We start from the raw sequence: 288,358 nt of genomic DNA, 5'->3' as shown, positions 1-288,358 counted from the left end.
TAAAGCACAGTCATTTTCCGTCATTTTTTTGTTTGTTTTCCAGTCATAGTCCAGCAACGCATTGAAAAAAGGCCACGACCCACTTTTTGGTTGCGACCCACTTGTTGAGAATCACTGCTCTGGGGATACTGGTTGAAAAATTCTCTTTGCTCTTGCCTGCAGCATTTTTCTTGTTTGTCTATTTCCCTATCCCTATATTGTCCTATTTCCCTTTGGGCAACATAAGTTGGAAAATAAGTATTTCTTGCTAGTTTACCATTCTCATTCAACAGCGTTTTTTTTGCCTTCTTTTCTTTGGTTGTTTTCATGTCCTCTCCTTTCTGTAAACCCCCTGCCTCTTACGTCTTTGGTTTGCTTTCTCACGGCCTCAATGTTGTGTCATATTTAAATTCTGTTGCCACTTCAAAGTGCCCTGCTAGCTGATTGAAGCTCATTAATTGAAGAAAACAAGCAGAGGGAATTCATAAATGGCTGCCACATTCATTAGGAAAGAGTCATGAAGGCACTGCATGTGTGTATGTGTGTGTGTGTGAGAGAGAGAGAGAGAGAGAGAGAGAGAGAGAGAAAGAGAGAGTGAGAGAGAGAGAGAGAGCGAGAGGTCAGATGTAGAAGGTTTTTTGAGGGTATCTGTGTGACCAAATATGCATGAATTGTGTATCCATGCTGATTTGGTTGCTGTGCATCATCTCTCCATTGTTCTAGTTTCATGAATGTGCGTCTGTTTCCATCCTTTAGATGTTGAACAGCTTTGACTAAAAGGTCAATACTCCCCACTGAGCTCTTGAAATTCTTACAGAAGTACCAAGGGCTATCGTGTTTCAATGCAAAGACTCCATGTCAAATATTTTTAGAGCAAGAAGGCATAAAGGGTAGGATGTTTTTGTACTTTTATATTCCTAGGTTGGCAAATCTCATCATTACACTTTGGGTTGTAAATGAGTTTACTTAACAGTGCACAAAATGGCTGCTACAGTATTGTTTATTTGTTCTTACTATCCACAACATACATCCTCATTACACTGGGTTACAATTATCATTATTATTTTTTTGTAAACTCTCTGTTTCTTCAACTGATTTCGGACAGTTTTTCATCATTGAATCTGAAAATGACGTTCATTTCTCTTGTTCAGGTCAGGTTTATATGCCAAGTTCTTAACAGGTTAATGATCAAATATTACAAGCTTTCCTTACTGTAAACTTAATAGTATCCATTGCTAAAGGTAAGTACCTGTAAATTGAATGTTACATCATAATTGTTCAAAATTCAGGGCATGAATCTCAGTTTATTTAAACCTCTAAAGTGACAATACCTGCACATGTAAATAAAAACTTGTAGCCATGGTTCTAAAAGTTGACCTGATTGAGCAATGTCATATTTCCATTATTCCATCCATCCATTTTCAACACAGGTTCGCGGGGGCGCTGGAGCCTATCCCAGCTGACTTTGGGCAAAAGGCGGACTACACCCTGAACTGGTCGCCAGTCAGTCGCAGGGCACATATAGACGCGGACAACCATTCACACTCACATTCACACCGTCACTTAGTGGGAACTGAACCCACGCTGCCCGCACCAAAGTCAGGCGAGTGTACCACTACACCATCAGTGACCATATTTCCATTCAGTGCATCAAAATTGTTCTAAATCAGCTAAAAATATCTTAGACTACATTTATTGTTGATCAGTGTTATTAATTGTTGCTTTTAATAGAATTGTTTTCTTAGCGGTAGCTAACCCGACAAGTAATCTTCTTCTTCTTTTCCTTTTGGCTTGTCCCGTTAGGGGTCGCCACAGCGCGTCATCCTTTTCCATGTAAGCCTATCTCCTGCATCCTCTCGAACACCAACTGGGCTCATGTCTTCCCTCACGACATCCATCAACCTTCTCTTTGGTCTTCCTCTAGCTCTCTTGCGTGGCAGCTCCATCCTCATCATCCTTCTACCAATATACTCACTATTTCTCCTCTGGACGTGTCCAAACCATTGAAGTCTGCTCTCTCTAACTTTGTCTCCAAAACATCGAACCTTGGCTGTCCCTCTGATGAGCTCATTTCTAATTTTATCCAACCTGGTCACTCTAAGAGGGAACCTCAACATCTTCATTTTCGCCACCTCCAGCTCTGCTTCCTGTCGTCTCTTCAGTGCCACTGTCTCTAATCCGTACATCATGGCTGGCCTCACCACTGTTTTATAAACTTTGCCCTTCATCCTAGCAGAGACTCTTCTGTCACATAACACACCTGACACCTTCCTCCACCCATTCCAACCTGCTTGGACCCGTTTCTTCACTTCCTGACCACACTCACCATTGCTCTGGACGGTTGACCCCAAGTATTTAAAGTCCTCCACCCGTGCTATCTCTTCTCCCTGTAGCCTCATTCTTCCCCCACCACCCCTCTCATTCATGCACATATATTCTGTTTTACTTCGGCTAATCTTCATTCCTCTTCTTTCCAGTGCATGCCTCCATCTTTCTAACTGTTCCTCCAGCTGTTCCCTGCTTTCACTGCAGATCACAATGTCATCTGCAAACATCATGGTCTATGGGGATTCCAGTCTAACCTCATCTGTTAGCCTATCCATCACCACTGCAAAAAGGAAGGGGCTCAGGGCTGATCCCTGATGCAGTCCACGTCCACCTTAAATTTGTCTGTCACACTTACAGCACACCTCACCGCTGTTCTGCTGCCCTCGTACATGTCCTGTATTATTCTAACATACTTGTCTGCCACTCCAGACTTCCGCATGCAGTGGGTACTCTGTCATATGCTTTCTCTAGATCTACATAGACACAATGTAGCTCCTTCTGACCTTCTCTGTACTTTTCCATCAACATCCTGAAGGCAAATAATGCATCTGTGGTACTCCTTCTAGGCATGAAACCATACTGTTGCTCGCAAATACTCACTTCTGTCATGAGTCTAGCCTCCACTACTCTTTCCCATAACTTCATTGTGTGGCTCATCAACTTTATTCCTCTATAGTTGCCACAGCTCTGCACATCACCTTTGTTCTTAAAAATGGGCACCAATACACTTTTCCTCCATTCCTCAGGCATCTTCTCACGCAGTAGAATTCTATTGAACAAGCTGGTCAAAAACTCCACAGCCACCTCTCCTAGAGGCTTCCATACCTCCACAGGAATGTCATCAGGACCAACTGAAGAAGGAGAAAATCACCTGTATCGATGCTTTTCTCCTTCTTTAGTGTCCAACCTGCCTTACATGTCATCATATGCCTCTTGTTTGGCCTTTTCCACCTCTCCCTTTGCCCTGTGTCGCATCTCAATGTATTCCTTTTGCCTCTCCTCGGTCCTTTCAGTGTCCCACTTCTTCTTAGCTAACATTTTTCCTTGTATGATTTCCTGTACTGTGAGGTTCCACCACCAAGTCTCCTTCTCTCCTTTCCTGCCAGAAGATACACCAAGTACTCTCCTGCCTGCCTCTCTGATCACCTTGGTCCAGTCTTCTGGAAGCTCCTCCCGTCCACCGAGAGCCTGTCTCACCTCTTCCCGAAAAGCTGCACAACACTCGTCCTGTCTCAGCTTCCACCACATGGTTCTCTTCTCTGCCTTTGTCTTCCTAATCTTCCTCCCCACCACCAGAGTCATCTTACACACCACCATCCTATGCTGTATAGCCACACTCTCCCCTACCACTACCTTACAGTTGGTTACCTCGTTCAGATAACATCTTCTGCACAAGATGTAATCCACCTGCGTGCTTCTACCTCCTCTCTTGTAGGTCACCCTATGTTCGTGCCTCTTCTGTAAAAAAGTGTTCACTACAGCCATTTGCATCCTTGTTGCAAAGTCTACCACCATCTGTCCCTCCAAGTTCCTTTCCTGGATGCTGTACTTACCCATCACTTCTTCATCACCCCTATTACCTTCACCAACATGTCCATTACAATCTGCACCAATTACGACTCTCTCTCTGTCTGGGATGCTCAGTGCTACTTCATCTAGCGCCTTCCAGAATTTCTCTTTCACCTCTAGGTCACATCCTCCCTGTGGGGCATCCACACTAATCACATTATACATAACACCCTCAATTTCAAATTTCAGCCTCATCACTCGATCTGATACTCTTTTCACCTCCAAGACATTCTTAGCCAACTCTTCTTTTAAAATAACCCCGACTCCATTTCTCTTCCCATCTACACCATGGTAAAATAATTCAAACCCTGCCCCTAAACTTCTAGCCTTACTGCCTTTCCACCTGGTCTCCTGGACACACAATATATCAACCTTTCTCCTAATCATCATGTCAACCAACTCCCGAGATTTTCCTGTCATAGTCCCAACATTCAAAGTCCCCACATTGAGTTCTAGACTCTGTGTTTTCCTCTTCTCTTTCTTTCCACCTCTTCTTCTTCTTTGACTTCGACCCACAGTAGCTGAATTTCCAACGGCGCCCCGCAGGTTGACGGCGCCGGTGGCGGACGTTGTTAACCCGGGCCACGACCGATCCGGTATGGAATTCTTTGGATGAACGCTCATATTTGTTTGGCAAGGTTTTAAGCCGGATGCCCTTCCTGACGCAACCCTCTGCATTTATCTGGGCTTGGGACCGGCCTACAGTTTGCACTGACTTTTGCCACCCATAGGGCTGCATTAACGCGACAAGTAATGATTGTGAATATTTATTAGGGAAGTCGATTATGCTTAAGTCGGCAAGTACGCACAATCTTGGGGAAAGTGGAATCCTGAAATTCAAAATGTAAGAGAGATTTTTCTGTAACCGAAGACGAAAAGCATTGAATTGGTGTACAGTCCCATATGGCATGAAAATAAGTATTTTTGGTGAATTGCGCGCATGTATTAGATGGAGAAAAGCCCATTTTATGCATAGTGTATAAAGTGTGTTCTCTGGAGCACTTTATATTTTATAAACTGTAGATTTGTGGTTTTTGTCATTCTAAATGTTACAAATCTGTAACCAGTAGCTACTGTCAGCAGAAATGGAGAGGTCTTCTTCCCATTTGGTGATTGGTAAGTGCATTGATTTAGTAATTGAGATCCTGTAGATTCTAAATTGTTGGATTCTTGAAGCATTTACGGCGTTTAAGAATAGTAGAAATAAACGAGAGTTTTGGGAGTTTGATGTTGTTGCAGTCTATTTGTTCCAGTTCTAGCCAAGAATCATACTAGCTATATAATAGTGTTTAAAGTTGGGAGCATTTAGGCCTCCCTCCTGTTTACTTTTCTGAAGAGTGCATAGACTTATTCTATTTTTCTTATTTTTTGAATAAAAAATTATTACAGCAGAATCTAAGGTTTGTGTGTCGAACATTGATTGATTGCGAGTTTGCATTTTGGACTTTGGATGGAGTGTATTACCTACAGTTTCATATTTCATACTATTGGGTATATTATAATTTATCATTTCATAATTATTTATCACTGTAAATAATCTGTTCTACCTAACAGATACTGGGAGTCGTGACTAGGAACACCTTATATGTATTGGAGGTTGTGCTCAAAATGTTAATATACTTTAAAAATGTAGGCACAATTATGTACATGGTAGGGAATTTTTATGACTGTTGACAGTTGGTCCTGATGACATACCTATGGAGGTTTGGAAGGTATGGAAGCATCTAGGAGAGGTGGCTGTGGAGTCTTGGGCCAGCTTGTTAACAGAATTCTAGGGCGTGAGAAGATGCCTGAGGAATGGAGTAAAAGAGTGCTGGTGCCCATTTTTAAGAACAAGGGTGACGTGCAGAGCTGTAAAGTTGATGAGCCACACAATGAAGTTATGGGAAAATGTAATGGAGGCTTGACTCAGGACAGAAGTGAGTATTTGCGAGCAACAGTAAGGGTTCATGCCTAGAAAGAGTACCAAAGATACATTATTTGCCTTAAGGGTGTTGATGGAAAGGTACAGAGAAGGTCAGAAGGCAATACATTGCGTCTTTGTAGATTTAGAGAAAGCCTATGACAGAGTACCCAGAGAGGAACTGTGGTACTGCATGAAAAAGTCTGGAGTGGCACAGAATACAGGACATATACAGTATGAGGGCAGCAGAACAGTGGTGAGGTGTGGTGTAGGTGCGACAGAGGAATTTAAGGTGGAGGTGGGACTGCATCAGGGATCCGCCCTGAGCCCCTTCCTGTTTGTAGTGGTGATGGATAGGCTGACAAATGACGTTAGACTGGAATCCCTATGGGCCATGATGTTCACAGATGACATTGTGATCTACAGTGAAAGCAGGGAGAAGGTGGGGTAACAGTTAGAAAGGTGGAGGCATGCACTGGAAAAGAGAGGGTTGAAGATTATCTTAATACAGAATATATGTGCATAAATGAGAGGGGTGGAGGGGGAAGAATGAGGCTAGTGGGAGAAGAGATAGTGAGGGTGGAGGACTTTAAATATTTGGGGTCAACAATCTAGAGCAACGGTGAGTGTGGTCAGGAAGTGAAGAAACGGGTCCAAGCAGGTTGGAACGGGTGGAGGAAGGTGTCAGGTGTGTTATGTGACAGAAGAGTCTCTGCTAGGATGAAGGGCAAAGTTTATAAAACAGTGGTGAGGCCAGCCATGATGTACGGATTAGAGACAGTGGCACTGAAGGGACAACAGGAAGCAGAGCTGGAGGTGGCGGAAATTAAGATGTTGAGGGTCTCTCTTGGAGTGATCAGGCGGATAGGGTTAAAAATGAACTCATCAGAGTGATGGCCAAGGTTAGGTGTTTTGGAGACAAAGTTAGAGAGAGCAGACTTCGATTGGTTTGGACACATCCAGAGGAGAGATAGTGAGTATATTTGTAGGAGGATGAGGATGGAACTGCCAGGCAAGAGAGATGCAGGAAGACCAAAGAGAAGGTTGATGGATATAGTGAGGGAAGACATGAGGGCAGTTGGCTCTCATGGAAAGGATGACACTGTGGCGACACTTACCGGGACAAGCTGAAAGGAAAGGATGTTAAATATGTGTATACAGTAAACTGTATGTAATTTTAATAACTGCTTTTTATCAAGTTTGAATTTCCTAAATATAGAAATATCTAACATATCTACACAAGTAGCATTATTTAAAAAAGACAGTGTAATGCTTTATATACATGCATTAAAGTTAATACAAAACACAGTTAATGTGTTGGCCTGGCTCTCAACAACCGTTCCAGTTTCTCATGTGGCCCATTTGGAAAATTAGTTGCCCACCCTTGACCTACACCCACATTGGAAAAATTTAAATTGGTTCATTCCACAATCCACCTGCATGAGGTTTGCTTTAAGGGTTGCTGACCTTACTAAGTGATTAAGCAACACCGTGTCATGTTCCTTGCAAAGACAAAAGAGAGGAGAGGAGGAGAGAGAAAGAAGGGTAAAAGTAGGCAGTCAAATGCTTATTAAGTTTTCTTCTAAAAAAGGTTAGCATGTGGGTGTGGGTGTGGCGGGAGCAGATAACAATAGCCTCTACGGCTGTTTGCTGTCACTTCTCTTGTTTCGCTTGTCTTTTCTTTCAGACAGTGAGAGTTTGCTCATGTAGGAATACTACTGAATTGAAAATATATTTAATTGAAATTAATATAAATACAAACTCAGTACAAGGAATAAGTGGATGGATGGATGGATGGATGGATGGACAAACGTCTTTCTTTTTTCCTACTGTCAAAAATTGAAACTCACGAGAAACACGATGTATAATATAATAGGAACAAGAAATAAGGATAATGTGTAATATGTGACTAAAACGTGTCTCACAGCCAATGCTTGAGCCTGCTTGAGGTCTGGTTTTAATACACTACTTTGAAACCATTAACATATCCAAGCTCCCCTGATCAATCGCGCTCTTAGGTAAAGGCTAAATAACTGTTATTAACTGATATGTATAACGATACCCTAATTTTGGAAAATGCGTATTAGTAATTATTGATGCTGATAATAATTTATTAATCTAGGTAATGCCATTAATGTCATAACTGCTAAGGTACTTATGCAATTATTATTATCATTCATCCATCCATTTTCTGAGCCGCTTCTCCTCACTAGGGTCGCGGGCGTGCTGGAGCCTATCCCAGCTGTCATCGGGCAGGAGGCGGGGTACACCCTGAATTGGTTGCCAGCCAATCGCAGGGCACATACAAACAAACAACCATTCGCACTCATGCCTACGGGCAATTTAGAATCTCCAATTAATGCATGTTTTTGGGATGTGGGAGGAAACCGGAGTGCCCGGAGAAAACCCACGCAGGCACGGGGAGAACATGCAAACTCCACACAGGCGGGGCCGGGGATTGAACCCGGGTCCTCAGAACTGTGAGGCTGACGCTCTAACCAGTCGTCCACCGTTATTATTATTATTATTATTATTATTATTATTATTATTATTATTATTATTATTATTATTATTATTATTATTATTATTATCCATCCATCCATTTTCAACACCGCTTATCCTGGTTAGGGTCGCGGGGTGCTGGAGCCTATCCCACCTGACTTCGGGCGAAAGGCGGACTACACCCTGAACTGGTCGCCAGTCAGTCGCAGGGCACATATAGACACGGACAACCATTCGCACTCACATTCACACCGTCACTGAGTGGGAACTGAACCCACGCTGCCTGCACCAAAGTCAGGCGAGTGTACCACTACATTCATTCATTGTTTGTTGTTATTGTTTTTTTAACCTTTCAGATATTGTTGTAGTCACTGATGGTGAAGTGGTACACTCGCCTGACTTTCGTGCGATCAGCATGGGTTCAGTTCCCACTCAGTGACGGTGTGAATGTGAGTGAGAATGGTTGTCCGTGTCTATATGTTCCCTGTGACTGACTGGTGACCAGTTCAGGGTGTAGTCTGCCTTTCGCACAAAGTCAGCTGGGATAGGTTCCAGTACCCCGTGACCCAAACCAGGATAAGCGGTGTTGAAAATGGATGGATGGATATTGTTGTAGAGGCCTATGGTGTACAAATAAATTTTCACTTTTACATAGACTTTTAGGCGGCACGGTGGCCGACTGGTTGGAGCGAGTTCAATCCCCGGCCCCCGCCTGTGTGGTGTTTGCATGTGCCTGCGTGGATTTTCTCCGGGCACTCCGGTTTCCTCCCACATCCCAAAAACATGCATTAATTGGAGACTCTAAATTGCCCGTAGGCATGACTGTGAGTGCGAATGGTTGTTTGTTTCTATGTGCCCTGCGATTGGCTGGCAACCAGTTCAGGGTGTACCCCGCCTCCTGCCCGATGACAGCTGGGATAGGCTCCAGCACGCCTGCGACCCTAGTGAGGAGAAGTGGCTCAGAAAATGGATGGATGGATGGACATAGACGTTTATGGAAATGTAATGTAGTGCGACTTGGTAGCGGAATTTCTGTATTTCTACTTACATTGTTAAAATAAACATATTGGATAAACAAGGCTTCATTTGCAGGATTGATTACTTATCCATATAGAGGGGTGGGCAAACTACGGCCCGCGGGCCACATCAGCCCGTTGTTCATTTCAATCCGGCCCGCCAAAGATTAGTACAGAAGCAGCAGGCACAGTGATACATTGACTTAACTTTGGCTGTTCTGTTTTTACTCTGCTACTGCTCTGAACAAATCTTCAACCATGAGTGGGTCAAAGAAAAGAAAAGTTGACATTGAGTGCCGAGTGTTTAATAGAGAATGGACTACTAAATACTTTTTCACTGAAGTCCGGTCAAAGGCTGTATGTCTTATTTGCCAAGAAACCATTGCGCTTTTAAAGGAATACAACACGAATGTTTGACCAGTCCGGTCCGTACAGGGAACAGGTGGATTTGACGGAAAAAGAGTTCCAAGTGCAGGACAGCCGAAGCCCGTGGGTAGCGCTGGTCGCAAGATGCTCGGAGCAGACTTGCGCAGCTCATTTCCCTCCTCCCTCGGAGCTTTGTCAGTAAGCTGTCCAGGCACATGAAAGGGTAGCTCGGGGCGCTGGCAGGGTGCCCTGCCCTGCAGGGAAAGGTCTGATATGTCCTCGCCACCTTAGTGGCGAGAGGTGGGGCTTCGTGGCTGAACCAGTTTTCAGCAAGGTGGTCAAGCGAGCGAGAGCCAGTGCCACCCGGGGGCCAAAAGAGAGATAGACTGCCTCTTAATTTTATCATTCCATCCTAGGATTATTTTGTGGTTTAAAACCCAGTGGGATGAAAGATTAATAATCTGATCTAACATAACGAAACCGGTTTCCAGCTTTGCATTGTCACGCACACCCTGTTTAATCCATGCAAGGAGCGTTTCAACCTTATGTAGTGGCTAATATCACTTACTCTTTGTTTGTAAAACATTTCTGTGTTTGGTTGGGGTAAACATAAGCGTATTCGGTTGACACTCAAATTCTGAGAAATACAATCGGTGTGGTGGTAGGCACTGGGAGCATTCATGCAACGTTCTTACAAATGTCACACAACATTCAAATTCGGTGACGCTGGTCCCAAATGCTTTCCGTTGGCAGTGTCCATCCACCGCCAGTGGGCGTCGCTGGGCTCCATCAATTGTCCCAGAGGTTTTGAGTTGCATTTCAAAGGGCAAATGGTCCTTTGAACTTTTATCTTGGCATGCGGCACCAGCGGATTTTCAAGCTTTTTGGGTCGGTATCTTGAGCCCTGCACACACAAGGGGTCTTCTGATGACTGGGAGCCAAGGGTTCTGCGGTAACTGTTTAATAGAAGTCAGGATTCCTGGTCTCTGCTTTTGATGAGCTCTTTCAGACTGGCTGGTAATTCATTTAGCGTCCGTGTGAGACAAACCAGGCATCCCCGTGAGCCCTATGTCTCGGTGGGGGAGCGGAGACAGGGATTCCGCCCCGTCCGAGATTGTGGGTCATGGTGCCCATGACAGCATGTCCGTTACACCAGCAAGCCTCTTTCCCAAGGGAAGTTTCTGAAAGAATGCATGGTAGAGACAGCAAGTATCTTATGTCCTGAGAGCAAGAACAAATTTGAAAATATTATCTTATCACCCCGGACAGTGACTTACCGTGTTGAGCTAGTTGATGAAGACAAAAAAGCAGCATAATTTATAGAGTTGGGAATCTCTGGCTCGAAGCCAGTTCGATACATATCTAGATACACAGGTAGTGATTTGATTTAAAAAATTATACCTTTTTACGGGCAGAACGATTCGATACGATGCATGTGTACATTTTTATTTTTTGGTGCTTGCTGAGTGCTGACTGACTTTTTGAACTTTTAAGCCATGATGACTATATTAGTTCAACTGGCGATTGTTGTCTCAGTTTCAGGACATACAGTGCCTGGCTTTGTGTCCTCTTGGTAGTTTCTTTTTAGGTTCATACAGTAACAACTCGAACGTATAAGTCCATTTTGTTGGGTAGGGAGCGTACATTCGCGAGGTGGATCAACGGGAACGCCAATCTGTATCCTCTCCTGCGGAGTTTCACCTGGATGCCGGCTCACTTCCCTCTGTGGCGTCGCCTCCGCTTCCATCCGCCGAAAACCGCGGACGCCGCTCCGGTGAATAACTCGGGGAAAAAACTGAGCGGATTTGCAAGATTTGGTGAAAGAATGTCCGGAGTAGCCTCCTTGATGGTTAGCAAGTCTCCCCTTGTGTAGGTGAGTCGTGTAATGTCTCCAAAGACGAACGAAAAACACAAAAACAACACTAGAGAGAGCGTAACCGAGGCGACCACACTGGTAGGCGCCATCTTGGTTCAAAAACTGTTTGTGCCTGCAATGGATACAAACATCAGAGCCTTCAAAACCAAGCTATCTTTATTCTCATAGCAAATGTCAAACAAGTCATTTGTTCATTTCGCCACACTGGCTATGCTGAAAGAGGTCACTTAACGTGAAAAAATACAGGAAATCACTGGATGACTTGCATGGACAATTTTGCCGTTGGTTCTCTGATTTTGCAAAAATTGTCAAATCACTTCAGCTGTTGTCATATCACTTACACAAGAGCCTGAAACAGTGCCACAGGAGCTGCAGTTGGAACTGATTGATCTCCAATGTGATACTGTCTTAAAATAAGTTCAACTCTCTCAAACTGAATGAGTTCTGAAGAATTTGACCAAAGGGTAGCATATACAGGCTGAACAGGAGGGTTCCAAGAACTGACCCTTGAGGTACCCCATAGGTCATTGCCATTCGATGAGATTGAGCACTTGCAATGCATCCAAAATAACTCCTTTCCTCCAGGTCGGACCTGAACCATTTAAGGACTGTTCCATTTAGTTCTACCCACGTTTCCAACCTGTTAGGCAGTATATTATGATCTACCGTATCAAAAGTCGCACTGAGGTCCCACAGGACCAGACTTGACACCTTTCCCGAGTCAGTATTCAACCTTATATCATTTAGCACTTTGATAAGAGCAGATTCTCTACTGTGATGAGTTCGGAACCCTGATTAAAATTTGTCAAAAAGTCCATTTAAGTTCAAGAAATTGCTGAGTTGATTAAAAATAACGTTCTCAACAATCTTGACTATGACAGGGATATTTGAGATGGGTCTATAACTTGCTAACATGGAAGCGTCCAGCGCTGTATTTTTTAGCAGAGGCTTAATGGCAGCTACTTTAAGAGCTTTAAGAAACTCACCTGACTGAAGTGAGCAATTGATTATTTGCTGCAAATAAGCAAGCACAGACTTCACAATAGCTTTGGAAAAGTCAGATGGTATCGAGTCAAGACAGCTCATTGATGGTTTCATCTGCTGAACTGTTTTCTCTACAGTTTTTTGGTCAATTGTATAAAATTTTTGTAATTGTATCAAAGTTTTTCCTGGGTGGCTTCAGATCCCGGATACAAGCGGCCGAAATGAGTTTCCTCCGCAGGGTGTCCGGGCTCTCCCTTAGAGATAGGGTGAGAAACTCGGTCATCTCAGAGTAGAGCCGCTGCTCCTCCGCATTGAAAGGAGCCAGATGAGGTGGCTGGCGGACGCCTCCCTGGTGAGGTGTTCCGGGCACGTCCCACCGGGAGGAGACCCGGGGACGACCCAGGACACGCTGGGGAGACTGCGTCCTTCGGCTGGCCTGGGAACGCCTCGGGATCCCCCTGGAAGAGCTGGATGAAGTGGCTGGGGAGATGGAAGTCTGGGCGTCCCTGCTAAAGCTACTGCCCCCACGACCCGACCCGGATAAATGGATGGATGGATGGATGGATGGCTTCAGATTTAGTATCATTTTATCATTTTGCTGATTTCTGCTAATATTTAACCTGATGGATTGTATTTTTTCACTAAAATAACAAGCAAATTCATTGCATTTATCTGCTGGCAGGAGTTCTGGAACTATCTGATTCAGAGGGGTTGTGAGCTTGTCAACCACAGCAAACAGAGTGTGAGTATTGTTGAAGTTCTTACTGATGATTTCAGAAAAGTGTTTCTGTCTATCCCTGACTAACGCTTGGTTAAGATTACAAAGACTTTGTCTGTAGAGGTCATAGTCAATTTGGAGTTGAGTTTGTCTCCACTTACGTTCTGCTTTCCTACACTATGATTTGGAGGTCTTTACCATCATTGTGCTCCTCCATGGTGTTCTAGATCACCTCAAGATTATCTTAGTTTTAATAGGAGCGAAAGCATTCATGACATTTGAGATTTTACAGATGAAATTATCCAAAAGTTCACCAACTGTCTCAGCATTCACAGTTTGTGGCACAGCAAAGGTCTCCATAAACTTAGTGGCGGTGCTCTCATTTATGTACCTTTTGTTAATAGACATAGAGGCTGTCTCAACTTTTGGAAGAATCTGTCATTCAAAGAATACAAAAAAATGGTCAGAAATAGCCATATCCTTATTGTCAATTGCCACACTCAAGGTCTAAGATGTGACCTTGAGTGTGGGTTGGACTCTTAATATGTTGAGAGAGGTCAAATGTATAGCAGAGATTTCTTTAGATTTTTTTCTCCATGTTATGGTCAACATGAATGTTAAAGTCTCGCGTTATGACAAAATAATTGAAAAGAGCTCGACTCGCAGAGATAACTGGAGACAATGGTTTGATAGATTGAAATTTTATCCTCACTAAGTTTGTAGTTTTACTTTTTTTGTGCCATATTTCTTTGACCAACTTTCTGTCCCTTGTAATTACAGGGATCAAAAATGCTTGATCTCCATGGGGGTCTGACTTATTCTGGAAAAGACCACATAGATATCAGTCAGATTCACAGAGAAGGTTCTTCATGGGTCGAGGAAGGGCCCTTCGCATCTTAGTGGACGGTGGTTTCAGGTGAGGGGGGATGGGAGGAAGATCTTGGCGTGGTGTGCATTGGATTCCAATATTGACAATCCTCTTCATCCTGTCCGTCACACCTAGCAGAGAATTTAGGCTAGTAGAGAGTGAGTTTTGCGTTGGGCTTTGCCCCATTGGGGCAGGGAGGGGTGTGGGAGATTCAACGTCCTGGCTCATCTCATTTGTCATTCGCTCCTCAGAGTGTTTGGATGCCCCTGATGATTGTCTATTTAGAAACCGTCTGCCTTGTAAATATGTCTGCGCTCCCAAAAAATGCAGAAATTGTCAATGAAACTCACGGATAGTGCCATATTTAATTGACTGAGCCTAGAGAATCGTTCATCTCCAAATCGTAGAAGTGATAGAGGTTCACTAATAAAAACCTCAGCATCCAAACATTGCACTTTTGTTAGGAGATCAATGGAATCTTACTTCATTACCTCTGATTGCTGCTTGAGACATCAAGGGCCCCTGTGTGTATAATTACAGATTTCACAGTTGGGTGCTGATTAGTGATCTCCAGGATTTTTTTAGAGATATCAGAGACCATGTCATTGGTAAAACACAGTACTTTGGTGTTCTTCTCACGACAAAAACGTTTCACATCCTTGACAGCTCCATCACCAACTATTAATGTTTGGGGTGCCATGTTTTTCTTGTATGATTTAGTTTCATACCTTTCAGGGGTGGTGGGGGATGAGCATTTTTGGCCAGGGTCTTGTAAAAGTGGCTCAAATCTATTTTTAAGTCTGATGTCAATGTTTTCCATTGACTCGCGCCTTTTTTTCTTGCCCTTCACTGTAGCGACCGTCCACGACCGCTCACTCGCCGTTGAAGAAGCCCGCATAGCAGCACAGCCTGAAGAGCTCAGAGATAGAATTGTGGGCAGGCACAGATCTGGCCAAGGTTACATAAAAATTCTCCTGCACTTAAGGTTCATAAGAACACAGTGGCCTCCATAATCCTTAAATGGAAGACAGTTGGGACGACCAGAACCCTTCCTAGAGCTGGCCGTCCAGCCAAACTGAGCAATCGGGGAGAAGAGCCTTGGTGAAAGAGGTAAAGAAGAACCCAAAGATCACTGTGGCTGAGCTCCAGAGATGCCGTTGGGAGATGGGAGAAAATTCGAGAAAGTCAACCATAACTGTAGCCCTCCACCAGTCGGGGCTTTATGGCAGAGTAGCCCGACGGAAGCCTCAGTGCAAGACCCATGAAAGCCTACATGGAGTTGGCTAAAAGAAAACACCTGAATTACTCCAAGATGGTGAGAAATAAGATTCCCTGGTCTGATGAGACCAAGATACAACATTTTGGCCTAACCCTATATGTGGAGAAAAGCAGGCACTGCTCATCACCTGTCCAATACAGTCCCAACAGTGAAGCATGGTGGTGGTTGCATCATGCTGTGGGGGTGTTTTTCAGCTGCAGGGACAGGACGACTGCTTGCAATCGAAGGAAAGATGAATGTGGCCAAGTACAGGGATATCCTGGAAGAAAACCTTCTCCAGAGTGCTGGATGCCAGCCCATCGCAGAACGTATATAGACAACCATTCAAATTCACATTCACTCCTGCTTTTACAAAGTGTGAGATGCTTGAGTGGGTTTTCTCCCACATTCCAAAAACTTAAATTAGGTTCAGTGAAGACTCTAAATTGGCCCAGGGTGTGAATGTGAATGGTTGTTTATATGTCCTGCGATTGGTTGGCAACCAGACCAGGGTGTACACTGCCTCTCACATAAAGTCAGCAGGGCAAAGCGACGCTAGTGAGGCAAAGTCTTACACAAATTGGATGGAAAATACAAGAAGTAAGATGTCCCCATGTAATGTGTAAGGTACATGTTATTTTGACTATCACCCTGACCTCCATCCATCCATCCATCCATTTTCTGAGCCGCTTCTCCTCACTAGGGACGCGGGCGTGCTGGAGCCCATCCCAGCTATCATCGTGCAGGAGGCGGGGCACACCCTAAACCACCAGCCAATCGCAGGGCACATTCAAACAACCTTTCGCAGTCACATTAACACCTATGGGCAATTTAGAGTTGTCAATTAACCTACCATGCATGTTTTTGGGATGTGGGAGGAAACCGGAATGCCCGGTGAAAACCCACGCAGGCACGGGGAGAACATGCAAACTCCACACAGGCGGGGCCGGGGATTGAACCCCGGTCCTCAGAACTGTGAGGCAGACGCTCTAACCAATCGTCCAGCTTCACCCTGACCTAGCATTGCATAATTGAAACAAAAACATAAGCAGCTTAAAATTGAACTACAACTTCTTCAACAGTTATTAATTTTGGCTAGCCTTAAGTGATGTTGCAAAATTACAACATGGGGCCCTATGGGGTTTTAATATGCATTCCTTTTAATAACCTATACTGTGAACTCAAACTTAAAACAACACAATTCAAAAACCAATAAAATAAATTAAGGATAGACCACAGTATGTGTATGGGCACAACGGTGGTGGGGGCTACATTAAGAGGTTTATGTATGGGGGCCCAGAATTTGGTGCTACATCTCTGAGTAGGCAAATAACAAAAGATTTAGTAGGTTGATTAATTTTACATTGGACGGGTTGGCAGGAACTAGAGACTTCAAACTACTGTATTTGAAAACATCCATCCATTTTATGAGCTGCTTCTCTTCACTAGGATCGCGGGCGTGCTGGAGCCTATCCCAGCTATCATCGGGCAGGAGGCGGGGTACACCCTGAACTGGTTGCCAGCCAATCGCAGAGCACATATAAACAAACAACCATTCACACTCACATTCTGGGCAATTTAGTGTCATCAATTAACCTACAAAGCATGTTTTTGGGATGTGGGAGGAAACCAGAGTGCCCGGAGAAAACCCACGCAGGCACGGGGAGAACATGCAAACTCCACACAGATGGGGCCGGGGATTGAACCCCCACCGTGCCGCCTATTACGATACAAGCAATTAAAAAGTCAATTTTACAATCATGAAATCATATTAATACTGGCTGGACACAAAATAAAAACATTTTAGGATTGAAGCAGTTTGACTTTTCAGTTTTGACATTAATTTGTTTAATTTATTTCCTTCAGAATTGAAGTGAGTGATTCTAAATCTGAGCAAACAGGTGTTCTAATGTAGTTTACTGAGGTATACTCTGTACCTTGATGACATGACTATAAAAAAAAGAACTTCACATTCACTTGTCATTTTTATTCTATTCACAGACTTATCACCCCACCATGCTGATACCTTTTTCTTTCTTTGCTGAGTCTCCATATCTTCTAAGTCCACAGCTGTCAGCTCAAAAGATATTGGCAGAAACGTGGCAGGGCACAATGCAATGCAGACTCCCCACAGAATATCTAATGTATCAGCTAAAATTTGCAGGAACGGAAAAGGTGTGGAGTTGACAAAGGGGGAAGATAAAAAAAAAGAGGCAGGAGTTACAACACAAAATTGTGATAGTAAGCAGAATGAACTGAGGAGCGAAAAAGAGACATGAGAGGGCAGACCTTCCAATTAGTGTAAAACAAGGAACAAGGTCAGGAAGAGGGATGCTCTCATGTTTTCCAGACTCTTTTTTTTTTAGACATTTGACAATAGTGCGTGTCAGAGAAAACACACCACAAAAAGATGATGCATTAAAGTTTCACCGAAAAATATTCCCTCTGACCATGGCTCCATCCAAAAAAACAATTGAACAACTGTAAACTTCTTCCAACTTTTACCCCTGCAGCACATTATTTATAGATTTTTCCCAATCCAAGTAACGTCACATACCTTTTTACTGTTAATGAATAAAATTTTTTAATGAATTTCAATGTGCCCAGTTCAGGGTGTAGTCCGCCTTTCGCCCAAAGTCGGCTGGGATAGGCTCCAGCGCCCCGTGACCCTGAAACAGAACAAGCAGCGTTGGGAATGGATGGATGGATGAATTTCAATTCTGTTCTCTGCAAAGGTTCACACCCTCATCGTGATGAAAATGTGGTTATTTTTTATGCATACTATTTTTTAACATTTATTGCAAACATGGTATTTTAAAATTATTGCTAATTAATAAAAGCTTGGTGAAAAGAGACTTTTTTTAAAATTCAATTTGTCAAAATTACTAAACCCCTCCCCTCCCTGAGCTGGTATCATGGTGAAGGGTTTTGTGTGTTCCAATGATACTAGGAGCTAATTTATCTGGGCTTTACGCCCCTGGTAGGGTCACCCATGTAAAACAGGTCCTATGTGAGAGACCAGACAAAGTACACCTCAGCGACCCCCAATGATGAATAAAATAAATGGCGCTACGTTTCCTGCGATTGGCTGGTGACCAGTTCAGCGGGTACCCTGCCTCTCGCCCGAAGATAGCTGGGATAGGCTCCAGCACGCCAGCGAACGCAGTGAGCATAACTGGTACAGGAAATGAATGAATCAGAATCAGAATCATCTGAATGAATGAATGAATGAATCTAGGTTTCCCTTTCCTGGACGCGGGTCACCATGGCCTCCCTCTGGAGCCAGGCTTAGAGGTGGGGCTCAAAGGTGAACGCCTGGTGGCCAGGCCTGCACCCATGGGGCCCGACCGGGCACAGCCCAAAGAGGCAACGTGCTCACCTTCACACACAGATTGGGTTCTGGTACCAGTTCTCTTGAGAGGGGTTGGACTCTCTTCTCCTCTGGAGCTGCCCACAGTGAGAGGCGTTCACCAGGTGTGGGTATACTTATTGCCCCCCGACTTGTGTCTGTAGGTTGGGGTTTATCCCAGTGGACGAGAAGGTAGCTTTCATCCGCCTTTGGGTGGGGGGACGAGTCCTGAATGTTGTTAATGCCTATACACCAAACAGGCCCCAGGGACGACCCAAGGCACGCTGGAATGACTTTGTCTCTCGGCTGGCCTGGGAAGTGGGAAGAGGGCGGCCGGGAAGAGGGAAGTCTCGGGAAGTCTGAAGAGGGAAGTCTGGACTTTAAAAAAAGAAAAACAATTGTGTTTGTATAGCTTTATCTTATGTGGAATACGAGCATGGTTTCCCATTCTCAGAACATGTTTTCTGCGTTCACCTTTTGGCTTTTAACTCGCAAAGGTATTTTAATTCATCCTCAATAGATTCTTCTTTAAGTCTTATGTCTCATTGTGATGTTGGCCTTATGTGCCTCCCTGTTTACTTCAATCATATTTCTTTTTTCCCCAAAGCCTGCATCCTCCCCCTCTTTTCTCTCTTCATGCTCTCTATGCCCTTTTACAAATTGACCAATATGACACCAGTCAAACAGCGCTTACAAATGTGTATGTGTGAGTGGGTGTTTTGACCCAACATCAGTACCGTATTTTCATGACCGTAAGGCGCACCATATTAAAAGGCGCAGTCTCAGTTACGGGGTCTATTTCTGTATTTAACACATACATAGGGCACACCGTATTATTGGGCGCAGGCATGGTAAAACATACGCTAGCTTAAAACATACGGTAGCATGCATGCACGCTAAAACATACGCTAGCATGCATGCAATAGATGGATAGATGGCGCCGTTTCATAAAACGAAAGCACCATTTTCATTTCTTCTGCAAGTGTTATTGCCCTCAGTCGAATGGTGACTGTAGAGACGCTTCTCCCAGCTGTTCTTTGATCATTAATCCATTGCTCTAATTGGTCTTCCAACTCGGGCCACCTCGCCTTGTTTCTGTGGAAACTCAGCTTCGTCTCTTGACTTGGTGAAGCTCGTTTTCCTGATTCATTCATCTTGAATTCTCTCGTGGCTGCTCGATTCCCATGTTTCTCCGTGTAACTGATAGCTTGCAGTTTAAACTGTGCTTCGTAAGCGTGTCTCTTCGTAGGTGGCATTTTCGGGGGTCCTTAGCCAAATACCTAGCTACATACCTACTGGGGGCGTGCCTTTAGCTTTCACGCTCACCCTTGTTGAAGCTCTTTCTGACTGGGAACTCTGCCAGACATTACCAGCATACCCTCACAATACGTAATTTTCTTTCAGGTCGAACTGGCATCTGCCACCAACATCAAAGCAAACACACCACCCGGTGGGAATCAGATTGCAGCTCCGGCCCTCTTTTGACCCCATTGTCCAAGAAATACGGCAGCAAGTCCGATGACAGGACCACAAAGTTCATCATCGAACTGCGGCCTTAGGTTGTATGCAGTCAAAGTTCAAGAGCCACTACACCAGGCATTGGTAGCTCAGTGGTAGAATTCTTGCCTGCCACGAGGGAGGCCCGGCTACAATTCCCGGCCAATGCAGCTTGACTGTTTTGTGTATATTAAGCTCTATTTGAGGTAAAGGAGTACAAACTCCTTCTGCTTGCAAAACACAAATTTTCTCCTGTCGGTACTGGACTACCGAGGACAGGAAGCAAGTGTTTGTTAGTCAGAGCTTGTCAGAAGTGATTCATATGCCTAGACTTTGCAAACGTAATTCACCAACTTGGCACGCTTGGCCATCCTCACAAATATCCCTTGTGTTGTTTCATGGCAGTGTAGGGTAGAAACAATGATAACACCCGAGTTTTACCAATTTCTGTTGGACTGGAAAGCCAAGGAGAGGAAACAAACAGTTTTTGTCAGTCTAATCACACTAGAAGCAGAATTTCAACCCGCATACCCGTAGAGACTGCAACCTTAATGGAGTTGCTTGGACGGGTCTGCCACGCCAACAGACATCGATTGTGTTGTTTTTCATGGCATCGTATTTTACTGATGTTTATATGCATGCCAGTGCCTCTAACTTACTGACTCAATACTCATCTGAAATGTAGGAATCCAAGTCAAGAGCATGAGAATGAAGACGTCTGTTGACGGAACATGGGCCACTCGGACTTCATGTGCCCTGCTTGCCACGGGACATGGACAAAGTTTTGCCGGAGGTGGGAGTTGAAGCCCTTTCTGACTGGGGACTCCTGCCAGACATTACCAGCGCACCCTCACAATATGTAATTTTCTTTCAGGTCGAACTGGCATTTGACCCCAACATCGAAGCAAGCACACCACTCGGTATGGAAATAAAGGACAGAATGGACACATTGTCTTTATACATAAGACATTGTCAGGAGTGGGATTTGAACCCACGCCTCCATAGAGACTGCAAACTGAATGCAGCGCCTTGGACCGCTCGGCCATCCTGACAGTGTGCTACTTTGTTGCTTAGAACGAGCACATGGTCAGGATCTTTATTCATCCCAGAGGGTAAACTCATCCGGTGGGCGACCCGTTCGAGAGCATGGAATGTAGTCAAAGTACAAGAGCGCCTGTACCAAGCATTGGTGGTTCAGTGTCAGAATTCACACCTGCCATGCGTGAAACCCCGGTCCGCTACCTGGCCAATGCAACTTGTCTGTTTTGTGTATATTAAGCTTGATTTGAGGTAAAAGAGTGCAAATTCCTTCTGCTTGCAAAACACAAATTGTCTCCTTCCGGTACTAGACGACCGAAGACAGGAACCAAGTGTTTGTTGGTCAGATCTTGTGAGAAGTGGGTCATATGCGGAGACTTAGCGAACGTAATTCACCAAATTGGCGCGCTCGGCCATCCTCATAAATATCCCTTGTGTTGTTTCGTGGCAGTGTAGGGCAGAAACAATGATAACACCCTAGTTGTACCAATTTCTGTTGGACTGGAAACCCAAGGAGAAGAAACAGACAGTTTTTGTCAGTCTAATCACACTAGAAGCAAAATTTCAACCCGCATACCTGTAGAGACTGCAACCTGAATGGAGTTGCTTGGACGGCTCGGCAACTCCGACAGAGATTGATTGTGTTGTTTTTCATGGCATCATATTTTTCTGATGTTTATATGCATGCCAGTGCCTCTGACTTACTGACAGTCCTCCTAGTTCGCCTGTAGTTTCTCTCGACACCAGCAGGTGTCGCATTATCCCAGCAATTGTTAATATTCACAAACAGGTGGTTCGGTGGAAACATCTGGGGTCCTTTGATGCTTGGGAATTCAGACTTCGAGGGTAGATGTTAATTAGTCTAGAGCCCATGAGGCGTCTTCCTTGGATGCAGTCTCATAGCACGGCGACTTCGAAGGCTGCAGTTTATCAAACCATGGGGAGCAACTGTGTCACCTCCTTTTGAGGAGAACATGTCCATGACACGTTATTATTTTAATATATTTTTTTAAAACTTAAAAAAAAAAAAAACATTCAACCAGGTAAGGCAATTGATAATAGTCCCTCCAGGATGCTGTACTGTACTTTACTTGCACGTGTTATTAATTTTAATATTATGCATATTTTCACCAGTTTGCATAATTTCACAACATTGTTTATAAGTTTAAGTCTTGCATGTCATATAATGAATACCCGTATCAACTGTTTCACCCAATTAGGGCGTCGCTATTTTTTCCACTGCCCCTGATTGGCTGTACTGTGCACTGTACAGTAGAAGCATCTCGCTTCTGTACAAGTACTTAATATATATATATATATATATATATATATATATATATATATATATATATATAATTACATCATACTTTATATATAACGTAATATTGGCTGGTTGGTGGATGTGTGGTGTAGGTTCTACAGTTACCGTTTATGGTCATTATATCTACGTATTGTAAGGAGCCTGTCGAAAATGAAATGATGCTTCTCAAGGGTCGAGCAATATAACTTGACATTATGAAAGAAGAATTTAAAATTGACTCACTTTACGATGACTAAAGCTAACCTTACAAAACCTTCATCTCCTAAAACCTGTTTTTTCAATTAAATGTTACAATGGTGTAGGTTGCTTTTCTCACTAAAATCATACAGTTGGTGTCCAACACCAAATACCTGTACATCCAGATGAAATTGCTCAAATAGAGACAAGCATAGCAATAACAATATGCCAGAAAGAGAGCAAACACATCCACATGCAGACAATCAAAGATCGCCTCAGCATTCCCTTGTGAATTAAAAAAAAAACAGCAGAGTGAGTGTCCACTGGGCCAGATGGGAAAAAAGCAGCATCATTATTCAGACAATTACCTTAGCTAATTGAGACACTAAACCCACACACATACACAACTTTCATATTTCATATTACAAACTAATAGACAACACATCTGTGAATGAACACATTTCATAGTTTATGAATATGTATTTGTATGATAAATTTGATAATATACGTTTAAAGAGTTGGGCCAACAAACTGTTGGTGGGTCATTTCTCAAAAGCACCTCGGCATGGCTTTTAAGGAGATCAAGCGACCAGTGCAACTTCTGTAATCCTTCTTTTGAAAGTGCTGAGTGCAGCAATTCCCTCTCCAGGAGTCAATCCAGGAGTGATCCCAACTACAATGTCATGGATGTGTGTTCTGGTTGTTGTCTTCCCCCTGTCTCGTACACACCTGCTCCTGAGAGCATCTTCCCCACCTATGCCTTGTTTACCCTAATTACCCCTTGCATTTAACCTCGTGTCACATTCTTTCTGGTCGCCAGGTCGTTGTACCTTGTTGCCACGTCACCGACTCATAGTAAGATGAGACCCTGTTCTGATTATTGACCTTGCCTCTTTGCCTCATGGTTTTTGGATACTGTTGCCTTTTCGGATTGCCTGCCTGTGTACCGACCTCTGCTCGTTTATTAAACCTCTCAGAACCGTTTCAAGCCTCCATGTAATGTTCAGGGATATGTTTCAAATTAAATTCCAAAGACCCAATCGGGGGATCCTGACTTATCTCAAGTGCCCACCTGAAATCTCTTCCACCCCATAGACCTTATGACTGTCCAGTTGACTTGCTGCCTGGAACCACACCTCCACGGGGGAGGTTGTTCTCTCTTTCAGGGCCGGAACACAAGGCTATGAAGGAGTATGTGGAAGTATCACTGGTAGCCGGGATTATGGATCTTGTATCCCTAGTATTTTTTTTATTTACATTTATTGCTCCTCTTGCTGTGTTTTTATTTTCTTTGTTCATGGTATGCTGTGTTAAAACTGGATTGGATTGAATTGTGCTGTTTTTTGGGGGTGTTTTTGCATTCTTTAGTTCCCATTGGTTATAACAACAACAAAAAAGACTCAAAAAAATAAACAACAATCATACTATTTGATCAAGCTTTGCACTCGGTGGAGCAACATCACTGTAACTGTGTTTTTCATACATTTGCAAAAGTATGCATTGCGACCATCTTCCACTGTGTAGTTTTAGTTGTTTGTCTGAATAAACTTTAACAGGTTTTAAACAACCCCCCCCCCCCCCCCCCCCCCCCCCCCAAATAAATTACGTTTGCTATCACCGTTTCCCGGATAGCAAAGTCTATCTGGCCAAGATATGGGCCAGGTGTGCTACAAAATTTGGCCTGAATCCAGTCCAGTATCTTTTTGAACAATGGGCTGGATGGGATAGGGATGGGTGCAGGTTAGCTCGATTCTGCTCTCAATGCAAAAACTTAAAATCTTGCCAAGAATATTTGTCTCCCTGTGGAGCAAGTCTTTCTTTTCCTGTTACAAGCAAAAAAAAACTGTATTAATGTTGCAATGTTATACTTTTGTTGTATTTTATTTAGGGCCCCCTGGCTGGCAGTTACAGTTGTAATGGTAAATAACACTTACAGTAGCTAAAGTTGCTGCAATGGATGGTGTGTTAGTCCAAAAATTATAAAAAAAATTGGATAGCTATATCTAGGATCCCAAAGCAGACTTGACACCGAAAGGACAATAAAATATAAATGAATTGAATGAGGAAGCATGTATAACCTGCATGACATAAACCAATTAGAAACAGAAATAACAAGCAATATAATAAATAGCTAAGGAGGTGGACTGAACCACAGCAGAAAGAAGATCCATCCATCCGTTTTCTGAGCCGCTTCTCTTCACTAGGGTCGCGGGCGTGCTGGAACCTATCCCAGCTATCATCGGGCAGGAGGCGGGGTACACCCTGAACTCCTTGCCAACCAATCGCAGGGCACATATAAACAAAGAACCATTCGCACGCACATTCACACCTACAGCAATTTAGAGTTGTCAATTAGCCTACCATGCATGTTTTTAAAATGTGGGCGGAAACCGTAGTTCCCGGACAAAACCCACGCAGGCACGGGGAGAACATGCAAACTTCACAAAGGCGGGGCCCGGGGATTGAACCCCAGTCCTCAGAACTGTGAGACAGACGCTCTAACCAGTCACTCACCGTGCCACTCTAAATGCCCCAAGGATCAAGAATTATAATTGATTTCACACATCCCATTTTTTTGCTGAAGTGACCACACCCTCACTTCCCTTCAGCAAGTGTGTGCATTCGGGCCAGTTCACATTTTGCTGAACATAGCTACACTCAAGCACAAAACGCACAGATATATATACACACATTCACACACACACACAAGCACACCACAATAAAAACAGCTATACTATCCCGGAAACAAACTGGGGTCAAAAGGTGAAACAGCGATCTTATTGTTTTCGACATTTTAAAATTACCTTTGATTCATACTGTAAAGAGCATCTATGGATCCCATCAAAGTAAACCATTTTCTGGCTGTGTTGCAGGGTTTTCCCTGTGCGCACGAAGAGCAGGCAAATAAGAAATGTGTTGGGACCAGTGGGAGTTGTGAGCTCAGGTCAAACTAATTGGCTTTTGAAAATACAAACTTGTCAATGTGGTGCAGGAGTAAACACTAATGCTGTCTGCAGAACCAGGGGCTACGTTCCCCCTTAGCTGATGTGTTCCATCAAATGCAATGCAATGGTCGTACGGGGCCTGGCCTTTTCTAAAGGCTCATTGAAAATGTGGTCAGGAGATAATTCAAAAATGAAATGTATTTTTGGTAACTCCCACTGACCAGTGCAGGAGGAAATTGTTTGACAAAACGGCAATACAACACACCACCACATTGTGCAGTTGTGGATTGAAATGAGAGGTGACCTCATAACACTTTTAAGTCAACATAATCATAACCAAATAAAAGCAAAGTTCAAGGGAAGGGGAGTTGGGCTTCAGGGCAGGGCTTTGCTTGGGTGGGATTTCTCCGGGCATTCCGGCTTCTTCACACATTCCAAAAACGTGTTGAAGACTCTAAATTGTCCAAATGAGTGAATGTGAGCGCAGATGTTTTTTTTTTTTAGATGAGCCCTGTGATTGGCTGTCAACCGGTCCATGATGTACCTTGCCTCTCGCCCAAAGTCACTGGGATTGGGTCCAGCTCACCTGCAACCCGACTGGTGACAAGCACTATAGAAAATGTATGTATGGCTAGTCCAATAATTATTCAAATGTATTTTATCATTTTCAAAAAATGTCTATAATTTACATTGACTGTTAGCATACCTGGGTCTGTGTAAACTGGTTAGCACATCTGCCTCACAGCACACGGGCTGCAGCTTCAAATCCTGGCTCTGGCATTCCTGAGTGGAGTTTCCATGGTCTCCATGTGCTTGCAAGTAAAAGTAAAATGTAGTCCTCCAGAATAAGAAATTACTCAGTGAAAAAGCTACTCGAGTACGGAGTAAGTAGTAACTTCTGATTTATTTCTAAAGGTCGAGCAACAACGTCAGATAAAATAAAAACAAATAACTAAAGAAAATATGAATGTGCAAATTCAGATATTGATGAATAATATCACTTCATCTAAAACATAATCTAAAATATAATAAATAAAATATTTATAAAATAAAATAAAAAAACAAATTAAGGCAAATTCAGCTCCAAGAAATGGTTTTATACTATATTGTTTGTACTTGTTAAACAGCACAATATGACAGGTTTACCAGTCAGGTTCCGAAAACAGGAACAAGGCTGCAGTGGATATAAAAAGTATACACACCTCTGTTCAAATGCCAAGTTTTTGTTTTGTAAATGAATTTTGACCAAGATTAATTATTTTAAAACTGTTTCCACCATTCATGTGAACTAGAATTTGTATACCTCAATTGGGTTTTTTTTGTTTCTTTTTTAGATAATTGAAATAAACTTGAATGTGATTGACTTGACAATTGCTGTCTCCTTGGCCAGGTCACCATTCCAAAAAAAGATGTTATGTTTTAACTGGTCTTTTACCTGGTTAATTAAAGTTAAAATAAAATAAAATTAATCTGGTTGCACAAGGATGCACTCCATCTTATAGCTGGCATGTGGCTGTGTTCAGAAGTAACAGATCACGTTCAAACTCATCTTCAATGGAAGTCCACACACTCCTGCCACCATTTTAATTTTTCACTGGAAAAAAAACAACCCATGCATGGGTCCTTACGGAAACATTTATCCACAAGAATGACTGAATGAAGAAGCTGTTTGCTGACTAGACTTATTGATCAAGTGTGTGTGTTTGTGTGTGTCCGAGAGAGAGAGAGAGAGAGAGAGGGAGAACAGAACGTACCCCAAAAGTAGACTACACCGATTTTTATCGGCTGATCGGTATGGGCCGATATTTAGCATTTTATGCTGATCGGCTTTAATGTCACAGTCCGTCATTGATCGGCTCTGCAAAAAATTAACTCTGCGTCGCCGCGTGCACAGTATATTTTAATCCAAAGGCTAGTTTATTTTTAGCCTTGTCGCATGTCTTTTGACGTAGTACTGTAAATATCTGACGGCCAATGAAGTTATTTAAAAAAAAAACCGTCAGCGGTGTGGAACAGACAACACGTAATGCCCAGATCAGACCAAAAGACAAATTTGCTCTTTCACGCTTGCACTATGTGAGACTACTGCAATAACATCTTGTATTCCGATACCACTGCATCCCGTTTTTTTACTATCATTGGGCTTTATCTTGTCAACTCAAATGCGCCTCAACGAGCAGCTGCTGGGATCCCTGATGGATCCCGCATGCCTCTGAGGGCCAGAGCTCGGCTCGCCACCAGGTCAACCGGCAGGGAAGTTATGAGCGCATCCCAAATGGGACAACAACTTTCCTTTCCTATTTCTTTTTTCTTTTTGTGCATCTAGGTTTTCTTCAGGTGGCACGGTGAAAGACTGGTTAGAGCGTCCGCCTCACAGTTCTGAGGAGCGGGGTTCAATCCCTGGCCCCGCCTGTGTGGAGTTTGTATGTTCTCCCTGTGCCTGCGTGGGTTTTCTCCGGACACTCCGGTTTCCTCCAACATCCCAAAAACATGCATGGTAGGTTAATTGACAACTCTAAATTGCCCGTAGGTGTGAATGTTAGTGCGAATGGTTGTTTGTTTGTATGTGGCCTGCGATTGGCTGGCAACGAGTTCAAGGTGTACCCCGCCTCCTGTCCAATGATAGCTGGGATAGGCTCCAGCACGCCCGCAACCCTAGTGAGGAGAAGCGGCTCGGAAAATGGATGGATCGATGGGTTTTCTTCAACCGAACCTTCTTCATTTCCGCCTGAGAGCCGGAGGAAGACCAGCTGATCAGCGTTCATGAGTCAACACAGCAATCCTTACTATGATGTACAACATCATAATAATTGTGGGGAAATTACTAGCTTAATACGAAATCCCAATTTGGCCTTCTCTCGCTCTGAGTCAACGCATTAAACACTCACACGCTCATTTAGTTTAGCCCAGCGACCACACACGATGTCCTAATTTCCATTTTTGTACGCCTTATTTTCTTTCTTTTGTTTACCTTTAGTGTTATTTACTTGTTGTAGTTTGTAGTGTTTCATTAAATGTACCATAAAATTCCACTCGTGATCGTATTTTGTGTGTGTTCTGAATTTAAGTAAACCTCTGTAACCTAGGACTCAAAATGGCATAGAGTGTAGCAACCTCCAGATTCTGAGACTGATTAAAAAGGTTTGTCATCATTTCGCCTAAAGTTAAGCTTGAAAAATTTTACGTGGTTCCCTCTTCGAGACCTTAGTTTAATTTTTAACAATTAAATCAAAAAGTAACGCAAACCTCGCTCCCGGCTTATTACTTTATCCTAAATTAATTACAAGTCTTATTTCATACATAATCGCTACATTTTTATTTATATTTTAAATGTTCATATATTCCTTATCATCTGCTTTTTACTTAAATCCACACAGTATTTTTTTAAAAAAGGTTTTAAACATTGCATTGACTCGCTTATAGGGGCTGCCATGTTTGAGGTCTTTTCACTCACACACTTGCAAATTTGCAAGCATTTGACATATGTTCACTAATTCCTGTTTTTGTAACACTCTACTTTAGTGGTGGAGCTTGTGTTATACAAAGTCGAACGTGGGTGAAAGAACAGCACATGGAGAGCGAAAAGCTCCGGAGGAATCCTTCTTCAACCGCGCAGCTCCAGTGCATGACCTTAACAGTTTTCACTCGCCCTTATCACCACTTATCTCTTCGCCAATGCCACTCCTTTAGTATAGCCCTCAAACATCAAATAATAAGACAGGTCCATCCAAATACAGGCATCAATGTAAAGATAAATCATTGTGCATTTCGAAGAAAAACAGAATTAGTAAATAGATTGATATGTATTTGATTGAATTACATTACTGGTAGCTGCATGTTTTCCATCTCAGGCATGGTGTGCACATCATTGAAAGACTGACTCCATCGCTCTCAGCAATCTCTCAGCTGACATGATAAAAAAAATATTTGTTTAATAGTTCTTTTTAAACCTGTTCTGTTAAGCTGCTTGGCCTTGCAGAATGGTGGCTCTGGATGCCTTTGTGCTGGAACAGTTTTGCTGTGCAACAAGGGAGTTTGAAATACTCCCTCTGCTTATTTTTCAATTTTTTTTATTATTCTGATGTTTATTGAAAATGCAGCCAAAGAGAAGGGGGTTTTAAGGGACAGTCAGAGTGGACAAGAGTACTAGGTGTGAAAACCACAGGAGAACAATAGTGAGACAGTCTAGATATTTTAACACAAGTAACATTACAAGTCATTTGTAGATTGGGGGGGGGGGGGGACACCTGGTGAGGTCATGCAATGACTAACCCAGAGAACAGATAAGAGAGAACAGAAAAGGGCAGGACAGGATGTGGGAAAATTAGCAAGGCAGTGCTACTGTCGAATGGTGCGGTATGATTCTTTTTTAGTGTCTAAATACCTGTAAGAACCTGTGAGTTGATATGTTAGTATAACCTGTGTTGTTATTAGTGATCCCAGCACAAGTAATTCAAGGCTATATTGTTTCTATCGAACTTATTAGTGAATGAACACATATCACATGCATGTTAGTCAACTGGTATACAGAGTTGCTAAGCCGGCACATCGTGGAAGGGTGAGCCCGGCCACCCCCACCCACAAGGGGCCGGGGCCGAATCAGCAATCCCGTCCAGCAGGGGACCGAACCAGGGGGAGGCCACCGACCACCCAGGACCCAGGGAGGTCCCGAGCCCGAATTAAGCGCCCCGACTAGTCCCAAGGGGAGGTGCACGACCACAGGAAGGCGGGGTCAAAAAGGGAGGGGGGGGGGGGTCCGTACCCCCACCCCTCCGCGGCCCGACAACCAGAGTGGGAGGGGGGGCAGGTGGGAGGGGCAGGGGTGAGGGGCAGGCCACCAAGAGAAATGTGAAAACCCACCACTCACCCTATTACAATGATTACTAAGTCCCCGACTGGCAACCATTATCCCTGTACCGTGATTGTGTGTGGTGGGGTTTAGTGCATTAAAATTGGAGAAACTGGTGGAAAAGATGGGCATAGGGCAATAATGACCTGCCACCGTCACCCCCACCCCACAGCTCATTTTAACCCCCCCAAAATGAACAGTAGGCCATTGGCCAGAGCAAGGCCAGACCACGGTCCAGCTGACACTATACCTTCTACTGCAGATTTTAAAAGGACACTTTCACACCCCACACCCACCCAGCTACATCACCGACCACAATCACACCTCTGACTTCTGCGTTAACCATCCACGAACAGGATGTGAGACGCATCTTCAAACAACAAAAGATTAACAAAGCGGCTGGCCCAGACCATGTTTCCCCATCCTGCCTCAAAGTCTGCGTGGACCAGCTCGCTCCAGTCTTCACGCAGATCTTCATTAGATCTCTGGAACTGTGTGAAGTACCATCCTGTTTCAAACACTCCAGCTTCATTCCAGTCCCCAAGAAACCAGCAATCTCGGGTATAAATGACTACAGGCCTGTTGCCTTGACATCTGTGGTCATGAAGTCCTTTGAATGTCTCGTGCTGGACCACCTCAAGAGCGTCACAGGTCACCTGCTGGACCCCCTGCAGTTTGCCTACCAAGCAAATAGGTCTGCGGATGATGCAGTCAACATGGGACTACACTTCATCCTAGAACACCTCTTTGTGGACTTCAGCTCAGCGTTCAATACCATCATCCCTGAACTCCTTTCCTCCAAGCTTCTCCAACTCAGCGTCTGGCCTGCCATCTGCCAGTGGATTTACAGCTTTATGAAGGGCAGGACACAGCAGGTGATGCTCTTCTCTCTCTACACGAACGACTGCACCTCAACGGACCCGGCCGTCAAGAAATTTGCAGATGACACCACTGTCATCGGCCTCATCAAAGACTGTGACGAGTCTGCATATCGAAAGGAACTGGAGCGGCTGGAACTGTTGGGCGGCCGACACAACCTGGAGCTGAACACACTCAAGGGGGGTGTTGTTTAAACTGACAAAGGTTAAACAATACAACAATTAATTCAGAGAGTCGTAAAACTGGCCAGGCCACAATATTGCCTATAGTAAAACTATTAAAATAGTACAATGAATGAGGAAGGCATCAGCACGGGGGCTTGGCAGAGGTCGCGCACCCACATCTGTCTCTGTGTTGTTCAAAACAGTATTAAAACCACTAAAAACAACATTTTCTATACATCTATCATTAAAATTAAATGTATTTGATAGTACTAATAAAGGCGACACACTGGGCTGACTGGTTAGCACATCTGCCTCACAGTTCTGAGGACCGGGGTTTAAATCCCGGCCCCGCCTGTGTGGAGTTTGCATGTTCTTTCCGTGCCTGCGTGGGTTTTCTTCAGGTACTCCGGTTTCCTCCCACATCCCAAAAACATGCATGGTAGGTTGATTGAAGACTCTGAATTGCCCGTAGGTATGAATGTGGGTGCGAATGGTTGTTAGTTTATATGTGCCCTGTGATTGGATGCCGACCAGTTCAGGGTGTACCCCGCCTCCCGCCCAAAGATAGCTGGGATAGGCTCCAGTACTCCCATGACCCTAGTGAGGATAAGCGGTACAAAAAAATGGATGTATGGATGGAGTACTGATAAAAGTAGTGGTCTGTACAACGCGAAGAGGAGGACAGGAGAAAGAGAGAGGGAGGGTATTTTAAAGCATAGCAAAACTTCTTTCCAACATTAAAAGTATTAAATAGTAGTATTCCACCCAGTCTTATGGGCACGGCAGTTTTTTTGGGTGTACTGAATCACTAGAATCAGTTTGTTCACCGAATCGTTCAGTTCTTTTTCATTGAATCATTAAAGTGTTTCCTCATTCAGTTGATTCAGCCATGAGGTTCAAATTCACTCAACACGTTCACCGAAAGACTATGCATTGTTGTTGTCACGTATTGTAAACAAGGAAAGGTGGGGAGGGAAAAAAAATAAGCTATCACCTACCTATCTCTCTCTCAGCAAGCTCTCGAACACCCGGCTTCGGTTGTGACTTGTGAACGTCCGCATATATCCATCCATGTTCCCCCACGCCAGCACCTGGGCTTCCTGCTCACCCACCTTAATGTTATTGTTATTCTCTGATTAATATAAAACATCTTTGAATATCTTGAGCGTTATCCAGTATGTTTAATGTATTATTATTATGAAGCAAATAACTTTAATAATTGGATCGGAGACACAGAGGGGATGATATTTATGTGTACATATATACATTTGTTATTAATTTGCATTTATTTTAAATTTGTGCTGTTTTTTATGTGCTTGCCTGACTCAACATTGGCCGTTCATTAGCGAGGAGAAACGGATGCTAGTGAAAGCTATCCCCGTGAGGACGAACGGTTAAAATCACTCATGAGTTTGTTCACTGCATAATATGCCGATCCTTGCGCGAACAAATCACTCATTGTACTAGTTCGCAGTGAACCTCTGCCTCAGTCACTCCTGGCAAGACAGTTGACTGCATACATACTAGTACGTCTCTCCTTGGCGGATAGCGAACGAATGCATTCAACAAAAAAATCACTCTTGGCTGACAGTACATTCAGTTCACTTTCAGTTCATCAGTTCATTCAGTACACTTCACTCCCTCCCCCGCTTGCACGGTGCTGGCTGACCTGGCTGCTCATTGGTCATTCACCGGAAATTCAGAATGAGTGACAGTATGCTGCAGTTCTCCTTTGGTGCACCTGAGCTCAACTGCAAAAAAAAATCCCACTGTTGTGAATCACTTCCCTGTTTATGTAAAATATTTATATGCACAATTACCGTATATTCAATTAATATTATGTATTCCATTGTAGGCCTGATCAACCTCAAACACGCATGTCTGTTATAATATCAAAAAGTGTATGTGTAAATGTGTGGTTCTTAAATGAGTTTTGTTGCTCTGAAATGCAAATAATACAACATAAGAAAATAACGCTCAAGAAACAAGTTTTAATATAACAAATCAGTATTACAGTGATAATACTAAACAATACCAATTGTAGTAGACAGAGAGAATAATATGTACTGTATGTGTAAATATAAACTACTCTTTTCAAATAAATCTCCCTGCTTCTGCCGCTTGAGCTTACCTTGCACTGGTGAATCTATCTCGCATGTCGGTCTCCTGTCCTCTCATAACTTTATGTGTACTCTCTTAAGATTATGAAGTATGTGTGCTTGCTTTCATGTGCTTGACTGACTCAACATTAGTGAAAGCTATGCTCGCGAGGACATCAGGACGAATGGTTAAAATCACTGAATGCGATCAATGCGTCGTATGTCTGTCAGGATTCAGGTTGTAAATTGGACCCAGATGTAGAGAGGACAGGGAGGTGCGTTTGTGAATAACGGTTTATTGCAGCTTGGAAGCGAACAAAGGAACACCGAGAACTAAATCCGGGATTGGCAGGGTTCCAACGAGGGCAGGGTAGGAGTCCGTGTTGTCGGTGGGCCGCAAGGGGTGAGCACAGAACACAAAATCAATCTAAATACTGATGATATTCTTCTTTAGTTACAGGAACCCAAGTATTCTCTTCAGGCAGTCTAAACCTCATTAAATCATTTTCACAAATATCAAACTACTCTATCAACTGACAAAATCAACAATACTCCCAATAACAGCAAATTCATGGAATCCTGCAGATCAAATCCCAGATTACCCTATTCCTTTTGGAAACATTAAGTATTTCATATTAATTAATTAATATTTTGTCAAAACTCACAGAGCTAACCAATCTAAATTACACGCCACTTTTGGAAAAAATCTTATCTGATTTAAAACTGGAGGCTGGAATAACTTGCCTATATCACTACTGGGAAGAATAGCTACAATAAAAACGAAAACCTTACCTCAAATAAATTATTTATTTTCAATGATTCCATTTAAGACCACATTTAAATGGTTTCCATCCTTAGATTCTGCTGTAAAAAAATTTTATTAAAAAAAATAAGAAAAATAGAATTAGTCCCAGGGCCGGTGCTGCGGGTCTGGGTGGGGCAGCTCTCTTCGTCGGTGCTTGTCCGACCCTTTTACTGCACCACACCACTCGGGGGGGCTTTAATACATGGGATAGGGCCAATGACTGCCAGTCGGGGCCCTGGCAGTCCCTCAGTGTGGGACGTGTACCGTCCGCCGGGCTGCACTTGGGTGGACCCCTGGGCCCAATCCCACCCCTCGATTGATTGGGTGGGCTCCTCAGCCTCCGCGGTGAGGGCACAGCAATTACAGGAAACTTCTGTCAGTCTATGTGCATGTAAAACGGTGTCAATTCACTTGCATGTGTCCGCAGGCACACACCCCTGGGACTCTTTCACTGAGTGTGGGGCCACTCACTTATTACGACAAATAACTCATGAATATGCGAATTGCTTGTGTATCCCCTCACTCATAGTCTCGTCCGATCGACTTTTATAATTTACATAGTCAATCCCACCACACTTAAATTGTACACCACGACCCTTGTCCTGCATGCTTCTTCTCCTGTCCTTGTCTTGGTCTATCTTGTCCAGTCACTCATCTTTAATTTTTCATTGTTGTAGATAATGTACGACTTACTTTTCTCTTCTTGTTTAGTACTTTGTCTTTGGTCTTCGTATCTCTCTCCCCTCTAGAAACTTTGTTCTGTTCGACTGATTCTCAATAAACTTCAATTATAATACTAAGAAACCACAGCGGAAGCTTAAAAACTCCACTGTGACACAGTAAAACTGTTCCGGCATAAAAGGGATACAGATCTTCCATTCCGCTTGACCAAACAGCAGAACAGGACAATAAAAAAGAAAGAAATAATGGTGATATTGTTTAAAAGAGGCACCTTTGTTGGTTTAAAATAACACCGACTTACCCTCTCCTAGAGATACAGGAGCGTGGAATCTGTTTTGTGAACGTTCACTGACGCCTGCTTGCTGTCAACCCCACCTACTTGAATGATCCACTACCCTGTAATACCCAGGTACCATTGTGCCATAGTGAAGTCACATGATCAAAACAACCCCCCTAAAGGTCAAAGGTCAAAGCCATAAACCTGTGAGCATCATAAATAGGGTTGGGCATCAAACCGATTGGAACCGGGACTAACATTCTGGTCTCCCATTTGCCCTGTGATTGGCTGGTGACCAGTTTCAGGGTGTACCCCGTCTCTCACCCGAAGACAGCTGGGATATAGGCTCCAGCACGTCCGCGACCCTAGTGAGGAAAAGCAGTGAAGAAATGGATGGATGGATGCATGTTTCCCAGTTTCGATGCCTCCAGTCCGCCAACCCCAAAGAAGAAAGTGTCGAAAACAAATGAAGAAGAAAGCGCACAAAGACATGCTTGTGCCCAATGGTTATGTTATGTCGACCCACACACAGCTCCAAGCGTATTGGAGAACACCGTTGCCAGTCTTGAAGCCTGGTCGCCCTCAAGCAACAGCGGCAAGCACAGAGTTCTCGCGGGGCTTTTCCATGTCATGGGATGTAATCCATGCACTGAAGGCTTTAATTAAGCAGAGATATTTTAATTGCAGAAACATATAGAGATGTGTAGGCATATGTTAGAAATGTAAACGTATTTGAGTGACAGTAAGAGTGGCTTGGGGTGTATTTTCAGCGCATTGAGCTGACATTCCCACAGTATCTGAAAGCTGAGAGAATGTCTCACTTTGTCACCATTTTGAAGCCGGATTTCATATACTTGGCAATTATTTTTTTTATTGATTGAAATTTGGCATGTTTGTTCAAAACGCGTCTTTGCAGTTTGTCAAATTTACGCTATTTTTATGTTCACGTTACAGCGATTTTAAGGCATCCTGATATAAAACAACTGTCTTTGAGAATTTTCTCTGACGTAATCCTTTGAATAAGCAATTTGAAGCAACCATAATTATTTCTAAACATACAGAACTCCGCGTAAAGGACTGTTGTATTCAGATAACTCAAATGATCATGCTGTCAATTGCACTCTTCAAGGGCTGGCAGTAAGCCAGTTTGTGACACGCTATGGTAGTTGTGGATTGTTACCTACTGAGGAAAAAGAAAAACTGCATAAACCAAGACTTGACTACTGCTGCCACTGATGAGTGTCTATTTTGGGTTCCCTGGCATGAAGATGTTCATTTATCTTGGCTATGATATCCCTATGGGTGAACATACATTTTGATTAATATGATGATAAAAGTAGTACATTGTTCCCGAAAAGGTCGTTTCTTGAATTAAGGGTATTTTTTTTATATTTACATAAAAAACGAATCATATTATTCACTGTTATAATTATAGTACAAACCACCCAAGCTTATTCTCAGTGTTATCTTTCACGTATAATTATAACTCTCAGCATTGTTGCTATTTAAGTAAAAAGTAAAATCCAAAATTTCTAAAACTCCTCTCTCAATGGGAACCTGGTTTTCTTCATTCCAAAAATATGCATGTTAGCTGACTTAAAGACAAAATTGTCCATAGCTGTGAATGTGACTGTGAATGTTGTTTGGTTATCAGAATCAGAATCAGAATCATCTTTATTTGCCAAGTATGTCCAAAACACACAAGGAATTTGTCTCCGGTAGTTGGAGCCGTTCTAGTACAACAGACAGTCAATTTACAGAACACTTTGGGGATATAAAGACATTGACAAAAAAACAATTGTGCAAAAAGATGCAGATACACTGCAGATACACAGATACACTGCTCACAAAAAGTTACGGATATTCTGCCTTCAGGTGACATTTCCGGATGAACCTTAATGCACTGTAGACCATGAAGGTGAACTTAATTTGACCTTCTCGTGATGTTTGCATGCAGGATACATGGATAGGACAATATTAACAAATGCTCAAGGCACTGTGGCCTCTAGCGGGTAAAAATTTGGGTAAAAATTCACATTAAATATGCAGTAATTATAACCCAAATTCCAATGAAGTTGGGACGTTGTGTTAAACAAATAAAAACAGAATACAATGATTTACAAATCATGTTCAACCTATATTTAATTGAATACACTACAAAGACAAGATATTTAATGTTCAAACTGATAAACTTGATTGTTTTTCGCAAATAATCAATTTAGAATTTTATGGCTGCAACATGTTTCAAAACAGATTGGTTAAAGTTGAGGAATGCTCATCAAACACCTGTTTGGAACATCCCACAGGTGAACAGGCTCATTGGGAACAGGTGGGGGCCATGATTGGGTAGAAAAGGAGCTTCCCTGAATTGCTCAGTCATTCATTCACAAGCAAAGATGGGGCGAGGTTCACCTCTTTGTGAACAAGTGCGTGAGGAAATAGTCGAACAGTTGAAGGACAATGTTCCTCAACGTACAATTGCAAGGAATTTAGGGATTTCATCATCTACGGTCCAGAATATCATCAAAAGGTTCAGACAATCTGGAGAAATCACTGCATGGAAGCAGCAAAGCTGAGTTGAGCACACAAACAAAAAACAGTACAATATCAATCAACAATAAATGTGACAGCTATATAAGGTATACATTCTAAGAACCACTGTTAACATACACAGAAATGTAAACGAAATTTAACGTAACAATAAGGATGTTAATTATTGCAAAAAAATAATAATAAAATAAAAGCCACATTGCAGTCAGTGTATTGTTCGCAGAAATCAGTCTTCTACTGTATTTCTTTTTTTTATTCACTCTATTTACCAATCAATCATTACACAGCTAGCATCTATTCGACATGAAACTACATTCTTCTGCTTGTCCTTTTGTTCTCCTCTTTTTGATGTATTATTTTAACATAGTGCCGCCTAATGTTCCAACTCAGATACCCCACTTGGATAAAATTGTACCTTTATAGCGAGATGACAAACTTGTGTTCCTATTTTTTTTAATTAAAGCCTTATGTTTTTATACTCACAAGAAATGCCAAGTTTAAACTGAAATCTCTTTATATGTGTGGTTGAAATTGCCACACTAGAAATTTTTGTAGACAAGATAATGCAGTTTCCTGCTATATGCATAATGTGAATTTAAGAAAAATACTGTTGATTATCTAAGAGAGGAAACCAATTGGTTGTTCATTATTAAGTGAAATGTCTCATTTTCTCTTTTGTATTCACAATTGCTCTTTAATTAAGCGAAAATATATTTTATCCTTATACTTGAGGCGAGAAGCGGGGTACACCCGTACTGGTCGCCAGCCAATCGCAGAGTACATTCGTACTCACATTTACGCCTACGGGAAATTTAGAGTCAATCAACCTAGCGTGCATGTTTTTGGGATGTGGGAGGAAACCGGAGAGCCCGGAGAAAACCCACGCTGGCACGGGGAGAACATGCAAACTCCACACAGGCAGGGCTGGGATTTGAACCCCGGTTCTTAGAACTGTGAGGGAGATGTCCTAACCAGTCGTCCACCGTGTCACCAGTGTATAATATCCATCCATTGTCAACACCGCTTATCCTGGTTAGGGTCGTGGGGTGCTGGAGCCAATAGAGTTCCTCATGCCTTTCTGTGACAGTCCAGAAGTGGGTTGTAAACGCACTACATGTACTCCGTTAGATTTACTTGGGTAACCTTTGGGACAAATTGTACTTTCATACATACATTTTACTCATACTTGATATACCTGTATATGGCATCTTATTCAAATGAGAGAATCATTATGGATATAGTGTACATTTTCATAGAAATCTGCTCTGGGTGAATCCAAGTCCCACACCCATTGAAATTTCTGTGTTTTTCTATTGAGCATGATCAAGCTTATTACTCGTGACATGCTCAGAGTTACAGCACTAATGTATGTGCAACAGGTGGCTAGATAATGATGTGTGACTGTGACAGCTTGGAATCCATATTTACACTTGAGGTTCAAATAACATCTGTAAAATTGCTTCTGTAATATATGTTACGAGAGCAGGCTCAAGGCTGAAACTGTTTTGACCTCCTAAATTAATGTAAATGTTTACAAGGTGTCACTGGTGGTGTAGTGGTACACTCGCCTGAATTTTCTGTACCACTTTATCCTCACTAGGATCGCGGGCGCGCTGGAGCCTATCCCAGCTATCTTCGGGCGAGAGCCGGGGTACACACTGAACTGGTCACCAGCCAGTCGCAGGGCACATAGAAACAAACAAGCATTTGCACACACATTCACACCTAAGGGCCATTTAGAGTCTTCAAAGGTCAAGGTCTTCTTCTACCGTGCATGTCTTTGGCATGTGGGAGGAAACCAGAGTGCCCGGAGAAAACCCACGCAGGCATGGGGAGAACATGCAAACTCCACACAAGCGGGCCTGGGATTTGAACCCCGGTCCTCAGAACTGTGAGGCAGATGTGCTAACCAGTCACTCACCGTGCCGCCTACACAAGAACTAATTGTAAACTAATGTCAGACCCACACCATTGCACCATACAAGTGGATAAAGACAGCAATAAAAACTGCCTGCTAATTGACAAAGTGCAGTAGCAACTACAGTTGCTACTGCAACTATCTCGGTGTTACGAGATGAACTGGATACCTCAGTAGCCTAGTCATAGTGTCGCTGTTTTCAACATCAAATATCTATTTACCTGCATAACTACTTTTCCCAATAGATCTAAAACCTTACAGTAGATCTAAACCTTACAGTAAATCATGTTTCTCCATCAAGTTGCTTGCATGCCTCCGGTAGCTTGCAAGGTAATTTCCACTGGCGCTCGCGAAGGAGTCAAAAATACAACAGCACATATTTGATTCGTCACTTGGTAAAATCAATCTCAATTTGCATCCAGTCACAATCACAGGTGTCCCACCCAATACTGATATTAAATAATTATTTCTCAACTTGCTGCACATCGACATTTACGCTGTGGTGCTACCAGTCATTGGCGCGCGGTGGGAGCATGTCCAAGGTCCCACCACTTGAGGAATCAGCTCACCAGGCACCAGGATGTTTGGCGGCAAGGCTAACAGCAATGTTCACAAAGAGTGCACAAAAATACGAACTATTATCCCCACAAAGTGTGGGTAACATATTTTTGTTTGACAAATGTGAGTAAGTGTTGTGTGTGTAGCGTGAGTAGCAGTCGGTAAAAGATCCAAAGTGGAATGGAATATCGCCAAATCCACATCTTCAACTTCTTTGGAGTACAGGTGTGTACCAGGTAGCTGATTAGGTGAAAGATCCTGCCTTGGTTCAAAGAAGAGCCAGCTGTTAAAATCCCGCAGGAAACAGCAGAGCTTCCATAAAGCACAAATGGCCTTTACCGACGGCGGGATCATGAAAGCGCTACGACCAAGGTGGCAGGATTGTTATTCAGTAAATAAGAGTGATTGACACATCTGTGTGAATCACCCTTTTCTGGCCTGAATGTCATCAAATCTAAATGTAGAACCTGACTGACTGGAAGTTTTAGTGTTTGAAAATGGTCAAAATGCAGCATGCATACATAGTATACTTAGTTAATATTATTGAAGATTTAGTTTATACAGTAATGTTTTTTTCTGAAGGATTAAATGCACATATACTCAGAAAATAACTCAGAAAAGAGAGTTGTTGTTGTTTTTTTTAACAATGAATGGATGGACAAGTACCTTTCTATCCTTCCGAAGGCCTGCTCAAAACCATTGCATCTCATATGTTGCAAGACTGTTTCTCCAATAGAAAGCGTGACCGTCAACGTTAAGCAGCACATCCGAATGAAACACAAATCCTTCAACCATCCACTGAACCTACGCCTACCAGGGTGGACGCCTCAGTAACGTGCTTTCTAGTATTGACCATGATTTGATCTTTTTCATTCTTCTTTTGGACAAAATCAGACTGCAATGGACAGTCAAGGCTACCTACCCACTCTTGAGGACTTGTACGCTGCCAGGCCTAAAACAAGGGCGTGCAAAATCCTCTTGGAGTCTCCGCATCCTTGTCACCACCCATTCCAGCTCCTTCCTTCAGTTAGGCGCGATTGAACAAGGCAAAATAAAAGCAGCAAACATTCCAACAGCTTCTTCCCTCTTGCCATTAATGCTGAGAAGGACATCCGGAGATGTACCTCATCCATGTGCAATTGGTGGTGCAGTTCAATGGCTGGTCCGATGAGGAGGCAGTGGTTCCAATAGACAATGCTACCAAATTTTTCTGTTGTAATGCGGGCTGTCCACAAGTTTCGATTGGCAGGAATCCAAGAACCCTGAATTGTTGGTCTTGACCTGCTGACGAAGTGGAACGCAGTGGTGGATGAAGCTGGAGCTGTGTTCCAGCTGTGTGCTCGGGTGGCAACAATTCACACGCCTCGGCCACTGTTATGAATGGAATGTCGGCACAGTTGTGTTGCAGAGCGGTAAGAGGTAGTACCAATTGCGGCGGCTCACTGAAACTTACCCGTGCAATGGTGGGGACTCCCATGGAGGGGCGGATGCCGGACAAACACTACAGAAGAGGAGACCCCGCCACCATGATTGTTCCATCTGTTGGTGATCCAGATGGGTGGGACCATATTACCGTCACCAAAGCTGGCAGAGCGGGCTCGACAGCACCGGTGACTTCCCCGTTGCATAAAATATTTTGCCATGGATGCTTAAGTAGCTGGGGAAAGCTGCCTGCTAGGTCAGGGCATTGTCACAACCGTAAAAGCCGTGCTATTTAGCAGCAAGTTTTGCAGTGTCCTTTTGTAAGTAGTTGTAGTTATACAAGCTAAACATTGTTCCTCACACTCAGATTTGAGTGGACAATAATGTTGTACATACTGTACTGTATATATGAATACAGTATGTATGTTTCTGCGCTTATGTGTATGCATTTTTGTCTGTGTTTGTGCATATTCACATACTTCAAAAAATTAACTGTATTTCTCACTATTTTCTCACCCTTTTCTACAATATAAAATATCTGGGGAAACTGCAGCCTACCTAATTATAGGGAGCACATGGTGTGTGACACAAAATGTTTCTCTGGGCTTCATTTTTTTCATCTCATAAATATATGTTGTTTTTTCAGTTTATTCAAGTTTTCACCAATCATTAGGGTAAGGTTATGTCCACATGAAGGCATTCTATCTCTGTGTACATTTTTTAGAACTCTTAAAAACGTTTTGTGTTTTTTGACCACTACCCAAAATATTGCCTGCGGTTAAGATGCCACTCCTTTCATAGTACTTCCATCTGGTGACATTGTTTTCTTTCTTCCTGTCAGTGTAAGGCCTGTGTCCCACTGAATAGAACCGGAGCTCAGTATGGAGTAACTCTGATCTGGGAAGTCCCCCTGCAGCCATGTTTCTGTTATACACACAGCACTGGTCTCCAACGGATTTGAGTCAGTAAGCACTCCCTTAATTCCCAAACCTTTCCCCCATTGTACTGCACAGGATATCCTCCCGTGCTCCGCTGGGATGATGTGTTGAGCTCCAGGCAAGTATGTTGTGCAGAGCACTAGAACCTGGTTGCATTTGATTGGAAACACACCACTGCTGAACACCGGTAATGTGTAAATATGTTTTACAAAATATTTGTTTAACTGACATTGATTTGTATCCTGTTACCAGTATTGCACAAGACAATTTAATTAAATTTAGTGCTGTTTTAGTTTTATTTTCATCATTGCACATTTGGTACAATCTGAATGAAATGTCTTGTTTGTGGTACACACATACTTGGCGATGAAGCCAATTCTAAGAAACAATGAACATCAATTGCATGACAGATTTATTTTGGTTTGGTTTATTAAAAGCCTCACTGAAATTAAAATATATTTTTCAACAAACACACTGCACAGTTAAAAAAAAAGATAATACTGACAATACAATGCAAAGCACAATCAACATAATACCAATAACCAAGCAGAAAATTACACTGATCAAGAATTATTTTTTTCTGGCCCGTAAAGTCCACTTAAATTCAGTGATCTATTCAGATATTTATTCTGAAAGAATTCCAAAATCAAAGCCGCCCAACTAACTTGCCAATCACTGGCGAGGTCAGAAGTGCGTCAATGGGGTTGTGCTTGTAGTCTTACTGTATTTATTGTATATTGTCCTGTTCAATCCATGCATGTTTAATATCACAATTGTACTGTATTTGTATGCAACATCAGGTGTACTCAAAATAGTTTGGAGCGTCTTGTTCCACAGCTTATTGAGTCTTAAGTAAGGCCAGTCTGCTTCTTCCCTTCCTCAGCAGTTTTAGTGATTGAACCGACTAGTCAGGTCGCGGTTGCATAGACTTTAGCTCGCTGCAATCTCAGTTTTAGGTTGAGGTCAATGAATCGTCAATCGTGTTTTGGCAAAAACACGGACACCTAAATGAAATCAACAGGTGGTGGGTCTGCAGCAAACTAGCAGTGGGTCTGCAGCAAACTAACCTCACATATAGCATTATTTTACTACACATGAGACCGTTTACTTGCAAAATATACAGGTCTAAGCTCAAATATAACAACGCAAGCCCATCTGAAAAGACATGTGCTAACGCTAGTTGATGAGCAGCCTTAAGTCCTTACGTCAGCATTAGCAAATTCACCAAACTCCCTTCTGGAACAGTAAAAAAGTAGCAGAAGCCTGTCGTGGTCGACCAATAACCTCTATATTGCAAAAATTAATGACTAGTCACCATAGAAAATATTCAACCAGCATTACTCTCAACTGTCAGCCTTCATCCCCCAGACAGTAGAGACGCTCGCAATCCTTTACCTCCTTCCACTGGCACCACCCTCCCACTCTCGACTCCCTCATCCAAATCACAGACACCTTCCTGGTCTCAAAGGCAGTCATATTTTTAAAACTCTTGTAACAATCCACACGACTGAAACATGCTACAATACATTATTGCAAAGCATTCCCTTCAGTGTTTTTTAAATCGTATACTATTGTTGTGTAGCGTAGTGAATAGCGGCCCAAAAGTTGTGTTATGTTAGCGTTTCACAATTTCTGACTGTCTGTGAGGCCATGAAGTTATCTGAAAAGTGATTGAATAAGTGAGTGTCTGAATGTGACTAGATGAAAGAGTCGGCGTGTGGGGAGAGTGAGTGAGCTCAATGACAAAAAATATATATAAGTAATGTCAATGATGAGTTGAAGACTCGACTATCATCAACAAATGTGAAGTTCTTCAACCCTTGTTTGTGAGCTCGTGTGTGTGCGTGCGTGTGTGCCTGCCTCCTACAAGTATTTTGCAGAGAAAAAAAATGAATTAACTATATTATCTCAGCATATGTGATATGGTCCACTTCTGTCTTTTTTTTCCGTTTTAAGTGCTGTCCAATAGAGATGGTGGAGGCTCAACCACCACTGAGTCCCACTACTGAGGATGAGCCTCTTTCAACCGACCCCGCTAAGTTGCCATCACCACCTGACAAAAAAAGCATCTGCACAGAGCTGCTTTATAGAGAAACAAGTAAGGTTCCAGCGGACTTGGTTTTCCCCAGGAATAACAGGGATGGGAGAAGTTGTCACTGCCACTATTTCAGAGAACACTGACAAATGGGGAAAATAGGGTCAGGAGTTTGATGCTGATTCCAAGTACAACAGCCCCTTTTGCTTCTACTGTAAGTTGTTTTCTAAAAGGAAGATATAATTGACAACTTCACGACTGGCAGATTTGGAAACATGCAAGGACTTTACTCATCTGACATAAAATAAACCATGAGCACATAAACTGAATGAAAACATGGAAAGAGGTTAACGAGAGGGGAAACAATTGATAAATTAAGAAATGGCACTTTTGGAAGTTGAGCGGGAGAGATGGAGAGCAGTGCTGACACATCTCACTGTTATTGAACAGTCACTGGTAGTTTGTAACTTGGCACTCAGGGGACACCAGAAACAGTTTTCACACCACTGAATGTTTTTTTAAGAGGTTGAACATACAGCCATGTTTGACACAAACATGAACACATTAACTATATTGAAAGAGGAACTGCCCGTCACACCACCTACCTTGATCAGCATTTCCAAATTAGCCCGTTCATTTGTAGAGAAGCAAGATCATTTCAACAATAGCGAGTGAAATAAAGCAGGCAAGTTTAAAAAAAAAAAAATTGTAATTCTGATTACACTGCTGATGCCGACCACACAGAACAATTGCCAGGTGTTATTTGCATATGGGAAGTGGAAGAGACAACTTTTTTTAGTGGACACCACGAGCAAACATTTGGCATCCCTGATTTTAAAGAAATTGGATGAATTAGAAATTCAATTTGAAGACTGCAGAGGACAGTCGAATGACAATGGGGCAGAATCTGGTTCAACCCACACTCTTATAAAATAATCTCAGAGCTCTTTTTTTGCCATGTGAAGCACACACTTTGAATTTGGTCATTTCAGATGCTCCCGAGGAATCAATTGAAGTCATAGGCTACTTTGGTGTCATTCAAAATTTTTATAACCTGTTTTCTTCCACACAAAGATTAGTTGCTCTGATAAGGCATGTGAACCTCACCTTCAAGATGTGGACAGAAACAAGGTGGGGCAAAGTTAAGGGCACTGAGCTCACGAGGTACCATGCAGCAGCAGTGCCAGAAGCACTGATCAAGGGGACAGAACCCACCAAAGACCCCGCAATAACGTTTGAAGCCCATTCTTTGTCAGAGGAGGATGTTTAGTACCGCTTCAATACCAGCACAGTTGTCTGGTACGACATCCTCTCTCAGATTCATCCATCCATTTTCTGAACGAATTATCCTCACTCGGATTGCGGGCTCCCAGATCCAGCATGTCAACAAACACATGCAGTCTACACCATGGCAGTGGATGTTGCAGTCAGACTTTTGGAAACGGCAGACAAACGCCTCAAGCAGTCGGCCTAAAGGGCAACTGGCTTTACATTTGCTTAGGTAGTAACCAAGGACATATGCATATCCACATGAAGGTGGAGGCTGTGTGCAAAATGCAACTAATTCTATGAAGCCAGTGATGCCCTGAAGAAGCTGAAGCTTTCATTTTTCAGTGTCATTGTGGATACAGCCACCTCAGCCATACAGGAAAAATGAACCGCAATTGAAAATGTTGGACAGAAATTTTATGTTTTAACAAATTTCCCAAGCCTTTCTGATGAGGAGTTTACAGAAAAATGTGAGGTAATTGGATCCATCTTGCACTTCGAGGTGCATTCTAATCTAGAGAGCAAAGTGCTTGAGCAAGCGGTGAAGAACCACCTTTGTCTCCTAACATGCATACATGGGAAGGATCAGACATATAAGCCAACCTCTGCGATAGTCTTAGAATTTCTCTCACTCTTCCTGTCACTTTCTCAAGAAGAGAGGACCTTTTTAAAGGTCTAATGAATAAAATCCTAATCGAGGTCAACATGTCCCAGGAACGTTTGACTGGCCTCAGCATCATAAGTATCAACTACACATCTGAGGAGCAGATATCATATGAGGACATCATAAACGAGTTTGTATCAAAGAGGGAAAGATTTTTGAAATATTTTTAAAAATTAAGGCCCGGGGTCTGCCTATTGAGTACCACTTCTGTAGTCCATCGACTGAGCTGCACACCTGGTTCTCCTCAACACGCATCAGGACTGGGAGACATGCGGGTGGGTGTCTCACATTGGCACATATTTTAGGGAGAGAAATGTTACAAGATCACCCTATTTTTCAAATTTTGAAATACATTTAAAAAAAGAAAAAAAAAGACATCCATCCATCCATCCATTTTCTGTACTGCTTTATCCTCACAAGGGTTGCAGGCGCGCCGAAGCCTACCCCAGCTATTTTGATTAAATACTCATCGTTATTTTCAAAAACCAGAGGAAGCTGCAGAAGAGCAACCATGCGGCGTGATGGGGATCCTGGGTCTAGGTGTACAATACAAATGTACTTTGTTCCAAGTATAATATTATGAGAATTCAGATACCTAAATACCGAATTAAAATGCCTAAATTATGTTTTCTACAAAGAAAGAATGAGAAGGATTTATACACCCCCTGCCCTGCCAAATCCCGATTTGGAATAACAAAAAGTCCATTTCAAGACTATTATAGACAGCAAAAAAAAATATTGACTTTGCTTGACTGGGCTGCCTGCCGACATGGTTAGTCCTCAACAGGGACTCTTGCAGATCTTAAAGCACAAAACAACGAACCTCATACACGTTTTCGACAATAATTAATGTAAACAAACAACTTCAGTTTTCAACAGCCAATAACTCGTTCATTGGTGAGTAAAACACACACACACACAAGGAATGGTTCAATTCTCCTGCCCCAATTAGTTCCCTTGGTCACTTCACGTTGTTGTATCACCGTCTGTCATCGTTTTCCATATCTCCTCCGGGATGAATTCTTCACCGAGTGGATGTCGATCGGAGGGCTCTATGCTGGGGTAATCTCCTCATGCTTTCAGCATTGTAGACAAATGGCCGGAGTACACTGGCGCTGATCTTCTCCGCTCACTAAAATACCACAGCCTTTTAAAACACTGCAATAGTGCAAACGGCCCAGCATGGCGCAAAAAGGGTGGAGAGTGTAAGGGGAAAAGTGGTGAAGTGGTGAAGGCGTACACAACAGCAAGCGCCGATATGCTCCGCTAAAGAATGTCACGGTCCAAAATGGGTGAACATGATGCAGAAAGGGTTTACAGGACGGAAAACATACACTACATGATAAAGGGTGGGAAAGTACAAAAACCTCCCACCACATACACAGAAATTCTTGATAATCTAGTTTACATCTAGGAATTTCTCCCATACTGTACAGAGTGAAGATCACATACTCAATTTGACATCATACTTCGTATTAATAATATGTTGGCATGAGATTCCAAACACAGCCATAGAGGGGAAGTACATTTCCTCTGGGTGGCTGCAAAACGGATTTACAACCCATCATGGCTGGCATTGAAAGACTACAAAACCCATCGTCGACAGAGCAGTCAGGGTCAAGGTTGCTGTCCAGCTAAAGCTGTTAACAGAAGCAGTGCAGGCAGCAGCAGAGAAAGAGACAGAGAGGGGAGTGTTTTGTGTTTTGTTCTTTCCTCTGTTGATATGGGGGTCTAAGGTCAGAGGATGCTTTGATGCTGTGTAAACCTCTTTGAGACAAACCATTTGTTAAAGAAAGGCTATACAAATACGAGCGTCGCCTTAATTTGCAGATACTTAGCCGACTCGAATCTTTTGATGTGGAAACCAGATTTTTTTGTTTTTCACCTTCTGTCTGGAGAACTGACTCAGTCACAATTTTTGGAGATGAGCTATTCTAAGCACCTCTAAATTTCCTCTAAAAATGTTTAATTACATTTTCATTGTTTTATGAATTTATAGTTTTATGATTAAATAAATGGTATTTGTAAAATGTAATTTCTTTATGTATTCCACTCAGTCATTTTAGAAAATAAGTGATTTAGTTGACCTGACAAATAATGTGATTTGGAGGGATTGATCAAACTCAAGATTGTTAGTGAGGTCAACTTCGACTGAAAAAGTAACGCGGCTGCCTTCAAATTTTACGTTGATTCAACTAATGGGCTTAGTTGGAACAACTTAAGTTTCCTTGTTTGAAAAACAAATGCAGAAATACACGTTTGTTGTTTGGACTTTTAATACAATGTCACCTCAGGTAGTCTTTTCGTTCATATAATTAAAATGTCCTTGTTAGTAGAACTTAAAATATTAAGTTTATCTAACAGTTTATCACTTGCATATTTGTCAGTTTAACTTATTATTGCAAGTGGCATCAACTTACATGGAAGTGTAAAGGACTAGAAATGCTTAGCTCTCTTTACTCAAAATTTTAAGGCAGCCATGTTAGTTGTTTTTTTTAAGTTGAGCCAACAATTTCATTTTTACAGTGCAGGAGAGGAGTAAATACAGTATAAACATAGAACAATCCCTTCAATCATTATGGTTCAATTGTGTTCACTGAGTCATGGTTAAATAAGAGGGATAATGATGAGCAGTTCACATTGATTGTTTTGGCTCACCCTTAAGACTGGACCAATACTCAGAGCTCGCCAATTAACAACACGGCGCTGGTATTTGTCGCACACAGTGGCACTTAAGTGGCAGAGAGAAGTGCAATCCTGTCATTGGAATCTTGGCTGTCTCCCTTTTATCTCCCCAGTTTAAAACCCACAGCTTTGTTTCCCATCCCAGCGATGAGGAGGAATGCAATTACCAAAAACATGACGCAGCGGACCAACGACCACACATGCAACTCTGCTCGCTCCCACATTTTCCTGCTGCTTTTTATCCACTACCTAAATGACTACAGGTTCACTCATCCAGACTGTCATTTGGACAAACATGCCAATGATGTGCTTCTCCTGTCAGGCCCCTCACTCCGTCTTTCATTGTAGAGTGGTGGGATAGTACTATCTGGAGTTAAATGTGGGGAAAACAAAAGAGAGGGGGGGTAACCAGCAAGGAGAGGGAGCTGGCTAAAACACCTTGCAACACAAGTCACGGGAAACCTGAGGAGGTAGGGAGTGAGTACCCCTACTTTGACAGCAACTTGAAACTTGGCTTCAACCGCAAGGATATGTCAAGCACAAGCTTAATGCTGGCTTGTGTTTCTAAGATGGAACTAGACCCCAGAAACAACCATCATGTATAGGTCCATCCATCCATCCATCCATTTTCTGAGCCGCTTCTCCTCTCAAGGGTCGCGGGCGTGCTGGAGCCTATCCCAGCTATCATCGGGTAGGACACCCTGGACTGGTTGCCAGCCAATCGCAGGGCACAAACAAACAAACAACCATTCGCACTCACACCTACAGGCAATTTAGAGTCTTCAATTGATGCATATTTTTGGGATGTGGGAGGAAACCGGAGTGCCCGGAGAAAACCCACGCAGGCACGGGGAGAACATGCAAACTCCACAGAGGTGGGGCCGGGGATTGAACCCGGATCCTCAGAACTGTGAGGCTGACGCTCTAACCAGTCGCCCAGCGTGCCACTCATGTGTAAGTGTAAAATAAATAAATAAATAAATACATTTTTAAAAAATCATATTTTTTTACTAACAGTTGTGGGCAAAGCACAGTCTGGAGTTTAATAGCCACCAGTCATTTAAAATTGTTGACATAGTGATCTTTCTATCTAGCGAGAAGAATGTCTCTGACCCTTCTCTGTGTGTTCCTGAATTGTTGTAGGTATATTTCGCTTTGTGAGACAGATAATTGGAACTGTAAGATGGATTGTTTTTAGTTGTATAATATTTAAGGATGTTTGTATGGGTTTGTAAATGTGAGTGTGTGAAAAAGATGGATTTAGTGATGTTTCAGGGATTATATCAGTGAGGAATACAGAGATACAGTATATACTGTATTATTGCAGAGTGGAGGTATAGAATAAATGCATTATATTCAAAGTCTTTGTAAACTATTGATTTTTCTTCACAAGGGTATCTTGACAACAGGGACTAATACAACAAACCGCTACATAATAACATTCAAAAACTTTCATAATTCAACAATCGTATAAGAGAAAGAAGATTGATGGATGGTGAAATGTTTTCCTCTTAGTCAAATCGTTGATTGGTTCGTAATGAAGAGCATTTACAAAGTAAAAAATTACATGTAGAGTTTTCATACCCAGCTGCAACACTGAGGTTTAAAGATTATAAGAGCGCTGGAGTTTAGTTCAGATAGGAGATTAAATATCATCAACTGAGGCCAGCAATGAGGGATTCAAATGTGCAAATCTGAATTGATTCACTGCAGCTGGTTGTTTGTGCGAGCAGTCTGCCTAACACACACGCATGCTTTTTCAGTCTGCGTGGTGTTCTGTTTTACCTGAGCTGTTTTATTAGATAACGGTTTAGATTGACCTGTGGTATCTTCAGTCAGTTATTTGGGGCGATCTGTGTGATTTGTACAGACATACTGAAAATCGAGCCAAATTCGACGAATGTTTGTAAAATATATTTACGACTGATTATGCCAGGGGCGCAGATGGGATTTGGAAAGAAGCCCCAGTGACAGTGCAGCACATCACAGCAGAGTGTAAAATGCTGGCAGGGAAGGCATACATGGAGCGACAACCAGCTAGCAGGAATAGTGTACAGGAACATCTGTACCATTTATGGACTGGAGGTCCCAGAATAAACATGGCAGACACCACCCAGAGTGGTTCAGAACAACCAGGCCAAGATCCTGTGGGACTTCCAGATCCACCTCGCGAATGTACGCTCACTACCCAACAAAATGGACGAGCTTCATCTTCTGTTAAAGACCAGTAAAGACTTCGGACGTTCCGCGGCCATGTGCTTCACGGAGACCTGGCTTTGCGACGCTGTACCCGATGGCGCCGTCATGCTTCCCGGCTTCAACATTCATCGAGCGGACTGCGACATGGAATCATCGGGGAAAACAAAGGGCGGCGGGATATGCCTCCATATCAACGGAAAATTGTGTACGGACATCACGGTGCTCAGCACACACTGCAGCCCGCATTTGGAGTCGCTGTTTTTGAACTGTAAACCATTCTACTCGCCACGTGAGTTTGCATCGTTCATATTGGTTGGAGTCTATATTACGCCTCAAGCGAACGCCGCATTGCTAACGCTCGCCGAACAAGTCAACGAAATTGAAAAAAAAACACCCGGACTCACCCCTCATTATTCTCGAGGACTTTAACAAAGCTAAACTCAACCACGAACTCCCTAAATACAAGCAGCACATCGACTGTCCTACCAGGGAAAATAATACTTTAGACCACTGCTACACTACGGTAAAAAACGCATACCGTGCTATACCTCGTGCAGCCCTGGGCTCGTCTGATCACTGCTTAATTCACTTAATACCGACGTACAGGCAAGAACTTAAATGTGCAAAGCCTACAGTGAAAACAGTCAAAAAGTGGACTAATGAAGCCAAGATGGAACTTCGAAGCTGTTTAGACTGCACAGACTGGAGTGTCTTTGAAAATTCAGCTGGCAGCCTGGATGAATATACGGACACTGTCACATCCTATATCAGTTTCTGTGAAGTGGTTTGTGTACCAACAAAATCATTTCGGACATTCAACAACAACAAGCCGTGGTTCACTGCTAAACTTAAGCAGCTTCGCCAAGCTAAGGAAGATGCATGTCAGAGCGGGGACAGGGCCCTGTATAATCGAGCTAAAAAACAGCTTACTAAAGAAATTAACATTGCAAAGAGGATCTATGCAGCAAAGTTGGAAAAACAGTTTAGCATGAACGACTCTAAATCAGTCTGGCATGCATTCCAATCGCTGACTAATTACAAGCGACGATCCCCCCAAGCTGAGAACAATAGCACACTAGCCAACGACTTGAATACCTTCTACTGCAGATTTGAAAAGGACAGTTTCACACCACACACCCACCCGGCCTCACCCGCGACCACAACCACACCTCTGACTTCTGCGTTAACCATCCATGAACAGGATGTGAGACACATCTTCAAACAACAGAAGATTAACAAAGCGGCAGGCCCGGGCCATGTGTCCCCATCCTGCCTCAAAGTCTGCGCGGACCAGCTCGCTCCAGTCTTCACTCAGATCTTCAACAGATCTTTGGAAATGTGCGAAGTTCCATCCTGTTTCAAACGCTCCACCATCATTCCAGTCCCCAAGAAACCTGCAATCTCTGGTCTGAATGACTACAGGCCTGTCGCTTTGACATCTGTGGTCATGAAGTCCTTCGAACGTCTCATGCTGGACCACCTCAAGAGTGTCACAGGTCCCCTGCTGGACCCCCTGCAGTTTGCCTACCAAGCGAACAGGTCTGCGGATGATGCAGTCAACATGGGACTGCACTTCATCCTAGAACACCTCGACAATGCAGGGACCTACGCGAGGATCCTGTTCGTGGACCTCAGCTCAGCGTTCAACACCATCATCCCTGAACTCCTTTCAACCAAGCTTCTCCAGCTCAGCGTCTCACCTGCCATCTGCCAGTGGATTTACAGCATTCTGACGGGCAGGACACAGCAGGTCAGGCTGGGGGAGGCCACCTCATCCACACGCAGCATCAGCGCCCCAAGGTTGTGTCCTCTCTCCGCTGCTCTTCTCTCTCTACACGAACGACTGCACCTCAGCGAACCCGACTGTCAAGCTCCTGAAGTTTGCAGATGATACCACTGTCATCGGCCTCATCAAGGACGGTGATGAGTCTGCATATCGACAGGAAGCGGAGCGGCTGGAGCTGTGGTGCGGCCGACACAACCTGGAGCTGAACACGCTCAAGACTGTAGAGATGATCGTGGACTTCAGGAGGCATCCTTCGCCACAGCTGCCCCTCACGTTGTCCAGCTGCCTTGTGTCAACCGTCGAGACCTTCAAGTTCCTGGGAATTACAATCTCTCAGGACCTGAAGTGGGCGACCAACATCAACTCCGTCCTCAAAAAGGCCCAGCAGAGGATGTACTTCCTGCGGCTTCTGAGAAAGCACGGCCTGCCACCGGAGCTGCTGAGACAGTTCTACACAAAGGTTATCGAATCAGTCCTGTGTTCTTCCATCACAGTCTGGTTTGGTGCTGCTACAAAAAAGGACAAACTCTGACTGCAACGGACAATCAAAACTGCTGAAAGGATTGTCGGTACCCCCCTACCCACCATTGAGGACTTGCACGCTGCCAGAACTAAGACAAGGGCGTGCAAAATCCTCTCGGACCGTCTGCCCCCCGGTCACCAGCTCTTCCAGCTCCTTCCCTCAGGTAGGCGCTACCGATCAATGCAAACTAGAACTAGTAGACATTCCAACAGCTTCTTCCCTCTTGCGATCAACTTCTTAAACACCTAACCTATAATTCCATTACAACAAGCTGGAAATTTTTTGACTTGAGTTCGTTGTCACATTTCTGTGGGGCCAATTATGTATTACTCGTGCACTCACTGTAGTTGTCTCGCCATGCTGCACTATTTGCATATACTGCCCACTCATGCCAGAGTAGCATCTGCCCCATTTGCACACTGATTGAGGAGTATCTTTAACATTTGCACAACCATCATTGTCCCAGATGATCGCACTACACATCACTTTAAACCGCATACACTCCTTGAAGTCTCAGCGCCCTTTGCACAATGCTCATTGCACCGGACTATTGCAATATGAGTCATTCGAACTGCTCTAAGTGCTAGAGGAATCTGCATCTTTTTGCACAATTGTTTTTTGTCAAAGTCTTTATGTCTCCAAAGTGTTCTGTAAATTGACTGTCTGTTGTACTAGAGCGGCTCCAACTACCGGAGACAAATTCCTTGTGTGTTTTGGACATACTTGGCAAATAAAGATGATTCTGATTCTGAATTATAGTTATTTTTATTTTTTTTAAACGCAGTATATATATATATATATATATATATATATATATATATATATATACTGTGGTTTTTATATATATATTTTTTTATATGTGTGTGTATATATATATGCGGCATGACAATGTGTTGTGTATACTGTATGTAATTACAGTATATTAGGTAATCTTTCATTTATATGGGTTCACAGTTGTAGCAGCCCTCCGAGGGAAGTCATAACTACGATGTGGCTCGTGACAAAAATGAGTTTGACACCCCTGTATTAAGGGATTTCCCTTACCCAGTACATTTAACTATCAGTGGAATCCTGATAACATTTGTTTGTGCTTTTGGCATTGGTGGTTTTTCAAACTTTTTCATCTTACATGCAAGAAATGAATATATATTTTTTAACGCTAAGGGTGTAGAGTATGAGTGGCACAACGTGCTGTTCCTTGCCATATTTTAAGCTTTTCATAGGCTTTCTCCCCAAGTAGGATTTTCATTAATGATTATATTTAGATGTGTCACTGTGCTCATTCAATAGCTAGTTTGATCTTCTTTCATTTGCATTTTCCATTATATCCCCTGTCTGCTGCTTTCAAAGTGTTACTTAATAGTCCACCATACAAATTGCTTAAGCACCCGAGATGAAAGCCTGCTGAAGATCAGTGCCACTGTTGCAACACTGATCGTCATGTATTTTTTTTTTGCATTAAGATGTCGTCTGGCACTTTTCTCTCTGTGAAGATTTCAAGGTATTTTTTTTCTGTGACCAGTTGGATTTATACGGGCTTCATCATTTCCTTTTACATGATTTAAACCACAGCCAACTGAAGTGCAGCGTCTGTTTTTACAAGGAACTGCATTTTTTTTTTTATTCCTTTGCTCTTGCTTAGGCAGCTACTTTGTAGTTTATATATTTTGAAAGCAACACATTAACATTAATTAATCTGCAACTACAGTCCTGAAATGACGTAAATTGACCTAAATGAGAAAACCGGTTTTAGCCTCATTAGTTTAATTCAGGACACATGTCGTAGGTGGCAGGGTGCTCATATTAAACTGGAATGGAATTGAAACCTTGCCAACTGTTATTGACTATTGGGACAAACAATGGCAAAGGCAAAAAGAATCAGTTCATCAGAATGAAAAATTCAACATTTACTGATATATTGCAACTAATGAGCTAAATAAAAACTAATTGGGGCTGATATTTGTAAAAAATAATTCCAACGCAAGTAATAATGTAACCAGAAGTTCAACATCGTGTGCATTACTCTTGCAGTTGTTCGTATTTCATATCTTGCTGTCTCACTGACATCTATTCTAACTTAATAGACCCTGCAGAAAAACATTATTTAACATTTAAAAAGAGAAGACATGAAAAGAAAGCAATTCTACAGGATGAATTAAAACATTTTGAAGAGACCCGATGCAAACACATACACACACACACAAAACAATTTTGTAACAATTGTAAATGCCAGCAAATACTGCTTGTAAAAACAAAATAACATTTTATATTCATGTGTGTGGTTAATCAACACAATATAATTTTTTTGTATACGCCTTTAATTTTGGATACCATAAACATTGTCGGGTTGACTGATTATATCTATTTCAATGGATCTTCTAGAATAGAATAGAATGCCTTAATTTTCAATGTTTGGTGCAGATACCATGAAATTGGGGTGCAAGTGTGTTTCAAGAATAAGAATATAAAATAAGAACAGAATCGAAGAACACATTTTTAAAAAGGCTATTCTAAGCAATACTAAATGATGCAGTGCAAATGGCAGTGAGACACGTTATGTGTACAGTAGCGACGCATTAATGAATGTTTTAATGTTTTAATGACTGCAGGTGCTATTGTCACTTCAGTGCAGTCATGGCTTGTTTGAGGAGGCTGTTTCTGAGTCTGTTTGCACTGGTCCTGGTGGACCGGTAGCGCCTGTCAGCGGGCGACAGGTCAAAGAGGTGGTGAGCGGGGTGCGTGTTGTCACCTGTGATTGCCTCAGCTCTCATGAAGCAGCGGGCGTGTAGATGTCCTTCAGGGAGGGGGCAGACGATAATCCTCTGTGCTGTCTTGACCAATCTTTGGAGTCTTTTCCAGTCTGCTTTAGTGCAGTGGGAGAACTACACTGTGATGCAGCATGTCAGAATGCTCTTGATGGTCGAGCGGTAGAAGGTCACGAGAGGCTTCTGGCAGATGTTGTTTTCCTTGAGCACCCTCAGGAAGTGCAGCTGCTGCTGTGCCTTCTTCTTCTACAAATGTGTTTCCAGACCAGGAGAGGTCAGCAGAGATAATGGTGTCCAGGAAGGCGACGGCATGGGCCATCTCCAATGCAGTCGCAATTCATCTAAAGGAAAGGCAGATCTGTCAAAAGAGAAAATAGCTTATAAATTTGACACACAACAGAAAGCATTGTTGTTTACAAGGCTGTCGAATTTGAATGAATAAAGTATTGCTCAAATGTCTGTTGTGTGAGTTATAGGCTGAATTACGTGTGCCGCTGTGTTTAATAAACAGTTAACTTTCCCTGAAGTGTTTTGTGGCTACGAGCCACTGGCCGCCAGTGGGCTCGCAGACCGGTGGCTGACCCATCTAATTTCCCATAGCCTCACTCCATGCATCGAGAGTGCATCCACACAAATACATTGTAACGGTCCAAGTTATGATAACTAACTAACTCACAATGGGCACTTTGAAGAAAAAAAAAAAAAACTATGACGTCATATCCGTTTTTAGTATTGAGGCTCATGCTTTTCAGGTGTCGTCGCCATATTGACTAGAGCCTATAGTAAATAGCCGAATGAGAAAGACTGATTTGTTTTCCAAAAGGGACATAAACAGTACCATGCACATTGTTTTGTTTCAACGTGCTCATCTTCGGCAAAGTACAATGGTGTTTTAAGTTACCACGGATGTCGAACGAAAGTGGAGTGAATATTCGTTGTGACAAGTTTATTGTCACATCCTACACCAAGGTCTGCTGCAGTCTGGACTTCACCCCAGAGAAGATTATTCCGCCAAAAAGTAATAAACTACAGAAAGGTATTGTTCCAGTGGAATGATTGCTAAATTCAAGTAAGCAGAACTGAGCAGGATGAAAACTGTGAGTAGCCTATGGAATGCTCTCCTGCTGCCGATCACGATTACTGCTCTGTCTCAGTACTCGCAAAAACATTGAGTCAAAAGAAAAAATAGACTGTTTAAAGAAAGATCCAAGATAAAAAAATAAACTCAACCTCTGGAGAACAAACATTTGCCGGATCTGACAAAGACATTTGATTCTTTACAAGGTAAGTTGGGAAAAAGGCATTGGCAGTGTGTCTCATAGTCCTGTACATGGTTATTGGTATTGCATTCATTTTTGTGGAAATAAATGAACATGAATGTCAGTAAATGCTGATGTTTTGAATAATACAAACTCCAGCAATGATGACAAATTTCACATCCTTTTATCTATCAGATCTATTACTATCACATCACTGTACAGCTTCCTATTAGTTGAACAAATATCCTGAATGTCTTACTGTATAGTGTGTGTTTTCTCACCAGAGTCGAGCATTGCAAATCATCGATGAGCTCTTCCGATTTCTTAGGTATCTGACTGCTGGTCTTAAGGACAGGGCCTTGGCAAACCATTTCAACAGTAAAATTTCCACTGGAAGCCGCATTATCGCTTCTTATCTGTTAGGGTTGGGAATGATAAACTGATGTGACCGGATATCCGTTCGTAAAGGTGAGCGATACGACTGTGTCGGTAGCAGACTCCGTTATCGATACAAAATCCGCCAGGAATCCTTAGATATATTGGCTGTAAAGCTGTGGACCGGATGTCCGTGAGGCTAGAAATCGGTTGCCTGAGGATTTATGGTTTTTATCTTGTAAAACAAGCGCGAGAGGTCTCGTGCTGTGCTCCGCAGATAACGCTATGTTTACAACTAAACACAGCAGTCGTGGTGGGCATGGCAGTTCTTTTGAGTGTCGTGAATCACGAGAATCAGTTCGTTAAAAAGGTTTGTTCAAAAGATTTGTTCACCAAATCGTTCAGTTCTTTTTCACAGAATCATTCAAGTGCTTCCTCATTCAGTTAATGGTTCATCCCTGAGGTTCACGTTCAGGTTCACTGAAGAACGGTATGTTGTTGTTGTCACGTATTACAAACTAGGAAAGGTGGGGAGGAAAAAAAAGCTATCACCTACCTATCGCTCTCTCTCTCTCGCAGCAAGCTCTTGAACACCCAGTATCAGTTGTGAGCTCAGCTACCGCACGTATCCTTCCAGGTCCCCTCTACTTCCACATTGGCTCCCGCCAGCCAGCGAGACTTTGTCACCGCAGTGGACAGCGTCGCTGAGACTAGCATGCGAGCTTCCTGCTCAGCCACCTTACTGTTATTGTAATCTGATTAAAGTAAAGCGTCTTTGAGTGCCTTGAGAAGTGCTATATATGTTTATTATTATTATTAACAAAAAGCTTTAATGATCCTATAAGAGACACAGAGGGGATGATATGGTTACATATACACATTTATTACAATTTAAATTATTTATTTATTTATTTATTATTATTTATTTTTTTACTGACTCAATATTAGCTGTTAACTTGGAGAAACGGATGCAAGTGAAAGTTATACCCGTGAGGAGGAACGGTTAAAATCAGTCAGGTCTTTCACTATATAATATGTCGTTCCTTGCACGAACGAATCATTCATCGTACTAGTTCGCAGTGAACTTCCGCCTGAGTCACTCAACAGCACGACAGTTGACTGCATACGTACTAGTACGTTTGTCCTTGGCGGATCGCGAACGAAGAAGTTTAATCGAACGAATCAGTCGGGTCTGACAGTACATTCAGTTCACTTTCAGTTCTTCAGTACATTCAGTTAAATTCAGTCCCTCCCCCGCCTGAGCGGCGCTGCCTGACGCTGGCTGCTCATTGGTCATTGGCCGGAAGTTCAGAATGAGTAACAGTACGCTGCAGTTCTCCTTTGGCACAGCTGAGCTCAAATGGGGAAAAAAATGAAAATCCTAATGTTGTTAATCACTCTCCTGTTTATGTATTGTATTTATATATACAATTACAGGAAGTCCTCGATTTACAAACGAGTTCCGTTCCTACGCTGGCGACGTAACACAAATTTCCGCGTAAGTCGGATTTCACCGTTAAAGTCGAAATTTACGGCGAAATACTTCTGTTACGGGTATTGTCGCACGTGATTGTGACAGCAAGCTCAGTGTGTGTGGGCATGTGCGTCGATGTGTGAGTGAGATGGGACTGCGAAGGAGGACAGTAGCAAGTGTAGTGACGGCGACCGGGGAAGAGTCGCGATTAGCGGAGGACCCGAATGTGCAGAGGAGCTAATAAAGCCATTAAAGCAGCAAATCGGAGCTTTGTGCCTTTATTGGTCTCCCAACCACGGTCAGGTGACCATAGCAGGAAAGGTTAACACTTCTTATAAAGAAACTAAAATACATTCAAATAAAAAAATAAGATGCTGTACTTACCATGACTGCTGAGAGTGTGAAAAAAGGAGGGCGAAAAAGGCAAAGATACTCCCGACGCACGGACACAGACAAGCACTATGCACTAGCTAAGAAGAAAGTCTATGCTGCTGGGACAAAATGGCGCACGAGGCACGGGCGTCTTAAAGTTGAAATGTCGTAGGTCGAGTGCGTCGTAACTCGAGGACTTCCTGTATATACAATTAATATAATATGATGTATTACCCTGCAGGGCTGATTGACCTCGAACACGCATGTCTGTCAAATCAACAAATAAAGTATATGTGTAAATGTCTGGTTGTTAAATTAGTTTTGTTACACTGAAATGCAAGCAATAAGAAAACAACACTCAACAAACAAGTTTTGATATAAAAGTGTAATATATATATATATATATATATATATATATATATATATATATATATATATATATATATATATATCTGCGATTGGCTGGCAACCAGTTCAGGGTGTACCCCGCCTCCTGCCCGATGATAGGTGGGATAGGCTCCAGCACGCCCACGACCCTAGTGAGGAGAAGCGGAGAAGTGGGTGTAACCCCATATTGATAACCCCATTCCTCCACACTGCCCTGCTGTGAGACAAGGAGAATGGCTGGTGTACGTCAAGTGGACCATAACCTAATTAGCAGCTTCCCGTCAAATCTTGATTCCTGGCTACAAAAGACTCCTTCCCCGACCAAAAGGTTGAGGGACCCTCCGGCCAAAAAGACTATTTGGTTAAAATTCAAACATGCACGTAAGGCTGGCTTTGAGAGTAACTGCAAGATCCAACCCATGGACTCGCCTTTGATGTTTGTTAACGGAAGATAAAATGTCCGTTTTGATATCTTACGAACTCTGTAGAAATATTCCAAATGTATGCCTTGGTGTCTGTGTCACTATTGTCTGTTTTACAGGTCCTCTTGGTTTGAAATATTATTATTGAACAATAAGCAACCGATCTGCCACGACCAAAGTTTAAACAATGATTCCATGCGTGAGAGTACAATGTTGGGAGTGTTTTAGATTAATATGATTTTAAACCCATTTGATCCAATTTGTAGACAAGATTCAGGGTGATGGGTGTAGTCTTCCCAAAGTCGGCAATCCCTCTTGTCCACGCCGCGCCTCTGGAGTATTTAACTCTTAACTCACACCTTCTCCCTCTCGTCTTGTGTTTTTCCTCTCCTCTTGTTTTGCTGGCAGCTCGGCCAACCCCCTACCCCTTCTTTTGTTTTTATTGTCCTCAGGCGCCTCCGGTGCCACCACGTGCGCTAACGCCTGCCGCAACCAAGGCGTTTTCGGTCGAAGAAGCCGGCCATGTGGCTTCGATCGCTTTTCCTAGCCATTAGTAGCCATTTTCTTTCTTTAGTCAGATCCCTTTTGTGTGTTTCCCTCTAGTTCCTTGTAGATGTCATTAAATATACTATAAAATTCCACTCTTGGTTGTATTGTGTGTGTGTTCTGAGTTTAAGTAAACCTCTGTCATCTAGAACTCAAAATTTCATAAAGTATAGCAACCTTCAGATTACGACACTGATAAAAAGGTTTCTCGTCATTGTTCCTAAATTTTATACATAAAAAGTGACTTGGTGCCCCTTTTAATAGGTCAAATTAGTTTGATTTTAACAGTTAAATTAAAAATTACGGTAACCGGCAGTAACGCAAGCGTTGCTTCCGGTTTATTCGTTTTTCCTAAATTAATAATGTTTTTATTTGACTAATACACACTACATATTGGTGAAATCCGCGTGAGGAGATTTCAAGTTGTTGAATTCAGAACACACAAAAATGCAAGATATTTTCAGTAGGATCGACACGTCTAAACGTAATCAGTGTTGAGCCGCATTCCGTTACCGGAGACAGAGCGTTGTAGTGCTTGTAAACGTGAGAAAACAAAGATTAGCCTCTCAGTAAAACTAGAGTGTTAATTCATTTGTGTGGGGGAAAACATGTGGCATCTGCGGCGGCCACCATTTTCTCTGTCAGCTTTGTGTAGTGGAGCCACGAGATCACTATGTGGTCCTTCGCTTAAGACTTAGAGGCTTCCGTAGTTCGCCACCTTTGCTGCGAAAATTCCACATGATGTCACTGTGTGGTTGCAGCTTCTTCGGTTGGTCTGCGCACTCGACTGCCACCTCATGGACGTTTGCGTCATTACATAACCTCCGACCCCTCTCGAAGTTAGCCGTTAGCCACCTATCCGCTAGCAAGCTACTGACGAGCGCTTACTAAGATGTCGCGAACAATCGATTCTTTTTACTTTGGAAACAATCAACGTGTTTGTGTCTGTCGCACCACCCGAGTGTTTTCGCTGATTTGTGAGTGTCTTTCTGCTAAGGGTTAGCGTATATGGTGTACGTACAGTATGCTCACATTCTATACGGTATAGCGTTACTCACTATTGTAAGAGATGTAGCCATTGAACATGTTGACAAAGCAATGTTTCAAGAAAGGCTGCAGACCTTTGAAAAAAAAGTACAAATCTTAACAGAATAAAACAGGTTCGTTTGATCGACCATTAGTGATGTTGCTATACACTTGCACTTTTTCTTAACCAACTGGAACATGATTATCAGTATTTTGCCTGTTGATGCATTGATGTGTGTAGGGACCCTCGTGGACCCTAAACTAATTAACATCTGCCCTGTGAATAGGAACAATTGTTGGGACAAGGCGACAACCACTGGCGTCGAGAGAAGCTGCAAAGTCGAATCAGGGGGTCACACTCTCCCAACAAGGTGTGACGAACAACACTTTTTCTTCTTCAGCCTCTTTTTGTTTTGTTTCAATTTTGTGCATCTTTTTCTTCCGCAACCAACCCTGTCTCTGTGCTTCTGAGACGTGCCCAGAGCAAGATCACTCCCAGAGGCCAGTTCATTTACGTTCGTGAGTAGACACGGCAAGTGATTGCCAGACTGGACAATATTAGTGCCTGATAATTTTCGGGGGAATTACTAGCTTCAGACAAAATCTCAACTTTCTCCTCCCTCTCTCTCGCTCTTCTGGAATGGACGCATAAAACGCTCTCGTTTCCCACTTTAGTCCAACACACGATGTTCTATTTCCCTTTTCGTATGCCTATTTTCCTTCTTTTTGCCATTGTTAGTGTTATTTTCTTTCTTTAGTTAGACCCCTTTGTGTGTTTCCTTCTAGATCCATTGTAGATGTCATTAAATATTTTATAAAATTCCACTCTTGGTTGTATTTTGTGTGTTTTCTGAGTTTAAGTAAGCCTCTGTCATCTTGAACTCAAAATTTCACAAAGTGTCGTAATCTTCAGATTCCGAGACTGATAAAAAGGTTTCTTGTCACTTTCCCTAAATTTTATACATATAAAAAGTGACGTTGGTCCCCTTTAATAAAATAAAAAATAGTTTGATTTTAACAATTAAAACTTAAAATTACGCTAAACCGGAAGTAATGCAGGCGTCGCTTCCAGTTTATTATTTTCTCCTAAAGTAATTACGTTTTGATTCAACCATATACGCTACATATGGGTGTCCCCCGTGTGAGGAGATTACAAGTTTGTTAAATTCAAAACAAACAAAAATACAAGCCATCGCCCACCATCTTGTGTCGGGTATGTCCGACATGTTTAGGCACGTCCAAACGTCATCTATGTGTGAGCCGGATTCAGTTACTGGAGACACAGGGTTGTAGTGCTTGTAATTGTGAGAAAACTAAGATTAGCCTCGCAGTAAATGTAGAGTGGTAACTCTTTTGTGTGGGAGAAACATGTGGCGTGTGTGGCGGTCACCATTTTCTCTTTCTGTCTCTTTATTTATCAAAGCTAAATAAATAAATTAAATTAGTTTCAAATTTAGTTGACAAGCTGATTCTTCTAACTCCACCTGGATGCCTTCCCAATTGTTTCAAATCAAAGATTAAATTAAACTAAACCTCACGCAGTAATTTTAATTTGATCGAATTAATTTGTACACAATATTTGATAACAATTTTGTTCTATTCGATTACTGCTTCTACGCACTTTCTCAAGTACTTTTAAAGTTACGTGATGAACATTGACACCCTAGTTCGCAAGAGCCATTTAATTGTTTAACAATTAATTACACCGCCAAGTTTTTGAATAAGTCTTATATGACATTGACAGAAAAGTTTCATAATTCATATCCAACAGGGGTAGGGGTATATTATCTATATGATGGAAATCATTCAGGAATGAATGCAGCTCATGCATAAAATTCACCCCATAAACTTTTGTCTCTTCATTCATGGGACATGGATGGACACTATTCTCATCTTTTCGGCTCATAATGAATTTTACATATCCTCGGGTTGGTGCAGTAGGTGACACTTATACCCAGAATTCAACACTTGCTCAGGCACGTTGTAGGGTGCGTTTGGAAATATCCTACACTTGCGCTCAGCTACAATCTACTAGAAACTCAGAGCGCTGTTGGAATGTGCACTCTCAGAGTAGCGTTGGGGCGTCAGATAGAATTTCCGAACCCACCATTTATGCAGCGCCGCAACCCTACGTGCTGTCGTCTTGGCTTGCTTTAGCGTTGGTAGCGCTACTGCTCACTGCTTCGCCACATTAGTAAATGAGAAAAAAAAAGAGTGCCCATGCCTCCAAACCAGATGGGGCACATTTCGACCGAACTGAAACAGTTTAACTGAACCGTTTTTACGGTTTGAAGGGTGAAACGATTCGTTTTAGCAATGATTCGATTCGTTTCACGATTCGTGGTTTCCGATTCGATTCAAGGACGATACTAGTTCATTTAGAATGGTCCGATCCAAAACCCTTTAGTTGCTGGAAATCAATTCAGTAACTTTTTAGCCAAAAATTCATCCAGTGTGACTGTGAACCTGCACCGAAGTCAGGCTAATGTACCACGACACCATCAGGGACTTCCTCAATCATATTTTTGGGAAAAAATAACGTGTCATAAAGAATTTCTGTTATTAATATGCATTAACTCACCAGCCATTACTTCAAGACAGAACATTTTACACAAACCCTTATGTGTGAAAATCATGAAACATTTTCAGAAAACACAAAGTTTGGAGGAAAGTTCCCGGTTCCAATTTAACTTACAAACAGGGAAACAGTGCTGCAGGTAGATTTGTAGTCTGTACTGGTGTTTTTGGCCCCTCTGACATAACTCAAGAGTAGCAATTTGTAATTCTGCAGATGCGATTTTATCACTTCAAACAAACACACACACACACACACACACACCTGACTGCCGTTGGGTAACTCCTGTGATTATATTTTCTTGCTCTCCTAGCACTTGCACATTCTCATCAACACAACACACATCCAAGTGCTACCAAGTAATCACCTCTTGTGATTACATTTTGCGTTCCCTCAGGACTCCACCCAAACACACAAGCACAAATAGCCATATAAACACACACACACTGCAGATTTGCCAGAAGGAATAATCTCTTTGCCTTTTATTTAGATTGAGAATGTTTCCTCTAACTGGATGACTGCAGGCCCCTGTTGCTACTGCAAGAGAGATAAACCATACACCAACAGTACACAAAGAGCTGTGATATGTATCTGTAGAGAAGTAGTCAAACATAAAACAATGTTTATGTTAGAACAATATCCAATTTTGCCAAAAACATTTGAAATAAGGGTGACAGGCAACCTTGTGAAGGGCATCCACGTTTTACCATACTTGATCCGTTAACTGAAAGTCCTACTTCACTGGAGAAGGTTGACCGGTATGCGCTATTTTTTTACAATTCCCTTTGTTCCTTGGGACATTTTGGAATGCCTTCTGACAGTTAGCTCTGCCTGTAGCTTGATAGCATTTTTCCAATGTGCTTTTCCAGGAACAGCAAGGAAAATGCCCTTAGTCATTGATTTTAATTCCATATTAGTTCAGGGGTAGTGCAGGAAAAAGGGTGTACACAATTTAAGGAAATAGGTCTCATAGAAAACCTAAACCAATGTGGGACCTCAATTATCACGCTAAAAGTTGTGTTCTGTGTTTCTATCACACTAATTAGTTCAGGGTAGCTTAAGCAAATGAGGCTGATGTTGCTCATTACTGACACCGACTGGATGAAAAAATGCTGGTATTTCAAGCTTTGAATGTCTTATGTTATATCTTAATTTAAATTTCACCCCTCATTGAGCCATTACCTAATTGTGGTGGAGGGGTTGGTGTGTCCCAATGATCCTAGGAGCTAAGTGGTCTGGGGCTTTATGCCCCTGGCAGGGTCACCCATGACAAACGGGTCCTAGGTGAGGGACCAGACAAAGCACGGCTCCAAAGACCCATATGATGAGAAAGATTATTTTATCGCGTTTTCCCTTGCCCGAACGAGGGTCACTGGGGCCCCCCTCTGGAGCCAAGGCTGGAAGTGGTGGTCGAAGGCGAGCGCCTGGTGGCCGGGCCTGCACTCATGGGGCCCAGCCAGGCACAGCCCGAAAGGGTAATGTCGGTCCCCCTTCCCATGGGCCCACCACCTGCAGGAGGGGCCATAGGGGTCTGGTGCATTGTGAGCTGGGAGGTGACATAAGTCAGGGACCTTGGCGATCCGATCCCCGGCTACAGAAGCTGACTCTAGGGATGTGGAACGTCACCTCTCTCGACCTCTTTCTCGATATCGACCTCCACACACAGCTTGGGCTCTGGTACCAGTCCTCTCGAGAGGGGTTGGACTCTCGCCCACTCTGGAGTTGCCCTTGGTGAGAGGCACCGAGCAGGTGTGGGTATACTTATGGTCCCCTGGCTCGGCGCCTGTACATTGGGTTTCACCCCGGTGGATGAGAGGGTAGCCTCGTTCCGCCTTCGGGTGGGGGGACGAGTCCTGACTGTTTTTTGTGCCTATGCACCAAACAGCAATACAGAGTACCCAGCCTTTTTGGAGTCCTTGGATGGGGTGCTGGAGAGCGCTCCCGCTGGGGACTCCATCGTTCTGCTGGGGGACTGCTCACGTGGGCAATGTCAGTAAGACCTGGAGGGGCGTGATTGGGAAGAATGCCCCCCGATCAGAACGCGAGTGATGTTCTGTTATTGGAATTTTGTGCTCACTACGGATCACCATAACAAACACCATGTTCAAGCATAAGGGTCTCCACACGTGCACTTGGCACCAGGACACCCTAGGTCAGCGTTCGATGATCGACTTTGTGGTTATGTCTTCGGACTTGCGGCTGCATGTTTGAACACTCTGGTGAAGAGAGGGGCGGAGCTATCAACTGGGCACCATCTGGTGGTGAGTTGCCTCCGATGGTGGGGGAAGATGCTGGTCCGATATGGCAGGCCCAAATGTATTGTGATGGTCTGCTGGGAACGTCTTGCAGAATCCCTTGTCAGAAGGAATTTCAACTCCCACCTCTGGCAGAATTTCATCTATGTCTCAGGGGAGGCGGGGGACATGAGTCCAAGTGGACCATGTTTCGCGCCTCCATTGCCATCCAGGCGGCCGTCCGGAGCTAATACCGTAAGGTAGTCGGTGCCTGTCGTGGCGACAATCCCCGAACCCGTTGGTGGACACCAGCGGTGAGGGATGCCGTCAAGCACAAGAAGGACACCTATCAGGCCCTTTTGGCCTGTGGGACTCCTCAGCCAGCTGATGGGTACCGGCTGGCCAAGCGGAATGCAGCTTCAGTGGTTGCTGAGGCAAAAACTCTGATGTGGGAGGAGTTCATTGCGGCCATGAAGAACAATTTCCGAACGGCTTAGAGGAAATACTGGTCCACCATCCGGCGTCTCAGGAGGGGGAAGCAGTACACCATCAACACTGTGTTTAGTGGAGATGGGGCACTGCTGACCTCGACTTGGGACATTGTGAGTCGGTGGGGAAAATACTTCGAAGACCTCCTCAATTCTACTGACGCCTTCCCATGAGGAAGCAGAGCCTGGGGTCTCTGAGGTGGGCTCTCCTATCCTTGAGGTCACCGAGGTGGTTAAAAAGCTCCTCGGTGACAAGGCCCCGGGGGTGGATGAGATTTGCTCTGAGTTCCTAAAGGCTCTGGATGTTGTGGGGCTGTCCTGGTTGACACGCCCCTGGAACATCGCATGGACATCCGAGACATACTGGGGTGGTGGTCCCCCTTTTTAAAAAGGGGGATCGGAGGGTGTGTTCAAACTACAGGGGGATCACACTCCTCAGCCTTCCTGGTCCTTCCCAAGGTCTATTCAGGGGTGCTGGAGAGGAGGGTCCGTCTGGAAGTCGAATCTCAGATTTAGGAGGCGCAGTGTGGTTTTCATCCTGGCCGTGGAACAGTGGACCAGCTCTCCACCCTCGGCAGGGTATTCGAGGGTGCGTTGGAGTTTGCCCAACCAGTCTACATGTGTTTTGTAGACTTGGAGAAGGCGTTCGACCATGTCCCTCGGGGTGTCCTGTTGGGGGTGCTTCAGGAGTATGGAGTGGCGAACCCCCTGATAAGGGCTGTTTGGTCCCTGTACGACCAGTGTCAGTTTGGTCCGCATTGTCGGTAGTAAGTCGGACTTATTTCCGGTGTGGGTTGGACTCCGCCAGAGCTGCCCTTTGTCACTGATTCTGTTCATAACTTTTATGGACAGAATTTCTAGGCGCAGCCGAGGCGTAGAGGGGATCTGGTTTGGTGGCCTCAGTATTACAACTCTGCTTTTTGCAGATGATGTGGTTCTGTTGGCTTCGTCAAGCCATGATCTCCAACTCTCACTATAGCGGTTCACAGCCGAGTGTGAAGCGGATGGGATGAGAATCAGCACCTCCAAATCTGAGACCTTGGTCCACAGCCGGAAAAGGGTGGAGTGTCCTCTCCGGGTTGGGAATGAGATCCTGCCCCAAGTGGAGGAGTTCAAATATCTTGGGATCTTGTTCACGAGTGTGGGAAGAATGGAACGGGAGATCGACAGGCGGATCGGTGCAGCGTCTGCAGTGATGCGGACTTTGTATCGGTCTGTTGTGGTGAAGAAGGAGCGAAGCCGTGACCTGACCTCGGATAAGCGGAGGAAAATGGGTGGATGGATGGATCTAAATTTCAACTATTTTTGATACCTTTAAAACCTAACTCTTTGTCCAGGTGAGGAAATTTAGAACTGATTCACATTTCCAATGCCAACCTGGCTGCAGACAGCGTTTGAGGTAGTGAGTTTTATTAAACACAGGTATGTTTAAATAAATCAGAATATATTTATTCTGTTTTGTTGATTTGACATACCTACGTAAATAGATTGTGCAACAAAACCTTGGAGATGACTATACATGTGATTTATCAGCTGGAAAATGCAATAGGGACATGAGCCTGTATCCTTACACAGTTCCACTACACATTTTTCAGATCTATAGTCATCTGGAGGTTTCTGCATTTTTTTATTTATTCATTCAAAAAGATTTTTTTTTCTAATCCCGGATTCAAATCTGCCCTCACCTGTGTGGAGTTTGCATGTTATCCCTGTGCATGGTAGGTTAATTGAAGACTCTAAATTGCCCATAGGTGTGAATGTGAATGCGAACGGTTGTTTGTTTATATATGTGCTCTGCGATTGGCTGGCGGCCAGTTCAGGGTGTACCCCACCTCTCGCCTGAAGATAGCTGGGATAGGCTCCAGCACACCCGCAACCCTAGTGAGGATAAGCGGTACAGAAAAGGGAAGGATGGAAGTTTTTCTTATGTCTTGTCATTCAGGCGATTACATTTCTCCAGCTTTACAGAACGTCCACTCACATGCCTTTTAGGGGCCTTTATTCACCATGTGTTACGATGTAATGTAAAATTTAACTTGTTACTATATCACATTGAACAGTTTGTATATGTATTTTGCTTCTATTTTGCTTTGTTTTCCTCTGTTGTCTGCAACCAGATTGGCATTGCAAATACCTTACCTGGATAAGGTTCAATACATAAATAAAATTTAAAAAACACATGGCTGACTTAATGGACAGCTCTCAGTTTTTTTATCACAGCAGTGTGAAGTATTTGGTATCTGTAAATGTGTTTTGCATAAAAAAAACAGACTGTACATTGGAAATATTTATTTGTTGAACGGAAAGGGTTGTGGTGGAAAAGCCCCTCACGCCGGGCATGTAACTTCCAAAACTTAACACATCATTTGTTAGATAATCATCCAGTTGACAATGTCTGATGTGGATCCCCCAATGATTACATTAACGGTACTAAAAGGCCACAGACAGTTTTGTCTAACTATGCAGGAAGATAGTAAAACAAGTACCAGAATAGTGGAAGAACAAATACTGACTAATACTTTTAATGAAATCACATCTGATATTCAAATTCAGAACAGGCACTTTTTGTACATCCCTAAAAATGTCTATGAATTAAAAAAAGCGTAAAAGAGTTTGATTACTTTGGGCAGAGGGGTCAGAAATCTCTGTGTTTAAGTTCAAGGCTCGAGGAGCAGTTTTGCTAATCATTTCCTCATTTGAGGAGTAACTTTCTAATTTTGAGGAGCATTTTTTTGCAGGTTAATCGCACAGGGACCCAAGGCAATGTTTTTATCAAACAATAAAAATAGGACAATATATATATTTGTTTGCATTCAGGTTGACTGCACGCTCCAGTACATGCGATAAAATGATGATGACACAGAAGCAAACGGCATTTTTGGTTTTCTGTAAGTGGATATTTTGTTTGGCTTTTTATTACCTGACTATAAAGGGGACTCAAAGACTCAACATTAACATTCAACGATATTATAGCGTTAATATTTTGATAATATTATGATAATATTTGTTGTTGCAAGTACAAATAAACTTTTGTTTTCCCTATAGCATTTCATTGATGTCGACACGGTAGGCCGACTGGTTCGCACATCTGCCTCACAGTTCTGAGAACCCAAATCCTCAAATCCTCAGCTGTGTGGTGTTTGCATGTTCTCCCCGTGCCTGCGTGGGTTTTCTCCGGTTTTCTCCCACATCCCCAAATTATGCATGGTAGGTTAATTGAAGACTCTAAATTGCACATAAGTGTGAATGTGAGTGCGAATGGTAGTTTGTTTATATGGGTTCTGTGAATGGATAGCGACCAGTTCTGGTTGTACCCTGCCATCCACCATGCCACCATAATAATAATAATAATAATAATAATAATAAAACCAATAGCACATTAAAAAATATGTTTAAAAAAGCACTTTGTCAGACAGAAAAAAATACATTCCTGTAAAACAAAATAAGATACTAACTGTCATATGCTCTAACATATAAAATCAATAAAACTGACAGATAAACCGATTCAACCAGATATCCAGTCGTGAAGGCGAGAGATACGACAGTATCGGTACCAGACATCTCTATCGATACAAAATCTGCTGGGGATCCTTAGATAAATCGATTGTTGAGCTGTGGATCGGTTATCGCGAGACAAGGAACCGTTTGCCTGAGGTTAGTGTTTTCCTCTTAAAAACAACGCGAGAGCTAACGTAACGACCCTTGTGCATGCTCCTTGACAACATAGAGTAGCAACGCAGCAACATGTTTTAAAAGGACGATGAATGGATATGGTCATCGCTCGCTAAACAATATCTCTGTATACCAGCCGCCAGTGTGTCATCTGAAATGGATTTTAGCACTGCAGGAGACAAACGTAGTCCACTCAAACATGAGCATGTGGATCAGTTGATCTTCCGCAAAAAAGAATCTGCCCTGCATAAAAAGATGTGGACAGTGATGACGAATAAAATATACAAAGCATAAGTACAAAGCACAATCATAAGTGCTGTAAAGGGTGATAGCATTTTTTTTTTAAAGGGCTGCTGCTTTTTGTAAGTCTGTAATTTTTTTACATTGAAACGTTGCACTTACCTGTTGTCTTCAAAGCACTAGGCTATACTCAGGCTGAAATGCTGCACTTTTATGACCTACCTAATTTATCGATTGTTCAAAACAGTAGAGTATACACAAGCAAATTTCTGTTTACTCTAAATCTACTGTATTCTCGCTCTGGACTTCGAAGATTAATTTGAAATAGTATATTGTCGATGGGTATGTTCTATTTTACTGTACATCCACCCGTGTGTCCATTTCTGATCCCATCTAACAAAAAGTATGTTGCCTTATGATGTTTTTATTCCATGTCAAAGAATAAATACTTTGACATGAGATTTTGTTGTTTATTTTTACAGTGCCATAAAGCAACAATGCTCAGCGATAAGTCCTCTTTTACATGTTTGAAAATATTGTTACGTCATTTTATAGAATTGGGTTTTTTATGATTAACGTCTACATCAACAGTAATAAAGCTAGCTTTTTTTCCCATATCGAATCGTAATATCGTATCGTTCCCAAACTGAATCAAATCGTTTCACCTTTAAATAAATTGTTTTTTGTATTGAATCGTAACGCTTGTATCTAGATATGTATTGAATCGGCCTCATGCCAGAGATTCCCAACCCTATGAGGAACACGGGCAATGCGAGAACCTCACAGACACAACTGAAACCAGGTGGGCTGATGTGGAATGGTAAGAAAAAAAGGATGAATGCATAGATTTTGAAATACAAATAAATCTTAATAATACGTCTTTAACGGAAAAAATATAATAAATGGTGGGAGACACATCACCTCAAAGCCTGCCTGTAAAAATTAGTTTTAAGAAGTTATTTAAAAGAAGTCACTGATTGTGTGTATTTCAGGTTCTCGGGCAGGTCATTCCAAAGTCAAAGCGATCTGATGGAGAATGCCTCCACTTTGGAAAAACCAGAAGGCCCTCACCAGAGGATCTGAGGCTGCGGGCTGGCTCATAAAGGGTTAAAAATATTATTGTGTACAGTAGCTCAGAACCAGGCCCACACGTACTTTAAAAGTAATCAGAAAAATCTTGAAATCAATTCTTAAACAAACTGGAAGCCAAAATAGTGATGTTAAGGATCCCGTATTTTGGCTATTTAGGCCTCCATAGAGTGACTCTGAAAACTGGACTTAGTATAAAACAGTAAATTTCCTTTAAAAAAACACCTTGGTTTTGTCATACAAGTGTCCAGTAAAGGCCCGTTTGACAGCTAATTTGACCCAGTTTTGTATCTGCTTTGTCCATGTTTGGCAAAGACCGCCCCCTTTCCTCTGATTGATTGCCTCCATGTAGAAGACCCACTTGTGAGAGAACGTGTTTGTTATGTTGACAGCACTGGCTGGGGAGCAGAGAGGTACGCAGAAATCTTCACTAGTGATGTAGATAAGCTTGAAAAAATTGAATGATCTGATTTCAGGCCTCTTGGTAGAACTGTACCTGTAACTCAAGAATGCGTAGAACATTTCATTTCATGTTTCATGTTTACTGAGGCACCATAGTGTCAATATCATCATCTTCAAAATTTTGTAGCCCAAGTAATATTTCTTCAAGAAACTCACTTTAAAACATCTGTTTATTAGAGAACTAAGGGTGGTTGGATTGGTCAAGATCACTATTCATCTTTTCATAGTATGTCGAGAGGTGTTGTGATTTTAATACACAAAGCCGTCCGCTTTGTATACTCGAAGGTGGTCTCTGATCCAGGGGGCACATATCTAATTATCACCGTAGGATGTACGACACTCCAGTTTTACTTGTGAACATACTGTATATGTTCCTAATTGGGATAACCCAGATTTTTTTCAGGCATCTTTTTTCTGACTTCCTTGACACTTCCTCACACCTTATTTTAGGAGGTGACTTGAATTGTTAGCTTTGCCCTGATCTAGACCTGTCTTCAATGGCGGCCACCATACTCTCGAGATCGGCTATCTTAATTAAAACCTTCATGGACGAATTTGCACTTTCAGATCCTTGGTGTTTTTTAAATCCTTCCGGTATTGTCCTTTTTTTCGCCATGTACATCATACGTTCACTCGAATAGATTACTTTCTTGTGGATAACAGGTTTCTCCCTTCAGTGGGGTCATGTTCAAATGAACCTAAAGTAATTTCTGCTCATTCCCCGGAAATTATGAGTGTCCACTTTCGGGGGACTGCTCTTGTTCAAACCCTGAACAAATCAATACTCATTTGCTTTCAGATGAAAATTTAGTAGAATGGATTTCTAATCAGATTGACATATTGTTGAGTATGAACAAGACCCCCGATGTCTCGGCGTCTGTATTGTGGGAAACTGAAGGCTTATCTTAGAGTACAAAAAAAAATATTTTGTAAGTTTTGAGAGAAAACAGAAAAGAAAAAGATTAGCTGAATTAACAAAACGTATTGGCCAGCTGGACAGCATGTACGCCGAATCACCAACTCCAGTTTTGTATAAAGAACGCCTCATTCTCCAATAATAATTTAATACGCTTACTACAGAGCATGCTGTTGAACTACTTCCTAAATCCAGAAGTAGTTATTAGCAGGTTGCTAGCCCACCAATTCTGACAATGCACGTCTTCTCACCAACTCCACCAAATTAAAACGGCTGTGGATATTACATTGGACCCCATAAAGATTAATGATGTATTTAAAAGCTACTATGCCTCATGATACGCTTCTGAAACAATCTTGGATACAAAGGATTTAGAATTATTTTTTCAGTACACTCAAAGTCCCTCAGGTTAGTTCTGATATGACTGAAATATTAGAAATGCCGATACAGTAACTACTGCTGAACCTTCAGTTGCCATCACGTCAATGCATAGTGGCCGAAGCCCACGATGGCTATCCGATTTGAGTTTTATAGAATTTTTCAACAAAAACTAGCCCCGTCTTTGACAGATATGATTGACTCATTTGTTTCTCTTACTTTATCCACAACACTTAATCAAGCTTCTATCTCTCTTATCCTTAAAAAAATAATGATCCCCTTGCCTGCTCTTCCTACCGACCAATCAGTCTGTTAAATGTCGATTTCAAGTTGTTTTCTAAGCACCTTGCCTTACGTTTGGAGTCTGTTTTTTTCAATTTATAATTGCCCAACGACCTCTGGGCCAGAAGCTGTCATTATATTAGATGCAGAAAAAGCCTTTGACCGCATGGAGTGGAGATATTTATTTTACACTTTACAAAAATTTTGCTTTGGCAAGAATTTCATCACATGGATAGAACTATTGTATTCATTCCCATTTGCCTCAGTGAGAACAAATAACATCCAGTCAGCTTACTTTCCCCTTCATTGTTCAACTCTCCAAGGTTGTCCCATGAGTCCCCTTTTGTTTACCATAGCTATTGGGCCCCTCGCTATTGAGCCCCTCGCCATTGCACGTCGTTGTGACCCACAGATCACAGGTATTTTCAGAAATGGGATTGAACAGAGAATCTCTTTATGCAGACGATTTGCTCCTCTACATCTCAAACTTCTCTGTCTCTATACTTGAAAATGTCAATAAACAGATTGTGCAAAAAAAAAAAAAAGTATTTCACTGAAAGTGGTAAATAACTGTAGAGTTTACAGGACTGTCTAACAGTGTGGTTTGTCTCACAAAGTTCAAAATCAGATCTCATCGACCAATGCCACTCTGTCAAAACTGGCTTAAACTTGATTTTTGGCAGACCTGTGTAGAGGCCGGGGCGGGACCAATGTACTGACATTGTTTGATAAGCAATGAAAAACTACAATTTACTGTTATTAATATTGGTAAATTAGTCATTCAAAATCAGTTGGTTTGAGTAAAAACTATTGATTGCACCTCAAAACACAATTCCTATAAGAAAACACATGAAAAAGTTCAGTTTCATCAGAATTAATGAGTAATGTCAAGAAATTTGATAAATTTCAATTATAAATAATTGTCTCTGAGTTCAATATGAATTTGTTTTTACAGTGTTTGGGTTCCTTTTTCACAGATGTCCTCAATTGTTCAAATTTCTGCATTTTAAACTGTTTTCTTGCTGTCAGTGCTCCATGGCCATCACACAGCTCTCTCAAAAGTTCCATGGTGAAAACCAGCGCAAAACATTTTTTTTGTTTACTTCTTTTACACCAGTTTCCAACGGTGTACGCAACCGGATAGAGTGAGTGCACACGCAATTTATGGCCCACTATTTTGGATCTTGGTAAAAGATTGCAGTCTTAGTAGACCACGAGCAACGTGCTTACCAACAGCTAATCAGAAACAGATAATCTTTTAGAGTGACACGCAATTTAGCGCCTGCTATTTTGCATCTTCGCAAATTAAGCCCTAGTTGTATGTATCCACTTATCGGCTTTATTATTATTATTTTATTTTATTTTTTTGCTAGCCTTAAAAGCATGGGTTTTGAGAACAAACATGACACCTTTGCCAAGTATCTTTGTCATTTTCCCTTATGTAACCTAGCGTGTTGGCGATGTGTGAGATACTGCAGTGTTTCAATAGCTGCCAACAAACCTATATCACCTAAGGCAGACATGTCGCAGAGAAACACATCAGTAAGCTGAGGCAGATGGAAAAAGAGATGACGAGCTTTGTCAAAGCACTGAAATAAAAACAAACAGGAATAAAAATCTAATTTAGTAAAATAAACACGCGGTCCATTTTGTCCTTAGTCAGTCCTAAATTGCACACATTTCTGTCAGACCAGCACTCCCTCAATAACATGCACGAACACTCATCAGTTATTCATTGCCATCCTTTGTACATACTACTTTTTAAATATTGTCTCATGGTTTTATCATGGTTATCAACTGAAAACTCTAAATTGCCCATGGGTGTAAATGTGGTAGGGAATAGTTGTGTGTCTATATGAAGCGTTGGAATGAAAACTGGCCAAACAACTTCAAATACCTTGATATTTTTATAAATATATTTTTTTTAAATCTATAAACTTATGTTTATGTATGTATATGGGTGCATATGGCCTCTAAAAAAAAATTGTAAAAAGTGCTTCAATGTAATGGACAATCAGCTACATCGGATGACCCCCCCTATTAATCCATTTGATTTACTTTTATTTTAATGCATAAATATATCCGTTCTATTTTTTACATCAAAATACTTCGCTCCAGTACTGGTACCAGTACTTGCTCCAACACTAGTGTGTCGAGTTTGCATGTTTTCCCCGTGACTGTGTGGGTTTTCTTTAGGTGCTCTGGTTTCCTCCCACATTCCAAAAACATGCATGCTAAGTTGATTGAGGACTCTAAATTGCCCTTAGGTGTGAATGCGTGCGCAAATGGTTGCTTGTTTCTATGGGCACTGCAATTGGCTGGCGACCGGTTCGGGGCGTACCCCGCCTCTCGCCCGAAGATAGCTGGGATAGGCTCCAGCACGCCCGCGACCCTAGTGGGGATAAGCGGAATGGAAGATGAATGAATGAATGAAGTCTAGCATTTTTAATTGATAAAAGGTGCGATGTAAATACATTTCCTATGATCATTTGACAGCATTTGAAACAAACATTGTTTCAAACAAAACTGTTAACTCTGTGTGGAAACAAATTGTGGTTCTGAACTCAATGTTGTGAATTGCGCATTTTCACAAAACCGATATTCTCACCCCTCACAGTAAGTAGTTAACATTTTGCTTTTCACATTTGTGTTAATTTATTTATATCAGTGGAATTAACCATGAGTTTAACCAGAATATTGATTTATCTAGTACCAAAAAAAAAAAAACACCTTTATTTAAAATGAACAATCATCAATTAAAAATATGCATTTCTAATTCTTTTTCTCAGACCAAATATCCACCAGTGAATAGTTTCTCAAAACCTTGAAAAATTACAAATCGTCTTGCATTTCGGGTGATTCATCGATCACCTTAGGTCCCAGACCAAACATCCACATCTATCACGCAGACTAGATCCTCAGAGAATTATAAGTAATGAGTCTACATTTCAGGTACTTCAATTTTCAATTTATCTTTGCAATCGCTCGTCTTTTGTTGTCACGACAACAAAACAAACAAAAGAAAAACAAAAGAACACAAACAACAGCACTTAGTGATTCAAATATAATGCTAATTCTGTCAATTTGGACTGGTTTTGAAGAGGGGGAGGACATCTTTCTAATTCAAAGGCATCTATCAGTTATACTTCATAGTTGCATACATTAACTCCATAAGTGTGTAAATGAATGTCTGGTGGTGACTTTAAATTAAATAACTAGCCTAAGCGAAGCAGCGTTATCAGTGCATTCTGCTTCATTGCAGAAAAATAACAAAAAGAAACAATAATGTTGGATGCGTATGTGTGTCTGCATATTGCCAGTAAGGCGCTGTTCTGTCAGTGGGGCCGCCGGGAGTCAGCCAGAGGTCAGACAAACTGGGCCACCCACCATAGATCACCACCGTGAGTTTTGTTTCCCTCTCCTTCGGACAGTCTCTGATCCAATGTCTATCCAGTGACCCTTCTTTCCACAATCAAAGCATCTTCTTGCACCTTCCGCGTCCCATTCCATGTTCAGCGCCCAGCCTCAACCTCCTCAAATCTGTGCATCCCACAAGGGCTGGCGGTGTAGGAGGAAGGAGGCTGCTCTTGTTGTGACACTGCAGCAAGCTGTGTGAGAAGAGGGAGGGGGAGGGGGGGCGCAGAAGTGCTGCGTGTGGAGGGCCGTGCTGTGGGTCGCAGGAAGCGGTTGTGTTGTTGGTCTTCTTCCAGATTGGATTCTTCTTGATCTTTGTCATAGGGTGATTGACTTTTGGAGGCCACTGTGGAACCCAGCTCGCGACCACAACCTGACCCCCCCCCCCCCCCCCCCCCTCACATCTAAATCTTAGTCAACCACGTTTCCAGACATTTGACAGTTTTACCTAAAAGTTCCAAATCCTTGACTAATTCTTTGTTCTTTGTTCACCAACTTTTTTTTTTTTTTTGGTTGTACACAGGCTCCCTGTTGCTGTGAAACCAAATTCATTTCATTACATTCACGAGACATAATAGTGATGTGTACACTGGTAATTCAGCCGTACTTTTTTTTTTTTTGCTCTTTCCACTTTCCATTTTCCAATACCCGTTAGAAGCGCTTTTATTTTTTCCACAATATTCGAACGTCTTCGAAATTGTTGGGGACCTAAATCCTAATCCCAGAACTTCAACTGGGAGAGCTTCAACCTTAACTAGACCCTTTAACCTGGACTGTAACAAGATTCTCTAACCTAGACCTTAACAAGACGATACCAATGGAATGTGGGTAGCGCAACAATACCAATATCACTTAATACAAAGACAAGATTGTTCCAAACAAAGTACACTACTATTATAAAATCAAAAATGATTAAATTCTTTGCAGTAGTTCTCTGTTCTGGTCCGTTTGGAATCCCGAGGTGATGGCCGATCCAAGAGCCCGGCCGGGCAGTCCCCCGTCCTAATGCTAGGGAAGGGCTAATGTGCTTGTCCCGGATGATCAGTCACTGGTACGGAGAGCCTCTGCATCGGCGATCAATCCTGGAATCCCACTTCTGACACCAACTGTTTTGGCAAATCTTTTTCTGACCGAATAAGTAAGGAAACAATCTCGTCTTTGTGGGTTTTGTTTCAAAAAAGAAAGAAAAGTTTTTGCAAAGAAAGGAATAGGTACAAGTCTTACGAGTTGTCACCCCTTACTGAAGTCTAAGCAAAACAATCACCTCCGTAATACAGAAGTGAGAGAGACAGGGAGGCAAAGGGAAGTAAAACAATTATCTTTGTCCAGCTGCACTCAAGTTATCTTTATCGAAAAACAGCTTGTCGTCACAACATGGCTGGGAACAATTAGTACGCACAGAATAGCCGGGAAAAAGCTAGTAGCCACAATGTAACAATAAAGCATGTGAAGGTTGTGTAAAACTAATAGAAGTAATATTTGGTATATATAAAACCAATTTTCAAACTCAACGTCATTCTTTCACATAGTACCTAAAGCAATAGTTTCATTTAAAACAAAAACAAACCAAAAAACAGTACAACGTACATACTAAAAAACAAAAATACTGTTGATTTTCTAAAAGCGGAAGCCCATTGGTGGCCCACATTCTCACTGACAAAAAAAAAAACAGTAATTTACAGCTAATCCAGTTCAAAGTACTCCGTAGATCACACTTTACCCAATATAGTATGCACAAAATGGGCTCTTCAAAATCAAACATATGCACTCATTGCACTGAAAACGCTCCAGACAGGCTCTTTGGCACCATCGACCCTTCTGGTCACTAGTTACACAGAAACTTTCCTCAGTTTTGAACTGTAGGATTCCGATTTGTCCTAATCTTTTGTCTGCTGGGTGATTTAAAAGGTATAGATCTTCCAAATAAACATGGAGTCACGTGACACGAATACATTATTTTTGAATAAGTGATGTAGGCGGGCAGAGCCGTGAGCTGTCGTAAAAGGGGAATTTTGTGAATCTCAAAATTGATATTGTGCCAGATTGGGGAGGAATAATATGGTGCTGATTGAGAATGCGTGGTTTATAGACTTTTCCACCAAGCTGATAAAGTAGCAGCAATAACTGGATTTTTAAAACAATTTGGGCATTTGAGACTTGTGCTGATAAATGGGAGGTCTGAAAGTTTGGTGCTATTGCAGTCTATCTGTTGTGAATGAATGTGTAGGAAATGTATTTACATCGCACCTTTTATAAATTAAAAATGCTAGGCTTGGTGGTAAATTAAAATGACGACAAAAGGTATTTGAGACTGAAGAGACAAGACTATCTGACTGACAAGATGTGTGTTGAACTTATGCACAAAAAGGACTTGGTGTGAGTGACTGTGCGGTTTGCTGATTATTGCTGTGTTGGTGCGTGTATGTTTAGGTCTGTGTGTGGTGTTTGAGAGACGAATGCTGGAATCTTGGCCAAGTGTTTGATGAAAGTACATTGTTTGTTTACAGAAAGATCTGTTGTTCGCTGTGGCTACTGTATGTATCTGTGTGCGTGTTACTACTGAAGCAATGCGTTGTGAGCTGTTGCTGCAGAGGAAAATAAGTTGGGGAAAAATATTTTTGGATTGTTGTTGTATGCTGCAGCCTGCAGACATGACTTTGCGCAGCTGTGTGTTTTGTTTTTTGTTTTTATGTTGTGTTGTCTGTGTATTTATGCGCAGCTGTATGTTTTATGTGGACATTTCTCTGGCGAAGCGCGATTACAAGAATATAAGGCTTTTGTTTATCTGTCAGCGCACGACTAATTGGGCACGTTTTTTTGTTTAACTGTCAAAGAATACAGATTGTTCACAACATGCATACGTGCTGTAGCTGTCACAAAAAGTGTTTCTTTTTGTACAGAGTTTTATGTTACTACAGAGAAAATGTCTTGTTTTAAATGTAATCTCTACAAGTGGCATGTTACTACCACCTACTGGTCACATTGTATGTTGCGCTGAATAGTCAGCATGCAGCGTCACATGATGTCCCAAAAAAAAAAAAAAAGGAAACGTGCTGTCAGGGGACAGAGGTTGGTTGGTGAAAACAAGAAAATGGACACTAAAGGACTGGAACAACTCCTAAATTTCTCGTCAGAAGGCGCACACGTTTTTCACTGTGTTTGCTGGTGTAAAGAAGAAAATAAATGCTGGTCAAACTTCAGTTGGAGCGTGGCTTATCTGTACCAGGAGAACACTTTGGGAGCAGTTTTGTGAAAAATGTTGCCATTCCAAGAGTGGGAAGCGAGATTCCTGCACGGCCATGCTTCAAGGATTTGAATGACTATCTTCCTGCATATTCCTGCATCAGCTGGACATTCGAGCTGCAGTGGCCCAGTCCAGTTGTGTTCATGAGGGACCAAGGCAACATTAAGGGACAGTGCAGTTTTGCATTAATGTCCAAAAAAACACACAAGGAATTTGTCTCTGGTAGTTGGAGCCGCTCCAGTACGACAACAGAAAGTCAATTGACAGAGAACACTTTTGAGACAAAGACATTGACAAAAAACAGTCACTGAGCAATAAAGGGTTGCTTGTTATCTGGTAATGCCGGTAGAACAAGATCGGGCTGCCTCAGCCACTGTCTCAAGTTGAAACAGAGGTGTGACGCTCAGAAAGGGAACGACACCTAACAGGAAAAATACTTGCGTTTAAAAGGAATGAAAGAACAAGCAAGGAAAGAAAGTTGATGTCAACATATGTAAACTTTAAAGCAGAGATTCAACTGATAAGGTCTAAACTTAAGGAAGAATGCTCTAAAGCTGAGTTAGGTGAAATGATCAAATCAGTAGAAAAACGCGAGTCAGAACTAAAGCAAGAGTATGAGAGATGACGTGCACTGACCACACCATCTCAAGGCATAAGAAGGAAGATGGATAGCTGCACTTCAGTTACTACTGAAATAACTGCTCCTGAAAAGGCTTTATGCAGATGTTGATACCAAGGGGTTTGATGCAGTAGCTGTGAAAGAATCACTCCTTCAGTTACTCCAAAGAGAAGATGCAAAGTCAATTTATGGATCAAGTGTGTCGAGAGCAAAGCGTAGTAGTCAGTGAAGTCATAGTCAGCAAGGAAGTCATGTATCTGCAAAGAAGACAGACGCAGCTGCACGTTTGGCATCAAAACGGGCTGAAATAAACAGAGAAATGGAAATCTCTGCCTAGAGAAAGGAGATTCTAGCTCAGCAAGAGAGGTTAAAAATGTTGGAAGATCAAAGGGATCTTGAGGCCATAGAGGCTGAATACAATGTGTATGCTGAAGAGGAAATCAAAACTGAATGCTGAAATAAGAGATAATGAAGTAAAGGGCATTTTGCCTCTGAGTCAGCTTCCAGTGCAGCATAATAGCGCTCCATGCACCCAAGTTACCCTAAACATGTCAACCACCCCCCCCCCTTCCTCTGAAGGTAAATGCAACAAGACCCCCCCCCCCCCCCCCCCCCCACAGTGATCCAGTCTCTCACTGGGACAGGAAAGTAGAGCCAAATGAAGGTAAAGTCTCACTTGTCCAAGCATTGAAAGAATCCCTGGCAATGACCAGACTTCCAGTACCAGAGCTGTTCATACTTATAATATGATACATTATATATTTAATGAGCTAAAATAAAAACAGATAACCACAAAGATAAGTGCAGAAGGCAATAACCTCATTTTACTTATGAATTTAGGTAACATAGTTTTGCCTGTGAGTTATATGTACTACTCACTGTAGTAAACATCAGTTTACCTCCACGTGAAGACTGCGGTTTTTCTATAGACTTTAGCATTGAACTCATATAAAAGAGCACGATAAAAATGTGAATCAATGCAGAAGGAAGAAACATGTCAGCGATGGACAAAGAAAAAGACAAATGTAAGTCTATGTTAACAATTTTTATTTCCTTGTCCACTTTGGCAGCTCCAAGTACAACACAACAAATAAACACGTTTGTAGTCACAGTCTTGTCAGGGGCATTCAATTACAAAATAAAAAGTAATAATTATAAAGAAAAGAAAATAAATTATTATTGATATCAGGGTTACCACACATGGTGTCAAGCAGTAATAACTTCTTCTCTTCCTTTGGGCTTGTCCCGTTAGGGGCCGCCACAGCGTGTCATCCTTTTCCATGTAAGCATATCTCCTGTATCCTCCTCTCGAACACCAACTGCCCTCATGTCTTCCCTCACGACATCCATCATCCTTCTCTTTGGTCTTCCTCTAGCTCTCTTGCCTGGCAGCTCCATCCTTATCATCCTTCTACCAATATACTCACTATTTCTCCTCTGGATGTGTCCAAACCATCGGAAGTCTGCTCTCTCAAACTTTGGCTCCAAAACATCGAACCTCGGCTGTCCCTCTGATGAGCTAATTTCTAATTTTATCCAACCTGGTCACTCCGAGAGCAAACCTCAACATCTTATTTTCCGCCACCTCCAGCTCTGCTTCCTGTTGTCTCTTCAGTGTCACTGTCTCTAATCCGTACATCATGGCTGACCTCACCACTGTCTTATAAACGTTGCCCTTCATCATAGCAAAGATTATTCTGTCACATAACACACCTGACACCTTCCTCCACCTGTTCCAACCTGCTTGGACCCGTTTCTTCACTTCCTGACCAAACTCACCATTGCTCTGGACAGTTGACCCCAAGTATTTCAAGTCCTCCACCCTTGCTATCTCTTCTCCCTGTAGCCTCACTTTCCCCCACCACCCCTCTCATTCATGCACATATATTTTGTTTTACTTCGGGTAGTTTTCATTCCTCTGCTTTCCAGTGCATGCCTCCATCTTTCTAACTGTTCCTCCACGTGCTCCCTGCTTTCACTGCAGATAACAATGTCATCTGCAAACATCATGGTCCACAGGGATTCCAGTCTAAACTCATCTGTAAACCTATCCATCACCACTGCAAACAGGAAGGGGCTCATGGCTGATCCCTGATGCAGTCCCACCTCCACCTTAAATTCTTCTGTCACACCTACAGCACACCTCTCCACTGTTCTGCTGCCCCCGTACATGTCCTATATTATTCTAACATACTTCTCTGCCACTCTAGACTTCCGCATGCAGTACCACAGTTCCTCTCTGGGTACTCTGTCATAGGGTTTCTCTAGATCTACAAAGACACAAAGTAGCTACTTCTGACCTTCTCTGTACTTTTCCATCAACATCCTCAAGGCAAATAATGCATCTGTGGTCCTCTTTCTAGGCATGAAACCATACTGTTGCTCGCAAATACTCACTTCTGTCCTGAGTCTAGCCTCCACTACTCTTTCCCATAACTTCATTGTGTGGCTCATCAACTTTATTCCTCTATAGTTCCCACAGCTCTGTACATCACCCTTGTTCTTAAAAATAGGCAGCAGCACACTTTTCCTCCATTCCTCAGGCATCTTGTCACGCACTAGAATTCTATTGAACAAGCTGGTCAAAAACTCCACAGCCACCTCTCCTAGATGCTTCCATACCTCCACAGGAATGTCATCAGGAACAACTGCCTTTCCATTTTACATCCTCTTTAATGCCTTTCTGACTTCTCCCTTACTAATCATTGCCATTTCCTTGTCCACCACACTTGCCTCTTCTACTCTCCCTTCTCTCTCATTTTCTTCATTCATCAACTCCTCGAAGTATTCTTTCAATCTATCTAGCACACTACTGGCACCAGTCAACATATTTCCAGCTCTATCCTTAATCACCCTAACCTCTATCCCTCTATCTGGGATACCTGTATCGATCATTTTCTCCTTCTTTAATGTCCACCCTGACATATATGTCATCATATGCCTCTTGTTTGGCCTTTTCCACCTCTATCTTTGCCATATGCCGCATCTCAATGTATTCCTTTCACCTGTCCTCGGTCCTCTCAGTGTCCCATTTCTTCTTAGCTAACCTTTTTTTTTTCCTGTACTGTGAGGTTCCACCACCAAGTCTCCTTCTCCCCTTTCCTCCCAGAAGATACACCAAGTACATTCCTGCCTGCCTCTTTGATCACCTTGGCTGCAGTGGTCCAGTCTTCTGGAAGCTCCTCCTGTCCGCCGAGAGCCCATCTCACCTCTTCCCGAAAAGCTGCACAACACTCGTCCTGTCTCAGCTTACACCACATGGTTCTCTGCTCTGCCTTTGTCTTCCTAATCTTCATCCCCACCACCAGAGTCATCTTACACACCACCATCCTATGCTGTCTAGCCACACTCTCCCCTACCATTACCTTACAGTCGGTAACCTCCTTCAGATTAAATCGTCTGCACAAGATGTAATCCACCTGCGTGCTTCTTCCTCCGCTCTTGTAGGTCACCCTATGTTCCCGCCTGTTCTGGAAAAAAGTGTTCACTACAGCCATTGGCATCCTTTTTGCATCTGTCCCTCCAAGTTCCTTTCCTGGATGCCGTACTTACCCATCACTTCTTCATCACCCCTCTTTCCTTCACCAACATCCATCCATCCATCCATTTTCTGAGCCACTTCTCCTCACTAGGGTCGCGGGCGTGCTGGAGCCTATCCCAGCTATCATTGGGCAGGAGGCAGGGTACACCCTGAACTGGTTGCCAGCCAATCGCAGGGCACATACAAACAAACAACCATTCACACTCACAGTCACACCTAAGGCAATTTCAAATCTTCAATTAACCTAGCATGCATGTTCTTGAGATGTGGGAGGAAACCGGAGTGCTATTGTTCAAGTTCGTTTGCTTGTTCAGCGAGCGTTAGCAATGCGGCGTTCCTGTCAGCAGGTGGAATGTAGACCCCACGAGGATGAAAGAAGTGAACTCGCGTGGTGAGTAGAATGACCTACATTTCAAAAACAGTGACTCCAACTCCAGGCTGCTGTGTGTATTGAGCTCCATGACGTCGGTACACCACTTTTCGTTTATATAGAAGCTTATCCCACTGCCTTTTATTTTCCCCAGTAACTCCATGACGCTGTCTGCCCGGTGTAGTTGGAATCCCGGAAGCAATATGACACCATTGGGGATGCGTTCACAAAGCCACGTCTCCGTGAAGCACAGGGCAGCGGAACGTCCGAAGTCTTTACTTGTCTGTCTTTGTGAGAAGATGAAGCTCGTCCATTTTGTTGGGTAAGGGAGCGTAGATTGTCAATTTGAATCGACTGGAACGGTATGGAATTCTTTCTTACGGAGCTTGACCTGCATTCCGACTCTCTTCCATCTGTGGCATCGCCTTCACCTTCATGCGCCGCAGACCACGGCTGCCCCTTTGGTGAGTAACTCTGAGGGAAAAAATGAGTGTATTTGTGAAAATCCGGGGTAGTACCTTCATAGGGTTTTTGTATTGTTGTTTCCTCTAGGTTACCGTTGCGCAGCCCTCTCGCTGTGGTAGTCCAATAATCAGTGGGCTCTTTTTCTTTATGGGTGTAGATAAAGTCTCTCTGGATAAGTCTTTGTTTGTCCTCATTTAATACAATTTGGTTGTCGGTAATAAGTCCAGTCCTACCATCGTAGTCCTTCTATAGTCATACTTTTGCAGTGTAGTTTTGGGGAAGAGGTTTGTTGTCTTTTACCTTCAGGTCAGTTCCACAGAGAGGATAGTACCCACATAACATTCATGCACCTCTTTTTGTCATTTTTTGTCACAAATTTTAAGCATTAATCAAGAGGATATAATTCGTCCATTTTAACCAATTAATGCTGCCAGATAGCAGGCTTATGTTGATACTGCACATACGGAGACATCTTGCTCATTTATACATTAATTACTGCAGTTTAATTCATGGCCTCATTAGATATATCCATCCATATCCTACACCATCAATCCAGTGCAGAGGCTGGAGCCTATCCATGTTGCCTTAGGGCAGTGCTTCTCAATTGTTTTCTGTTACGACCCCCCAGGAAGAAGAAAAAAAATTGTGACCCCCCCACCACCCACCCACCCACCAACCCGCAGCCCACACGAGTACACCTCTATAGAACATTGTATATAAAGGATAATCTAATCTAATCCCTATAAACATTGAAGAACGTACAAAAGCCAGCGGAAGGTCGCGCCCCACTATTTGAGAAGCACTGCTTTAGGGGGAGAGGTTGGTTACACCCTGAATGGATCACCAGTCAGTCACAGGACTAACAAACATTCACACTATATCTTTACAATTTAGAGGCTGAGATACTGAAAGTATGCAGTTTTGTGTCTGCTGAAAAAATAGTCAAATGACTTCTTAGTGTGTTGCAATCAAAGCATACAAAAATGAATTTGTTTATTTGAGTTAAATGAAGGTGGCACGGTGTATGACTGGTTAGAGCGTCTGCCTCACAGTTCTGAGGACCGGGGTACAATCCCCGGCCCGGCCTGTGTGGAGTTTGTATGTTCTCCCCGTGCCTGCGTGGGTTTTCTCCAGGCACTCCGGTTTCCTCTCACATCCCAAAAACATGCATACTAGGTTAATTAAAGACTTGAAATTGCCCGTAGGTGTGAATGTGAGTGCGGATGGTTGTTTGTTTGTATGTGCCCTGCGATTGGCTGGCATCCAGTTCAGGGTGTACCCCGCCTCCTGCCCGATGATAGCTGGGATAGGCTCCAGCACTCCCTCAACCCTTGTGAGGATAGGCGGCTCAGAAAATGGATGGATGGATGGAGTTAAATGAAGATGAATGGCCGCACAAATTATCTCTGGTAGAATTTTCTTTTTCATCAAAGAGGACTTTTAAATTCAAAGATATATTTGTGATAGCTGTTTAAACCATGTAGGCTCTGTGGACTGATAAAAAAAAGGTTGCTCCTAAATGTTGGAGTATGTATGTTAGATTCAAATATGACAAAGGCATCAAGACTTTTTTGCATATGTAAGATTACACATGTTGAAATCAGTCAGTCAATAAACTGTCAAAGTGGATTACATTATGACATTGTTAGATCAGGGCGACTGGTTAGCATAATTGCCTCACAGTTTAAATCCGGCCTCGCATGTGTGGCGTTTGCATGTTTTCTTCGTGCCTGTGTGAATTTTCTGTGGATACTCCGGTTTCCTCCCACATCCCAAAAAACATACATGGTAGGTTGATTGAGGAATCTAAACTTTCCATAGGTGTGAATGGTTGTTTGTCTGTATGTGCCCTGCGATTGCCTGGCGACCAGTTCAGGTTGTCAGGGAGTCAGGTGGGATATGCTCCGCACACCTGCGACCCTAGTGAGGATAAGCGCTACGGGAAATGGATAGAAGGCATCAATTTCAACTTGAGTGATTTCCAATGCAAATGTGATTTCTGGTGTGTTTAATTGTTTACACAGGACCAATTGGGATGTAAAGCAAGATGTTTCTCTCCTTGTCGATGCCGGAGATTTGCTAAATACTCAACAGGACAGCTGCTTCACCATTGAAGATAATTAAACTTTAATTAATTAACTCCCATGTGAGTTTCCAGAGACTGACTGGCAGCACACCTGTGAGAGATGATTGGTTGTCGTTTTCACAGCTGTGCTGGCTTTTTCGAAAGTCTACTCAGCTTGGGAGTTGGCAGAAGACGCCGCAGCATTTTCGGACAATAGATTGTTTACGTTTCTGTGTTATGCGAGCAAGGTTTAACATTTGGAGTTTAAGAATTTGTATAATATACTGACCTAAACATCAAATTTTTATTGGGCCTTATTAAATCATTATTAAATAGAATTTTTCTTTCTTTCACATTTGACACTCCTTCCTACTTCAATTTAACAACTCAGTTTGAGTCAGTTTTTTTGGTTCGCGACACCCAGTTTTACAGTATATAAAACACTGTACCTGAAATCAATACTTGGCTAAAATTACAGGTAAGTTAAGACACAATAATGTTGGTAGAAGTAAAAGGCACTTTGCAAAGTACGTATCATCAATTGGGTAAAAGTGTTATGTCTGACATTTGCTGTAAGGTCCCCTTCCATTAAAATCCAAAATTTGCCACTATTTTATGCACAAATCAGGTAGACTTTACACCAATCTGATCGCCCTGATCGGTATCGGACAATAATTAGCATTTTATGCTGATCGGCTGATCGGCTTCAATGTCATAATTCGCCGATCCGATCAATGACGTCATTGAAAAACACTACGCAAAAGACATTTACTCCGCGTCGACATCGTGTAAAATATATTTGAATTCAAAAGCTAGTGTATTTTTAGCCTTGTCGTGTGTCTTTTGACATAGTACTGTAAATATCTGATAACCAATAAAGTTATTTAAAAAAAACATGTCGGCGGTGTGGGACAAACAACACGTCTGAGACAGACATGTAATGCGTGGATCAGACTACCAGACAAAGACAGACTACTGCAACAACATCTTGTATTCAGATACCACCACATCCCGTCTTTTTCGATCACTGGGATTAGCTTGTCAACTCATAAATGCGACCGGATACACTTACCATGGCGACGACATCGCGACGCGTGTAGTATAAGAATAAAATGGGGAAATACGTATGCTGGTGATTACCAGTGCTCGGGAGATTACGTTCATTTAAGACTTGCTTAAGGTATGTTCACGTACTTTTAATACAATACCGCTTGCAAGCAGGCAACAAAATGTTATGTAGCCTAGCAAGCTAGTGCTAGCACTAACAGTTGTGCGTAAACATCCCAGCATGATGTCGAATCATGCTCTAAGGTTTTGGTGTGTGTGTGAAGTAATTTAATTACAATAAAGTAATTAAACTACAGTAAGTTAGCTCCCATTATTTATGTAATGTTGTAATGTTGATTTGACCTGACTGATTAGAATACATGACCTGACGAGAACAATGATTTCCAACCTTTAGGGAGCGAAGGCACATATTTTACAATTGGAAAATATCTCTGCACACCAACAAACAAAAATGTCACAAAACGTAGATACACAGTAATTACTGTATGTACTTCCTGCCATCTAATAGAAGCGCATTTATTTGTTCTGTCTGTCACTATGCCTCACTGGCATAAATAGAGGAACAAAGATACATTATTTCTTGTAAATTAGTAATTTCTTAAGCAGATAAGTAAAATTTGATAATTTACCACGGCACCCCTGAAGATTGCTCATCAGAATCAGAATCATCTTTATTTGCCAAGTATGTCCAAAACACACAAGGAATTTGTCTCCGGTAGTTGGAGCCGCTCTAGTACAACAGACAGTCAATTTACAGAACACTTTGGGGACATCAAGACATTGACAAAAAACAATTGTGCAAAAAGATGCAGAGTCCTCTAGCACTTAGAGCAGTTCGAACGACTAATATTGCAATAGTCCGGTGCAATGACCATTGTGCAAAGGGCGCTGAGACTTCAAGGTGTGTATGCGGTTTAAAGTGACGAGTAGTGCGATCATCTGGGACAATGTTGGTTGTGCAAATGTTACAGATACTCCTCAATCAGTGTGCAAATGGAGCAGATGCTACTCTGGCATGAGTGGCCAGTATATGCAAATAGTGCAGCATGGCGAGACAACTACAGTGAGTGCACGAGTAATACATAATTGGCCCCACAGAAATGTGACAACGAACTCAAGTCAAAAAATTGCCAGCTTGTTGTAATGGAATTATAGGTTAGGTGTTTAAGAAGTTGATCGCAAGAGGGAAGAAGCTCTTGGAATGTCTACTAGTTCTAGTTTGTGTTGATCGGTAGCGCCTACCTGAGGGAAGGAGCTGGAAGAGCCGGTGACCGGGGTGCAGACGGTCCGAGAGGATTTTGCACGCCCTTGTCTTAGATCTGGCAGCGTGCATGTCCTCAATGGTGGGTAGGGGAGTACCGACAATCCTTTCAGCAGTTTTGATTGTCCGTTGCAGTCGGAGTTTGTCCTTTTTTGTAGCAGCACCAAACCAGACTGTGATGGAAGAACACAGGACTGATTCGATGACCGCTGTGTAGAACTGTCTCAGCAGCTCCGATGGCAGGCCGTGCTTTCTCAGAAGCCGCAGGAAGTACATCCTCTGCTGGGCCTTTTTGAGGACGGAGTTGATGTTGTTCGCCCACTTCAGGTCCTGAGAGATTGTAATTCCCAGGAACTTGAAGGTCTCGACGGTTGACACAAGGCAGTTGGACAACGTGAGGGGCAGCTGTGGCGAAGGATGCCTCATGACGTCCACGATCATCTCTACCGTCTTGAGCGTGTTCAGCTCCAGGTTGTGTCGGCCGCACCACAGCTCCAGCCGCTCCGCTTCCTGTCGATATGCAGACTCGTCACCGTCCTTGATGAGGCCGATGACAATGGTGTCATCTGCAAACTTCAGGAGCTTGACAGTCGGGTTCGCTTAGGTGCAGTCGTTCGTGTAGAGAGAGAAGAGCAGCGGAGAGAGGACACAACCTTGGGGCGCCCCAGTGCTGATGCCGCGTGTGGATGAGGTGGCCTCCCCCAGCCTGACCTGCTGTGTCCTGCCCGTCAGAAAGCTGTAAATCCACTGGCAGATAGCAGATGTGACGCTGAGCTGGAGAAGCTTGGTTGAAAGGAGTTCAGGGGTGATGGTGTTGAACGCTGAGCTGAAGTCCACGAACAGGATCCTCGCGTAGGTCCCTGCACTGTCGAGGTGTTCTAGGATGAAGTGCAGTCCCATGTTGACTGCATCATCCGCAGACCTGTTCGCTTGGTAGGCAGACTAATGTGCCATGGCACACTGGTTGGGAATCACTGAGAGAAGGAATACTTTTAAGATACTCAGTATACAGTACACACATATATACAGTAAATTCATTCATTTAAATAGACATATTGCTCCATCTTGTGATCAGATCGGTGATCAGTTATCATTTTTTAAAACTCGCTGATCGGTGATCAGCCCCAAAAATCCTGATCGCGTAAACCCTTAACGAAGGTCAAAATGAGTCTGTGACCTAGTTTAAGTTTTCAGTTTGTCGACTGAATGTAAAAGACAATTCATGGCATAAGGCTTTCAAAATCCATCCATTCCATCCATTTTCAACACCGCTTATCCTGGTCAGGGACGCAGGACGCTGGATCCTATCCCAGTTGACTTCAGGCGAAAAGCGGATTACACCCCGAACTGGTTGCCAGTCAGTCGCGGGGCACAGACTTTAGAAATGACCAGATCGAATTTACGTGTGTTTGTGACAATTTTTTTTTTTTTACTAATCATTCAAGTATCTTCCCACTTCTTGATTGCTACACGCCCACTCATCTCAGGAAAAATAGCTGAGCGACAACACAGCTGCTTCTTACGCAAAGTTTTGCATCACCTGTAAAACTCAGATGAGTTGAGTTATTATTTTTTTTGCCAGTCTCAGGCAGTAAACCAACACGTCCATACACCTTATTCACATAAAGGTTCAGCTCGCCGGCCATACCAATGACCCCTATGCCTTACCAATACTTTTTAAGGGGAAAAGCTAACTAAATTCGTATGTGCCCATTATTTTAACAGATTACACATAAATTATTGTGAGGAGAGGAGACTGACACTATACACCAATCATAGTAATAATGTTGTAAAAGAGTAATAATACTGTAAAAGTGACTCCAGAAAGCTTTATGTCAAAAGTATTTAAACTGCCACTCGGGCTCACGCTAATTACAACAACTATAGTCATTGTAATGGTGAATTGTAATGTAACTGGTTATCGTGATTCAATGAAGTCAAAAGAACTACCGTTCCCATTACTACTTTGCCCTTCTTCCTGCTTTCATAAATAAGTCAGGCTCACCTGCATGACAATACAGTATAATTTCTTTGCAAAAGATGAGGAATCTGGCCTTATTTGGTGCGGATTCATCACTTGCAGGGACATAGTTTAACTATATATTTTCTAAACCAGCAATTACTTAAGTATTATTGTGTTCAAATCATAGGAATTGTAGAACAACATATTTGAATATGAGGACTCTCCTCCTTTTGGAGCGGACATAGCATGCATAAAAGCTTTGCATGATGGGTGGCTGAGTTACTAATTTAATAGTAATTAGAAAGCTAAACCTCAGGAATTACTTTTGACTTACGGGATTGCACAGGTGCTTCTTTGTTTGTGACAGAATTGGTTACAGGTGGCTAATTATCCATCTCTGTGCCTTTTTCTTCGTTCATTATTTTTTGCTTCCTCATTAGGCATGTCTAAATGTTTTGACTGAGCAAAAATTAAGCTGAAGACTGTAATTGTCCTGGCCATTACAGCTTTTAGCTCATCAACTGCGTATGTTGTTTCGAGACACTTGTTTACATTGACAATGAAAACATCAATATCAGTTGGGGCTTCTTTTTTTCACACCCTGAAATGAAATATTTAAGCCGACAGCAACAACTACTACTGTTTTTAACTCTAAAACAATGTGTGTCGCATTTTTGTACACACTATTAAACTTCTAAAATGCTAACTTTTGGGAAATATAAATGTGCTGGAAGTCAGAAAGCAGACGAGTTTGTATAATGTGTGGAGAATAGCTTAATGAGTCTCATAGGCTGACGGGGGGAAAAAACACTACTCTTGCGGTAGAGCAGCTGAATCTTTGTTCTCTTTGCAATTTGGCAGATGGCAGCAGGGTGAACAGACTTCTACTGGTGGGCGTTTTTTTTTTTTCTTCCCCCATTTTGGCTCTGTGCATGAATGTCATTCACACTTAGAAGAAGGATGCTGATATTCGAGACTCCCTGTACGAAGCAGGTCACCTGGACTGGTCACCAGTCAATCACAGGACACAACCTTCAACCCTCAACCCCTGACCCACATTTTGTCATTAAGTCACCACCCACAGGTCAAAAGTATTTTCCAAAACCCACATTTGAAAACACATGGTCATGTAATAAATGCGGTGTCCTACTATCCCGAACCTTAGGCCAATAGAAAAATTATATACCGAGACGCCTCTGCGGGAGGCTTTCAAACTCCCTTCAATAGCTTCTGCTCAACCTAAAATACACATCGAAGCGGTCTTCCCAGAACTAGAAAACTCACAAACTAATTTTAACTCTGAAATGCTGCTGTAAAATTATCCATCCATCCATTTTCTGTACCGCTTACGCTCAGTAAGGTCGCAAGCATGCTGGAGCTTATCTCAGCTATCTTCAGGCGAGAGGCGGTGTACACCCTGAACTGGTCGCCATCCTATCGCAGGGCACATAGAAACAAACAACCAGTCACACTCACATCGACACCAGCGTGCAATTTAGAGCCTTCCGACTTCCTTCGAGATGGTTGCGTCACCTCTTCTAAATATGGGATGGCTGCACCCCCGTTGCCGTCGTCGTTGTCGTCGTCATTTCACACTGAGCAAGTGCAGTGTGAAAAGCCCTTAAGTAAAATAGAAAAACACTTTTCAAGATGACACCACTGTCATCTGCCTCATCAAGGACGGTGACGAGTCTGCATATTGACAGGAAGCGGAGGGGCTGGAGCTGTGGTGCGGCCGACACAACCTGGAGCTGAACACGCTCAAGACTGTAGAGATGATCGTGGACTTCAGGAGGCATCCTTCGCCACAGCTGCCCCTCACGTTGTCCAGCTGCCTTGTGTCAACCGTCGAGACCTTCAAGTTCCTGGGAATTACAATCTCTCAGGACCTGAAGTGGGCGAACAACATCAACTCCGTCCTCAAAAAGGCCCAGCAGAGGATGTACTTCCTGCGGCTTCTGAGAAAGCACGGCCTGCCACCGGAGCTGCTGAGACAGTTCTACACAGCGGTCATCGAATCAGTCCTGTGTTCTTCCATCACAGTCTGGTTTGGTGCTGCTACAAAAAAGGACAAACTCCGACTGCAGCAGACAATCAAAACTGCTGAAAGGATTGTCGGTACCCCCCTAACCACCATTGAGGACTTGCACGCTGCCAGAACTAAGACAAGGGCGTGCAAAATCCTCTCGGACACTCCGCACCCCGGTCACCAGCTCTTCCAGCTCCTTCCCTCAGGTAGGCGCTACCGATCAACGCAAACTAGAACTAGTAGACATTCCAACAGCTTCTTCCCTCTTGCAATCAACTTCTTAAACACCTAACCTATAATTCCATTACAACAAGCTGGAAAGTTTTTGACTTGAGTTCGTTGTCACATTTCTGTGGGGCCAATTATGTATTACTCGTGCACTCACTGTAGTTGTCTCGCCATGCTGCACTATTTGCATATACTGTCCACTCATGCCAGAGTAGCATCTGCTCCATTTGCACACTAATTGAGGAGTATCTGTAACATTTCCACAACCATCATTGTCCCAGATGATCGCACTACTCGTCACTTTAAACCGCATACACACCTTGAAGTCTCAGCGCCCTTTGCACAATGGTCATTGCACCAGACTATTGCAATATTAGTCACTCGAACTGCTCTAAGTGCTAGAGGACTCTGCATCTTTTTGCACAATTGTTTTTTGTCAATGTCTTTATGTCTCCAAAGTGTTCTGTAAATTGACTGTCTGTTGTACTAGAGCGGCTCCAACTACCGGAGACAAATTCCTTGTGTGTTTTGGACATACTTGGCAAATAAAGATGATTCTGATTCTGATTCTGATTATAGCCAATCAAAATGCACATAAACCTTCACTCATACTAAAAATATATACACATACAAAACAGCCGGCGCAAATCCTTACAGTACATTATGTTAAGCATCAGATATGGTGTGTCATGTCTGTGTTTTAGTTTAGATTAATGTACATTTTGTTTTGTTTCACTTTTTCCTGTGTCCCATGTGTCTTGGACTGCCCAGCAGTAGTGTTTTGGAGCCCGGATGGCGCGTTGCGCCCTCTCGTCCTCTCTCTTTCCCCCTCCCCTCTCTGTTTCAGCTTTTCATCAAGCCACGCCAATCAACCCTCAGCACCACTTAGATTTAAGCCTGCCTGTTCCCGGAAATCCTCGCCAAAGTATTGCAGCCTCTCCTAGCGGTACCACGGGCCACGGTACTCACTGTTAAATAAATTGTAGAAGTTATCATTTATTTGCTTAGCTTGCATTAGTATTCGTCAGAGAAGGGCGCTTTGACCAAGGACACGTGGCCGGTGTTGGTCTCATGTCTTCACCTTGAAACCATCCCCTTAGTGTGTTATGTCTTGTAACTTAGATACTTCCCTATTTCAAATAAATACAGGAGCAACGGGGGAGATTGTTTAGAGCGTGATAGGAGACTGTAATTGGACAATCTCCCATACGTCCACCTCATGAGCAAAAAGAAACCAGCGTCTTCATTCCTTTGTGTCTATTTTATAGGTGTTGGGTGAGATAGATCCAACATTAAATTGGTCCTTCGAGCCGGATTTCAACACACCCGAGGATTCCAGTTGTGGAGTCGACTTCCAGTTAAGAGACCGTGGCCACGGCAAGTAAGACCCTTTACGGGACTGGTCTTCATTCTCCTCAACTGGGATCTGAAGGTTGACGACAATCCACAGGATTGAAGACGACTTTGGTGAGTTAAATTTTTTTTTTTTAAAAGATTAAAGAGTGAGTGAATTGCGCGACAAAGAAGTCTGCGGCAGAATAAACCTTGTGTAATACTAGTCACTGGCAAGTACAAGAGGGACGGCGGAGTCCGAGAAATTCCACGAGGACGGTGGAGTCCTGTACATACATAAATTCCGTGTTTCCATGTGTTTGTAAAAACGTTACTAGTATCGTGTGAATGTGTAAAAGTATGAATGTATAAGACAGGATTGTAAGTGACAACTGGGTTTGGAAGCAGATGCAAGAATCCTCCGCCCCGTGTTGGGTAGAAGTTTGAGGATTACCAAAACCCAGAAGTTCATTGTCACCCTGTAATTTTTAATAAAGTCAGTATTTAGATCACTCTAGATGCAAATAAACTGACTTCCAAATCCACAAAATGGGAAAAAATAACAGTAAAACAGATCCAAAAGAACGCTTAACGTGAAAAGACTGGAAATATGTTCAACTCCAAAACCCTTCCAAAATAAAACATTTAAACACATGGATAACCAAATACGGTTTCGCTGGTCAGCTAAATTCACAAAAATTGGTTCAACTTCGAGACGAAATAAAATGTCGACACAAAAATAATATATCAAAAATCGAAAAAGGGGGATATGACGACTTATTCTTCCGGCTAAACATGGCGTCCAAAAGAGAAAAAGGAAGTAAGAAAAAGAAGGACTTAGAAAGTGAACAGAAAAGGCAGACAGGTAGGGACAAAGAAATTTTGTTTCAAAGACAGGAAGATGACGAGACAGGACCAGTAGTAAGAGTAAGTGAGAAAAATATGGTTGAGAAAAAATGTGAAAAGAATGAGGAAACAAAGGCATCAGCACCCTTGTACCCGTTTTTGCCACCTCAGGAACTTCCTCCAACTCATGAGTCAGAACCTCAACGAGTTTTACGATCAGGAGGGTCAAAACTGAATTGGTCTAAAACTATGGGAGGAACATTGTCTCCCATTCCCAAAATAACAAATATAACCACAGACAAGGGAGACATGGATTTATATCCAATGATTGAGGTGGCAAATCCAAACGTCCAAGAGAACCAAAAATAAACTATTTTGGTCTATAGGACCTGGACTAATGAGGATGTGAAAAAGGCCGTAGCCGGCATCACACCCTACAAAGTAGACATTGATATGAGAAAACGTTACGACATGCGACACCTGCTAAAATTACTGTAGATTATCTATACTCAGACAATGAAGCAAAAGTCGCGGCAGGAATCATTTTACCAGACAATTTAAAGGAACTGTATAAAAATACAAGTGTCCCACACATTTCATTGTGCAAATATTATGAGTCACAGTGGAAACATGGGAACATTAGTAAAACAAGGTTACTGTGAAAGTCCAACCATTTATTCACAAGTCATGACAACAAGCATGTCTAAATTCACTCCCCCAGGAGGGAGCCAAATTTTACTGTATGTAGATGATGTTCTCCTGGCATCTCCAGATGGAGAGACATGCATCAAAGATTCATTGGCCTTACTGCATCATCTAGCAGAAGAGGGACATAAAGTTAGCAAAAATAAATTACAATTGTGTAAAAGGCAAGTCAAATATCTAGGCCATAATTTAAGTGTAGGAGGAAGGACTATATTAGAAGACAGAAAAGCTATAGTCTTAAAAGCCCCTACACCACAGACGAAGAAACAGATGATGTCATTTTCAGGTCTGACAAATTATTGTAGAGCAGGGATTCCAAACTATGCAGAAATTGTTGCACCGTTGTCAAAATTAATGTATGAAGACCACCTTAAAATGACATCACCTGTTCAATGGAATACAGAGGCAGAAAAGGCCTTCTGTGACATTAAACAGCATTTGGTGTCCAGTACAGCGCTGGCCCTTCCAAATTATGATAAAGCATTTATTCAAATGGTAGATTGTAAAAGCTATTACATGACCTCCGTTACTTACACAACAATACGGTGATAAGCTAAGACCAATAGCTTATTTTTCGACTAAATTGGACGGCGTAATGTGTGCATTACCGCATTGTGTCAGAGCAGTTGTGGCAGCCCCGATGGCAGTGGAGAGCAGTTCCACAATTGTGTTATTTCATCCATTAACTCTTAAGTTTCCACATACAGTGTCTGTTCTCCTATTGCAAACGAATATGGCGTTTTTATCACCTGCAAGACATTTATCTTGCATGGCCATCTTGCTGTCACAACCACATTTGACTGTTGAGCGATGCACAACCTTAAATCCAGCCACACTAACACCCTTACCTGATGAAGGCACGCAGCATGATTGTCAGGAATTGGCTGAACAAGCTGCTGAATTAGTAGCATTAACCGAGGCATGCAAACTAATGATAAATAAAGATGTTACAATCTATACTGATAGCCAATATGCATATTCCACAACAAGAACGCAATTATTGGGAAAAACAAAGTGCAAAACTACAAAAAGAAATTTACATTAGCACAGAAGGGAAACAAATACTTCCAAAAAAAAAAACTATTCAAATGGGCTGCTTATATTGAGCCATCGTGTGTCACATGTCTCAACCGGAGGGATGGTGGCACAGATACACCGACACTTTACAGCCCTAAAAAATAGCAGAAAAAACACGTGGGTTCATTTAACACACTGTAAAAGAGTTATTTCAGCTGAGTACTCAAATAGGGAAGGTGAGCAAAAGTCTGATAACGGAGCGGGAGCAGATGTGTAGATTCTGAAAACGCTTGCTGGTCAGTGAAGAAAAAAGACACCAACCCGTTTAGTGAGAACTCAGCAAAATGGCACACCCGTGTTGGTTACGAGATTCGATAGGTTGTTACATAGCAACTTTGGCTACTATGGTGTTGGTTTTGTTTATGTGGTATATGGGACGTCCCACCCTGAATGATACCAACTGAGAGGTGTAAATCATGGGATCCTATATATCCCGTAACAAAAAAACAAAAAAAGCACCAATGTTGTTGTCAAATCTAGAACATAGACAAAAAAGAGATTTATCCTGGCAGGGGCAAAATGATCCAACATAAAACATACATCGACGCCATAGGTGTTCCTCGTGGGGTTCCTAGTCAATACAAATTAGCTGACCAAGTTGCAGGAGGATTTGAGTCCTTCATATGCTGGTGGTGTACGATTAATAAAAATGTTGATAGGATAAACTATATCCACTTCAATGTACAGAGATTAGGAAATTGGACTCAGAGTGGGTTGGAAGTTGTGCATGAGCAGCTCAAGACTACCTCTTTAATGACGTTCCAAAACCGCATAGCTGTCGACATGCTCCTCGCAAGAGAGGGAGGTGTTTGCGGTATGTTTGGAGAACAATGTTGTACATACATTCCAAACAATACTGCTTCAGAATGCAGCTTGACCAGAGCCATCGATCGTCTACGGACCCTCAATCACAAGATGAAGAACCACTCTGGTGTAGACACCTCCTTGTCGGACAGCTTGATGGACGTTTTTGGTAAATACAAAACCCTAATTTCACCAATATTGATATCAATTGCTGTTTTTGCAGCCATTCTGACATTGTGTGGATGTTGTTGTGTCCCATGCATTCGGGCTTTAATCAGTAGATTAATCACCACAGCAATTACCCCCATGGAGAACCGTATGGAACAGATGTATCCTTTACTGGTTGTTGATAATGACAATGATGATGATGATGATGATGTTGCTTTACCTGATTTGTTTCCTGATCCAGGTGATTACAATGTTTAAACTACAACATTCATGTATGACAAGTTTACTCTGAGTGTAAATGGATTTGTTCCATAAAAATTATTCTACAGTTAAAAATCGAAATGAAGTGACTGTAAGATGATATGAGAATTTGTGCAAATACATGAGAAACAGGAGGGAAATGTTAAATAAATTGTAGAAGTTATCATTTAATCCCCGGCCCCGCCTGTGTGGAGTTTGCATGTTCTCCCCGTGCCTGCGTGGGTTTTCTCCGGGCACTCCCTCCGGTTTCCTCCCACATCCCAAAAACATGCATTAATTGGAGACCCTAAATTGCCTGTAGGCATGACTGTGAGTGTGAATGGTTGTTTGTCTCTATGTGCCCTGCGATTGGTTGGCAACCAGTTCAGGGTGTACCCCGCCTCCTGCCCGATGACAGCTGGGATAGGCTCCAGCACGCCCGCGACCCTAGTGAGGAGAAGGGGCTCAGAAAATGGATGGATGGAAGTTATCATTTATTTGCTTAGCTTGCATTAGTATTATGGACGATTTTGATGGTTGCTTGCTGACCGTGGTGGAAAGGAAGATGTCTCGCCTTCTGGACGATAACTCAGCGGGAATCGTCAGAGAAGGGCGCCTTGACCAAGGACACGTGGCCGGTGCTGGTCTCATGTCTTCACCTTGAAACCCGCCCCTTAGTGTGTTATGTCTTGTAACTTAGTATGTTATGTATTGTAACTTAGATACCTCCCTATTTCAAATAAATACAGCAGCAACGGGGGAGATTGTTTAGAGCGTGATAGGAGACTTTAATTGAACAAACTCCCATACGTCCACCTCATGAGCAAAAAGAAACCAGCATCTTCATTCCTTTGTGTCTATTTTTTGTAGGTGTTGGGTGAGATAGATCCAACACTCACATAAGCTACTCAACTGCTCGTTCTCTTGTTAACTCTTGTGTCTCCTCATTCCCAGTGTTCCTGACCCACGTCATTCCTGCCAGCCCCCTGTTCTGTCCACTGCCTGCCACCTGTCCACGCCGCCGCCTGTCAACACATCCAGGACCAGTTCCATAACCTTTGCTCAGTAAACTGTTCATCATTTTACATCAGCCTCCGCCTGCTCTTGTTGTAAATTTTGGAAATGTTTACACAGGTTTAAACTTTTATATATTCACCACAGCACATTTAAGTACAGTTCAGTTGCATTTAACTCAAATACAATCTTCTTTTCCTTTGGGCTTGTACCTTTAGGGGTCGCCACAGCGTGTCATCCTTGTCCATGTAACCCTATCTCCTGCATCCTCCTCTCGAACACCAACTTCCCTCATGTCTTCCCTCACGACATCCATCAACCTTCTCTTTGGTCTTCCTCGAGCTCTCTTTCCTGGTCCACATCACCCTTGTTCTTAAAAATAGGCACCAACACACTTTTCCTCCATTCCTCAGGCATCTTCTCACGCACTAGAATTCTATTGAATAAGCTGGTCAAAACCTCCACAGCCACCTCTCCTAGATGCTTCCATACCTCCACAGGAATGTCATCAGGACCAAATGCCTTTCCATTTTTCATCCTCTTTAATGCCTTTTGAACTCTTCTACTCTCCCTTCTCTCTCATTTTCCTCATTCATCAACTACTTGAAGTATTTTTTCCATCTATCTAGCCCACTAATGGCACCAGTCAACATATTTCCATCTCTATCCTTAATCACCCTAACCTGCTGCACATCCTTCCCATCTCTATCCCTGTCTGGCCAACCTGTATCGATCCTTTTCTCCTTCTTTAGTGTCCAACCTGGCATACATGTCATCATATGCCTCTTGTTTGGCCTATGCCACCTCAAGCTTTGCCCTATGCCGCATCTCAATGTATTCCGGTCCTCTCAGTGTCCCATTTCTTCTTAGCTAACCTTTTTCTTGTATGATTTCCTGTACTGTGAGGTTCCACCACCAAGTCTCCTTCTCCCCTTTCTTGCCAGAAGATACACCAAGTACTCTCCTACCTGCCTCTCTGATCACCTTGTCTGCAGTGGTCCAGTCTTCTGGAAGCTCCTCCTGTCCGCCGAGAGCCCGTCTCACCTCTTCCCAAAAAGCTGCACAACACTCGTCCTGTCTCAGCTTTCATCACACGGTTCTCTGCTCTGCCTTTGTCTTCCTAATCTTCCTCCCCACCACCAGAGTCATCTTACACACCACCATCCTATGCTGTCTAGTCACACTCTCCCCTACCACTACCTTACAGTCTGCAACCTGCTTCAGATTACAACGTCTGCACAAGATGCAATCCACTTGCATGCTTCTACCTCCGCTCTTGTAGGTCACCCTATGTTCCTGCCTCTTCTGGAAAAACGTGTTCACTACAGCCATTTGCATCCTTGTTGCAAAGTCTACCACCATCTGTCCCTCCAAGTTCCTTTCCTGGATGCCGTACTTACCCATCACTTCTTCATCACCCCTATTTCCTTCACCAACATGTCCATTACAATCTGCACCAATCACGACTCTCTCTCTGTCTGGGATGCTCAGAACTACTTGGTCTAGCTCCTTCCAGAATTTCTCTTTCACCTCTAGGTCACATCCTACCTGTGGGGCATAGCCACTAATCACATTATACATAACACCCTCAATTTCAAATTTCAGCCTCATCACTCGATCTGATACTCATTTCACCTCCAAGACATTCTGAGCCAACTCTTCTTTTAAAATAACCCCGACTCCATTTATCTTCCCATCTACACCATCGTAAAATAATTTAAACCCTGCCCCGAAACTTCAAGCCTTACTGCTTTATGGCGAGCCACCCCACAGAATGCCACCCGAGGCGGCTGCCCATATTGCCCATATCAGAAACTGCTACTGATTATGGCGGTACTTGGTGAGCCAAGTATTTTTGAGCTGGTACTTGATGTAAAAAAAAAATTGAGAACCACTGGTCTATCCATCCATCCATTTTCTGAACCACTTATCCTCACTAGGATTGCAGGGCATGCTGGAGCCTATCCCAGCTGTTTTCGGGCGAGAGGCGTTGTACACCCTGAACTGGTCGCCAGCCAATTGCAGGGCACATGCAAACAAACAACCATTCGCACTTACATTCACACCTACGGGCAATTTGGAGTCTTCAATCGACCGATCACGGATGTTTTTGGGATGTGGGAGGGAACCGGAATACCCGGAGAAAACCCACCCGGGCATGGGGAGAACAAGCAAACTCCACACAGATGGGAACCTCACAGACCGGGGTTCAAATCAAATCCCCCAAATGGGACCGGGGTTCAAATCAAATCCCCCAAATCAGAAATGGGAGGCAGATGTGCTAACCAGTCATTCAGCGTGCCACACCACTGGTCTAATCTATTAATATAGGCAATTATAACTTCATCCCTTATCACAAATTACAGTATCTCTTGGGGTGATGTCAATTATTTGCAGAAATTCGGTAATCGCTCAGCCCCTTTCCCTCACAAAACGTTCGGGTCCACTGTATAGCCATGGTACCTGCAAGAGGTAGAGGAGAAAAAGATTTGGATTTAACTCCACTTGTTAAATTATTTGCAAGCTGGTTGTGTAAGGCTGAGGAATCTTATGACCTCTGTGCATTTAATGTAAATTTGCCCAATAAAAATGGACACTCGGTTTTCTTTATTTATTTCATTGTAAGTTTTTGCTAATTCAGGATTCCACTTTTGCACACACTGTGCCAGATGACTTGCCATGTTTCTGCGGCGCCACTTATCAGCAGGGGATATACTTGTGGCATGCATGCTCTGCATGTGCGTGTGTGTGGTGTGAAATATTATATGAATATCAAAATGACTCCCATGAAAAAGCTTTACTTTAAATTCTGTGAAATTTTAATTTCACCCCCCTGTGGCATTTGAATCTCATCTCCAGACCTCCTGAGATTATTCTCTCTGTGCCGCCTGCTCACTGTCGTTTCTCTATTTTGGATTCACTTTCGCTCTGGCTGTGATCAGCCCAGCTGCCGAGCCACCTTTTCGCTCAGCTTTTCAAAGTCACTCTCTCTCATGTCCCTGAACTTTCTTCACATGTTAACAACATGCACAAACCTCACAGAAATAATAGCGCATCTGGTCAAAAAAAGAATCACCAGCTGAAAATCCACCTTCTTTTTTATGTTTAAAATGTTAGATTCTAAATTGTTTTTGTGAGTAATTTATGAAATAGTTAAGTTATTTAGGGTGAGTTTTGATGTAAAATATGGTTACTGTAAATGTGTAAGAAAAAAACAATTGTGTGCCGGTCCAATTTTCTCGTCCTACTGTATATCATTACATTAAACATATTTCTAATTAAGTAGTATGGTCAAATTTCAGGTGGCAGAACGTTCTTTCTTGAATTCTTCATTTAACTATTTATTGTATATGATCTCATTCATTCATTACACATTTGAGGTAGTTTTAAAATTTAGACAAGGATGTAATACTGCGATAATAAAATAACATGTTCTGAAGTAATTAAAAGGTCATACACCTCATACCCATTGCTACCAGAGACCCCAAACGTTGGCTAATGTGCAGCTTCTTAGCCCGAACATTCTCGGACTGCATTGTTGTCTATGGAAACAACTCAGTTGAACACAAAAATCCACCTCAGACTTTATTTGCCCATATACCCTCATTTGAATCACGAATTACTTAGCCTGGAGCTGATGAGTTTTCAAGGAGATTTCAGTAACTTATTCCTCTGGGTGTCTGAGAAATATTCTAACTAAAGAACATAAAAAGTAAAATCCGTGAATATATCTCTTCTTTTCTTCATCTCCTACTTTAGCTACAATAACACAAAATGAGAAATATAGTTCAGTGACTGTTGTCAATTTTATTATAATGACATAAGAGTATGAGTTACTCATATTTTGAGTGGGCAGATATGCATTAAGTCAGTAAATAATTTTAGCATCTATTTTAAACTGCCTTTCAGACATTAAAATTTCAGGATATTTCATTTGCAATTATTCCTAATGTGTTGCTCCAATTTTGGTGGGTTTACCTGTAATCAATGTCCCTGAATGTACAGTTGAAACACTGACTGCCTTGAAGAAAAAGCATGATACACAATACTGTACAAACAAAAAAGGAACAAACCCCAGCTCAAATGACCGAAGATGCTTGGAACTAAATAACCCTCACCCATACGTGTATCACCGTGACGCCCCTCTGGAGCCAGACCTGGAGGTAGGGCTCAATGGCGAGTGCCTGGTGGGTGGGGCTGCACCTGAGGGGTACAGGCAAAAAAGGCAGCTGTGCGAGGGGCCGAGACGGACGGGTGCAGGTCCAATTCCCAGCTAGAGACACTGGCTTTTGGGACGTAGGACATCACCTCTGGCAGGGAAGGAGCCTGAGCTGGTGTGCGAGGTCAAGAGGTTCCGGCTAGATCTGTCGGGCTCCAGAACCAGTCCTCTTGAGAGGGGTTGGACTCTCTTCCACGCTAAAGATGATCCTGATGAGAGGCGCTAAGCAGGTGTGAGCATATTTATTGCCCAGGCTTGGTACCAGTACATTATCTTTTATGTTAAATTCTGTTTACTCTATGGTGCTCCTTGTTGTCCTTGTTGCTCTGGACATTTTGGGGCTGTCTTGGTTGACACGCGTCTGCAAAATTGCATGGACATCAAGGACAGTGCCTCTGGAGTGGGAGACCGCGGGGGAGGTCCCCCCTTTTAAGAAATTGTGTGTTCCAGCTTTTGGGAGATCACACTCCCCTGTCTCCCTGTTAAGGTGTAAACCCTGTTCTTTAGTCGCTATCTTCAACTCTCGCTGAAGTGGTTCGCAGTGGTTTGTTGTTAGTGGTGAACACGCCTCAGAATTCTGAAGTTTGGGGTTCAGGCTTTGAATCTCGGTTCCTACCTTAACTGTGTAGTTTGCATGTTTTGCCCGTTCTTGCGTGGGTTTTCTCCGGGTATACCCAAATTCCAAAAATATGCAAGACTGAAGGTTAGAATTGTCCATAGGTTTGAATAGTTGTTTGTTTATACTGTATGTGCCCTGTGTCCAGGTGAGAGTGTACCCAGCCTCTCAACCAAAGTCAGCTGGGATTGCTCCCCGTCACCCAAGACCTGAAGGAGGAGAAACACTGTATAAAATGGATGCATGGAAATGTTACTTTAAAGGGTCTACCCCACCTCTCGCCCACAATCAGCTGGTATAGGCTCCAGCTTTCCTGTAACAGTGAAAAGGATAAGTGGTAGAAAATGGATGGATGGATTGATGGGTGGAAATTCTATTCATTGCTATTTAAGTGAAAAAACGAATTCCATTCAAAGGCATTTTTTCTTTTTTATTTTCTTAGCAATTATAACATATTGTTTATATTTACTTTGAAACTTGCCTTTTTTTTCTACTCTAGACTCTGCAAGACTGATATGATTGAAAATGTATGATGTTTTCACATTGTCCTTTTTAAAGAATCTGAACTTGTCTTCTTAGGTTGCTTTCACGTGACCAGTGTGTTTTGTCGTCCTTACCGACAGCAACATACTGCCCCATTCCATTTTCTGCACCATGAGACTAATTACAATTACATTATCGAAATATTCACTGAAATCAGAAGAACGAAAGCAAATGTGTGAAATTGTGTGATTACTCATCATCCACCTACATGTCTGTGGAGTGAATGTTGATAAATGGCTACATTATGTGACTAACACATGGTTCAGCCAACATTTTCCTCACATGCGTAGGTGGTATGACGTAAGTGTGATCGGGATTGTATGTGTGTGTAAATAATCACCAAAGTGCAGATGGTGTATTGATGAAATGTTTCTTCATGATTGTATTAGCAATAGTTCTTTGCTTCCAATTTTTCCTCAGTAGATTTGTGCAGGACCCTGTGTTGCTCCACTGAATGCTGAAACCATTTTCCCAGTGGTATTTCACACTGAGAATCACACCTATATACTTTACTAGGATCAGGATGAATATCCTGTTTCAATTTTGAGATTTGATCCTGTCCAGAGTTTGCATGTTCTTTTCTCCGGGTACTCCGGTTTCCTCCCACATCCCTAAAACATGCATATGTTTTCTTTTTTGTGGTTAATGCTGTAAACATACTTCCTGTGTTTGTGTTTCATATCAGAAGGTGGGATAGCCACCTTCTGTACAAAGTCTTGAATGGCAACATTTACTGCTCAGTTCTCTGGACTAAAACTGAATTTGGTAAAACCTCTTTCAGTTTTTCTGCTGCATCGTCCTGTAATACCCTACAAGAGATTTGTGAAACTCAACACAAATGTACCATCTTAATAATATGATCAAGAACTACCAGAGGTGGGACGAAGTCATTGCTTTGCAAGGCACAAGTAAGTCTCAAGTCTTTGCCCTCAAGTCCTGAGTCAAGTCCCAAGTCCTACACTTTGAGTTTAGAGTCATTTCAAGTCATTTTAACAACAAAGTAATAAGCTATTTTAGATGTAATATTTATATATGTAATTAATATATTATATACTGATATCTTTAATATATCATATTTAAATATTTATATATTTATTGTATTTTAAAATCCATACTCATTTATCAAAAAAAAATATAATTGATAAAACAAATGCATTGAACCTGAATAAGAAAACTGGAGGGCTGATCAAAATTTTTGCATCTTCAAAGGCGATCCTCAAGGGGGGGCTTAGTTTTCGCCCCTTCAATGTCTAACCAGAACTTCTTGACCTCACACACCAGCTCGGGCTCCTTCCCTGCCAAAGAGGTGAAATTCCACATCCCTAGAACCAGCTTCTGTAGCCGGGGATCGGATCGCCAAGGTCCCTTCGGTCACCGCCCAGCTCACACTGCACCCGACCACTCTGGCCCCGCCCGCGGGTGGTGAACCCATGGGAAGGGGAATCCACGTTACCCTTTCGGCCTGTGCCCAGCTGGGCCCCATGAGTGCAGGCCCGGCCACCAGGTGCTCCCCTTCGAGCCTCGCCTCCCGGCCTGAGTCCAGAGGGGGGCCCCGATGACCCGCATCCAGGCAAGGGAAAACACGATACAATCATTTTACTCATCATAGGGGTGTTTGGAGCCGTGCTTTGTCTGGTACCTCACCTTGGAACTGTTTTCTATGGATGGCCCTGCCAGGGGCATAAAGCCCTAGACAACTTAGCTCCTTGGATCATTGGGACACACAAACCAATCCACCATGAGAAGGTGATGGCTCAAGGAGGGGAGTCTTCTTGATATAAACTTATTTTTTCTTTGAACATTGTTGTCTTTAATTACTGCTACAACATTCTTGCATATTAAACATTTACACCTCCTCTTGACCTCATGGTGTTTTCCAGCATGTCTAAATATTCATCGCTTGTTGTTCGAATAGTTTTAACACCACTGACATGACACCACACCTACTCTTCTTCTTCTTCTCAACTTCCGCCTTGTGAGAGCAGTTCCACCCAGTGTCGAAAATATAATGCAGGCTAAAAAACAGCAGGCCACATAGCAATGTGCACTGGAGGCTGGATAATCTACAATGCCGCTTTGCATGTAGTCGGAACATTTTAATTTTGTTGCAGTTGGTGGCCACAACTGATCAAATAGCTAATGAAATGCATTTGAGACTGATTTAATTTGCTCTGGCAGTGCACAAGCCTAACAGCACTGGGCAGCAGTCTGTAGGCTGTCAAAAAAATAAGGTAAAAATGGAATCAATCGTGGCTCTGGATCATTGTCCTTCTCCTCCATACATTCACCAGGAAAGCATGGCGACACATGGATAATGAGTGCATTTTCTTTCTTTTTCACCCTTTTTAGGGCCCATCTTCAGTCCATTTGGCCTGTTTGGATGACTTTTTCATTTTCTTTTGCAAATGTTACTGGGTTAGGTGGATGCTCAAACTGTGAATTGGATGGAATTAAGTATATTAAGTAAGTCGCTGCTGTATCCCAGATTCGAGTTCTCACTACAGCAAACATGCCATATTAAAAAAATACTGACGATATCTCTAATGGCCAGAAGAAATGTGAAACAACATGCTGAAGGTATTCTTGGTATTCGTGCTTACGCTCACATTCCAAAAACATGTTAATAATTTCAGGCTAAATTGTCCTTAGGTGTGAGGAGAAGCGCTACAGAGAAGGGATAGATGAATGGATGAATTTATACTGGTGTGTTGAAAAATTTATGTTTAATATATATATCGAATATTACTTCTATTAGTTTTAGACAACCTTCACATGCTTTATCGTTATGTTGTTTTGTTATGCTTAATAGCTCTGTGTGCGTAATAATAAAGTTGCAGCTGGCCATAGATAAAAAAATGTTTTTTACATTTATATATATATATATATATATATATATATATATATATATATATATATATATATATATATTCTCTCTTTCACTTCGATATATCAAGGGGGATTTTAGTCTGGGCTTCAGTAAGGGGTGACAGCTCGTAAGACTTGTACCTTGTCCTTTCTTTGCAAAGTATTTTCTTTCTTTTTTGTAATAAAAACCCGCAAAGACAAGATTGCTTCCTTGCTTATTCTGTCAGGAAAATATTTGCCAAAACAGTTGGTGTCAGAAGTGGGATTCTAGGATTGATCGACGATCTAGGGGACCCCGGGAGTTACTGATGAGTGTGTATCGCCTGTGGTCTGATTTGTACGAGTGGGTTGTGGTCGCGAGCTGGGTTCCACAGTGGCCTCCACAAGTCAATCACCCGACGACGAAGATAAAAAAGAATGCAATCTGGAAGAAGACCAACAACACAACCGCTACCTGCGAACCATAGCACGCACTTCTGCGGTCGTCGTCCCCGCTCTTCTCACACAGCTTGCTGCAGTGTCACAACAACACCAGCCTCCTCCCTCCTGTCCAGCACCGAACAGCTGAACCAGATTTGAGGAGGTTGAGATTGGGCGCTGAACATGGGAGGGGGAAGCGGACGGTGCGAGAAGATGCTTTCATTGTGGAAAGAAGGGTCATTGGACAGACATTGGATCAGAGACTGTCCGAAGGAGGAAAAAAACTCACGGTGGTGTTCGATGGTGGGGGGACCCAGTTCGTCGGACCTCTGCCTGACTCCCGGCGGCCCCATTGACAGAACAGCGCCTTACTGGCGATATGCAGACACACATACGCATCTGACATTGCTGTTTCTTTTTGTTATTTTTCTGCAATGAAGACATGCTTGGCACTGATAACACTGCTTCACTTAGGCTAGTTAATTTACAGTCACCACCAGACATTCATACACACACTTATGGAGTTAACGTATGCAACTATGATGTATAATTGACAGATCCCTTTGAATTAGAAATATGTCCTCCCCCTCTCCAAAACCAGTCCAAATTGACAGAATTAGCATTGTATTTGGATCTCTCAGCGCTGCTGTTTATGTTCTTTTTTTGTTTGTTTTTGTTTTTTGTTGTCATGACAACAAAAGACGAGCGATAACAAAGATACATTGAAAATCGAAGTACCTTAAATGTAGAATTATTACTTGTAATTGTCTGAGGATCTATTCCCCGTGTAGATGTTTGGTCTGGGACCTAAGGTGATCGAGGAATCACTCGGAATGTAAGATGATATGTAATTTTTCAAGGTTTCGAAAAACTATTCACTCGTTGCTATTTGGGCAGGGAAAAATAATTCAATATTTTTAATTGATGATTGAAAATTTTAAATAAACAAAGGTTTATTATTTTTTGGGTTCTAATTGCCCGTAGGTGTGAAAGTGAGTGCGAATGGTTGTTGTGCAATTCACGCCACTGAGTTCAGAACCACGATTTGTTTCCACTTTTGCTTGAAACAATGTTTGTTTTAAATACTGTCGCATGATCAACTATCCGCCGATTCATTTGAACTTGAACTACCCATCCACCAACACTCCCAGCATCCATTTTGCACGGATGTTGACGATATTTGTCCAGTTTTGGAGTCGATACTCATTGGGCCAAATTCTGTCCAGTATTAACTGCTTTTTGGTTGTCGAGAATGTTTTTTTTTTTTTTTTTTTTTTGTATTTTGTATTTTGCTAACGTGAGCATGGGTGGGATGATGTGTCACTTTATCAAAAGGGGTGTGGGGGGTGATGTCTGGAGTCATTTATTTTTGTTTTTTGGGGGAAGGGAAAAGTACCTAGCTGGAGATTTTATTCCACCCATATTTTTGTAATGTGGTCAAGAGCATTTTTTATGTACAGTATTTACATTTTGTAATGTTTTGATTATCAGTCTAATGATAATAATGATGATAATATACAAATAATTATGTTAGTATAAAGTTGATAATGGATATTGGGTTGGACCATATTGACGCTGTACTGATAACGTATATAATGAAATAAAAAATGCTGTCTAGATATGGTAGACATGTTACAGTAAGAATCAAAGTAAGTGGTGGGAGCACAACTGACCAAAATTAATTCAAGAAATGTATTACAATTCTTCGAAAGCTTTTCTCTGACAGATTTCAATTTGACCTAAACACACATGGTAGCTACCACCCACAAATAAATACTGCGAAGTCAATTAAATTAGGTATATATGAGGATGCGTGTGCCCGCTATCCTTTTTTGAGATTGTTTTTGCAGGCACTCCATTGGACCGGATCCATCCGGGTCGACCAAAACCAGATCTGCCGATGGGCAAACAAATCGTCACTTCGATATAACAAGGGGGATTTTCGTCTGGGCTTCAGGAAGGGGTGACGACTCGTAAGACTTGTACCTTTTCCTCTCTTTACAAAGACTTTTCTTTCTTTTTTTGTAATAAAAACCCACAAAGACAAGATTGCTTCCTTACTTATTCTGTCAGGAAAAAGATTTGCCAAAACACTGGGCATTTTTCAGACCGTCAATAAATCCCCTGTCCAAAATGAATCATTTTAGTAACTGTCTTATATCTGTCATATAGAGTTTCATCGTGACAAGCTCCCAAAAGGCAAAAAGCATGCAAATGAGTAATTTTGATCAATGTACCAGAGATACAGGATCTATTAGTCCACACAAATGTTTTGTGGGACACGTTTTCTGTAGGATATGTCTCAAATATGCTTGAACAGTATCAACTGTGACTATTATTGATAGATTGAAATGTGAGCCATTGTATGTGTGTTGAATTGTGGATATACACTCTAAAACGCTAAATTATCCGTAGGTGTGAATGTGGGTGTGAATAGTTGTTTGTCTATATGTGCCCTGCGATTGGCAGGCGACCAGTTCAGGGTGTACCCCGCCTCTCGCCCAAAGTCAGTTTGGATAGTCGCCAGCACACCCTAGTGATGATAAGCGGTACACACACACACATACACGCACGCACACACACGCACGCACCTACACACACAGACACACACAAGCACACTCATTATACAAAGAGGTTTGATAGAATGTTTTGTTGACAGCCAAAGGTGCTGTTTATTCTGATGGAAAGGACAGTCAGGTGAATCTGATAGACAGACAATTTAATGGGGAAGTTGGGATAAAGTCAACTGAAGTGCATTCAAACAGAGTTACTTGCATGAGCAAATAACTTTAATTCGACAGAAGAAGACACAAAAATAAACAGAAAGCTTTTCAACCAATACAACAAAGTCTGCCTCAGCCGTCATTATTTCATAGAACAAGAGCAATGATAACCGCAAAGCATTTGTTACTGACAACTACTTTTGAAAGAGACATTTTCTCATTGGCTGTAGCCAATGTCATACAGCATTAGAAGGACAGAAGCCTGAATAAGAACAAGTTGTCAGAAAACACCACCCCGGGGCACCTCCCCGAAGTCGAGTTCAATCTTAGTCAATCTAAAAAATTATTATTATTATTATCATTATCATCGTTATTTCGAGGCTAACACACTCACTTGTGGGTTCTTGAAACCCGGGGTGTGAAACGTACAGCCAGAACCAGCCCATCAGACGGTGCAATCTGGCCCGTGGACATTGTTCTGAACTTTTAATTTATTTATACATATGTAGTTTTATTTTGAAACTCTGGCTTTTATTTTGACACAAGCACCAGAGAAGCCGAAGTGCTGACTCACATGCTGACTCTTCTTCTACTTCTTTTCAATTTACGCCCACCTCGTCTGTGGGTGCTGGGTCACCTTTAATCCATATGCCTTAAGAGACTTTTGTAACTCCCGCAGAAGCAATACCAATATCTATATTATGTATTGCTTGTTAACTAATTTCATGTGCACGTGCAGTTAAAAACGAGTTTGTGAAGTAATTGGGACCTGGATTTATTAAAGCCAGGATAAAAAGTGTTGGGTCACGTCAGACAAACAAATCATGCGAGTGCCTCGCTGTGGCGGGAAAAGCTGAAAGTCACTTATTTGGCCAGATGTAGGCTACAGGCTAACTTGATGCATGATAACAGTTGGATAGGGGTTGCTAAATCATAGATTCGTTGTTTGTGTTTTCAGCATTTTATGGCAAGCTACTGGGTGACTATTATATTAGCAGCGAATTATTTTTTGTATTTTGCCCTATGTCCTTAATAGGCATAGCTAATGCATTAATTTTGCCTTCCTTATTTCGTTTTAACTTTGTTCATTGTGTTGATGTCAAGGCTGTAAATTTAACCATGCAAACTACAATGAAGACGTCTTGCATCATCTGTTCCCAGAAAGCTAAACGAAGACATTACAGGAGCAAAGTAAGCCTACTTCCTATCAAACGCTGTGCCACCTGTTGTTCTGTGAAAATGAATACCTCCCATACAAATATTTCAAGAGACTGAATATTGCAAATTATCAGTCAACAGATTCAGTTCAACAGAGGTTGATTTGGTGGAACATACAGTTTATCGATCAACGGTGAGCTATAAGTTGAAACTGGAAATGAAAACACTGATTCATAATTGGAGTTATTTTTTTATATGACATTTCAGGTTGCTCATATAATTTGAAACAAGATTTGCCGCAACATTATAACAATGAAAGGGGATATTTATATATTTTTAGGCCACGGATATACTGGTCTTGCCCACTTGAGATCAAATTGCGGTGAATGTGGCCTGCGAACTGAAATGAGTTTGACTCCCCTGCTTTAAAGCCATTCTTGAACCATGTCAGCACAAAGAAAAGCTTTCTCTCTTGCTGAAAGAGGCAGCTTAACTTTCACTTGATGGTACACTTTCTACGAGTCAGTAGGTGGTAAGTGTCAAAAAGGATACCTGCACAAAAGACCAGAATTCGTGAGCATAACTTTTCCAGATTTTTTTCTGGTGCCTGCACCTCTCTCTGTTTTTCCACCGCCTGTGTGGAGTTTGCATGTTCTCCCCGTGCCTGCGTGGGTTTCCTCTCACATCCCCAAAACATGCATGGTACGTTAATTGAAGAATCAAAAATTGCCCGTAGGTGTGAATGTGAGTGCGAATGGTTGTTTGTTTCTATGTGCCCTGCGATTGGCTGGCAACCAGTTCGGGGTGTACCCCTTTGTGATTTAGGGCTATACAAATAAACTTAACTTGGCTGTCCAAGGCGAGGATGAATAGTTTACTTATTTCAAACACTTTACAGGATTCAGCAGGTCGTTCAAGTTGAATCTGTCCACATTTACTGAACTGTTGCTCTTTCCCCATATTGAGGAAGGCAGTTAAAGCCTTCAGAATGAAACTCCAACTCCGGATAAAGCAGAAGGCCACAACCCATGCGCAGTTCGGCAATGTTGCCGGTGAAGATGGTCACTGCACTAACCAGCACTGTACAACAGCTAACTAAGCAGCTGGTGGGTGTGCAGCGGCATCTGGCCAGTCTGAAAACAAACCATCTTCAAGTCACTTCTCATTCCCAGACCAATTACAGAAGGCAGCCAGCACAAAGAAAGGCCATATTGAGGCAGTGCCAGCAGTCCCAACCACCTACATGAAAACCTGGGTTCTGCTTTGGCTGTGTTGAAGATGGCCATGTTCTCCCACAGTGCTTAAAAAACGACAAGCTACATCCAACTACTATCAGTTTAACTAAGCAAGGTTCCTGTTTTGGGACCAGCGGGAACAAGAGGGGCCAAATCTGTACCAAGATTAAAGTGAGGACTGTGGAAGCTACCTAAAGGCCTAATTGGATCAACTGTAGCTGTTGAAGCTGGACACTGGCTCTCAGGTGACCACCATTTCTGTCTCTTTCGACAATGAAAACCTCAGTGACCATTTTGGGAAACCTCTCAAGAACCTGCTCCAAGTAGAAGCCACAGCTGAGCAGACATTGTTATATTTGGAGCTTACCATCACGTTCCTTAACAGTTTCCTGTGCTCATCAGAATGAACACCCCTGTATAAGCACTGCAGTGGCAGTCATTCCACATTCCAGCCAGGACTCCGCAGGTAACGAGCAGTTATTAAACTTAACTAAGACATGAACAGAGGCTGGGGTGGCAGCGCAGGAGTCAAATACTAGTCCGCATCCTGGCCAGCCAGATCAAGGTCCCAGAGGGTCCAACTTTCTTCTCTGCTTTTTATCATGGATACATGAATTTATTGAAAGCCTTTTTTTAATGGATTGTCAGTGAAGGACAAGAACTGCCTCAACAGCATTGTTAATGTCTGCTCCAAGATTGTAGGAGTTTGGATGACCTGAGCTCTCTCTGGGGAAAAAAAACAAGTCATCAAGAAAGCCAGGCAAATCATGATGATGACCGCTTTGACCATTTTCTCAGTCAGGAATTCTGTTTGATGCCTCTGGGAAGTCGTTCCTCTTCTAGGATGACATCATCGTCTTCTGTGCAACCCTACAGGAACATGAGAATCGGTTCCTTTGTGTACTAACCCATTTGAAAGTGTTTGAATTAAAGCTCTCACAATTGCAAATTTCTCCAATCTTCTGTAAATTATTGGAGGCATGTTAAACCGCCTGACAGTTCTGAGGACCGGGGTTCAAATCCCGGCCCCGCCTGTGTGCATGTTCTCCCCTTGCGTGCATGGGTTTTCTCCGGGTACTCCGGTTTCCTCCCACATCCCAAAAACATGCATGGTAGGTAATTGAGGACTCTAAATTGGCCGTGAGTGCGAATGGTTGTTTGTCTCTCTGTGCCCTGCGATTGGCTGGCGACCAGTTCAGGGTGTACCCCACCTCTCGCCCGAAGATAGCTGGGATAGGCTTCAGCATGCCCGCAACCTCGTGAGGATAAGCGGTTCGGAAAATTAATGGATGGATGTTAAACCAGAGAGGGACACTGAGACCAGTCAAGAAAAGTAAGAAGCTTTAAAATCCTGGCCAGTAATATGAAGGAGTTGCAATATTTTCTGGTCTTTGATGGATACTATAGAAGATTTATCAAAGATTACGCTGCCATCGTTAAACCACTCAACATGACTATGCTCCATCCGCCATTCAGCCAGAGTAATAAACCCTGGAAGGCAATTCTTCAAATCAAAGCTGCCCTTTGAAGGGAATTAGACCAGTGTTCATTACCTTTGGCACAGTCATCTCCAAGTTGAAAAATGCACCTGTTCTTGGATATGCCAATCCAAAGCTGCCACATACTGTATATTACACACAGAGGCAAGCACAACAGGATTGGGGTCAGTCTTGCACCAGGTGCAGGAAGGCTTTGCCTGCGTGTGATTTATTATGCCAGTCAAGTTTTATCACTAAGGGAGACAAGGTACCTGCCCTAACTAAACTAAAATTTGGCCCAGGTTGAGACTTTCACTCCCTCCAAAGGTATTGGAACCGTGAAGCAAATTCCTTTGTTCTTGCCTGAAACTGAAAATCTTTGGGTTTGACATCAAAAGATGTCTCAAATGATCTGAAAAGAATATGAGATGAGCAGTCCTGATTTAACTTTTATTTGCAGGTAGATTTTTAAAAATGAAAAATCACATTTTTAGGTGAGCAAAGTTATTGGAAAAGATAGATTCAAAAAGATTTAAATGAACAAGAGTTCATATTTTATTGCAAATCCTTTGTTTGCAATAATTGCATAACTCCTGTGACCCATTGACTACATTATTACATTTTCCTGACTTTATCAAGTTTCTGTAGACTTCTGAGTTGATTTTGCTGCACCCATCACGTTGGTCATCAATGAAGATTAGTGAGCCTGTCCCATAAGAAGCTAAGCAAGCCCAAGCCATGACATTACCTCCAATGAACTTCACAGATGTGCTTGTATTTTGGGATCAGATCCTTTCATTCATGTGACCCATAGCATATTTCCTTTAGAAACTCCCAACTCTGCATGTTTCTGCCTCCCACCTCGGTTTTATTTGGAGACAATCATGTAAGGATGTTTGAGGGATACTGTTACAGAATATTCTAATAATGTTACCATTTCCATTTTATATATTTTTAGAAAAACGTCTACCGTAAATTGATAGGTTTATTGAAGTTTCACCATTTACTGTGAGTTATTAAAAAAAGGAGAAAAAAATGGCAGTCGTAGGTACCCGAAGAAGTCTTACTTGGCAAGAACAATTGCAATCTTCAGCTGTTCTGATGTCAATTTCAAGTCGTTCATGGAGAAGTTCTCTTTCATAGTCTTCAATAATGCAAAACTAATCATTGGGGAAATCAACTTTGGTAATCCAAAAGCTTGCTGTATTTGCTTCCAGATCCCCAAGGTAGTATTACTGCATTTCAGCAGCCTTTTTGTAATAAAGTGATAAGAAAATGACTCTTAAACCTTAGCGGTGGTCTGCGCTCTGCTCTGTATCATTGCAGTTATTATTGTCATAATTATGCACTCTCTGCCTACGGCACCAATAATTGTCAGAAATTATTTCTCAAATCATTGCAATGAAGAGGGGTATATTTCAAATTTAAGCGGTGTAAAAAAAACTTAAGATTAATACTTAATGCTATGTGCATTGTTATTGTTTCAAACATGTGACACTGACGGACAGACAGATAGACAGCACCGATACCCCATCTGTGGGTTAGGACTGAATGCTCCCTGAGGAAAACTGACCTGTGAACTTCCTTGAAAGAATTTAAGATTGCATCGAATACAATGACATTTGAGAGACAAAGGAGAACTGCCTGCAGAGACGGAATATGACAGTGGAACAGAAAGACCAATTTGGAGGTGAGTTCAAATATCGGAGAATGTGCCTATCAAGGAGGACGGAGAGGACTAATGGGAATGTAATATCCGGCTGATAAATCTTGTGGCTGTCAGGTGCTCAGTCATCTGATAACCTGAGAGACAGAGTTAAGACCGCTTCCACCCTGGCTTAATGCTAATTATAGACAGCTATAATAAACCCACAATCAGTGTAAATGTGTGTAATCTCTCTTCTTTGTTAGTGGGTAAATAGAGTTGTGTATCAATCAAATATTTTCTACAGCTATCGCCAGTGTTGTACCTGAACGAGTTCAATGAACGAAAGTTCATTGAACTAGTTCATGTTTTGGGTGAACGTGAACTGAATTTACATTTATGCCCGATGAATGTTATTGAGAACATGCTCATTCGGGGTCTGTGAACAGTTTTTCTCCAGTTAATTTTCATTCAAGAGTGCCAGGTTTTGTTAGGGACTTCCAGGACAAACACACTATAGTGTATACGAGTCTTCATATTGATATATTTTTTATAAAGATAGAATGCCTGCATATCAAAAGAAATAAAGAAGGTTGTGTGAGATCTAGACAGGCGTACCCTGGGAGAAGGAACAGAAAAGATTGTGTACTGTATATTCGCAAGTATAAGTCATTTATTTGGGCTTGTTTCTGGAGGTTGTAACATCTGTTGTTTGCCTTATAAGGAGTGCAACTTTCTGGCACATTCCACCCCACTCCCCACTCAGAGTATAAGATAGATAGTGGTTCTTTGTTTAGACAGACAGTCTCCAACTCGTGAAACTATCGGTCTCCAACGTGTTGTTACTCCTTGCCAACAAACAACAGACGACCGTCGATTTGGTCTCCAGGAACTTCATCAGTCTTTCCTCAAATAAATGAACTCACAATTGGTTGGTATGAGTACTTTTGGCTAATATTGTTTCCCCAACTCAGGATAAAAATGCCGTATTTGGCAACACATTCAGTGCAGCCACGGCCACCATTCATGTTTACATCATGTTTACTGCGTGAGAGTTCGAGGTACATTCAGGGACACTGCGTAAATAGGAGCAAATGTGTTCTTAGGAACATAAATGTAAAAATTTATTATTAGGAAAATTATTATTTGTTTCAGAATGCTGTAGTTAAAACACTGCACGATCACACTGTCATAATATGGAGTTGATTTTGTTTTTGTATTATAAGAATAGATAAAGATACAATATTTTTTTAAAATAGTCACCCAGAGCTGAGAGAAATGCAGTTATCACTGTCCTTTAACCATCGTTCCTGTCGCACTGTGTTGCGTTTTTGTTTGCACCGTAAGGACAAAAGTCCTGTTTTTGTTTCATTTCCTCATTTAAAAAAAAGACTAATGAAGCAGTAATGAAGTTTTTCTTCATGTTTTTGAGATTGTAAGGTGAAAGCTGCAGCTGGTTGCGAGTGTGGACTGAATGGGTGACAACAATGAGAAGATTAAATGCCAGTATCATATTTTACGACCATAAGGCGCACTTAAAAGTCTTAAATTATCTCCAAAATGCATGGGGCGCCTTATAACGCGGCACGCCTTATGTCTGCACCGAGTTCCAAAATCTATAAGTGTTATGTGATGAGCGGAGCGCTCACTGACTGCTTGACTGACTGGGAGCATTTCCTGCCGACACGCTGCTTATATAGAGGAAAAGGAGGACAGCTGAGGACAGCATGCGGACGTAAAGGGGGAAGGGTGCGCGTGAAGGAGGACGCTAAAGCCACGCCCCCATTAGGTGTAGAGCGCCGGGGTGGGCATTGTGCAAAACAACATTGGTTTGGCTAAGGACCCCCGAAAATGGCACCTATGAAGAGACACGCTTACGAAGCACAGTTTAAACTGCAAGCTGTCAGACTGAGGGGAATAACGCTTGCAGAAGAAATGAAAATTGAACATTTTCAAGGAGGTCCGTTGTGGGGTTTTTGTTTTATGAAACATTTATCCATCCGGGCAAGGACTACTAAGCTGGCATCATTTCTGAGGAGCGTCAGCCTCACAGTTCTGAGGACCGGGGTTCAATCCCCGGCCCCGCCTGTGTGGAGTTTGCATGTTCTCTCCGTGCCTGCGTGGGTTTTCTCCGGGCACTCCGGTTTCCTCCCACATCCCAAAAACATGCATTAATTGGAGACTCTAAATTGCCCGTAGGTGTGAATGTGAGTGCGAATGGTTGTTTGTTTGTATGTGCCCTGCGATTGCCTGGCAACCAGTTCAGGGTGTACCCCGCCTCCTTACTGATGATAGCTGGGATAGGCTCCAGCATGCCCGCGACCCTAGTGAGGAGCAGCGGCTCAGACAATGGATGGATGGATGAATTATGAAATATAAACTACTTCATTTTAGTAGCGGTGAGCTGAACTTTGAACTACTTCAGCAAGAAATTGAACTTTCCAACATTGCCTGGAGCAATACCTTCACTTCGATACTTGTTCCTGAAAGCTACTTTTTATGATACCGATTTTATAATATCAGTTTGAACAAAATAGAAATTTAAAAAACACATTACCGTCGAAGTCTTGATTTTTATTTTTAGCTTTGGCATTTTGCAACTCCAAGCAGTTTTCTTACGTCAAAAAAAAAAAAAAAAAAAAAACAGACAACAAATACTTTCCAGTGCAAATGAACAGCTGCAAAAAAGGGATGGGTCAGTGTCCAATGCACACTGCTACATACAGAAGACCTTCTGACTTGTGTTTTCTCTAAAAAAAAAAAAAAAATCAACGTCTCACTCCTCGCTTAATGGTGTCAGCAGTAGAAAATGAACGCTCTGAGTATGTGGATTATGATTGCAAACAGAGATGCCGAACTGGCAAGTTTGATAGCACTGGCAGAGTGTTCCTGACAGTAGATGGCAGACCTCTGTCCCACTCTATCTCATTCCAAACCTTCTCTGTGGTGCTGAGGATGTTCTCTTGTCTTACTTTTACTGCCATGTCCTCATCAGCAAATAGCCCCTCAAGAGCAAACAGCTTTGACTTCTTCTGAAAACAAGAAGAAAAAAGACATTCATGGTAGCTGCCACCAAGCTTTTGTTCTGAAAATGAAATTGGGGTATATGGCACAGGAAATCTTTGTAAATATTTATTTTACCAGTTTTCGTCCGCCACAGCTAAGCTTTATCTGTTACTGTCACTCTTTAGTTAACTTTTGATTTGACTAGCGATACAGCCATAAGATAAAGCGACACACTAATGTCTCAAGTCAGCGTTACATGGATCCCAGGTAAACTCAGCACTTGATGCGCGTATTATGTTGTAGTAACGTTGCCTGTGAATATTCTCATTCATCCAGGTTATCTCATTCTCAGGGCGTTGATTCGATCGCAACTGGACTGTTCTGGTGTTCTTAGAAGACGTTTTGCCTCTCATCCGAGCAAATTCATCAGTTCATGCACAAAGCTTAGTTAGGGCAGCACTAGCCTAAGTTCAAGTGGGAAAAAAACCTCAACTATTATTGCGTCACGTTGGAGGCATGCCCCAAACCACCAATGATGCTGATGGAGTCTGCTCAGGTGAGAAGCAAACCGTCTTTTAAGACAACCAGAACTGTTCATTTGCGATCGAATCAATGCTCTGAGAATTGCAGTAACGTAAAAATAACAAATAAGTGGGACGGACTTGGCAGAACTGTTGAAATCCCTGTTGGAAAGACACAACACCATCCTTGGTCCTTCCCGGATGACTAAGCTTCTCACCCCATTGAGGGTGAGGGCAGGAACATAGATCGACCGGTAAATCGAGAGCTCAGCTCCTTCTTTACCGACAGACTGATACAGATCACTGCAGATACTACACCATCTGCCTGTCGATGTCCCGCTCCATTCTCCCCTAACCCGTGAACCAGACCCCGAAATACTTCATCGCCACCACTTCAGGCAGGATCTCTTCCTCAACCTGGAGAAAGCAGGTCATCCACTGTGTCATTATTATTATTATTATTATTATTATTAAATTATCATTTCAAGCCTTTCCACACTCACAACCATATTGAATTGTTACATTTCTAACAGTACAGCCACTGACTGTGGACGCAACTTACCTTACCTACCTTTGAAGGCTTCACTATTCACTCATTTACTCTGATTGCCCTGGCATAATGGAAACACTAAGGGTGTTTTATTAAATGATATATCTGTCTGGATCTTACAAGTTATTTACAATGACACTTCCAGAATTAACAGTCTTGTATCGTGTTGTTGTAAATAGTCAAGGACTCTGGACTAGAGACTTCTGCGCTGAGGACAGTCAGCACAATTCTGTTGAGAAAGAGAAGAGAGCCACCAAGAAAAAGAAAATGGAACGTCTCAGGTTGGGCGTAAGAAGTGTCGTTGATTTAAAAAAAACAAAAAAACTTTCGGCTTACTATTGATTAAAATTTAGTTTCTGCAATGCCAGCAGGATAGCAAAGCAGAAGGAGAGAGGGGCTTGTGCAGTGGGCTTAGTGAAGATGTATTAGCAAGTAGGTGATTTGCGATTTTGGATACCACAGGGTGGCAAGTGTAATGTGCAGATATGAAGAGACAAAGGGAGACATGGTCATGGAAAGGAGAATATATTTGAGCACGGTAAATCACAGTTAGAGATTATCATAGAAATGTCTTTTTGTATGCGAGAGAATAGCTACCATCATCTCGCCATGAGCAAATGAAGTCATTGGATTGCCAGTTTGCTGCAATGACTGATTGTATGTGTCCTCTTGGGAGGCTGATGCACACCATGCCCACAACACGGAGAAATATCCAGACCCAGATAGAGAAAACTTAAAGGAAACAAGGTCAATTATTTATACTTGTCTTGAGAATTAGGTTTGTGAATGTATGGAAAGGTGGGGTGTTTCATATACGTAAGAAGTCTTATAACAAGTGAATTATCAGACATGTATACATACAACAAATATACAAACACACACACATCTAAATGTTCAAACAATTTCTTGAACATGTCGAATAATACAATTGAGTGCCATATCTTGCTCTTATTGTTAACATTCCCAAACAGGCATGCACACATATCAACATACAGCTCACATCCTTGAGCATAAAGGTTGGGTCTGCCCTAAGGGAGAGACAGATCTTTAATAGATAGGCAGCAAGAGAAGGAGAGTTAACATTTGAATCTGCCATGGGATTTTGGGAATTGAAGCTAATTCCTAGACAATGTTCACAGTCGAACATGCTCTTATTCTCATACTCTTTTGCCTGTCTCCTTTACAAAACTTTCTTTCCTGGTATAAATATTGAGTCAAAGTGGACATTTTTTTTATTTTCAAAGAATAACATTTTGCCATTTGAAGAAATTGCCTTTGTACATGGGATGATGGGATTAAATACCTATATTTTGCTCATCGAAGTGCTCCCACCTAAGCGGTGACCCTGAACAGGATTGGAGGGATAGAAATTGAATGCATCCAATGAAGTTGTGACGTTGTGTTATACGTAAATAAAAACAGAATACAATGATTTGCAAATCATTTTCAAGCTATATTTAATTGAATACACGACAAAGACAAGATATTTAATGTTCAAACTGATAAACTTTATTTTTTTTTAGCAAATAATCATTAATTTAGACTTTTATGGCTGTAGCACGTTCCAAAAAAGCTGGGGCAGGTGGCAAAAAAGACTGAGAAAGTTGAGGAATGCTCATCAAACACCTGTTTGGAACATCCCACAGGTGAACAGGCTAATTGGGAACAGGTGGGTGCCATGATTGGGTAGAAAAGGAGCTTCCCTGAATTGCTCAGTCATTCACAAGCAAAGATGGGGCGAGGTTCACCTCTTCGTTAACAAGTGCATGAGAAAATGGTCGAACAGTTTTAGGACAATGTTCCTCAACGTACAATTGCAAGGAATGTAGGGATTTCATCATCTACGGTTCATAATATCATCAAAAGTTTCAGAGAATCTGTAGAAATCACTACATGTAAGCGGCAATGCCGAAAACCAACATTGAATGCCCGTGACCTTCGACCCCTGCATCAAAAACCGACATCAATGTGTAAAGGATATCACCACATGGGCTCAGGAACACTTCAGAAAACCAATGTCAGTAAACACAGTTCGGCGCTACATCCGTAAGTACAATTTGAAACTCTACTATGCAAAGCAATATTCAAGTAATCAACAACACCCAGAAACGCCGCCGGCTTCTCTGGACCCGAGGTCATCTAAGATGGACTGATGCAAAGTGGAAAAGTGTTCCGTGGTCTGACGAGTCCACATTTCAAATGGTTTTTGGAAATTGTGGGCGTCGTGTCCTCCTGGCCAAAGAGGAAAACAACCATCCAGACTGTTATGGACGAAAAGTTCAAAAGCCAGCATCTGTGATGGTATGGGGCTGTGTTAGTGCCAATGGCATGGGTAACTTACACATCTGTGAAGGCACCATTAATGCTGAAAGGTACATACAGGTTTTGGAGAAACATATCCTGCCATCCAAGCAAGGTATTTTTCATGGACACCCCTGCTTATTTAAGCAAGACAATGCCAAACCACATTCTGCACGTGTTACAACAGCGTGGCTTCGTAGTAAAAGAGTGCGGGTACTAGACTGGCTGTTTTCTGTAAATTGCCAGACAAAATGGTTTCATACGTGCATTCACGGAACCCATCCTATATGGAAGAAATAAAATATGGTTTATTTCAAGTTAAAAAAAAGTTACTACATACAGTTTTTTATTTGTGCACAAAATGAACCACACAGCCATTCCTCACAGAATCACTGTGTTGAAAGAATTCAAATTTCAAATTCAGTTCAAGGAAAACTTATTGTAATGAATCTGAATTTTGCTGTTGCCTCTCTCTTTGGCAAGCAGCAGTTATATCATTTTCACAACAAATTCTGTTCCTTTGTTTTTATGTCAGTAATCGTCAAAAAATTATTTTTCAGTCAGATACATTCAGTGGAAGCTTGCTCATATTTGGAAGTGGCTGAAAAAGAACGGATGCTTTTCCACTTCTTATTCTATTGTTATCATAGGTATGAACAACAGGTAGGTAAAACAGAACCCTTTGAACTGGGGGCATGCATACAATACAATACACTGTCTCTTCCTATGTTCCAAAGGAAGCACCTTTTTATCTCTTTCTACAACGCATTCCACAAAGGTTAAGGAAAGATGGTATAAAGGTTAAAATACTGTACCTGGTTCGAAGATTTGACGTTCCAGAGAGTCCCGATGTTAAATGCTCAAAAACGAAAGTGCTGATTGGCCGAAGCGGAGATCTGTGTATCGCCGTTCGATTGCTATTCCGACAGTACCCGGATGTCTGTCACATCTAATTTCAAATCTGCCTCACAGTTCTGAGGACCGGGGTTCAAATCCCGGCCCCGCCTGTGTGGTGGAGTTTGCATGTTCTCCCCATGCCTGCGTGGGTCTTCTCCAGGCACTCCGGTTTCCTCCCACATCCCAAGAACATGCAGGGTAGGTTAATTGAATACTCTAAATTGGTACCGTTGGTATGAATGTGAGTGCAAATGGTTGTTTGTGTCTATATGCCCTGCGATTGGCTGGCGACCAGTTCAGGGTGTACCCCGCCTCTCGCAAGAAAGATAGCTGGGATAGGCTCCAGCACGCCCGCAACCCGAGTGAAGATGAGCGGAACGGAAGATGAATGAATGAATGAAATTTAAATTATGTTATTCAAATTAATTTTTTGAACACAATTATTCAAGTTGACCAATTCAAATTCAGTTCCTGTGAGCACATATTTAAGCTCATATTCTTGGTTTAAAAACACAGTTTGCGCATGTTTGAGTGTGTTTGGACCCTACAGGAACAAATGAGAATGCCTGCTTCTGGAAGAGAACAATAACTAGTACACAGGGGACACCCAGATAAAAATACACTCCATCTCTATGACTCTCTTGGTCCCACGGGTGTGTGTATTGGGGTTTAATCATGTGACTATGGCATAATCACTTGGCTCTAATAAAGAACGGTTTCAACAGAAATACCTCCTTTTCTCTCTGGCACAGTATTATCCCACACGTAAAAACACGACCACCCACTGCACAATGTGATTAGGTATTTAATTAGAGTTGAACATTGTTATCAATGTATATGTACAACTGTGTGTGGTGCTTTTCGGACCTGGGCCTTCAGTGGGGGCTTATGCCGGGATCAGACTACAAGACAAATTTGGCCTTTATGTCTTCTATGTCAGACTACTGCCATAAAATCTTGTAGTCCGGCAGTGGCAACACTACACGACAAAACATTATGTACAGTAGCCAAGGAAGCTAGTGCTAGTACTAACGGTTCTACATAAACTTGCCGGTGTTCTGTCGAATCATGCTCTCAAGCTTCGGTAAACATCGGTTTGTGCGTGTGAACAGAGGTGGGTAGTAATGCGCGAGACTTACTCCGTTACATTTACTCAAGTAACATTTTGGATAAATTGGATTTATCAGAGTAGTTAAAATGCACCATACTTTTAATTTTTATTGGAGTATTTTTGTGAAGAAGAATCGATACTTTTACTACATTGCAATGATTAACATGCTGCTCGCAACTTTTATTTATCAATTATTGCATGCGCGATCTTATTTTAGACTCCATCTTTGACTTGCGCGTAGGGCGCCGTTGCGCCAATCCAACCTGATCACTGGTGTCATTTGACCCCAATTCATCAATCAGACAGCACAAGGCAGTCACATGACTGCACACAACGCTTTCGCGGGCCAATCAAATCGACTAATTTTTAGGAACAAAAAAAGTCGCCTGACTGTTTCCGTACAGACTCTGAAAAACAACAGCTTCGTAATGCAGCTTTTAAATTGTGTCTGCCCAAACTTGGATGTTTCAGCCCATTTCTAAATTGAGAAAACACCTTGCGGTAAGTTGCAGATGTTTCTGTAGTTGTTTTGGTAGTGCATCTGGCAACATTAGTCCTGTCTAATGTTCACACACACACACACACACATAATGTATATGTGCAGTATTTATATATATATGTGTGTGTATGTGTGTATCTATCTCTATATATATAATAATACATAATAATAATTTAATTAAGTTGTAAATGTGGGCCAGTGATTCCGATAGTGTTTAGACCAGCAGCGTAAGTCTTAGGCCTTCAGTGCACACCACTGATGTACATGTTTTTCACTGTAAATGACATGTTAAAATGGCAATACAAAACTAAAATATTTTTTCCACCTATGTCAAAAAAGCCTGTTTGGCATCGCGATGCTAATGTGATGCCACTTCAGGAACCATAAGAGGTTCAGTCATTTATACCAGTTTAAATCAAAACAATATATATATATATATATATATATATATATATATATATATATATATATATATATAGTTCAAATCAAGATGAAACAGGAATGTGTGTGTGGTTTTGATTTTTCTTGCCTGTGATATCCAAACTTCCACAGCTTTTCCCAAGATATAAGGCTCTTTAAAAGAAGCTCTTTGAAGCCTATTTTCACATGGAACCAGCGTCTTCAGAAATGTCTTAAGGGAACTGTGAACTTTGCATTTGTTTTGCGACACAGACATAACGACAGGGGGAAAAGTTCCCTCTGTATCCAACGTTTCTGTCAGCCGCAATGTCGTTATTTGATCATCTGATGGGAATATTTGTTGGAAAAATATTTCGAACTGGTTCATGTACACCTTTATGTTGTTGCATAGATGAAAAGGCAAAACATTGGTAATAATAAACAAGTAAAGACTAGGATTGTTACTGAAAGTAAAAAAAAAATACTTTCAGTAATCAATACATTTAATAACAAAATATAATATATTAAGACTTACCGTATAAAATTTTCCTGACGAGTGTCTCATTTGCATAAGACAGGTGCAGAGGGCACCCATACCGACACATTGATTGTCAAACTTGAATATCCTCCACCCACAAACTGAAATAGTCCTGTACTAATAATGTGGAGTGGTTGAATAATTGCATGGGTATTTGTCATGCCCATCCAAAATTAGATATACATTTGTATATTTAGAAATATTTTACTTTACTGTCAATATTACTTTTTTTTTAATTTACCCCTCTTCTCCTAAAACATGATGTCATTTTAATACATTTTAATTATGTGCAACCGATGTACATGTTCAAATCAAGTAAATTCAAAGGACTCTTATTTTTTTTTTTTAAGTGTAGCAAGTGCCTGCGACCGCATGTCAGGAGTCAAAGTTTTTGATCTCCACTTTAATATGCTGACATGTTTCTATTTGAATTCAAAAGTGGAGGTTACTGTATGAACACATTTGTTGTGAGTTATAAAAGTAAATAGTATTTCCCTTGGGGATGATCAGAGTCAGAAACGTTCTCCCAGCGCCCCTGAGAGAACAGTGTTACCCATGATCGCAGCAACTCTCTCTTCAAACGGGGTGAGCCCCTGCACGCCGGTTCTTCCGCCTGTTTTGGCCACACTTTGGCGGTGGGCAGCTGTCCTCCGCTTCACATCCAACTTAATGTCTGACCACATCTTTTTTTTAGTTCAGCGTGTGTGTGCGCTGTTGTGACTCGACAGCATCGACAGCCGCACACACGTTGTCCCATTCACTCCTCTTTCGCTTGTTGTTAACGCTGGAGGACAGCGTGCCAAAAGAGGATTTTCTTGCGCGCCTCCACTATGAATCATTGAGCAACTTCACATTGAGAAAAAAGAATGTTTTCTTCATTCCCTTGAGGCAAAGGTGTGGTGACGGAGAGACAGTGAAGACCAGAAATAAGGAAGAGGGTTTTTGTGCGCATGTCGGAACATTTCAGGCGGTGACGCTGCTATTTATTTATTTATTGTATCCCTGTGTAAAAGAGGAGATGTAAATGGATTTGAATCCAACCGTAGTCTGAAATCACTTTGAGGGATGTTTCCACGGAGGTGTTTTTTAATAGATACTGAACAACTGATGGTATGTGGCATTACATCCATTGAGAGAAGACTCCAATATTCTTCATGCTATCAGACATCCAAGATGCGCCGCCAATTCTTTTCTCTCCTTGTCTCCCTTGTGGTTATTTCTGTCTTCACATTCATCTTCTCATCCTCTCAAAGCCTTCCCCTCCACCCCATCACCTCCCAAACCACCTGCAGTCTTCCTTTCTTTCGTTTGCTGATTAGATGCTGGGCTTGGATATTAAAATAAGGTCCCACTTCTCCTCCCACAGAAACATACACACACTAACACACGCGCACACACACAAGAACATAGTGGCGGCAGCTCAGCTGTTCACAAGCAAAGATTAGGCGAGGTTCACCACTTTGTGAGTAACTGCATCGGCAAATAGTCCAACCGTTTAACAACAACGTTTCTCAACAATTGCAAGGATTTAGTCATCTACCGTCCATAATTTCATCCAAAAATTCAGAGAATATGGAGAAATGTCTGCACATAAGCAGCAAGACAAAAAACCAACACTGAATGTCGGTGAACTTCGAGTCCTTGGATGCCACTGTATTAAAAACCACGTTGTGTAAAGGGTATTGCCATGTGCGCTCAGGAACACTTCATAAAACCATTGTGAGTTAACGCAATTCATCGCTACATCTACAAATGCAAGTTAAAACTCAACCATGCACAGCGAAAGCTATAAATCAACAACACCCAGAAACACCGCCGGCTTCTCTGGGCCCAAGCGCTTCTGACATGGACTGACGCAAAGTGGAAAAGTGTCCACGTTTCAAATTGCTTTTGGTAATGAAGGAAATCGTCTTTGGATTGTTATCAGCGCATAGTTCAAACGCTAGCATCTGTTTCGATGACGATTTGCCGATCATTGTAGTCTGTGTTTATTTACATTTTACACTATTTCTCCACTCCATTGGAATTGGGGTTTGTATGTCAATGCTTCTGATAGTTTTTCGTCCAGCAGAGAAGGCGTTGCTGGACCAGACAGTCCACCACTGAAGATTATGGAATGAATACATTTGACTAACTTGAAAAATGTTGTGATCTGATACGATGAATTGGATACCTCTCTGGTATTGTTGATGCATTGCGGAATATTGATCCATCACGTGAATTTTGAACAACTCTGAAGTCATTCTGAGGCTGATCCCAATCCTTGGCACAGAGCCGTCTGCATTAGATTGGATGGGATTCATTCAGTAATACATCTCGCCATGCAATTGTGAATCCTTACAATACCATTCCATCCACACACTGCACAGAGTAGGAATATACATAATCACCGCAAGCAGCTGTGATATGCATGCTAAGAAGCATTCAATCCAAAGCGTGGGAATCGGTGCAATATGATTAGGCAAATATGAAATCCAATACGATTTAATTTTATGGCCTGTGATCAAGCCAAAAAGAGACAGAGAAGTAGAAAAGGTAAGGCCCCTATTTTTCTGTGTTTTTGTATACACGATTGGATCAGGTCTGGTATTCTATTACCGTGATTGTGATGACAGCTTCATAATGCTTGTGTTCAAACTGAAACTTGAGCATCGGGCAGGAGATAAGCTCCATCTTTTCACCTACTGCTTCGTTCCAACTTGGTTCACTCTTGTGCACATTTTTTAACTTCTCTGGACTGTAAAATGAAATTGGGTTTGTTTCAAGGTGGGGTTTTTTTTATTGTGAAGAAATGACAAAACATAGAAACAAACAAACAAAAACTAATCAAATGTTGTTAGGACAGACTAGTCTGGCGAGAGCTGTCCTAACCTTAAAAAGATCAGGGCGTGTGACAGGGAACCAGCCTTGGTGGAATATCGGGGCGGAAAGAGGGGGCAGACATGTTGGCAAATCTATACTAAATTCCCCCAGACCAACACTACGATGACCTCGCAACCATTTAAACAGTTGTGGTCAGGCTGTGACGAGAGTGTGGCAGTGTACTTCTGCCGCGGTGCGTAAAACTCAAACTGAGTTTTTCTCTGGGTTGAATCAGTAGAATCAGAATCAGAATCATCTTTATTTGCCAAGTATCTCCAAAACACACAAGGAATTTGTCTCCGGTAGTTGGAGCCGCTCTCGTACAACAGACAGTCAATTTACAGAACACTTAGTATAGTAGTAGGTAGGTGAGTAGATTTGTTGTGGCTGTAATAACTTTCTGTTGCATTTGTCTGACCATGACATGCGAGTAAAGTGGCTGTTCAAAATTGTTCGATCATCACTGATCAGTCAAGTCCAAAGTCAACTTATTAATGAAGTATTACATGCTAATATATGGTAAAGAGAGAAGTCCAATAAGCAGAAGTTGGCGTCACATACAGTACAGTATGTGACGTCATGTAGTTTAGTAACTGAGTGTCCCTCTAAACTTGTTTTAAACTCCAAACAACTTCAACTTGTTGTCAAGAAAGAACTGACACCAAGACTAAACATTTGCAAAATAGGAGATGAGAAAGGGACTTGTCTACGGGAGGCTTTTCATATTTGTATTCCAAAATGGGAGAAAAGGCACAACAAAAGCCAAGACTTTGATTTGACTATTTCTCAATAGTATTTATTTGTTTCTATTTCTTGCCACTTACAGTGCTATTGGTCGAGAGGAATTAATGAGTGACATAACCATGAAGTTGCTGTTCTTTAACACTTATTATTCATTTGCAAATGTCCTACAATGTTAAGACTAAAGTTTTCTTTCCAGGCTTTTATTATATTTGAACAGTTATCACACTGATGGCCATGTTCCTGTGGAGGAATTGACCAGGAGGTCACTCTTTCCCACGCTACCTTCATTAAAAAAAAATATACACGCACAAAAATAAATAAGTAAATCAATAAAAATGTAAAAAAACAACAATAAAATCAACAATAAATGTGGCAGTTAATCAAGGTACACATTCCACGAAGTTTCCGTTAGCATTAGCAGCTAGCTGTGTGAGCGACAATCAGTCTTTTTTTTATTCACATTATTTACCGATCAGCACACAGCTATTATCTATTGGACATGAAGCTATATTTGTCTTCGTGTCCTTTTCTTCTTTGCCTCTTTTTGACGTAATAGAGTATTTTTACATAGTGCCCTCTAGTGTTCTGACTGAGATAGCACAGTTGGATAAAATTGTGCCTTTATAACAAGAGGACAAACCTGTGTTCCTCCTTTTTTCATTAATGCCTCATGTTTTCGATACTCACGAGCAATGACAACTTGAAACTGAAATCTATTCATATTTGTGTTTATTTTTTTTGTTTCGAAATTGCCTCACTGGAGATGTTTGTCGACAAGAAGATGCAGTTTCCAGCTATATGCACAATGTGAATTTCAGAAATCTAAAAGACGAAACCAATTGGAGGGTCATTCAATGAAATGAACTTGTTTATCAAATTTGTAGTTCCCAAGGACCACATGAGTAGCCCGGGGACCTGTTCTAAACATAGCTGCTATTCTACAAAAAATATATATATTATATATATATATATATATATACCCTCCTAAAAAGGTTTATAACTACCTACAGATGTCAAAAGATGGTCCTATCTTTGTCGAAATGAAATGCCTCAACTCCCTTCAACATTGCTCCTTGGGATCAAGATGTGAGCAAAGAACGACTTTTGTCTCAATGAAGCCCCTTCATTTACAATACTTCAACATAGTTCCTCGGTGCCAAAGTAATACTTTGATTGCTGCGGTCTGAGCACGAAAACTGCTAAATGTACAAAGAGGTGAATTTGCGAATGCCAACCCAGGAATATGAGGAGGTTCACTGTGTTTACATGACAATATTTTGTTTTTCATCGAACGACGCAGCGCATCGGGTGACGAAAACCTTCCAAATAGCGACGTAAAAACAAAATAAGATTGAGAAAGACTTTTAGAACGATGTGATATTTTATAGAAGAGTAAGCAATTGTAATATAACATTTCAACTCTGATGCTGAGGACAATACAGTAGGAAGAGGCGGTAATAGAAAAGAAGAGGTCGCCAAAGAACCGAATTGGCACGAAAACCGCAGGATACTGATCTAACAAATTGCTCCACATTGCAGCCAACCAGCACTGTGCTGTGACACAGGGCACTTTTCATTAATGCTGTGATTTATCAACATGGGTGCTGAGATGATCATAGCAGGGGCTTTTGATTCAGGCCGTTAGAGGTCAGACATGAGCTGTATGATTATTCTGGGATGGGTTTTAATTATTATTATAATCATTTATTTTTTTTTGACGTTCTGCCCTCCTGATTTGTCTTTGTTCAGTCCTTTTTTTTTTTTTTGGTCTTATCTGCTCCTGCTGTGAAACATCTTCTTTAAAAGTTGTCCCAAGTGCCACAGTGAAAGTAAAGTTTGAAAAAAGCCTCGCTGCATTTGCCACAGCAACCCTGGATCATCTACTTTCGTAATCTGTATTATATGTGGACCACCCTGGACACAGAACCCACTTTATCGCAGTTGATTTTGGTTCATGTTTAGTACATACAGTACATTAATTCACTTGTTTTGCTTTCCGTTTGTTTCCCTGCTCTCCTCGCACTCACACACGCAAAACACACAATCATCACGATACTCTCCCCGTGCTCTGCAAATCGCGACACACCATATTAATCCCTCAGCACTAATGTTTGTTTTCTATGTTTTATGACTGTTTGCTACCCTTTTATGTACCCTGGCTTTGCTGCCCTTAAATATATCTCTCTTATCACCCACTTTAAATTACATCGATCAACATAATACCGTAAAATTTGCTGCAAACTGTCAAAAAAACATCAACAAATCATACATAGTAACCAATTTATTCAAAATTAATGAATACGCACCCATTATATGTCACACTGAATCTTTTTATTGTGGAACGTCAATGTAATGCAATCACAAGCAAAGAGAATTACGATTATGGATTATATCACAAAATTTTAAACAGTCATACGGGAAGAAGAGCTTGAGGACTGAGCAGGGCTTTATTAGGAATGCGTCCTCATTGGCTAATTCATTTTGAGTGACAGCTAATGCCTCCGTATGTGATTTTTTTCTTTTTCTTTTTATATTCGTGTCACACTGAGCAGAGCCAGCGACAAGAATACAAGGTCCAGTTTTTGATCACCTTAAGGAAGTGTATCTATCATATATATTGAAATTACTGCACTAGGAAGTAGGGATGTTGTAACATTATGCTAATAACATGTTAGAAGCGCACAGCCACAGTTCATCAACAATTTAGCAGCGAATAACCGTTAGCTATATTGCTAAGGTTAGCTACCGTACTGTATACTATTATGGCCATTGGCCACATTTCTTTATCATCTTAAGATGAGCTGAGAATTACAGTACTGAATAAAATTAAACACTTATTACCAGTACGGCTTAAAGACGGAATTATCATAAAGGAAAAGCACAAATCCTAAATAAAATAGCTTGATTATACTCAATATCCACTTTTAAAGTTAGCCAGTCTTTCTTAATAGGTGTTGACAAAAAGAAAATAATTACAGATATAGATTTTTAGACCCTAATATTTGTATAATATTAGGGTTTATGTCAATATTAAGTTTGTGTTCATATAAAATGTTTTCCCCTCTGAAATATTTTAGTTTTGAAGGAAAACAAACATTAGGATATATGCATGTGTATGTATAATGTATACTGTATTTATACACTTGTATTGCAGGAAAAAAAACATGGACACCAGCGACATGGAGGAATGTGCACCAGGGCCAACACTTCTTAAACATGCAAAAGTGAAACGCCATTACAAGGTAATCGGGCTTGGCGGCACGGGTGACCAACTGGTTAGCACATCTGCCTCACAGTTCTGAGGACCAGGGTTCAAATCCTGGCCTCACCTGTGTGGAGTTTGCATGTTCTCCCCGTGCCTGCGTGGGTTTTCTCCGGGCACTCCGGTTTCCTCCCACATCCCAAAAACATGCACGGTAGGTTGATTGAGGACTCTAAATTGCCCATAAGTGTGAATGTGTGCGCGAATGGTTGTTTGTATATATGTGCCCTGCGATTAGTTGGCGACCGGTTCAGGGCATACCCCGCCTCTCGCTCTAGCTGGGATAGGCTGCAGCACGCCCGCGACCCCTGTGAGGATAAAGCGGTACAGAAAATGGATGGATGCCAAGTCACACTTGGATGGATGCCAAGTCACACTGCCAAGTCTCCGATATCCGGCATGCTTTTATGCAGGTGATGATGAAGGCTGATGGATGACAGGTACGTGGAGCTGATTAGAGACAGGGAAGGAGAGAGAGAGGATGAGGGGAGCGCAAAGCACCTCCCAAACTCCAACAACAGACTGCAAACTCCAACAACAGACTGCAAGGCACAGCTCATGACAGTACCCCGCCTCCTGGCGTCCTACTAGGTTTCGCCGGGTTAGCCGCATAAAAGGATCCAAATGGCCAGGTCTTTGCTCATGATCATGATATTCCTCAGGTACTCGGGAGAGGTCAACAAGTGTGGCAGATGGTGGTGGTTTACAGGAGGGCGGTATGGCAGAGAGCAGGCAGTGTGAATGACAGTGAGGGGTCCAGCCAGTGATTGACAAGCTTGTCCAGTCTACGGTTATGTTTTCTGAGCCAGGGAATTCCGAGGACTAGCGGCGTCTCAGGGGAAGGGATGACAAAAAGAGGGATGTTCTCACGATGGTTACCGGAAATAATCAGGGTGAATGGAACAGTTTGGTGTGTGACAGGAGATATGACTCGCCCATCCAGGGCTGTAACTTTCTTGGGAGACGGAAGTGGGTGGAGAGGGAGTTGGAGCCGAAATGCCAGTCCTTCATGGATGAAATTGTCATCTGCACCAGAATCAATGAGGGCAATTACGGGTGTATTGTGAGTGGGACCAAGAATGCAAGCAGGAACAGTCATACGGGAAGAAGAGCTTGAGGACGTAGTAGTTTGACTCACCACGGTGCTCTCAGGTGGTGGTAAGCCTGGTCTTTTGGGCGTAAGGGGCATGAAGCAATGAAGTGACCGGCTTTACCACAATAAATACACAGTCGTTGGGTGACGCAACGCTGACGTTCCTGAGGGTCTAGTCGTGTGTTACCTAGTTGCATGCGCTTATCTGGTGCAGTGGGGGAGTGACGAAGGGGCAGTCGGAGGTGCAGAAGGCGGGTGAGATGCTGACGGTCCCGTGCCCACGGTGGAAGTGATCTTGCGCACTCTAACCCCCCTCTCTCGAGCTCTCTCCCGTAGCCGGTTGTCAAGACGGATGGAAAGTGAAATAAGATCCTCGAAAGAGGAGGGCTCATCTCGTGCAGTGAGCTCATCCTTCAAAAATATTCCCCTCAGTGCTGCGTCATCCCACCCACATACAGAATTCTACGGAATATGAAGCACCAGAACTAGCGCCCTGAGTGAGCGTAAGGAGGCGGCGGGTAGCTTCTGTGCCATGAACGGGGTGATAAAAACCTTCTTGAGTTCGGCGAAAAAGGAATCAAATGACAGGAGTACTGGGAAAGAGTTGTGCCATAGTGTGGTTGCCCATTTGGCTGCTTTGCCACAGAGAAGGTTAGTGACAAACGCGACCTTGGATTGTTCAGAGGGATAACTTAGCGGTTGTAGGTTGAAAACTAGGGAGCAATTTTCAAGGAATTGGCTCCATACACCTAAATCCCCAGAGTAGGGCTCGGGCGGAGGGACGTGAGGTTCTTTGTACAGGGGGTGGGGTGGCTCGGAGGCTGCGGGCTCGGAAGGATTACTTACGGGAGATCGGATTGCATTTTTGTGGTAAGGTGGTAGACTTGTTGTGTGAGGGAATGTGAGGATGCCATTGTCTCTTGCAGAGCCTTGTCCTGTCTCCCTATGCGGGCGCCTTGGAGGGTGAGTGCTTGTTGTAGCGCCTCCGGAGTTGCTGGGTCCATGCTGGCCAGAGAATTCTGTCACGATATGATGTTAATGGGACCCAGAAGCAAGCGGAGGCTGAAAGGATTGTGGTGACAGGTGTATTGAAGCGGATATTTAGAATGGATCCTTGGGCCCTATTCGCAGGTTGCTTGGGTGGCTTGGCGGCGTGGCAGAGGAGGGCAGCACAACGGGGAAAATGGAGGGCTCACGCAGGAGAGAAACTAATACTCTACCAAGAGTTTCCGATATCCGGCAGGCTTTTATGCAGGTGATGATGAGGGCTGATTGATGACAGGTGCGCGGCTGAGGTGGAGCTGATTAGAGAGAGAGAGAGAGAAGGAGGGAGCGAGAGAGAGGGCGAGAGTAGCGCAAAGCGCCACCGAAGCCCCAACAACAGACTACAAGGCACAGCTCATGACAATTTTTTTACCGTACGTTTACTTGGGTTTTCTTTGTTCGATATTTACATTTGGTTGATGATTTTAAAGTGGGGAAACTGCAAAAAAAGAAAAGAATTTGAGAAGAAGACCAATACTTTTTTTTACAGCACTGTATAACATGTTCATGACGAAGTGTTACATGACCAGATGGTTCATCCTGCATGCACTGCAGTGGATATTTTGCATGTAACATCAAGAAAAAGGGAATATGTCCACCACCACTATCATGTGCATTCAAAGAGGATCATTTCATACTGAATAAACTAGAACTCTCTGAGGGGAAGAGATTATTATCCTTCTCTCTTATTGTTGTCTTGTCTCCCCTTTGGAGACATGCCCTTGCTGAGACAGTTGTCAGGATTAGCTTGGATGCAAAAGCTTTGGACACTGACCTATAATGTACTTTCAGAGAGGGAAATGTCAGATTAAAAAGAAAGTTCCACAGTAAGATTGTCTTTGTTAGTAATATTGAACTTGATTTCTCTGTATTAAATGAAAATTTGTATGTGAATTTGTACTGCTCGCTGTCTAATTTGGCTAATCAGACTATCTTAAAATGACACTTAGCAATCCTTATCATGAAAAAGTTTATTGTCTCCATCTTAACTAACAGCTAAACATAAGTCTGATCTTAGTCACTACAGACATCATACCATTCTGTACCATTTCCATTTACTGTATATTATTATTTTTTAAAGTACAAAACATTGTCTTACAACTGAGGTGTCCTTGACAGCACAACTCTGAATTTTATTTTAATTATTATTAAAAAAAATTAAGAATGAATATCTTGAAATTGCAGACCTAGAAGATTGCTGTCCGCTTGTTATCAGTCAAGAGTTCAATCAGATATCGAAAAAGAGATTTACTTAACCACGCTTATTTGAGCCAGAATACGGAGTGAGAAAAAGCACTGTGAGAGTACAAGGTGCCCTTAAATCATGAAGGGGGGGGGGGGGAAACCTTTCAGCATGCTGTTAAGAGTCCAACAGACATAAAATACCATTTGTCTACGACAGCATTTATGTACACTGTGTATCTGCTCAGTAAATCCAGCCTGTTTTAAATCCTGGCTGTCAGATTATCACACCCCGTAGTATTAGTGACTGTAAGACGACAGCGTTTTGTGTTTGTTTAAACCACAGCCAGTGTTCCGAGGCAACTGGATTCACCAGATTATAGCCATATAATTACGCAAAACCCAAGCTTCAAACGGATAAAATTGTGGAGTCCCACACCAATCACTGTCCGAGAGATAAAGACACAAGCTGTGGAGTTTTGGTTAAGAAAGGGAACATTATGAACCATAGAGTTTGAATGGATGTTGCATGTCAATCAAACATCTACAGTATCCATCCCTCCAAACTTAGTACACTTTAAAAAGGACTACACACTGAATTGGGTGCCAGTCAATAGCAGGACAGTTCTGAATAGTGCTTTGCGTGGGAATGACGAACCGTAGTCAACAGTTTGATCTGATTGGCATGTAACGGATGTGACAGACAGAAAGTTCTTTTCCCTTTGTATACTGGTGCTGTACATGTGTGATGGACAGACTTTTGTGCATCCAAAGCTGTGTATCACTGTTCCATCAGCATTGTGACCATCCCAGACCCTCCTGGGACACGTCCTGATTTTGGGACCTAAGGCTGTGTTCGCACTTCTAGTTCAATACTCTGGTCTAGACCAAGCATTTAAATCTCACAAAACGTAAATTGATAAATCCACCCATTTTCTATCGCACTTACTGTCTCCTCATTAGGGTCCTGGGTGTGCTGGAGCCTATCGCAGCTGACTTCGGGCGAGAGGTCTTCATAAAAAAATCTTGTTATTTTTACAAGCTTCTCAAATTTTGCAAGGATTACCAAGTGGCTTGCTAGAATTCACGTGAAGCCTTGTTACCCGAGAGGCCAAGTTTTTACATTCTGTTCTAACAAAACGATAGACTTTGGCTTGGTGCCATTATTAAGGGAGATGTTCACAGTTTTGTGTTTTTCAGCATGTATAGTTTAGATTGTTTTAAAATAAACACTGTCAGTGTGCAATGTGTTGCATCTTTGGTTTAAAAGGCTCCTGCAGTAACTCTTTGAAAAATGACAAAAATATCCCCAGGTAGTTAGTTGAGCGCAAACTAGAGGGGCAAACTAGAAGAACAAAAGCTGTCAGGGAAGAAGGTATCTCCTCTCTCTTTGAGTAGTTAACATTGATTTTACATGAACAGTATGTGACTGTTTAAAACGCCACGCCCCCGTTCGGAACGCACCCTGAATGAGTCGCTCTCAGCAAGCTTCCTCTCAAATTTCTCAGAGCAATAAATTGGCTGTCGCAATATCTAATGTTTTAGTTTGTCTCATACATTCGGTTCTGTGATTTGGCAGAGCAGGCAACTGTGAAAGGAGAGAGAGGAGTTTTATAGTGTTCCTTAAAGTTGAAACGCTAACAAATACGCAGGGAACAGTCATTTCAAAACTTAATGCCGTTGGTGCACGATCAACGCGCGCTCATCGTGATGGGAAACTGTACTTTACTGCGAAGCACAACTGACTCGAAAACGAAACCGACAGGTGAGAAACAAATAATAAAACACACATTGACAACTATTAATATGGGGAAACACAAAAAAACATCTACGGGAATCGAGCTTGAGACATAGTTAAAAGACATTTTGTGCCGCAGTGGGAATATTATATTTTTCTAAAGAGTTTGACATAAATCAAGCACATTCAATTTGCTTCTGGGTTGCTTTTTACCACAGTAAACATTTATATTACGGGACTTAACTCCACTCTAATTTATCTTTGCCCTGGAATGAGGTGCTCATGATGAATCTCCCCTCTGCATTAGTAAGACTTTCATGGAACCGTTTTCCTTTTTATGTAACAATTTAATTAGACTGAGCTAAAATTAGAAAATGTGGTGTTAGTCATTCTTTTTGCAGAGTCCAGTGTAGAAATGTGACAATATCTCTACAGGGAGAGAAAGATGCAATAAAATGTTAGGATGGTTAAAAAGCTGGACACTTTCATTCCATTATTACTTACATACTATTGCAATATTAGTCATTCCAACTACCGGAGACAAATTCCTTGTGTGTTTTTTGGACATACTTGGCAAATAAAGATGATTCTGATTCTGATTTGGATTCCAATATGCTATCGCCCCCTGGAGGTGATCAAAAAGGTGTGGCCTACACTTTCCTACCAATACGACAGGGGTACATATGACCGCATATACGTACAGTTGTGCTCATAAGTTTACATACCCAGGCAGAATTTGCCTGGCCCTTCATGTTTTCTTTGAACAATTGTACCCATCTTACAAATTCTGCCTGGCTAATCAAACATATGAGTACAACTGTGCCTTTTCTCATTTACTAAATAAAAGTAGGTTTGTGAATTTCAAAATGAGAGCAAGTAACAAAAAACAAAGTATTATGTGTTCAAATAAAGTGCTTAACGTCAGAATAATTCGAATCAAAATCATGCATTGTAAAAATGCATTATACATAGGTAGAAGGGTTTTCAAAAATTTTGAGGTCAACTTTGGGGGTGTGCATTATACACGAGAAATTACGGTAATCAGTCCTTGAGTAGCTTTTTCACAGAGTACTTACTCTTGGTCAAGTACCTATTTGGAGGAATATTAAGTACTTTTACTTGAGTGTCATTATTCTCAAGTAAAAGTACCGTTACTCGAGTACAATATTTGGCTACTTTGCCCACGTCTAGCTAAGTGAATTGTAGGTCCTAGTTTGAATGTGTTGACCATGAAAATGAATCACTTGATTCATAGAACAGATGTCCGCAATTAAGCATCGGAACCTTTTGGGCAAGCAGTCTGTGTTGTGTGTTTGTGCACACACTGTTAGTATTCCTGTGACTAACATCCTCCCTCTTATTATTCAGCCACATGCAGATTAAATCATAATTCGAGTCAATGACTCACATCTGGAGTCTTTCATGATTCTACTGGGACAGTCCTTTGGCCTCACGACATATACACACACTTACACACGTGCAAGCACACGTATTTCTTGCCCCCCAGAAAAAAAAAAAAAAGCATGTATGTTAAGCAGAGGAGTTATATTGTTCCTTCCTTGACATTCACATCTTCTCCAGTCACTAAAGCATCTCTTGATTTTGAATTTAATGTTGTTGCATTTTTATACTCCTAAACACCTTTAAAACTCGTAAACATATAGGACTGTCCAGTAGTACAGTACACTATGTACATTTTATTCCATAGGTGAACTGCGATATAACGAAGGGAACACTGTATGTGACAAAAATGACATTTGAACATTTATATCCACGGTAGCTTCCCTTCACCTCCTTTGTTAATTGTTGTATTATTGACTGTGTTGAGTGTGTAAACAGAAGGAAATACTTAATAAAAACACTGAAAGTGTCAACCAAAACGGAACATTATTATTTTCTGTGTCAAGGCCGTTTTTTTTTTTTTTTTTTTTTTTTTAAATTGCTGTGTTATTGGATTTCATTGGCTTTAGCAGGTGTGTGTGAAGGCTGACTGAGTGGGAGAATGAGTCATTGCGGCTGCTGTGAGATGGTGTGACTCACTTCTTTTTTCATCATATGTCTCCGTGGACCTCCGAACCTTGTGCGAGCGTTTAGTTTCAATGAAACAAGAAGTCTCTTCTCATTCATTTTCAGGCTTGTCTTACGAAGCATGAACTGACTCCTATCATAATGAATGAATTGCAATCAGTAAACATGAGTAATTTTCAAACATTTGGAAAGCCTAACGAGAAAATAAAAATGGTGACGGCAGAAAGTGTGAACATCTGTGTGAAGTGTGAAGGCCCCTTTTGAATGTGTCCTACAGATGTGTCCTCCTTTGTCATTGTCACAATAAGTCACAATCACATGGTCCATCAGGACCATGCTGTATCTTGTCTTTATCCAAAGGAAAAAGACAGATTTACCTCAATGTTTTATGTTCATTTGGTCAAGTGTGAACACTATCATTCAAACTTTGGTGTGCACCTATCAAGTTAAATTAGCGGGTCCCGGTCCATCTCTCTCAAGCTCGTCACTGTCAGAAAGTGTGTCGTGCGGATGCTTTTCAAAGGGCTTTTAGAAATATATTTTCAAATCTTTTTTGGGACGTCTCAGCTGGTTAAAAATACCACGGTATCAAATAATGAACATTGTAACCCACTAGACAGACATTTTCACAGAGAGTCAGACAAGCTCTTTGTCTCTCCGAAACCCGGCCAGTGCCCCGATAGCTAGCGCTTGCCGGTCCCAAGCCCTGATGAAAAAAACGGGTGGTTTGCGTCAGCAAGGGCATCCGGTGGAAAAACTGCATCGTGAGAGTGATTCGCTATGGCTCTCTCATGCTTGTTTGGGTTTTCTGGAGGGCACTCTGGTTTCCTCCAACACTGAAAAATCATGCATGTTAGGCTAATTGAGGTGAAGTTAATTAAGACTCTTAGAGTCTGATTTACTAAGATCCTCAAACTTGTAATCAGTCACTCGGCCTATTTAAAGGGTGATTAGTCATCCCTGTGCTCTTTGGTGACATGGTGTGTATCACACTAAATACAGAGCAGAGGAAGTGAAGGACAGAATAGTCTCTGAAGATTAGAAAGAAAATTATCAGACCATCTCCCAGCAGCTTGATGTTCATGTGACTAGAGTCGCACATATTATTCAGAAATTTAAGATACATGGGCCTGTAGCCAACCTCCCCGGACATGGCGGCAGGAGGAAAACTGATGACAAATTGAAGAGACTGATAATACAAACGGTAACAAAAGAGCCCAGAACAAGCGCCAAAGAAATTAAAGGTGCACTCCAAGGTCAAGGTACATCAGTGTCAGATCCCACCATCCCTCGTTGTTAGAGCCAAAGTGGACTTCATGGGAGACGGCCAAGGAGGACGGACACCACTGTTGAAAAGAAATCGTAAAAAAAAGTGAGACTGGAATTTGCCAAACTGCAAGTTGACAAGTCACAAAGCTTCTGGGAGAATGTCCTATGGACAGACGAGACAAGACTGGAACTTTTTGGCAAGGCACATCAGCTCTATGTTCATAGATGCAAAAATAAAGCATACCAAGAAAAGAACACCGTCCCTACTGTAAACCATGGAGGAGGCTCTGTTATGTTTTGGGGCTGCTACGCTGCACCTGGCACAGGGTGTCTTGAATCTGTGCAGAGTTCAATAAAAATTCAAGACTATCAGGGTATTCAGTGAGAAATTGTAGTGATTGCCTCAAAAAGTTGTGCAACAAAATATTAAGTTAAGGGTACCATCATTTCTGTCCAGGCCTGTTTTGAGTTTGTTGTATAAAATAATTCTGATAGACCACAATTCAAAAGCGGTCTGATTTTCATTGGTTAATTTAAATATATATTTTTTACTTCATTATTACTTTCATCCAATTCAAGTTACTTCTGTGACCACTGTGAATGTTTCTTTCAATAACAGAGGGGTACCAACAATTTTATCCATGTGTGTATGTATACCCTCTGAAGATCACCTGGGCCCAGTGTGTGGCATAACTTGGCCAGTTTAGGTACAATGCCACTGAGTAGGGAGGGAATCAAACCAGATGAGAAAAGTTCAACTTTAGTTGCCAGGTAAAATAACGAGAAATTAGAATTTGGTCACACGTCATAGAAATTGACATGATCAAAAGTACAACTTTAAAAACAAAGTACAGAAAAAGACTTAAAAGAACATACAAAGCAAATAAAAGCTAAAAACAAAAAACCATAAAAATAAAAGTGCTTTAAAAGAGCTCAATCATAAGCATGAAGGGGGAAAAAAACCTTTAACATGGATTTAACAACATTCACACTTGGAGCTGACTTCACTTCTATTGGCAGTTTATTTAATTTGTGTGAAGCATAAAAGCTAGATTATTTTCACCATATTTAGCTTAAACTCTGGGCTTCTCTATCTGACCTGAGTCTGCAAATCTCAGAGCCCTATCGACCAATGTTTTTAGAGACCAAAATCAAATTGCTTATCAATGAGGTGGAAATGAGGAATGGAATATTGGTTGGCGGCCTTGGCAGTGTACTAAAAAAAAAAAAAAAACACGACAGGGAGTACAGAAAGACAAATGTTTTAAGAAGTGGTAGGATTAAAAGTTGATAGAAGAAGAATTGAGAGCCATTGAGACAGTATTGCTGCTACTCGTGCGTGAGGCAGGAGCACACTCGGACTCACACGAAGGAACACGCAGATATCGTCCATCATCGGGAACGCAAATGTTGCTCGCGTAATGTCGTAGATGGAGGGAGACATCGACATGGCTGACAGTAATATACACAAACCCGGAAAAGCGCTGTTCAAAATACAATGCGTGAAAAATACAATTAAAAAAGTGGTCCAACGTGTCCTTTGTTTCTTCCTCTAGTTGGGAGCGGTAGCTGGCAAGAAGGTACTCGGTGATTAGCGCTCAGACACCCCCGCCACTCCTCCACTGCAGCAGTGCGCAGTGTCGGTGAACGCAGGGTTCTGACTGAGGCGTCACCGTCACTGCAATCGATGCCAAGCAGTGGGTGATTTGTGATGGTGGGCTCGCGGAAATTGTTACAAGTTGCGGCCGTAGGACTCTTAGGCTGGCTCGCGAGTTCCTCCGTAGCCGACGTCACCAGCAGTTCGGGTGACTTGGACAGGTCACATTATTCTTTGTAAATGTTATCCACAATGAATATAGTAAGTCTTCCAGTGAATACGATCCACCCAGTCACCGTCCATTCCCCCCCCCACCCCCGAGTCCCTTTTAAACCAGCCGCATTTGGGAAGCCAACATGGACATTCAGTGGCCTGTATCATTTTGGTTGGCTCCCCCCAAAAAATCCCTGCAGTCCATTGGGCGACATTGTGGGACCATTTATCCACATTTTGTGCTGCTAACTCTGGAAAAGTTTGCTTGTCCCAATAGTATGAAAGCTATTGAGGCTCAAATCAACGCCTCCCGCGTTAAAAATGGAATCCAGTGAGATATCATTTTTTAAGAACTGTACCTGTCATCAGATTGGGTTTTTTTCTGTAACTGTACCAGATTATAGTTAATTTTCTGTGTACTGATTACATATGCTAACGCTGTTACATGCATGCAGTTGCTCAAGCCTGTACACTGACAATCACAATATAATACGCACCCCCAAAGTTGACCTCAAAATTCTGGAAAACCCTTCTACCTATGTATAATGTATTTTTACAATGCTTGATTTTGCTTCTACCCATATGATCAAAACATGAAGTATTATCTGTATTTTGTTAGTTTTTTTCCCGAAGAATTATTCTGAAGGTAAGCGCTTTATTTGAACACGTAATCCTTTTTTTTTAAATTATTTTGAAATTCACAACATTTGGGACGTCATATAAATGTAAATGTGAGTCAAGGCATATATATATATATATATATATATATATATATATATATATATATATATATATATATATATATATATATATTCGCCCATCCATTTTCTTCTGCTTATCCGAGGTCGGGTCATGGGGGCAGTAGCTTTAGCAGGGACGCCCAGACTTCCCTCTCCCCATCCACTTTCTCCAGCTCTTCCGAGGGGGTCCCCATGCGTTCCCAGCCCAGCCGAGAGACGTAGTCTCTCCAGCGTGTCCTGGGTCGTCCCTGGGGTCTCCTCCGGGTGGGTCGTGCCCGGAACACCTCACCAGGGAGGCGTCCAGGAGGCATCCTAAAAAGATGCCCGAGCCACCTCATCTGGCTCCTCTCAATGTGGAGGAGCAGCGGCTCTACTCTGAACCACTCCCGGATGACCTCCTTTCGCTAAGGGAGAGCCCGGACACCCTGAAGTGGAAACTCATTTTGGCCGCTTGTATCCGGGATCTTGTTCTTTCGGTCACAACCCACTGCTCGTGACCATAGGTGAGGGTAGGAACGTAGATCGACTGGTAAATCGAGAGCTTCACCTTTTTGCTTTGCTCCTTCTTCACCGCAAAGGACCGATACAAAGTCCGCATCACTGCAGACGCTGCACCGATCCGCCTGTCAATCTCCCATTCCATTCTTCCCTCCTCCACTTGGGGCAGGATCTCATCCCGACCCAGAGAGGGTCCGACTGAGGACCATGGTCTCAGATTTGGAGGTTCTGATTCTCATCCCAATCACTTTACACTCAGCTGCGAACCGCTCCAATGAGAGTTGGAGATCACGACTTGATGAAGCCAACAGAGCCATATCGTCTGCAAAAAGCAAAGATGCAATACTCAGGCCACCAAACCGGACCCCCTCTACGCCTCGGCTGCGCCTAGAAATTCTGTCCATAAAAGTTATGAACAGAATCGGTGACAAAGGCCAGCCTTGGCAAAGTCCAACCCTCACCAGAAATTAGTCCGACTTACTTACGGCAATGCGGACCAAACTCTGACTCCGGTCGTACAGGGACCGAACAGCCCGTATCAGGGGGTTCGGTACCCCATACTCCCGAAGCACCGCCCACAGGACTCCCCGAGGGACACGGTCGAACGCCCTCTCCAAGTCCCCAAAACACATGGAGACTGGTTGGGCGAGCTCCCATGCACCCTCAAGGACCCTGCCGAGGGTGTAGAGCTGGTCCACTGTTTCATGGCCTGCTCCTCCTGAATCTAAGCTTCGACTTCCCGAAGGATCCTCCTCTCCAGCATATCTGAATAGACCTTATCAGGGAGGCTGTGGCGTGTGATCCCCCTATAGTTGGAACACAACCTCCGGTCCCCCCGGGGCCTTGCCACCAAGGAGCTTTTTAACCACCTCTGTGACCTCAGCCCCAGAGATAGGAGAGCCCGCCTCAGAGAACCCACACTCTGCTTCCTGATGGGAAGGCGTGTTGGTGGAATTGAGGAGGTCTTCGAAGTATTCTCCCCACCGACTCTCAACGTCCCGAGTCGAGGTCAGCAGCGCCCCATCCCCGCTATACACAGTGTTGATGGTGCACTGCTTCCCCCTCCTGAGAGGCCGGATGGTGCATTTGAATCTTTTATTTCTTTGTTTTACGCAATTTGTTTTGTATGATTATTGTTATGGTTATTTTAGCTCGTTTACGTTTTATGCAGTAGTCTTTACGATTAATTTTTTGAATTATTATTATTCTTAGTTTTTATGTTCCAGTGTTTCCGGGGGGGGGCATCAGCTCTGGCTTATGATAGTCTGCGAGCTCTCTGTTAACACATAATGCAAAACACCATAGAAGGGCGAACAAAACTGTCATTGTTTTGGCAACGGATATTTGAATACAAATTATGTATCTATTAATATGCCCCCTGGTGGCCAAGGCATGCACACTCCGGGGTACAATCCAGGCCGCAGGATGAATTTGAAAGTAAAAAAAAAAACAAAAAAACAAATTTTGGTAGGGGGACAAAGGAAGAAAATGGAATGGGAGTAAAGTCATTTATCTTCACAAATCGATTTAATTTTAAAGAGCACTTCTGCACTTCTGCTGGAGAGTGCTATTTTACTTGTTAAAAGAACACGTTCCAAATGTATTTTGGGGGCATTTTGCGGGGGCTGGAACGGGTGGAAGCCATTTCCATTCCATTTTTCACATGCAGTTTGTGAGCTTCATGAATTTTATTTGATGGCAGTTGATGAATGAATGATGATGGGAACTGTCTCGAACCTCATTAAGATCACAACAGTTTGCAGTAATAATACACAATATCACCATTTCATTAACGTGACGAATAGTGTTGGGAACAGCGGGACTCATTAAGCCACTACTGAGAAACAATAAAGTTCGGGTGAATTAGATCAACCTTGTTAAAAATTAGCGTTACGCTTCACCTGAAGAATTTCAATTTTTGGATATGATGAACTCTTTTAACAGCCAGCGGGGTTTACGATTGTCAGGAAGTCATCTTCTGTAAGCTGTTTAGATCAAATAAATGTTTGAGGATGGGTGGTGGGGTTTTGGAGAAGAAGGAAATTGTTATCGAGTCTCAAGGATTTTGGTCAGGTTAATAAAAAATACAAATAATAAATAAAAAGGCAACAGTAGTATAGTGAGATGGCGGCTTTAAAGTAAATGTTTCCCCTGTGACGAAGACAAGATCTCAAAATGTGCGTATGCGTATATACCTAATTCTTACCGTGTGTCAATAAAAAAAAAAGATATAATATTGATTATAGCTTAAAAGTTTTTTTTTTTAAAAACACACACACACACAATTCACCATCTCAAGAAATCAGACTATTACATAAGAAACAATAAATCCGCTTTTCGATATCGAAATTAGCTAGCAATGGGCCTCAATATAGAAATGTGACTTTTTAAATTGAATTATTTATACAAATGAACTTTTCTATGATATTGTAATCTATTGAGTTGCAGTTGTCCATATTCCATGTAATTCTTCATGCAATTACCGCTACCAAAATAATGATAGCAGATTGCTGTTTTTTGGCTGGAAAAAAAAGAGACAGCAGGTTAATAATGTACATCATAGACCTGTCGCATCATGACAAAAAAAAAATTTTGGACTGCAGGAATTTTATGTATTTTTTGCAGTTATTTGAAAAAAATGTCCAACATGTTAGACTTATGCTTATCCTTTGTTTCCTTCACCCCCCCCCCCCCCCACACACACACACTTCCATCTCTCGTTTTATCTTATTTCTCCGTCGGTGGTTGCCAGGGTAACTGACAAGAATTAATATGACCATTTGATTCAGGGCTTTTTTTTATTGCTATTTGCCTCTGTCAGCCTTTATAAGCTTGTGTTCAAACCTTGCATATTATGAACTGCTGTGTGTGTGCGCGCGGTCATTTTGATTTTACACCTCTTTCAAAACAGCCGACCCAGAGTTTGGACATTGTTGTCCTCGAAGCAATGTCCCATCTTCTTGCGACGCAAATGAACTGCCGATTCTGGAACTGAAGAAGCCACCCCCCGCCAATGCTGCGCCATGTGCCTGAGCAGCAGCTGGAATCCTTCGGAGGAACTAAGCCCAGCCACTGGTTCAGGTACGTCGACGACACGGGGGTAACGGTCGTTTTTCAGCATGAATCCCACAACAATCACAATCACTTTATTGGCTATAATATTTCGAATGCGATTAACAGAGGGGTGAGGGTCAAAGGGGAGGCCCCAGCTGTTTTATGTTGGCTTAGCGCAGGCTCGCTGACCCAGACAATCATTTAAAAAAAAAAGGATCGACTAAAAGGCATAAACACCAATCTACTGCGGTAGGATCCATCACAGATGCATAGATGAGAGCCCCCCCCCCATCGGCATCCCCAGTCCCCAGCAAATACACACACGAACCTGACTTCATTATATGTGCTCTGCGATCACAATGTCAACGGCTGCAACCATGGTAACAAAACGAGCATGAGCCCGTTGGGATTCGCAGCCACTTCACACCAACGCATCATTAATGTCATTTAACTCTCGCCTTGGTGACACTGCCTGCCGCCCCCCAGCACCACCCCCACCCCCTCTATCCTATACTCCATAAACCCGAGTTGGCGTCTTTCACGCTCGAGCTCTATGAAGCCTTTGCTGATGAGTCACTGGATGTGGTAACTAGCCGCTTTACGCGGTGTCTGGCTCGCTCATTAAAACGCAGCTGCAACATTGCCCTTCGGGAGTCTCCGCAGGGGTCAAACGGTGACATTTGCACATTTGTCGTTCTTTGTACATGAATGATTGGGTGAAATGCTTCCATTGCAGTGCAACATAATTATAACAATATAATAATGAAATAAGCACCAGGAACGGGAGCATGGTTCTCCAACTGAAACTGGTTCTAGTACAAAGTACACAATGGAAAGCACTTTCCATAGTACACAGAATATACTGAATATGCAATCAATCGGACTTCAAATGCACAACATTTCTTGAACGAGAAGTATCTACCCCATGTGGGAAATAGAGCAAAAAAATATATATTTTTGGAGTATTTAACTCAATAATTAAATATGGAAAAAAAAAAAGTGTCCTTGACAGATGAAAGGCATACAATGTTGAGCAACGTGAGAGGTCACAGTTCAGTCACAAGAAGGCAATGACTAAACCTACAGTGCCATCTGCTGGAGAGTTGCAATGCTGGACCATCACAAGTATATATTTTGTTTATCATAATCAAGTCAGTGTAAAGTACTACTTCATTTGTTAAAAAATGTAATCATTCTATTTTTGATAAAGATATATACATAAAGTTTTCCTGATCGTAGTTATTATTGACATAGCTCACACACGGTGCAAATATGCAAGATGTGATTGAGGGGGAGAAGGGTTTTATTAAGCTCATGAGTGAATGCACTATATATATATATATATATATATATATATATATATATATATAGTGTAAAATACGAGGTGTGTGCTCAACTTTTAAAATAAAAGTAGCAATTGCCATGATTGGGTAGAAAAGGAGCTTCCCTGAATTGCTCAGTCATTGATAAGCAAAGATGGGGCGAGGTTCACCTCTTTGTGAACAAGTGCGTGAGAAAATAGTCCAACAGTTTAAGGACAATGTTCCTCAACGTACAATTGCTGTGTTAGTGCCAGTGGCATGAGTAACTTGCACATCTGTGAAGGCACCATGAATGCTGAAAGGTACATACAGGTTTTGGAGAAACATATGCTGCCATCCAAGCAACGTCTTTTTCATGGATGCCCCTGCTTATTTCAGCAAGACAATGCCAAACCACATTCTGCACGTGTTACATCAGCGTGGCTTCGTAGTAAAAGAGTGTGGGTACTAGACTGGCCTGCCTGCAGTCCAGACCTGTCTCCCATTGAAAATGTGTGGCGCATTATGAAGCGTAAAATACGGCAACGGAGACCCAGAACTGTTGAACGGCTGAAGCTGTACATCAAACAATAATGGGAAAGAATTCCACCGACAACAACAATTAGTGTCGTCAGTTCCCAAACGTTTATTGAATGTTGTTCAAAGCAAAGGTGATGCAACACAGCGGTAAACATGACCCCGTCCGTCCCAGCTGTGTTGGAACGTGTTGCAGCCATAAAATTCTAAGTTCATGTTTATTTGCATTAAAAAAGCGTTTATCAGTTTGAACATTAAATATCTTGTCTTTGTCGTGTATTCAATTAAATATAGGTTGAACAGGATTTGCAAATCATTGTATTCTGATTTTATTTGTTTAACACAAAGTCCCAACTTCATTGGAATTGGGGTTGAAGTTACATCTTTTCTTTTGAAACAACCCCTAATGTTTTACAGCGTGCAGTCAGTGGCTAAGGTCCTTAAAAACGGGTAGCGAGCCATGCGGTGCCTGTTGTATTCCGGCCGTCCATTTTCTGAGCCGCTTCTCCTTACTAAGGTTGCGAATGGCTCGCAACCATTCGCACTCACAGTCACACCTACGGGCAATTTAGAGTCTTCAATAAACCGACCGTTTTTGGGATGTGGGAGGAAACCGGAGTGCCCGGAGAAAACCCACGCAGGCACGGGGAGAACATGCAAACTCCACACAGGCGGAAGAAGCAAAGAAAGATTATTGTGTTTTTATATAAAACTTTTATACTGTATGCGCTATACGTGAACCCTAATAATACTTCTTTAAAATGTGAATTTCATGTATAGTTTACACATTAATTTTTACGTGAATGTGTTGTTGTTTAAACTACAGTTCATACACAAATATAAAAAAAATAAAAATAAATGTGCAATTGGCATGAAGTTTTGCCAGGTGATTAGCATTCCTGACAAGTTTCATCGTGCATGACTCGTGCTGATCAGGTAAGCATTTTGCAATTCAGCATTGTTGAGCCATGATTTCAAATACAAATTCTCCAATGCTTTTTGTGTAATATATCCCCACACACACACATACATACATACATATATATATACATACATACGCACGTACATATACATACAGTATATACGCTGGTCGGCCCCTGTACGAACGGTGTCAGAATTTTGTCCGCAATGCCGGCAGTAAGACGGATTTGTTTCCAGTGAGGGTTGGACCAATTCTGTTCATAACTTTTACGAACAGAATTTATAGGCGCAGCAAGGCGCAGAGAGGGGTCCGGTTTGGCGGCCTCGGTATTGCATCTGCCATGCTCTCCGACACTCACTGGAGCAGTTCGCCCCTGTGTGAAGCAGTTGGGATGAAAATCAGCACCTCCAAATCTGAGACCATGGTCCTCAGTCGGAAAAGGGTGGAGTGCCCTCTCCGGGTCGGGGATGAGACCCTGCCCCAAGTGGAGGAGTTCAAGTATCGCAGATCGGTGCAGCCTCTGCAGCGATGCAGACTTTGAATCGCTCCGTTGTGGTCAAGAAGGAGCTAAGCCGAAAAGGTGAAGCTCTCAATTTCCCGGTCCATCTAAGTTCCTACCCTCACCTATGGCTGTGGCTCGTGACCTAAAGAACAAGATCCGGGATACAAGCGGCCGAACTGAATTTCCTCCGCAGGGTGTCCGGGCTCTCCCTTAGAGATAGGGTGAGAAGCTCTGTTATCCGGGAGGGGCTCAGAGTGGAGCCGCTGCTCTTCCGCATTGAGAAGAAGCAGATGAGGTTGCTCAGGCATCTGTTTGGGATGCCTCCTGGACACCTGATGAGTTGTTCCGGAGACGTAGCACCGGGAGGAGACCCGGGGGTCGACCCAGGACACGCTGGAGAGATTACGACTCTCAGCTTGTAGGGCGGCAGTCGTCCTGTCCCTGCAGCTGAAAATCACCCCCATAGCACGATGCTGTCACCGCCATGCTTCACTGTTGGGACAGTGTTGGACAGGTGATGAGCAGTGCCTGCTTTTCTCCAGACATACCGCTTAGAATGAAGGCCAAAAAGTTCTATCTTGGTCTCATCGGACCAGAGAATCTTATTTCTCACCATCTTGTTGTCCTTCAGGTGTTTTTTAGCAAACTCCACGCGGGCTTTCATGTGTCTTGCACCGAAGAGAGGCTTCCGCCGGGCCACTCTGCCATAAAGCCCCGACTGGTGGAGGGCTGCAGGGATGGTTGACTTTCTAGAACTTTCTCTCATCTCCAGTCTGCATCTCTGGAGCTCAGCCACAGTGATCATTGGGTTCTTCTTGACCTCTCTCACCAAGGCTCTTCTCCCCCGTTTGCTCAGTTTGGCCGGACGGCCAGCTCTAGGAAAGGTTCTGGTCGTCCCAAATGTCTTCCATTTAAGGATTATGGGGGTCACTGTGCTCTTAGGAACCTTAAGTGCAGCGGAATTTTTTTGTAACCTTGGCCAGATCTGTGCCTTGCCACAATTCCATCTCTGAGCTCTTCAGGCAGTTCCTTTGACTTCATGATCCTCATTTGCTCTGACATGCACTGTGAGCTAAAAGGTCTTGCATAGACAGGTGCGTGGCTTTTCTTATCAAGTCCCATCGGTATAATCAAACACAGATGGACTCCAATGAAGGTGGAGAACCATCTCAAGGATGAACAGAAGAAATGGACAGCACCCGAGTTAAATATATGAGTGGGTCTGAAAACTTGTGGCTGTGTGATATTTCAGTTTTTCTGTTTTAATAAATCTGCAAAAAATTCAACAATTCCGTTTTGTTTTTTTTTCTGTCAATATGGGGTGCTGTGTGTACATTAATAAGGAAAAAAAAATTTAACTTCAATGATTTTTGCAAATGGCTGCAATATAACAAAGTGAACAATTTAAGGGGGTCTGAATACTTTCTGTACCCATTGTATATATATATATATATATATATATATATATATATATATATACACACTGTATACAGACACACATGCATACATACACTGTATATAGGCCTATATCAGCATTTTTTTGGAAGGGTTATGTATACGTAAATGCTCAGTATTTAACATAATATTGGGTATACTTTTCGTACCGTAACACGTATAATATCCGAATTCTTTATCTGAAACTCTAATTCTAATATCTGAAAAGGAGAATATCTTGAGTTAGAAGGCCACGAACCACGTGTCTCATTCTGTCAGGATTCCAATAATTGCCATTATATTGGTGATTGAAAAGTAACTCCCTATTTTTAAGTACTTGTAATATGAAAAATATTACAACATATGAATAAATAAGTATTTTCAAATCGGGATTTACTTTTAAATCACCCTGTCTATTCTCACAATTTAAGAAGTGGTTGCTGGTGAATTGAAATAACCATAGAAGCAGACACCAACGCGGTCTCCCGATTATGCTCAAATCATTTGTCGAGATTGTTGTGCTTCTCTGACAACGTATGGAAATAAAGGTTATTCTGTGTCATATAAAATAGGGGGAAGAAAATGAGGTGAAGAGTTGTTTGGGCGAGCAGGCAACAAGGCGCTGGCACGAAAGACGGGAAGGAAGTTGAAACACGAGAAACAGCAACTGAAACTGAAACGGCAGTTAAGTTTCTGCTCAAACCGGAGGAGACGTGCGAGTGAATCTGTGAAAAACGGGACCATCGGCATCACTTCGAACAATTCTGTGGCCGTCCAGCAAAACTTCATTCTGTCTTGCGCGGTCCAACCACGTACAAACTTGTAAACCTTCGCAAAGTAAATGTGTACTGTATCTTTGCCTACAATGGCGCACAGTCCTGGGCCTGTCCAACAGTGGCAGTAGTCGTAAGAAGGAATTGTTTTTTTTTTTTTTTTTTGGTAACAGACATAGAAGTCATTTCTCTTGGAAGCCACATAAAACTGGACTCTGACCTTTACGAGTGTAAAAGATCATAGCTATCTGCATCAGTTCGACGTCGTAAAAAGGAGGTACCTGGGAAAAAAATACAAAAGAGTCTTTATTCGGATTTACAAAGTCATTATCATACCCCCAGAACTTGGCACACACAAGCCCGATTGTTCTTTCCTCTACTCAAGTAACAATTGCCCTTTACGGGTGAGACAAACGCATAACTTAAATGCAATGGTTTTTCCATTTGTGTATTCATAGAGTACATTACATTGTACATTATGCAGGTTCTTTATAATTACTTGACAGCAGACGACCCAAGTTCACCGTTGGGCGTCTTGCCTCACGAGTGGTTCGGCGTTGACGTCGTACTGGCGACGTCAACGCTAGTATTGCGTTGTCGCTAAAGGTCGACTGATGAACTCACTTGCCAACTGCACCCCGATAAAACAAACGCAACAGCGTTCGCGCAGATCCTGACATATCTAACACAACGCACGACCCTTAACAATGCAAACTGCACACTCAAAACTTCTTAGCAATTCCACACAGGACGTTAAAAACACGTTAAGTGCTCTTGCATTACAATGCACTCGTTTCACCTCGGTGTACCTATTATATTGGCAAGAGAGTTTATACCAGCAGCCCTTTAGCACATTTACTGCATGCACATGATACAACAAACACAGGAAGGCAATATCTGGAGGATGAAAATTGCTGACATATTTAACAGACTTCCAAAAAATTAAAATAAAAAGCACATTTGCTAAGTGTGTCCCACCTCTGCAATCTCAAAACCATTTTGAATTTCATTGTAAAAATACATTACATTGAAGAATCATGACAATTACTGTCTGTGCTGCCAGTGTAAATTGTTTTTGTTTTTACTTTGGTTTAAGAAATAACGGAATCCCAATTGACTTTATGCTATCTGACACAAATGCCTGGCTGCAAATTTAGTCAATTGATGAGAACGTAAAACTTTTGGTGAGCATGTTTCGTCATCTGTTCCATATACAGTTGAGACCAAGAAGTATTTTGACGAGTGAATCTTAAAATCTTAAATAATGCGCGCTAACTTCTATGATTCTTGCTCAAATTTGGACGGTGCCAACATTTCCAATTATGTAATAAATAACACTGAGCTACTGCGAGCCTGCTTTTCGTACCAAACCCGTTTTTAACAGCACATTGAAAAATCATTGAACATTGTATTATCCCGGACTTCTGATTTCAAAACTCGTTACCCACCAATTTGTTGGCACGGGGAGAACATGCAAACTCCGCTCAGGCGGGGCCGGGGATCGAACCCCGGCCCTCGGAACTGCGAGGCAAGGCGCTCTAACCAGTCGTTCACCGTGCCGCCCTGACAAAAGCATCGAGAAGGAAAACAACAGATTGCTGCAAATGCTACAAAACTGATCATCAGAAGATTCTTTGACAGCAGTCAAGCGATCTCAACCCAATTGCTTTTAGTCTTCAATCCTATTTTGTTCTTGTTTGAATGCTCTGAATAAGTAACAACGAATCATTCAAAACTCTTCTGTCAAAATACTTCTGGTTCGAACTTCAAGGAGGTGTCACCGTCTCAAGTCATTTAAATGGTCTCCACAAACCTTCACTGATTAAGGTGCCTGGGTAAAGAGTTAAAGCCCTGAGGATCCTCCATTTGAGGAGTTATTACACTAAGACCTGAGTAACCGCGCGAAGAACATCTGCAACGTTTCGTATTCCTGCAAGGCCATCTACTCTCACCTGCATTGTGTCACTGGCGACGAAAGCACAGACGGCTTGGCGCCACACACCGTATCAAAGGCACACATTAAGAATATACAGCGCGCGCGCGCGCGGAATACAAAGTGCTGGAGCGGCTTGCAAGCGAACGCGAGATATCGAAACATTGAACAACAAGACCCAGGGGTGAGCGTGTCGCTGAGTCTGTCAGTTTAGCTGTCTGTGCATTGGAGGGGATTTGCCCAGAGATAATCCGATGCCTACAGTTAATCAATCAAAGAAGACAATGTGCAAGCTATTACCTCCCCCATCTTCAAACACCGAGGGCCTGATTTACTGAGATACCAAATAAACGGGCGCCAAATTAATTGCGCGCGGCAGTTTTCACCGAGGACCCAAGCAGTCTGGAACTTGTGGCGCAAAGTGCCAGGGCGTGTTGCGTGATACAAGAGCTTTCTGCTAGGACGGTGGTGGAGATGAGGACGTTGAGGATCTCGTTAGGAGTGACCGGGTGGGATAGTTAGAAACGAGCTCATAAGAGGGACAGCCGAGGTAAATGTTTCGGAGACAAAGGCGATATTTCGCCACTGTTAAATCACGTAGGTGATACGGCATGACTCCTTCTTGTGACTGGTTCTAAGTCAGCTCTTAGAGCTTAGCTCGAAAATTGCATTGCTAAATAGCAGATGTTGATGAGGCTCTCTTTTGACTACGCCTCCCCCCTTGGCGCAATAACCCCAATCTTTGTGAGCGATAGCCGTGCCGGTTTACACACGAGGGTTTCCGTAGTTTTAGTGGCCACAGGTGTCCTTCAAAGAAATGTTTCCCAGGAACTAATGTTTTCTTCATAAAATGTCCCTCCGTGTGTTCCATCACACCGTCTTTGGAAATTAGGACCTTAGCGAACCCATTCAGTCACCAAATAAGGAGACTTTCACCAGTAAATTGTGTTCTTGAAACATCTCCCAATCAGCACGTGATACCTTGAGTAGTCTTCGGAGATATACTTCATGAGCACTGATAAACCTGTCGCTCTTTGACATTAACTTTGCCGTCCGTAATGCAATCCACGTAAACTAAAAATGGACATCGATTAAATGATCTGGGCAATTTAAAAGGGACTATTCAAATTGCGTCATCCATACTACAAAGAGAAAGTTTGGCCCAGTTTAGTGGTACTGAAAATATAAACGTTGCTCAAATTAACGTTTTAAAGGATAACCTTTTTCCTCATGAGTGATAATATACAATTTTCATCACAATTCTGTGCCTTGCATTCCAAAATGTCATCCCATAATGATACACACAACTTAGTCATACAGTGGGGACGGAACGTTTTCAGACCCCCTTCCATTTTTCACTCTTTGTTATATTGCAGCCATTTGTTAAAATCATTTAAGTTGGTTTGTTTTTCATCATTAAATGTACACACAGCACCCCATATAGACAGAAAAAAAACATACAATTGTTGATTTTTTTTCCTGATTGATTAAAAAAGAAAAACTGAAATATCACACAGCAGTATTAGTATTAAGTATTTAGACCCTTTGCTGTGACACTCATTTAACTCGGGTGCCGTCCGTTTCTTCTGATCGTCCTTGAGATGGTTCTCCACCTTCATTGGAGTCCAGCTGTGTTTGATTATACCGATTGGACTTGATCAGGAAAGCCACACCCCTGTCTATAGAAGACCTTATAGCTCACAGTGCATGTCAGAGCAAATGAGAATCATGAGGTCAAAGGAACTGCCTGAAGAGCTCAGGGACGGAATTGTGGCAAGGCACAGATCTGGCCAAGGTTGCAAAAATAGTTCTGCTGCACTTAAGGTTCCTAAGAGCACAGTGGCCTCCACGATACTTAAACGGAAGACGTTTGGGACGACCAGAACCTTTCCTAGAGCTGGCCGTCCGGCCAAACTGAGCCAACGGGGGAGAAGAGCCTTGGTGAGAGAGGTCAAGAAGAACCCAAAGATCACCGTGGCTGAGCTCCAGGCGGGAGATGGGAGAAAGTTCTAGAAAGTCAACCATCACTGCAGCCCTCTACCAGTCGGTGCTTTATGGCAGAGTGGCAGGATGGAAGCCTCTCCTCAGTGCAAGACACATGAAAGCCCGCATGGAGTTTGCTTAAAAAAATCAAAAATCAAAATCAAAATTAAAAAAAAAAAAACACCTGAAGGACTACAAGATGGTGAGAAAACCAGGCACTGCTCATCACCTGTCCAATACAGTCCCAAGAGTGAAGGTTGTGTCCTCTCTCCGCTGCTCTTCTCTCTCTACACGAACGACTGCACCTCATCGCACCCGGCTGTCAAACTCCTGAAGTTTGCAGATGACACCACTGTCACTGGCCTCATCATGTTTCCCAGGTGACGGGTCTGCATATCGGCAGGAAGCGGAGCGGCTGGAGCTGCGGTGCGGCCGACACAACCTGGAGCCGAACACGCTCAAGACTGTAGAGATGATGGTGGACTTCACGAGGCGTCCTTCGCCACAGCTGCCCCTCACGCTGTCCAGCTGCCTTGTGTCAACCGTCGAGACCTTCAAGGTCCTGAGAATTGCAGGATTGTCGGCTCCAACTACCGGAGACAAATTCCTTGTGTGTTTTGGACATACTTGGCAAATAAAGATGATTCTGATTCAAAAAAAGACCCTCAGCACAAAGCTAAAATGATGAAGGAGTGGCTTCAGAACAACTCTGTGAATGTTTTTGAATGGCCCGGCCAGAGCCCTGACTTCAACCCAATTGAGCGTCTCTGGAGAGACCTGAAAGCGGCCGCCCACCAACGTTCACCATCCAACCTGACAGAACTGGAGAGGATCTGCAAGGAGGAAGGGCAGACGATCCCCAAATCCAGGTGCGAAAAACTTGTTGCATCATTCCCAAAAAGATTTTTGGCTGTATTCGCTCAAAAGGGCGCTTCTGCTAAATACTGAGCAAAGGGTCTGAATAGTTATGGCTGTGTGATATTTCAGCTTTTCATTTTTTCATAAATCTGGAAAAGAAAATTCAACAATTTCGTTTTTTTTTTGTCAATATGGGGTGCTGTGTGTACATTAATGTGGGAAAAAAAATTTAATTAAATGATTTTAGCATGTTCTCCCTGTGCCGGCGTGGCTTTTCTCTGGGTACTGCGGGTTCCTCCCACATCCTAAAAACATGTGTGGTAAGTTAATTGAAGTTTCTAAATTGCCCGTAGGTGTAAATGTGAGTGCGAATGGTTGGCTGTTTGTTTCTATGTGCCCTGCGATTGGCTGGCGACCAGTTCAGGGTGTGCCCCGCCTCTCGCCCGAAGATAGCTGGGACAGGCTCCGGCACGCCCGCGACCCGCGTGAGGAGAAGCGGTACAGAAAATGGATGGATCGACATTTCTATACCAGCTTTGCATTTATATTATTTTTTCAAAAGTCTAAATTGTTTAACAATTTAAAGAGAAGTAAATAATTCTCTTTATAATTTTGCACTTAGATGCACTTTAAAAAGATTTTTTTTTTTTTTTTTTTTTTTTTTTAGTGGCCACTAGAAATATAGAAACCGTCTTCTGCCTTTCAAATACGCCAACTGGATTGCACGTCTATTTCGCCCGATCGGCAGACGCCATTCTGGGCGCGCCCGTGTTCGTCGAGCGAAACGTCCGCTTGCGGGTTTGCGGCCCGGTTTTGCACATGCGTACCTTGAGCAAATCAGGCCCTGAGCGATGGACAAAGCATTTTCCCGCGAGCGGCTGAGAAGTTAAGCAGACGGACAGCAGTGACGCCATGGTATTGTCCCTGAAGGCAAACTCACAACAACCTGTTCCATGCTAACCCTTGCCCCCCCCCCCCCCTCCCTCCTCTTGAACTCACGCTGCGCTGTATTTTTCGAGGTGTACAAACTTTTCATTCGTCACTCATAAAACAACGGTTGTTCATATTCGTTGTGCGGAGCGACGTAAATCGCTGTCGTTTTGTTAGTTCTTTGGCAAGCTACTGCAAATTTGGAACTTTTTTTCGCGACGGCGAATCGGTTTGAGTGCGACTGATTATAACCGCACATACGAGTCTGTCTACAATGCAAGCACAGAACGATTTCCTTGTGTGAGCGGGCCCAAAGGGACAAATTTGCATGGCATCTGGGCATTAACGATATGCTCTCATGATATTCCCTGACTTAATTTTTCCGGTGGTATTTTTTTGCGCTTTCTACAACAGGATCTCTCGGCATTCCCGCAATAGTCCGTGACAAATGTGCAGTTATAACTTAGTAGTAGCACAAAAAAAAAAAAAAAAAAAAAAGTTTAAAATACGTTTTTTGGTTGTTTCTTAATAAAAACAAATATTTTCCTTCATAAGAAGTACAAGTTAAACAGGCTTGACAATTTTTCAAGTACAGTAGTATATCTTAAAACAATAGTCAGGGGTTCACATGAATGCTTGAACAGTTTCTGCAGGAAGTAATGTTTTTCTCCCGTTCATAATGGCCATTAAATGACTTCTCAAAGTAAAATATCAGGACAGTCCTTGCGCAGCTGTGTGCTAAATTGAATTTCAATTACTGAAGGGGAATATCAGGGTCGGCAATTCAAAATGAATGCCAGAAATAAAACACTGAAATATACTTTTTGGACAAAAGACATTTCACGGAATGGCATTTAACTATACTGAGGTATAACCTTATGGCAAAAGTATGAACCGGAGGAATGAACGCAAGCTGGTCAGACTGGTTCTATGCATCGGTACTGTACTGCATACCGCCATCCAACTACCGTCCTTAAACCGCACTTGTCGGTCGTCACTTCTTCTACCGTGGTGTTAAGTGCCAGATCGTGGGGGAACTAACAAGGTTGCTGAAGCAATGGTTTGAGTCACACTGAATTCAAGTTTGAGGAGTCGTGCCCTACACCGGTTGAGACGCTAAGGAAACCAAAATGCCTGTGCGTCGTCTTAAATGTGGGCGGTGCATTTGCAGAGAACGGCAGAAGACAAGTGCAAACAGGGCACATTTGTCAATTGGCTGCAGGAAAAAAAAAAAAAAAAAAAGGGTAATGTCTGACTTAAATAAATCTAGCAACTTGTCGTCTTGAGGTTAACAGGAGGTGACATCGGAGGTTTTCATAATGACGCTGGCCCGCATCTCATGAGTGTGGCCGGGTAGGGGAGACGCGAGTGAGTTCTGGCTGCAAGGCGTTGTCCAGCTTTCGCTGCGATAGCTGATGTGGGGGTCAGGGTCTCGCATGGTGGTTATTCGGCAGTAAGGTTTGCTTCCTCTAACGAAGGTGGCCATGCCGGGGAGGCAAGAGGGGGACACCTTAAGAACTGACCTGCCACGATCCCGCCTCCAGGCTGGATTGACAACCTGTGAGCCGAGGCAAAGGACAGGACGTTATGAGGATGGTAAATTGCTTAGCAGCAAAACGACATCGACACGGTGGCCATTTCTGATTGGCAGCGTGCATGTGATGGAATTATGGTCAGCGCCGGTATTTTTGTACATTCTAATTTAGATTCTATTTCTACATGTGATTCATCTTCCAAAACAGTCAAAATGACTATTTTGTCAAGTTGGAAATGGATTCGTGCAATTTCACGTGTGCGTTACATTCATTGCAGGTACGCGTACATTGAACTTCTGTGTAAAGTAAGGCTGTTAATGTTTGATCGCAAGAGTTCCTGGGCAAGAGCATTGTGTGTGTGTGTGTGTGTGTGTAGAACAGGAGACTCACCTGCTCGGTGTCCTCAATTTCGCTGTCGGTGTCGCTGCCTGCAAAGAGAAATACCAATTGAATTTGCGCTCAGCAGACGACAAATTTAGAGCCAAGCTCCACGAAAGAAGCAAAAAAGAGCAGCAAGGACACGCGTCTATCGAGAGAGCGAGAGAGAGAGAGAAAGGGAATTGTGAAATTCGGCTCCGTGTGAAGCGTCAAGAAACCGCGTCGTCGGGGATGTCACTGGTATTTTCATTTCACACTTGGCTTGCGACGACAAGCTGAGAACACGAAACTACTGTTAGCGGTCATGGGCTGTTTCACGAGTCTAAGCGCCGTTCCCGCATGAAGATAAGATAAGAAGAATGCTACTACACAGAACCTGCTGACACAAAATGAATTATGTAACATGGGAAAATAGTGGGAAGAAAGACCGGTAGTGGTGGACAAGGGACCACGTTTTTTTTTTTTTTTTTTTTTGCCTTGTGTTGTGCGTTTCAAAAACAATCAACAAGAATCCGAGCCAACAATGAACCATATTGTCAGTTTCGTGCGTGTGATGTGGATGTCTTGTAAATATAAAAAAAAAAATAATAATAATAAAAAATAAAAAGACTGTAGCAGCCACGCTCATGACTCATTGCCAATTTGCTAACTGATTGTGGCAGTTATCCGTAACATCTGGCAACTCTTGGACTAGAATGTTGTTCACCTCTCTCACTGTGCTTCTTTTTAGGCTTTTGTGGAGCACCGCGCGCTCCGGGGTTGAACAAATTAGTTCGACGACTCGACGTTACTCCTCCGCATCGACGTTTTGAAGCTCGGAGTCGACCGATCAGGCACGCCCGCGACCCTTGCGAGGAGAAGCGGTAAAGAAGATGGGTGGGGTGGATGAGGCGGACGAAAATAGGCAAGTCTTTTGTCAGTTGTTTGACAAGATTGGCCGGAGAAGATCCTGAAAGATCCAGACTTCGAGACACGCAGTCGGTGAACAATATTGATAGCAGAATAGAAGCATGCGTTGCTCGGTTCTGGTTTGGATTTCTGAAACCTCGGTCCGTGTCACCGATCGACTTGTAAAAAAGGTGGTGGAACGTGTTGTGCCTGTGTGCCGTCTCACCGCTACATGAAGACACAGGGGAGATTTGGAACGGGTACAAGTGGGACGAGCTCACGGTCTCTTCGTTCTCAGTTTTCACTTCGATTGTCTGACACACAAATGGCAGCAGCTCACTTGCAATCACATGATCTTCGTCACCGGGAATATCTGCACAAGGACACAAAAGGCATCAGTGGAATTGTTTTTGAATCACTTACTGTCACAGCTTCATGTCCAAATTAAATAGACGAAATACACCAAACGCTACATTGTGACTCTTTTTTCGTGAAAGGGTGGAATTCCTTCCGTTCCCTTGTCCTTTAAATATCGACAATATATCCCGTGCAAGTTGTATATATTAAACAAATGTGATGTGTCTGGACTGAAGTACAACTGAACACAAGTGAATTACACCTTTGGTCGTGTGGGGCATCTCGACTGCGTCTTGCGATTCCAGTTTGATGTCCTCAACGTGCACGGCTTGAAAGACAAGCGGCGTCCTGTCAAAAGACAGCGACGCTACCTGAGAGAGAGCGAGAGAGAGAGCGAGAGAACGAGAGAGCGCAACGATAAAGACAGGCAAGTCAGTACCTCGATACCGATACTGTCATCGACCGTCTAGTGTTGATAAGAATCATATTATACAGGTAAGTCACTTCTTGCTACGGCATGTTACGCTGCATTTCTTTTTTTGCTCTGACTTGATTGCTGACGCATCATGCTACAAAGCGCTACAAGCAACTCGTCGGAAAACGCCGAACTTGGGATTCGTAAAGCGATTCGTAGAACGCTTAACTGAGACAACGCGAAACTGTCCGCCAACTCTGACAGCGGCAGTGACCTCATAACATCAGCATTGGAACAAGCATGTCGTTCACGTGTGAAATTGCAGTTTTCTTTTAGCACTTCCGCAGCAATGCTGCCGGTTGTGGTGAGCAAAAAAAAATATATATATATATAATAGATAAAAAAAAACAAAAAACAAAATCATGTATGTTGTATGCAAAAACAATACACTGCTGTCTTGACGATGCTCTGGGTTGCATGACTGGGTTTGTCTACCTCTTTATTCGCTTTGGGCCGACTCTCTTGGTCGGTCAGCTTCTTTCCTATAAACGGATAGCCAGAGGAAAACACCATTAAGATAGTCAAGGAAAAAGCCAGAAACTTTCCTTAGTACAAAGCAAACGGAATTGCAGTGGAACCTCTAAAGTCGACCGCATCATCGGTGTTAAGAGCCAATAATGGATTCGAGCGCAATTTGAGTCGAGTACGCCGCTTAAATCACACTGAAGTCGAGAATCGTCAATTTGATTGTGCGACGGCTACGATGCGATTCGATTCGATTCGATGACCAATTCTGGATGAATGCCGATGCATCTTGAGTCGATAGAGATTGTTTCGACAACCGTCTTTTTTTTCCTGCGGCCGTGCGAGGGAAAGATGTGGAAATCAGAACGGAACATTTGCCAGCAATTTGCGAAAAGCCGACAGGTTGTGTTTTAATTGCGTCGATTCAAATTACAGTATTGACAAAAACACATCAGGTCTGCCCCATTTCCGGTGATAACATTTGCACTACTTGACTCTGGAACAGATCACGGAACACCCTCGGTTCGACCTTCGAGGTTCCACTGTGCTAAGAAGCGGAGGAGACTTCCTTTTTGAAGTCGCGCCAAGTCGCCGATGACCACACGCATCGCTTACCTCGCTTCGTACCTCCCTCCGAAGACGACAGCATCTTGTAGACTCTGAAGGCATTTGTTCCTTTCTTATTGCTTTTATCCTTCACCTCCACGATATCAGGCAGGCTGTTCATCGCGCAGCGGAAATTTGCCTTCCAAGTCTTAGGATCTGGCCGGTCTTTTCCTGGCTGGTATTTGCCTAGACATAACAAAATCATGGCGCAAAGTGCCAACTGATGAGGACTATGTATTTATGTAGCACATTCACAGCCACTCCCTGAATAATTACGCACACATCTTCCCCATTTCGTTAATTTTATAGCATGTTTGACTTTTCCAGTCGTGACAAAAAAATACATCCAATGTGTTCACCCGTGTGTATGGCCCATCTCATGAAGAGAGGAGCGTCTTTCTCCAGGTCCCAGCCGTGGCGCGCGGCGTGCATCCAAGGGATCTGGAAGATTCTTTTTTCCTAGAAACAAGATGAACGTCACTTGAAGTACCGTCGGTGGATTGTGCATTTCCCCAAAGTATGTTGTAAAATAACGGTTTGCCACTTCCGTACCTTTCAATGAAGCATTTACTCAGCGCGTACTCAGAGAGGCAAAGTTCTTACCTTGTTAACCCATTTGAGGCCCGGTATCTGGCAGGAGTTGATCTGTTCCTCCAGCCATGGCCGCATCCTCATTCTATCAACGGGCATCTTGGTATCTGAACACAGATATACAGATCTGCATGTGCAGTGGGTGTATATGGAATGTCTTTTGCGAAAAAGCCCGCGTGGCAATGACAAATGCTACGGATTTGGAAAACTTTGTTTCGCTACCATAACCCTGAATCATGGTCTGCACATTTACAATGAGAAGATGGAATAGTCCACTGACGGAATGGGAGGGGGAGCAGTTGAAACCATCACTGGAGACAAAGCATGTTTGTGTGTTCTTAGCAGGGTTGCCACAGTTACCGTGACAAAGTAACTCACTTTACTGATTACTTGATTTCAAAAGTAACTAAGTTGGAAAAAAGTCCCTTTTTAGTAACTTTAGCGAGAGAACTTTTTCCCTCCCCGTGACAGGTTTAATCAGCTGTTTAACGAGCAAAACTGCGGGCGATCGACAGGGGGGAGAAGCACCGACTACGTGACGTCAGCCGTGCAAGCGCATTAATCCAGCTCACAGTCCAGACTCCAGACAAAGTTGAAAGTTCTGGACTTGCTCGTTGTTCGAATCACCAGCTACGAATTAGCACTTGGTGAGAGACATTGATGACGCAAAAGTAACTACCGCATTTCCACGACCACAGGGCGCACCGCAGTAAAAGGCGCAGTCTCAGTTACGGGGTTTATTGCTGTATTTAACACATACACAAGGCGCACCGTGTTATTGGGCGCCGACATGGTAAAACATGCGTTAGCTTAAAACATACGCTGCGCTAAAACAATGCAGCGGAATTGACGCCGGCTTTCGCGAAAGCTCGAACCTCCTTGAAAATATTCGATTTTCATTTCTTCCGCAAGCGTTATTGCCCTCAGTCGAATAGTGACTGTAGCGACGCTTCTCCCGGCTGTTCTTTGCTCATTAACCCAATGCTCGAGTTGGTCTTCCAAAGCAACGCGTTACTTTGCTAAATGCCGGTTTTTGGGATCACTGGTTCTTAAGCACGTGAATGAAGGCTAAAACAAAAGTAATTGCTTTAAATTGAAGAAAAAAACGTGGTTAATCAGTTTTGGTGAGATCTTTGGGGCTCCAGGCAATTGCCTGTATTTGGCTTCGTGAGGCAAAATACTGTCTGCCTCACTTTGTGCTTGCAGCTGCAGTTTGATGGGATCAGCAAAACTATATCCTGTATTTAACACACAAACATCAATTAAGCTATGGAAATATAGATTGAATATTAAAACAAAAAAAAAATCCTCAAAACATATTGCAGACAGGCGGGACAGTGTTAACGTGCGGCCGTCAGGCCAGATAAGCCGGTGGGGGCAAAGCGACAACAACTGAACAGGGCGAACCGGGTGAAACCCCGTCGGATAGGGGAAATAAATCTATACTCTCGTTCGTGTCTTCATCCAACACCAGGCTGTACTTCATAAGTCAGTCCAATTGCGGTTTAACCATTAACTCACGCCCACGGCGAGTAGCCAGATTGCACAATATGGGCCACTGACTGTTCGCCGACATGTTTTGGGAATGTCACCGCGACACTGCACTTCATTACCAAACAGTCAACTCCCAACTGTATCAGGCTGACGTAGAAGAGGTGTCAAGACATTCGTTGCACGTTTGTTTAAATGCGAGTGGGGGGCTAAAAAATAAAAGAAATGTTACTTAACAAAAAAAAAAACACACACACATGTAATCGACAGAGAAATGTTGGGGAAATGTTACGACATCACGAAGGTGATTGCAAATCCAGTGTACGACCAAATGCATGACCGCTTAAACGCTATCGGGGGGGGGGCGAAAAGACGAAAAAACACACGCGCGCGCACAGCAGCAGCGGCAAAAGTGAAAATAAAAGCCATTCCATGTAAACAAGGAGTACTTTCGGTGTCGAGCCAATGCGAGGCAGCCACGGCGAGATGCGGAAATGCTGTTTACCTGTTGCCTCGGGACAGCTCGGCCGAGCTCGAGTCGGGGCCCCGACTTTTAACGCGAGCCGCGGACGTTGGGCAACTTCCAGGAGAAAAAGGGAAAGTGAGAGTGAGCGTTCGGTTCTGTTTGTGGCCCCAGAGCGAAAGCAAAACGAGGGTAGCGAGGGCCCGGAGCTGGAAATCCCCCCCCCCCCTCCTCCTCCTCCTCCCCCCTGCTCGGCTATCTTTCCATTCGCAGCGCGGAAGTGGGTCTGTGAAACGATTCGGCGGCGGAAGATGAGTCACACCGAGCGATTTCCCCCCCCTCGAAATCGAGGCGCTGGCGAACCGCGAAATGTTTCGCCACACGCGCCGTCGCACGCGCATAGACGATCTTTGCGTCCCGTTTGGTTTTCACTTCCTCCTTCCTGCCTCTGCTTTCGGTCACCTCGTCGCAGGAAACGAAAGCGCACAATTCAGATCCAGTGCAGTCGAACCAAAGTTACTTCTTCAGTCCGCACACGGCCGCGAGTTAGGGTATGACTGCAGATACTTTGAGCGCTCATAACGCAAGTAAGAACCTACAGCATAATTCTCTGTTCCACACAATCGCAACTTGTTTAAATTAAAAAAAAACAAAAAAATGAATACATGACGTGGAACCGGTTAATAGCCAAATATGATTTTTTTTCTGTATTTATTAATTTAGGTTTTCTTTCATTCACACAAGGATAATAAAAAAAAATGGTCCACGTGTATATGTACTCACCTCATTTTTTTTGTTTCGTCTGTTTAGAAATGTCAGCGACTTAACTTTTTGTAGTTTTGTGAGTCAGAGCAGTCTATTATATGAATGAGAACTTGAGTTCAAAGGTTTCACTTATTTCACATATAATACATAGATACGACTATATAGATTACATCGGCCTCCAAATAAAAATAAGATTAAAAAACAAAATAAATACGAACATAACATCATATTCAGATATGTCAATTCAGATTTCGACGCACAGCATGGACGAGAAGGTCTGGCTGTCAGTCTCCGCTCTAATTCACCAGTGTTCTATAAGGGTTGAGGTCAGGATTGTCCAGGCCAGTCAAGTTCATCCACATCAAATTCTCTCATCTGCGTCTTTATCAACCTTGATTTGTGCACTGATGCACAGACATGTTGGAACAGGAAGGGGCCATCTCCAAACTAGCAGTATAAATGTAATGCAGGATACAAAAAAAAAAAGAGCGGCGAGTCATGAAAGTAATCAAGTCGTCTTTCGCACGTCTTTATTTTTGTTTTTTTCAGTTATTAATGCACGATTTGTCTGGAGCACAGAAAATACATTTCAAACATTTTATTGGACAGCACAGGTTTGGAAACTGAGAGAATGTGTTGCCAGACACTTTTGTGTGTGAAAACGGCATGTCGTCGTCATAGCTACATAAAGGAATTGCACAAGATTTGTTTTAAAGACCTTATATCCACCACCACTTGTGCCCCCCCCCCACACTTAAAATAAAAACCCTTGACTCACTCTATTGGGATCCTAATGCAAGTTCTTTAAATTGTGTTGTGAAATGTTCAAACTGGACAGTGACGGGGGGGGGGGAACAGAATACACCACTAATTTTCCTTGAAAGCACAAATTGTTGTAAAAAGACAAACTAGGTTAAAATGAAAATGCAGAAGCATTTTGATAGTGCTCGAGTTCATGGCCTAATTTTTTATTTTTTTTGCCACTGCTCTGTAATGTTCACACTATATCAGTATCAGTTCATTTAGGGAAGTAAAGGTCTTTGGTTAACATCGAGACAATGCAGGGAATCTGCTTCTTGCCGGTGAAACCGGGAAGGTTGGAGCTGGATTCGAAGTGCATCGCCACCTTGTGGTTGACCCGAGTCATGATCTGCATCAGTTCCAATTCTCCTTTGAAACGATGCAACAGCTCACACAGTGCCTGCATGAACCAAGAACCATTTTGGGTGTTCCTCCATGAGTAATAGCCTGTTAGATCATTTTCATCGTTAGGATTGGTCCTCATCCCTCGCCATGAAGCATCGTGTCACGACATTCGATGTTTCGATGTCGCATGACTCGGAATATTTTGACACTCTATTCAGAAAACGTCTTAGCCCAAATGTTGTTGCGATGACTTTTGTAGCATAACGCAGGTTACCTGGAGCTGTGGAATAGGCATACAAGAAGTCGGCCTCCACAGGAATTCTCTCTGACGTTTGCTCCACCACGCTGTCGGTTTGGATGCTGGTCCCCTCATCCAGTTCTGAGCCACGGCATGCCTGAAACACACACAGATTTAGTTTTTTAAGTTTTTTTTTTTTTTTTTTTTTTTTTTTTTTTTTTTAAGTCAAGCAAAATGAAATCTTCCGTAATGAATGTGTTGTATACATTTGAGTAACAACAGTACTTTAAATTTGAGACGTGCATTGTACATTTGAGACGTACATTGCAAAAGAAGCCACGAAGCGATACATTTTGTGGCATTACTGGAGACTATCGTTCCGGTAGGGCTGAAAAGTGCAGAATGGCTTGCTGAAACCATTTTTTTCCCAGAAATAGACAGTTCAAAGTTTTGTTTTAAGTTTAATTTCACACTTGATGAGTGGGCAGAGACTCAAAAACATACCATCCTAAAAATCGATAAAAGTCACTTTGACCAGATTTTATCACAAACTATGGAATCTGAAGGTTGACACCCGTCGTGAATCTTACCACGAGACTCAAAATACAAACCCTTTTCCCCAGAAAATGTAAATATCATGGAAAAGTTTCTTTATTTCCATTATTCCATTCCAAAAGCTAAACGACACCCTGAACTGGTCGCCAGTCAGTCGCAGGGCACATCTAGACACGGACTACCATTCGCACTCACATTCACACCGTCACTGAGGGGGAACTGAACCCACGCCGCCCGCACCAAAGTCAGGCGAGTGTACCACTACACCACCAGTGATTACAATTTAAACTATTTCAAGTGTGTTGATTTTTACATAATTTGGACTTCCAGCTCATGAAACCCACAAAATCAGGGACTCAAAAAATTCGAATACTGTGAAGATATGTATATATAGATTCGTTGATCTTGAATTCTCTCGCGGCTGCTCGAGTCCCACGTTCCTCCGCGTAACTGATAGCTTGCAGTTTAAACTGTGCTTCGTTAGAGCGTCTCTTCGTCGGTGACATTTTCGGGGGTCCTTAGCCAAACCGATGTTTTGCGCAATGTACATACCGGCGCTATATACCTACTAGGGGGCGTGCCTTTAGCGTCCTCCTTCACGCGCACACTCCCCCCTTTAACGTCCGCATGCGGTCTTCAGCCACGTCAGCTTTTCCTCTGTATAAGCAGCGTGTCGGCAGGAAATGCTCCCAGTCAGTCAAGCGGAGCGCTCATCACATAACAACACTTATAGATTTTGGAACTCGGTGCAGACATAAGGCACGCCGCATTATAAAGCGCCCCGTCCATTTTGGAGAAAATTTCACACTTTTAAGTGCGCCTTATGGTCGTGAAAATACGGTAGGCAGCCAGACCAGACTGCAGTTCCGTAGCTCCTCAATGAAAGTAGACACTTAACTCCGTAAAAGTACGTTGCAGTCCTGCCCGTGTTGAGCAGAAACCTACGACTGTATCTGTATCAGGGCGGACTTGGTGCGTGAGCGTTAACTGTTGCCTAAACCCTTATTTAAAGTAGGACTCCTGATATCGTGTTGTTTCGCTCGCGAACATTTCGTTCAAAAGAACAAATCTTTTCAGTCAATGTAATGAACTGAATTAGTTTATGAAACGGTTTCGTTCTTTGAGCTCCGCCGCCGTTAGCCGGAAACGGAAAGCGTTCTGTGCGGTCTCGACGTGTCAATTGTGAAGAACTGGTCAATTTTCAAAATAAAACACACTGACACGCGAATTGCGATACAACAGAAATGATCTCAATTGGTCATTTTTTTCCCTCTGCGGCCCAGTACTGGTCCGCAGACCAGTGGTTGGGGACACCTGTTCTATAGGATAATACGGAAGAGGTACGAGTTTTACTTCTTACTGCTCCAAATATTTTATATATATATTTTTTTATTTGTTTTCTTTGTTCAAATCTTGTTTATTTAGTTTAGATTTTTTCACATTTGAGAAAAAACTAAATAAGTATCACAAATTATTTAAAAGACGGTTGTAATTTGGACCAACGGTCGGGGGGGGGGGGGGGGGGTGTTCTGTTGCAAATGAGTGTCCTTCTTTTAGACTTCTATTAACTAACCTGTATAAAGAACAGCTTTGGCTTTCCCACCAGAGACCTGCAGCGATGCCCTTTAAAAGGTTTTGTCAGGTTTTCAAGCATTTCAAATCCATCGGTCCCATAAATCACACCCTCTTCGCCGTGACTCAGCAACACGCACACAAACGATGCACTCTTGCTGTGGTCCTCTTGGGATACTGCAGACAAAAAGAAACACGGCAGTGACTTAACCCACCTTCTTTCCGACTTACATCGTTTAAAACAAAATTAAAAAACGCTTTTGTTTTGGGATTTATATGGCAGCACTCAATACTCAAAATTCATATGAGACTTATACTGATGACAGAGTAAGAACTGAAATAATTAAAACTCAATTACCACTTAGCATGAGACTCTTCATCTGCTTTACAGTCTGATCAGTGGCCATTTTCAGAGTGTAACCAAGCCCAGAAAAAGTCTTCATGGCAAAAGCAGCGTCGACGTCCGTCCCGTTACGAGTGCTCATCCCTGGAGACATACGCATTATGAAACCACGAGGCACGGGGTTTCTTCAGGACTGAACGTACGGATCCTCCTCCACACGTTGACAATTCTGTCATTTCTGACAATGCTAAGCGGAAGATTGCAGTCATTACTCGGTCCCAGTCGGCTTCTCGATAAAGCCAGTGAAACACTGAGCGGTGAAAACCCTCATACGTTGCAAGCTGCTCATATCAAACAAGGCATGGCACAAAATAAAGAGTCCGACGACTAAATCGGGACTTTGAGCAATCTACAGAGCCAGGTCATGATCCAAATCCAATCAGCTGATCCTTAGATCATATTGAAGCTATGGCCGAAATGTATGGAAAAAAATTCCAACAACTTATTATAGTGTGCAAAAGCACTCGCTGCCTTTTCTTAAAGGTCCTGTTTTTTGGTTATTTTGACCTCCCTAGCGTGACTAACATGGATTTAGTATTAAAGTGTCAATTTCATAATTTAAAAAAAAATAACAATAGCTTGGGTTGCTCATACAAGTGTCCAGAAAAATCCCATCTGACAGCTACTTCTGTTTGACCGAGTATTGTATTCGCTTTGTCCATATTTGGCTAAGACCGTCCCCCTTTCCTCTGATTGCTTGCCGCCGTGTAGAAGACCCACTTGTGAGAAGCACACGCGTTTGTTATGTTGAAAGCATTAGCTCAGGGAGGGGAAAAAAAAAAAAAAAAAGGCCTGACAGTTTGGGGAAATTACTTACTAATTGGTTGCCTGACAAACAAACAAAACAAAAATGTTGGCCCACAGACATTTGTCAAAGTGGCTATGAACTGAATTGGACAGCCGTGTACACAATTGTCCACCAGGCAGGTTGAACGGGCGTATTTACTTGTGCTGCTGTCGAAGTTCTTATTGTTGATAATCAGGCAGAGTCCCATGTGCGGGTAGTCCATCTTGTAGTGATACGGGTTGCAGGCTGACGCCTTGCTGAAGGGTAGCGAGTCGGTTTCCTCAGCTCGCTTACTCTCTGCATTTGATGGATTCTTCCTGAAAAAGGCCCGCAGTCAGTCACAAATTGAGAAACCTGCTCCGCAGCTTTCAACTCAAATGCTCCCTTCAACTCGATTTGGCGGCTCAGCGAACCAATCGCATGGTTTTGTCAGACCGAATGACTACAGCTGACTGAGTACAGCAGCTGTTTTTTCCATGACTCAAACCCCAAACGGTAAATAAACGTGTACGTTGTTCATTTGACAATCTTTTATTGTACCAAGCGTGACATCGTAGCTTGATTTACACAGAAGGTCCACCTACGGGACTAAATTGCCCCGGAGGTGTGACTGTGAGGGCGAACGGTTGTTTGTTTAAACGTGCCCCGCGATTGGCTGGCAAACAGTTCCGGGTGTACCCCGCCTCCTCCCCGATGACAGCTGGGATAGGCTCCGGCACGCCCGCGACCCTCGTGAGGAGAAGCGGCTCAGAAAATGGATGGATGGATAGGTAGATATTTCCTTACCCTACTTTTAAAAGTCACCCATGCCTGCAGAGAATTAGGGTGCAGAATATGTACCTCTTTGAAAACAGGTTGAAGGCATCCAAAGTGTCCTCAGCCACTGCCACACAATGAGCATCTCCTGTTTCAGCCATGTTTTCTTCAGACTTTAATACAGAAGAGGCAGGGAAAATGTGAATATATAAAATACATAAATTCCTTCCTTTGCAGGATGACAAACTCTTGAACATAGTACATTCATTCAAAACAGACTACAAATACAAACATTGCTTAAAATAAAAATAAAATATCTGCCTTGAGTCGAAGTCAATCACTTGCACATTTCAGTAAAAGCGCCTTGCTGCTGTGAAAGAGGGGATGGGAGTATGTGCAAACTCCTGCTTGGTTGAATTCGTGGGACATGTCAGAACAATTTTATATTAAACATCAACCCTTTGTGTGTGTGTGTGTGTTGGGTTAGAATGCGGTGGTTTTTTTTTTTTTTTTTTTTTAAACATTCTTCAGTTCACAAAAGTTACTTTCATTTCTGGAAAAGCGAGGAAATATTCAAATGCAATAAAAAAAATTAAAAAAAAAACACCACATTCTAACCGAACACACATACACACACACACATATATATATATATATATATATATATATATATTATACACACAACACATTTGGATATTACCCGCCCCCCCCCCCCCCCAATTCTTGTAAAACAATAAACTCGTGTATCTGATCATGTTGCCGGGTAGCGAATGAAAGATCGAAAGACCTTTGCTCGGACAAACGAAGTGCGCGACTGTATACAGACAAATGTCTTGGGCAACAGCAGGCTTGTCTGCCCTGCGCCCTCCTCGGAAGCCAGCAGCAGGAGGAGGAGGAGGACTGGAGGAAGCAAATAAAAGAAAAAAGAAAAGAAAAAAAAAAAACTTCTTACAAGTTCCCATGCTCTCACTGTGGCCCATTAGTACAAGCGAGCGTTTTCGCCACACGCTTAGCAAAGCGGTATGAAACGCGAGCGAAACAACCAACGCGACATATTCCCCACAAGTGAAACAAACGCGGACTTGAAAGACGGCTCCCGGAGCACAGACTTACGTGACACGACTTGCGAGCGAGCTCTGCCGACTGCCGAGTCCGGCACGAACCGAAACTCCCAGCCAATCAGACGCCGCTTGCACGTCGGGACACCTTGCCGAAACACACCAGCGATTGGGCAACATTTGGACTCGAGGCGCGCGCGATTGGCCACAGGGGGAGCCAATCAACGAGCGCGTCAGTGCAGCGCGCGGCGTTTTGAAACAGAAGCGTCAAAATACTCTGCTTCCGCCCGAACTTCGGAAACACACTCCATTTTGACATTTGTAAACAGCGGTGCATTTATCATTATTAACCAAGAAGAACGCGTTCGTGAATGTTGAGTCTCCAAATGTGCGCGTTGGGTTACGACTGTGCAGCGCAACACGTTATTCGCCGTTCCCCCTCAGTTTTTCCTCCAGTTTGTTATTGATGAGTCTCAGCTGGCGCTCTGCCCCTTGAATGTGCTCGGTCTCCAGTAGTAGAGCCGCCAAACTGGATACGCCGTACTGCAAGAGCAAGAAGATCACGGATAACGTGCGTCACCCTGGGCGCCGACGCCATCTTCACAACGCACAAAACGCGTGTACTCATACCGTCTCTCTCTCTTTCGGATGTGCGCGCCGGTAGTCGAGGTAGACTTTGTTGAGATCTCGGATATCCCGGAGGAAGGCTCGGCTTCTTCGCAGATCTCGCAATCGGAGTTCGAGGTCGGCTTTCTCGTTGTGGAGCAGGCCGAGTTGCCTCTCTGCGCTATTGGACGAAACGCAGGGTTACTTGATTCACTGTCAGACAAGCGTTGCTGCTGAGGGAGACGTCGCACTCTGAACTTTTTTGTAATCCATATCTTTATTGTTGCAAGCGTTAAGGAACTTGAGAGAGAGGGGGAAAAAAAAAAAAAAACAAGAAAAAAAAACCTTGGGACATTCTACTTTGTGTAGAAAAGCGTATAGTTGCCTCACCTAATTAGCTCGTCCTTGGCATCCAATAGTCTCTGTGTCTTTGCACGGAGAGTGGAGCAAACCTGACACACACACACACGGGTAAAAACAGCAAAATAATGTTCCTGTAAGGCATTCACAGGACTAGTTGCCGAGGTTTTAATTCAAAAACATCGCCGAAACCAAGGGAATAATCACAATAGGCAATCGGCGATACGCTCGAACCCGATGCGCAATTACTGTCATGCAACTGTTCCTCGTCTTGTGAAACCAATAAATATGCCTCGTTGTCTTGCTTACCTTGGCATTTTCCCGTTTCAGAACCTTGAGCTCCTTATATGCGGCAATCTGGAAGAAAATCGCAGCGCCGGAGAATCAACAAAATGCACTCCGGCTTCAGCTTCTCCTGCTTTAGCACCCAAAAAGACAGAAAGTCCACTGACCTTTTCCAAGAGTTGCTCCTTGACATTGTCGGAGAAACAATCAATTGACTGCTGGACTGCTCTAGACTCGACGGAATCCCTACAAAAGACACAGAGTGAATATATTTGCCACGCGTAATTTTGTCATAAAATTGAGGAACTTGTGTGATAAGGTTTCAAGTCTCCAAACTGCTCATTTCATGAGCAATTCCCAAGTACCTGTACTCATCACAGAAATCGAGGAAGGCCTCCAACACCACCTCCGACTCTGTTCCTCTCGGAGATTGCTGCCTTTTCTTCTTCTCTGTTTCAACCTTGTCTGGTTTGTTCAAGGAAAGCATTGAACACAGATGTAATAAATCATTCAATTACAAATACCCGTCTCGAATCTACAACCCCAATTCCAATGAAGTTGGGACGTTGTGTTAAACATAAATTAAAAACAGAATGTAATGATTTGCAAATCATGTTCAACCTATATTTCATTGAATACACTACAAAGACAAGATATTTCATGTTCAAACTGATCAACTTTATTGTTTTGAGCAAATAATCATGAACTTGGAATTTTATGGCTGCAACACGTTCCAAAAAAGCTGCGACAGGGTCATGTTTACCGCTGTGTTACGTCACCTTTTCTTTGAACAACATTCAATAAACGTTTGGGAACTGAGGACGCTAACTGTTGTCGGTGGAAATTCTTTCCCATTCTTGCTTGATGTTCAGCTTCAGCCGTTCAACAGTCTGGGGTCTCCGTTGTCGTATTTTACGCTTCCTAATGCGCCACACATTTCCAATGGGAGACAGGTCTGGACTGCGGGCAGGCGAGTCGAGTACCCGCACTCTCTTACTACGAAGCCACGCTGTTGTAACACGTGCAGAATGGGGTTTGGCATTGTCTTGCTGAAAAAAGCAGGGGCGTCCTGGATGTTCTTGGGGTGTCCTGGTTGACACGCCTCTCCAACATCGCGTGGACATCGGGGACAGTGCCTCTGGATTGGCAGACTGGGGTGGTGGTCCCCCTGCGGAGGGTGTGTCCCAACTACAGGGGGAAATCACACTCCTCCGCGCTGCCCTTTGTCACCGATTCTGCACATAACTTTGATGGACAGAATTTGTAGGTGCAGCAGAGGCATAGAGGGGGTGCGGTTTGGTGACCTCAATATTGCATCGCTGCTTTTTGGCAGACGATGTCATTCTGTTGGCTTCATCAAGCCGTGGTCTCCAGCTCTCAATGGAGCGGTTCACAGCAGAGATGCGAAGTGGTTAGAATGAAAATCAGCACCTCCGAGTCTGAGACCATGGTCCTCAGTGCCTGCCCCTAGTGGAGGAGTTCAAGTGTCTTTGGGTTCTTGTTCACGAGTGAGGGAAGAATGGAACGGGAGATCGACAGGCGGATCGGTGCGGCGTCTGCAGTGATGCGGACTTTGTAGCGGTCCGTTGTGGTGAAAAAGGAGCTCAGCCGAAAGGCGAAGCTCTCAATTGACCGGACGATCCACGTTCCTACCCTCACCTATGGTCTCGAGCTGTGGGTCGTGACCGAAAAAACAAGATCCCGGATACATGCGGCCCGAAATGAGTTTTCTCCGCAGGGTGTCCGGGCTCTCCCTTCGAGATAGGGTGAGAAGCTCGGTCTCAGGGGCTCTGAGTAGAGCTGTTGCTCCTCTGTATTCAGAGGAGCCAGATGAGGTGGCTAGGGCATTTTATTAGGATGCCTCCTGGACGCCTCCCTGGTGAGGTGTTCCGGGCACGTTCCACTGGGAGGAGACCCATGACTCAGGACATGCTGGAAAGAATATGTCAACGGGCTGGCCTGGGAACGCCTCGGGGATCCCAAATATAAGCGGTATCATTATATCATAAATTTATAAAATCGCAATATCCAACAATTCTTTGAAACTGGGGTTTTAAATCATTGCCCTTTCTTACCTGTGGACTTGTTTTTGGTTCTCCCCAGACTGAGCATTTTTGCTTTTTTTGGACTTGGCTTCTAAATAAAGCAAATTTAAGCACAAGATTAGAACACGACAATTAACTCCCGAAAAACAGCAAAGCTGAGGCAAGAGCGTACCCAGCTTGTGTCCTCATCTGTGTCGTCATCAGAGGACAGGACTTCCTTTCGGTTCTTTTTGGAGCTCGGGCCAGATGCCGATTCAGCCTGAGCACATAAATTTGGCAACACCGTGGCATGAGCTTCTGGTTAACCACACTGCAGATAAATTAATACTCAGCGAAATCCATTATTTGTTCGACAGACGTGGCGCATGGTACGCACTATACTTTTAGGGAGACGGGTACCTTTGAATCACTGGCCAAATCACTCTTCGCCTTTCCTATCTTTGCTTGATCCTTCTTCAAAGGCCTTAAAGAGAGACACACTTTTAAGTACTACAAATACGTCGCAACTTCTCAAGTGTCGTGGTTTGCTGGTCAAACAATTGTGAGACCAATTTGAGACGTGTACAGCCAATAAAGGTTTTTGGGTGACAATACATCAAAACAAATTTGAGGTCTACCAGTGATCTGTAATCGATGGTGGTGTCACGCTTATCTACGTCACTAGCCGTGACCTTCGCCTGCCTCTCCACTCCCGAACCAGCGCTGGCAACATAAACTCGTTCTCTCACAAGTGAGTCTTTTACACGGGGACAACCAATCAGAGGAAAGGGGGTGGTCTTAGCCAAATATGGACAAGGCAGATACAAAACTGGGTCAAACAGAAGTCGCTGTCAGAGGGGCCTTTTCTGGACACTTATATGACAAAAAATATTTTTTATTAATAATTTTTTTATTATGATGATTTGGCATTCAATGTGTAATTGTTATTTACATCATGATTTGGAATGATACCTTAGTGGTTTCAATGGGACAACCTACCTGGTTTTGACCGTTTCTTTCACGGTCTCTGTCAAGTTCTTCCCCACTCCAGTTTTTGTCGTCTGGGCTATTACGGGTGCGTTTAAATCTTCTTCGATGGCAGTGCTGTGCAGAGGGTTACCTAGGCAACACAGGTAAAGCCTTGACATTTTCACATTCATTGTAACAGATAATAAAATAATAATAATAAAACAGAAATAATCAACTGCTGGATACCGACAAAAACTCAGATCATGATAGGCTTACTAAAGTGTCAATAGTGACATGGACCTGTCATTGAAAGACTCACCATTTTCTTGCTGTAGCCCTTCAATGAAAATAGCACTATCAATGGTAGATTGGTTGTCAGAATCCAACGGGGAGGTTTTCTGGATGCCAAACATAGGGGGAAAATACATTTTCTTTCATCATATATATATTGAGTCATGCATTTATTATTTCTATTTCATGACGGGCATCTATTAACATTTTTCCAACAAAAGACAAGTGGTGAGGTGGATGACTATGACAACATAGTGAATGCATTTTGGTTGGCAAATACTGAGGAGCGCAGTGAAAAAAGATGAGGTCACCTGGTTGCCAACTGGTTTGGCGGGCACCACCTTGGCTCCTCTGCCCTTTCTGGTACTGTGGAAGCAAGGCAGAGGTCCTTCATTATCATTTTATTCAGTGACACTTCACACGGCAAAGGTGAAAATACGAATGTTAAAAAAAATAATAATAATAATCCGATAGTTCGAGGTAAGGATGATCGCGACCAATTACTTTCAGACCGATACCAAATCGAGTATTTCCTCTTGGGTACTCACAGATACTGATACCAACTTTTTGAATACATACAATTTCAATGAACACAACGAGAGACAACTGTGATTCGCCCATTTGTCAAACCGCAGATTATTGTCAGGAACAATAAAATTATTGTTATTTTTTTTGCCTTAAGTATTGTTGGCTGGTATCGGTAGCCTTCCCAAGTACCCGATACCAGTTGAAATAAGGCTACCTTGGTATCAGTACTGCATCTGTTGCTGCTCCTACAATAGTTACATTACACTTTGTCCTGGTCCTTTATGTTTGTATTTGACTTTTTTTTTTTTTTTTTTTGTAGTGCTGCATTTTGAATCAATAAGGCACATCAATATGCATATTCGATATAATATTTTGGGGGAAATTTGTCATTCATTTTACACATTCCATTTAGTTATAAAATAACTGAGGCAACAAAAAAACATTTCAGGAGGCCCCGGGGAACTTAAAAAGATGGTTCTTTTATCTTTTTTTTTTTTTTTAAATCCTCGAGAGAAAAAAAAGAGCTTCAATTCACGTGAAACACACGACGAATATGGGGACGTTAAGTTGGGGAACGCATTCGACCGTAAAACAACAAAACCTCACCAGTAGCAGTCTAAAAATGTGACGTTGGTAGTTATACGAGGCCGTGTTTAATCTATGTATGTACTCGCCAATTGCCACCACGAATGGGGTATTAGCTCCACGTTCGTGTTAGTCATAAATTCACCTCACCTCATCGCGGAGTTGGAACTACAGCGCGGATGTTTGCTAACTGAAAAACCGTCCCGCTAATTATTTTAAGTTCCGGGTTGTACCATTCCTAATATAAAGTACACGAGTGTGTTTTTTTTTTTTTTTTTTTTTAACCAAATAAAATGCCTTTGAAACTCCAACACATAATTGACGGAATATGTCACTAATATTACATATCAACACGGGAGTTTTATGCTGCGAGACTGACAGTTAACAGCACGAAGAATGAAAGTCCAGAAGTTTTGGTGAGGATGTAAGGTTCTTTTGAAAAAAGGTATTTTGTCAAAACTAAAAGGGTCCGACGAGAAACAGTAACTGTGCTCCGCATAAATGTAATGCTAGATTAGCCAGCGCAATGAAACAGCCTAGCGGCCATGTTGGGGAGGTCGATGTTCCGATACAAGGCAATGCACGGACACTGAAATTAAGTCGTAACTTGCTTATTCCTCAATCGATTTTCATGAGCTTTACCGTTTTGTCAACGCCAAAGCGTATGTTGTCAATACATTTTTTTTTTTAAAAAGCAAACCATACCGTAATATAAATTAGTATAAATAATATTTTGCATGTGAAAGTGACTCCCAGTTCCCTTGTCGCGTTTGTACGCCGTTTAACGCCACCGTATGCAGCACAATGTACCGGTAAACTTGGTCTTTTGGTATTCTTGCCGTACGCACACACACACATAGAATGCGCTGACAATTCGACCTCTTTAGCTTAGCTTCGCCGTCAGCATGTAGCTCAAAACGGTCGTGTCCTAACTACTAATACAAGTCTGTGCTGAACAGTCAGACGTCCGTGTATAAAAAGGGTTCGACTTGGAACGATGACTTAACTGCGCAAGTACAAATTACATAAAATAACACCGACAACTCGTTTAATGATTTTTTATTTAAAACATTACAATGTCAATACATACATACAAATACAGTAAAAATAATTATATCAAGCACACAACTCTTTTCAATACACATACACATTTCAATAATTATATAATTCAATTATAAAGAAACAATCAAATTACATATATTAGAATATTTTCCATTTGTCCTGTAATTGTTCTTTTCCTGAGGATTATTATTATTTATCGATTTTTCCTTTTGTTGATTAGTTAGTAGGTTGGTTGGTTGCATTGTTAGTCATTCACAAAAAAATTTCAACAAAAACAAGAATGGAATCTTTGTTCATTAAACTCATTTAGTAGGGCAAATGATTTTATTATTATTTTTTTTTTAAAGTAAAAATTACGTGTGTATTTTTGTGTACAAAGTTATGGCAAGAAACACTCTTCCATCACCATTTAAAGGGGTCATAATGTGAAAAATGTACATGTACTGTATTCTGGACTGTTTGTGTGCAAATAATTGGGCCTTTGGAGTGCCCGACAATCCATTAATATGAAATTAAACAACCAAGTAAGTATTTTGTGAACTGCCTGTTTCCGAAAATGCGACTGTAGGCAAGCCATCCTGAATTTTGCCAGTTTGAGATGCAATAGTGTGTCAAATGTGCATAATATGGCCCACACAGTTTATCCGCCCAGGTCTTTCAAACAACAGCTGGACGACACGGAGTGAAACACTGCGACAAAGCCAAAAGAGAATCAGCGCAGCAATGAGTTTTGTTGGTTGCATAGATTAGCATTAGCTGCTCATAAAAAGCACTTACAGTGTGTACGGAAAGTATTCAGAAGTTGGTATACAGTATTTACTGTATGAGTGTTATTTACAGTAAACATTCGGCTAAATTGAAGTAGAATAATTGAGTTTGGCGATGTGCCCACTGTATGTGCCAAATGCATCTACTACACTAATTTGCACATGTAATTCTGCAGAACAGTGAAAAAGTCCTCTCTCCAGTAGTTTGCGGTCTGGTGGCTATACGGTGCCTGTGGCAAGTTTGCCCTCACTTTTTAAGACTCTGGTTCAAGAAGCTCGGCTCCTAGTAGTCATGGTAACAAAACCCATATGGGATTGGGCCCGTAGGACATCGAAACCGAATAACTTCACGCAGGGTGTTAAAAGTGGATGTTGCGGTGTGTTATAATTCTTGATCTTTTGGGTATTTGGACAGGCGCATGTCACAGACATACGATTAAGACACTTGGGAACTGGTTTAAATTGTGGGGGTAAAAAATGCAAGTCTTTCATTAACAGCTATATAACAGCTCACAGTATGAGGTCTGACGTGAAAACTTCCTTTGGAGTGAAATGGCATGTTCCATCATTTGGTGTGTGTCTGCCCTTCGTTCTTGGCTATCTTTCCATCCGCACTTCTTCCTGTTCTCCTACATCTTGATGCCAACGTATAGCTCATCCATCTGGGATCTAAAGTGTTGTCTCAATTCGTTTCTCTTGGCTTTCAGTGTTGGCGTGAGCAGACCATTGTCGATTGAGAAGAGCTCAGGATGGAGACATATGGCCTTCACCTGGAAGACACAAACACCAACATTTTGTGAGAAAAGATAATCCTGCCGAGACCATAACAACGAGGAATGCTGATCAAACGCAAACAGTGAGTAAAACAAAACCTATACTTTCATGATCTTTTTATACCTGCTCAAACGACTTGAGGCCGGCTTCCTTGCCGAGTCGCACCATGTCGTCCAAGATGGCCGCCTTGACATCCTGCACAGACAGAAAAAAAAGTCTCAATAAATACTGTCGTGGGACCGAGCTATTACTCTGATAAGAAACATATTTTTTTAGCATAGTGTAAATGCAGTCCGATGGGGGGGACAGGCCAGTGCAAACTGTAGGCCGGTCCCAAGCCCGGATAAATGCAGAGGGTTACATCAGGAAGGGCATCCGGCTTAAAACTTTGCCCCAAAAAAAATATGAGCGTTCATCCAAAGAATTCCATACCGGATCGGTCGTGGCCCGGGTTAACAACGTACGCCACCGGCGCCGTCAACCTGCGGGGCGCCGTTGCAAATTCAGCTACTGTGGGTCAAAGTCGAAGAAGAAGAAGAGGAGGTGGAAAGCGGGTTCTTCGGCAGAAAGAGAAGAGGAAAGCACAGAGCCTCGAACTGAATGTGGGGACTTTGAATGTTGGGACTATGACAGGAAAATCTCGGGAGTTGGTTGACATGATGATGAGGAGAAAGGTTGATATATTGTGTGTCCAGGAGACCAGGTGGAAAGGCACTAAGGCTAGAAGTTTCGGGGCTGAAATTTGAAATTGAGGGTGTTATGTGTAATGTGATTAGTGGCTATGCCCACCAGGTAGGATGTGACCTAGAGGTGAAAGAGAAATTCTGGAAGGAGCTAGACGAAGTAGTTCTGAGCATCCCAACAAAGAGAGAGCCGTGATTGGTGCAGATTGTGATGGACATGTTGGTGAAGGAACCAGGGGTGATGAAGAAGTGATGGCATCCAGGAAAAGAACTTGGAAGGACAAGTGGTAGACTTTGCAACAAGGATGCAAATGGCTGTAGTGAACACTTTTTTCCAGAAGAGGCAGGAACATAGGGTGACCTACAAGAGCGGTGATAGAAGCACACAGGTGGATTACATCTTCTCTGAAGGAGGTTACCGACTGTAAGGTAGTGGTAGGGGAGAGTGTGGCTAGACAGCATAGGATGGTGGTGTGTAAGATGACTCTGGTGGTGGGGAGGAAGATTAGGAAGACAAAAGCAGAGCAGAGAACCATGTGGTGGAAGCTGAGACAGGACGAGTGTTGTGCAGCTTTTCGGGAAGAGGTGAGACAGGCTCTCGGTGGACGGGAGGAGGTTCCAGAAGACTGGAGCACTGCAGCCAAGGCGATCAGAGAGGCAGGCAGGACAATACTTGGTTTATCTTCTGGCAGGAAAGGAGGGAAGGAGACTTGGTGGTGGAACCTCACAGTACAGGAAATCATACAAGGAAAAAGTTTAGCTAAAAAGAAGTGGGACAATGAGAGGACCGAGGAGAGGTGAAAGGAATACATGGAGATGCGACATAGGGCAAAGGTAGAGGTGGCAAAGGCCAAACAAGAGGCGTATGATGACATGTATGCCAGGTTGGACACTAAAGAAGGAGAAAAGGATCCATATAGGTTGGCCAGACAGGGATAGAGATGGGAATATGTTGACTGTTGCCAGTAGTGTGCTAGATAGATAGAATACTTTGAGGAGTTGATGAATGAGGAACATGAGAGAGAAGGGAGAGTAGAAGAGGGAAGTGTGGTGGACCAGGAAGTGACAATGATTAGTCAGGGGGAAGTGAGAAAGGCATGAAAGAGGAAGAAAAATGGAAAGGCAGTTGGTCCTGATGACATTCCTGTGGAGGTATGGAAGCATCTAGGAGAGGTGGCTGTGGTGTTTTTGACCAGCTTGTTCAATAGAACTCTAGAGGGTGAGAAGATGCCTGAAGAATGGAGGAAAGGTGCTGGTGCCCATTTTTAAGAACAAGGGTGATGTGCAGAGCTGTGGAAGCTATAGAGGAATAAAGTAATGAGCCACACAATGAAGTTATGGGAAAGAGTAGTGGAGGCTAGACTCAGGACAGAAGTGAGTATTTGGGAGCAACAGTATGGTTTCATGCCTACAAAGAGTACCACAGATGCATTATTTGCCTTGAGGATGTTGATGGAAAAGTACAGAGAAGGTCAGAAGGAGCTTCGTTGTGTCTTTGTGGATCTAGAGAAAGACTATGACAGAGTACCCAGAGAGGAACTGTGGTACTGCATGCGCAAGTCTGGAGTGGCAGAGAAGTATGTAAGAAAAATACAGGACATGTACGAGGGCAGCAGAACAGCGGTGAGGTGTGCTGTAGGTGTGACAGACGAATTTAAGGTGGACGTGGACTGGATCAGGGATCAGCCCTGAGCCCCTTCCTTTTTGCAGTAGTGATGGATAGGCTTACAGATGAGGTTAGACTGGAATCCCCGTAGACCATGATGTTTGCAGATGACATTGTGATCTGCAGTGAAAGCAGGGAGCAGCTGGAGGAACAGTTAGAAAGATGGAGGCATGCACTGGAAAGAAGAGGAATGAAGATTAGCCGAAGTAAGACAGAATACATGTGCATGAATGAGAGGGGTGGTGGGGGAAGAGTGAGGCTCCAGGGAGAAGAGATAGCAAGGCTGGAGGACTTGAAATACTTGGGGTCAACGGTCCAGAGCAATGGGGAGTGTGGTCAGGAAGTGAAGAAATGGGTCCAAGCAGGTTGGAACGGGTGTCTTTATGTCTCAAAAGTGTTCTCTATCAATTGACTGTCTGTTGTCGTACTAGAGCAGCTCCAACTACCGGAGACAAATTCCTTGTGTGTTTTTTGGACATACTTGGCAAATAAAGATGATTCTGATTCAGGAAGGTGTCAGGTGTGTTATGTGACAGAAGAGTCTCTGCTAGGATGAAGGGCAACGTCTAGAAGACAGTGGTGAGGCCAGCCATGATGTACGGATTAGAGACAGTGGCACTGAAGAGACGACAGGAAGCAGAGCTGGAGGTGCCGGAAATGTTGAGGTTCGTTCTCAGAGTGACCAGGTTGGATAAAATTAGAAATGAGCTCATCGGAGGGACAGCCAAGGTTCGATGTTTTGGAGACAAAGTTAGAGAGAGCAAACTTCGATGGTTTGGACACGTCCAGAGGAGAAATAGTGAGTATATTGGTAGAAGGATGATGCGGATGGAGCTGCCAGGCAAGAGAGCGAGAGGAAGACCAAAGAGAATGTTGGTGCATGTCGTGAGGGAAGACATGAGGGCAGTTGGTGTTCGAGAGGACGATGCAGGAGATAGGCTGACATGGAAAAGGATGACGCGCTGTGGCGACCCCTAAAGGGACAAGCCCAAAGAAAAAGAAGAAGTGTAGTACAAAGTTTGTTATTATTACCGCTCTACTGCAAAGTGCATTATAGCTGCCCTCCACTCCCATGGTCCTCTTGGTCCAACCACACAGGAAGTCATGGTCCGGAACCACCACTGCTACCAGAAAACTCTGTGGAAAAGAACACAAATGCAATTTCTCAAGAGGAGCTGCTGTAAGGGTTCTGTAATGATTACATAACAGAGAATTGACTGAATATTTGCACTAATACAAAATTCTGAAATCATTATATTGCGTGGTCACCCTCACAGTTAGAGTAAACCCATTTCCTTACCTGTAGACTGTCTCCATGCACGAAAACCTGTGCCACGGCATCACTCCTCACATAGACATTCTCTATCTTCTCGGGAGCTATGTATTCCCCCTGAGACAGTTTGAAGATGTGCTTCTTCCTATCCACAATCTTTAGTGTGCCATTCTGCAAATACACATTTGAATGATACAGGGGTACAAATTATTTACATTACCTCTCCAGACTATCACAAATACTGCAAGGAGAGTAGATTCCAATCCTCACAGGAAGCCATTTCCCAATGTCTCCAGTGTGAACCCATCCATCAGCATCAATAGTCTCTGCAGTCTTCTCCGGCTCATTCAGGTAACCCTGGAACACGTTGGGACCTTTCACACACACCTAAAATGCACACAAACAAACTTAGCAGTGTGAATGCACATTTGGTAAGATTTGAAATCTGTCACCTCTCCTTCGCCATTTACAGCCAGGTAGTTCATTTCAGCCACATCTACCAGCTTGATGAAGTTACAAGGCAGAGGAGCACCAACGTGACCTGGAAAATGAGGTCAAAGGCAGTCCCTCACTTTTCTGCTGGTATACAACAATATTTTATTGGTAGCTCAGAAAGAGTGTCATACCGGCAGTCCAGTCACCTGGCATGGTCATGGTGCAACCAGCGGTACACTCTGTCTGTCCATAGCCTTCATAGAACTAAAATTGAACAAAACCGGTATTAGTGCTCCTGTCATTGTGAGTTTGTTTTAATCTTCACATCGTAACATCGGAAGATTACGATAAAGAAGGATTGTAATTTGGGTTATTACAGATGAGATGCCACAGCTGGATATACTTTGTCTAAGTGAGAGAACCTTGTGAGAAATGCAGTTGTTACCTGACATCCTAATGCAGTTCGGAGGAAAGTGAGGACAGTAGGCGAGACGGGAGCAGCCCCCGTTATCATCAGACGTACGCAGCCCCCAAGGCTAGCCTGGAGAGGGCGTAACACTCAGTTTTTAATCAACACTACCAGCTGCATCCCGTTAAAATCCTAGTCAGTTCCTCAATCGCTGATGACAGTCATCTAACCCCTTTTATTGCTACCAACTTTACTATTCTGGGTAACACTTCTTTCTGTATGGCAGGGCCAGTCTTCAAAAAACTGAAGCCATTCTTGCATTAGCCTCATCTCTCATAACTCTCATTCAGGGTTCACGCTGCCCATTCGCCACCTCGCCAATGGCTGACTGAAACAGGATATGGCGAAGCGAGTATTGGCCACGTTAGCCACGCTGGCGAATCAAAATTGCCTTCGTCAAAAGCCCTTCCAGATGAAAGTTAAAGTGAGTGTGTTCATTCTGCTGTGTATGAACGGTGTTAGTGGTTTAGGCGTCCCCCTGCTTCGTAAAATGCTTCAATCCGACGTCCAGCCGCTGTTCGCTAGAAGCAGTCAGGCTCACCTGATGCCGCTTGGCACCGAATGGAAGCATGCATACTATCGCGACGTACGTTTTAAGTGTCGATGGCAAATGTCTCCTGCTAGTTTACACATTATTTATCGCAGCCAGCTAGCTGCCTTCTTCATCAATGCACAAGCCGCTAATCCACTTTGGTTGTTATGCCGAGCGGCGGTGGCACTGGCTCAAACCATGCCCGTAGCTAGCCATTTTTTGATGCCCAAGGCATACATACACACGCCACATCCCCCCCCTTTTGTAATTTAGACCACTTTGTCCTGCTTTTGAAATCTGTAAGAATGATCTGACAGCTTAAGTTAGTCGACTAATATTTACCACCAAAGATTTAGAACAGGGATGTCAAACTCATTTTTGTCACAGGCCACTTGGTCGTTGTGACTTCCCTTGGAGGGCTGCAACAACTGTGAACCCATATACAACCCCAATTCCAATGAAGTTGGGACGTTGTGTTAAACATAAATAAAAACAGAATACAATGATTTGCAAATCATGTTCAACCTATATTTCATTGAATACACTACAAAGACAAGATATTTCATGTTCAAAGTGATATACTAATTGTTATGCAAATAATCATTAACTTTGAATTTAGTTCATGATGACTTCAGAAAACCAAAAACATTGGTTTTCTGAAGTGTTCCTGAGCCCATGTGGCGATATCCTTTACACACTGATGTCGGTTTTTGATGCAGTGCCGCCTGAGGGATCGAAGGTCACGGGGGCATTCAATGTTGGTTTTTGGCCTCGCCGCTTACATGCAGTGATTTCTCCAGATTCTCTGAACCTTTTGATGATATGATGGACCGTAGATGATGAAATCCCTAAATTCCTTGCAATTGTACGTTGAGGAACATTGTCCTTCAACTGTTGGACTAGTTTCTCACGCACTTGTTCACAAAGAGGTGAACCTCGCCCCATCTTTGCTTGCGAATGACTGAGCAATTCAGGGAAGCAATGATGGCCCCCACCTGTTCCCAATGAGCCTGTTCACCTGTGAGATGTTCCAAACAGGTGTTTGATGAGCATTCCTCAACTTTCTCAGTCTTTTTTGCCACCTGGCCCAGCTTTTTTGGAACGTGTTGCAGCCATACAATTCTATGTTCATGATTATTTGCTAAAAACAATAAAGTGTATCAGTTTGAACATTAAATATCTTGTCTTTGTAGCGTATACAATTAAATATAGGTTGAACTTGATTTGCAAATCATTGTATTCTGTTTTTATTTATGTTTAACACAACGTCCCCACTTCATTGGAATTGTAAATGAAAGATTACCTCATATACTGTAATTACATCCAGTATACACAACACATTGATCAATAGCCAGTTTTGAAATCAGAAGCCTATAAAAACATGTTTTTCAACTATTATATTTCTTTTCAAAGGAGGATTGGTCACAAAAAAATTGCTTGCACATATCTCAGTGGTATTACACCAGAACACAATGAGCAGTTTTGATTTGCTTTCGCGGGCCACATAAAATGATGTGGCGGACCGGCTCTGTTTGACGTCTGTGATTTAGTTTGACACCCATTTAGTTTGTGATTTAGAAGACTAATGTTTATCATCGCGGAACGGTGCACGACTGGTCAGCACGTCCGCCTCACAGTTGTGAGGCCCGGGGTTCAAATCCCGGCCCCGCCTGTGTGGCGTTTGCATGTTGTCCCCGTGCCTGTGTGGGTTTTCTCCGGGTACGGTTTCCGGTTTCCGGTTTCCTACCACATCCCAACATCATGCGTGGTAGGTTGATTGAAGACTCGAAATTGCCCGTAGGTGTGAATGCTAGGTGCGAATGGTTGTTTATACGTGCCCTGTGATAGGCTGGCGACCAATTCAGGGTGTACCCCACCTCTCGCCCGAAGATAGCTACGATAGGCTCCAGCACGCCCGCGACCCTAGTGAGGATAAGGGGTACAGAAAATGGATGGATGGATGCTAATCTTCAACTAAAAAGTTCCAATTCGGGAAATTCTTGGTGAAGTCATTGAGATCCTTCTTGAGGATTATCAAATGTGTGAATAATCTCAACACTTACTTTCATTGATAGGAAGATTAATTAACATTTAATATAGTTCACCTTTTCAAACGCTTTTGTACTCACCACCTTGGTGATGAAAAATGTCACTCGTGTTACTCTCCACTTTGTCTCTGTACTCGACTTACAGACAGCAGTGATTACTGCTGCTGACATCGTCATTATACAGTCTTACCTTTTTACAAGGCATGAAGTTAAACTCATATTCTACTGTGATGTAAAGGTTTTCTTTTCACAATTCAATAGTAAAATAAATATTTGTTATTCATATCAATTATCATAACATTTAGGACTGGCCTACAGGAAAGAGTTATTTGTTGGCTGTGTCCAGTGCTGCGTTGGTCATATTATAGAATAATTTATTTCTTGTGTTCAGTGAATAATGCTGAAGATAAGAAACTTCCTACCGAAAAATCCCATGCTCAATCGCAATTGCAATATTTGTCGAAGAGTATGATCACAAATCGTCCAGCTCTAAACCTGTTTGATGACTAGGTAGTTTTAATTGGGCCCACAACGTTAAACGCTGATCGGCTTCCCAGTGACTAGGCCTGGCTAAGTGTGGCTTAAGGTTTAGCCACATAAACACGTGATGCTGTGGCTAACTACACACAAGTGTGGCTGGGGGATTTGTATACTGTTTAGCCACATTGGCGAAGAGGTTTCATGACCCAGTGCCCACCCTGCTCAGTGTCTTGTTTAATACACATACATTCAGAGATTGTGAGAATAACTACTGCCGGAAGTCGCCTCTGTCCTGTAAACGTGATTCCGAATCAAGATGCAGTGGCGCACTACCATGAGAGATCATCATGGGTGCCACAGGACATGATATAATTTCACTTACTTTGTCCGGAAGTTTTTATTTCCCTATTACAACAATATCTTTGTTCATCTATCTATGCCAGCGATGTATCGTCACAGGCAGAAGACTTAAATGCTATTCCAGTAGATGGCAGAAGGTACAATAAATCTGTTGCCATTCATACATACATACAACACAATTAGTCATGCCTTCCTCCAAGTATATCAGCTTTGAGTTGAATGAAACACATTCAGATTTCACACTGAGTTAGTCCATTTGTGATTAAATCATCATTTTGACATTCATACTTTTTGTGACATTTTTGTTTTGTGATGTGAGATTTTTGTGTTATTTTTTTTTTTTAAAAGTAAAACGGGTGCCTTGGCTCAATAAAGGTTGGGAAAGACTGCTGTCACAATTTAGTCAGAGGAAAGTGAGCCAACCGTTCTCTGCCGTGTTACCAAATGGTTTTTGGACATGTAGCAGTTGACTAAATAGTGGAATAAAAGGAGCTTTAACTAACCTGAACCTTTCTGAAGATTAATCTATCCCAGATGCTGTCTCTTCTTACAATGCCTTTCGACATCTCTGCTTCCTTTCGACTGGACGCAAAATTCAGCAGCCACCGCTTCACAGAAGTGTTGGCCTGCCCAAAGATCTATAGAAATACATTTCTATATTTTCATGTGAGGTTTTATTAAACAAACAAAAGGAAGACATCGTTGCACATTACAAAGCTCCACTTTTATTAAGCTCACCCACCTTATCGTATATCCGGTTTAGAAGTCGAGGTACCACAGGAAACACAGTAGGTTTTAGTGTACAGAGGTCATCCATCAGAAGACGAATATCTCCCTGGAAATATCCAATCTTGGATCCCTGAACCATCATCACTCCCTATATATCAAATTTAGAGATCAGTAGGGAAATGTGCATGACAAAATGTTAAACTACAGTGCTTCCCACATGAGTTACATCTGTCATTAAAAATGAGAAGAAACCATTCGTGCTTGCATGCACTCTATCAATTTCAGTGAGTTCTCAACCCATTACCATTTGGAACACAAATGAGTTTGTAACAGAATTCACCTTTGTATACCCAAATTTTAGCCAGCTCAGTGGGCCTCTGTCAGAAGTCAGAAATTAATCAAGCATAATATTCAACCGGGTCACCGATGGTGTAGCGGTACACTCGCCTGCCTTTGGTGCGGGCAGCGTGGCTTCAGTTCCCACTCAGTGACGGTGTGAATGTGAGTGCGAATGGCTGTCCGTGTCTATATGTGCCCTGCGACTGACCGGCGACCAGTTCAGGGTGTAGTCCGCCTTTCCCCCGAAGTCAGCTGGGATAGGCTCCAGCGCCCTGCGACCCTAACCAGGATAAGCGGTGTTGAAAACGGATGGATGGAAATGGATAATATTCAACCACTGAAACAAATTATTCTGTTCAGTAAAAAAATGTATAATCTGACATCCATCCATCCATCCATTTTCCGTACCGCTTATCCTCACTAGGGTCACGGGTGTGCTGGCGCTTGATAACAATAACAATTATATTGTAGCATGCAAAGAATCATTTTGGTAAAAGACCTTCTACATACTGGTGTATTACCATTGCATAAACAGATAATATTTTGGTCATTAAAAGAATGTTGCTTTTGACATGGCAGCAAGTATGACTATTTCATGGCTCGATCTGAGTTTCCCAAAAGATAAAAATTGATATTTCAAGTCCATGATATGAAAGCAAACACAATTTAACCTATCAATGGGAATCTAGGGCAGCTGTGGCCGTCTCATTAATTACATGACGTGAACCACTGTATATTAAGAATTACAGCAGTGCCTTCTATTGAGGGTGTCAAAGGGGAAAAGAACAAAACATACCTGTACAACTCTCTCAAACATGTGAGCCAGGGGAAGAAATGAAATATGGATATCCGTGGGACCCAATAGACAGGTGGCCTAATACACACAAAGTAGGTATGCGCAAGGCATTCCCAATGACACACAGAGAGATACACGTACAAACAGACAGCGGGGTAAATCAAAACAGCGTTGAAACCTAGTCTACCCTCTTAAACCTGTGGACCAAAAAGCAAAAAAAAATGACAATCTGCGAAGACTTGGTTGGTAATAGCACTGTGGCCAGTTTAAGACCTGCTTACAGGTGAAGACATGACAATTGAAACTGGTACTAGTTCATTTCCCGAGCCACATGTACACTGTCTTCTGACTACTACTTCAAGGAATACACAATATAAGTAGAGAACACACATCTTCTCAAACTCAGTCACAAACCACGGTCTTGTTGCTCATTGTTAATGCTTCTCGACTATATATGTCCCATTTTACTCATCAGTAACTATTCTGTACCCCAACCGGAAATTACCGCTGGCATTTTCAGAGCATTCCATTCTCTCCTAACTGCCATCTCTCTCTGTTACTTTTTGGTGTGCGCGTCAATTTTGTGAACGTGCTCCAGAAATCTAAATGTTCATGCATCTCTCTTTTGTACTGAACAATCCATTAAGAATTAAGAATGAATAAGTGCCTGCTAGTTATTCTTGTCAAATATGACATTGGATACTCACCCGTGTTAGCTTAAGGAAAGCGGAGCAGTTGGACACAATATTCTGATGTGACAAAATCGCTCCCTTTGGGTTTCCTGAAAGCATACATATATATTAGCATATGTTTTGATTATGCGTGTGTGCGTGTATGTGTGTGTACAGTAGGAGCATCACCTGTTGTTCCACTAGTAAAGCAGATGACAGCCATATCTTCAGGTCTGGGAGGCTGGAGACATTGTGACGTTTAGGTAAAAAAAAAAATAAAAAAAAATAATAATAATAATAATAATAATAAATCATCCAGAATCATATATCCTTGTAGTCTGGTGAAAATGTGCTAACAAGCTAATAGCCACTCACCACAGGTTGGTGATAGTTCGCCTTTCCAATGGCCTACTCAACAAGAAAAGCGACATCAATCAAATCAAAATCAAAGCAAACAGAAATAAGTAAGTAGTAGTAAATGAGAAGTGCAAAAAGAACAATCAAAAGGGAATGTGTTAAAAGTGGCAGACATGAGTTGTTGCATGCAAAACACTACTTCACACATACGGAACCAAAGACAGAGGCAAACGGAAAGAAATGGTAAGGAGACAAGTATTTCCAAGAAATAAACATGGACATATGAAAGGCACAAGCCAAGAGGGAATTGAAGCGCTTTGCTGACCTCCGTCTCGCGCAAGCTGAGAATGTCGATTCCAGCTTGCTCGCCTCTGTCCACCAGCTCTTCGCTCGGACTCTCCATTACAACAATGGTCTTCACGGTGTATTTCTTGTCTTTTACACAGTCAAGTACCAGGTTGACTTTATCTGCCACATCGCACACTATGGTGGAGATGGAGGCTACAGGAAACAGCAACAAAGGCAACAAACAAAATCAAGTGACAAGCATAACCTAAAGTACATACTGTATATACAGTACATTTAAAAAAATACTTAAAACTTCTCTCAATTTCTCTGTGATTGTCTCTCACCTTTGTCTATAATGTAGTTGATGGCCTCTGCACCAAGTGTGTCATAAAGCGGGACAGACACCAGGGAATAGGCGTAGCATGCCAGCTCAGTGATAGTCCACTAAATTCCCACACAAATAAAATAAGGTATAAGCAATGACAAACGCTTTTGAAGTGAAGTTTGAGCTATAACCAAGTGCAATCCTTTTTACCTCAGGTCTGTTTTGAGAGAAGATGCCAATGTTGGGGTCAGTGGCCTTGGAGTGTCCGTTATGCAGAAAAGCGGATCCGAGATTTTCTGTTCGCTCCATCACCTAAAACACATGCACAACACGTCAGTGTCATGTGCACACTTTCTTTTTGCTCATTGTGCCTCCATAGAGCACTGCTATTTAACAATAATGCTGACGGAAACATTTTTATCCACCCTTGGCTTTCTGAATATAAAGAAACCTCAGGGTAAATATAAAAAAAAAAAAAAAAAAAAAAAAAAAAAAGAAATTAACTACACTACAGTACTTTAGAGAATGCAACACATTTCGATTCGGTCAATTTCATTGCAATAAGGAGCCAACAAGTATAGTTGTTTGCCTGTTACATGAATGTCCAAAACTACACATTCATTGAAGGCATTTTAGAACTGCATTAATGGGTTCAACACGACAACTTGATCCTATTCCTCCAATTTATTATTCCACTTCTGAGAATTTCATGAGAAATCTAATTAATAGCAACTGTCTCAACTGCAAACTCCTGTCAAGTCTTACCTCTTGGTAGGACATCCATTCATAGGGACCTTTGGGTTTCCTGGAGCCCAAAAAAGGACCATTATCTAAAGAAAAAAAGAAAAAAAACAATGAAAATACAACAATATGTTGTGTATTTTTTAAATAAACCGTGAGGTTTCCAACTTAATCCAGTGATCCAATTTCCATTTATCACTACGGTTGCTGCTTCAGTCCGCAAGTTTTAAACAACCTGATCTGACCTCATAAAAGTTCATAACATGGGACAATAATACCAATATCCCGTCCTGCATATAAAATATTTTAGGTCTAAAGACAGCAACATTTGGTTTCAAAATTGTAAACAGGTCACAAAACAAGTATAACATATTAATATAATGTCACGGACGCAATGCCTCTACTATGAAAACCATGTGTGTTAATCTCAGATGGTCACATGCCATCGTGCAAGCAACACTTTATTAATTTTGTTTCATATTAACCACTCAAGTTCCTGTTCAAACTGCTTACTGCTCAAAGGTCCCTGGACTAAGACTGAACTTGTTAAAACCACTTTCAGTCGACACAATTGTTGCCATGTATCAATTCAATAATATGCTAAAGAACTTGAAGAATGCTGTACTATGTAGATCCATGCATCCATTTTCTTCCACTTATCCGGGGTCAGTAGCTTTATAAGAGAAGCCCCCACCCCTCTCCCCAGCCACTTGACTCAGTTATGATTTTAAGTGATATCCCACTCTAAACCCAAATGGTTTAATGTGATATTGGTCTACCCTTTGCAGCTATAACAGCTTCAACTCTTGTGGGAAGGCTTTCAACAAAGTTTAGAAGTGAGTTCATGGGACTTTTGGTGGCTTCATCACGCTGCGATCTTCAACTCTCGCTGCAAGCGGTTCACAGACGCGTGTGAAGCGCTTGGGATGAGAATCAGCACCTCCAAAACTGAGGCCACAGTCCTCAGTTTCTCTCCAGATCGGGGATGAGATCCTGTCCCAAGTGGAGTTCAAGTAGTTCAAGGCAAAAAAAAAAAAAAACTCTCATCAGAAACGGTGCAAGCATGCCGTCGAGAGGGCATAACCATCGAACACCAACATTCTCCTCCCATGAATGTCACGCTGCCACTGTAAACACCCCACCACAGGTCCACACAAGGGACAACATACACCAAATGACAATAAAAACAACAAATAAACATCAGAGCTCTTGAGGACGGATGCCAACTTCATGGCGGCATCTTATGAGGAACAAAACTAAACTAAACAAAAACAACAACAACCCCTCTCAGGAGGACTGCTATCAGAGCCTAAGCTGTGTGTCAAGGCAAGCCCAACTGGATCTATTCGGAACTTTTCTACATCACACACCAGCTCAGACTCCTTCTCTGGTGGAGGTATCCTTATGTGTGTGTGCGTGTGTGTGTGGTGTGCTGTATATGTCATCTCGAGTACACCACACGCAATAAGAGCAGTAAGAATACACTTGGCATTTTTTTCCTCATCATGTGTGGGGTTTCTCACGTTTAAAAAAAAAATTCTGTACATAATGGTAAAAACTGGTATTAACTTGGCACGTGCTTCCTCATTGCAATTGTTATGTGTCGATGTGTTTTCTGGATATACCAAATCACTTACTGGATACTTGAGCGCCCCTCAGGAAGAATTCATACATTGTTTTTGCGTCGTCATAGAAATGCGTCAAGAGACTGTCACCATTCAGCAGAGCTGATTGGTATACAAACTCTCCTCCCTGTGTGAAAGAGCAAATGTTTAAGAGAGCAACAGTTTAGCCTCCAATCATTTCTGAAGCTGATTTACTGACACATATGCTTCAACATTGAATTCGTAATTCAACCGACGATGGCAATTGATTATGCTACAGGCATTGATCCCTGTAGAGGCCATAATATACAGTAACAGGCCCATAACGTAATAACTGGCCAAGTAAGTAATAAAATTCCTGGACCTAACGTAATAACTTTTGGCCAGTAACAAAATAAGTTCTTACTTATCACTTCATTTAACTTTTTATTTTTAGATATAACTGTGAAATTGCATACTCTCTGTCAGTCTGTCTGTCTCTATTACTCTCCCTCTCTCCGTGTGTTTCGTATATTTAACTTGATGGTTAGCATAATCTCTACGACTTGTATCTGCTCCTTACCCTTTCAAACTACTGGATCTCCAAATGTACAACTGAAACCAGATGTTTACACTATATAGACAGACGCATATGCTTTTTTTTGATTCTCTGTCTGACATGAAATCAGACTAAACCTTTCCAGTTTTAGGTCAATTAGGATTACTAAAATTATTTCTATTGCCGAATGCCAGAATAATCAGACAGTGATTTTGGGGGGAGACAGTTCTTCTTCAAAGTCAGAAGTTTACATAAGTTTCGTTCGTATTTGGTACCATTGCCTTTGAACTGTATGACTTGAGTCAAACATTGTGGATATTTTTCCACAAGCTTCTCACAATAGTTGGCAAGAATTTTGGCCCGTTCAGACCCAGACAACTTTATTGATCTCCGTACGGGCAATTTGTTTCCAGTTTCCAGGTGCAGGTGCAAGTGCACATTCAGTCTCGACAGACAACACAGAATAAACAACGTCACGACCTGGCAATCGTTTACAGGACCAATTGCAAGAAGTGCAGAAATGAAAATCATGGCTTAAGAACGGAACACAATAAAACCACATCATATAAAAGATTGAAAAGGATTCATTTAAAATCGTGGTTCTACTATTGAGAAGCCTATTGGCAGAAGGAATGAAGTTACGTCGTCCGGAGGGCATCGGGACAAACTCTGTGGCGAGAACATGTTCTTTTTTCTTAAATCATTTTTATGGCTTTTTCAGCCACCTGCTTTTTCCAAATATAATTTTGGACAACACGTTAACAATGCAGTGAAGGCCGTTTTTGTCTTTGACTGACAGCCCATTGGACGAACTGGTAAAAGAAAAGGTTTTCCAAAAAATTATTAGAAAATATACATTAAACAGTCCCCTCCTTGAGCCGTTACCTTATTGTGGTGGAGGTTTTTTTTGTGTCCCAATGATCCTACGAGCTAAGCTGTCGGGGCTTTATGCCCCTGACAGGGTCACCCATGGCAAACAGGTCCTAGGTCAGGGACCAGACAAAGCACGGCTCCAAAAAACCCTATGACGAGTACAATTAATGGATTCAGGTTTCCCTTGCCCGGACGCGGGTCACCGGGGCCCCCCTCTGGAGCCAGGCCTGGAGTTGGGGCTTGAAGGAGAGCGCCCGGTGGACGGGCCTGCACCCATGGGGCCCGGCCAGGCACAGCCCGAAAGGGTAACGTGGGTCCCCCTTCCCATGGGTTCACCACCTGTGGGAGGGGCCATAGGGGTCGGGTGCAGTGCGAGCCGGGCGGTGACCGAAGGCGGGGACCTTGGCGATCCGATTCCCGGCTACAGAAGCTGACTCTAGGGACGTGGAATGTCACCTCTCTGGCAGGGAAAGAGCCCGAGCTTGTGTGTGAGGTCGAGAAGTTCCGACTAAATATAGTCGGACTCGCCTCTACGCACAGCTTGGGCTCTGGTACCAGTCATCTCGAGAGGGGTTGGACTCTCTTCCACTCTGGAGTTGCCCACGGTGAGAGGCGCCGAGCAGGTGTGGGTATACTTATTGCTCCCCGGCTCGGCGCCCGTACGTTGGGGTTCACCCCGGTGGACGGGAGGGTAGCCTCCCTCCGCCTTCGGGTGGGGGAATGGGTCCTGACTGTTGTTTGTGCCTATGCACCAAACAGCAGTTCAGAGTACCCACCCTTTTTGGAGTCCTTGGAGGGGGTGCTGGAGAGCGCTCCCGCTGGGGACTCCATTGTTCTGCTGGGGGACTTCAATGCTCACGTGGCCAATGACAGTGAGACCTGGAAGGGCGTGATTGGGAGGAACGGCCCCCCCGATCAGAACCATAGCGTTGTTCTGTTATTGGACTTCTGTGCTCGTCACGGATTGTCCATAACGAACACCATGTTCAAGCATAAGGGTGTCCACACGTGCACTTGGCATCAGGACACCCTACGTCGCAGTTCAATGATCAACTTTGTGGTCGTGTCATCTGACCTGCGGCCGCATGTCTTGGACACTCGGGTAAAGAGAGGGGCGGAGCTGTCAACTGATCACCACCTGGTGGTGAGTTGTCTCCGATGGTGGGGGAAGATGCCGGTCCGACGTGGCAGGCCCAAACATCTTGTGAGGGTATGCTGGGAACGTCTGGCGGAATCCCCTGTCAGAAGGAGTTTCAACTCCTACCTCCGACAGAACTTTGCTCCTGTTCCGAGGCGGGGGACAATCGAGTCCGAGTGGACCATGTTCCGCGCCTCCATTGCTGAGGCGGCCGACCGGAGCTGTAGCCGTAATGTGGTTGTTGGCTGTCGTGGCAGCAATCCCCGAACCCGTTGGTGGACACCAACGGTGAGGGATTCCGTCAAGCTGAAGAAGGAGTCCTATCGGGCCTTTTTGGCCTGTGGGACTCCTGAGGCAGCTGATTGGTACCGGCTGGCCAAGCGGAATGCAGCTTTGGTGGTCATTGAAGCAAAAACTCGGGCATGGGAGGAGTTCGGTGAGGTCATGGAGAACGACTTCCGTACGACTTCGAGGAAATTCTGGTGCACCATCCGGCCTCTCAGAGGGGGAAGCAGTGCACCACCAACACTGTGTATAGTGGGGATGGGGCTCTGCTGACCTCGACTCTGGACTGTCCTGGTTGACACGCCTCTGCAACATCGCGTGGACATCGGGAACAGTGCCTCTGGATTGGTAGACTGGGGTGGTGGTCCCTTTTTAAGAAAGGGGACCGGAGGGTGTGTTCCAACTACAGGGGGATCACACTCCTCAGCCTCCCTGGTACAGTCTATTCCTGGGTGCTGGAGAGGAGGGTCCGTCGGAAAGTCAAATCTCAGATTCAGGAGGAGCAATCTGGTTTTCGTCCTGGCCGTGGGACAGTGGACCAGCTCTTCACCCTTGGCAGGGTCCTCAAGGGTGCATGGGAGTTCGCCCAACCAGTCTACATGAGTTTTGTAGACTTGGAGAAGGTGTTCGACCGTGTCCCTCGTGGAGTCCTGTATGAGGGGTGCTTCGGGAGTATGGGTTACCGAAACCCCTGATACGGGCTGTTCGGTCCCCGTATGACTGGTGTTAGAGTTTGGTCCGCATATCCGGCAGTAAGTCGGACTCGTTTCCGGTGAGGGTTGGACTCCGCCAAGGCTGCCCTTTGTCACCGATTCTGTTCATAACTTTTATGGACAGAATTTCTAGGCGCAGCCGAGAGTAGAGGGGGTCCGGTTTGGTGGCCTCAGTATTGCATCTCTGCTTTTTGCAGATGATGTGGTTCTGTTGGCTTCATCAAGCCGTGACCTCCAACTCTCACTGGAGCAGTTCGCAGCCGAGTGTGAAGCGGCTGGGATGAGAATCAGCACCTCCAAATCTGAGACCATGGTCCTCAGTCGGAAAAGGGTGGTGTGCCCTCTTCAGGTCGGGGATGAGATCCTGCCCCAAGTGGAGGAGTTCAAGTATCTTGGGGTTTTGTTCACGAGTGAGGGAAGAATGGAACGGGAGATCGACAGGCGAATCGGTGCAGCGTCTGCAGTGATGCGGACTTTGTATCGATCCGTTGTGGCGAAGAAGGAGCTAAGCCGAAAGGCGAAGGTCTCGATTTACCGGTCGATCTACGTTCCCACCCTCACCTATGGTCACGAGCTGTGGGTCGTGACCGAAAGAACGAGATCCAGGATACAAGCGGCCGAAATGAGTTTCCTCCGCAGGGTGTCCGGGCTCTCCCTTAGAGATAGGGTGAGAAGCTCGGTCATCCGGGAGGATCTCAGAGTAGAGCCGCTGCTCCTTCACATCAAGAGGAGCCAGATGAGGTGGCTGGGGCATCTGATTCGGATGCCTCCCGGACGCCTCCCCGGTGAGGTGTTCCGGGCACGTCCCACCGGGAGGAGACCACGGGGACGACCCAGGACATGCTGGAGAGACTACGTCCTTCGGCTGGCCCGGGAACGCCTCGGGATCCCCCCGGAAGAGCTGGATGAAGTGGCTGGGGAGAGGGAAGTCTGGGCGTCCCTGCTAAAGCTACTGCCCCCGCGACCCGACCTCGGATAAGCGGTGGAAAATGGATGGATGGATGGATGGACATTAAACAGTATCACAGACAGAAAACTAGTTGAGCTTTCATAATACAACCCCAATTCCAATGAAGTTGGGACCAGTCGACCACTATGCCCAGTGGGATGTTGTGTTAAACATAAATAAAAACAGAATACAATGATTTGCAAATCATGTTCAACCTATATTTAATTGAATACACGACAAAGACAAGATATTTAATGTTCAAACTGATCAACTTTAGTGTGTTTAGCAAATAATCATTAACTTCGAATTTTATGGCTGCAACATGTTCCAAAAAAGCTGGGACAGGTGGCAAAAAAGACTGAGAAAGTTGAGGAATGCTCATCAAACACCTGTTTGGAACATCCCACAGGTGAACAGGCGAATTGGGAACAGGTGGGTGCCATCATTGCGTAGAGCTGAATTGCTCATTCACAAGCAAAGATGGGGCAAGCTTAACCTCTTTGTGAACAAGTGCGTGAGAGAATAGTCAAACAGTTTAAGGACAATGTTCCTTAACGTACAATTGCAAGGAATTTAGGGATTTCATCATCTACGGTCCAGAATATCATCAAAAGGTTCAGAGAATCTGGAGAAATCACTGCATGTAAGCGGCAAGGCCGAAAACCAACATTGAATGCCCGTGACCTTCGATCCTTCAGGCGGCACTGCATCAAAAACCAACATCAATGTGTAAAGAATATCACCACATGGCCTCAGGAACAGTTCAGAAAACCAATGTCAGTAAATACAGTTCGGCGCTACGTCCGTAATTGCAACTTGAAACTCTACTATGCAAAGGAAAAGCAATTTATCAACAACACCCAGAAACTGCGGGTACTAGACTCGCCTGCCTGCAGCCCAGACCTGTCTCCCATTGAAAATCCGTGGCGCATTATAAAGCGTGAAATACGACAACGGCGACCCCGGACTGCTGAACGGCTGAAGCTGTACATCAAGCAAGAATGGGAAAGAATTCCACCTACAAAGCTTCAACAATTAGTGTCCTCAGTTCCTGCTTCTACCTCCGCTCGTGTAGGTCACCCTATGTTCCTGCCTCTTCTGGTAAAAAGTGTTCACTATAGCCATTTCCATCCTTTTTGTAAAGTCTCCCACCATCTGTCCCTCCAAGTTCCTTTCCTGGATGCCGTACTTACCCATCACTTCTTCATCACCCCTATTTCCTTCACCAACATGTCCATTACAATCTGCACCAATCACGGCTCTCTCTTTGTTGGGATGCTCAGAACTACTTCGTCTAGCTCCTTCCAGAATTTCTCTTTCACCTCTAGGTCACATCCTACCTGTGTGGCATAGGGACTAATCACATTATACATAACACCCTCAATTTCAAGTTCCAGCCTCATCACTCGATCTGATACTCTTTTCACCTCCAAGACATTCTTAGCAAACTCTTCTTTTCTTTTTTTGTTAACCCGGGCCACGACCGATCCGGTATGGAATTATTTGGGTGAACGCTCATATTTGTTTGGCAAAGTTTTAAGCCGGATGCCCTTGCTGACGTAACCCTCTGCATTTATCCGGGCTTGGGACCGGCCTACTGGCTTGTGCCCCCCATAGGGCTGCATTAGACGACGGTGATGAGCTCAAGCTTCCAAATTTTAGACCGCAAGAGCACTTTAAAATGCAGCATGTAGAGTAACAGGCCTCAGATTTAAATTTCATTTGAACAAGCACAAGTGTGACCAAGAAAAAGGACCCCAAACCCACCGGAACTTCGACTGACTGCATTTTCAGATCACAGATGGGTGGGAGGGCCTTTGGTCGTGTTGCCATGTAGAAGGTTGTTGCAGCTGTGATCGCCCCCATGCTGATTAATGTAGAGATGGAGAGACCCCTGCAGTACTGACTGACAGAATCCAGATCTGGCAGTCTCAGCTTCTGCAAGAACTCCTGGCTCAGCATGATTCTGATGATGAGGTATCAGATGGTGGTGTTTGGCGTTTTCACTTGGGCGAGGTGGATTGGGTGATGAGTACAGTCAGAATGTGGCTCTGAAGGTCGGCCTGAGGTAATGGAGTGTATGAAGCACTTCAGGCCAGGAGTGTATCTGTTATGGGGAGGAAATTAGTCAATGTTGGTGTACACATATCATAACATTGCTAACCACAATGAACTTACGGTGCACCTGCTGATAATAGTTTCACACTTTCAATGCCAACGTAAGGCATCTGCCTCGGAAAGTCTGTCCACCAGGCGATATCATAATGTAGCATACTAAAACATTTTAAGCAGTTCAGGAATGGTCATTTACACTAAAATCGAGACATAGTCAGAGTGTGATTTTATAATTTGAAATGTGGCGATAAAACAATTCTGCCCAACAGCATGGCAGCATTGTAACGCCATCAATAGGAAAGTCTAACATGGAGCTATCAATCTGGGAAGCGATTTTGTTTTTATACAAAAGCATTAAGGTTAACTGTTGCTTTATGAATTTCAATACTCGATACAACATGCAAACCTTGATTCCAATTTATTGACCAAATTCATTTGTTAAAAGACTAATACTTTTTTTGTCTCCAAAAAATGACAGGGGGTTTTGCATTGCAATGGTTTTAAGTCTCAAATGGTTCTCCCACACCTTGTCAATCAAGTTAACACGACACACACACACACACATACACACACACGAGGTTACAAACTAGAAGAGCGGGGGTAACGTTTGTTTGACAATAAACAGAGTCGTGACAGGTTTGCCTCCATCTAAACCCCGAGGATGAAAAATGTAACAACAGAACCAGAAATGGGGATAATCAAACCATGCTTCCATCAATCAGGCAACCTATGACAATCTCAGAAAATTGTCTGAAAGAAAAAACAAAAATAAAAAGGATATTTCTTGACATGACTTCTCATATATACGCACGCATCCACGGTCTAAGAAATTGTTTCCAACTCACCTGTAACAGACAGGTGAGACCGTTGCTACTCTTACTCTGTTGTGACTGCTGCGACAGCAACCGGCACACTAACCTGCCCTTGAGAAGGCTCTTTGCACAACAACACTCTGTCGCGCTTTCTCTCTGACTGATTCATTTTCCATTTCGTTGATCTGATCTATTTATCAAAAGGTCAGACTGGTTCCAGTGAGTGTTCTTATTGGCTGCTTGTCGCCATAAAGTGAGCCTGATTGATTCGAAGATGTGACACAAAGAAGCAATGAATGTATCATTGACATCACTGAGTTCTGTGCTTAACTCTGTATTAATCCAAAAGGAAAGCACAACTTTCTAAGCAAAGAACAGTATTTTGCCAAATCCAAAACAAGCTGCTCTGCTCACTCAACTTTACCCCAGTGGCCTCTGACCTCTGTGGTCAGCTGAGATGATTACTGAATGAGGGAAACACTGACGGAAGCAATACAATGAGTGATATAGATAATCCAGTGCAGATAATTGACTTTGCATTATGCTCCGCCTAAACTCTTGTCAATGTTTTTTTCTTGTCAATATCCATCCATCCATCCATTTTCTACCGCTTATCCGAGGTCGGGTCGCGGGAACAGTAGCTTTACCAGGGACGCCCAGACTTTCCTCTCCCTAGCCACTTCAGGGGCAGCTCTTTCAGGGGCATCCCGAGGCGTTCCCAGGCCAGCCGAAAGACGGCTCCAGCGTGTCCTGGGTCGTGTCCTGGGTCTCCTCCCGGCGGGACGTGCCCGGAACACCTCACCGGGGAGGCGTCCGGGTGGCATCCGAATCAGATGCCCCAGCCACCTCATCTGGCTCCTCTCGATGCGGAGGAGCAGCGGCTCTACTCTGAGATCCTCCCGGATGACCGAGCTTCTCACCTTATCTCCAGCGGAGGAAACTCATTTCAGGCCGCTTGTATCCGGGATCTTGTTCTTTCCGTCACGACCCACAGCTCATGACCATAGGTGAGGGTAGGAACGTAGATCGACCGGTAAATTGAGAGCTTCACCTTTCGGCTTAGCTCCTTCTTCACCACAAAGGACCGATACAAAGTCCGTATCACTGCAGACGCTGGACCGATCCGCCTGTCGATCTCCTGTTCCATTCTACTCTCCCTCGTGAACAAGACCCCAAGATACTTGAACTCCTCCACTTGGAGCAGGATCACATCCCCCGACCTGGAGAGGGCACACCACCCTTTTCCGACTGAGGACCATGGTCTCGAATTTAGAGGTGCTGATTCTCATCCCAGCCACTTCACACTCGGCTGCGAACCGCTGCAGTGAGAGTTGGAGATCACGGCCTGATGAAGCCAACAGAACCACATCAAGCAGAGATGCAATACTGAGGCCATGAAACCGGACCCCCTCTACGCTTCGGCTGCGCCTAGAAATTCTGTCCATTAAAGTTACAAACAGAATCGGTGACAAAGGGCAGCCTTGGCGGAGTCCAACCCTCACCGGGAACGAGTCCGACTTACTGCCGGATACGCGGACCAAACTCTGACACCAGTCATACGGGGAACGAACAGCCCGTATCAGAGGGTTCGGTACCCCATACTCCCGAAGCACCCCCCACAGGACTCCACGAGTGACACGGTCAAACACCTTCTCCAAGTCTACAAAACTCATGTAGACTGGTTGGGCGAACTCCCATGCACCCTCGAGGACCCTGCCAAGGGTGAAGAGCTGGTCCACTGTTCCATGGCCAGGACGAATACCAGATTGCTCCTCCTGAATCTGAGATTCGACTTTCCGACGGACCCTCCTCTCCAGCACCCCGGAATAGACCGTACCAGGGAGGCTGAGGAGTGTGATCCCCCTGTAGTTGGAACACCGCCTCCGGTCCCCCTTTTTAAGAAGGGGGACCACCACCCCAGTCTGCCAATCCAGAGGCACTGTCCCCGATGTCCACGCGATGTTGCAGAGGCGTGTCAACCAGGACAGCCCCACAACATCCAGAGCCTTTAGGAACTCCGGGCGAATCTCATCCACCCCCGGGGCCTTGCCACCGAGGAGCTTTTTAACCACCTCGGTGACCTCAAATGTGTATATATATATATATATATATATATATATATACACATTTTTTTATTTTTATTTTTTTTACAGTATTGATATTTGTGGCAAGTCATACCATACCCACATACTTATTGATATGGACTAAGAAAGGCAAGACAAGGTCAACGGGCTGAAGAAACCTTGTTAATTGATGACTTTGGCAGAATGGTTGTTTACGCAACACTTTAAGTATTCCAAATCAAAGTCCAACACAGCAAGGTATTGTTTCACAATCACTGCAGAATGATTTGTGGACTTCCTGGCTTTTTCTCTTCAACCCATGACTGCTGCGATGTTTCAGCTTCATGCCCGTTATGCAGGCTGAATGCTGTGACATTATTACAACTTGTCACTCGGTGCACAGAGAGACAACACTGTAATTACTGATCAACTGATGACAGCAAAACAAACCGGATTGACAGAGCAGCTCATTCCGAAATCAGACAACATTGATGCGCTTCGGTTGCAGCACAACAAATTACATTTCAATAAATTAGTCAATGCATCCTGTACTACTACTGTATGTAGTGGGTTCACAACATTGGGTTAAACGAGCACTCCCAGACAGCAGACCTGAATCATGGTTAAACATTTATCACCAGGAAAACCAGCTCCTAAAAAGGTCCAAGCACATGATAGTGCATTGGACATAATGTAGCACTATGTACAGTCTGATGGAAAATGTGACCGGAAAGTCCACATGTTCAGAGCCTGACCAAAAACTAGTCCGACCTGTTCCCGTTGAAGTGACCAGTTTCCAACCTAGTTTCCAGCAGGCACTTTTTTGACCCCTCTAGCCTTTTCTACTACCCACACTGCTGTTCTTATCAATAATGTTCTATTTGCGCTAGTTAAGTCGAGTTTTTCCGGCAAGTCATCGCAATAATTTGGACGTATCTTGGAATTTTGGCCTGCACGAGCGATTGGATATTTTTAACTGAAACCTGTCACCAGAAGGGTTTCCCTGAGGCGACGACGACGACATGAACCGGCGAGGATATATGTTGAAAAATAATGACATTTTACTGTAGCGGCTCAGAAAATGGATGGATGGATGGATGGATGGATGTTTTCCTCTAATTTGCAGGCGTATCACACAAAAACGTTGCCCAAAAAAGGCAATTGCTTCGATCCCAAAAAAACTCAGTTTCTCTGGAACCCAGCATCCAATTTTCCAAATTCTTGCTGCGTTGTACTCGGGCTTAAGTGTCCATTCCAATCAGACCCCACATTTTTGGGCAAATCTCGTCACATTGCTATCTTAACATCCATGTCCTAGTACGCTCTTTGTCCTCACTATTAGAACAACTGTGTCATACTAGTTGGACAACTGCATGTTACCACAGTGAGGCAAAACTACTCGCAGGCATTTTGCTATTCTAGTAAAACGTTCAGAGTCTACTTTTAATGACGTCACTCCAATTTGACAGCAGACCTATATAAGGCCGTATTGATGAAGGCTTCCCTGACTGCAGCGTTTGTGGGTGCAACTGAGGAACACAGCAGAAAAAATGACAGTGGACACTAGACGCACACGCAAAAGTGACAGTAATTTTACAAATGACTCAAAAGTCGGTTTGAAATGACAGCACGTGTTAAACATTGGTCCCAAAAAAGACATAAATAAATAAACTACTCGAAGTTACGTTGGTCAGGAAAAGAACGTATAAGGTATCATCACTACTATTCCACGACGTACTGGATTGTGGTCAGCGGTGCTAAAGATGAAATGTTCGACATGCTCGAGAACTCCTCACCTGTTTGGAGCAGTCCTCGGGCCGGCTTCTTCTTCTTCTTCTTCTTCTTCTTCTTTTTCTTTTTCTTCTTGCTGACCACGCTTGGCGTTGCCAAGTGTGGGCGTGTCACAAAGTACAACTTCCGGTCAAACCTTCGAAAACAAAGTACATTTCCGGTCAAACCTGAAGAAGTAAAAAAATAAAATAAAAAGCCTTACTTCCCTGTGAGTGACGGGGACCTACAAAGTGTGTTACTGTCGCACAGTGGTTCTTCAACTTCTTATATCAAGTAACATTTCGAAAAAAAGCTCCTGTAACATTACACACCAGTTGAACATTAAGGTAAAAGTAGAAGTACTGATTCAGCTCTTTTAGATGAGCAAAAGGAAAAAGAAAAAAATGCAGAATGAACTGTATTTTGGTACAAAAGTAAAAAAAAAAAAAATTTTTTAAAAAGGACTTTTTACTGTGTAGTGTTGATTACATACTATACCGGTTTTGATAACGCCAGGCAATGAAAAAAAATAAAAATAATAAAGTACAGTTTTCCTCTTGAATAAACTTGTGGAGTGCTTGTACTGGGGGGGGGACGCATTAACCACAAAACATTCTTGGCGCTGACAACATCAAAGAAAGGAGCTATACATCAATAATAATACGTCTTATATAAATGGAAATATTGTATTGTTCTGTTTTGTGACAGCAAGTGGCAGGCGTCTTTGAAACAATGTATCGTAAGGCAACAGGGTATGAAATTAAGTCTATCTTGGAGTAATTTTGCAAATATACATTGGGCATTCACAAAAAGTAACAATTTTCAACAAAGTATAAATCATAACTGTTGAGATCATTTATTGTATATGTTTCCAGCAGGCGGCGCGGTGGGCCCGTCCGCCTCACAGTTCTGAGGTCGTGGGTTCAAATCTGGGATCCTCTGTGTGGAGATTGCATGGATTGAACCCGAGTCCTCAGAACTGTGAGGCAGACGCTCTAACCAGTCGCCCACCGTGCTGCCTTTTTTCTTTTTTATGTATAAAAATTCTGAATGCTGAAACTTCATCCTGCTGCAGAACCCGAGTGCGCTTTAGCTTGAGGTCACAAACTGATTGCTGAACATTCTCCTTCAGGATTTTTGGTTGAAGAGCAGAATTCACGGCTCCATCAATCACAGCAACTCGTTCAGGTCCTGAAGGAGCAAAGCAGCCCCAGACAATCACTACTATCATGTTTGACTCTTGGTATGATGTCGTTTTTCGGAAATGCTGTGTTACATTTACGCCAGATGTAGCAATACACACACCTTCCAAAACGTTCAACTTTCGTCTCATCAGTCCATAGAATGAACTCCCAAAAGTCTTGGGAATCATTCAGATTTTTTTTTTTTTTTTTTTTTTGCAAAACTAAGATTAGCCTTTATGTTCTTCTTTTGGTCAGCGGTGGCTTTCACCTTGGAACTCTGCCATGGATGCTATTTTTGCCCGGTCTTTTCCTTATTGTTGAGTCATGAACACAGATCTTAATTGTAGGCCTGCAATTCTTTATAGATGTTGTCCTGGCTTCCTTTGTGACCTCCTGGATGAGTCGTTGCTGAGTTTTTGGGGTCATTTTTGCAGACTGGCCGTTCCTGAAAAGGCTCTCCACTGTTCCATGTGCTCTCCATTTGTGGATAATGGTTTTCACTGTCCTTCACTTGAGTCCTAAAGTTTTAGAAATGGCTTTGTAACCCTTTCCAGATTGATGCATCCATTACTTATTTCTCATTTGTTCTTGAATTTCTTTGGACCGTGGCATTTTATTGCAGCTTTTTGAGATCTTTTGGCCGACTTAATTTTGTTAGGTTCTATTTAAGTGATTTGTTAACTGAACAGCTCTGGAGGTCATCAGGCTTGAGTGTGGTGAGTGAAAATGAGCAATTACTGTCATACAGGGCCAGCTAGCTTTGAAAAGTGTTTTTTTTTTTTTTTTTATAACCCCAAAGGGGAATAAACACGTCTACAATATGTGTGGTGGGGAAAAAACATTTTGATCCCCTTGTGAGACAGGCAAAAAATGGTTTGTTATTGCATATTCAGGGGGAAATAAACAATGACAGTATTTTGAAGTTCATTCCCATCTTAAGATACCTTTATTTAGGTAAAAACAGTTCAACAGACATACATCTTAAACACATTGTACTCAGTGCATGGAAGTGCATTCGTCTATATTCATTCTTATCTACTTATGAGACAGAGGACATTTTAGGACATCGAAACAGAACAAGACTACCATTATAGTAGCTTTGATTTTATAAGCACAAACAGCAGCCATTTCCCTGAAAATTATAAATAGTCACGGAGCAAACTGCCCCAAAACAAAATTAAAATAAGACAACATTCATAAATTAATATTCTGGCATTGTTTAACTAGCTTTCACACACCATCTATTCTGAAAGCTTTGTGGAAGGTACTGTAAATGTGTCAATTGACGGACTGGGAAAAGGACACAAACAAATAACTTAAAACGCATATCAAGTAACTGATGCCACAGTTGTAGTGATGTCCTAGCTGTGCCGAAAAATATACTGTACACGGATCTGAAAGAATGCTTTCAAATTTCAGATTTCCATTGATCAGAAATGGACTCTCAGGCTAACAGACATTCAGTTTTTCAGGAGCTATCCATCAAAAATGTGTGTTGCAGATACATCCAGTGTCAATAATAATAATGGACTTTGTCAAAGCATTCTTACTTGATGTTTTTCACAAAACACAAAATGAGCATTGTTCGATTGGGTCAGCCTCCATTTCACGCAATGTAAACAGCTGCTATTCAAATCTGTTTTTTGACAAATACAGTACCAGGCCACAGACAAAGACAAATACTGCAATGCAACCTAAATTTAAGTAGAATAACATGCAAGTACATACAGCTGTAGTCTCTAATGACGACTGATGAAATATAGGCAGCTCGGAGGATATCTGGTGAAGGAATGTGTTCGTGTATAGCCTACATATATGGAATCAAACATTTCATATAAAGAAAAAGAGATGTCGTTGGTCGCTTGAAAATTGGTCGTATGGTAACATTTGCTGTAAACTATCTTACAGAAATGGTAAGGAAGAGTCATTCTGTTCATTTTGAACACCACTTTTGGAAAAACATCGATTCGCTCAGAACGTTTCTCGCATGCATGCATAATGCTTTGTTGAAACAGTTTCATGTTTTGAAACACACCGCATATTAGTGTTTCGGTTTCAGAATATTGTCCTTTGACAGCGCTGAAAGAAAATGCTTGACAGTACTGTACATAGTTTGGAGGCAATCAGGGGCAAAAGGAGCAGTGAACACCCCCAGTCAGGTCAGTGATAGTTCCCTCTATGATGAGACTTTTAAGCACTTGGGTCTCCTCATTCACATTGTGCATCTTCTGCCAAAGCATGGCACTCATAGAGAGCTCATCGTAGTAATGCAACGGAGTCCTTTCCTGGGACAGGTTGTAGCCAAAGCCTGCGAGGCTCACCTCGTCACACAGCAAACTCGCTAAATCCAGTGCGGAGACACCCAGGGTGGGGACATTCTGAAGAACAAGACAAAATCAAAGGCGAAGCATCAGTTCTACAATCAAAATAGGTGTTACATATCTTTGGGTATTTATCAACATGAAAAATGTTTTTTTTTGGGGTGGTCTCCTCTTTTAGATTGCACCAATTGCAGGCACGGGGAGAACATGCAAACTCCACAGAGGCGGGGTTGGGGATTTAACCCCGGTCCTCTGAACTGTGAGGCTGACGCTCTAACCAGTCGGGCACCGTGCCCAGCGGGACGTTGTGTTAAACATAAATAAAAACAGAACACAATGATTTGAAAATCATGTTCAACCTATATTTAATTGATACACTACAAAGACAAGATATTTAATGTTCAAACTGATCAACTTTATCGTTTTTAGTAAATAATCATTAACTTCTCATTTTATGCGTCTGTAACAGTCCGGATGGTTGTTTTCCTCTTTGGCCCGGCGGACACGACGTCCACAGTTTCCCAAAACAATTTGAAATGTGGACTCGTCGAACACTTTTCTACTTTGCATCAGTCCATCTTAGATGAGCTCGGGCCCAGAGAAGCCAGTGGCGTTTCTGGGTGTTGTTGATAAATGGCTTTTGCTTTGCATAGTAGAGTTTTAAGTTGCAGTTATGGATGTAGCGCCGTACTGCATTTACTGACATTGGTTTTCTGAAATGTTCCTGAGCCCATGTGGTGATATCCTTTACACATTGATGTCGGTTTTTGATGCAGTGCTGCCTGAGGGATCGAAGGTACATCCATCCATCCATTTTCTGAGCCGCTTCTCCTCACTAGGGTCGCGGGCGTGCTGGAGCCTATCCCAGCTGTCATCGGGCAGGAGGCGGGGTACACCCTGAACTGGTTGTCAGCCAATCGCAAGGCACATACAAACAAACAACCATTCGCACTCACAGTCACACCTACGGGCAATTTAGAGTCTCAAATTAATGCATGTTTTTGTGATGCGGGAGGAAACCGGAGTGCCCGGAGAAAACCCACGCAGGCACGGGGAGAACATGCAAACTCCACACAGGTGGGGCCGGGGATTGAACCCGGGTCCTCAGAAACTGTGAGGCTGACGCTCTAACGTCAGTTGGCCACCGTGCCGCCGGATCGAAGGTCACAGGCATCCAATGTTGATTTTCGGCCTTGCCGCTTCCATGCAGTGATTTCTCCAGATTCTCTGAACCTTTTGATGATATTTGATGGACCCCCCTACCCACCATTGAGGACTTGCACGCTGCCAGAACTAAGACAAGGGCGTGCAAAATCCTCTCGGACCGTCTGCACCCCGGTCACCGGCTCTTCCAGCTCCTTCCCTCAGGTAGGCGCTACCGATCAACGCAAACTAGAACTAGTAGACATTCCAACAGCTTCTTCCCTCTTGCGATCAACTTCTTAAACACCTAACCTATAATTCCATTACAACAAGCTGGCAATTTTTTGACTTGAGTTCGTTGTCACATTTCTGTGGGGCCAATTATGTATCACTCGTGCACTCACTGTAGTTGTCTCACCATGCTGCACTATTTGAATATTCTGGCCACTCATGCCAGAGTAGCATCTGCTCCATTTGCACAACCGACATTGTCCCAGATGATCGCGCTACTCGTCACTTTAAACCGGATACACTCCTTGAAGTCTCAGCGCCCTTTGCACAATGGTCATTGCACCGGACTATAGCAATATGAGTCATTCGAACTGCTCTAAGTGCTAGAGGGCTCTGCATCTTTTTGCACAATTGTTTTTTGTCAATGTCTTTATGTCTCCAAAGTGTTCTGTAAATTGAGTGTCTGTCGTACTAGAGCGGCTCCAACTACCGGAGACAAATTCCTTGTGTGTTTCAGACATACTTGGCAAATAAAGATGATTCTGATTCTGAACCGCAGATGATGAAATCCCTAAATTCCTTGCGATTGTACATTGAGGAACATTGTCCTTCAACTGTTCGACAATTGTCTCACACACTTGTTCACAAAGAGGTGAACCTCGCCCCAGCTTTGCTTGTGAATGACTGAGCAATTCAGGGAAGCTCCTTTTCGACCCAATCGTGGCCCCCACCTGTTCCCAATGAGCCTGTTCACCTGTGGGATGTTCCAAACAGGTGTTTGATGAGCATTCCTCAACTTTCTCAGTCTTTTTTGCCACCTGTCCCAGCTTTTCTGGAACGTGTTGCAGCCATAAAATTCTAAATTAATGATTATTTGCTAAAAACAATCAAGTTTATCAGTTTGAACATGAAATATCTTGTCTTTGTAGTGTATTCAATTAAATAGAGGTTGAACATGATTTGCAAATCATTGTATTCTGTTTTTATTTATGTTTAACACAACATCCCAACTTCATTGGAATTGGGGTTGTAAATGAAAGATTACCTCATATACTGTAATTACATCCAGTATACACAACACATTGATCAATAGCCAGTTTTGAAATCAGAAGCCTATAAAAACATGTTTTTCAACTATTATATTTCTTTTCAAAGGGGGATTGGTAAAAAAAAAAAAATGCTTGCACATATCTCAATGGTATTACACCAGAACACGAGCAATTTTTATTTCCTTTCGCGGGCCACATAAAATGATGTGGCGGGCCGGCTCTGGACCCGGGCCACCAGTTTGACATCGGCGATTTAGACTATTAATGGATAATGGCGTTAATGTTAGTGTATTCAATTAAATATAGGTTGAACATGATTTGCAAATCACCGTATTCTGTTTTTATTCATGTTTAACACAACGTCCCCACTTCACTGGAATTGTATTTCCCTGGTCACATACATCCAGTAAAATATGACAAGATCCAATTCCAAAAGACGTGCCTCCCGTGCCAATGTGGGGGCCATGTTGAATGTGGGGCATTGATGGGGCTATTGTCAATTGTGCACAGAGCAAGAGAGAGCAGCACGGCTCTGACGAATACACAAGTCTTTGGAATCTGGAACATGCTATTTTTGGTACAGGATAGTTTTTTTTTTTTTTTTGCCAAGCCGTTCGCCTTTGGCAATGAATTTGTAACTAGGAAGCACTCTGAATTCCTCGCAGCTCATGAAAGCGACTCGCCTAGGAGTATTGTCTGTCAACGTCACCATGACCAAGCACACCGGGGGTGGTAAGTTTGGATGATATGTGAAACTTTCCAACATTTCAAGCTTTTTTTATTTAATTTTTTTAAATATTTATTGACATTAAATTCTTACTGTTGCGGCCGTTTTAGACCAAGAAAAACAAAACAAAACAATTTTGTACTGTACAGTAAGATGGTACCACCGCATCCCGTCTTTTATAATCACTGGGCTTGATCTTCTCAACTTAAACGCGACCGGATACACTCGTTACCATGGCGACGACAACAACAATAGACTGCGTAGAGTGTATTGTAAGAACAAAATGGAGAAAACATTTGTGGTGGTGGGACACCGGTTCTCGGGAGAGGACTTTAATTCAAGGATTGCGTAAACGTGACAGGGTTCTGTCGAATCATGCTCTGAAGTTGTGGAGTGTGTGAAGTAATTTAATTACAATAAAGTGACTAAATTACAGTAAGTTAGCACCCGTTATTTCTGTCATGTTGTAATGTTGGTTTGACCTGACTGACTAGAATACGTGACATGAAGATACTCAGTATACAAGTATATACAGTAAATGAAAGTCATTTAAATAGACACATTGCTCCATCTTGTGATCGGATAGGCGATGGGTTATCGTTTTTTTTTTAAACCTGCTGATCGTGTAAAGCCTAATATTCGGTGTAAAAATGAGTCGTCGGTTTGGGAGGTGTCTATTACCTGATCCCAGCCCCACAAGCGTGTTGTCGGTGGGGAGAATTTGAGTAGATCCAATGCCGTCTCTTTGATGACGAGTGGATTTAAGAGCCTGAGCCTGTTGCGTTCAAGGGGGATGTCCTCTGGAACATCGTGCCAGAAGAATAGCCAGTCCCACAAAGGCTGCAGCACAAAGCACACCATCCATTTTCTTACTTTTTTTTTTTTTTTTTTTTTTTTTTTAAATCACAGCTCTAACAGCGACCATTAATAGAATCACACAAGTAGAACACGGATGTCGGCCAGCCCGATGTACCTTCACGAATTTTTGGGGGTTATCGTCCGGAATTCTGTCTCACCGATAACACTTTTATTCCTACACCGAAGAGATTTGTCGTCTCTCTGTAACCATGTGTGGCAAGACAAAAACAATATGACAGAACCATTGGTAATGGCGCCGCTCACGTCAGCTGTGAGGCCTCATCTCATAGCAGCACGGCATGAACATTTTCGAAAGCAAAAGTCGGTCAAACACCAGCCCCTCACCACAGTGAGCTTGTTCATCATTGCAGAGATCCAGCTGACATCTACGCCTTTATATACCACAGCGACGAACATAGTTTCTGGGTCTGTGTCAAGCCACGGAGAGGGTGTGCCTTCTGGATAACTCATCCTGATGCTGGTTCGAGTCCCAACGTCCACACTGAACTCTCCCAGGGGCCCGCTGTTCAACCTGCCGTTGTCGGTAGATAAGGGGGGAGGCAGGGTCTTGTATTAGCAATAATGACCATCACTTGAGAACGTATCTATTCGATCGCATGGATACGCAAGGATTCATTCTGTTTAAATTAGGCTCTAGAGGCAACCTGGACACTACAAGTAGTGGATTTGGACATAGAATAAAAATGTTCACGGAAATGTAATGGGTGATGAATGCAAGATCAAAGTGTGCTCATGACAACAAAATGGGTTTCATTCGTCTCCATGGCAGCATGGGGCCAACTGTTGGCCATCTTGTTGAGTTCAAAGTCGGAAGTCTTTACAGTATTTTGTAAATTTTAATGTCTTACAGCCAACACAATCGCTATTTAAACAAAATGTAGAGAATCATCTTTTTCAAGTGTACCAACCTTATAATGGTGTCAAAACGATCAATGAAAGGACCCAGCTCCAGGCCTTTCAAAATGCCCCCATTTCCAATGACCGCACAGCGCTGACATGTGTTAGGACCCTTTTTGAACAGGGGTTCTTCGGTGGCCTCTGGTAGCTTTCAAAATAAAGTAAAAAAAAAAAAAAAAATAAAATACAGCACTTAGCTGCACAAATCAAATATATAATTTTAAGCACAGCCGTTTATCACAGATATCAGTGATGGAGCAAATACTGTACCAGGAAGTGTTTGTAATAATTAGCACGTAAGCACAAAACAGTGCTGATATCCAAGTGGCATAACTGAATGACAATTGGATCGAAATCTTTTGAAATGCACCATATGTCGCCATAAGACACACAGATCACCTGGTCAAGCAGAGCCGGTACTCTTCCCTTAAGACCTCTGAACCCGAACGGAGGTGGATACTCAAAGAGGTTGCTTGTAAGTGGCGTGTTCTTCCACAGGAAGGGCCGGGTCAGGTGACTGGAAGCGGGGAGTCGAGCCAGAAGACCCTGCCTGGTGCTTCCGCGCTGACATTCACGCGCCAGTATTTTGTCAACATGTTGGTGCACGAGCTGCAACACAGGCAACATCAACACGGTTTAGACAGAACTGCAAACACAAGATGATGACATCGAGAAGCCATGACATGATGACCACTCGCACCATCTAATGAGACAGGGTCTTGCGAATCATAGATATGCGTATTGCTGCGGTTGGAGTTGCAATGGACTTGAACTGTCCTGCATCGTGCTGAGAGCTGTTCCCAGTACTTTTAATCGCTCATGAAACGAATCGTGTGAAACAGTGATGTCAAACTCATGGCCCAGGGGCCAGATCCGGCTCGCCACATCATTTTCTGTGGCCCACGAACGCGTCGTCTTTCGTGCGAAAATACAAAATTGCAAATTGCAATGTATTAGCCGCGGCATGTGACTAAAACGGACCAATCACGAGAGATGATCTCCGTGGCGTTCGACGCCCAGTAACTATTTTTGTCGAGTGCGCGGCAAGCTACGCAGAGGTGCTGCGCGTGGCAATTCGTCGGTCACGTGATGCAATGCAATAAAGAGGCCTTCAGGCTTGCGGTGCACCGTGCACGCTCGTGATTTGCTAGTTGCACTGGGTAGAGGTGGCGGTACAGAAAATGGATGGATGGAATTAACCGCCTATCCGTGCAATGGGAAGAAAAACAAAAAACAGGCAATTGAAACTTTAATTTCACTTTTAATTTAAGCGGCGACGTTTGGGAGCCGAAAGAGCCGGCCGGCTGTTTTAAGTGAGCAGAGTCAAAAGAGCCGGTTCTCTAAAAAAGAGCCGTCATTCCCGTCACTACTGCACGCAAAGTATATGAAAATAAAACATAAAACCAGTTTCAAAATTGGAAATATTAAAACAGATTATGAGCAATGTTTAAAAACAACTGGAACAATAAATCAAAAACAAATGAAATCATCTTAAAATGCACTCAAAAAAGCACACGAAGCCAGTGAAGGGAGGCCAAGATTGGAATTATGCGCTCCCTTCTACGTGCTCCAGTTAGGAGGCGAGCAGCAGCATTTTGAGCCAACTGGAGATGCTTAAAGGAAGTGCTGGCTGACTCCAAAATAAAGTGCATTACAGTAATCGAGCCGAGATGTGACAAAGGAAATGGATTACTGTTTCAAAGTGCTGTTGTGGGAAAAAGTGGCTTTACTTTAGCCAGCTGCCGAAGATAAAAAAAAAAAAGCTATAAAAACAAAGTTCAAGGCTGTCTCCAGGACTTTTTTCACAGTATTGGAGGATTAGATTCTAGATCGGTGGGAGAACATCATCTTTGTGTATGGTGTGCTGTGTTGATAATATCAGAGCACACTATTTCTTCTCATGTATTTTAAATAAAATACTCAAACATTAAGTGGGGGGGGGGGGGGGGGGGGAATTATTCTCCTCACCTTTTTATAGTCAGGGTTGAGATGCCAATCCAGAGGCTTAAGTGATTCTTTCCCAGACCGAGATGAAACTATCACCAGACATAGCACACAGAAAACTCCTCCCAATAGAAAAGCACGTCTAGACAGACGCGCACACACACACACACACACAAAAGAAAGAACAAACATTTTATTTAGCATTACATCCATTTCCTTTTTGCCAACTCTGACTTTTACATACATACACAACTTGAATTTTAAAAATAGTGCGAGAAATACCAAATCTCAAGAACACACAATAACCAACTGTCTTTTTCTGTAACCAACATTGACATCAAAAACAATAATTTTTTTTCCCTTCCATACAAACTGTCGGACAAATATAAAAGCTAATATCTGAAGTTCAAAATGTCAGCAGAGGTGGTTGAAGAACTTTCCTGGCATTGCGTCTTGTCCCTTTTATGAGTACATCATGTTACTTTAATTATCACCACTCAATGCATCCGGCAGTTTTTATTGCGAAATTAACAACTGAACCCGGCACACCCACACGTCTTTCGACTGGAGCTACCCGACTACATTCCAATGAGGCAGCAGTTCTGGAAGACAACCTCAACCGATTTCACTGGCAATAAATATAGCAACTATTGGTTGTTGCAGTTCAGAGAATGGATGGACGGTTGGATCGTTGAGCAGTCATGTTTGAACCTGTGCCAATGGAAATGGTAAGACCTTGGATGAAAGTGCTAGAGTCTACAACAAGTCCTTAAACAGCCAAATTGAATTGATCAAGGTTGATCCACTTTTTAGCCATATTTTCCCATGACTTTTCAAGATCTTTTCCAGAACCTCTCACTTCATTTCCGAGACCGAAATAGGAAGAAATACTCATGGAGTTTTGCTCGCAAATATAATATTTCAGAACCCACGCCGAGGGGAGACGCCGGAGAGTAGAGTTGGGCGTTGTTTGAATTGAAATGTTTCTGGTTCAGATTCCGTTTCTTCGTTTTGGTTCTGGTTCGAAATGATTCTTGATTCAGATTGATTATTGAACAACCCCTGTTGTTTACCTGCATCGTACTCGAGTACTTACTTTCTACACTCGGTGGCAATGGAGAAAATACGTTTGTTGTAATCTCCCCTTTCCTTGTTTTCAACCAACAACACATCATTCCAAAAGATGTGACTATTGTACATAAACATTTATATTACAGCATCACAATGCTTTACCGACAGTGACGGCTAGCCAGCAACATCAGTTGTGTGGCAGTGTCTCCAAAGCAACGTGGAACAATGCTATTAAGTAGCCCAATGTGTAAGGTATGTCGTGCCCTCAAAAACGGGCAACTCAACTCATCTGCTTATTAATTTGAAATAGGACCACCCCCCCCCCCAAGTGCTTATGTGGAAAGCAGAAAAATGCAATTTGCGTTTACTATATTGCCCGTAGTGAATGTGAGTGCAAACGGTTGTTTGTTTCTATGTGCCCTGTGATTGGCTGGCGACCTGTTCAGGTTGTACCCCGCCTCTCGCCCGAAGATAGCTGGGATAGGCTCCGGCACACCCGCGACCCTAGTGACGATAAGCGGTACAGAAAACGGATGGACGGATATTTTGTGTCTATTAAGTCCGACGGCTTTCCTGCTGTTAACCCTATCCCTCCTTGTCGTTTTGCATCCGTGTGCGGGAGACGTGTTCATACTGTTCATAAACCAAGTTGTTATTGTGTTGCCGTTTGTCCACAGACACCCCATGTACTTTACTTTTAGTAGTTCTTACGAGATTTTGGGTTCTATTTCTTATCAATATACAATCGAAGACGTCATTAATGCAGTTTTTTCAAAAGACTGACTAAAATGAAATCAAAATTTGCACGTGTCCTAAACGGACGTGGAAAATGACGTGTTCATTTGGTTTTGGTTTTTGTATCTGTAGGATTTTTGGGCAAATTCAAGGCCAACATCATTACCCTGAATAGTTGATGCACTTGTGACTAGCTCCACTGACCAAAACAATAACCGCATAATTCAAATGTGTCAACAGACATGGCTGGTTTAATACATCTGCTAATGCAAGGGACTACGGTTGAGTCGGCTATCGTTACCATGTGACTGATGGCAAGATAATAATATGCGCGACCCCGACTTTGTACTGCGTCACATACACTTCACCTGTGTGCGACCCAGCGCTTTGGGAGCCTCATGTTCCCGCCGTTCACAGCATAATCGGAGCTCCTCTGATTTCTCTGATGAAGCAAGGATCTTGTCCTGGACATGGGAGAATGAAACGTTAACTTGTTTACGTGGTTATCCGTCCATCCATTCTGTGCTGCTTATCCTGTTCAGGGTCATGGGTGAGCTGGAGCCTAGCCCAGCTTACTCTGGGTTAATGGCAGGGTAGAGTTGGGCATCGAGAATGGAGGCGCAATTGGAACCCGGACTAACATTCCGGTTCTCCCAATAAACCGATAAAATACGTCGATGCCAACGTTGGGGCACCAAACAAGTTCAACGGTGGGTTACGCTTTTGCACTGATGGTTTTTACCGTTTATTTTAGTCTTCCAACCAACGTAGGAAGCTGATGACAGAGAGAAAAATTAAATATAAATTCCTTTACCATATTGAGAAGAAAGTAGAAACAGTCGCATTTACAAGGTTAACGTACTTTATCACTTATTAATCCATAAAGATAAAGAGAGACTTTGAGTAGCAATAAAGGAACGAGCAAATTCCTACAGAGGATGTCGGCGGAAAAAAGGCTGGGTCAAAGACTCTTTTTGACCCATCTTTCGGGCTGGGCAATTATGGAAAAAATACAGTCACGATTATTTTGATTGCTATTGAAATCACTATTAATAAACATGATTATACTACCAAAATTCAACTTTAAATATAACTTCAAAAAACAACCCGAAAATAAATTAGCCACAAGTCAAATAATATATTTTAAAAAATAAATAAATAAAAAACGGTAAATAAAAATAAATAGTGATGGCTAAAAACATTGACACGCCTGGGGTGACTTTATTGTCAATTATATACAGTATATTTATCTATTTGTATATTTGTCCCCCACAAGTGACCTAAAATGGGAACATTTTTGTTGGATTTCATGTCAGACAGTCATACTACGCCATGATTGTAACTGTTGTGCCTGCTGTATGCGCCTTGGCCTCTTGCGGGCAGTGTGGTGCGACGCATGCATGGAGCTGCATTTTACAGTCACCTAAAATAAATAAATAAATAGTCGAAGAAGAAAGTTGCAGTAAAACTCGTTTTTTTTTTCTCCCCCACTGATTGGGAAGAATATATGCCTTTAAGTATTATTACATCACGTGTCTGCATGTGTTACGACGCAGTTTGTGTGTGAATATTCGTTATTTGAAGGTAAAACTGCCTCGTTGATCGAATGCTGTTAGCTAATAGGGGTTTCCATTGGCTGTTAGCATTAAACTGGGCAGACACAACCAGCGCACATTTATCATTTTTTTCTTCGATGATAACGTTTTTTAGGATCACGAGAAGCCAAAATCTAATTCTTGACGAAACGTTCATGAATCCCCCAGCCCAACCCATTTTATGCATACAATTTTTTTATCTTTAATATTTATGACAGGAAAATTATAGCGTAAACTGGGGTAAAATGCCCCACTTAATGTCTATTTTCTTTGAAAATAGAATTGGGATATCGACATATTTACACAAGTATGCCTAAATATTGTAAACACATTTAGCGACAGGAATGAAACCACACCAGACAACAACTTGGCTATTATTATTATTATTAAACGCCAAAACAAAGCTCACCCATACAAATGAGCAACGAATCCTGTTAAAACGAATAGGTTGACACACGACCTCGTGACAAATGTTCTATTAGTATGAACGCTCACATTTCCGTCCTTACAACAGGTAACAACGGCTACGCTTGAATTCGTTGCAACAGAACATCGTAGTTTGAACAAGTTTCGTTTTTTTTTTTTTTTTTTTAATTATTATTATTATTTTTTGCTAGCTTACCGTTCCTCGGATCCCACCTACCGCACGGTGTGGACTTCGTTCCGGGTTGAGGTCATTTAACGTAACCGTCGTGATCCAGGCAACATCCTCAAATCGTTTGCCGGTCGTCTTCGGCGACTGCGGCAGCGAGCGAGTGGGGCGTGGAGCGAAACCATTGCAAACCACACAAAACCACGCGAGATGATGACACGCCTTCGGAATGGTTTGACAGCTGGACTGGATGCGTTTGCCGAGTCAAAAAAATATATACGTAACGACATCTTACGCTCCACAATGACGATTGCAGAGATCCGCAATGGAACAAATGACGTCACTTTTGCCAATTGTGTTTTCAGTTCATTTGCGTCCCTGCTTTAATCTTATCTGCAATTTGATTCTGTCCTAATTCCAGCTCAAAATATCTTTTTTAATCAGTTCAAAATACGTCACTTTTTAGATGACCCCAGTGAGGATAAGCGGCACAGAAAATGGATGGATGAAAGTTTGAACTACGATTCAGAATGTAATTACGATTGGTCAAACAGACATTAACTGCACTCTTAATTCCAGACGGTCAAACTCGTCAAATAAAATAAAAAATTAATATGTGGGAGTCCACACACACCTGCCACCATTTAAAATTTTAAGTGCCCAGAAACCAACAACACACGCACTTGGGCCTTACAGAAACATTCTTTGCTTCAATCGCTTCAATGAATAAATGGATAATGGATATATAAAAGTTCTTTCCCAGTTAACATGGGATATTTCACAAAAGCCGTCAATGGCAGTGAATGTGTTTAAGAGGGCAGTTAGCACCATTTCTGCTGTGTCATAAAAAGTAGCGGAAGAAAAAAATATATATTTTCATTGTTAAAAGACAAGGCACGGTAGCTGACTGGTTAGTGATTCAGACTGTCAATATAATTTTTTTTTTTTTTTTTTTACACCCAAAGGCAATCAACAGTCATCGACTATGTAATGTCAATAAAAGTTTACTTTGTCACCGTCCAATGAAAAGCACGACTCTCCAAAATGTTGATATTTACACATGATTGCACAAAACCGCGTCGCCTCTATTGCAGAGGTTGCTTGAGTTCAAAAAGTCCTGTTCCTCCTTTGACGACCTTTCCCACCACCAGGCAGGCTGATGGAGACTCGAGCTGATCACGAGAGCCTGAAAGACCAAAACGTCAAGAGCATAAAATACTTTTGTATCAGTCAAATATTCCAATTGTAGAGATTTTTCTCAGTTTAAGACATGACAATGTACAAAGCTGTTTTTATTGTATAGATTTGAACTAATGATGCATTCTAAATTCTTTTGAGTTAGCTCAGTCCCGACACTTAATCTTTTTATTGGCTCATGAGGAACAAGTCATTGCCAACAACACTCACATCGCATTTTGTTTGAATTTACACTGTAGGTGAACCAAAATGTGCCACAACATAACACAAAATACTGCTCTGCCATTGTTTGCAAGGACGTAAATACACAGAGAAAAAGAGTGTATCAAGTGTAACTGAAGTGCATAGACATAAACGAAGAATTACGAACATATATGTCTGGCAGAGGGCATTGTACGAACACATCTTGAGCAATCACCTGACAACATTCTTACCGCTGACATGCCACACAGTGTCATCATGATGGCGTTCGTAGTCAAACCTGATTTCTTCATTTGCCTATTGCATTGGAAACACGTTGCAACTGAACCGTGTCAAGTTTATTTACAATCATGCGGGGCACGTTTGCTCGAGCGAAATCATCCTTAGTATGTGCCGAGTACGGATTGCAGGGCCGCCAACCGAGAGAAATGCAATTCGTCTGAATTTCCATATTTTCTAAATTCTGGCAAGAATATTACCGCAGGACAGTTATTGCAGTATATTTATTTTGTAAATAGATAACAATTCTGCATACTGCTTAATTGCACAACATAATCATTACTCTATAGTCATAATCTTTAGTAAATTAAGTAATGATGGAAATGTTCACATTGTGGGACTAATAAAGGTTATGTTATATTAGAAATAGGCTTTACACAATCAGGATTTTTGGGGGCGATCACCCGTCAGCTAGTTTTAAAAAAACGATAACGATGGTAAAAGACGGGATGCGATGGTATCGGAATACAAGATTTGATTGCAGTAGTCTGACATAGTGCCATCGTGAAAGACCAAATTTGATCCGGGCATTACGTGTTGTCTGTCTGAGGCACTGCAAAAACGTCCCACACCGCCAAATGTTTTTTCACCAATAAAATTGAAATAAAACTTTTATTGGCCGTCAAATAGTTACAGTACTGCATCACAAGACACGTGACGACACGGCTAAAAGTCAACTACCTTTTGGATCGGTAGATGATGGCGACATGGAGTAAATGTCTTTTGCAGATACTATAAATGACGTCATTTAAATGGATCGCCGAATTATGACAAAGCCGATCAGATCGGTGTGAAGTCTAATTCCAAATAGTCATTCGTAATAATAATATACTGTACCTGTAACCCGACCCTGTTCTCAGATGACGTCTCCAGTAACGTATTAATTCATTTCCGGTTCCGAGGGTGTCTTGTGAGGCCGTCAATTATTTTACATTTATATCTCCAGACGCGTATTAATTGCCTTTTGTTGTTCAAACTTGGTTACTCTAATGGTATAGCGCGGTTCCAGCCAGACCTATGTGACAAGTGTACTCTTATCGCCCAATCCCTTATTTCAGTGTTTTGCGACTTCATGACACGATAACAGTTATTATGCTTTTCAGTCTTTTTCTTCCCACTACTCTCACGTAAACGCTAAGTGTAAGAAGCATGGTAAGAAGTGTATGTCTATTCGCTACCATGAAGGCGATGATTAGGGACTTACAAGGGTGTGGGAAGGGTGCGGGGAGGCGTAATAGAATGTGGTGCCCCCAAGCAGCTTTCCTTTAAACAATATAGTGTTTATTTCATCGAATTCATTCATGAAATTTTCGTTACGTGGCAAGACACAGCGTAGTAATGGCCCGGTAATGCCGGACACTGGATTTCTTTTGGACGGTTCTTTTTTTTTTTTTTTTTTAATCATCAGATGCTCACCCAGCATGGTAGCCTGTTTGAGGAATTTGTAGCTGGTCTCAAAAGTCATCTGCTGCAGAGGGGAGGAGTTGGATGTGATGGAATGGCGGTTCAGCGGGTTGTACACCCCCTCAAAGCACATGTAGTCTGCTACTAGTGACAGATGTCTGGGGTCCACCTCGATACCTAGAGCAAGACAGCAGCAGTGAGAAAGAGTCGTCGTGAACTTCTAGGTGTTTGGCGGTTTTTTTTGTAAGTGTACGTATGTATACCATAAACTGCAAAGACATCTTTAATTTCTCTCTCTATAACTTTGAGAGCCACTTCAATCCCGTACGTTTTCGCCATGGCGTGGACCTCATTGGAATAGAGCCTGTTGACATCCAAGATCTGGAGGGGGATAACAGCTCCATGTGATTTTAGGAATTTTAATTGTATGTTGACAATAAATACAAAACAAACAAACTGATCAATCAGAACAAAAGACTTTAAATAGCAGAAAAATACTTAAATATGTCTACTGTCACTTTAAAAAAACAATCCTTAAAAAAAGTCTTAACAAAACTGATTGCAACATGCATCTATGAATGTTATCAAATCTCTTAAGGATGACTGCTGCACAGATTTCTCTGGTTGCCTATATGGATGGTCAACACAATCATGTTTAATAATATATATATCTAAATCAAAGATTGCAAAACGAGGAACCTGTCCACATACATCACTGTGCTTGAACATTTCGTGCATGTTGATGCCCTCCGTGTTGAGAACCATCTCTTTGTCTCCAGTCTTCGTTGTGGTCTCACTCAGAAGGCATCGAGTCAGGCCGCTGGTTTCCATGACGACGGCGTCCTGGGCCAGTGTTGTCACAACTGATGTCAGGTCAAAGTGCACTTTGCTCACTGACAAAGCCAGGTTCACCTGTTAACAAGGGCGATACCGAATAGTGTAGGTTGAATGACATGATGGGTGAAGAGTGTTGAAGAGTAACTCATTACATGTAACTTGATTACATCATTACAAAAATGTAATTGTAATCGATTACGTTACTGGGAGAAAATGTGTAATTACAGTTGCTTTCAGAAATGTCCATGATTAGAATTTTAGTTACATTTGAAAAACAGCCGCAAAAGGTCATTAGTTCACATCACATCCTCCTCCTAAAGTCCACACTTGTTATTGGGTCTCTCTGATCATGTGCCAATCAGTCATAGTCTCAAACATGACATACTTTTCCAAGTATGACCTCGACGTGCCACCTTGTGGTGCACTCCATTACTTTGTCTGAGATTTTGAAAAGGTCAGACTCATAGTTACACTTTCAAACAATACACCATAAACAAGAACATTGAATTTTGAACAGTTTCATCGTTATAATTGTGGACTTTATTATTATTATTTTTTAATAAAACATTCACTTATCTGGGTTGTCATATGAATAAATACTTTCTAAATAGTAATTGTGTTTCTAAAACACTTTTGTAATTAGGTCAAGGTGGTTTTCCACATGCTGTCCACATAATGCAAACATTTTTCATTATACAGTTACGTTTCACCATGCGTCGTTATTATTTTATTATTAGTGTAAAGATCAAAATATATGGTTAATTCCAAACTAATGATCGATGGTTTTAATCCACTTTTTAGAGGAAGCATTCTAAGGTCCTGTTGTGCAATCAAAATGTAATCAAATGTAGTTACTAGTTATATGACTGAGAAAGTAACTGATATCATAATAAAATAACACTACTTATACGTTTCCAACAGGGTACCGTAATTTATCGTACATAATGCGCATTCCCCACCCCCCAAAAAATGGTCAAAAGTCAATAGTGCGCATCATACATACATATAGAGCAGGGGCGTCAAACTCGTTTTTGTCTCGGGCCGCATTGTAGTTATGTTTTCCCTCAGAGGGTGGTCAGAACAGTGAAACCAAATAAATGTTTAATCACCAAATCATATTACCATTACACAAGAAATTGAGGGATAAAGAGTTTAGAAATCAGAAGACGAGGATGAATAGTTTGTTCAAGTATTGTTTCAGTTACTGTAGCAGAAAAATGCAATCGCTCAACATTATTGTGACAATTTGGAATTTGGGTACAGATTTTAGCAAAAATCACATTAGTTGACGACCATTATTTGCTTTCGCGGGCCACATAAAATGATTTGGTGGGACCACGGGCCTTGAGTTTGACACCTATGGTATGGCAGGAAAATGGAAAAAACTTTCACATTTTATAAATGTATGCCGCCATCTAGAGGTTATGAAAAAGCTGTACACTTTCATTCCAAAATGCCACCGCCATCTAGAGGTTATGAAAAAGCTGTACACTTTCATTCTAATATGCCACCGCCTACACTTTCATTCCATTATGGCAGGGCTACATTTGACTGCATAAAATATACAGTTGTACTCACAAGTTTGCATGCCCTGGTAGAATTTTTTAAATATTGTTTTAAAAAAAAAAAAAAATATGACTCATGACTGAACAACTATCAATTTATTTATGGTTCTATTTTGTTCCATGATAATGCTTTTCTGAAATGCTTTACCATTTAATTTGAATACCATTAAAATTAAATTAAATTAAATCAACTTTGGGGGTGCGCATTATATATGAGTGCGCATAATACACGAGAAATTATGGTAAATTGTAATTGTAATCAACTACATTTCCAAAGTAATCTTCCAAACACTGAGGGTTAATTAGTTTTACTTGCACTTCTATTACAACCAAGAATACCTGTGCTAACTACATAGCACTCCAGATATGAAAGGAAGAGACTCTGAACAAGTTCAAAGCGTGCATAAAAGACAGCTAACAACAAAAGCAAGACCACATGAACATAATGAAAACCTACTTCACACCAGAGTTCATGCTTGACGTCGTAGCAGTAACCCTCTATTGCCGGGTGGGAATTCAGAACAGCGTTCACTCTCATCTGATCTGTAGCCTCTTTTCCTCGCCTACTTTTTGCTGCTCTCTTTTTCGTCTGCAATCTCACGCTCGAGGACTCCGGATGGAATTCATCCACACCGATCTCCCCATTCCCCTCCTCCTCCTCCTCCGCCACATTGTCTTCATCCTCACCTTCGTCCTCGCTGTCATAATCGACCTACAGAGGAAGAGAGAGGGTAGAGCTGATTGCAGGTCCAGTGTAAATGTTGAGTGGCAAATGGTCTCCTTAAACCTGACTATTACGACTGAAATTACTGTAAATACCAATGCGAACTATAGAGTCCTCCTGATGCACGTAATAGTGAATTGTGTTAAAAAACTATAACGTGACCGAGAAATTCAATTCAAACAAATGTAAATAGACAAATATAACGGAAGTGATCTTAAAATGCTGTTTTTAAATTGCGATTTCATGTGTTGAGGAAAAAAAAACCCAAAACTATTCAGTTACCTGGCCCTGTGTGAAAAAGTAATTGCCCGCTAAACCTAATAACTGGTTGAGCCATCCTCAGCAGCAACAATTGAAATCAAGCGTTTTCTATAAGAAATTAGTTTTTCACATCTCTGTGGAGATATTTTGGCCCACAATTCCTTGCAGAATTGTTTGAATTCGTCAAAAATGGAGGGTTTTCGAGCATGAACGGCCTTTTTGAGGTCATGCCGCTGGTTTTTCCAATCGGATTCAAGTTTGGACGAGACTAGGTCACTCCAAAACCTTCATTTTGTTTCTTTAAGCCATTCCGAAGTTGACTTGCTGGTGTGTTTTGGATTGTTATCCTGCTGCAGAACCCAAGTTTTGCTTCAGAGCTTGAGGTCACAAACTGATGGCTGAACATTCTTCTTGACCTCTCTCACCAATGCTCTTCTCCCCCGATTGCTCAGTATGGCCAGACCGCCAGCTCTAGGAAGGATTCTGGTCGTCCCAAACGTCTTCCATTTCAGGATTATGGAGGCCACTGTGCTCTTAGGAACTTTAAGCGCAGCAGAACTTTTTTGTAACCTTGGCCAGATCTGTGCCTTGCCACAATTCTGTCTCTGAGCTCTTCAGGCAGTTCCTTTGACCTCATGATTCTCATTTGCTCTGACATGCACTGTGAGCTGTAAGGTCTTATTTAGACAGGTGTGGGGCTTTCCTCATCAAATCCAATCAGTATATTCAAACACAGCTCGTCTCCAGTGAAGGTGTAGAACCATCTCAAGGATGATCAGAAGAAATGGACAGCAGCCGAGTTAAATATATGCGTGTCACAGCAAAGGGTCTGAATACCTATGGCTGTGTGATTTCAGTTTTTCTTTTTTTTGATTAAACTACAAGGGATCAACAGGCTCTTTCAAAAGAGACAGAAGCTCTGGAATAGTTATTCAAGGAAATCTGTAAACTTAACAATGGCATCCTCCACACAGTTATTATTAATGCTGCTTTTAGATACGGCCAGTATTTCTTGATTAAAATAAGGCTTTTTGTGATGGGAACGACAGTTGGAATATTTGTTGACCTGAATGTGACAGAACACTTAGAAAATCCCCCAAGTTAGAGCATTTAAATTGAAGTGACTTTTCATTATTCTAAAAAAGACGAGACTACATCTTCCAGTCCTAATAAATAATCGTCATACTTCCTCTTCTTGCTTGTCTCTTCTCTTGGCATCTGACGCATCAGCATCACCTTCATCCCCCTGGTCATCAACTATCTCTCTCTGATCTTCTTCCCCGTCATCCCCCTGATAATAGAAACATGCAAACATAAACAACAGATAAAACCAAGAAGTACATAATTTATTAAACGTATACAGCGGCTGTCACCGTCGTCACCCTTTTTCTCACTAAATATATTTCCAAACGTGCTATTGACATGAAACATTTACCAGACGTTGGGAACAACCCAAGTCATCCTTCCATACAAAGAAAGTAGAACAAATAAGATCAGAAATTAAGTTGTGTGTAATGTAGCAGATATGCTCCCGCAATTGGAGGTGCCACAGGGACGCCCAACCACTTGATAACCCCTCTCCTCCACACTGCCCTGCTGTGAGACGGCCACTAGGAGAATGCCTGGTGTACGTCAAGTGGACCTTAACCTAATTTGCAGCTTCCCGTCGAATCTTGATTCCTGGCTTCAAAAGACTCCTTCCTTCCCCGACCAAAAGGTTGAGGGACGCTCCCTCCAAGAAGACTATTTGGTTCATACTCAAAAGTGCACGTAAGGCGCCACCCACTGGCGTTGAGAGGAACTGCAAGCTCCAACCCATGGACTCGCCTTTGATGTTTGTTAACGGAAGATAAAATGTCCGTTTTGATATCTTACTAACTCTGTAGAAATATTCCAAATGTATGCCTTGGTGTCTGCGTCACTATTGTCAGTTTCACAGGTTCTCTTTAAAAAATGTAAAACTATTCCTCGTAATTTGAAATCAAACAGTACAAAATGTTGTATTGAACAATAAGCAAAGATCACAGTTTAAACAATGACTCTATGCGTGAGAGTACAAAGTTGGGAGTGTTTTAATAATTTTTTTTTTATGATTTTAAGCCCAGTTGATAAATTTTGTAGACAAAAAATCTCAACTTTGTATACAGTAAACGCTCACGTTTCCAACTCTAGTCCAACACACGATGTTCTATTCCCCTTTTCGTAAGCCGAATTGCCTTCTTTTTACCAGTCGTCGTGTTATTCTCTCTTTAGTTAGACCGCTTTGTGTGTTTCCCTTTAGCTCCCTTTAGATGTCATTCAATATAATCAGAAAATTCCACTCTTGGTTGTGTTTTGTGCGTGTGTTCTGAGTTTAAGTAAACCTCTGTCATCAAGAACTTATAATTTCATGAAGTGCAGCAACCTTCCGATTAAGAGACTGATTTGGATAACTGATGGTTTCTCGTCATTTTCCCTAAATGTTATACTTATAAAAAGTGATGTGGTGCGCCCTTTCAGACAGTTTGATTTTAACAAACATAAAATTACGATAATCCGGAAGTAACGTAAGCGTCGCTGCCGGGTTATTATTTTCTCCTAAATTAATAAAATTTGTATTTGACCAATATACGCGACAGTAATAATGTGAAATGACAGAGGGAAAAAGTATTGAAGACGCAAACTGGTATTTATTTAATACTTTGTACAAAAGCCTTTGTTTGCAATGACAGCTTCAGGACACCTCCTGTATGGAGAAACTAGTCGCATGGATTGCTCTGGTGTGATTTTGGCATATTCCTACACACAAGCAGTCTTCAAATCATGAAGACTGCTCCTTCTTTTATGGACCTTGAGTTTCAGTTCTTTTCATACATTTTCGATTGGATTCAAGTTAGGCGGCTGTGGCTCCAGTCGGTAAAGCGGTTCGTCCGTCGATCGAAAGGTAGCTTGTTCGAATCCCGGCTCCGACTGACCGCATGTCGAAGTGTCCTTGGGCAAGACACTGAACCCTAATTTGCTCCCAGTGGGCCTGGCAGTGCCTTGCATGGCAGCAGTCGCCCATTGGTGTATGAATGTGTGTGTGTGTGTGAATGGGCGAATGTGAGGCTTTGTAAAGCGGCTCGGGCACTGTGATAGTGTAGATAAAGCGCCATATACTGTAAGTGCAGTCCATTTACCATTTATAAGTGATTGCCTGGGCCATTCTAGCATCTATTTTGTTTCTTTGAAACCAATTGAGAGTTTCCTCTGCAGTATGTTTTGGATCATTATCCTGCTGAATTGTCCACTCTTCAGTCACAAGTGCTGTGAGGAGCACCTGATCGGGGCAAATTTATGGTGGTATGATTGGTCACTGGAACGTCTAGAAGCTTAGATATGTGCCTGGAACCAATGCCATCCTTATGTTTTCCAAGAATTAGTTTGCGATGGTCTCGAGACACCTCTCTGCTCTTACCCATTATGAGATGTGTCTTGACTCACACCTTGGCAATGAGACCTTTTTCACAGCCAACCATTAGGACTGAACCATCTGATATTCATTTGCACTGACAAGGGGCTGCATTGCTGTTTGATTATTGATAGATTTTAGGTCTTGTCTTGGCTTTCCATGCCTTTTTGGACCTCCCTTTCTTCATGTGTTCAATACTTTTCCCTGTGTCATTTCACATTATTATACCCAACGTAATTTCTGATCTTACTTCTACTTTCTTTGCATGTATGGATTACTTGGGTTGTTCCCAGCATCTGGTGAAAATGTCATGTCAATAGCACCTTTGGAAGGATATTCAGTGAGAAAAGCGGTGACGTGTTTCAGCCACTGTGTTAATATAATTTTCAATTTATACCCCTGCTGCATCAGCCAATTCCTCATTAACATTGGATATGTCCCTGGCGGTGGCCTTCCTGGTCTCCACAGCAATGGATGCCATCTTGGCGCTATGTTTTTCAATGGCTTTAAGGAGCAGTACAAAAAATCTGAGGAAAGAGTAATTAATAATAGGATTAGAAAGTTTTAAAGACCAAGGAAAGTACCACAATTTCTTGTGTATAATTATTTAAAAACTGAATTTCTGCCTGGGTATGTAAACCTATGAGCACAACTGTACATATATGCATATATCATACGTACCACTGTCATATTGAAATGAAAGTGTAGTCTATACCTTTTTCATAACCTCTAGGTCGTGGTGGGGTATTGGAATGAAAATGTACAGCTTCTTCATAACCTCTAGATGGCGGCATACTTTTATAAATTGTGAAAGTTTCCCCCCCCTCCCCATTTTCCCCTATACCTATGTATAATGCGCACTATCGACTTTTGGGGGGAAAATGCGCATTATGGACAAGAAATTACGGTACTGTTTTATTTTCAAAATACATTATGTTTCCAGGTAAATGCTGAAAAGATGCGAAAACTGAGAACAATATAGTACTGAATTGTTAAGATGGATCTTAAAACTACGTCTCAGTTGACCAGATTTTTGGGGCGGGGTTAAATACTAGCCCTGTAACGAAAGCAGGTTGGGGCATATCATTTCTGGCATTAGTCACCCCTCCCCCACGATATAAACACCAAGCTCCCTTATTCCATGCAGTGGCCATTCGGCAGAATTACCATTTCCTTATTCATAATAGCTTGGCCCAGTTCTACCACTAGAGTGCAGTTAGCCATTAATTTACAACCCTAATTCCAATAAGGTTGGGGCGTTAAAACGGAATACAATGATTTGCAAATCATGTTCAACCTATATTTAATTGAATACACTACAAATAAAATATATTTAATGTTCAAACTGATCAACTTGATTGTTTTTAGCAAATAATCATTAACTTAGAATTTTATGGCTGCAACACGTTCCAAAAAAGCTGCGACAGGTAGCAAAAAAGACTGAGAAAGTTGAGGAATGCTTATCAAACACCTGTTTGGAACATCCCACAGGTGAACAGGCTAATTGGGAACAGTTGGGTGCCATGATTGGGTAGAAAAGGTGCTTCCCTGAATTGCTCAGTCATTCACAAGCAAAGATGGGGCGAGGTTCACCTCTTTGTCAACAAGTGCGTGAGAAAATAGTCCAACAGTTTAAGGACAATGTTCCTCAACGTACAATTGCAAGGAATTTAGGGATTTCATCATCTACGGTCCATAATATCATCAAAAGGTTCAGAGAATCTGGAGAAATCACTACATGTAAGCAGCAAGGCCGAAAACCAACATTGAATGCCCGTGACCTTCGACCCCTCAGGCGGGACTGCATCAAAAACAGACATCAAATTGTAAAGGATATCACCACGTGGGCTCAGGAACACTTCAGAAAACCAATGTCCGTAAATACAGTTCGGCGCTACATCCGTAAGTGCAACTACTATCCAAAGTAAAAGCCATTTATCAAATAACACCCAGAAACACCGCCGGCTTCTCTGGACCCGAGCTCACCTAAGATGGACTGATGCAAAGTGGAAAAGTGTTCCGTGGTCTGACGAGTCCACATTTCAAATTGTTTTTGGAAATTGTGAACGTCGTGTCCTCCGGGCCAAAGAGGAAAACAACCATCCGGACTGTTATAGACGCAAAGTTCAAAAGCTAGCCTCTGTGATGGTATGGGGCTGTGTTAGTGCCAATGGCATGGGTAACTTACACATCTGTGAAGGCACCATTAATGCTGACCGGCGCATACAGGTTTTGGAGAAACATATGCTGCCATCCAAGCAACTTCTTTCTCATGGAGGCCCCTGCTTACTTCAGCAAGACAATGCCAAACCACATTCTGCACGTTACAACAGCGTGGCTTCGTAATAGAAGAGTGCGGGCATGTCCTCAGTTCCCAAATGTTTATTGAATGTTGTTAAAAGAAAAAGTGATGCAACACAGTGGTAAACATGACCCTGTCCCAGCTTTTTTGGAATGTGTTGCAGCCATAAAATTCTAAATTAATGATTATTTGCTCAAAACAATCAAGTTTATCAGTTTGAACATTAAATATCTTGTCTTTGTAGTGTATTCAATTAAATATAGGTCGACCATGCTTTTCAAATCATTGTATTCTGTTTTTATTTATGTTTAACACAACATCCCAACTTCATTGGAATTGGGGTTGTATGTCTAGAAATTGAAAAAATACATGTTCCCTGAAGTGTGATGTGAGCTACAGTTTATCTGCCAAGCTGTGACCCCATGTGTGGCGCGAAGTGAGGCAGCGGCGAAGAGGATGCCCCTTGCCAGTCCGCCAGCGAGGTCCGGCGCAACAGCGATAGGCCCGTCAGCCTCACTGTTGCCGACCCCGACATCATAGGGCGTGGTGGAGGAGGGGGAGGAAAACATCCAGGGGCTGTGGCCGCATATGGTGCACCCTTCGGTGGCTGAATTTAAAGGGGGGGGGGGGGAGGTTGCCGTTCCTTATGCCAGGACTTATGCCTGGCCGCCAAAGAGTGCCTCTGTGTGGCCCGTGAGAACGTGTGCATCGCTGGAATTCTCCTCTCCCGGCTTATGAGCTGAGAGGGAAAGCATGGACTTGATTGACAGGTTAAGTTTTCAGGGGTGGCGTTTTCAGAGCATTCAGCAACATGCCCAGAACGTCTGGAGGCTGAAGGAATGTCTCAATTCGTCACCATTTTGAAGCTTGACTTTATACACTGTGATTTTTTTTTTTTTTTATTATTCAAATTTTTCTGGCTTGTTAAAATACTGTTCTCTGTGCTGTGTCAAATTGACAAGATTTATTTTTTTTGGGCAATTATTCATGTCTTCGATGAAAGGATGTTAATGGTAAACCTGGTTTCCATGTAGTGGAGAATCTGTTGGGGTGAGAGCAGCGTATCTTCAGCGTAACAGTTAGGATGAAGAAAGCTAAAAGTGATTTTAAATGTCCGCATCTTTGAGTGACGGTGACCCTCAATGCGCAGCGCCTCAACCACATCGACCTTGTGCAGTACCTGCTCTCACACACAGTAGACAAAATAAAGGAGACATGAGAAGACAGCAAATAGAGCACACACATTGAAGACCAAAACAACCAATGAATGCAAAGTAAAACAAGAATGTCAGATGGTCACAAAGCAAACAAGAGCATCCATTCTTACCTCAGCCAAGCAGACCTTGGTAAGTTTTCTACGGAGCTTCTGAGCTTTCTTTAAGGCTTTCTTGCTGTACAGCACTGGAACACTCATCATTGGCGTCTTGATTTTGCCACTGGCCACCATTAGTATCTCTCTAAGTCTGTGACAAAGAAAAAGATGACCCTGACCAACTTTTCTTACAACGCATGCATTGATTGCAACTGACGGTGATAACATCTTGAAATTGATATTACCGAGGTATTCCCAATGTGACATTCATCTCTCCCCTGCCAGCGAAGTGGAAGGTGTTGAGGGTCATTTGGGTTGAGGGCTCACCAATGGACTGAGCTGCCAGCAGACCCACCGCTTCCCCTGGATCGCACAGTGACCGCTGCCACTTGTAATGCAACAACTGTCGAAGTCTGGCGGCAAATCATAATTAACGATAATAATGAGTGTTTTCTGAACAAGGGCACTGAGAGCGTGGAGCTCTGCCAAGGCCAAGCTGTGAAAAGTAGCGTTAAAAAATTTTTATGAATGAAAAGGCAATCGACCCAATACCTGTATGTACATTAAATACAAAAACCATAATAAAAAAAAGGTTATTTTTTCTAATAAAAATAATTTTTGCTTCAAACTACATTTTCAAAGAACAGAAATGTGCAAAAAAGGATTTAAAAAGGTTGAATGATTGCAAAAATAACACCCTCAATTCTGTGTGCCAGATATTTAGAGTGCTGTGAAAAAGTATTGGCCGCCGCCTTTTATTTTGGCATAGTTTTACCCACTTTAATGTTTAAGATCATCAAACAAATAGACAAATACAACCCAAGTGAACTTAAAATACTGTCCCCCCCCCAATGGTGATTTCATTTAAGGAAATAAAAATGATTCAAAGTTACCTGGACCTGTGTAAAAATGCAATTACCACCCTAGTTGGGTCATTAATTGTGGCTAATAAAGGTTTTTGGTTAATTTTCACTGATCACACCCAAGCCTGATGAGCTCCAGACCTGTTCGAGCAAGAAATCACTTAAACAGAATAATATGCCCCGACAAAATATCTAAAAAAGCTGCAACAAAATGGCACGATCCAAAGAAATTCCAGAACAGTCGAGAAATAAAGTACGTAATTGACATCTAACGGTCTGGAACTGGTTACATAAGCCATTTCTAAAGCTTTAGGATTCCAGCGATTCACAGGGAGAGCCTTTATCCTGACATGGAGAAAACATGGAACAGTGGTGAACCTTGTGTGTCTCGTTACATCTGGCGCAAATGTAGCACAGCATTTCAGAAAAAGAACATCAGACCAACACTCAAACATGGTGGTGGTATTGTGATGGTCTTGGGGTGCTTTTTTTTTCCCCTTCAGGACCTGGACCACCTGCTGTGATTGATGAAACCATGAATTCTGCTCTTTCACAGGAAATCCTGAAGGAGAATGTTCAACCATCAGTTTGTGACCTCAAGCTAAAGCACACTTGGGTTCTGCAGCAGGATTACGATCCAAAACACACCAGCAAGCCAACTTCTGATTGGCATTAAAAAACAAAAAAAAGTGAAGGTTTTGAAGTGGTCTAGACGAAGTCCGGACTTTAATCCAATTGTAGTGCAGTGGCATGGCCTTAAAAGGGCCCTCCATGCTCGAAAACCCTCCATTTTTGGTTATTTCTAACAATTCTGCAAGAAAGGGTGGGCCAAAAATATCTCCACAGAGATGTGAAAGCCTTATTGCCAGTTTTGCTTGATTTCAGTTACTGCTGAGCAGTTATTAGGTTTAGGGGGGCCATTACTTTTTCCACATAGGGCCAGGTAACTTGGATTCCCCCCCCCCTTTTGGAATGTGTTGCAGCCATCAAGCTGGTGTGTACCTGTCTGTATCCAAGTTGTGTTGACTCATTGGGTCTCGATTCTGCAAGTATTTCTCTGTGAGGTCACGAAAGCTTTCAGAAACGGATCCAAAGCTTACGTCAGGCCTGAACACGCCCAGGCTGGGCTCAGGGCAGCGGGAGGACTTTCTTTTGTATTTTGATCGTCCAGCTTCATCAAGAGCACGCCACTGTTCCACCAGCTGGAGAAAGATTAAAAGTGCTCATGAAAATATCTGGAAAGAGGATTACATTTAATTAAGGTGGCAACAAAAAATATGACAGAAATACCTTAAGCACAGCCATATCTCTGCCGCACACATTTTGTATTGCTCCTTGTTCGGTCTGCTTAAGCCTGGCCATCTTCTTTTGGGAAAACAATAGGAATGCTCCTTTAACAGATTACAATAAAATATGATGACCGTGGTCAGTAGTGGTGGTGATAAAACCCCTAACAAGTAACATTTCAAATGCGGACATTTGTCATTACCTCTGCGAGGGGAAGTCAACTCTCTCTTTGCTTTCCAGCGTTGTATGGCGGAAAAATGCCGACTTGCACCTTGAGTGTCCAATCGTGTCAACACCTCATCCAACCCCTGGGACTTCTTGATTACCTTCAGCAACAGCAAACTGTTTATTCTTTCAATTATACAAAAGTTCCCAGTAAACGCCTTCATCCGTGTGTTTTTTCAACAGTTGGAAGAATTTACACCACGACTGTGGCTTCATGTTCATGAGAATAAGACAACTTCCAGGTTTTATCTTCATACTTAGCAAATGGGATGCTAATTTACATCAAGCACCCGCATTTGGTTAAACACATGGTTAAAAAAAAAAATAATTCCAACAAAGTTGGGACGTTGTGTTAAACAAATAAAAACAGTATACAATGATTTGCAAATCATGTTCAATTGAGATTTAATTGAATACACTACAAATACAAGATATTTAATGTTCAAACTGATAAAACTATTGTTTTTAGCAAATGATCATTAACTTAGAATTGTATGGCTGCAACACGTTCCCAAAAAGCTGGGACAGGGTCATGTTGACATCACATCACATCACCTTTTCTTTTAACAACATTCAATAAACATTTGGGAACGGAGGACACTAATTGTTGAAGCTTTGGAGGTGGAATTCTTTCCCATTCTTGCTTGATGTACAGCTTCAGCCGTTCAACAGTCCGGGGTCTCCGTTGTCGTATTTTACGCTTCATAATGCGCCACGCATTTTCAATGGGAGACAGGTCTGGGCTGCAGGGAGGCCAGTCTAGTACCCTCAAGCTTTTACTACGAAGCCACGCTGTTGTAACACGTGCAGAATGTGGTTTGGCATTGTCTTGCTGAAATAAGCAGGGGCGTCCATGAAAAAGACGTTGCTTGGATGGCAGCATATGTTTGTCCAAAACCTGTATGTACCTTTCAGCATTAATGGTGCCTTCACAGATGTGTAAGTTACCCATGCCATTGGCACTAACACAGCCCCATACCATCACAGATGCTGGCTTTTGAACTTTGCGTCCATAACAGTCCGGATGGTTCTTTTCCTCTTTGGCCCGGAGGACACGACGTCCACAATTTCTGAAAACAATTTAAAATGTGGACTCGTCGGACCACAGAACACTTTTCCACTTTGCGTCGGTCCATCTTGGAAGAGCTCGGGCCCAGAGAAGCCGGCAGCGTTTCTGAGTGTTGTTGATAAATGGCTTTTACTTGGCATAGTAGTTGCACTTACGGATGTAGCGCCGAACTGTATTTACTGATATTGGTTTTCTGAAGTGTTCCTGAGCCCACATGGTGATATCCTTTACACATTGATGCTAGTTTTTAATGCAGTGCCGCCTGAGGGATCGGAAGTCACGGGCATTCAATGTTGGTTTTTGGCCTCGCCACTTACATGTAGTGATTTTTCCAGATTCTCTGAACCTTTTGATGATATTATGGACCGTAGCTGATGAAATCCCTAAATTCATTGCAATTGTACGTTGAGGAACACTGTCCTTCAACTGTTCGACTATTTTCTCACATACTTGTTCACAAAGAGGTGAACCTTGTCCCATCTTTGCTTGTGAATGACTGAGCAATTCAGGGAAGCTCCTTTTCTACCCAGTCATGGCACTCACCTGTTCCCAATGAGCCTGTTCACCTGTGGCATGTTCCAAACGTGTTTGATGAGCATTCCTCAACTTTCTCAGTCTTTTTTGCCACCTGTCCCAGCTTTTTTGGGACGTGCTACAGCCATATAATTCTAAGTTCATGATTATTTGCTAAAACAATCAAGTTTATCAGTTTGGACATTAAATATATAGTTTTTGTAGTGTTTTGTAGTGTAGTGTTTTTATTCATGTTTAACACAACGTCCCAACTTCATTGGAATTGGAGTTGTATTACAAAACCTGAAATAATGGCATCAACAATTGATTACGTGTATTTTTACAACAAAATCTGTGTGTAGTACATATTTATCCCCAGTGGCCATATTACAGCACAGTGGGGCCCATCAACTACACTTTCACTGTGGCAGCCATTTTGGCCAGTGGCACACACTGAGGAGGATGCACTGAATTTGACAAGGCTGCCATTTCTTCCATATACTCATCAAGAGCTGTCAGACAATTATTATTGAAGTATGGCCTATGTGCAATGACTGCTGGTTTACCTCAAAGTTGTCCTCTATGAAGGGAAACTGCCTTGGCTGCAGAAATTGTGTCTTAGGGATATCAAGCCCATCTTCGCCATACAGGAACTGGACTACGGATCCATCACTGTCCCTCACAGTCAGATCATACTGTACCACCAAACCCTCCAGATGCTTTATGACACACCTAAAGAAGAAAAAGGATGAATACATGAGATAAATAAGAAGAACAACAAACTTGGTAGAACCTTTTTTTGTTTTTGTTCCCATTTTTGCCTTTTTGATTCAGAGGGGTTTGTTGAACGCATGCCTATTTTAAGGAGGCTGCGCACGAGGGTTGATTTACCGCTGCAGGTATCCTGATCTGGACGTTTTTACAGCGGTATCCACCAGTCCCTCTCTGCCAGCCATGCAATGGAAGAAAAATTCCTGATGGTAACATGATCACATGGTTAACAGTCACTTCAAATGCTTAGCTTGCAGTCATTTGTCCAATCCTTCGTAAAAATCCAAGCTTAGGTACACGCACACACCTGTGGTTTGATGCCTGTGAGGAACCTGCCAGAAACAAATCCACCAGCACTGGGCGCTGGGTCATATGGCTGGAAACATGGTAATGATTTCCCAGAGGGCATCAGTGGAGGTCTACGACCCTCTAACTCAATCTGACCTAGTAGACATGAGATCTGAAACGTGCACACAAATAAAGAAGCTTGCAGGGTCGACCTCATACAAGGTTTGATGAATATTAAGAATGAATTTCCATCTCAACGAGAGAATTTACCTGCATGGTGTTGACGGTGGAACCCTTGGCACCTGACTGGACCATCAGTTGGAGGTTGTTGTCTGGGAACGACGTGTGAAGGCCAACTGGCATGCACACCTACAAAGGACAAGATAAATTCATTGGAATTAAGGAGTCCTGCAATATACACTTCAAAGATAGTTTTTTTGGGGACTATGTCCCTAGTTATACACTGAAAAATGTGCCTATTGGTTGTTTTTGTGCTCAGGCAAAAGCAAAAGTATTGTTGTGACAATTTCCCTGTATTCCAGACAAAGCACGGCTCCAAAGACTCCTATTAGGAGTAAAATGATTGTGGCGTGCACGTCACCCTCAAAACACCATACCAACCAGTGACGTTCAGGGGTGGGAACATGATGGTGTGGGACTTCTTTTTAGCACATGGTACTGGTAAACTTCACATTATTGAAGAAACGATGAATGGGCAAATGTACAGAGACATTCTTGACAAAATTCTGCTGCCATCTAGTTGGTGGGTTCAATACTTTTCGCCTGTGTTAGTTGACATTATTACACATAACTTCATTTCTGAGCTCATTTGTTTGACTTTGTATGGCTAGATTTACTTGGGTTGTTGTCAACATCTGGTGAAATTTGGCACCTTTGGAAATATATTTAGTGAGAAAAATGGTGACGCGCTAAATTCTTATTTCAGCCGCTTTATATCAGCATCTCTGATGACTATGATATATTCTGTTTAAGGTTTTTAATATTTTTTTGTCATGTCATTCCACAAATCTAATATTGATTGTCAAATACTTGGGCCAGCTATATGCTGGGGCAAGTCAAATCTGCAACTTCCTCAATTGTCTCCTCAGCAGTTGCTTCGTGCGGGCTGCTGTCTGATCTCGTGTCTGCGGTGAGATTGTACATGGCCACAAAGTCACGTTTGTTCATTTTTATCATTTAAGTGCTTTAAACTTGTATTAATTTTGGATACATTTGTGTGATGTTGTTTGAGGAGTCTAATTGACGTGCACTGCGCTTATCGTCAAGTTCGAGCCGCCAGTGACCAGAAGTGCAATTTTGAGTTTCAAAATAAAAGTGACATTTTAATGGCAACAAAAACCACTGCTTAACCTAAACATAAGTATAGTTTATGTTTCAATAGATTAAATAAAAAATAAACGAGAAAACCATAAACATAATCTCAAATCCAAATTATACTTTTAAAGTGCAAAATTAAAGTGTCAAAGTAAATTCAGTTTTTTTGGGGTTTTTTTTGGTCAGTATATGGTGGGAACATCATTTGCTTTCTCCACATGTACGATACACTTTTGAACTTCTTGATGCAACTGGGGCTTAGTTTGATTGACAATTGCTGTTCCTGCTTTGCCCATCTTGGCCTCTAAGGGGCAGTGTGATACACGCAATAAGATACACACTTGCAGTAACAAAAAAATAGTCGTTTGAAGAATATATATATATATTTTTTCCCAAACAAAAGGTGCTCTGCCCTGAGTTGTTTAACACATCTAGATGTAAATTCCATGAAATAAAAGCTGAAATTCTGAACTTTTGTCTCATATTCATCTTTTGATCTGAAACCCAAATGTCTTCAGCATACAAAAAAAAAAGAAAAAGAAAAAAAAGGAATTTACCTCGCCATTCCAATAAATGTGGAGGGGACTGTATTTGAACATTCCCTTGGTGAAATTCTTTTGTATGCGAGTTTAGTTTTACAGTGAACTTCAACTGGATCGTTAATAAAGGACTAAGCAAGCAACATTCACTCTTACGCCTTGCTACTTTGTTAGCATCTTGGCAACCTGTTGCTGTGATCACGTGGGCTCTTGTATAAGAGTAGTAGTCGTAGTATTTTAGATCCAGTCGAATCCAGTCCTTGTTTTTTTGCTGCCATCTGACCAATTTCCGATCTCAAAGATCAGATCGGGACATCCCTAATGGAAACCTCGAATTTATTGTGGAGATGTTTTTAACGACACCAATGTAGTTGTATAAAATCAAGCTGAACATTGCTCTTTACTTGTATTTGTTCCTGTTCATTTGTTCGGAATGTGTGCATTAGCTATTCGGCGGGCTGAGGCTGGTATTTCTCAATTTATTGAATAAAACTCTTGACTGTGGCTTGTATTTTAACCAGTGGCTTTCCAGTCGTGTTTTTTTGTTGTTGTTTTTTTTGCAAAGAATAAGATCCCAATTTACCTTATGCGAGTCATTGCTGGCACATGACTATCATATAGCTAATAAACCTCACTGCATCAGAGATGTGCAAGTGAGTAACTGCACTCCACTGATCAGTTTAAATAAAACAGTGACACACTAAATCTGCATTCCATAAACCGGCGATATAGCGAGGAAGGACTGTATACCAACAGAGGGAATAAATCTTATTCGCTCGACTAGCATTTGTTTGTCGGTCTGTTTCCAGATGACGTAAGGTGTCTGTCATGGTACTTTCAAGCATGTGCTATATATAGTTCGCTCTTTCTGGACCAAATGATGATGGGTTTTGTAAATAATATAATGTGCCTCCTTGGTTTGGTTCATGTGAACATTTCTGGTACAGACTAGCGCATCATAAGCGCATAAAACTGCACAAATAAAATGGAGCGTAAATAGCATTTGTTGATTAATTATATGAACCATGCAGCATGCTACAATGCAGCAGCACATAAGCAGAGAGCAAAAATTAAATGAATAAGCACAACTTAAGCACATTTATCCTCGTTCACACGGTGAAATGAAGAACGCTAACAGACATCGAAACAAAAAAAGGCAGAAGATGTGCTGGTGCCACTGGTAAACATGCTGAACCCTCGTCAGGCATGTCTGTTCTTCAACGGTCCAAACTGTTAACATGCTTCCTGTAATTCTGTCAAAATGGTTTTTCGAGAGAGGTGGGAGCATATCAATCACAACTCGCTTCATCCAATTCGCTGGCCATGCAGTCGTTAATGTCGTTGTGTTACTCCACACAGTAGTCTTGACTCCCAACATAATATCGCAGGCTGTAGGGGACCAAGGTCGCATGGCTTTCACATGGAAACTTAGTTGCCACTGAGGTTTGTGTCTGATGATAAGTTACGATGCCAAAGTAGACCAACAGTAAAACAAAGAAACAATAGCGCTGATAGCACTCCTCGTATAACAGTTGGAATGTTACCTTGTTAATGTCATTGTTCACTTGGTTGGCCACTTCTTTGAATTTGTGGTCAGCCGTGCTGAAATCCCGTTGGTCTGGGGTGAGATGAGCATCCTGCCAATGGCTCCTGGCTTCTGCTTCATCCACATCAGGGGGGAGGTTGAATGCTGACCGGAGGGCCTGAGAAATGGAAAAAAGGATAATGTTACCGTTTGGAAACATTGCCGACTTTAGCTACTGTAAAACTTCCCGCTGTCAACGATTTACTGATTGTGTGTAGTACATAGTTATGCCCAGAGACCATGTTGGAGCACAATGGGGCCCACCAACTACACTTTTACTGTGGCAGCCATTTTGGCCAGTAGCACCCACTGAAGAGGATGCACTGAATTTGACAAGGCTGCAACATTTTACAATGCACATGTAGCACTGCTCTGTTTGCAGTGTGAGATAGGACTGATTACATTAACCTATTGAAGAAAACAAGAACGATTAATAATAGCTGCAACTCACTCTTGCACCAATCTTTAGTGATTGTTGAATAATGCGTTTCCTTTTTTTGTTCGCACCCGGTTTCACCAGGATGTCCTCAACACCTAATCGAAAAAGAAAATCTTTTCGGAATATGCCTGTGGGAAAGGGGGGAAAAAAATGACTCGCGGTAAATTACCCAGAGTGAATCCTCTATATAACTGAAGGTAGGCAGTAAAGAGTCTGGCGAGACAGCTGAGCAGTTTGCCGCTGGTCTCCCCTCCATAAAGTTCATAGCAACAATGGACCAGACCATATGCTGATGAGCCATAGTGAGCTTTGTCCAGAACACCCACTAACAACTCCCCCTGACGGATCACCACCTAAGAAGTAGAATACCTTTTTTAAAGTCAATTGTTAAATGTCATTCAACAACTCCCATGTTAACATTTCTGAAACCAACAGAAGTACAAATGGTGTGCGCGCGCGCGTGTGTGTGTGTATGCGTATGCACCTGCGAGTCACACATGGTGTCAGGTCGATACCCTGGAGCTGCTCGTGGGGGGACTTGGATCCATGCTTTGCTGGGGATTTTCGATTTCCCAACCAGGTTTAATGGCAAATCCTTTTCTGGAATAACATTGAGGACGACGGTGGACACCACCTATAATGAGGCAAGGCATTGGTTACATCCCATTTATAGACCCACTTCATACCCATTAAACTAACTATAAAGTAGGGCTGCACGACATTGGGAAGAAATATTGCAATTTTCTTCATCCTCGACGATATATACTGCGATGTTAAAAGATTCAGGATTATATACACACATAATGTGGGGGGAAAAAGCTGACGTGTGTCTCTCTCTCTATAAAAACTATGCTCAGTAAAGCACAAAAGTATACAGTTATTTGTATATAGTCTACCTGTATTTAAATGCACTGTAGTATTAAGCAATAGCCCTGCCAGTCGGCGTGAAATCATTTCTTTTCATGCCCAGTTATACTGTGGAGCCGTCAGAACATTCCTAACACGACTCATTTGTTTGAAATCAATCTGTTATTTTACACCTATGTTTAAACATATGCATTCGTATTTCTATATTTGAGTGCATTAGTTTAAGCAAAACAAATTGTTGCGTACACCTGAAGTTTGTCCCGTCAATAATGCCGTGGGCTCTTCCCCCCTCCCAAGTGTAATCTGTTGCGACATGTTTTTGTTCGTCACATTCTGAAGAGAGGTAGAGTACATGCAGGCATGTAATTGTTTCCCGTAGCCGAATTAATCCTTATCATATCAAAAAATAAGTATATAATATTCTGGGTTGCTCTCTGTGTGTAGACTTTACACCGATCTGATCGGTGTTATTGGTATTGGCCGATAATTAGCATTTTATCACATCAGCTTTCATGTCATAAGTCGCCGATCCGATCAATGACGTCATCGATCAACATTTAACTGCGTGTCTTCGTCGCGTATGAATCCAATAGCTAGTTTGTTTTTAGCCTGGTCATGTGTCTTGCAGCATAGTACTGTAACTATCTGACGGCCAATAAAGTTTTTTCAATCTTGTCGGTGTGGGACTATTTTCTATGGACAAACAACAAGTAAGTTATTTGCAGTCTGTACAAAGTCATCTAAATGCTTCCACAACAAATTTGATCGAACACCTGAAGAAAGGGGGAGAGTGTCAAACTGACACGAACTCTGGACAACACCCGTCCGTCCATATAGGTGGGACAGTGAGAAGGTTAAGAGTAAGCATGTCATTATAAAAAAGTAATTTAATTGCAATAAAGTAATTTACCCCTCCTTGAGCCGTCACCTTGTCGTGGTGGAGGGGTTTGTGTGTCCCAGTGATCCTACGAGCTAAGTTGTCTGGGGCTTTATGCCCCTGGCAGGGTCACCCATGACAAACAGGTCCTAGGTGAGGGACCAGACAAAGCACGGCTCAAAGACCCCTAATGATGACGACAAACAATGGACTTCGTTTTCCCTTGCCCGGACGCGGGTCACCGGGGCCCCCCCACTGGAGCCAGGCCTGGTGGTGGGGCTCGAAGGCGAGCGCCTGGTGGCCGGGCCTGCACCCATGGGGTGCAGGCCCAGAATCCCCCGTCAGAAGGAGTTTCAACTCCCACCTCCGACAGAACTTTGCTCATGTTCCGGGGGAGGCTGGGGACATCAAGTCCGAGTGGACCATGTTCCACGCCTCCATTGCTGAGGCGGCCGACCGGAGCCGTGGCCGTAAGGTGGTCGATGCCTGTCGTGGCGGCAATCCCCGAACCCGTTGGTGGACACCAACGGTGAGGGATGCAGTCAAGCTGAAGAAGGAGTCCTATTGGGCCTTTTTGGCCTGTGGGACTCCTGAGGCAGCTGATGGGTACCGGCTGGCCAAGCGGAATGCAGCTCTGGTGGTCGCTGAAGCAAAAACTCGGGTATGGGAGGAGTTCGGTGAGGCCATGGAGAAAGACTTCCGGACGGCTTCGAGGAAATTCTGGTCCACCATCCGACGTCTCAGGAGAGCACCACCAACACTGTGTATAGTGCGGATGGGGCGCTGCTGACCTCGACTCGGGACGTTGTGAGTCAGTGGGGAGAATACTTCGAAGACCTCCTCAATTCCACCGACACGCCTTCCCATGAGGAAGCAGAGTGTGGGTTCTCCGAGGCGGGCTCTCCTATCTCTGGGTTTGAGGTCACCGAGGTCGTTAAAAAGCTCCTCGGTGGCAGGGCCCCGGGGGTGGATGAGATTCGCCCGGAGTTCCTAAAGGCTCTGGATGTTGTGGGGCTGTCCTGGTTGACACGCCTCTGCAACATCGAGTGGACATCGGGGACAGTGGCTCTGGATTGGCAGACTGGGGTGGTGGTCCCCCTTTTTGAGAAGGGGGACCGGAGGGTGTGTTCCAACTACAGGGGGATCACACTCCTCAGCCTCCCTGGTAAGGTCTATTCAGGGGTGCTGGAGAGGAGGGTCCGTCGGGAAGTCAAATCTCAGATTCAGGAGGAGCAGTGTAGTTTTCGTCCTGGCCGTGGAACAGCTCTACACCCTCGGCAGGGTCCTCGAGGGTGCATGGGAGTTCGCCCAACCAGTCTACATGTGTTTTGTGGACTTGGAGAAGGCGTTCGACCGTGTCCCTCGGAGAGTCCCCCCCCTTCAGGAGTATGGGGTACCGAACCCCCTGATACGGGCTGTTCGGTCCCTGTACGACCGGAGTCAGAGTTTGGTCCGCAGTAAGTCGGACTCGTTCCCGGTGAGGGTTGGACTCCGCCAAGGCTGCCCTTTGTCGCCGATTCTGTTCATAACTTTTATGGACAGAATCCCTAGGCGCAGCTAAGGCGTAGAGGGGGTCCGGTTTGGTGGCCTCAGTATTGCATCGCTGCTTTTTGCTGATGATGTGGTTCTGTTGGCTTCATCAAGCCGTGACCTCCAACTCCCACTGGAGCAGTTCGCAGCCGAGTGTGAAACGGCTGGGATGAGATTCAGCACCTCCAAATCTGAGCCCATGGTCCTCAGTCGGAAAATGGTGGCGTGCCTTCTCCAGGTCGGGGATGAGATCCTTCCCCAAGTGGAGGAGTTCAAGTATCTTGGGGTCTTGTTCACGAGTGAGGGAAGAATGGAACGGGAGATCGACAGGCGGATCGGTGCAGCGTCTGCAGTGATGCAGACTTTGTATCGGTCCGTTGTGGTAAAGAAGTAGCTAAGCCGAAAGGCGAAGCTCTCAATTTACCGGTCGATCTTCGTTCCTACCCTCACCTATGGTCATGAGCTGTGGGTCGTGACCGAAAGAACGAGATCCCGGATACAAGCGGCCGGAAATGAGTTTCCTCCGCAGGGTGTCCGTGCTCTCCCTTAGAGATAGGTTGAGAAGCTCGTTCATCCGGGAGGATCTCAGAGTAGAGCCGCTGCTCCTCCGCATTGAGAGGAGCCAGATGAGGTTGCTGGGGCATCTGATTAGGATGCCTCCCGGACGCCTCCCTGGTGAGGTGTTCCGGGCACGTCCCACCGGGAGGAGACCCCGGGGACGACCCAGGACATGCCGGAGAGACTACGTCCTTCGGCTGGCCTGGGAATGCCTCGGGATCCCCCCGGAAGAGATAAAGTAATTTAATTACAGTAAGTTAGCACCCATTATTTCTGTCATGTAATGTTGATTAGACCTAAACTTGTGTCAGTGGCCAATCCTTGAATGCCCCCGAGAGGTCATTGATGTTTTAACTTTTGTCTAAAATGGTCGAGAATCATTTGAGCTGGAATGGGCTCCAGCACGCCCGCAACCCCTATGAGGATAAGCTGTCCAGAAAATGGATGGATGGATACAGTACACAAGTATATACAATAAGTCATGTAAATAGACACATTGCTCCATCTTGTGATCTGATCGGTGATGTTTTTTTTTTTTTTTTTTTTCTAAACTTGGCGATCGGCCCCAAAAATCCTGATCGTGCAGAGCCTACCTGTGTGTTGTTTGATGGGTTCTGATTTACCATAACATCAGTGCTAATCTAATTGGTATGTCCAACCGGGTCCCTCTGCTGGTCACTTAATATCACAGTTGACGGACTGCATATCAATACATCGACATTGCGCAGGACCCTGTGATGTGACTGTCGCGCGCACATACATTGCGATGACGCTCAAACGATATATTGTGCAGCCCTACTCTAAAGGTTCATACACCTTTCCGATATTCATACGATAGCACTTGTCAACCACCAATTTGCTGATCAATTTTTTAAGCTCTTCAACTGTATGGTAGATAAAATATTTTAACGCATCAAATTTCAAGGAGATACAGTATGAACTTTGATGTATAAAGTTATGCCATTTTGTTTGACTCCTCTGCCAAAAAGTTAGAATTTGAGGCAGATTTCCGAGGATTGAACAACTTTCAGTCTTTACTTGCAAAGAAAAACATTGCAGCTAAATTTGGCATAAATACCATGGCAAAGGCAAAAGGCAATGCATGTTTTGGTCTGATGAAACTAAGGTTGAACATTTTAGGCCAAAATTTTAAAAGGTATGTTGGGCACAAAAACAAAAGAACATTCATTTTAACGGGCATGTTCACTTCATGCACTTTTTATTCATTATTAAGTGTTGGTTAATTACGACTCTGGGTCTGATAACACCCTGAAAATTCAAGACAGCTAAATTGTTTGGGTTTTTTTTTTGGTTTTTTTTGAAAATCCAATTTCAGGGTGATTTTGCTGGGAATTTTGGTGCAATATTAAAATGTCAAAACAAATCCAGGATCCCAGGTGTCTACCGACCTGCTTTCCTGTCCAGAGTTTCTGTGGCTTGAGTATAGCTGGTGGGAGGATTTTAATTCGGCCCGGTTTGTCAGTCAGTCCTCTGTACACAAGTTCAGTGTACTGGTCTCTCGTGAAGAAACAGCCTCGGATTGTCATCCGTGTACCCGACACCATGTGGTCTTGTATCAGACCAGCCAAAGGCTTTCCATCCTGATGAGGCAAATAAAGAACCAGTGATGAGGATGTATACAGACGTACATACCTGATTTCAGGTTTTTGTTTTTTTTGGGCATATTTACTACTACAAAGGTCGATCTCGATACCCGCTATAATTTTTTAATGGTTTATATCAGGGGTCTTCCACAATTTCCAGGCCAAAGCCCCCCAAACTGATAAAAAGCTGGAGTGGGGACCCCGCTACTTATGTATATTGTCTTTTATATCAAACTGGTCCTAGATTAAAATGCCTTTTCATTCATAACAAATTAAATTTTAATATTATTTTCATATCATACCACCATTATCATATATCATATGCACATACAATATGTAGTGTAATGTAAGAATAAAATAATGCCTTGTTATTGTCACTATACACCGAGTACAATATACAATGAGATGAGGTGTAAACGTACTTTGTTATTGTGCATATATACTATCGTATTGATAACGCAAACTTGTTTTTCTTATGAATATATGAACCTGTGTGTAATTCAAATTTCACTTTTTTTTTTTTTTTTTTAAAAACAATATTAGTGTGGCGCATTAGGAAGCGTAAAATACGACAACGGAGACCCCGGACTGTTGAACGGCTGAACCTGTACATCAAGCAAGAATGGGAAAGAAAAGGTGATGTAACACAGTGGTAAACATGACCCTGTCCCAGCTTTTTGGGAACGTGTTGCAGCCATAAAATTCTAAGTTAATGATTATTTGCTAAAAACAATCAAGTTTATCAGTTTGAACATTAAATATCTTGTCTTTGTAGTGTATTCAATTAAATATAGGTTGAGCATGAGTTGCAAATCATTGTATTCTGTTTTTATTTATGTTTAGCACAGCGTCCCAACTTCATTGGAATTGGGGTTGTCGTTACGATCTCGAAATCACTGGATGATCGTCATTTAAGCAAGTGCTGACGTTTAAATGCTAATTTACTGTGGCTATTGACTATTTTTGGTGTCATAGGCAAAGAATTTGGGTCATAATAGCCATGACTGAAAGGGGCCAAATCCAACAGGCTGGCAAGTGGCGACATGCACGCCGCTGAATGATACAGTTCGAGTCTTCAATTAACCTACCGGATGCAGTATCAGGTCAATAGTTATCAGTCCGATGGTTATAGTGCATCCCTAATAAAAAGGATGGACGCAAATACCTTTTCACAGGACGGTAAATAAATCAAGTTATAGGCACAATTGCTTGATTGTGTTTACCACTGCAAAGGTGTAGGCATGGATGTATTCATCTACCTTTGGCACAAGGTACTGTTGGTTGGTGCTGACTAACGTGTAGGCCTCCGCTCGACCAAGCTCACTCTGAGGGACGTGAGCATTCATCTCATCGCCATCAAAGTCTGCATTGTATGCTTTGCAGTTGGCATAGTGAAGCCTCAGGACCTGTTGCACAGAACAAGTAAGCCAATCGAAAAGAATGTAAGAGAGTCCTAGGGTAAATAGTGATTGAAACTGTTCACTATATACGAGGGGCAATCAAAAAGTAATGTGCCCCATTTAATTTAACCTACTAAGGCCCGGAATTTTTGTTTGCAGAAATTTTCATCGTTTGTAGTTTAAATCCTTGTTTGAAGGTTTATTTATTGATTTTTTTTTTTCAGTTTTGTTTAAGCCCGTCCTCTTCCCGTCAGCCATTTTGCAAAGGACATTGTTGGATGCCCATCAGAAGCAGAGAGCGGCGATTGAATTTCTCGCTTTGGAAGGAGAACCACCACTAAACCGTTGCAAAATGTGTCCGGAGTTAATATTTGAGGTCATCAATGACGACGCACAACGGGGATGTCGTCAATCGTGTACCTACGATCTTATCTGATCAGTGCCTCGACCCCTGCACTCGTCTCAGGATTAACTGCTGAAGATGGTGCGCTGCTCCTTTGCTTGTCACAGAGGTCACACAAAGCAGGCTCTTGTTGTTCTTCTTGTCTTGATCCTTGGACGCTTACTTTTTGACTTACTTCCCCATACACATTTTACAACCTTTTGAAAAAGTTTAGCGGTGGTTCCCCTTCCAAAGCAACAAATTCTCACATAGCTCTATGCTGATAGGTATCTAACAATCACCTCATTTCCAAAATGGCTGACAGGAAGAGAACAGCCTTAAATACAACCTTCACACAAGTATTTAAACTACAAACTGAAAATGTCAGAGAAAAAAAAATCTATTATTCGTCGGTTAAATGAAATTCGGGTTATTACTTTTTGACTGCCCCTTATAATTATACAGACCTTCTCTCCAGGCAAAATGCGTGCACAGTGAGCCTGCATTGATGGTCGGTGCAGAGTTGGCTGTCTGTTCAACAACAAAACATCTCCGTTCTTAATGTGGCGGTTCACCTTGAGAGAAAAAGACAATTACGCCACAGGATGATGGCATGTCAGCTAAGCAGTATGGTTAATTTCATGCCCAAGTGTTATGGAGCAGGTTGTCCAATTCCTTGGTTTTGGCTCACTATTTTCATTGGCATCTTGAGTGGACCTAGAGAGGGCGTCAGCAGCTGCTTAGCAACCGCTTCTCTTTGTGCAAAGCTGGTGGTTGACAAGATGGTTCTCCTCCCATCCTCGCTAATCACCATCGTAGCACCGGGGTGTACATTTGGCCCATTCAGAACTGCCTGACGAAGCTCCTTCACGTTCCATGGCGTGACAGGCTGTGGGTAGGTCAGCTTCGTAGCGAACACCTGAACAAACATGAAAAACTAGTGATTCACCCAAATTTAATTTTTTTTACTGAAGCCGAAACAGGAACCCAAGGTCGAAAACCGAATCAATCCAGCTTTATTTATAAGTGCTTTTCATACCCAAAAAAAAAAAAAAAAAAAAAAAAAAAAAAATGCAACACAAAGCGCTTCACAATTAAAATATAACAATAAATCAAATCTGCCATTTATTAATTATAAAACTATGCCAATTATTCAGAAAATTGCATTTCTGGCTATGACTGCAGCACTGTCAACCGACAGAAATTCACTTCAACAATTTCTATACTTTTAAAATGAGAACAATTCTATGGGACAGTTATTGCTGTTTTTTTTTTTTTTCATTTTTATCCAAAACCAATATACGCTACACCAATGATCGTAAAAGACAGGATGCGGTGGTATCGGAATACAAGATTTTATTGCAGTAGTCTGACATCGCGCAATCGTGAAAGAGCAAATTTGTCTTGTAGTCCGATCCAGGCATTACGTGTTGTCTGTCTCACACCCCCGACATGTTTTTTTTTTTTGTAAATAACTTTATTGGCGGTCAGATATTTACAGTACTACATCAAAAGAAACATGACAAGGCTAAAAATAAAGTAGCGTTTGGATTCAAATATACTGTACACGATGGCAACGGAGAGTAAAAGTCTTATTCGGACTCTACCAATGACGTTACTGATCGGATCGGCGAATTATGACACAAAACGGAACTGTAGGAAAACGGTTTACTTTTTTTCCCCCCCAAAGGTGCATTTATTTATGGGATGAACAAAAATTCATTATTGACTGAGGCATACCATGGGAATCCCTATCTCATTGGTTTCGATGTACATATCTGGACAGATGACAGATCTTGCGGCATAATCAACTCTTTTTCCCATCATATGTTTTCGGAACAATCCATCCTTTTTCTCCAGGAGCTATCAAGAGAAAGGAGACAATCATCAGCAATTTAAAGTAATTAGTCGATTATTATCACGATTTTTTTTTTTTTTTTACATTGTTTTAAAACTTTAACTCATTTAATAAGCTACAGAATAGTTCAATATTGGTTGTTGCTAACAACACTCAGTCAATTAAAAAAGGAACCCCAACATACTAGCACACTAAGCAAATAAAATAAATGGGAAAATATCGGAACACTTTTCACTCAGCAGTGAAGGTTGAAGTCCTGACACTTATTTGAAGTATTTTTGGAGGTAAAAGATACCTTGCATTATAAACATCACCATTCTCCAGTTATGATGCCACATGCTCTGTATTAACATTCTTGCGACTTTCAAATGTGCATCATCTTTAATCACGATATATAGATGAACCAGTTTTGCCATTTTAAGAACAACCTGAATAATGACGACACGATTGATCGTTGTTGCTTTGGACTGGTGACCTCACCGCTTGCAGTTGCTAACTGCTAATACCGCTTGTACTGGCAACCAACAGAGAGTGACAGGCTGTACTAACTGCAATGGGAATTTGTTATATTGCAAGTTATCAACCTTAGACAGTTTGTACTCAGACTTGGTCGCTGTTTGCGCTTTCTTGAAATGGCGTACCTGTCTGATTCCAGGGTACTTTTCTGTCATCATTTTGTCCATGTCACTGTCAAAGACAATGTTGACGTGGGTCTGAAGACGGACCCAGATGTTGTAAAGTTTATCGGTTAATGTCAGTCCAGGAATCCCTGAGAGAATAGACTGGTCTGTCTCTTCTTTTGCCTGAGACTGCTCAAATAAGACATGGTTAAAATGTCAAGGTGAAATTTGCATTTATGAAAAGTTTTATTTCCTTGAAGCACATTACCTCATCTTGCGAAGTTCCATTCTCAGCAGCTATGAGAGAAAGCAGTTTTCTCACAATTGTACAGTCCTTCATGACGGCTTGCATGTTGACCGTCTGACCATTGGTAAACATCTGATCGCCCAGTTGATTGTTTGGACGATACCTAACAGAAAGACAAAGACTTCATGGTCAAATATCGTTAAGCAAAGCCTTGGACAGGTTGTCATTAAAGTCCCACTAAAGTGGCCACAAACTGTATTTTAAATTTGAAACACCACAGAGAAGAGTCGTTTTTAAAAGCCTGCTGAAAGAAACTAAAATACATTCAAATAAAAAAAAAAAAATAAGATGCTGTACTTACCATTACTGCTGAGAGTGTGAAAAAAGGAGGGCGAAAAAGGCAAAGATACTCCCGCCGCACAAACACAGACAAGCGCTATGCACTCGCTAAGCAGAAAGTCGATGGTGCTGGGACAAAATGGCGGCCGAGGCACGGGCGTCGTAAAGTCAAAACGTCGTAGGTCGAGTGAGTCGTAACTCGGTGACTTCCTGTATAGATTCAGGACCCACAATTTAAACAATTGCACGTATTTATTTGCTTACTTTTACACAATTCGGGCTTCCAGCTCATAAAACCCACAAACTCAGAAATTCAAAAGATTTGAATACTGTGACGAAATCAGCCCAAATTTTGCAGGCCATAAATGTTTTAAACTGAGTGTCACACACAAATCATCTGAGTGTCACACACAAATCATCTACTAAACTCCAAGTCCCCAGATGTCATTAAATTGCTTCGGTTTGGTTCAGTTGTCTCAAGTTGGGTTCAATATGGGGTAGAATGTAGACTTCAACGTAAAGTCAAGTGTGCCTTTCATTCGGGAATCAAGGTCTGAGGGTTTGGAGGAAGACTGGTGTAGAACAGAACCCAAGCTGCTTGAGGTCCAGTGTGAAATATCCACAGTCAGTCATGATTTGGGGTGCAATGTCCAGTGCAGGTGTTGGGAAACTCAGCTTTCTTAAATCCAAGGTCACCGCAACAGTCTACCAGAATGTTTTAGAGGACTTCAGGATTCCCTCTGCTGAGAATCTGTATGGAGATGCAGATGTCATCTTCCGACAGGAACTGTCCCCTGCCCGTACCGCCGGAAGCACCAAAGCTTGGTTTGATGCCCATGCCATCACAGTGCTAGACCGGCCAGCCAACTCGCTGGATCTAAACCCCTTTGAGAGTCTTTGGGGTATTATCAAGAGGAAAATGAGGGGCACCAGACCCAAAACCAAAGTAGAACTGACAACAAGCATCAAGGAAATCTGGGCTTCCATAACGCTCAGGCAATGCCACAGGCTGATTGCGATTAAAGCAAAGGGATTCCCAACCAAGTATTGAAGATGAACATATCGTTTTGAAAGTACCATATTTTGATTGATTTAATGTGACCCTATTTTTTATTTTATTTTTTTCTAGAAAAACAGAATGGTGATTCCTTCACAGTATTCCAATTTTTTGGAATTCCTGATTTCGTGGGTTTTATGTCCTGGAAGCCCAAATTATGTAAAGATAAACAAATAAATACTTGAAATTGTTTAAATTGTGGGCCCTGAATCTATAATCTATGAAAGTATAACTTTTTGAATGGAGTTACGGAAATAAAAAAACTTCTCCATGATATTAAATTTGTTTGGAAAGGGTCTGTATATATTGTGATGTGAAATAACACAGGATCAGTGTCGGCAAAGTTCATTTTCGACGCGAACTAGTTCAAAGTTAAATTCATTGTTACAAAAATTAACTAGTTCAGTCCATAATTCAAACTTTTTAACTAAATTAGCTGGTCCAAAAACAAACTAGTTCTTATTTCTCACTTTATTTATATAAACCATGGAAACGTTTTTGACCCAGCCCCCGAAAATAATCTGAATCGAGAATCGTTTGGAACCGGAATCGAAACGAGGAACCGGAACCGCTCAAATTCAAACGACGGCCATTCTGACCAAAACTGAATACATTCCATATTATCACAGTGTGATTGTACAATGTTTTAACTGAAGCACTCGGATACAAATAATTTTCCAAGTAATCCATTTTTATAATTATGTATTGTATTACAAAAGAACACATTCACTCCCATTTACGCAGTGTCCCTGAACGCACCTTACGCACTCACGCGGCTGCTGCGTGCCTTCCTAGTTTCAACACTGGCCTACACTGGGTGTTATTTGAAGCGTTATAATTTACCGTAACATGGGTGCTAATATTATTAGCATGTTCAAACAGGTCCCTCTGCTGGTCACTTTTAATATTACAGTTGATGAACTATATTACAGTACACCAACATCGCAGCAGATCCTGTGATGTGACTATTGTGCGCACGTACATCGCGATGACCATGCTCAAACAAAATATCATGCAGCCATACTAAGTAACTCGCAATTCCGGAAAATAGCCATAGACGGTCCTCGTTAGTTATATAGTGGGGGATGAAACCATACGCCCCAACGCTCTTTTGTTACTGGACTAGTTTTTAGGCCCCCCAAATAATCCAGCAAGCTGAGATGGTGAAAATGGGTTTTAAACTACACTATATTTATTGCCAAACGTATTCGCTCACCTGCCTTAACTCGCATATGAATAAGCGATATCCCTTTCTAAATCCATCCATTCATCCACAAATTTTCCGTATCGCTTATTCTCACTAGGGTCGCAGGCGTGCTAGAGCCTATCCCAGAGCTGACTCAAGGCGAGAGGTGGGCTACACCCTGAAGTGGTCGCCAGCCAATCGCAGAACACATAAAACACCATTCGCACTAACATTCACACCTACGGGCAATTACGTCCTCAATTAACCTGCCATGCATGTTTCAACGCGGGTCTTTAAAGTGGCTGTGTTATACCTGCAAGGTGGGACCACAAGTAGCTCCATGAAGAAGTGAGCCGGAGAGAAACCCATTTGCTCTTCATTTAATCCCGAGTTGTTCACCAACCCGGAGAACAGACATTTCAGGAAAAAACCTGGAGCGAAAAGCCAGAGAGGTTGTATTGGTAAAACTATTCAATCTCACATCTGCACTGTATCAACAGTAAGTGACACATCGAATCTAAATCATACAGATTTTATAATTGGATTACAGTGGAGTTTGTTTTGCATCCAATCTCATAACTCAATTTACTTGTACACACGTGGCCAAAATTGTTGGTATCCTTCTCTTAATGAAAGAAAAACCAACAGTGGTCATAGAAATAACTTGAAAGTAAGAATGTAAAGTGTAAAGAATGTATGTGTATGTATATTTAAGTGTAAAGAATTGAACGAAAATTAACCAGTGAAAATCAGACTTTGCTTTTGAATTGTGGCTCAACAGAATCATTTTTAAAAACAAAGTCATGACAGGCCTGGACAAAAATCACGGTACCCTGAATATTTTTATCGTCCAATATTTTACTCTTAACCATTCTTGGGTGTTTTTAGCTGTGTGTTTTGGGTCATTATCCTGTTGCAAGACCCATGACCTTCGACTTAGGCCAAGCTTTCTGACACCGGGCAGCAAATTTCTCTCTGAAGACATTGAAAAGACTTGAACTTTTATTGTAGCCTGCACAGATTCAAGCCCCGCCCCCAGTAGGTATATAGCGCCGTTTTTAAAAAAAAAAAAATTGTTTTAAATTCAATTTATTTATTTATTTATTTTAACCGCTTGACTGACTGTGAGCATTTCCGGAGTGTGTATTGTGCAAAAACAACATCGGTTTGACTAAGGACCCCCGAAAATGTCACCTACGAAGAGGCACGCTAACGAAGCACAGTTTAAACTGCAAGCCATCAGTTACGCGGAGGAACGTGGGACTCGAGCAGCCGCGAGAGAATTCAAGACCAACGAATCCACGGTTCGCAAGTGGAGGAAGCAGGAAAACGAGCTTCGGCAAGTCAAGAAGACTTTTTCCTCAACTTTCGCCGTCTTTTTTGCCACCTGTCCCAGCTTTTTTGGGACGTGTTCTCAATTAATGATAAAATTCTAAGTTACTGATTATTAGCTAAAAACAATCACGTTTATCAGTTTGAACATTAAATATCTTGTATTTGTAGTGTATTCAATTAAATATAAGTTGAACATGATTTGCAAGTCATTGTATTCTGTTTTTATTTATGTTGAACACAACGAAATCACTGCCTTCGTCAGTTCGTGTATTCTAATCAGTCAGGTCAAACCAACATTAGATGACAGAAATAAACACTTGCTCTGTTGCATTACCTTCATTCTCCCACAATTTGTTGGCGTGTTCTCTTGCAGTACTGGCAGTCATGTAGGCTTTGTCTCCAGTCGTCACGCCCACTACAGAGAAGCACAACCGAAATATTGATATGCATGCATTGTATGTAATCATTCATTGAGGTCGGCTCCGTCCGCAGCCATCAGGTCCTCTACAGAGAAGTACATCTGAAATATTGCTATCGATTAGGGATCATGTCGAGTTCATTTTTTATAGCCCATAATCACAAAAGTCTCAAAGGGCTTCGCAGGCCCACAATTGGCAAGGATTGACGACATCCCCTAATCTAAAGGAATCCCACTTCCAGGATTACCAGGCTGCAATCGATGTCGAGTCGACGACACTATTCCCAGTCTGCTGCTGGAAAATGTTCATTAGGAGGCACAATAACTTGTTTTTCTTCTCCCGATACCCCATAACTTGTCCAGCTTCTCCACATTGATAAAGATAACCAATACCATTTATTAAGGGCTCCAACAATTTCCAGCCCAAGGACGCCCCCAAACTGATGGAGAGTTGGAGTGGATCTCTCTCTACTATATATATATTGTCTATAAATGCGTTTTATATTGAACTGGTCCGATAATAGAATGCCTTTTTGTCATAATACACAAGTATTAGGGTGACATGAGATGCCATGTATAAATTGTTGTTATTGCACAATCAATACTCAGCTATTTATACAATACACGTTTTAATATTTTATTGATTTATTTATTTGGGGCGGGGGGGGGGGGGGGGGGAGGGGGGGCATGGCTTTCAACTCTGATTAGACTGTACTCACAACATTAAGAGGGTAAAAAGAACAATATAGTTTGCACGAGAGAAAGATTATTAGAAATGAAGAAAAAGACTCACCAGTTTTTCCAGAAGTTTTTGATTCCGAAGGCATTGTGACGATCAGCTTACTGTTGTGCTCACGTCGTACGGTGAACCGCTTGCACCTATTTGCACACAAAATGCTCCTTCGTTTCACTGACATGTCAGTAATGCAACCCAAATGATTTTAAATCATCCAATTGATGATTTTAATGAGAAGGGAAACCATTTCCGCTCCCCGCATAACAGCCAGGTCGCGCATTATTGAAAACAGAACTGAGTAAATAAAGAGGTATAAAATTCACACTTTACGTTCAAGCCAAAACTGTTGAAATAGTATTACCTGCAGTGGGGACAGTTCCGAGATTTCATGTGGATTTTCCAAAAATCATTTATCAAACTGCTTTTCTTTTCAACAAGGTGTCTTATCTGGGGAGGGGGGTGAAACGAGTCACACATTAGACAAAAAGGCACTAACAAATGGGTTATATTGTTGTTATTCATGTGAATACACTTATCACAATACTGTTGACATGTTCATCCATCCATTCAATACAAAAATACCAAAATATCCCCCCATCCATTTTCATCCGCTTAACTGAGGTCGGCTCACGGGGGCAGCAGCTTAAGCAGGGAAGTCTAGACTTCCCTCTCCGAGCTACATCGTCCAGCTGTTCCGAGGGAATCCCAAGGCGTTCCCAGGCCAGCCGGGAGACATAGTCTCTCCAGCGCGTGCTGGGTCGCCGCTGGGGCCTCCATCCGGTGGGGCGTGCCCGGAACACCTCACATGGTGTCATATTCCGCTTGGCTAGACCGCACCCATTAGCCACCTCCGGAGACCCACCGCAGCCACAGCTGCGGTGCGGCCGACACAACCTGGAGCTGAACACGCTCAAGACTGTAGAGGTGATCGTGGACTTCAGGAGGCATCCTTCCCCACAGCTGCCCCTCGCGCTGTCCAGCTGCCTTGTGTCAACCGTCGAGACCTTCAAGTTCCTGGGAATTACAGTCCCTCAGGACCTGAAGCGGGCGATCAACATCAACTCCGTCCTCAAAAAGCCCAGCAGTGGATGTACTTCTGAGAAAGCACGGCCTGCTGCAGGAGCTGCTGAGGCAGTTCTACACAGCGATCATCGAATCAGTCCTGTGTTCTTCCATCACAGTCTGGTTTGGTGCTGCTACAAAAAAGGACAAACTTCCAGCAGGGGCACTCTAGAGCAACCCCTGCAAGGACTCCAAGAAGGGTGTGTACTCTGAGTTGCTGTTTCGAGCATAGGCACAGACAACAGTCAAGACCCATCCCCCCCACCCGAGGGCGGAAGAAGGCTACCCTCTTTTTGACTGGGGTGAATCTCAATCTACAGGCACAGAGACGTGGGGCAATCAGTATGCCCACACCTGCTCTGTGCCTCTCACCGTGGCCAACTCCAGGGAAGACCGGAGCCCAAGCTACGCATCGAGGCGAGCCCGAATATATCCAGTCGGAATTTCTCGACATCTCACGCCAGCTCAGGCTCTTTCTCTGCCAGAGAGGTGAAGTTCCACGTTCTTCGAGCCAGTTTCTTTAGCCAGGGATCAGACCGCACCCAACCCCCTTTGCCCCTCCCCCAGGTGGTGAACCCATGGGAAGAGGGACCAACATTGTATTTTCAGCCTGTTCCCCACCAGGCGCTCGCCATCGCACCCCACCTCCGGGCCCAGATCCAGAGAGGGGGGTCTTTGAGCTTGTTTTGTCTGGTCCCTCACCTAGGAACTGTTTGCCATGGGTTACGCAGCCAGGGGCATAAAGCCGCAGACAACTTAGCTTTTAGGATCATTGGGACACACAAACCCCTCCACCATGATAAAGATGCAGGATGGGTACTGTTATATATTACGGTCAAATCTAGAGAGTCAATGTGTGTTTACTGACCGGTTTGCTGTTTCCTGAGCCATCAGTTACAACAACTGAATCTGTGAATTCTTTGAGCATGGCTGCAATATCATCAGCAGTGGCTTTGTCCGTCGCCTCCAGAAACTATGTCAAAAAGGAAAAAAAAAGGTACCGGCATTACCAGATAACTAGCAACCCTTTACTGCTCAGTCAATTTTGGTCAATGTCTTTCTGTCTCCAAAGTGTTCTCTGTCAATTGACTGTCTGTTGTCGTACTAGAGCGGCTCCAACTACCGGAGACTAATTCCTTGTGTGTTTTTTGGACATACTTGGCAAATAACGATGATTCTGAACATGGCATATGTACAGGGTGATCGAAAAGTAAATCCCTACATAAATGTATTCATTTATAATAATACGGTGCGCCTTATGTATGTGTTAAATACAGAAATTAACACACTTTCCTCTCATATCAAATTCTTGAAAAAAGAAAGAAAATTATACATTCAAGAACAGAGAAGATTGGAGGAAAAAAACCAAATTAATCTTAAAATGGGGAGATACACATTGTAGATTTCAAATGTATCCTATTGAATGTGATTATTACAGGTGAAATTCAATGTGTTATGTTTAGCTGAAACCTCACCTGGTTAAGAACTTCTTCAACGTGGTAAACCTGGTGCATGGCTCCATGGTCCAGTAATTTCAGTTGGTTCAACAGAAGGTGGACGGCTGCCCGTGGACATGTCAACATGTGGCACTTCAGACATGAGCCACGAATCAGCAGAAAGAGTTTCTGAAAGTGAGAAAAACCTCAGCAAAGCAACTTTTTACCGCAATAAGTCACAGCACGGTAAGCATGGTGGGCGACCGGTTAACACATCTGCCTCGCAGTTCTGAGGACCCGGGTTCAATCCCCGGCCCCGCCTGTGTGGAGTTTGCATGTCCTCCCCGTGCCTGCGTGGGTTTTCTCCGGGTACTCCGGTTTCCTCCTACACTCCAAAACCATGCACGGTCGATTAACTGCAGACTCTAAATTTCCCACAAGTGTGATTGGGTGTTTGTATATCCTGTATGGGCCCTGCGATTGGCTGGCAACCAATTCGGGGTGAACCCCGCCTCTCGCCCAAGTCATCCATACATATAAAGAAAGTAGAAAAAAATAAGATCAGAAATTAAGTTGTGTGTAAAAATGTGAAAAGACACAGGGAAAATGTATTGAACGCGCCAAGTGGTATTTATTTAATACTTTGCACAAAAGCCTTTGTTTGCAATGACAGTTTCAAGACTCCTCCTTTATGGAGAATCTAGTTGCATGCATTGCTCTGGTGTGATTTTGGCCCAGTCCTCCACACAAGCAATCTTCAAATTGTGAAGGTTCCGTGGGCTTCTTTTATTGACCTTGGGTTTCAGTTCTTTCCATCGATTTTCGATTGGATTCAAGTCAGGTGATTGGCTGAGCCATTCGAGCAGCTTTATTTTTTTCTTTGAAATCAATTGAGTTTCCTTGGCAGCATGTTACCATGCTGAAATGTCCACCCTCATTTCATCTATCATCATCCTCGGAGATGCCAGCAGATTTTTGTCAAGAACGCCTCGGTACATTTGCCCATTCATCCTTTCAATAATGTGAAGTTTACCAGTACCATTTGCTGAAAAGCAGCCCCACACCATTATGCTCCCCCCTCCGAACTTCACTGTTGGTATGGTGTTTTTAGGGTGATGTGCAGTGCCATTACACCTCCAAACGCGGTGTGCATTATGGCACCCAAACAGATCAATTTTGCTCTCATCCGACCAGACGATATTTTCCCATTATTTAACTGGCTTGTCCGAATGTTGTTCAGCACACTTCAAACGAGCTTTGACATGGAACGTGGGAAGAAACTGGGGTACCCGGAGAAAACCCACACAGGCACGGGGAGAACATGCAAACGGCCACACAGGCATGGCCGGATTTGAGCCCGGGTTCTCAGAACCGTGAGGCGGATGTGCTAACCAGTCACCACCGTGCAGTCGGCTTTATTCATTGTTTATTTTTCCAAATTAATTGGCTGATTAATCAGATATCTTATTTTTTTTTTCCTGCCAAATATCAGAATAAGCCTAAAAAAAACTGCATATCGGTAGGGCTAAACTCTTCTCAAGTAAAAATGGGTGTGGTAACTGTGGGTGTGCACAATTCTTACATCAAAAAATAGTGGGTTGTACACAGGTAGCGGCAGTTCGACATGTCCCAGGTGTCCTGGACAGTTGTTGAAATCCTGACAGCAAGTTGAACATACCTGATGGGGGCAAAAAAAACACACAAAAAAACAAGAAAATAACAACACTGCCAATATTTTAAATGTAATTGTCACCGCTGTCAATCGTATCCACAATATTGGCCGATTTTAACGATTTTCATTGAACAGAATGGCTGTACGCATGTTACTGTATCCAGAAAAACAGCTGCCATTTTCTTTCCATTTTGCTGTGCCGGATTTTGGGCAAAGGAATTTTGTTGAGGTCCACTAAAATCTAAATTTACTCATTGTCTCACCCAATACAAAATACTTTTCAGATTACGTTGTTGTGATATCCTCTAGGTTTTTAAAATTCTATATTTATTTGACATTTTCTGTGGTTCTGACAAAGATGAAAATGTTCCTCGATTTTGGCATCAAAAATCACAGTTTCATTGGATTCAAACACAATAGAAAACTACGGTCGTGATTAATGTTTTTTGTGAAGCTTGAAGTAAATCTGATAATGCGCCTGCTCTCAGTTTGATCCAGAAAATGAGATTGCTCGAGTGGAAGCCATTGAAAAATCTGAAAATGGCCAATTGCCAAGATGGCGCCTACCCGTGTGGACGCCTCGGTTACGCGCGCTCTCTAGTATTGTTTTTGTTTTTTTCGTTCGTCTTTGGAGACATTACACGACTCACTTACACAAGGGGAGACTTGCTAAACATCAAGGAGACTACTCTCTCTTTTTTTGGGGGGACTTTCTTTCACCAACTTTCGCAAATCTGCTCAGTTTTTTCCCCCTGAGTTACTGACCGGAGCAGCAACCGCTGTCTTTGGCGCATGGAGGCGGAGCCACAGAGGGAAACGAGCTGGCATCCAAGTGAAGCTCCGCAAGAGAGGATACAGATTGCCGTTCCCGTCGATCCACCTCGCGAATCTACGCTCCCTACCCAACAAAATGGACAAGCTTCATCTTCTGATAAACACCAGTAAAGTCTTCGGACGTTCCGCCGCCATGTGCTTTACGGAGACTTGGCTCTGTGAGGCTGTACCCGATGGCGCCGTCATGCTTCCCGGCTTCCATCTTCACCGGGCAGACCGCGACATGGAATCATCGGGGAAAACAAAAGGCGGCGGGATATGCTTCTATATCAACGAAAAATGGCGTATGGACGTCACGGAGCTCAGCACACACTGCAGCCCGCATTTGGAGTCGCTGTTTTTGAACTGTAAGCCATTCTACTCGCCGCGTGAGTTTGCATCATTCATTCTCACTGGTGTCTACATTGCGCCTCAAGCTAACACGCACGCCGCACTGCTAACGCTCGCCGAACAAGTAAACGAAATTGAAAAAAAACCAAACAAAAAACACCCGGACTCACCCCTCAGTATTCTCGGGGACTTTAACAACGCTAAACTCAACCACGAACTCCCTAAATACAAGCAGCACACCGACTGTCCTACCAGGGAAAGCAACATTTTAGACCACTGCTATACTACGCTAAATAACGCATACCGTGCCAAACCTCATGCAGCACTGGGCTCGTTTGATCACTGCTTAATTCACTTAATACCAACATACAGGCAAGAACCTAAATGCACGAAGCCTACAGTGAAAACAGTGACAAAGTGGTCCAATGACGCAAAGATGGAACTTCAAAGCGGTTTAGACTGCACAGACTGGAGTGTCTTTTGAAAATTCAGCTGGCAGCCTGGATGACTATACGGACACTGTTACATCCTATATCAGTTTCTGTGAAGAGGTGCGCGTACCAACAAAGTCATTTCGCACATTCAACAACAAGCCGTGTTTCACTGCCAAACTTAAGCAGCTTCGCCAAGCTAAGGAGGACACATATCAGAGCGGGGACAGGGCTGTGTATAATCACGCTAGAAACCAGCTGACTAAAGAAATTAACATTGCAAAGAGGAACTATGCAGCAATGTTGGAAAAACAGTTTAGCGCTAACGACTCTAAGTCAGTCTGGCATGCATTCCAATCGCTGACCAATTACAAGCGACAATCCCCCCCAAGCTGAGAACAATAGCACACTAGCCAACGACTCGAATACCTTCTACTGCAGATTTGAAAAGGACACTTTCACACCCCACACCCACCCGGCCGCACCACCATCACTGCACCGACTTCTGCGTTAACCATCCGCGAACAGGATGAGCGACGCATCTTCAAACAACAAAAGATTAACAAAGCGGCGTGTCCCCATCCTGCCTCAAAGTCTGCACGGACCAGCTCGCTCCAGTCTTCACACAGATATTCAATCGTCTCCTGAACAGTGCGAAGTACCATTCTGTTTCAAATGCTCCACCATCATTCCAGTCCCCAAGAAACCTACAATCTCGGGTCTGAATGACTACAGGCCTGTCGCCTTGACATCTGTGGTCATGAAGTCCTTTGAACGTCTCGTGCTGGACGACCTCAAGAGCGTCAGAGGTCCTCTGCTGGGCCCCCTGCAGTTTGCCTACCGAGCGAACAGGTCTGCGGATGATGCAGTCAACATGGGACTGCACTTCATCCTAGAACAATCTTCGATGCAAAAGTTTATGTATTTCAAAAATTGTTGTACCATACTCGACATTGCCTCTTTTCTATAAATATTATTGATGACAGCCAACTTTTTTTTTGGGGGGGGGGGGGGATACATTTACCTCTTTGTTGTCTGCTGGTCCCAGGGCCAAGTCGTACAAGCTGTTTGGGGCCGCATTCCCAACGCCATCGAGCAACTTTGAGTTTGTGATCGCCTTCACACTCAGCTTCCTAGACAATATCAAAAGAAACAATTTAGTCACAACGTATGCCCGACAACTACTCTAGCGCAAACACTGAGGTGGAGGCCACAATTAAAATGTGACATCAGGAAAATGTAAAGACAAGTCCTTGCTAAAAAGAAGGCAGTGGTCCACCTTTAACAATGTTAAGTGACATGCTGGACTAAAACATTTTGAGCACGACGCCAAAAGCTAACAACCGCACCTTATCTCTTCGGTAGAGTACATGCCAAAAGACATGCCCTCCAATCGCCGCCATGGCGCTTCTTTCATAAACAGCATATTTAATATATTTGTTATCCAGACTTTGGATAGTTTATGACTCCAAAATCATCGAGAGGTTTTCTGACCACATTGGAACGAGAGCTCCTTCTATGAGCTCCCACGTGCCGTGTGAGCACACAGACTCTCCAAAATAGATGGTGTGGGGTGACCATATATGATGACGATTAAAAACAGAAATTTCATATTCATGTCAATTATTGAGATTATAAAATAATAAAATACGACACAAGAAGTGAAACTGCCAACATTGGTACCATATTCCTCAAAGAAAATACTGTATCGTAATTTTCCCCCTCACTATTATTCCCCTCGATCACCATTGATGGTTTCGCCCTCCCAGAGGCCTTTGCGTTTGAGCAACATGGCGGCGTCCGGGAGGCAAGTATGGCAGTACATCCACAAAAACAACCGAATTTTGTTCCGCAACCTCGAGCAGGTGTTGTTTCATAGGTAAGACAAATTCCATATTTTTTATTGGCACAAGACTGCTACCTAGACGAGTTTCTTCCTTGGTCTTTTTTTCCTTTCATTTGCGGCTAGCATCCCTTGACAAGAGGTCAATGCTGCTGTATGCTGTCGTCCTTTGTCGAGGCATTCATGTTCTATATCGCTTATCCTCATTAGCGTTGTTACAATTATGAAGTCATTAGTGTTTAAAACCCATTTAAAATGGATACCCATTTCTGTTTATAAGTTCTATTAGTAGGCCACTGTACATTTCCACGTATTTTGTAAAGTTATTTCCCCCCTTTCTTTTTAAAGGAATTTTGTCGGGATCTCAGCTTTTCGCCAACAAGCTGTAGAAGCCAGAAACGGCAAGTTGAAAGAATTTCGTTACAATTACGAAAACAGCATGTAAAGTGTGAAGCAAATTTAATTCCAAATTCAGCTTTCATACCTTCATTATCTATTATTGTCATGCATTTATTTGAATTGAATGTGTGTACACATTTTTTACAATTTATTTTCTTATTAGTCTTTTTTTTTTAACCAGTTCACCTAAAGGCAGCTCATCACATGACACATTTCTTTTGTATTTTAAACTTACAATTGTCAAAATAATTCCACAACACATTTTTGTATTTGGTGTAACAGACTCCGCAGAGCCAATCGTCGTCCCCAGAAAGAAATTATGGTATGTCTGTACCACTGTTGTATATATGGAAGTATATTTGTGCCATCAGAGTTTAAAGTTGAATTTCTAACACTAAAGTTTTCTAGCATCAAATTTCCAACATTTATTTATTTATTGGCTGGCTGGCTGACTTAGTAACTAACCAACCATTAAAAGAAAATTCAGTGTATAATCGTCAGTTTACTTGCGGGTCACCAGGTTGAAGCTGCCAGCGAAGTCATGCATCCTATTGTGGTCTGTTGGCACCCTCTACTGGCAAAAAGGTCACTAACCAGCTCAGAAGTTGGTAAAATTCCTTCGACTCTGTGAGTTGGAGATCTGAATTCAGGGTGAAGGGTTGTGATTACTATTCTGACTCAGAGCTCGGAAAAAAATTCCGACATCTGTGGACAACTTGAATGCACCATCTGGAGCACACAAACGCCAGGCTATCAATGCAAGCGCCAATGTAAATTAGTCATACTATTGGAACATTATTCCGCTGTTTCACCGGAAATATTTGTCTCCTTATGTAGTGACAGCGGGTGGGACGAATCAGGGTCACTATGAATCAATGGGGGTCATTGATGCTATAGTGGGAGAAGGCATCTAGTACATGATAACTTTAAACTGTTTAGCTGCTGTAGAAACCTTACACCGAAAGAGCGCGCCAACAGACTGCATGCATGACTTGGCTGAATGTTGAATGACTGCTTGCGTCAATTGCTCTTGCCTGGCTTCTCCCTGGTGAACTGGAACATCGTTGTTGTGCAGAATTTGTGACATTTGAATTTTCAGCTGAATGTTGAATGTCAAGCTGAATATTTGTGAGTGAATGTTGAATTTAAGGTGACTACTTGAGATTGAATTTGGGATTTTAAGTGAATTGGACACTGATTATTTTTTAAAATGAGTATTGTATATGATATTTAATGGTTAAAAAAAGTTATCCATCCATTGTCTGTACCACTTTATCCTCACATATAAACAACCATTCACATTCACACCGACGGGCAATTTAGAGTCGTCAATCAACCGACCACACGTTTTTATTTTTTGTTTGTTTGTTTGTTTGTTTTTGGGGGGGGATGCGGGAGGAAACCGCAGTATCCGGAGAAAACCCACACAGGCACAGGGAGAACATGCAAACTCCACACAGGATTTTAAACCCGGTCCTCAGAACTGTGAGGCAGATGTGCTAACCAGTCGCCCACCGTGCCGCCTTAAAAACGGTATTGTAAAAAAAAAAAAAAAAAAAAAAAGTGATAGAGATTTGATGGTGAATAAATTTTAGAGTTGGTAATTAAAATTGAAATTCTCTTGGCACATATATACAGCACTTCCTTAATAATACAGTTGCAAGAAAAATAATGTGAACCCTTTGGAATTATCTGGCTTTCTGCATAAATTGGCTATAAAATCTAGGGGTATCTCGGTTTGATATTGGTGCGATATTTGTAAAAAAAATAAAAATAAAAAAAAAAAGTATCAGACCACATTGACTGCATCTAAAATCTCCTATATACAGTAAATACCATGAAATAAAAAGTGGAATTCTAAATGTTTGTCTTATATTTATCTTTTGATCTGAACCCAAATGTCTTCAGTATACTACAACAACAACAACAAAGGCATTGACTTTGCCGTTCCAATACTCGTGGAGGGGACTGAAAGCACTCTGATACAAGTAGTCCGTTCCAAATGCTGCTCCAGCACTTTTATATAGCAGTGCACGGATCCGGCGCGCAACTCATGTGATCACAACAACAGCATGCGCTGAGGTAGGAGTGATGTCGGTCTAAAGGCGTACAGAAATTTCCGGCTCAAGGTAGCATCTCGATTGATTTGAGATGGAGCACAGCTTCAGAGGAACGGATTGGATTTAGAAAACAAACACATTGTAACTCTACTAATTTCTGGTATAATCCAGTAAAATCAGGTAAACATTATTGTTTGTGTGGTATTCGTTTTAAGACGACGACGTGTTTGTCTATTTTTATGACTTGAGATGCGATCAGAACACATTTGATGAGCAATTTATGCAGAAATCCAGGGAATCCCACAGGGTTCATATACAGTACCTTTTTTGAAACTGTAATAATGGCCACAAATATAATGACTGCATGTCATTTTTTTACTTAAAAGGAACAAAGAGTCAGTACTGGAGGCCTTGGCCAGGACTGTACGCAGGGTAAGTTATTCTTTCATTATCTACTTTTCTTACAGCTGTAGAAAAAGCTCATTGAGCAATTCATGTCGCCCCGCGCTTCCCTTTGTGCTTCACTATTGTGATGCGTTCAATGCAGAGGACAACATTTGTGATTATGTACAAGGTGTAAAGTACATCACAATTGACAACAAAGGTAGTGTTAACATAAATGCTTCTTTTTTCTTTTTTTTTTTCTCTCCGCTAGGATCCCACAGCATATCCCTACCAATTCCAGGATGATCCCTACCTCTCCCCGAGGAACGCTGCTGAGTTTGTGCGAACCATTCACACTCTTACTCTGAATATTGATCTTCACTGTTTTTATTGTTGTCATTTATCCAGAATTATCTCACATTCAGTAGCCATGCTTGTTCAAAATCACGCTTTAAAATATGTATTTATTTATTTATTTATTTACAGTGGGTACGGAATGTTTTCAGGCCCCCTTAAAATTTTTCACTCTTGTTATCTTGCAGCCATTTGCTCAAATCATTTAAATTCATTTTTTCCTTCATTAATGTACACACATAGCACCCCATATTGACCGGGGAAAAAAACGGAATTGTTTAAATTTTTGCAGATAAATTGAAAAAGAAAAGCTGAAATATCACACAGCCATAAGTATTCAGAGCCTTTGCTCAACATTTCGGAAGAAGCACCCTTTTGAGCTAATACAGCCATGAGTCTTGATAACAGTTTTTCACACCTGGATTTCGGGATCCTCTGTGAATCCTCCTTGCTGATCCTCCCCAGTTCTGTCAGGTTGGATGGTGAACATTGGTGGACAGCCATTTTCAGGTCTCTCCAGAGATGCTCAATTGGGTTTAAGTCAGGGCTCTGGCTGGCCCATTCAAGAACAGTCAGGGAGTTGTTGTGAAGCCACTCCTTTGTTTTTTTAGCTGTGTGCTTATGGTCATTGTCTTGTTGGAAGGTGAACCTTCAGCCCACTCACAGGTCCTGAGCACTCTGGAGAAGGTTTTTGACCAGCATATCTCTGTACTTGGCCGCATTCATGTTTCCTTCGATTGCAACCAGTCGTCCTGTCGCTGCAGCTGAAAATCACCCCCATAGCATGATGCTGCCACCACCATGCTTCACTCTTGGGACTTTGTTGGACAGGTGATGAGCAGTGCCAGGTTTTCTCCACACATACCGCTTAGAATTCAGGCCAAAAAGTTCTATCTTGGTCTCATCAGACCAGAGAATCTTATTTCTCACCATCTTTGGAGTCCTCCAGGTGTGTTTTTGGAGCTCAGCCACAGTGATCTTTGGCTTCTTCTTTACCTCTCTCACCAAGGCTCTTCTCCCCAATTGGTTAGTTTGGCCGGACGGACAGCTTTAGGAAGGGTTCTGGTTATGCCAAACGTCTTCCATTTAAAGATTATGGGGGTCACTGTGCTCTTAGGAACCTTAAGTGCAGCAGCATTTTCTTTTTTTTTGTAACCTTGGCCAGATCTGTGCCTTGCCACAATTCTGTCTCTGAACTCTTCAGGCAGTTCCTTAGACCATGATTCTCCTTTGCTCTGACATTCATTGTGAGCTGCAAGGTCTTATATAGACGGGTGTGTGGCTTTCCTAATCAAGTCCAATCAATATAATCAAACACAGCTGGACTCCAATGAAGGTGGAGAACCATCTCAAGGACGATCAGAAGAAATGGATGGCACCAGAGTTAAATATGTCACAGCAAAGGTTCTGAATACTTATGGCTTGATGATATTTCAGTTTTTCTTTTTTTAATAAATCTGCAAAAATGTCAACAATCCTGCTTTTTCTGTCTATATGCGGTCCTGTGTGTACATTGAGGAAAAACATGGACTTAAATGATTTTAGCAAATGGGTGCAATATAACAAACTGGAAAATTTAAGGGGGTCTGAATACTTTCCGTACGCACTGTATTTATTTATTTTATTTGTATTTATGTACAGTGCCATGAAAAAGTATTGGCCCCCTTTTCAAATTCTTACATTTTTGCATAGTTTCCCCACTTTAATGATCATCAAAGAAATATAAATATCAGACAAATATAACCTAATTGAACTTGAAATGCTTTTTTAAAATGCTGATTTAATTTAAGGAAAAAAATATATATCAAAAGTTACTTGGCCCTGTGTAACTAATAATAATAATAATAATAAAATAAAACAAAATAAAAAAGTAATGGCCCCCTACACTTAATACTGTATTTTCCGGACTATAAATCGCCCCGGAGTATAAGTCGCACCAGCCAAAAAAAATCCATAATAAAGAAGGAAAAAAAATATAAGTCGCACTGGAGTATATTTTTGGGGGGAAATTTATTTGATATAATCCAACACCAAGAACAGACATTTCATCTTGAAAGGTGATTTAAAATAAAAATAGAATCGAGAACAACAGGCTGAATAGGTGTATGGTATGCTAAATTATCAATTTTCAGAGGTACAGAAGTAGCAGGTACAGATGCACAGGCCTAGAGCGCCCTCTCACAGTTGTCAGTGTGAAAATAATGTGAAATTATATAATCATGTGTTAATAATTTCACGCATAAGTCGCTTCGGCGTATAAGTCGCACCCCAGGTCAAACTATGGAAAAAAAACTGCTTACCACTGTTCCATGTTTTCTCCATGCGAGGATAGTGGCTCTCCCTATGGCTCACTGGAATCCTAAAGCATTCAAAATGGCCTTTGTAACCCTTTCCAGACTGATAGATGTCAATGACTTTGTTTCTCAATTGTTCTGGAATTTCTTTGGATGGTGTCATTTTGTTTTAGATCGTTTGTCTGACTTGATTTTATCCGGACAGATTCTTTTTAAGCGATTCCTTGATTGAACAGGTCTGGGGGTAACCAAGCTCGGGTGTGATCAGTGACAATTGACCAGAAATAGTGATTAGCCATAATGACGTCATGACAAGGAGGGTAATTATTTTTTTCACACAGGGCCAGGTAAGTTTGAATCATTTTTTTCCTCAATAAAATATATAACTTGGGTTATATTTGTCTGATAGTTACATTTGTTTGTTGATCTTAAACATTAAAGTGGGGAAACAATACGAAAAGTTTTGAGAAGGGGGCCAATAATTTTTCACAACACTGTATTTATGAATAAAAAAACCAACGAACAATTCAAAATTCAGTTCAGAGGAACAACATGCATGTTATCACTCTTTCTCTTTTCATTTCCCTCTCTTTCCAGAAGCTGTACTCTCTCTCTCAAGAGTCTGGAAGATCTGCAGCTAAATACCTTGTCGACAGCTATCCAAAGTTCTTCACCAAAGATTTTGCTGAACCACATATACCTGTAAGAAACGTACAATATGTAGATAACATCTGGACAGTCCAATATAGTTTGACTTGTGGCCGTAAGGAAAATTGCACATAAAATATTGTCATATTTGGTCATGTAATCTAATCGCTTGATTTTGCAGTTGTGTTATTGGAATGGAATTTTTATTTGAATAAAGTGTTTGTTCTATGTGTATATATAGTGTCTGATGCCTGCTACAGTATCACTGCGCCTTGAAGAAGTGAGTGACGAGGCACTGAAGGAAAGGATCAGCTTGAGAAAAGTCAAGGCTGCCGTCGACATGTACGATCAACTGCTGCAAGATGGTGAGTGCAACATGCATGCAGTGAATAGTAAGGGAGATGTTTCAGACTGACCTGTTGTAGGTAAAAATCTCAATTTTTTTTTTTTTTTTTCCTCTCCCTGTAGATTTACCCCTTCCACACTTTTTAAGCACATAAATGTATATGAATGGAAAAAAAAAATGTATCATGTTTTGGAAATACTGTACATATTAGTGTTAGATATGTTATGATATGATATATATGTGCCTTTAAGAGGCAGGGCTTGGTGGGATTGCGCGTGACATCTGCAAGTCTGAGTGCGTGAGGGTGTCTGGGCGTGTGCTGTGGCGACAGCTCTTGCGTCAGTGTGCCTATTGTGTTTTAGTGCGTTCCTGGCGTTTAATATATGGCTGAAAAGTGCATTGATGACTGGCTTTCCTTTCATACAGTCATTCATTCAGTATACAGCAAAAACCATAAATAACAATCGCTACGAACCGTAAACTTCCGCGACAGGTACTACATTCAACAAATGAATCAGTGATATTGCAGATAGTGGGGAACACTCTAGATGCAAATACTTTCACCAAGTATGCACCCTGTGTACAGTATTTTTTTTGTTGGCACAAGTTGAAAGCTTCAACTCTATCTTCCAGGAACATCTGTATCCATGGAAACAACCCACGACCTATTAGACTTGATCTGTCTCTTTTGTGACAGAGACCCTATCCGGGAGGATGAGACACAGACCGAGGACATGGTGAGTAACCGCTGATTCAGTCCTCTCTGTGACTCCATGGCGCAAGAAATGGAAGTCACTCTATATCTAAATGTCACCAAATTAAAAAAGAAGAGAAGGAAGAAAAAAAAACATTTAGAAGAGATTTTATTCGGAAATGTATTAGAAAATTGAGTAGAGGACAATCGAAAGGATCCAGGTTCAAATCTCATCTTGGGCTTTCTTTAACCTTTCTTTCTTTAATCTTTTTTCTTTTTAACCTTTTGACATGTTTGCTTTTTCAGGAGGAATTAGGGAGGGAGGTGAGGAAGAGGAAAGGGAAGGTTCGTCGAGCCTCAGACTTACTCACGTTTACCTGGAGAGAAAATAACAACGCCGAAAGAATATTTAACCTGCTGCCCGAGAGAGATACTCGATGTTACTCTGCTCTCATCAGGGGCATGGTGAAGGTAGGATTTATTTTTACTTTTTTCCCTTTTGTCTTTGAAAAAAAACCCAAAAAACAATAAGCATACATACATATCAGTAACTGCTTTGGTGCTGCTTCATTTGACTATATGAGTCAAAATTGAGAAGTATTAGCTTTTGTGAAGGCAGAATATATGATGCAAGTGGTCATCGTGTTGTGGCTCGTTTGTGTATGCATTGTAGAACAAGACTGCATAAAGGTTCATTTTGATCGCATTCTCAAATGTATTTGTCTTCAGCATGGAGCCTATATAAAGGCCTTCAGCGTATACACAGACCTGCTGAACAACAGACTGACAGGTAAGTTGCTTGAAGTGGATGAATCAAACGGGGACAAAATGATTGGAACATGAGCTACACCTTCAGGAACTAAATGTGGTAGAAATAATTGTTCCTTCCTTGCAGTGTCCACACTTCTTAAAAAAAAATAAAATAAATAAATAAATAAATAATTTAAAAAAAAAAAATGTTTCCAATATAAACTTTTGGCATTTGTTTAGGATATTTTTGTTCATTGATGTACTCTGAACGAAAGAGTCTAACCCGTTGATTCTCACAATGTGTGGTAACATTTGTTGTACGCGGGCCCCCTCACTGCCTAAGTACAGTTAAATTATTTAACTTTTTAGTACAACACATTAGCATTTAATCTTTAAGAAATACTTGTTTTTAAACTCTTATTGAGGTAAAATGTTCTTTAACTTCTTTTTAATACATTTTATTCAAATCATTATGTAACATTTTATTTTCCTATAGTTACTGCTAATTTTCTCACTGCATATTATTACTGTGGCATACAATATTTAAATACACTTTTTAGGAATAGGTTTAGAAATCTCTTTTTGTCATTAACGCTTAGCCCTACTCTGCTACTGTATTTCAATGCTGGTCATGGTCGTATTTGGTAAGCTTAGTACCTGTATGTTTTAGGTGGTACTTTGTGTAAAACGTTTTGAGAACCACGTTTTGAGATTCTGGAAGAAGCTCGACAAAGTACTTCTCAGTATCCCAGACCGAGAGAGTCGTGATTTGTGCAGATTGTAACGGATTTGTTGGCGAAGGAAGCAGGTGTGATGAAAAAGTGATGGGTAAGTTTGGCATCCAGGAAAAGGAACTTGGAGGGACAGATGGTGGTAGACTTGGCAAAAAGCATGGAAATGGTAGTAGTGAACACTTTCCTAGGTTGACATACAAGAGCAGAGGTAGAAGCACACACGTGGATTGCATCTTGTGCAAACCATGTAATCTGGAGGAGGTTGGTGACTATAAGGTTGTGGTAGGGGAGAGTGTGGCTCGACAGGATAGGATGGTGGTGTTTAAGATGAGTCTGGTGGGGAGGAAGATTAAGAAGACAAAGGCAGAGCAGAGAACCATGTGGTGGACGCTGAGAAAGGAAGAGTGATGTGCGGCTTTTCAAGAAGAGGTGAGACAGGCTCTCGGTGGACAGGAGAAGCATCCAGAAGATTGGACCACTATGTAGCCAAGGTGATCAGAGCGATGGGCAAGAGAGTACTTGGTGTATCTTCTGGTAGGAAAGGGAAGGAGGAGACTTGGTGGTGGACCCTCAAAGTACAGGAAATTATATAAGGAAGGAGGCTCGCTAAGAAGTGGGACACTGAGATGACTGAGAAGAGGAGAAAGGAATACATGGAGATACGACATGGGGTGAATGTAGAGGTGGCAAAGGCCAACCAAGAGGCATAAGATGACATGTATGCCAGGTTGGACATTAAAAAAGGAGAAAATGATCTATACAGGTTGGCCAGACAGAGGGATAGAGATGGGAAGGATGTGCAGCAGGGTTAGGGTGCTTAAGGACAGTAATGGAAATGTTGACTGGTGCCAGTCATGTTCTGGATAGATGGAAAGAATACTTTAAAGTGTTGATGAATGAGGAAAAGAAAAGAGAAGGAAGAGGAGAAGGGGCAAGTGTGGAGGACCAGGAAGTATCAGTGATTAGTCAGGGTGAAGTTAGAAAGGCACTAAAGAGGATCGAAAAATGGAAAGGCAGTTGGTCCTGATAACATACCTGTGGTGGTATGGAAGCATCTAGGAGAGGTGGCTATGGAGTTTTGGACCTGGTTGTTTAACAGAATTGTAGAAGACCTTAAGGTAGAGGTCGGACTGCATCAGGGTTCAACCCTGAGCCCCTTTCTGTGTGCAGTGGTGATGGATAGGCTTCCAGATCAGGTGAGACAGGAATCCCCATGGATGATCTGGAGTGAAAGCAGTAAGCAGGTGGAGGAACAGTTAGAACAGTGGAGGTATGCTCTGGAAAGGAGAGGAATGAAGATTAGCCAAATTAAGACCGAATATATATGCATGAACGAGAGGTGTGTAGGGAGAAGAGTGAGACCACAGGGCGAAGAGATGGTGAGGGTGGAGGACTTTAAATACTTGGGGTCAACAGTCTAGTGATGGTGAATGGGGTAAGGAAGTGAAGAATCGGGTCCAAGCAGGTTGGAACGGGTGGAGGAAGGTGTCAGGTAGGTTGCAGAAGAGTCTCTGCGAGGATGAAGGGCAAAGTTTCGAAGACAGTGGTGAGGCCAGCCATGATGTACAGCTTTGAGACTGTGGCACTGAAGAGAGAAGAGGAAGCAGAGCTGGAGGTGGCAGAAATGAAGATGTTGAGGTTCTCTCTAGGAGTGATCAGGTTGGATAGGATTAGAAATGAACTCATCGGAGGGACAGCCGAGGTTAGATGTTTTGGAGACAAAGTTAGAAAGAGTGGAATTTGAAGGTTTTGACACATCCAGCGAGTGAGTATATTGGTACAAGAGTGATGAGGATGGCGTGGCCGGGCAAGAGAGCGAGAGGAAGACCAAAGAGAAGGTTGATGGATGTCGTGAGGGAAGACATGAGGGCAGTTGGTGTTCGAGAGGCGGATGCAGGAGATTGTCTTACATGGAAAAGGATGACACGCTGTGGCATCCCCGAAGGGTACAGGCCGAAATGAAAAGAAGAAGATACAGTACGTTTGTCTTGAAGTAGTTAAAATAGGGCATTATGTCACAGTCTTTGATACACAAAGATTAAGTGGTAGCGTATGTACATGAAAAAAGTGATTTGTTGCCTCTAAGCAGCCACCACCCTTCGTCTCTCTTTCCAGCTGACATCCACATTTTCAACGCTTTGATCTCAGCTGCTCCGGAGGTCCGAGACAAATACATCGACAGATGGAACCTAATCACTGTGAGGCTTCAGACAACCTGACGATATTACATCTCATCTTCCACGCAGAGAGAATCTTTCACTTGGAATGAATTCCTGGATGTGCAATGAATGTTGTACAAGTTAATTCATTTTTGGACTGAACTGTAACCTGTATTAGAAATTCCTTAAAAATACATGAAGAAAAATGTTTTTGGACCACAGAAGGCTATATGAAAATGCAATGTATTTGTATACTGTTTCTAATCACAGTTGTTTGTAGGCACTTGCAATGTTACATGACTATTGGCAACCAGTTTCAAGGTAAAGTGTTATTGTTATGACTGTCTAGTTTTGTTTGCTTTGGTTTACAGGAGATTTTAAACCAGATGAGTCAACAGAAAATTCAGCCCAATCTGCAGACCTTTAACTGTATTCTCAAAGCCTTGAGACGCTGTGGCTCTTTGGCCAGAACATTGGCACTACACACTCTGAGTGAGATGACAGCTCTGCGGATAGGTATTACTCAAGACAAATTGTATGTTTTTTAGCATTCTCCAGCATGTAATGTAATGTGATTTGTGTTTGTTTCTTTGTGTAGCTCCCAGTTTGGCCACCTTTGATCATGTGCTGGCTATATTTTATAAAGCAGGTGAGCAGAGTCATTTTTTACATCTACACACTTTATGAAAAAATGTGCAAATCCATTGAAGTGAATGCAGAAGTGCTATGAGAAAAAAAAAATTATTCAAAATTTAAAACATCCCAGGTTTTTTTTTTTAAACTGTTTTGTAACAGCGTGCAGATCAGCGGCTCACTCACAGACACATTTTCAGAAATAGGAAGATTTCCTTGATTGTTTAATTTTTGCACTTGATGGGTGGGCAGGCACTCCAGAGACCCAATTATTTGTGTAGAAGCAAATAAAAAGTCAGTTTTTTTCAATCATGTGTCCTCTTTTAATTGGCCATCAGGAGGTGAATTAATCCTGCTCAATACGTCAATCAAGAAGCTGATCCCTGAACTCACTGTTGTTGTGAAATGTTTCCCTCTGAGAACAAATTATATGATATATACAGTATCCAAATACGAAGTGGATAACTTGTGATTAGCATGTCAAAGGTGAATCAGTCCTTCAGATGTTATAAATTAGTCGAAAAGGTTTCTTCATCCATTTCTGCTGGCTCTTGTGATTTATGGTGATCTTGCCATTTGTCAAGTCATAGGGCAATGTTTTGTCATTCAGCATCGGCTGGCCAGGGCAACACTGACATTTTACAGGAAGTGATGTCGGAGTTGGCAGGGAAAAACTTCACTTGCCAAGACCCAGGTGATGGTACGTAGCGTACGTGTGTGTGTGTCTAAATAACAAAGTTGAAAATGTATGAATTGAAAATATTTTTGTCCTCTTCTCATCAGTTCTATTCTTCTCGAATGCCATGAGAATTGTAAGACACTTTATTCTTTACACTTCTTTGACATGTGTGTTTGCCACTTATGGTATTTGTTTCTCCAGACTGAAAAGCCCATCGATATGAATAAGTGCAAACCCCATTAAATTGAATACACTATGAACACGAGATATTTAATGTTCAAAGTGATCAACCTTATTGTGTTTTTGCAATTATTCTTTCATTTTGAATTTGATGCGTGCAACACGTTCCACAAAAGCTGGGACAAGGGCAACAAAAGACTGGGAAAGTGCGGAATGCTTGAAAAACACCTGTTTGGAAAATTCCACAGGTGAACAGATTAATTGGAAACTGGTGAATGTCATGATTGGGTGTAAAAGCAACGTCTTTTTCAGGGACGTCCTTGTTTATTTGAGCAAAACAATGCCAAACAATCTGCAATGGAGATCCCGGACTGTTGAGCAATCCAAGTTGTACATCAAGCAAGAATGGAAAAGAATCCCACCTACAAAGCTTCAACAATTATTGTCCTCAGTTCCAAGACACTTATTGAGTGTTATTGAAAGTAAATGTGATGTAACAGTGGTAAACACGCCACTGTCCCAGCTTTTTGGGACCAAGTTGCAGGCATCAATTTCAAAATGAGCGGTATGTGAGTGATGGTTGGAAAAAGCTTTACAAATCATTGTATTCTTTTTTTGGTTTTGTTTTGTTTTGTTTAGTTTTACGCAATGTCCCATCTTAATTGGAATTGGGGTCTGTAGCGAAGACACGCCTTCGAGTCGCGTGCCTATGGCGACATAAAGCTTGTGGGGTCGTTCCATGTTTGTGTGTGGCACGACAACCAATATAACAAGGAGGCCAACACATTGTGCTGCATACGGTTGCACACAACGCTGTACAATACCAGCAAGGGAACCGGGAATTACCTTTCATATATACGAATATTTTTGGGGTGCGTTTTCAAATATTAGATTTTAATAGCACACGCTTAGATGAATATCAGTTGAGAAATGAGCAAGTTATGATTTATTTTCAATGTTCATGCATTGCCTTTGATGGAAGTGTCGTGGCCGCCACGTCGTTTTGCCGGGCTGCTACACCGCACTGGCATATCTAGCCTTGAATTCATATCTGTGGGGAACATTTTCTGTTGTTAGTAAATGATACTTAAATGTCACTCCCATTTCCAGTTCCCGAAGTTTTTTTGTGTCAAACATTTTTTTTTGTTCATCGCAGTGTCTTGATTACAAAGATCTGGAGCTGGGCTATAAAGTCCAAAGTCTGGTAGAAGTCGGGGAGAACTGGAGGCTTCTTGGTGATTCCTACCAACAGAGTATTTACTAGTAAGATATGTATTAATGAGTTGTACCCCTGATAAAATTGTGTCTGTGGGGAAACTGTATTCCTCGCACAACTGTTTAGTCAGAACCATAAATAAGTGGACTGGCCCTCTTTCTTCTCTAGCGGTCGCTTCTTCAACCTTTTGTGTATGATGGAGCACATTGATGTGGTGCTGAAGTGGTATAAAGAGCTCATTCCCTCGGTGAGTGCATCTCTATATCAGTTGTTCTGTTGGGTGTTTAAGCGCTAATGTCATGAAATCGAACGAGAAGCTAGATTACAATGTATTTGTTGAAGTCATGGACTGGTCTATTTCATCATGTGAAACTCGAAGGTCGTAGCCTTGCCAGCACTGAGAAACGTTCTTTATTGTTCTGTCTTTCTAGTTGTATTACCCAAACCCTCAGGGACTGAGAGACCTCCTTCAGGCTCTGGACACAGATAGTCGCTTGGACGTGCTGCCAAGTATATGGAAAGGTGAAGATAGTATTGTTGTCTTGCATTATCTGTCTTGATATGTTGGTCGCTCAGTGTATCTGGCCTGGCACACTGACTCTGAGGAGAGAGTTTTAGTTGTGAAGTATGCTTAAAAACAAACAGGATGAACTTGATGGAATGTGAATAGATTCGATCTTTTCTCTTCTAGATATCCGGTCTCTGGGTCATGATAATAAACCAGATTTAATTGAGGAGCTGCTCGCCCTGATGGCCAGAGAGAAACACAGTCCTGAGGTCAGTCAAGGCAGTATCCAGTGGGGACAAGATTTCTTTTTTTTTTTTTTTTTAACGTTTCCCACGAATAATTTTGAATATCTCAACCCTGCATGTGGCTCAAGGTCCAAGAGTCTTTCGCTATGTGCGCGCTGGATATAAAGAGTGCATTTGATGGTAATAGAAGTAGGACCAGTCTGGAGTGGAGCACCCCCACCCTCTCACATGTTACTTCCCTTCTGCTGCGGGCCAACAAGATCCAAAAGGCTTGGTGAGAGACGACGCCGTCCAGCAAATCAAAGTCAAAGTGCACGAGACTGGTTATCTATTTCATGCCTTCACCTTAATGCAGTTTATTTATTTGTTTATTTTCTCGACTCCAGTAAATCCTCGTTTATCACGGGGGGGGGGGGTCATGTGTTAGAAAACCACCGCAATCAAGGACGTCTGCGAAGTAGCGACTAATTATGTATGATCTTAATGTATCCAGTTATACATTGCTTATATGCATTTCAGTGCCAATTTGTGAAAGTGCACTTTAGAGAGAGGCGCAGATAGTTTTATTTTTTCCACTTGAGGTTGCCATCCACACACACAAGCACATGCCTGTTGGTATGCCCTTTTTGAATGACACCAACAACAACCCCATGGGGACATGGTCGAAACAGATTATTTCCTGGGTAAACCATTTGCGCAGTTCCTCACACTTGCGGTCCTGCAGTGTAGGAAGCAAAACGGGTGATGTTTTAAGCTACAGTACTGTAGTTGGAGACATTGCTCTTGCATTTGTTCCTGTTGCTACTGTCATGAGTGTATGCATAGAGCTATTCTCTGACTGTGGTTTGTGTTTTAAACTGGTAAGGTTTTGTTTCCTGCCAAGCGCTCATTTGACCTTCTGTGTCATTACTGACACGTTTCAGTCATTTAGCCTATAAATGTCCAGGCGAGTATTTGCACTAAATTGACCTTAAAAAACAAACAAATCTGCAATAAACTAACCGCGATATGTCGAGGGTTTACTGTATACTGATGAATCCCTGAAAGAAAAAATGTCAAAGTAACTTGACGGACCAGTTGCTTCTCTTTTCTCTGCAGGGAGATGCTGCAGCTTTTCAAAGAAAAGAACAGAGTTCCTTCGTAAGTGACCCGGTGGCAAATGATCTCTGTCGTTCAACTGCTCCTCTATAGCGGCCAAAGAACTAAATAACAAAAGTGTCAATTTGTCACAGCTACATTATCGGCGTGTCACAGTTTTGATGCAGCTCTCATATTGTAGATAGTTGTCTTGTCGCTTTACTCGGTCGCTGTTTACAGTAAGACCATTGGTGTTGATAACCAAATAAATATTTTTGCTATGCGATTCACCAGTGATGAGCTGCTGGAAGACTTCCTGTCCGTGTGCCGGAGCAAGGGCTCAGCCCAAAGAGCCGTGGAGCTTGTCGAGCTGTCAGCAGCCTTCTGTCTGCAGGCAACACCGAGATTGGCCAAACTGACGCGAGCTGACTTTGATTTGAGCGAGGACCAAATGTGAGGAGTGCAGCCAGACAGCAATTTTTTTATTTTTATATATATATATATATATATATATATATATATATATACATATACATATACACACACACACACACCGGTGCATCACAATACATCAGAATATTGTAAATAGGCTTATATAACACATATCATGTTGTGGAATACTCTATTGTTTATTCATTTGAGAATTTAATGAGATGCACTCATGTATCCATATTTGTATTATCAGGTGCATGCACTACCGTAGTTTTCTTTTCGAAACCATTTATGTCCAGATATTGGTGTTAATTTTTAAATCCGAAATCTTCTATTATTCAATTTGTATATGGTTTTACGTACTGTAGGAAATATTTTTTTCCATTATCCTTTTTAAAAAGCGTGCCATTTGGATAACATTTTCTTTTAACTCATGAGTTGATGGACTTTCTTTTCGTATAATGTTTGCGATGTTTGAGGTACACAAGATTAACTGCAATATTTATAGTTAATCATCTCTACCTTACAACATTTCAAAGATTTTCATTTAGAAAATTAATAAGTTGTTTTTCTTCTACCCAGAACCACATTGTCTGAGTTGGAGAGTGCCGCAGAGCCTGCAGACTGAAGAGTTGGGTCAGCATTCATAATGAAAAAAACTGCTGTTGTTATCTACTGTTCAGTGGAAATGTAAAAACGTAGTAAAAGAAATATATAGAATGTACCAGCTACGGATCTGTCATAAAATATATGAGGTGGGGGGGGAAAAAAGGTCACTGATGGTGTAGTGGTACACTCGTCTGACTTTGGTGCAGGCAGCGTGGGTTCAGTTCCCACTCAGTGATGGTGTGAATGTGAGTGCGAATGGTTGTCCGTGTCTATATGTGCACTGCGACTGACAGGCGACCAGTTCAGGGTGTAGTCCGCCTTTCGCCCGAAGTCAGCTGGGATAGGCTCCAGCGTCCGGCGACCCTAACCAGGATAAGCGGTGTTGAAAATGGATGGATGGATGGGGGGAAAAAAAATCAATCCATGCCTCATTTGTGGACAAAAAGGTGCCAAAGTTGTATTGTTGTTTTATGCCCGCCAGGGGCCGCCATTTCATAGCAAATGACGATGTTTATGGTTTTCAATGCTGTTTTTTTTTTTGTGTAGTCACAAATCTAGTTCTGTAAATATACGAGCAGACGATTTCTTTGCGCTTTACATTTTCGTTTTATAGGTTGGAAGAATAATTTTACGTCACGCTGACGAATGATGACGATGCACAACAGAAAATATACAGGCACAATGTTATTGGGGGACATGTAGATGTATTCAGCATCAGCGATATTTTTGAAATGTGTTTTTCAGGTGCCTGAGTATCTCGTCCTCCGATTCTGGAATGACCCTTAAATTGCATGCACTCGATGCAACTGCGTGTTATTTGAGCATGCTGAACATTATTAGGGCATGGCTGTTGTCAGCACACAGGTGTGAGTCTCAAAGCAAAGGGCTTAATTTCCTCCACCAATCACGAGGCGAGCTGATAGCACGACCAAATAAGGGCATGCGGTCTCCTTTTAAGGGGACTGGCAGCCTGGCACTGTTTAGATGGGTGTGGTATTGCGCTCCACAGTGAGTCAAACTACATATTTGGGAACAAACATCCCTAAAAGTCATCATCGCAGCACTGTTCATTGTTCACTTGTTTCTTAATTCCAGCACATAAACACGGTTGGGATTTAAAACTGCCGCGCTTTGAGACAATGTCTTTTGACAAGCATATCTCCTCTAAGCTTTGAGAACAACAACAAAGTTGCTCCGTCAGAGAACTGTACTGCGAGTACACAGCGTTGAGTTTCCAACCACAGACCGCTTTAATTGGCCCAACACGTTACTGTACGAGCAAGCTTGCAGAAGGGGCAAGTTTCACAAACATTCCTTTCTTCGATACTCCCTCGCGCAACATGACTGCACTTGGAGGCTCACACAAACACAGGATGTGATGGCACATCCTCCTGCACTTTTTAATACCTCTCCCACATGTCGACGCCAAGTTCAAATTATTCACTGCCTGCTTAGCGGGATTCAGCGGCACACAAAAAGGGAATGAGATTTGCCATTAAAAGTGACTTCCGGACATTGGAAAAGGGGAAGGGAAGGTGCGGTCGTGAGAAAATGAAATGTAAGGTCACAGTTTGCATATAGAATGTTAAAAAGCGCTATTTTAAATGAAACTACAGTATGCTGGCATTTGTTTCAACTTCAACGTAAGTAAATCAAATGATGAATAACCTCAATGCAGCTCTCCTTACCTTTTGGCTTTGACATGGGTGTCTCGTGATAGCGCCTCTGCATGATGATGTTTCAGACTAGTCGTGCGACTGGACTCCAGCTGTCGCTTTAAAGTGGCTCAGGATCTTCGCCCGGCCTTGGTGATGATGGGAAATGTCGGATGGGGATGGTTTATATATCCATCCATCCATTTTCTACCGCTTATCCGGGTCGGGTCGCAGGGGCAGTAGCTTTAGCAGGGACGCCCAGACTTCCCTCTCCCCAGCCACTTCATCCAGCTCTTCCGGGGGGATCCTGAGGCGTTCCCAGGTTAATATATATATATATATATATATATATATATATATATATATATATATATATATATATATATATACACACATACACACACATATACACATACACTGTAAATTAGCTTCCCTATTACATAACAGAAAGGCAGAGGCGCAGAATGGCTCGCTCACAGACATATTTTCAGAAAAAGGCAGATAAAACATTGATTTGGTGGTTTAATTTCACTCTTGGTGGGTGGGCAAATAACGATTTGTATTTTAAAAAAAATGGTTGTTTTTTTTTAAATACCCATAATACGTATCTTTCGTTTAAGAGGAAGACAATCGTTTTGGTGATTGCTTTGACAAAAATGTGCTTTTTGGACCTTACTATATATAAACGACATTTTATTTGAGGGGGAATATCAAATACATTGACATATATCACTTGATCTGTGGACTGGTTCAGAGTCGATTATAACATTGGAATTACAAATCAGAAATTCTATTATTGACAACCCCAATTCCAATGAAGTTGGGACGTTGTGTTAAACATCAATAAAAACAGAATACAATGATTTGCAAGTCATGTTCAACCTATATTTAATTGAATACACTACAAAGACAAGATATTTCATGGTCAAACTGATAAACTTGATTGTTTTAGCAAATAATCATTAATTTAGAATTTTATGGCTGCAACATGTTCCAAAAAAGCTGGGACAGGTGGCAAAAAAGATGGAGAAAGTTGAGGAAGATGGACTGATGCAAAGTTGAAAAAGTGTTCTGTGGTCCGACGATTTCAAATTGTTTTTGGAAATTGTGGACGTTGTGTCAAAGGGGAAAAGAACCATCCGGACTGTTATGGACGCAAAGTTCAAAAGCCAGCATCTGTGATGGAATGAGGTTGTGTTAGTGCCGATGTCATGGGTAACTTACACATCTGTGAAGGCCCCATTAAGTCACCATTCAAGGTGAAAGTCACATACAGGCACGTATGCTGCCATCCAAGCAATGTCTTTTTCAGGGACTTCCTTGTTTATTTTAGCAAAACAATACCAAGCCATATTCTCCATGTTACAACAGTGTGGCTTCGTAGTAAAAGAGTTGCGCGTACTAGACTGGCCTTCCAAATATCAGAGGAAATTCTTCAAAGTTCATCATTGGAAGTTTCTTAGAAACAACAGAACTCAATGCCAAACAATGTAAGTAAGAGTGTTTTCACACAATTACTAAACAACTGTGTAGCCTTAAGAAAGCTCATTTCAGTCAAGTTAATGGGAATAAGTGCTGCTCCGGAGCATAACATTTGCACTCTGGCGCAATGGAAAAGGTCATGCGAAACCAGATTTACAGGCACATCAGTGTAAGAAGACAGGCAGATGAAGCGCAACAGCCATCGTGCTTGAATGCCATCCGTCCATTTTCTATCGTGTGTCTCCTCGGGTCGCGGGTGAGCTGGAGCCTATCCAAGCTGCCTTTGGACAAGATGCGAGGTAAACGCGCACTGGTCGCCAGTCATTTACAGGGCACATACTGTATAGGCAGACAATTTTGAGTCTTCGATTACTAAACATGCACGTATTTGAAACGTGGAAGGAAGTCAGGCGCTGTTACCCTATTTGCATAATTGCCAGAGTCATTTTTCAAATACTGTCACAATATCACCAAAAAATACCATCCATTTTCCGTACAGTTTATCTTTGCTCGGGTCGCGGGCATGCTCGTGCCAATCTAAGCGGAGGTGGGGTACACCCTCGACTGGTCACCGGCCAATACCAACGCTAAAAATGAGCTTTATTCTTAATGTCTGTGTAGATTCTCACTCATCCATGTCATGGTCATCTGCAAAGGTCGAATTGAGGCAAATTTTAATTTTTTTTTCCTTCCAAAAATGACTGGCAATTATGCTATTAGGCCAATAGCATGCTAACAACTAGTCCTCCCATTTGCTTGTATAGTATACCAAAACATTAATGTCGTTTGAATATTGTTTTTTTTTTTTTTTTTTTTTTTTAGATATGTTGTTTTATTCCAAATGCTAAAATGACCGTAAATAACGAGAATTTCAAAATTTTCATGAAATGGCTTTTGTGTATCCATATGGGTCATTTTCATATAATTTGATGAATAACGGT

At 42.5% G+C, this 288,358-nt stretch overlaps 7 protein-coding genes and 3 non-coding genes across 18 annotated transcripts; 1 reads left to right on the top strand and 9 right to left on the bottom strand.

Annotated features, from left to right (window-relative positions):
* Positions 1-21,183: 21,183 nt before the first annotated feature.
* trnal-cag (transfer RNA leucine (anticodon CAG)) lies at positions 21,184-21,265 on the bottom strand. Its single transcript has one exon. It is a non-coding gene; the product is annotated as a tRNA-Leu (tRNA).
* A 120,429-nt stretch (positions 21,266-141,694) lies between these two features.
* On the bottom strand, positions 141,695-168,136 carry irf2b (interferon regulatory factor 2b). 3 transcript variants are annotated; one of them, XM_061685405.1, is made up of 9 exons: positions 167,923-168,136; positions 165,939-166,033; positions 165,695-165,794; positions 165,345-165,521; positions 164,700-164,746; positions 164,052-164,160; positions 163,659-163,805; positions 162,557-162,594; positions 141,695-143,433 (listed from the first exon to the last, which is right to left on the bottom strand). In XM_061685405.1, exons 2-9 carry the CDS (start codon positions 166,023-166,025, stop codon positions 143,326-143,328), a joined length of 813 nt encoding a protein of 270 aa, XP_061541389.1. In that variant the 5' UTR covers positions 166,026-166,033; positions 167,923-168,136; the 3' UTR covers positions 141,695-143,325. The 3 variants fall into 3 exon arrangements, with proteins under 3 accessions (XP_061541389.1, XP_061541388.1, XP_061541387.1); XM_061685404.1 differs by lacking the exon at positions 141,695-143,433 and adding an exon at positions 155,215-162,189 and having other exon boundaries at positions 165,939-166,053; positions 167,923-168,135; XM_061685403.1 differs by lacking the exon at positions 141,695-143,433 and adding an exon at positions 155,215-162,189 and having other exon boundaries at positions 167,923-168,134.
* Positions 168,137-169,146: 1,010 nt separating this feature from the next.
* casp3b (caspase 3, apoptosis-related cysteine peptidase b) lies at positions 169,147-175,304 on the bottom strand. Of its 3 annotated transcripts, none has more exons than XM_061685689.1 (7): positions 175,216-175,304; positions 174,187-174,275; positions 173,506-173,663; positions 172,515-172,643; positions 172,158-172,333; positions 170,066-170,186; positions 169,147-169,893 (listed from the first exon to the last, which is right to left on the bottom strand). In XM_061685689.1, the coding sequence occupies exons 2-7, from the start codon at positions 174,261-174,263 to the stop codon at positions 169,664-169,666; spliced, it is 891 nt and encodes a 296-aa protein (XP_061541673.1). In that variant the 5' UTR covers positions 174,264-174,275; positions 175,216-175,304; the 3' UTR covers positions 169,147-169,663. The 3 variants fall into 3 exon arrangements, with proteins under 3 accessions (XP_061541673.1, XP_061541674.1, XP_061541676.1); XM_061685690.1 differs by lacking the exon at positions 175,216-175,304 and adding an exon at positions 174,424-174,771; XM_061685692.1 differs by having other exon boundaries at positions 169,761-169,846.
* Positions 175,305-175,459: 155 nt separating this feature from the next.
* Positions 175,460-181,231, bottom strand: cenpu (centromere protein U). The gene is made up of 13 exons (XM_061685688.1): positions 180,959-181,231; positions 180,007-180,061; positions 179,724-179,802; positions 179,435-179,555; positions 178,856-178,919; positions 178,629-178,715; positions 178,487-178,547; positions 176,777-176,876; positions 176,579-176,657; positions 176,436-176,483; positions 176,157-176,218; positions 175,791-175,947; positions 175,460-175,703 (listed from the first exon to the last, which is right to left on the bottom strand). The coding sequence occupies exons 1-13, from the start codon at positions 180,961-180,963 to the stop codon at positions 175,584-175,586; spliced, it is 1,038 nt and encodes a 345-aa protein (XP_061541672.1). The 5' UTR covers positions 180,964-181,231; the 3' UTR covers positions 175,460-175,583.
* A 672-nt stretch (positions 181,232-181,903) lies between these two features.
* On the bottom strand, positions 181,904-208,585 carry LOC133407655 (long-chain-fatty-acid--CoA ligase 1-like). 2 transcript variants are annotated; one of them, XM_061685752.1, is made up of 21 exons: positions 208,490-208,585; positions 203,471-203,810; positions 197,241-197,355; positions 195,628-195,692; positions 195,073-195,174; positions 194,882-194,981; positions 194,575-194,750; positions 194,268-194,300; positions 194,082-194,133; positions 193,929-194,002; positions 193,222-193,299; positions 192,100-192,234; positions 191,861-191,995; positions 187,914-188,009; positions 187,660-187,732; positions 187,486-187,574; positions 187,304-187,420; positions 187,061-187,204; positions 186,793-186,897; positions 183,535-183,606; positions 181,904-183,407 (listed from the first exon to the last, which is right to left on the bottom strand). In XM_061685752.1, the coding sequence occupies exons 2-21, from the start codon at positions 203,663-203,665 to the stop codon at positions 183,267-183,269; spliced, it is 2,097 nt and encodes a 698-aa protein (XP_061541736.1). In that variant the 5' UTR covers positions 203,666-203,810; positions 208,490-208,585; the 3' UTR covers positions 181,904-183,266. The 2 variants fall into 2 exon arrangements, with proteins under 2 accessions (XP_061541736.1, XP_061541737.1); XM_061685753.1 differs by lacking the exons at positions 197,241-197,355; positions 208,490-208,585 and having other exon boundaries at positions 203,471-203,562.
* A 1,977-nt stretch (positions 208,586-210,562) lies between these two features.
* st3gal5 (ST3 beta-galactoside alpha-2,3-sialyltransferase 5) lies at positions 210,563-222,990 on the bottom strand. Of its 2 annotated transcripts, none has more exons than XM_061685203.1 (8): positions 222,883-222,990; positions 221,013-221,108; positions 218,863-218,980; positions 217,294-217,503; positions 216,906-217,042; positions 216,322-216,508; positions 215,800-215,958; positions 210,563-212,025 (listed from the first exon to the last, which is right to left on the bottom strand). In XM_061685203.1, exons 1-8 carry the CDS (start codon positions 222,915-222,917, stop codon positions 211,771-211,773), a joined length of 1,197 nt encoding a protein of 398 aa, XP_061541187.1. In that variant the 5' UTR covers positions 222,918-222,990; the 3' UTR covers positions 210,563-211,770. The 2 variants fall into 2 exon arrangements, with proteins under 2 accessions (XP_061541187.1, XP_061541188.1); XM_061685204.1 differs by having other exon boundaries at positions 222,862-222,976.
* Positions 222,991-223,085: 95 nt separating this feature from the next.
* On the bottom strand, positions 223,086-267,571 carry polr1a (RNA polymerase I subunit A). Of its 3 annotated transcripts, none has more exons than XM_061685200.1 (37): positions 267,386-267,571; positions 267,061-267,169; positions 264,352-264,447; positions 262,809-262,958; positions 262,202-262,306; positions 260,633-260,718; positions 260,329-260,414; positions 259,452-259,532; positions 258,096-258,213; positions 255,222-255,363; positions 254,975-255,145; positions 254,216-254,338; positions 253,167-253,394; positions 252,943-253,050; positions 251,953-252,099; positions 250,499-250,690; positions 245,742-245,891; positions 245,427-245,610; positions 245,270-245,352; positions 244,778-244,936; positions 241,630-241,728; positions 241,379-241,531; positions 241,192-241,274; positions 240,867-241,032; positions 238,696-238,819; positions 238,497-238,597; positions 238,209-238,408; positions 236,589-236,756; positions 236,359-236,494; positions 236,051-236,211; positions 233,127-233,256; positions 230,486-230,590; positions 228,772-229,026; positions 226,624-226,824; positions 226,176-226,293; positions 225,925-226,089; positions 223,086-224,017 (listed from the first exon to the last, which is right to left on the bottom strand). In XM_061685200.1, the coding sequence occupies exons 1-37, from the start codon at positions 267,460-267,462 to the stop codon at positions 223,917-223,919; spliced, it is 5,061 nt and encodes a 1,686-aa protein (XP_061541184.1). In that variant the 5' UTR covers positions 267,463-267,571; the 3' UTR covers positions 223,086-223,916. The 3 variants fall into 3 exon arrangements, with proteins under 3 accessions (XP_061541184.1, XP_061541185.1, XP_061541186.1); XM_061685201.1 differs by having other exon boundaries at positions 254,975-255,142; XM_061685202.1 differs by lacking the exon at positions 223,086-224,017 and having other exon boundaries at positions 225,939-226,089; positions 226,241-226,293.
* Positions 240,651-240,787, bottom strand: LOC133408206 (small nucleolar RNA SNORA5). Its single transcript, XR_009769256.1, has one exon. It is a non-coding gene; the product is annotated as a small nucleolar RNA SNORA5 (small nucleolar RNA).
* LOC133408205 (small nucleolar RNA SNORA5) lies at positions 245,025-245,161 on the bottom strand. Its single transcript, XR_009769255.1, has one exon. It is a non-coding gene; the product is annotated as a small nucleolar RNA SNORA5 (small nucleolar RNA).
* Positions 267,572-267,825: 254 nt separating the features above from the next.
* ptcd3 (pentatricopeptide repeat domain 3) lies at positions 267,826-284,797 on the top strand. The gene is made up of 23 exons (XM_061685668.1): positions 267,826-267,915; positions 268,228-268,280; positions 268,561-268,600; positions 270,725-270,770; positions 270,994-271,062; positions 273,968-274,072; positions 274,260-274,383; positions 274,998-275,101; positions 275,365-275,529; positions 275,788-275,848; positions 278,658-278,740; positions 279,073-279,217; positions 279,300-279,350; positions 279,945-280,034; positions 280,118-280,146; positions 281,350-281,456; positions 281,578-281,656; positions 281,841-281,931; positions 282,101-282,186; positions 282,291-282,436; positions 283,261-283,302; positions 283,534-283,692; positions 284,254-284,797. The coding sequence occupies exons 1-23, from the start codon at positions 267,827-267,829 to the stop codon at positions 284,297-284,299; spliced, it is 2,010 nt and encodes a 669-aa protein (XP_061541652.1). The 5' UTR covers position 267,826; the 3' UTR covers positions 284,300-284,797.
* Positions 284,798-288,358: the final 3,561 nt, after the last annotated feature.

The sequence above is a fragment of the Phycodurus eques genome, chromosome 9, assembly GCF_024500275.1.
Source record: "Phycodurus eques isolate BA_2022a chromosome 9, UOR_Pequ_1.1, whole genome shotgun sequence".
NCBI lineage: Eukaryota > Metazoa > Chordata > Actinopteri > Syngnathiformes > Syngnathidae > Phycodurus > Phycodurus eques.
Note: the sequence above shows the minus strand (reverse complement) of the source record. Positions and strands in the feature narration are given on the sequence as shown.

Bases quoted from the DNA above. Each gene is read 5' to 3' on its own strand.
- polr1a (XM_061685200.1), bottom strand. From the start codon at position 267,462: ATGCTGTTTATGAAAGAAGCGCCATGGCGGCGATTGGAGGGCATGTCT. The intron at 260,415-260,632 runs GTAATACTATTT...GTGTGCAAATAG, and splicing joins CGGAACTGTCCCCACTGCAG to GTGCAAGCGGTTCACCGTAC. The intron at 245,892-250,498 runs GTCGGTAGACAC...GCCTCATTATAG, and splicing joins AACTCTGGACAGGAAAGCAG to GTGGTGTCCACCGTCGTCCT.
- casp3b (XM_061685689.1), bottom strand. From the start codon at position 174,263: ATGGCTGAAACAGGAGATGCTCATTGTGTGGCAGTGGCTGAGGACACT. The intron at 170,187-172,157 runs GTTAGTTAATAG...TGTGTGTTTCAG, and splicing joins CAAAGCTGTTCTTTATACAG to GCATGCCGTGGCTCAGAACT. The intron at 169,894-170,065 runs GTAACCTGCGTT...ATGATCTAACAG, and splicing joins TGCCTATTCCACAGCTCCAG to GCTATTACTCATGGAGGAAC.
- cenpu (XM_061685688.1), bottom strand. The intron at 179,803-180,006 runs GTGACCTCATCT...TTTGGCATCCAG, and splicing joins CCAAACCAGTTGGCAACCAG to AAAACCTCCCCGTTGGATTC. The intron at 176,484-176,578 runs GTCAGTGGACTT...ATTTTCTTCCAG, and splicing joins AGGAGCAACTCTTGGAAAAG to ATTGCCGCATATAAGGAGCT.
- LOC133407655 (XM_061685752.1), bottom strand. From the start codon at position 203,665: ATGCTGAGCCAGGAGTTCTTGCAGAAGCTGAGACTGCCAGATCTGGAT. The intron at 194,134-194,267 runs GTGAGTGGCTAT...CAATGTCTCCAG, and splicing joins CGAACTATCACCAACCTGTG to CCTCCCAGACCTGAAGATAT. The intron at 183,607-186,792 runs GTAATAATAACA...CTGTCTGTGCAG, and splicing joins ATGCACTTTGCAGTAGAGCG to GATGTCAAGGCGGCCATCTT.
- irf2b (XM_061685404.1), bottom strand. From the start codon at position 166,025: ATGCCCGTTGATAGAATGAGGATGCGGCCATGGCTGGAGGAACAGATC. The intron at 165,795-165,938 runs GTAAGAACTTTG...TCTTGTTTCTAG, and splicing joins GCCTCAAATGGGTTAACAAG to GAAAAAAGAATCTTCCAGAT. The intron at 164,161-164,699 runs GTAGACAAACCC...GCTCTCTCTCAG, and splicing joins GGCCCAAAGCGAATAAAGAG to GTAGCGTCGCTGTCTTTTGA.
- ptcd3 (XM_061685668.1), top strand. From the start codon at position 267,827: ATGGCGGCGTCCGGGAGGCAAGTATGGCAGTACATCCACAAAAACAAC. The intron at 274,384-274,997 runs GTGAGTGCAACA...TCTATCTTCCAG, and splicing joins CGATCAACTGCTGCAAGATG to GAACATCTGTATCCATGGAA. The intron at 280,147-281,349 runs GTAAGACACTTT...TGTTCATCGCAG, and splicing joins TCTCGAATGCCATGAGAATT to TGTCTTGATTACAAAGATCT.
- st3gal5 (XM_061685203.1), bottom strand. From the start codon at position 222,917: ATGACCTCAACCCGGAACGAAGTCCACACCGTGCG. The intron at 216,509-216,905 runs GTTGGTACACTT...CGACAACGGCAG, and splicing joins CGTTTTGACACCATTATAAG to GTTGAACAGCGGGCCCCTGG. The intron at 212,026-215,799 runs GTAATAGACACC...CTTGTTCTTCAG, and splicing joins GCTTGTGGGGCTGGGATCAG to AATGTCCCCACCCTGGGTGT.